The sequence below is a fragment of the Mytilus trossulus genome, chromosome 3 (genome assembly GCF_036588685.1).
Source record: "Mytilus trossulus isolate FHL-02 chromosome 3, PNRI_Mtr1.1.1.hap1, whole genome shotgun sequence".
In the NCBI taxonomy this organism is placed as follows: domain Eukaryota; kingdom Metazoa; phylum Mollusca; class Bivalvia; order Mytilida; family Mytilidae; genus Mytilus; species Mytilus trossulus.
Genome location: NC_086375.1, coordinates 65,532,469 through 65,791,369, shown reverse-complemented (window position 1 = coordinate 65,791,369; position 258,901 = coordinate 65,532,469). Strand labels below are relative to the sequence as shown.

The 258,901-nt window shown below is 32.0% G+C and overlaps 10 protein-coding genes across 18 annotated transcripts; 3 read left to right on the top strand and 7 right to left on the bottom strand.

Annotated features, from left to right (window-relative positions):
- Positions 1–22,158: 22,158 nt before the first annotated feature.
- LOC134712153 (uncharacterized) lies at positions 22,159–24,493 on the bottom strand. 5 transcript variants are annotated; one of them, XM_063573351.1, is made up of 3 exons: positions 24,346–24,493; positions 23,235–23,920; positions 22,159–22,624 (listed from the first exon to the last, which is right to left on the bottom strand). In XM_063573351.1, exon 2 carries the CDS (start codon positions 23,916–23,918, stop codon positions 23,247–23,249), a length of 672 nt encoding a protein of 223 aa, XP_063429421.1. In that variant the 5' UTR covers positions 23,919–23,920; positions 24,346–24,493; the 3' UTR covers positions 22,159–22,624; positions 23,235–23,246. The 5 variants fall into 5 exon arrangements, with proteins under 5 accessions (XP_063429421.1, XP_063429422.1, XP_063429423.1 ...); XM_063573352.1 differs by having other exon boundaries at positions 24,351–24,490; XM_063573353.1 differs by having other exon boundaries at positions 24,286–24,406.
- Positions 24,494–31,256: 6,763 nt separating this feature from the next.
- On the bottom strand, positions 31,257–34,575 carry LOC134712152 (uncharacterized). The gene is made up of 3 exons (XM_063573350.1): positions 34,458–34,575; positions 31,853–33,158; positions 31,257–31,426 (listed from the first exon to the last, which is right to left on the bottom strand). Exons 2-3 carry the CDS (start codon positions 33,156–33,158, stop codon positions 31,407–31,409), a joined length of 1,326 nt encoding a protein of 441 aa, XP_063429420.1. The 5' UTR covers positions 34,458–34,575; the 3' UTR covers positions 31,257–31,406.
- Positions 34,576–58,513: 23,938 nt separating this feature from the next.
- LOC134709645 (uncharacterized) lies at positions 58,514–60,753 on the top strand. The gene is made up of 3 exons (XM_063569797.1): positions 58,514–58,539; positions 58,994–59,937; positions 60,620–60,753. The coding sequence occupies exons 2-3, from the start codon at positions 59,001–59,003 to the stop codon at positions 60,646–60,648; spliced, it is 966 nt and encodes a 321-aa protein (XP_063425867.1). The 5' UTR covers positions 58,514–58,539; positions 58,994–59,000; the 3' UTR covers positions 60,649–60,753.
- A 13,595-nt stretch (positions 60,754–74,348) lies between these two features.
- LOC134712151 (protein vein-like) lies at positions 74,349–86,615 on the top strand. The gene is made up of 3 exons (XM_063573349.1): positions 74,349–74,961; positions 80,195–80,264; positions 82,356–86,615. The coding sequence occupies exons 1-3, from the start codon at positions 74,474–74,476 to the stop codon at positions 82,362–82,364; spliced, it is 567 nt and encodes a 188-aa protein (XP_063429419.1). The 5' UTR covers positions 74,349–74,473; the 3' UTR covers positions 82,365–86,615.
- An 11,181-nt stretch (positions 86,616–97,796) lies between these two features.
- LOC134712149 (gephyrin-like) lies at positions 97,797–191,723 on the bottom strand. Of its 4 annotated transcripts, XM_063573345.1 has the most exons (19): positions 191,604–191,723; positions 190,250–190,328; positions 189,786–189,843; positions 189,234–189,326; positions 188,767–188,861; positions 185,860–185,926; positions 185,074–185,205; positions 182,189–182,209; positions 157,682–157,826; positions 149,137–149,268; positions 148,254–148,346; positions 139,640–139,695; positions 128,180–128,358; positions 117,864–118,017; positions 112,847–112,968; positions 112,181–112,268; positions 110,240–110,313; positions 99,332–99,500; positions 97,797–98,207 (listed from the first exon to the last, which is right to left on the bottom strand). In XM_063573345.1, the coding sequence occupies exons 1-19, from the start codon at positions 191,650–191,652 to the stop codon at positions 97,977–97,979; spliced, it is 2,037 nt and encodes a 678-aa protein (XP_063429415.1). In that variant the 5' UTR covers positions 191,653–191,723; the 3' UTR covers positions 97,797–97,976. The 4 variants fall into 4 exon arrangements, with proteins under 4 accessions (XP_063429415.1, XP_063429416.1, XP_063429413.1 ...); XM_063573346.1 differs by lacking the exon at positions 182,189–182,209; XM_063573343.1 differs by lacking the exons at positions 97,797–98,207; positions 99,332–99,500; positions 110,240–110,313; ... (6 more) ...; positions 149,137–149,268; positions 157,682–157,826 and adding exons at positions 166,821–170,000; positions 178,522–180,157.
- A 191-nt stretch (positions 191,724–191,914) lies between these two features.
- On the top strand, positions 191,915–219,864 carry LOC134712150 (two pore calcium channel protein 1-like). The gene is made up of 19 exons (XM_063573348.1): positions 191,915–192,423; positions 192,934–193,016; positions 193,886–194,006; positions 194,650–194,778; positions 195,046–195,168; positions 196,008–196,126; positions 200,151–200,252; positions 200,812–200,938; positions 201,367–201,571; positions 206,798–206,942; positions 207,415–207,579; positions 208,168–208,232; positions 208,627–208,708; positions 209,033–209,102; positions 210,214–210,436; positions 213,961–214,051; positions 214,985–215,101; positions 215,924–216,090; positions 216,984–219,864. Exons 1-19 carry the CDS (start codon positions 192,163–192,165, stop codon positions 217,115–217,117), a joined length of 2,529 nt encoding a protein of 842 aa, XP_063429418.1. The 5' UTR covers positions 191,915–192,162; the 3' UTR covers positions 217,118–219,864.
- A 3,892-nt stretch (positions 219,865–223,756) lies between these two features.
- On the bottom strand, positions 223,757–227,508 carry LOC134710953 (uncharacterized). The gene is made up of 5 exons (XM_063571376.1): positions 227,498–227,508; positions 227,104–227,325; positions 225,744–225,878; positions 224,768–224,861; positions 223,757–223,891 (listed from the first exon to the last, which is right to left on the bottom strand). Exons 1-5 carry the CDS (start codon positions 227,506–227,508, stop codon positions 223,757–223,759), a joined length of 597 nt encoding a protein of 198 aa, XP_063427446.1.
- Positions 227,509–232,355: 4,847 nt separating this feature from the next.
- On the bottom strand, positions 232,356–238,175 carry LOC134712148 (transmembrane protein 179-like). Its single transcript, XM_063573342.1, has 5 exons — positions 236,419–238,175; positions 235,132–235,334; positions 233,788–233,922; positions 233,143–233,236; positions 232,356–232,601 (listed from the first exon to the last, which is right to left on the bottom strand). Exons 1-5 carry the CDS (start codon positions 236,515–236,517, stop codon positions 232,467–232,469), a joined length of 666 nt encoding a protein of 221 aa, XP_063429412.1. The 5' UTR covers positions 236,518–238,175; the 3' UTR covers positions 232,356–232,466.
- A 699-nt stretch (positions 238,176–238,874) lies between these two features.
- On the bottom strand, positions 238,875–247,959 carry LOC134712147 (transmembrane protein 179B-like). 2 transcript variants are annotated; one of them, XR_010106261.1, is made up of 6 exons: positions 247,724–247,959; positions 244,626–244,828; positions 243,858–243,992; positions 241,047–241,140; positions 240,171–240,354; positions 239,583–239,724 (listed from the first exon to the last, which is right to left on the bottom strand). XR_010106261.1 is itself a non-coding variant. In XM_063573341.1 (5 exons), the coding sequence occupies exons 1-5, from the start codon at positions 247,820–247,822 to the stop codon at positions 239,590–239,592; spliced, it is 666 nt and encodes a 221-aa protein (XP_063429411.1). In that variant the 5' UTR covers positions 247,823–247,959; the 3' UTR covers positions 238,875–239,589. The 2 variants fall into 2 exon arrangements, 1 of the variants encoding a protein (XP_063429411.1); XM_063573341.1 differs by lacking the exon at positions 240,171–240,354 and having other exon boundaries at positions 238,875–239,724.
- A 76-nt stretch (positions 247,960–248,035) lies between these two features.
- LOC134710952 (transmembrane protein 179-like) lies at positions 248,036–253,716 on the bottom strand. The gene is made up of 5 exons (XM_063571375.1): positions 253,598–253,716; positions 252,393–252,580; positions 251,237–251,374; positions 250,229–250,322; positions 248,036–248,610 (listed from the first exon to the last, which is right to left on the bottom strand). Exons 1-5 carry the CDS (start codon positions 253,694–253,696, stop codon positions 248,479–248,481), a joined length of 651 nt encoding a protein of 216 aa, XP_063427445.1. The 5' UTR covers positions 253,697–253,716; the 3' UTR covers positions 248,036–248,478.
- Positions 253,717–258,901: the final 5,185 nt, after the last annotated feature.

The window sequence follows — 258,901 nt, the reverse complement described above, 5'->3', positions numbered from 1 at the left end:
TTGTTTAATCAGAAACACTATTGGGATTGTAATTTTAATATATCTTTATGTATTGGTTTTCATTGCAGTCCTTAAAATACATAATCGTGTAATTTTCTATATAAATGTTCCCTATATTTCCCAATAGATTCAGTTTTATTTTGCACATATTGAATTAACTTGATGGAATTATCGCACTTTAAGCAGAGCTGCACTTTTCTCTGCCATTTCAGGAGATACTTGGGTACCATATTTTTGAGAAAGACGTCATGTAGATAAATGCGATAATCTGTTGTCTATTGACATTAGTTTATATGAATGATTAATGACAATTAGTTGAGAAGACCATCACATTGTCATGTGCAATAATTTCAAGCGTCATCATGTTATTGCATAAGCTAAAAATGATAGGAGTAACGTTCTCTTTCGTTAACTTTGACATTTTAGATTAACCGTTTAACCTATTCTTGGGCGATGTAAATCCGATATGGATGCTAAGATCATTCAAGACATTTGTTAACTTTATACATTCAAAGTTAATATATAATTTAGGTATAGAACTTAGTGTCTTTTTGTTGTTGGGATGTACAAGTACCAAGGCACGTCTGTTCTGTGTTTTGTAAGATGTATTTCGATTTGTATCCTGTAATCTAGTCTAAGAGTTTTTTAAAGCCTTTTCCAACTGATTTTTATAATTCGTTCTTATATTGTGCTGGTTCACCACTGTCCCGAGTTAGGGTGAGGCTTTGGATCCCGCTACCATGTTTAACCCCGCCACAAAATATATGTGTATGTGCCTGTCAAAAGTTAAGAGCCTGTACTTTTTAGTGGTCGTTGTTTGTTGTTGAGTAACATATTTTTTTTTCGTTCGTTTTCTTTTTGTACATTTATTAGACCGTTAGTTTTGGTGTTTGATTTGTTAAACATTTGTTATTTCGGAGCTTTTTATAGCAGACTATGCGGTATGAGTTTTGCTCATTGTTGAAGGAAATACGGTGACCTTTAGTTGTTAATTTCTTATTTGGTATCTTGTGAAAAGTTGTCTCATTGGCAATCATACTTCATTTTCTTTTTTATATCCGAAAAACAATTGACTTATCTACTGTAACCATTTACACAAGCTTTTTTTATCATATGCTATCAGATAGGTTGTAAGAATTAGTACAACTATGTTCCCTAAAAGAAGGTAGATATAGAGATCTTGATTTAGACTCTAGGTTTACTGTAAAAAAAAATCAAGAACGCTTATCGTATTTATAAATTATACTCACGACAGATATCAACCAATAAAAATACCAGATTTGGGGTTCGGGCATAATTGTTGATATCCTAGTACTGAATACAGTTTTATACTAAATTTTCTCTGATACTAACATCGTCAATTTATTTTATTGCCATAACGTTTGTTACGTTTGTTTTTCGAAAATGATAATAAATGCAAATTGTGGACTATCGTATCAACTGGGAGATATTCACTCGGCTATTTTCAGGCGCAGCAGGGGTGTTGCTACATAGAAATGCTGACATCATATTATTTGTAGTAAAGGTTTGTTCTCAATATGACTTGAATCAAAGAACAAGTCGGCAAGAAGAGGAACATATTTGGTTCCCATGAGGATGCCGAATGTAAGTTGAAATACAGATCCTCAAACGCAACAAATATGATATCAATCAAGAAAACAAGTATATTGATAATGTCAGTTTCAGATATTGTTTATTGTATATCAGAGATTTTTTTGTAAACTACGATTTACCCCGCCCCAGAATACGATGCTTGTATCTTCGTATAACTAAAAGATTATTGGATGCATGATACGAGAGATTTCGTGGCCTCGAGACTCAAATATGCAAATATTTATATTTTGTTACCTCCTTTATATGAGATTGATGAATAACATTTAGAAGCAACCACGTTTTTTCACCTCCTTTACAGGAGATCGGTAACTAGCATTTAGTTCCGACCACGATAACAATCGGCAGCTCTCGGACATTTAGGTAACTTACAGCCTAAATGAACGAGGTGTTACATTATGGTCATTTGCAAGATGTTTTCTCGTGGTCACGTGATAATCTTTGAAAATGAAGGGCAACATGGAGAAATCATGGGTCTCCGTGAAAAATGTTAAAATATAGAAAATTAAAGGTTTGGCAGGTAGGTGAAACTTACATAAAAAGACTAATGAAAATCAAAACAAATCTTAAACCTTTTCAATTGACACCAGAGAGTCTTAAAAAATGTACTGATATTACGGGGCGCCGAATGGGACTCTTGTGGTTTTGTACTCAAAATTCAATTTTGTACGGACAAAAGTGACTTTTGTTCAACAAAAATGAGTTCAGTTTAACAAAACTTGTATCATACTACAAATTTGAAATTTTGTCATACAAAATTATCTATCAGCGGACAAAAGTCACTTTTGTCATGACAAAATTCATTTTTGTTACACAGACTTGACTTTTGTTACCTAATTTGAAAATTGAGCGACAAAAGTCAATTTTGTATTTAAATTAGTTTAGTTTGGTTTCTGTGAACTAATTTGCATACAAAATCGACTTTTGTTACACAAAATTGACTTATGTTACACAAAAATGACTTTTGTTACACAAAAATGACTTTTGTTACACAAAATTGACTTTTGTTACACAAAATTGACTTTTGTGAGACAAAATTGACAAAATTGACTTTTGTCTCAACAAAATTGACAAAATTGAATTTTGTCTCAACAAAATTGACAAAATTGAATTTTGTCTCAACAAAATTGACAAAATTGAATTTTGTCTCAACAAAATTGACAAAATTGAATTTTGTCTCAACAAAATTAACAAAATTGAATTTTGTCTCAACAAAATTAATAAAATTGAATATTGTCTCAACAAAATTGATTTTTGTCTCACGAAGGTCAATTTTGTCTCACGAAAGTCAATTTTGTCTCACGAAAGTCAATTTTGTCTTATAAAAGTCAATTTTGTCTCATAAAAGTCAATTTTGTTGTTACAAAATTGAATTTTGTCATCACAAAAATGAATTTTGTCGTCACAAAATTGACTTTTGTCTCAACAAAATTGACAAAATTGACTTTTGTCTCAACAAAATTGACAAAATTGACTTTCGTCTCAACAAAATTAACAAAATTGACTTTTGTCTCAACAAAATTTACAAAATTGACTTTTGTCCCAACAAAATTAACAAAATTGAATTTTGTCTCAACAAAAATGACACAAAAGTCAATTTTGTCTCACAAAAGTCAATTTTGTCTCACAAAAGTCAATTTTGTCTCACAAAAGTCAATTTTGTCTCACAAAAGTCAATTTTGTCTCACAAAAGTTAATTTTGTTTCACAAAAGTCAATTTTGTCTCACAAAATTGAATCTTACCGTACACAATTGACTTTTGTGATTTAATTTCCATATCAGGTAACAACAGTCAATTTTGTATGCAAATATGTTTATATTTGCATACCTTTAAGACAAAATTGACTTTTGTCATGACAAATATGAATTTTGTCTACAAAAATGAATTTTGTCATGACAAAAATGAATTTTGTCTACACAAATGAATTTTGTCATCACAAAATTGAAGTTCTCACAAAACAAGTCTGTAGCACATAGTTTTGTAAGACAAAAATGATTTTGTTATGACAGAATTAAATTTTGTACAAAACCACAAGAGTCCCATTCGGCGCCCCGTAGATATTGCATTAACATCTTCACGTTCTCCTAAATCTTCAACATCATTTCTGTTTGCAGTGAGTGACATAAGGGAGCAACCATTTCACTTAAATGATGGGGTGGGGTTTATGTTTTTTTGTCTGTGTCAGAAAAGTTGCGAGATCATGGTTTTTTTTAAATTTTCGACGCTATCAATCAATTTTTTTTCTTCAAAATTTTTTTATTATCTGCTTGACCACATATTTTTTCTCCATAATCACCACTATTTTAAAGTTTTGAATGGTCGCCGGTCGTTCCCTTAACCATGATAAATTCGGCTACCACATAGGCCAGGTGCGAGAGAAACCCTATCATGAAAAGGTAAACAATCATCTAATGAAGATTGTATGTTTCTATTATGATGCATGCACGCTTAACGTTAAAACAAAAACCCGTTATATACTGAACGGCTTTAGAAACGCAACACTCGTTTTGTTGATTTTTTTTTACCAAATCTTGTTTTATTCTCTTATAACTTCTGTCCATGCTTATCATACTTCTTTCTCCTTACAAAAAATCAAAATCTGACTTACCTGTGGTTATTGAACATACCGAATTTTTAAGTCGCACGAATTTCTTAAAGCGAAATTTTGGACCAATGAAAGATTGTTTCAGTTTTTTTTGCTTTGTCAAACAGTTCTTTAAATCCTTTGCATCACTTAATTCAGTTTAAAAATGTTGCATCCGCATTTTGCCAAGACTGAGAAATAAAAAAAAATGAATTATCCCTTAAGAATACTGCAAACATGAAAACATAAACGTGCTGCAACCATACGTTATGACTTCAGAAACTCGTCTTACTGTCCTTCCGACAACGAAACAAGTAGACCAGATTTGTTTCTAGCCATCAATGAACAGATCAACGTGTAGTGACAATGAAACGTCAACAGAATTTGAATACGCAACGTCATTTGCCAGACATGTTTACGGCCGCAACGTCAACTGCTAATCAAATTTCCGAGTGTCATTGAGTACAGATTCATGCCATAAATGTTTCCCATAAACTGAATTACCAAAGAATCGAATGAAGGAAAACCTTAAAAGCCCTCAAGTTCCAACTGCATAATTGCCAAAAGCAATTAATGGGTCGAACAAATGCAAAATCAGACGGTGTAAAACAGAACCTAAAACATGTCAGACAGTATTTGTTGACCTTTCTGACAATCATTTTGGCGTTTGTAACAGGCATTCATCGCTTTTGACGGTGGCACATTCATTCAAAAACAACACAAAATAATCTAGTGTTGCGTTTTTAAAGCCGGTCAGTATATATTTGAAGAGCTTTTTTTATTTTGATTGGGAGATAAATCCATAAAAAATGATTCAGGAACATTGTGAGTGATTTTATATTTGTTTACCAATATTTTTCCTAAATGTAAATGGTTTTGTTTTATCAACAAAGTGAGGGTTACTTTTTGGATCATGCTTATGTGAATTTGCTTAAAAGTAGTCCGAGATTACTCTGACGTCCGACGGCTGTTTAGCCAGACAAGCTGGGGCCGTGGGACGTCAGAGCTTGTTCCATATCAAAAAGTGGATATTTGCCCACCCAAAATAGATGCGCTACTTCCTCGCTTCTGGAGCCGACTGAGGGCCTTGGAATTATAAAAATCGGGCATCAATCTCTTCAGTTTTCATTTATCTCTTCATTTATGTAAGTTTCACCTACCTGCCAAACCTTTAATTTTCTATATTTTAACATTTTTCACGGAGACCCATGATTTCTCCATGTTGCCCTTCATTTTCAAAGATTATCACGTGACCACGAGAAAACATCTTGCAAATGACCATAATGTAACACCTCGTTCATTTAGGCTGTAAGTTACCTAAATGTCCGAGAGCTGCCGATTGTTATCGTGGTCGGAACTAAATGCTAGTTACCGATCTCCTGTAAAGGAGGTGAAAAAACGTGGTTGCTTCTAAATGTTATTCATCAATCTCATATAAAGGAGGTAACAAAATATAAATATTTGCATATTTGAGTCTCGAGGCCACGAAATCTCTCGTATCATGACATCCATTTGAAAGTGAAAGTCAAAAATGGAGAAATCATGGGTCTCTGTGAAAAATGTTAAAATATAAAACTGAAGAGATTGATGCCCGATTTTTATAATTCCAAGGCCCTCAGTCGGCTCCAGAAGCGAGGAAGTAGTGCATCTATTTTGGGTAGGCAAATTAATATCCACTTTTTGATATGGAACAAGCTCTGACGTCCCACGGCCCCAGCTTGTCTGGCTAAACAGCCGTCGGACGTCAGAGTAATCTCGGACTAGCTTAAAAGTTGATAAATTTAGACTAAATCTTGAATCCGAAGTAACTATTTTCATCCACATTAGTGATAACTGAAAAGCAAAAAAAAGTTCATTATGAGGCCGAAATGCGCTGACACTGCATCTTTATTTTCAACAAAAGTTGAATTACTTAATTGGTATATTAATGTTCATACTTTTGACCTGTTTCTCCACCAACTAAATGGCAAGAGTTAAAGTAAACACACAGCTGCCCGGCTTGAAAACGATGTTAATTGACATGATTTTAGAATGTGTATAATTTAGGTTTTACCAAATACTTTGAATCCGTTTATGATTTAAAATTGAATTTGTGTTATTAAGTTACATATCAGGCAAAAATAAGACTCGAGAGACGCATCATTAGAGCTGTACTGAAAAAGTTATTCAAGCTTTGTCTTGTCTTCTATACTGATATTTTATAAAAATCATTTTTACAACGAACTAAACATCTGACACAGATCATGTGTGTCAAACTAAGCATTTCAAACAGTTCTGTATGAGTTTGATACAAAAAACATCTGTATTTATTGCAGATCTAAGATTTTGGAAAAATGAGTCCTCTAAAATTTACATTTCTATTTCCGTGCAGCTCTCATGTCCCGTCTATGTAACATTTATATTGGATGAAAAGTAAGTTAATAACATGAATTTCAATTTTAAACCATACACGGATTAACAGTTTTTGGTAAAACCCAAAGTATACACATTTTAAAATTATGTCATTTTACATTGTTTTCAATGGAGGTGTTGCAATACTTTTTTCCAGGTGTATATATGTTGTCGTATGGCCTTTCACATCGAGCAAAACCCATTTTGTACGGTAAACTATAAAAAGATTCAACATTACAAACTGTGAAACAATTGAAACGAGAAACCAAATAGAGACAGTTTTCTGACTAAGGATAGGGAAAATATTGGGTTGGATTTGTCCTGTTTTTGCACACAAGATTCTCTCCTTACACTGGAACATTGGTGTAACAGCAAAATAAGACATTCTTTAAAAATAAGTTTGAAAAGACTTCACCCATCAGATCCGCACGTAGCACAAACATTTAAAAAAATCTCATCTAACAAAGACACACTTGTATCAATCTCAAACTAAAGGTTACTCGCAGTTACCGAATGCTATACTTCAAAGCCAATGACGACTTATAAATAAATAATGGTTGCCCAGACAAAAATATTAACCATTAAACATCCTAAGAATTTAACATAAAGATTTAGATTTTTTTTTAAATTACTGATCATAGTACCTACACTATTTTTAATATTCAAAAATCTGACAACAGTGTTGAATTGATAAGTTTTACGAATAAGTCTATTCAACGGATCATGAATTAACATTTGTCGTCTTTTAAACAACATGATCTATTATATAACATCTTCATTTAAACCCGATTTGTAATAATCTTTTAGTTATACGAAGATACAAGCATCGTATTCTGGGGCGGGGTAAATCGTAGTTTACAAAAAAATCTCTGATATACAATAAACAATATCTGAAACTGACATTATCAATATACTTGTTTTCTTGATTGATATCATATTTGTTGCGTTTGAGGATCTGTATTTCAACTTACATTCGGCATCCTCATGGGAACCAAATATGTTCCTCTTCTTGCCGACTTGTTCTTTGATTCAAGTCATATTGAGAACAAACCTTTACTACAAATAATATGATGTCAGCATTTCTATGTAGCAACACCCCTGCTGCGCCTGAAAATAGCCGAGTGAATATCTCCCAGTTGATACGATAGTCCACAATTTGCATTTATTATCATTTTCGAAAAACAAACGTAACAAACGTTATGGCAATAAAATAAATTGACGATGTTAGTATCAGAGAAAATTTAGTATAAAACTGTATTCAGTACTAGGATATCAACAATTATGCCCGAACCCCAAATCTGGTATTTTTATTGGTTGATATCTGTCGTGAGTATAATTTATAAATACGATAAGCGTTCTTGATTTTTTTTTACAGTAAACCTAGAGTCTAAATCAAGATCTCTATATCTACCTTCTTTTAGGGAACATAGTTGTACTAATTCTTACAACCTATCTGATAGCATATGATAAAAAAAGCTTGTGTAAATGGTTACAGTAGATAAGTCAATTGTTTTTCGGATATAAAAAAGAAAATGAAGTATGATTGCCAATGAGACAACTTTTCACAAGATACCAAATAAGAAATTAACAACTAAAGGTCACCGTATTTCCTTCAACAATGAGCAAAACTCATACCGCATAGTCTGCTATAAAAAGCTCCGAAATAACAAATGTTTAACAAATCAAACACCAAAACTAACGGTCTAATAAATGTACAAAAAGAAAACGAACGAAAAAAAAATATGTTACTCAACAACAAACAACGACCACTAAAAAGTACAGGCTCTTAACTTTTGACAGGCACATACACATATATTTTGTGGCGGGGTTAAACATGGTAGCGGGATCCAAAGCCTCACCCTAACTCGGGACAGTGGTGAACCAGCACAATATAAGAACGAATTATAAAAATCAGTTGGAAAAGGCTTTAAAAAACTCTTAGACTAGATTACAGGATACAAATCGAAATACATCTTACAAAACACAGAACAGACGTGCCTTGGTACTTGTACATCCCAACAACAAAAAGACACTAAGTTCTATACCTAAATTATATATTAACTTTGAATGTATAAAGTTAACAAATGTCTTGAATGATCTTAGCATCCATATCGGATTTACAGCTTTTCTTTTTTACCAGGATTATCTTACTAAATAAATATTCATGCACCAAACTGACTTTGTTTTACACACGATTTTTTTTAAACCTCGCATTCGCCTCGGGTGACTTAAGTATATTTTGTTTTAAATACTGCTCTGTTTAGACTTTGCAAATACACAATATGGATTTATCTATATCTAGATACTATTTTTTACTAAATACACAACCTTTAAGATGCAAAATTAAAAACACTGTTTCAGCGCTTGAATTTTGTTTTTTCAAAGATAAAAAAAATATTGAAATAATTTGATAAACTGGTGTTTTATAGTTAAGAAAATAATTCTGTAATATACTATAGTGAAACACTATACACAATATGAAAGTTTATGGATGTGAAAAGGACAAGGCCACTTCTTCTTTTGCTATGTCTTAAATGGAAAAAAATCAGAAGGTTCCAAATTAACGCCATTTTGTAATGGCAGCTCTTCATATAAGTAGTCAAATTTGTCGTTTTAACATCGTTAATAGCATATGCTTATGATTGAATTGTTTTTGTAGCTATCTATTGAATAAATATCACAATATTTCTCCTTTTTGTCCTTGTGGTTGAAATATTGATATTTTTAGGTCTGACCTTTGACTTGAATTTCACAAAATTGTGACCACTCTGGATTTTTACGACCCAACTTTTCTTATTGTACACGTTTTCCTCTTTCCATCGATACCGGACCATTAAAGTTTTAAAAAATGACCTCTGGTTGCAGTACTACGTGGGGTTTGACTTAAAACCAAATGTTAACATCGATCAGTTCAGGCGCTCTCAAAAGCAACGTTATATGCTTCGATCATCGTCAAATAAACATACAAAAGGAAGATGAAAGAAGCATCCAATTCTTCGATAAAAAGCTTTACTAAATCGTTTTGGCAAGGTTTTTTCCCGACTCCATGACGTCTTTTGACGATGAATTTCGAAAATTAACAAAATCTAGTATTACAATGTGCAGATAATTTTTGATAATTATGTTGAGTAAACTCCACCAAACACTGGTATTAAAGAGATAATAGTAATTGCAATTACGATTATCCCAATATGGCGACGGCAGATATAGGAAAATCTTAACAGTCAATTTACTTAAATGTAGCATGTTTTTGTCACTAGTTACTCAGCTGCTAGGTTTTTCCATACCATACATTTTGTAACATCATATTTGAATCGTATTGGTGCACAGGAATTGTCTAAGCGCTTTGAAAATTGCCGTTGAAAAATTCTTGATGATAATCGTAACTCTATAGAATTTTTCTTGTTTGATAATCGTAATTTCTTTATCGGATAATAGTAACTGAAAAATTAAATGTGTCTTTCAGCATTGCATTGGTATTGTGTGTATTAAAATGCAAATGTACAATTAATGGATGACATTAATGGAAAATAAAAAAAATGAAGAAACTTACAGGTTAATATGTAAGGCAAATTTACTTATATATCTCTCGATTTATTGGCGGTTTTTTTTTACAAAACCGTGATTTCTTGTCCCAGCCACTTTAAAAAAAAATGTTTTTGATCTTAACAAGTAATTTTTTGTGCAGTCATTACATGGAATTAGGTTTAACATTTTTTAAGCAAAGAAACATAATGTTTTTAGAGGGACTAATATGCTATGGATTCCTGGCATTTCCCTAGACGCCCTATTCAACATTCATGCTCAATGTTTGCAAGAGATATAAACATAAGGGTCTTACAAAAGAAATGATGTTTTAAATTATTGACAAAAAAGAGCACATCAAATAGACCAGAGTGATACCGTATTTTTGTTAATGTCCACTTCGAAACGGTTCAAATCTCCTTCAGTATCTGGTTCTAAAATTATGAAGCAAAATCAGTGTACAGCTTAAAACGTGTTTTGATGAATAATGGAGATTGTGGGAAAAAACCCACGTAAATATGTCCACTACAAAACGGTCACCTACGAAACAAGTATTGGAGGTTTTTATATTTTTCAATTCTATTCGTGCAAAACAAATACCAAGGGTTAGTTTAATGTAATTTTCAGTATGTTATCAACATAGTTTAGTGTTGATGTCAACTACGAAACTTTTTGTCCACTACGATCCAAACGGTTTTGTCCACTCGACACTCATGAAAATGTCCACTATACGTAACATAAGTTGTACGTTTATATGTGAAGTACTGTCTAATATTTATCGCTTAAAAATGGTTCTCATATTCAGAAAAAAATGTCCCCTGCGAAACAGTACATATATTATGAAATGATATCATCTTAAAGAGTATTTAAGATTGCACTTTTTATTTTTATTTACAAACAGGTCTACAAAAGAGGTATTCAAAATAACTCTAGAAATAAAAAAAAATGACTTTTTTTTTTTTTTTTTTTTTTTAGGTCTGAAATTCACACTTGTATTGAAAAATGACCTTAAAACAGACAACACTATGTATTACCTTTTAATGTATGCATGTTGAAGCCTTGAAGGTCGTACATTAACCTATAATGGTTAACTTTTTTGAAATTGTTATTTGGATGGAGAGTTGTCTCATTAGTACTCACACCGCATCTTCCTATATCCATGTACCTGTTCAATATATTGACAATGAAGCAGCTGTCGGGTCAGGTATTGTGGTAAGTAGATTTTCTAATTGTTTTCAAAGTTTCAATGTTATGTGCGCGTTTAAGGTGGGTTTTTTTGGGAGAAAATGGAGGGGGGGGGTAGCAATATCTCATATCCCAGAAGTGCATAACTGTTGTTCTTAATTTCTCGTCAAATTGTCTCTGGCGAATACTAAACGTCTTTCCTACTTCATTATGGCATAACGGGTATGGACTAGAATTGAACCAGCAGTCGCTTCCCGGGGGGGGGGGGGGGGGGAATAGCACACATAGCCACCTGCATTAAATGATTTAAAACAATAATTATTGTATTTACTTTGTTTTTATTCAGGATAAATCAATTTTCTTTAACAGTCTTAGGGACAGCTGAAGGACGCCTCCGGGTGCGGGAATTTCTCGCGACATTAAAGACCTATTGGTGACCTTTTGTTGTTGTTTTTTGTATGGTCAGGTTGTTGTCTCTGTGATACATTCCCCATTTCCATTCTCAATCTTATTAATCACAAAACTGATGTAGGGTGACACATGCGTTGCCCCTGACAATTATTGCCATATATCATAACTTCCTATAAAATTGCCTCATCGCTCATTCCCATATTTTGTGACATTACTAGTTCTTGGGAGTTTTCTGAATTTTAACTTAGACCCCGTTCACACTAGGACATTTGTATCGATTAAAACCGAGCTGAGATGTGAACGCAGAGATCGGTTTAAACTAATACGATTGAATCGAAAATAACGTATGCACATGTATAGCGGCAAAACTATCTCAGAGGTTAGTTGTTTAACCCACATTTCTCTGTTAAAAGACCTTTAAAACAAACTGCAAACATGTTGTCTTCGCCATAGCATAGATTTACGAAATCTGTGTCTTTTTTTCTTATGTTGATTTTTTTCTTTGCAGGAACCGCAGTATTTGCGGCGTCGTGTTGTAACTTCGTTGCTACAGTTATTTTTTTCAAAATTAAGGAAAACTGCAATAACACAAGTATCAAAATTTTATCTTGTGATTCAAGAGAAACAATAAGTTATCCAATTTTTTTTCCAAGTGAGTATGTGTATCAGTGTATCAACACATGGATTTGATAAATCAGTTACATTTATACACATAGTTTACAGTTTTACGGGCAAAAAGGTTAGATCGATTGCGTTTTTAATTGTAGTGTGAACGCAGTGGTTCAGATTAGACCGATAGAGATCGATATGATTAAAGATAATGTGAATGCTTACTGGTTTTATTTAGATCGATTCAAATTAGATCAATATAACAAAAATGCTAGTGTGAACAGGGTCATAGTTCGTGTTTTCCCATATCCAAATTTCTTAAAGCTTGTTCACTCTTCCAATTTTATGATATAATAGTATGTAGTTGTTTTCATTAGAACCATTAATAATATATCCACAAAAAGATGTCATTTATATATATAAGATGTTGAAACGTGATTAATTCATCACAATAATTTCATGTTTACTAGGGTATCTGGAAATCTGAGGTGGTCGATTTTAACATTCAATTATATGATGTGTAAAATGGTTGATAAAAGTTAAGTCAGCAAATTAGTTTTTAAAAATTTATATGAAGCAACATATTGTGGACAGTTTCCTTAATTATATTAAACCTGTAGCAAAGGGTTTAAAGTGTCCCACCCCCACTTTTGCTATAAGTATGATTCACATACGAATATTACGTCTGTTCTTTACATTGATAAAACAGGTACCATAATGTGTTCTACCAAAGATATATTATTCTAAAAAAATCAAATTCTGAAATCAAAATCTGTAATTTGAAGAGATTAATAGTTGCTGGTTGCTTAACGTCAAGTTGCAAACATTTCATGCGTGTTCATGGCAAAAACAAATTGAAGTAAATGCAGTTAAATTTGGACTGTCAATGAAAACGTATGGATTTAATGGATAAGGACAGAAATTTTGCCTTGCAACATGCCACCTACGAACGCTTCATACTATTGTTGCAAAATCAAACGCTCAAACACATTAAACGAATGGATAACAACTGTCATATCCCTGATGCAGCAACCTCTCACTTCTATGCCATCGCATAAAATTCCATTATATTTACAATGATGTGTGAAAAAATAAACAGACACAATAGGTAAAACTCATTTGCACCACACCTTATAGGAAAATAATTTTAAAAAACTGACGCAATTGGATGAAATGTTTATATTTGCGTAAATGATACCTACAGTTTTTAAAGTGAAGGGGCGCAGATGTAGCATCAGAAAAATAGAGACTGGCACAATTGATACCTTTTCAAAAAAGACATTGGGGCAAATTGGTTCTGCCCATAAAACCAAAAAAAATATGCCACCAAGGAAAAGCAAAAAAAAAGCATGTTGACAAAGCCCAATATAAAAACGAAGCATAAGAATACAAAAATGTACCGCAAGACAATAAGACAATGACAGGATGTATAAGTACCGAACCACGTCAAATGGATATTACCAAAAATTACTAAACAGTACAAGTAAACAGTAATTTATATTAAAAAAAATATCGTAGTAAGCTCCGAAACTCGATGTTGGTGTTTATCATTTACTTTGGTCACTGGTATTAAAGAGATAATAGTAACTGCAATTACGATTATCCCAATATGGCGACGGCAGATTTAGGTAAAATCTTTACAATCATTTAACTTAAATGTAGCATGTTTTTGTCACTAGTTACTCAGCTGCAAGATTTTTCTATACCATTACATCATATTTGAATCGTAACGGTGCACTGGAATTGTCTAAGCGCTTTGAAAATTGCCGTTGAAAAATTCTTGATGATAATCGTAACTCGGATAAAAAGATAATCGTAATTATGGTATTAAAAAATGCGAAGATAATCGTAACTGGATAGTGTTTGATTGATATTGACACTAAAAACGTATATCTGATAGCACATGATGAAATTATTGTGATGAATTAATCACGTTTCAACATCTTATATATATAAATGACATCTTTTTGTGGATATATTATTAATGGTTCTAATGAAAACAACTACATACTATTATATCATAAAATTGGAAGAGTGAACAAGCTTTAAGAAATTTGGATATGGGAAAACACGAACTATGACCCTGTTCACACTAGCATTTTTGTTATATTGATCTAATTTGAATCGATCTAAATAAAACCAGTAAGCATTCACATTATCTTTAATCATATCGATCTCTATCGGTCTAATCTGAACCACTGCGTTCACACTACAATTAAAAACGCAATCGATCTAACCTTTTTGCCCGTAAAACTGTAAACTATGTGTATAAATGTAACTGATTTATCAAATCCATGTGTTGATACACTGATACACATACTCACTTGGAAAAAAAATTGGATAACTTATTGTTTCTCTTGAATCACAAGATAAAATTTTGATACTTGTGTTATTGCAGTTTTCCTTAATTTTGAAAAAAATAACTGTAGCAACGAAGTTACAACACGACGCCGCAAATACTGCGGTTCCTGCAAAGAAAAAAATCAACATAAGAAAAAAAGACACAGATTTCGTAAATCTATGCTATGGCGAAGACAACATGTTTGCAGTTTGTTTTAAAGGTCTTTTAACAGAGAAATGTGGGTTAAACAACTAACCTCTGAGATAGTTTTGCCGCTATACATGTGCATACGTTATTTTCGATTCAATCGTATTAGTTTAAACCGATCTCTGCGTTCACATCTCAGCTCGGTTTTAATCGATACAAATGTCCTAGTGTGAACGGGGTCTAAGTTAAAATTCAGAAAACTCCCAAGAACTAGTAATGTCACAAAATATGGGAATGAGCGATGAGGCAATTTTATAGGAAGTTATGATATATGGCAATAATTGTCAGGGGCAACGCATGTGTCACCCTACATCAGTTTTGTGATTAATAAGATTGAGAATGGAAATGGGGAATGTATCACAGAGACAACAACCTGACCATACAAAAAACAACAACAAAAGGTCACCAATAGGTCTTTAATGTCGCGAGAAATTCCCGCACCCGGAGGCGTCCTTCAGCTGTCCCTAAGACTGTTAAAGAAAATTGATTTATCCTGAATAAAAACAAAGTAAATACAATAATTATTGTTTTAAATCATTTAATGCAGGTGGCTATGTGTGCTATTCCCCCCCCCCCCCCCGGGAAGCGACTGCTGGTTCAATTCTAGTCCATACCCGTTATGCCATAATGAAGTAGGAAAGACGTTTAGTATTCGCCAGAGACAATTTGACGAGAAATTAAGAACAACAGTTATGCACTTCTGGGATATGAGATATTGCTACCCCCCCCCTCCATTTTCTCCCAAAAAAAACCACCTTAAACGCGCACATAACATTGAAACTTTGAAAACAATTAGAAAATCTACTTACCACAATACCTGACCCGACAGCTGCTTCATTGTCAATATATTGAACAGGTACATGGATATAGGAAGATGCGGTGTGAGTACTAATGAGACAACTCTCCATCCAAATAACAATTTCAAAAAAGTTAACCATTATAGGTTAATGTACGACCTTCAAGGCTTCAACATGCATACATTAAAAGGTAATACATAGTGTTGTCTGTTTTAAGGTCATTTTTCAATACAAGTGTGAATTTCAGACCTAAAAAAAAAAAAAAAAAAAAAAAGTCATTTTTTTTTATTTCTAGAGTTATTTTGAATACCTCTTTTGTAGACCTGTTTGTAAATAAAAATAAAAAGTGCAATCTTAAATACTCTTTAAGATGATATCATTTCATAATATATGTACTGTTTCGCAGGGGACATTTTTTTCTGAATATGAGAACCATTTTTAAGCGATAAATATTAGACAGTACTTCACATATAAACGTACAACTTATGTTACGTATAGTGGACATTTTCATGAGTGTCGAGTGGACAAAACCGTTTGGATCGTAGTGGACAAAAAGTTTCGTAGTTGACATCAACACTAAACTATGTTGATAACATACTGAAAATTACATTAAACTAACCCTTGGTATTTGTTTTGCACGAATAGAATTGAAAAATATAAAAACCTCCAATACTTGTTTCGTAGGTGACCGTTTTGTAGTGGACATATTTACGTGGGTTTTTTCCCACAATCTCCATTATTCATCAAAACACGTTTTAAGCTGTACACTGATTTTGCTTCATAATTTTAGAACCAGATACTGAAGGAGATTTGAACCGTTTCGAAGTGGACATTAACAAAAATACGGTATCACTCTGGTCTATTTGATGTGCTCTTTTTTGTCAATAATTTAAAACATCATTTCTTTTGTAAGACCCTTATGTTTATATCTCTTGCAAACATTGAGCATGAATGTTGAATAGGGCGTCTAGGGAAATGCCAGGAATCCATAGCATATTAGTCCCTCTAAAAACATTATGTTTCTTTGCTTAAAAAATGTTAAACCTAATTCCATGTAATGACTGCACAAAAAATTACTTGTTAAGATCAAAAACATTTTTTTTTAAAGTGGCTGGGACAAGAAATCACGGTTTTGTAAAAAAAAACCGCCAATAAATCGAGAGATATATAAGTAAATTTGCCTTACATATTAACCTGTAAGTTTCTTCATTTTTTTTATTTTCCATTAATGTCATCCATTAATTGTACATTTGCATTTTAATACACACAATACCAATGCAATGCTGAAAGACACATTTAATTTTTCAGTTACTATTATCCGATAAAGAAATTACGATTATCAAACAAGAAAAATTCTATAGAGTTACGATTATCATCAAGAATTTTTCAACGGCAATTTTCAAAGCGCTTAGACAATTCCTGTGCACCAATACGATTCAAATATGATGTTACAAAATGTATGGTATGGAAAAACCTAGCAGCTGAGTAACTAGTGACAAAAACATGCTACATTTAAGTAAATTGACTGTTAAGATTTTCCTATATCTGCCGTCGCCATATTGGGATAATCGTAATTGCAATTACTATTATCTCTTTAATACCAGTGTTTGGTGGAGTTTACTCAACATAATTATCAAAAATTATCTGCACATTGTAATACTAGATTTTGTTAATTTTCGAAATTCATCGTCAAAAGACGTCATGGAGTCGGGAAAAAACCTTGCCAAAACGATTTAGTAAAGCTTTTTATCGAAGAATTGGATGCTTCTTTCATCTTCCTTTTGTATGTTTATTTGACGATGATCGAAGCATATAACGTTGCTTTTGAGAGCGCCTGAACTGATCGATGTTAACATTTGGTTTTAAGTCAAACCCCACGTAGTACTGCAACCAGAGGTCATTTTTTAAAACTTTAATGGTCCGGCAAACACACACCTAAATTATATATCGATGGAAAGAGGAAAACGTGTACAATAAGAAAAGTTGGGTCGTAAAAATCCAGAGTGGTCACAATTTTGTGAAATTCAAGTCAAAGGTCAGACCTAAAAATATCAATATTTCAACCACAAGGACAAAAAGGAGAAATATTGTGATATTTATTCAATAGATAGCTACAAAAACAATTCAATCATAAGCATATGCTATTAACGATGTTAAAACGACAAATTTGACTACTTATATGAAGAGCTGCCATTACAAAATGGCGTTAATTTGGAACCTTCTGATTTTTTTCCATTTAAGACATAGCAAAAGAAGAAGTGGCCTTGTCCTTTTCACATCCATAAACTTTCATATTGTGTATAGTGTTTCACTATAGTATATTACAGAATTATTTTCTTAACTATAAAACACCAGTTTATCAAATTATTTCAATATTTTTTTTATCTTTGAAAAAACAAAATTCAAGCGCTGAAACAGTGTTTTTAATTTTGCATCTTAAAGGTTGTGTATTTAGTAAAAAATAGTATCTAGATATAGATAAATCCATATTGTGTATTTGCAAAGTCTAAACAGAGCAGTATTTAAAACAAAATATACTTAAGTCACCCGAGGCGAATGCGAGGTTTAAAAAAAATCGTGTGTAAAACAAAGTCAGTTTGGTGCATGAATATTTATTTAGTAAGATAATCCTGGTAAAAAAGAAAATTTATTATTTTTTTAAGGAAAGGATGAAAAATTATACAATGCAATGCCAATTTTCTAATGTTGTAATTCAAAATCAGTCATGATCCTTAAATAACTTTTAAAAGCGACACACAATAGCTCAAGTATTCATAAACATGAATAAATCTCTTAATCATCATATGCGGATTCAGTACGTGTATAATAAGCATTACAAGACACTTCCCTTTTCTTATATAACAAGTTCGACCCCACTGTGTCTGAATTGTAAGGTGTCACAATATCTAGTTAGTTCTGGAGTTTGGTAGTTTGGTAAGCATCGGAGACAATCTTGGGTAAAATGATCGGTACATATGTATTTGGTCGTGCTACATGCGAAAGGCTTTTTCTTATGGAAGAACAAATCAATTCACTAACGTTATTAGTGAACTGACAGCAAGTTCAAATTCTAATTTTTCAGTAACTGTTTTACTTAATTGCACAGGTGTTGACTTCAATAAGTACTTTGTTAAGCATGGATAAATGATTACTCACATTAATAAGCACACTGACTTAAAAACACGTTTAGAGGACTCAGTTTTTTGCAGTTTTCTGGGTTTATTTTAAAGGTTTTTCTTTTACACAAAAAAACTGTTTTCTAATCCAAACTACAAAGAAGAAACTGAGCGCGAGATCGTATAAAAGTGTCAGGTTGTGAGGATACATGTCGATCAGTTTATCACATATATGGATTTCTGTTGTTTCTAATCTAAAGTTCCCTAGCTGGGTGACTGGCGAAACGAAATATGGTCACTTAGTCTTCTCCCCACCGGCAGTAAAACGAAGTGGGACGTCCGTTTGGCTGTGCGGGATGTATCAAATTCAAAGTGTTGTTGCAAGGGTTTTTAAATCCAATGACTCGTGTAAAGGGAGTGCCGCGTTCTTTGCACGTTAAAAAACCTTGCAACAACACTTTGAGGAGTCCGTAGGTGGCCTGTTGCAATGGCAAATTCTGTTCCAATCCAATATACCATCATTTTCCAGTGGCAGTCTAAATTTTCCCGACCATCATCCCGAATGACCTCTTTTATGACAAATCCTACTTATGGCTTTATTGTTATCTTGTTCTCGTTCTGAACATGCATGAAATATTTGCCACTAGACGTTGATAAAAAAACAATCAATCAATCAGTCTTTTTTAAAGACGCGCCAATTTTGCCTTCTGGTACAAGTCTCATAACATCACTGATGATTCGCCCACGGAAAGCAGGATATCAAGAGAAGTTGGTTTTAGCATCACCTTGTCACATACCAAATCTCTGCGAAACTTCAATAGTACTTTTCCCCCGACAACTTGCATGCATATTAATTGCTCTGAGGTTAAACATGGACATACAATGTATTTTCACACAATATCAACTAGTCATTATCCGGAAAAACCTCTTATCCGAAGGATTTGATTAACTTTTATAAAAAGTCAAAGTTGTATTAACAAAAATATAACTTTTTTACAGAAAATACACGAAAGAACTTCTATACATACTCAAATTACTCAAAAATAAATTAATCTCTCTTACAAAATCTACATTATCACATCGAAATTATCAAATTGATTGTGAAGGAAAAAAATAAATGGTGGAGCTGATTGACGGATATGAAATTTCCGTAATTAAAAAAGGTACAAATGATGTTTTTATTTTTGAGTTTTTGACAAAATTGTTTGGAATTTGCCAAACAAAATTTGCATGCAGTATCGCAATCATATGTTTTGTCCTCTCAAATGTTAAATACTGTTTTTGAATCATATGTTTTCTCGTTTTCAAAGAAAAACGCTTTAAATTTCTATCTAAAAACAGCCAACTTTAAGTTTGAAAATTTTACTTTGAGATGGTATTATATTTATGTCTTCATCATTCCGATGATCCTTGATGATATGTGCATGGAAAATATTTACGAAAATAGCGGGAAATTTAACCAAAAATTATATTTTTGGATTTTAAGGTAACTACCCAAAACCGTAAATTGAGAGGTACCCCCATTAAAGGGATGAAATACAAAAATGTGATCATAGAAACTTTTTACGACCCGACGGAAATTAAAATATAGATATAATTCTATCATTTAAAACAATTTGCAGCCGTGTGTTATTCCGGACCATTAAACTCGTTAACTAGGCGTCTTTTTCGATGTCAGTTGCAGTACTAACGTGCTAAACCGACTAATTGAACCTCGTGAAACACCAATGCAATGCTATTAATGCAATGTGTCTATACATCATCTGATTGTTTACATTGTATGTTACTTATGCTTGTTTTTGATAGAATTGTTCAAATGAAAAAGCCAATTTGCAAAACAGAAGTTTTTTGGTAAGTTGTCTTTATGACATTTTAAAATAGCAAATCAATTCACAATGCCTTGATAATTAAATAAACTTTTATTTGCAGTTTCTTCCCATGCATACAAAACATAATTTAAAGAGAGAGATAAAGAGTGAAAAACCTTGCTAATTCAATTTCCTTTCAAATTCAAATTGACTATACACTGTTTGATAATGTCAAAATAATATTGATCAATAATTGAAACAAGATATGTATTCAAAGGCGGAAAATTTGATTGAAAGCAACAACTATTCTGATGAAACACTGATTTCGTATACCATAATTCAACTTTGCTTCAGTTTGCTGTTTTAAGTTCACACATTTTGTCCGTTCAATATGCCGTCGTTTACAAAAGATGGGGCGAAAGATACCAGAGGGACAGTCAAACTTGTGGATCGAAAACAAACTGACAACGCCTTGGCTAAAAATGAAAAAGACAAACAGACAAATAAAAGTAAACAAAACACAACATAGAAAAATTAAGACAGAGCAACACGGCGAACCCCACCCAAAACTGGGGGTTATCTCAGGCACTCCGGTGAGTACATGTGGCACCCGTCGTGTTCATCATGTTATTACAAACCCGGCAAGCAGTCTGATTCGGTAGGTCATATTCGTCAAAAGGGAACGAGATTGTAGTTCGTAAGGAACATATCCTATATCATCTATGAAACTATTTCGTTTTAGACTATTGTACTTAGTTTTGTGATTAATGTGCAGTTCTTATTGATCAAGACGTTGTGGTCGTTCAACGGAGCAAAACAGTGTGCTTCATATTAGGATGATCCATCAAAATTTGGAAAACAAACCAGTTCTTATATCAAAGGAATTGATAAATATTGAATGGCATTTTTTTGGGCGTTTTTTTTAAACACATTTTTTTTCTTTTCTTTTTTGTATCATAAATTTTCATTTAGATTTGGACAATAATTTGTTTCATATTAGAAGAGCTAGACAATGAAAGAAAAATGTCTTTTTGCCAAAATAACTAACACAACACAACAAGTTAAAGTTGAACAAACGGTCGGGTCATACCGAAACCGGAGATATACTTCGGTGTTCCGGTGGGGTAACCGGTTCCAGTTTAAACTGGAACACTAGTAAATCATGAGTTCATATAATTTTATATGTTATGTTCAAAGTACTAGTAATAGGTGACTGTATGCTAAATTGAAAACACAACATTAGAGTCCTTAAATCACTTTAATATCTTTCTTTGAACAAATGTTATACATAGGTTATCCCATTCACACTACGTCGGACGATTTGATACCGCAAACTATCACATTTGTTGTATTAATGCACGCAATGCACAATAAGTTGTCATTAGTTTGGGCTAATACCGGCTGGAATATATAGCCGTTTCTATTAAGTACTTTACTACAACCACGAGAAAATTGAAGTGATCAGAATATCTAAATAAACTTGCAGGTGCCATGCACATATTGAACTGAACACTTATTGGCAGAATGTGAGAGTGCGAGAATATAAGGATGTAAAGAAGAGAGAGATGAAAATTAAATTGCAATGATTTATAATAAATACAAATGGAAAAATATACAATACATGTAATCTTGATGAATGTGTGATATCGAAATATCTAATAGTATATCCCGAAAATGATTAATTTTTCAGATATTCTTTTGGCAACATTAAATATACATCTGAGAGTGTATCATGGCAACAATTCGATATGTTATAACCAAATGGTGTCTCTTTCAGTTCATTTGAAATTGTGCTGTTTCCTGTTAACCGCCGGATTTGAAGTGGCTTCAAATGAAATGTCAATATGTATGTGTATTGAATACATTCATTATTTAAAAATGTACATGAATAGAGTAAATCTATTTATAAAATGTAACACACTATATGTACTTGGATTTCACATAAATTCTATAATAATTGTCAATAAATTAAATGAATGTTTATTAGAAAAATATATATGAAATCTTCTGTTGAAACTATCTTCCTCGAAACACATACCTGTAAAAGAGAAAAACAGAATATGTTAAGAATATCGTTTTAATCATATATTGTATTTTACTGTGAATTAAACAAAAAGGGAAACATGCAACATGCATGGACAGCGATTATCTTATAGATAGGTCTCGAGATCTAGAGTAAGACTTTTATAAATAAATAGTTTACTTCTATTCCCTTTTCATCTGTGGATGTTTGAAGGAAATACGCTGAGGCATACTCGAATACAGAGAACACACAGATGGTCAGAAAGACAGCAATATTCACTTCGATACATTACAAAATATATTGGTATGGAGTATTCACTTTTTTAGCAGAACGAGGATAAAGAACTATTGCGGTAATGACAAAAATCGATGTTTGTATCTTGAGGTACCCAAACTTTCTTAATATCACCATAATTTATACACTGAAATTCTTTTTACTAAATGACAAAAAATTGTAACGATTTATTTACTTCTAAATTTTGCAAATATTTATAATTAGTGGTAACATAATTGTACACGTAGCATTCTTCTTGTCATATACTTAATAATATTCACACATGCACTTATATTTCATTCGAATCACAAAAGGAATGTTGATAATGAGAAACAGATAAAGTAAAACCCACCTTTTTATAAAATTATCCAAGCACTGACAAACTTCTGCCTCCTACTCCTGCATTTCCACGTCTAAGTGATCTGCTGGCTCTTCCAAACCCTTGTAATTGATTTCCTGTTAATCTATTCTGACCTGATAAACTTCCAAATTGAGAACCTCCTAACGCATTCATAGAAGATTGTTGAGAGAATAAGTTCTGACTGCCGGTTCCAAAGTCGCTTAGTTTTGGTTGTTGTGGCAACTGTGTTAAACCTGTGTTTCCACCAAGTGCATTTGATGCAAACTGACCAAGGTTTGCAGGTGCTAATTGTTGCTGTTGTTGGTTAAGGAATCCAACATTTCCCCTTTGCTGAAGAGCATTTCCTCCTGTGAACTGTTGTAATGTCTGTCTTGCATTCCCGAATGATCCAAGATTTGCCTGCTGTAATTGCGCTTGTTGTAGATTGGCTTGTGGTAGTATTGTCTGTGGAACACTAGCTTGTCTTCCAAACTGAAAACCACCAAAGTTGTGGTGTCCTCCTCTTCTTCTAGATAACAAGGACGATAATCCACCACCTCTTAGAGCATGCCCGATAGCTGCGTCCGGGATATCAACGTCCAGTGCTTGCAGGGTAAGCAGGTCGTTAAGACTTGACATCTGTGCAAGTGTTAATGAGAAGCATGCAGCTATCGTTAAAATGCTAAACGCCGCCATTTCTGAAAAAATAAAATTTAATATCCATGAGTATGCAACATCAGAGAATCTATACTTCTGCATTTCTACAATGTTATATGATGTATTCTTATATACACAAATGTCTGCTTTACTTTTAGTCCTGTCCTTTTCAGCAATGTTAGTACATGCATACCATGACTTCGTTTAATGCCTATATTGATATACCTTACTTATAACTGCAATATATTTGATAAGTCATAGGTACTGAATTAATGCAAGTATAAGAATAATGCAGTTTTAAAGAGTCTTTAAAATTGTACATTGTTTGCCAAAGATATTGTGTTTTTTGTTTAGATTTTAAAAATAACCTTTACATTGAATGAATTCAAAATGAAACTCAGCCTACCCTCAAAATATGTATGATAAGTTGAATGTCCCCTTGAAATATCAATATAACATATTATACCTTACGTTTAAAATGTAATAGATCCAACGGCAAAATGGGAGCATGTAAAATATGATAGATTCATTTATACACAAGAAAACATAAATATTATGCATGTCAAATTTAATAGGAGTTACACGTATTAAAACATGTAACCTTGACGGCTTGAAGACTGGACATGATTACTATTGTCCATATATCTAACAATGCATTAATTTCATGTCAGTATTAGCTAATAGTTATGACATCGTTATGTATTCAATATTGATGACAAAAGTTGCATGACCTGAAATTGACAATACTCACTGTATCAGCAGTTTTTTGTTGAACATTGTGAATTACGGCGTTGTTTTGTTTTTTTTTTTCTTATTTGTTATACTCCTGTTTATCTTTCGAACATTTTTTTATAAAAGCTTTTGGGAAGACGAGCATTGTAAAGTTGCATCCAAAAACGCGATATACATGTATGTCCAATTCATATATACACCAACAAAATTGGTTCAATCGAATTGGCACCGGATATTGTATGGTAAACAATATTTTTAAGCTGTCTTTATTTTTTATGAATTGTATAGAATCTGATTATCTATCTAATAAATTTACTGATCTTTATAAATATTTGGGTAGGTCGACAAAATTAGGGTTGCTTCATGTTAAAAGACTAAGTTCCATTTTTTTTAAACAGAATTAAAATATTGTGGTTTTATTACCTGAAATATTTTGCCAAATAATATAAAGGAAAAAAATTAAGATCTAATATTCAAGCTTTACGGATTAAGATACCTGAATCAAATGCATTTTCTTCTTATTCAATATTTAAGATGCTTTATATAAATTTTAAAACTGTTTATTTGTTTAGTTTGTTCAACTTTTGTTCAAGTATTTGAAGGACTTAGGGAAAGTAAGCATGTAATTGTTTGATGAGTTACCTTTGTTAAATAGAGAATTTTGTTTTTATTTCATTGGCAATCATACCACAACTTCTTTTTTATATGCAATATGATTAACAATTCTACCAAAAGTTCGCATATTAATGGCGCCCACCAACTGTCATAGTCAAATACTAGGTCAAATTGTCAAAGTCACATAAAAGAGGGACGAAAGATACCAAAAGGACAGTCAAACTCATATATCTAAAACAAACTGACAACACCATGGCTAAAAATGAAAAAGACAAACAGAAAAACAATGGTACACATGACACAACATAAAAAACAAAAGAATAAACAACATGAACCCCACCAAAAACTAGGGGTGATCTCAGGTGCTCCGGAAGGGTAAGCAGATCCTGCTCCACATGGGACACCCGTCGTGTTGCTTATGTGATTACAAATCCGGTAAATAGTCTAATTCGGTAGGTCACATTCATGAAAGGGAAGGGGATTGTAGTTACGACGTAAGGAACATATCCGATATCATTTGTGAAACGGTTATTCCATAACGGTCAACCAACTTCCGTAAACAACATGCTTAACAGTAGAAGTGGTAACTACATCATAACTTTCTTGTCAACTACACAAGCGTCCACAAAAACTAGAAAAGAAGTAAAGATCCATATCATGTGCAGAAAATACCGAATACGAAAACAGTCAAATAACAAAAATACCATACTTCAAGGCGAATTGATAAGTCCCTTAACAAATGGCAAAATCAAAAGCTCAAACACATCCAACAGATGTAAAACAACTGGCATATTCCTAACTAGGGATAGGCCTATTATTTTGTAAAATATGGTGGATGAACTCTTGTTGTATAGCAAGTTTAACCTCATCGCATACTATTCCGTTGAATTAACAACAATATTTGAACAAAACAAACAGACCTAATATGCAATAAAAATGTCAAAACTTGGGTACAGCAGTCAACGTAGTTGTGTTATAATCTTAAATCACTTTTAAAACAAACAAATATGTCAACAAGGAAAAATAAAAGATTGCATATAGACAAAGCACATAAGCAACAACAAAAAAAGGCACGAATACAAAAATTGATCATAGCTCAAAAACACAATTTTAGGATGTGTATGTACCGAGCCACGCCAAATGATGATTTAGTATGGTGTACGTCACACAATGACAAACACACTCATAAAGTGTTTATAATCTTAGAGGAGTAGAGTACAAAATATGCCATTATACTACAAGAAGCCTATAACAGTCAACGTCCGATAACTCTCGGTATGCATAATAACAATATTTTTTCAAAGTATGAACTCTTCCGGACAGACGACGGCCTTTGATAATTAGTGACTGTCTTTATGCTATTATATGTAAAGTATCTCGAATCTCATACCCTCCAGACTTGTTGCGACGAAGTAGCCTTCAGTCTTAGATGCATGATTTTTTTATTAGTTGTTAGTGGCTTTGAACAAGCTGTCAGATAACTGCGAGAACTCTCAAATCTTTTCATTGTGTCTTTTTGTGTCGGGATGTATAAGTACCCGGCCACGTCCAATGTATTTTTGTCCATCTGATGAGTTAAGCCTTTTTCAACTGATTTTTATAGTTCGTCTGTTATACCACTGTCCCAGGTTAGGGGAGGGTTTTTCTAAATACAAATTAAGGCAAACTTGAATGGTCAAAGTCCCATAACTCCTGGAAAGCATTGATCAAACTAAATGATCCTAATAACATAATGCTCTGGTCAACTACAGATGGCGATAAACTAATAGAAAAAAAACCTGAAAGGAATTTGGCATATGATCTTCGATGATCTAAGAGAGGTGTTCTCAATGAACCTGAAATGGAACAAAAATGTAAAGACACATACTAACGTGTGCAAAAAATAACTAATACAAAAGACTATTTAGATTGGTATGCTTCACACAATACACCTTATCGCTATTTAGTCCATACCGGGAAAAACAGTCATTTATACAACTTCCTATTTGGGTCACCGGCCGAAAAATGGAGGTCATCAGTAGTGAACTGAGGGAGAAAAAACTTTAGAAAGTGATCATCAAGAAACTTTGATATAGTATGATCCACTTTTTTCGAAATTAAAATTGAAGTAAAAAAACATTTTGTTTGAAGTATTTACGGTAGTTTAAACAGGTCTCATTAAAAAGTACCATGCATGGTGAATTGTTTAATAAGGGTCCCAGATAGCTTCAACTGGATGAAAAAGTTGTGTAATTTTAGAACTTATCCGGAATTGAATAAATAGCGATTAGGTGTATGAAAACTCACAAGGTATGACACCTTTCGGGTGTATGAATAAAGAAGCAGTGGCGTTTACCAATTTATATAGATATATGATAGGATCATGTGTTATTAGTGCCAATGAGACAACTCTCTATCTAAGTTACAATTTATAAAGGTAAACAGTTATAGGCCAATGTACGGCCTTCAACACATAGCCTTTGCTCACACCGAACAGCAAGTTATAAAAGGCCCTACAAATTACTAGTGTAAAACCATTCAAACGGGAAAACCAAGGGTCTAATCTATATAAAAACGAGAAACGAGATACACTTTTGAACCACATCAACAAATAACAACTACTGAACATAAATTATTATGATTCCTGACTAAAGGCAGGTGCAAACAATAACAAGGGGATTATGCTCCAATAGGCACCAAACAGTCAAAGTCTGAAAATATTCGGAACATTAAAATGTTGATGAATCAAAAAAGGAGTATAGCATGGTCATTTATGAATCTTAGTTTTAAGTCGGATCAGCCAAGACAGAAGCTTTCGGGAGTTGCGTTCCCAAAGAGAGTAATTATGACATTGGTATAATAGGTAAAATATTTCAAGTTCCATACCTTCAGCAAAGATTGCCAAGATATAGAATGCATATCCGTAGCCAAGGGAGAGATCTGGGGTTCGTACGACAACCCCCTTTGAAAACACATAAGCACTGTTAAAGTCAATGTTCTGTTTGAATTGTTACTGTTACAGATGAAATCTCGAGTTCAAATACACCCCCCCCCCCCTTTTTTGGAAATTCCCGTAACCGGCCTGGTATGTTTAACTTTACGCTATGAAACAAATATCCCTACTAAATATGACAGCTAAATGACTTTTTTTTTAAATAGAAGCTTTTACAAGATATCAGTTTTCTAAAATGGTAAAAATTTGTCAATTCCTTTAACTACATGTAATGTCAAACTATCATCACTAGTTAAAGGGCAAGATGAAGCCCAACTCAAGCTGCATTAAAGACTTATTGGTGGCATTGAACTGCTTTCTGGACAATCAATATTAGTCAAAATCGAAACGAGATGACAATTGATCAAAACACTTACCATTATAGAAGACATTGAAAACAATTTTTGAAAACTTTGGGTAGATTAAACCCTGATGATGATTTTCCTATAAGATTTATGATTTCTGATCCACAGACATTACACACGACCGCTACTGATAAACACAATAAAAGAAAAAATATTTTAGGAAAGAGGAAACTTGCCAACACGTGTTATGTTTAAACGATAACAAATTTGAAACTTTATAAACTCCAAAAATAGCATAAATTTGATACAAACTTTAACTCCAAAAATAGCATAAATTTGATACTGAACTGTGTTTTCAGTACTGTCTAGTCTACATTTAGAGCATGCACTTTCAAAATACCAACCGAATATCGATTATGAATGATAGTTAATTCCAGATATAAGCTCAGTATACTAAATTTATAAGTAGTTTTATCAAATACTGACAGTTCTTTGTTCCTAACATAATTGTGTATCGAAAAATGGCATATAATAACTCTGTGCAGGGTATATTACATGTTTTCAGTGCCACATAGGACAAGTTAATTTAGAAAAAGAACGACTTGCGGTAATTCATATTTCGTTATTTCATTGAATAAGCTTTATATATTATTTTCTATTTATATAACAACATCATTCAATTTTCATAACTGTTACTTATATTTTAAGAATCAACCTCTATCAACACAAAGACACCAATGAAGTCAAATAACCTCTGTGACGTCGTTTCAGTATGGCTCACTTCAATGGCCGACTTTCTTGGGAAAACACTGTGACGCATGCGATTTTGGACAGTTTGATTTAAAATGCTGTTGTTGGCTCATAAATGTTCAGACACCAGTATGCAACAAGTTTTCAAAAACTAATCAGAACTGATGTAACGTTAGTTATTTAGTTATTTTTTTTATTAGTAATTAATGTACGAATGTTTAAACTCAACCCCCCCCTTTTGTCTTTTAATTTTTACTAGTAAATGTACGAATCAATGTTTAAACTCAAACTCCCCCCTTTTGTCTTTTTGACTATTGTTTCTTTAATATTATGCGTGAACTATTTTTTCCTGAATCATTTACGTAAAAATATAGAAGAAAAACGAAGAGTGCTTTTTATTTTCTACATGGTATAATATGAACCTTTATTTGTGCAATACACCTTTAATTTGAATGGCAAATTTTAACTACGAAGAATTAACTTTCAACCACGACCTCAAATATGAAAATTGAAAATGAACAGACAACCTCATAGTAGTAGAAAGAAGACGGACCAAAACATATCAACCATTATACTACAAATTAATACAACGTAAACATTAATACAACGTAAGCTAAAAAACAAGTAACCGAAATCAAATTGACGCGGGTTTAATTTATTTTAATAAAATATTGTTTAAACTATAAAATTAAACTATATTTCTCCTATCCTTGGTTTTCAAGAGTTTTTTGGTCTTGTGTAAATTCACTAGTATCCTTCCTTTCGTATTTGTCTCGACTTCGGCTGGATGCAGGAAATCGAAATATCATGTGTAATTAGGTGTATTACCACGTTTACAGTTTTAAACAAGCCAAATTATTTGAAACGTCAAGGTTTGTTCATCCCAGGGATAGAAATCCTCAGTCGTATATAGCAATTTTTTTTCAATGTTTGGTTCAAACACTTATCAACTCCGTAAATACTTTGGTCCTACATTGTAAGTCTGTTTTGAACCGAGCGCCCACAGATGTCTAATATCTTATGTTGACAAAACAAATTAGAGGCCTGGTATCTTTGTTGAGGTTTTTTTCTGTGTGTTGGAGTTGTATTCTCCTTATCATTTGTTAGTTATGGTTTGGTTGTTCACATAAGGTTTCATATGTTGTATACTTAACTGTACAATATTAAAGGTTGGCGCCTATTAACGTTTAAACCCGCTGCATTTGTTTGCACCTGGCCTAAGTCAGTCTGATGTTTAGTAGTTGTCGTTTATTGATGTGTTCATAAGTGTTTTTCGTTTCTGATATAGATAAGACCTTTGTTTTTCTTGTTTGAATGGTTTTCTTGTCTGAATGGTTTTACACTAGTTATGTTTGGGGCCTTTTACATCCTTGCTGCTCAGTGTATGCCAAGGCTCTGTGTTGAAGACCGTACTTTGACTGGTTTGATTTATAAATTGTGAATTAGATGGTCTCAATGGTACTCATACACCATCTTCTTATATTTAAATAGGACAAACTTTTTTTGGTGTAAACTTTTGACCATTGAACCTTATATTTTATTGTAATTTTGTTTTTATTATACTTTTTTGTCATGATAATGGTATTTGGAGATAAATATTTCAAGAAATGTTTGTAATTCTCAAATAAATGCAATTATTTGGTTATTTTGTTGTATTCAAGTTAAATGTGTTGTAGTTTCAACAGATATTAAGGAAAAAAGTGGACACCAGGGGTTGTCTTGATCTTGCAGTAAGTTCTGAGCTTTAAGTTCACATTTAAAGGCATATAAGGAACATGTCAACTTAAGTTACAACAAGAAAACGAGAATGAGACATCAACCCATCTAGACAAACAATTTAAATGCATTTAGAGGTGAACATACGAGCTTGCCAATAAAAAATCTTCACACTTGGAGTCTTGGGTATTAGCATGGTTAACTATCAAAAGTATTGTTGATTTAAATCATTGTGTAATTTCTTAGCCAAAATTTAATCTCAATATAAATAATATCAGTAAAACGATGTGTTTTTTTGTATTATTTTATTAATTTGTTAACAAAAATACATATATAATGATTTGTTGATGAGCTGTAGCTTTTAAATCCTTGGGCCGATTTCAGCGCTGCCACTCTTTGTGTCGATTGAGACCAACACTATGTAATAGGTTCATCGGTTTAGTATCGTCTGTATCCACCTGACAACAGAAATTCATAAATGAATTATTATTTGGTATATAAATTTGAAAACAAACTAATGCAAAAAGTAATGAAGTATTGTGTTGCTTTAAGTGTGTTCACATCTATAATAGAAGAATATACAATAGTATATGCGGTCGTTAAAATATTGCACAAATGAAATAAAACAAAATGTACAAAATTAGTTTTGTACGAAGCGCTTTCCTGAATTTATCTTAATCGGAATTCGGTTGTTAAACTTTTACGTAATTCAGTTCAGTAAAAAAAGAATGAAATAATGACTCTTCAAACGGATTACTACATTTTATTTAAATCTTTACAAAATAAGTCTAGGATTTCAAAAACGTGGTGTCACGAACATCACTGAAGAGACATGATTTGTCGACTGGTGCATCAAAATGGTAACATCTAACAGTTATACTTACCAATGGACTTGACAATTTTAACTCCTCCGAATTTTTTACCATATCCTCCGTAGCTCTTTCCGTATCCTCCGAAGTTCTTTCCAAATCCTCCGAAGTTCTTTCCGAACCCTCCATATTTTTTTCCATAACCTCCGAATCTTGGTCCGAAACTTCCAAAGTTTCCTCTAAATCCTCCAGATTTCTTTCCGTATCCACCAAATCCTTTACCGAAGGCTGGTCTAAATGTATTGAACCTCTTTCCGTATCCTCCAAATCCTTTATTAAAGACTGGTCCAAATGGTCCTGATCTCTGTACGTATCCTCCAAATTTTTTATTAAAGACTAATCCTGATTTCTTTCCGAATCCACCAATACCTCTATTCAAGACTGGTCCGAAGGCTCCTGATCCCTTTCCGAATCCACCAAATCCTTTGTTTGAGACTGGTCCCAATGATCCCAATCCCTTTCCGAATCCACCAAATCCTTTGTTTGAGACTGGTCCAAATGATCCTGGTCCCTTTCCGAATCCACCAATGCTCTTTCCTTGTCCACCAAATCCTTTAACAAAGTCTGGTGCGAAAGAACCTTTCTGTCCGATTCCACCAAAGTTCTTTCCGCTTACGCTACCAAAGCTGTTTCCTCCAACAATGTCCAATCCATTGCCGATACCATTGTTGAGTCCCCAGTCGTTACCATTGTCAATGCCATTATGTCCCCATTCATTTCCGTTGTTACCCCATTCTTGACCGTTGTTTCCCCATTCCTGACCGTTGTTTCCCCATTCTTGACCGTTGTTTCCCCATTCTTGGCCGTTGTTTCCCCATTCTTGACCGTTCTGTCCCCATTCGTTACCGTTGTTTATTCCCCAATCGTTTCCGTTGTTCTGACCATTATGGACCCATTCGCTTCCGTCTTGACCATTTTGTCCCCAGCTGTTGCCGTTGTCTTGTCCGTTGTGGCTCCATCCGTTACCGTTATCGAGACCATTGTTTCCCCATCCGTTGCCATTGTCTTGTCCGTTGTGACTCAGTCCGTTGCCGTTGTCCAGACCATTGTGTCCCCATACGTTTCCGATTTCATGTCCGATTTCTCCCCATTCATTGCCATTTTCATGTCCGTTGTGTCCTAAACCGTTTCCATTATCATGTCCGTTTTGGCCCCATCCATTGCCATTGTCAAGTCCGTTCTGGTCCCATCCGTTATCAAGTCCTTTTAAACTTTTACCGCCAATTGACCCACCAATAGATCCAACATTCTTGCCACTGTTTAATCCCAAATTGGCATAGGAAACGGCCAAACAAGCCAAGATAACTGTGAACTTCAGCATCTAACAAAGAAAAAAAATGAAAACCGATGAATTTCCTAAGTCAGAATAATAATAAGATCCAAGTTTCTTTTTTAAACTCGCGTCGACGTACACAATTGTAAGCTTATCTTGGTATGTTAATGATTTTTTTGGTACATTAACATGTATTTTGTTTATTTTCAAAGGAGTAGAAAAATCCCCCTCCCCCCAAAAAAAAAAAAATTAAATAAAAATAAATTAAAGACGATTATATTGTTCATTTTAAAGCTTTATTTGTTTGTTTGGTTTACGGTTTGTTTATTATAAGTGTTCAGCAATTGCATATTAATTATTTTCAAGACTATAATGTCTGATCAAATAAATGTAAAAGCATATACGATCAAACATGGCGGAAACATATTCTAATCTTTAGTCAAGCTTGAAACCTAATTCTAAAATATTAAACAACTGTTTGAGACTAATTTTTCAATCTATCACGTATTTTGAAAGTATTATTGGTTAATATAAAAAAAAAACATGAATGTTTTTCCTGCTGCTTTAATTTTCTACTTGATTTTATATAATTAACAATTTGATAACAGTTACTGTTAAATGATAGGCGCTAAATAAAGATCATTTCCCATTTCCATTCTCAATTTTATCAATGCAGATTATCCATTACAATAAGATAAATATTAACAATCGTGAAAAAAATGTATACGTTCTTCTAGTGTTTCTATGTACCCTATGTTATTCCATAGATAAAATGTAAAATGTGGGTTTTTTTTATCATTTCAGGAACTTTGATAGTATAACACAATAAGTAAAATACATGTATGTTGCTAGTTAAATTCAATCCCATTCAACCTATTCGCGTGTAGTTTTTTAGCAGTTTTCAATGAAATCAACTTCGAAACTCTGACAGGTGGCATAAAACATCATGTGTTGAAAAAGTATAAGGATACTTAATTCGATGAAATATAAGTCTATATATATATATATGTATAATCTATAATAAAATTTGTATTCTATGTACTCATAAATGTCAATGGACAATATTTTGTTAGCACTTGCATAAAAATGAAAAATACTTTCGGTAGAAATTAGTTAGAGTATAATCAATTCGTTGCAAAATAAAACAACAATGGCTAAAAGTTATCTGAAAAGCATTGAAACATCTATAAACATTTGATTAATTTAACAGAGAGCAAGATAACATTTGAATTTAAGCAAAAGATTTAATGAAAATGCCCCTTTTAGCGAGTGGAAAATATGCGCTACCACTTTCAAACAAATCCTAACTATTCTTATGATAACGTGCTTGTACTATGATATACTTACAGTGTAGTTCGTAGTGCAGTCTGATGGTGGATGAATCTACTGAAGATATTACTCTATATATAGGTAAAGTCTACCCATTAATTTGACACTAAATGTTATATCATAATGGTCAATGTTGTACACAATTTTTGACAGGATAGGTGTAACTAACATGTATGATTTATCCTGTCTGTGTTCTGGACATGTGAATCTGCACAAAATACACAAAAGAATTATGTAATGAAACACTTGCCCATTTAGTTATCTTTTCTATGATATTGTTCACTTTATTTTGGTAATGCACAAGCTAAGACAATAATTTTTACAAGCGTCTGATTTTAAAGATGAACATGGTGGAATCATCATTCCTTAATTGTATTCTACTTTTTTTTTCGCGTTTAAAAATTGAATTAAATCAAAGGTTTGTCGATATGTTAATAATAATTTTAGAAAATAAGGTTTTCGGTTGATTACTAATAAAGGCACAAAAAAGTTTCCATTGCTTCAAATAATAGATAGAAAAATAGGTATTTGACTAGATTTAATTTTGATTAATATGATATTTGCAATTTGCATGTGAAGATTTCTTATTCGCTGACGTCATATAATATCATAGATAGTTATAACACGGGTGGTGTTCTCGAAAGTATCCTAAGATTCGTCCTAAGTCATAGATAAGACCAATTTTAGGACGGACTTAAGATCAACTTAGGACACTCTTAAGTTGTGTCTCGAAGCTCTCTCAGACGAATCTTATGTTAGGACGTCCTAAACATATCCTAAGTCGAAATTTTAAATCGTTAAAGATATTTGTTGATAAAACATTTATTAATGACGAAAATATTTAATAAAATCGTTTACGAATTTTATAATAACATGTACAGAATAAATTGCATAATTACCAATGTAATTATATAAAAAATAGATTATTATTTAAACTGGAAAACAATTTGTTTCGAAAAGAGAATTAAATTTTTAGTATAATCGTATCGTGAAACACGAAGTTCAAAGTTTAAAATCATGCACCTTTTCTTTATATACGAGTTAATAACCGATGGTGCGTTTCATTTCATGTTCATTTTCACGTAAAATAATGAGCACAAAGCGAAATCCAAACTTTATTACACTAGGATGAAGATAGGATGCTCTTAAGACACCTTGTTGGGTGTCCTAAAGTTAGGACGAAAAATGATATATATCATAAGTTAAGAGAGCTTCGAGAACACGACTTAGGACAAAGACTTGTCATAAGATAGACTTAGGACACGTCCTAATCCTAAGATAGCTTCGAGAACACCACCCCAGGAGCTCTTTTCCTGAAACCAAATCCTGGTGGATATTTTTTTTTTAGAATATAATTAATGAAACTTTCCCAGATGCCCAATTCTTTGAAATCAATTTCATATTATAATCTACTAGCCAATAACAAAAAGTTATATATATTCATGGGTGGAATTAGAAACTCATTTTCCAGAGCCTAACAAAAAAAATTTTCAAGTGGGATGTTTCGATGCAGAAGTTTAAAACCCGTATTTTAATGGATCTTTTTAAAGCATTCGATTGCCGTTATTATGCTTATTGTTATTGAAATTAAAGTGGATTGTTATTTAAAATATTAACCAGTTACCTTATAAACAGGGAAATGTCATTTAATGTCAAAAGCTATTAAAACCTGAGAAGTATGCTATAGATATTTTAGAAGGGTACCACAATGCATTATACTTCGGCCTATACTGTACTCTTCAATATTTTCATAAACGGTTTATTTTATTAGAATAATTACTCAGTTGTCTGAGTCTGGTAAAATTCCCATGCAGCAATCTTACTTAAGGAAGAAGACAGCAAGTACTTTATTACATGATTTACTGAAAAAAAGGCAAACCAAACCAGAGAAATTTGAAGCAATCTGTTTGTAAAAGAACCAATGTAAAAAAAAAAATAGTCGTAAATAGTATATATCTTTATCACATGAGATGAGGTAAAAATACTTCGTGTTACTATTAATTTCATATTAAATACTTTACATATTTCAAATATGTGTCAACTTTACTTTCAAATGATTGTTGAGACATGACCTCATTTGACAACTTTAAAAATCACTTAAAGAGTTTATGTTGAGAAAATCATAGAAGTGTATTGCATTCAAATTCTATCCGGTAGTCTCTCGCAGCTCATTTGTTCCTTTTGTTTGCTGAATTTTTATGTAGTTAGCTATTACTGTCATTTTTATGAGCAATTGGCTATATGTTCAGTGCTTTGCATTTTACTGTATTGGTTTTTTTTATGCTGCGTGCTTTCATGTTTCGCTAGTGTATTATCATTTATGTTAAATGTACAAATGTTTTATAAAGGCGGCTTTTAGTCCTTCTTAAAGCTTCCTTTTTTTTTTTGTATCATACATGTATATGTATCGAATTAAAATTAAATTTACTCGTTTATTTACAGTATACAGTCAGCTTTAGAAAACATCTAACCATTTTTTTAATAGTTCTATTGACTGAAAATTTATCTTTAATGATGTTCAAAAATTGCAAATTTAGCCAAAAATATTTAGATATTCAGATTTAACAATAGCTGTACCGATGTTAAAACGCTGTTAATCAATTTTTATACAAGTCACGTGACAACCTATTTTTTTAAGAGTAATGTACGCTTTGTATATAAAACCAACTAAATCTCGAAGAAAATAAGTGAAAGAGGAACGCAAAATACCAGAGGGACAGTCAAACTCATAAATCGAAAATAAACTGGCAACTTCATGGCTACAAAATGAAAAAAGACAGACAGACAAACAATAGTACACATGACACAAGATAGAAAACTAAAGAATAAGCAACACGAACCCAACCAAAAACTAGGGGTGATCTCAGGTGCTCCGGAATGGTAAGCAAATCCTGCTCCAGATGTGGCACCCGTCGTGTTGCTTATGTGATAACAAATCCGGTTAATAGTCTAAATCGGAAGGTCACATTCATGAACGGGAAGGGGATTGTAGTTACGACGTAAGGAACATATCCGATATCATTTGTGAAACGGTTATTCCACTCATGATGGTGACCTTAAAGTTTATGAAGGGATGATTTCAACTTCACCATTTGGAACTCTTGGTTTAAAAGCTTTCTTGTGAGCAGCAACCCTCTATCAAGAAAATCATGATAGGAATTGCAAGCACGGGAATATCGTATAATTTGGAGATATATACCCCGTATGCAGGTGCTGCTACAATGTTGCTACTTAGAAATGGAAAGTTCACAACTGGAAAGCTGAAATCATCTCTTTTGTCGTAAAGTTTTGTTTTCAACCGACCCTCGTTGTCATTTTGTTTATTTTCTTTGGTTACATCTTCTGACATCAGACTCGGACTTCTCTTGAACTGAATTTTAATGTGCGTATTGTTATGCGTTTACTTTTCTACATTGGCTAGAGGTATAGGGAGAGGGTTGAGATCTCATAAACATGTTTAACCCCGCCGCATTCTTTCGCCTCTCCCAAGTCAGGAGCCTCTGGCCTTTGTTAGTCTTGTATTATTTTAATTTAAGTTTCTTATGTACAATTTGGAAATTTGTATGGCGTTCATTATTACTGAACTAGTATATATTTGTTAAGGGGCCAGCTGAAGGACGCCTCCGGGTACGGAAATTTCTCGCTACATTGAAGACCTGTTGGAGACCTTCTGCTGTTGTTTTTCTATGGTCTGGTTGTTGTCTCTTTGAAACATTCCCCATTTCCATTCTCAATTTTATTTATCTCTAGTTCGATGGGATAAATGCGTTCAACATAGTCACCATTTTTTTAATTATTTAGTGAAAGAATGTCATCTATATATAGCGGAGAGTATAGTTAAATTATAATGCTAACTTCTTGTCATTCTTCCTAAAATGTAATGTAATGTTCGCTCAGCTTTGTTTTTCACACTGCTGTAATGTTATGTTCTCTCAGCTTTATTCTTTACGCTGCTGTAATGTTATGTTCGCTCAGCTTTGTTCTTTACGCTGCTGTAATGTTATGTTCGCTCAGCTTTGTTCTTTACGCTGCTGTAATGTTATGTTCGCTCAGCTTTGTTCTTTACGCTGCTGTAATGTTATGTTCGCTCAGCTTTATTCTTTACGCTGCTGTAATGTTTATATGTTTGCTCAGCTTTGTTCTTTACACTGCTGTAATGTTTATATGTTCGCTCAGCATTGTTCTTTACACTGCTGTAATGTTATGTTCGCTCAGCTTTGTTCTTTACGCTGCTGTAATGTTATGTTCTCTCAGCTTTGTTCTTTACGCTGCTGTAATGTTATGTTCGCTCAGCTTTATTCTTTACACTTCTGTAATGTTAATATGTTTGCTCAGCTTTGTTCTTTACACTTCTGTAATGTTTATATGTTCGCTCAGGATTGTTCTTTACACTGCTGTAATGTTATGTTCGCTCAGCTTTGTTCTATACACTGCTGTTATGTTATGTTCACTCAGCTTTGTTCTTTACACTGCTGTAATGTTATGTTCGCTCAGCTTTGTTCTTTACACTGCTGTCATGATATGTTCGCTCAGCTTTGTTCTTTACACTGCTGTAATGTTATGTTCGCTCAGCTTTGTTCTATACACTGCTGTTATGTTATGTTCGCTCAGCTTTGTTCTTTACACTTCTGTAATGTTAATATGTTCGCTCAGCTTTGTTCTTTACACTTCTGTAATGTTAATATGTTCGCTCAGCTTTGTTCTTTACACTGCTGTAATGTGTATATGTTCGCTCAGCTTTGTTCTTTACCTTGCTGTTATGTTATGTTCGCTCAGCTTTGTTCTATACACTGCTGTAATGTTATGTTCGCTCAGTTTTGTTTTTTACACTTCTGTAATGTTAATATGTTCGCTCAACTTTGTTCTTTACACTGCTGTTATGTTATTTTCGCTCAGCTTTGTTCTTTACACTGCTGTTATGTTAATATGTTCGCTCAGTTTTGTTCTTTACACTGCTGTAATGTTATGTTCTTCCTAAGAAGTTCCTGTATAGAGTCAGCCTCATAATTATAAAAAAACAAGTCGGCAAGAAGAGGGGCACAATTTGTTCCCATTGGAATGCCGACAGTTTGTTTAAAAACACGTCCTTCGAACGTAACAAATATGTTGTCAATCAAGAAATCTTGATAATGTTAGATTCAGAGAATTTTTTGTTTGAATCAGAGTGATCCTTACAAAGTAGGATTTATCCCTCCCTAAGACAAGATACTTGTATCTACGTTGGCCATTAAGTTACCTGCTGTTGGATGGCCCTACACATCGTATCCTCTGGTTTTGAGTGGTATCGTCCTTGTTAGCTCACTTAATTTGTAATAGTCCTAGTACATAAATATGTATGAAACGTATAAATAGATAAAGGATACACAATATACAGTTAACAAAATTTAAGATGAGGTTTGACTGACAATTAACTATCCACCAAAGTTCAAACGAAAGGGATGTAAGCAACTAAAGGCACCCGTACGGCCTTCAATGAGAAACAAATCCGTTTAGGCTGCTATACAAGACCAACATATGAAAAACATGAAACAATTCAATTGAGAAAACTAACGACCCAATTTATAACAAACCAATTTAAGAAATGCAAATATGACACACATGAACCAACTTCAACTACTGAACTGCATGCGTCTGATTTGGTTTGATCACAAATATTGTGGCGGGTTGGTATGAAGACGCCAACGCTCCCATAGCCTTGGACAGTGGAGAAACAGTTCAACATAAGAACAAACCATAAAAAGTAGTCGAAAAGACTTAATTTATCCGATTGTTACAAAGCTGAAAGCTTACAAAACACAGACTGGACGTTGAAGGGTATGTATACACCTCTAAAACAAAACAAAAAACACACGGTACAGATCTGCGAGAACTCAAGGCTAAATCAACTTTAAAAAAAAACATGTATCAAGACTTGTATCTAGATTTTAAATAAATGTCGATTGAAAACGCAACGATAAAAGAGATGAATTAAGCTTTCCAATTGCTTTCATATCACAATTAACTATATAGAGGGTTGCTACATACAAGGAAGATGTTAAACCAAGGCTTCCAAAGGATAAAGATGCAGCCATCCTGCAAACATTTTACTGGTGTCATCACGTTGTTTGTTTAAAAATCGCATAAGAAACCGGATATGTTCCAATTGTTGGTACCACAATTGCTGAATGTAACATTACGGATTTAGACAAATTCTTACACAATACGATGTTTGTCACAGTGGAGCAGGATCTGTATACTCATCCGGGGCACATGAGACCACTACTATTTTTGTATGGTTCGTGTTGTTCAACCTTGAGTTTTCTATGCTGTGTTGTTTTGTGAAGACTGCTGTTTGGTTTCTGATATTTTTTGTGTTTAACCATGGTGTTATCAGTTTGTCTTCAACTTATAAATTTATATGTTTTTGATAGATTTTAAAAGTATTGAATGAGATAGTTATCAATCATTTGACGTCATGGCTTTTCATAAAAAGGTAATGTGCAAAATTATCAATATAGTTTTCTGAACTTTGATATTATCATCAATTCCTACTTTTTCATTATCATTCTCCATCTTTATTATAAAGAAGGTTGATACTGAATTATGATTGAATTGAACGTGTTATTTTTGTTGACTTGTAGGTGTCAATAAGATATTTATGGTCGCATATGAAGTTTTACGATATTTAGCGACAAAACTCATGTTTGAAAGTGTCATTGTTTCATTCATAATTCTAATGTCTTCAAGAAATTGCGATATAAAAAATATATATAAAGTGACACTATATGAATAGAAACTATTTAAAAATACACTGCAAAGGTCAGATTGAGCCACTTTGATTAAACAGAGGATACAATTTAGAAAACTAAAGTAATGCAGCAGCTTTAAAACGTAAACCATTTAGATGCAACTTTGTTGACCATGTCTCTTTAAGTAGCGTAAGAGGAGAGATATAACAGGATTTCTTTCAAATGTTGTTGTTAAATTCGACTGGAAACTCATGAGATTTCACCGCAAAAATGTAATTTCAGCCAAGATTTTCTGACGTCTAGAAAAAAATAACGACGTAAAAGGAACATATAAAAGGGACACATGTTTATTTTAAATCATCTAGCTTTCATGTGGCACATATTAACGTCATGTCATAAAATGAATTATTATCAAACAAGAACGCCAATACACGTATTTCTATTAAAAAAAAAGCACATAACAAAAGGATAAGTTCAATAGTTTCAAAAAAAATTGCTGTATTAAAACGTGATTAGCTTGAATTATTAAACAATGCACTTTATACATATTTGTTTATAATTTGTTTTGTTGTTCTGTAATACTAGCCATCTAGGATTTTCGATTGACATGAAAATCTCTCAAATTCTATGTACAACCATCATATCGTCATTCATGCAATTATACTATGTTCATATATCTAATCTGCTATACAATTTCCATTAGATGTTGTTTACATGTTTTCCTAATGAGTTCACTGTTAATTTTTTGTTGCTTTCTTTGATTTCAATACACATACATATTTTAATAAATAAAAAAAAGAACATTCATGGTGTGTTCAATTAAATTCATTTCTGGCGAAGAAGACAATTTTAGATAAAATCAATCAATTATCATCCGAAAATGAAATGACAGAAGTGTAAAGAACTACACAGAGCATACATATCATAACAGTATTGTAAAGAACTACACAGCGCAAATATATCATTACAGTCGTGTAAAGAACAACACAGAGCAAACATATCATTACAGTCGTGTAAAGAACTACACAGAGCAAACATATCATTACAGTTGTGTAAAGAACAACACAGAGAAAACATATCAGTACAGTCGTTAAAGAACTACACAGAGCAAACATATCATTACAGTCGTGTAAAGAACTACACAGAGCAAACATATCATTACAGTCGTGTAAAGAACTACACAGAGCAAATATATCAGTACAGTCGTGTAAAGAACAACACAGAGCAAACATATCATTACAGTCGTGTAAGGAACAACACGTAAAGAACAACATAGAGCAAACATATCATTAAAGTCGTGTAAGGAACAACACAGAGCAAACATATCATTACAGTCGTGTAAAGAACTACACAGAGCAAATATATCATTACAGTCGTGTAAAGAACTACACAGAGCAAATATATCATTACAGTCGTGTAAAGAACTACACAGAGCAAACATATCATTACAGTCGTGTAAAGAACAACACAGAGCAAACATATCATTACAGTCGTGTAAGGAACTACACAGAGCAAACATATCATTACAGTCGTGTTAAGAACAACACAGAGCAAACATATCATTACAGTCGTGTAAAGAACTACACAGAGCAAACATATCATTACAGTCGTGTAAAGAACTACACAGAGCAAATATATCATTACAGTCGTGTTAAGAACAACACAGAGCAAACATATCATTACAGTCGTGTAAGGAACAACACGTAAAGAACAACATAGAGCAAACATATCATTAAAGTCGTGTAAGGAACAACACAGAGCAAACATATCATTACAGTCGTGTAAAGAACTACACAGAGCAAATATATCATTACAGTCGTGTAAAGAACTACACAGAGCAAATATATCATTACAGTCGTGTAAAGAACTACACAGAGCAAACATATCATTACAGTCGTGTAAAGAACAACACAGAGCAAACATATCATTACAGTCGTGTAAGGAACTACACAGAGCAAACATATCATTACAGTCGTGTTAAGAACTACACAGAGCAAACATATCATTACAGTCGTGTAAAGAACAACACAGAGCAAATATATCATTACAGTCGTGTAAGGAACTACACAGAGCAAACATATCAGTACAGCCGTGTAAAGAACTACACAGAGCAAATATATCATTACAGTCGTGTAAGGAACTACACAGAGCAAACATATCAGTACAGCCGTGTAAAGAACAACACAGAGCAAACATATCATTACAGTCGTGTAAAGAACTACACAGAGCAAATATATCATTACAGTCGTGTAAGGAACTACACAGAGCAAACATATCATTACAGTCGTGTAAGGAACTACACAGAGCAAATATATCATTACAGTCGTGTAAAGAACTACACAGAGAAAACATATCATTACAGTCGTGTTAAAAACTAAACAGAGCAAATATATCATTACAGTCGTGTAAAGAACTACACAGAGCAAATATATCATTACAGTCGTGTACAGAACAACACAGAGCAAACATATCATTACAGTATTGTAAAGAACTACACAGAGCAAATATATCAGTACAGCTGTGTAAGGAACAACACAGAGCAAACATATCAGTACAGCCGTGTAAAGAACTACAAAGAGCAAACATATCAGTACAGTCGTTAAAGAACAACACAGAGCAAACATATCAGTACAGCCGTGTAAAGAACAACACAGAGCAAATATATCATTACAGCCGTGTAAAGAAAAACACATAGCAAACATATTAGTACAGCCGTGTAAAGAACAGTTGTACTGGTACGCAAAGCGAGCATATCATTACAGCCGTATAAAGAACAGTAAATTTGTACTTGTACGCAAAGCGAGCATGACAGTAGTGCAGTGTAAAGAACAACGAAGATCAAACATAGCATTACAGAAAGAAAAACGCAAAGCGAACATTACATTACTGTAGTGTAAAAAAACGCAGAGCGAGCATAACATAACAGTCGTGTAAAGAACATCGCAAAGCGAACATGCAATTACTGTAGTGTAAAGAAAAACGCAGAGCGAACATAACTTTACAGCAATACAAAGAAAAACGCAGAGCTAACATATCACTACAGTCGTATAAAGGACAACACAGAATGAACATATCATTACAGCCGTGTATAGAACAACGCAGAGCAAACATATCATTACAGCAGTGTAAATTAAGAACAATGCATAGCGAACTTATACAACAGTGTTAAGAACAACGCAGAGCGAACATAACAATACAACAGTGTAAAGAACAACGCACATGACATTACAGTAATGTAAAGAACAATACAGAACGAACACGAGATTACAGCAGTTCAAATGACAACATATAGCGAACATGACATTACAGCAGTGTGAAGAACAATACAGAGCAAACATGACATTAAATAGGTCATTTGTTGAGGACGGATCAATTGAACGAGTGGAGAGGAAAATGAATGTTTTAAAGATTTTTCTGTTCATGCTAAATATAAGCAACTTTCGCAAAAAGTGAGGATGAACTTTTAACGAATGTTAAATGTGATTCATAGCTGGTGTAAACGATGGAGGGTTCTGATCAACACGGACAAATCAAAGTGTGTGCATTTTCGTAAAGAACGTAATAAGCAGAGTGAATTTTACTTTCCAATCGGCCATAATGCATTAAATATAGTGGACCATTACAAATACTTAGGTGTAACTTTTAACTGCAAATGTAACTTTGATTTACATGCAGAGACTTTGGCTAAAGGTCCAAGAAGAGCCTTAGGTAAAATTATCTCGAAAATCCATAGTTTAAAGGATTTTGGTTTTCAGTCTTATTCATTATTTTAATTCATGTGTAACTCCAATCCTCGACTACTCATCTGGAATATGGGGAAATAGGAAGTTCCAATCAATAGACAACGTACAGAACAGGGTAATTCGATATTACTTATGCTTTCACCGATTTGCATCAATTTTAGCACTGTATGGGGATACTGGAAGGATACCAAGTCAGTTTCGGCATTTAGTAAACATTATTCACTACTGGAATAGGCTATTATTGTTTGAAGACGACCGATTAACGTGAGTGGTGTTCAATATGGAACATGATCGTTGCACAAACAATTGGTGTAGTGACACTAAAGATATTTTCACTGAACTTAATATGTTACATTATTACGAAAGTAGAACAATGGTGGATTTAAAATCTTTTGAACAAATTGTACGAACTTATTACAGTGATATATGGAGAGAGTCCGTGATAAAATAAGCCAAAGCTACGATCTTACTCAAACTTTAAAACCAACTTCGAACTAGAGCACTATGTAAACTAAATCTTACGAAACACGAGCGATATGTGCTAGCCCAGTTTAGGAGCGGGATATTACGATCAGAATTGAGACTGGTAGATATATTGGGGAACCAGTAATGTTAAAAGTGAGATACATTTTCTTATAAACTGCACATTTTATAGTGATATCAAACAAACTGTTTTTAGCAAGGTAATAATGGTGCCTGACTACACGCAACTAAATGACCAGGGAAAGTTGACATTTCTAATGGCGAACCATCCAAGGAAAGTACCTAAATACCTAGCAGCGTCACTTTTCCGTAGAAAACAAACAGTTTACTCTAGTTAACATTCTTAAACTTTTTCACAAACTTATAAATAAGATGATCAATATATGAACTTTTGCAATTGTTATAATTCTTAATCTTATTATCCGTATTTAAATTATAATTGGCAATTGACAAGTGATATTAGAACATTTATATTGAAGTAAAAGTAAAAGGTGACTTATTGGTGGTTGCAGTCTTGTAATTGACTGCTCCATAGGCTTACATGCTAAACAGCTGATCTTTGAAAATAAAAAAATAAAAAATGCTACATAGAATAAAAATTTCATGTTCATATCATGTATGTACTAATGTGAAATTGTGATTTAATCGGAAAAAAAGAGGGTGTTGCCACGAAGAATAAAAAGTTACGCAATCCTGAAGTCAAAACATTTTTTTTCTACTTTCTGTTTGCTATTTTTACTAGGCCGCACCACTTCCAGTAAACATGATATCCTTCCACTTTCCTGGATTGATATCCCCAAAAGATGCAAAATTTTTTTGAAAGTCTATATATATGTTTCAATTCAGCATAAACATATAATCAAACAGAACAAATTGAGTTCAGAAAAAAATTCAGAAAAAAATGCACTATTTTGTTTCCCTCCATGTTTTGACATGCACCGGAAATTGGAGTTGTAATACAAGACTGGTACCTGGTCCATTGGGCCGGGTGTATTATATATGTAATTATAGTTTGTACAAATGTATATATTTATGCTGATTTACACATGTCACTATAATAAACAATTTACTTACCTACTTACTTACTTACTTACTTACTTATAATCACTTTCCTTATCAGTGTCTTGTCTGCCCAGCATTCTTATCAAATATGGATGATTTGTTACAACATTCTATTGCCTGTGTAAAGGGTCAAGAGCATCGCTGTCCAGTTTGCCAGAAAATACTTTATTTAAGCAATCACCTTGAAATGGACACATAAAGGCGGGAGAAATGAAGGAAGACTAAAGGAAACATGGAGACATTGGTTGAAAGAGATTTGAACAAGTACAACAAGTAATATACATACCCAGATGTATGGGTCCCGTACGCGCACTATGCATCACATTGCACTTACATAAGTGTCATGGCAACGGGCACCTTGGATTCTTATTGGCAAATTATTGGTTCTATCATCGATACATTGGTATTACTCAAACCTTTGGAAACTTTTTTAGAAATTGGTGTGAGTGTTTCCGACATGCGACATTGGCGGCCATCTTATAATTCAGATCAGCACCAAACCCCAGAAAGAACCATACAAATATAATTTTCAGCTTATTAATAAAATTATGGTGGACAATCATGTTATCCCAAATTTAACTCAAGTCATGTAAGCGGTTTCCTAGAAGAAAAACGTTCCCCGTTGAATCCTGATAAAACATGATTATGTTTAGCAATGAACCACTGAACTCAATGTCAAGTGATAGCAATCGGCTGAAATATTTATCTGGTTCACGGTTAAAATAATCTATCGATGTAAGCGAGATAACTCTGTACGCTACATGTATATGCAACTTGTAATGGTGCTTCTCTTTGTTTCCAACCCATTGTTTTAGTTTTTATATTTTTTCTGTGTGAGGAGATAAACCGAAATTTATGGGTAATAAAAATATATGACTTCACTTTGAAACTTCCTTCGGTTATGTCAAAGTTTATTACGTCAACAGAGGAGTTCAAAATTACATCTTAAAGTTTCTTATCAAACAATTATAAATAACAAAACAATATTTTATCTAACAAAGGAGAAAACATAACTCATATTGTCAAACAAAAAAGGAATTAAACCCGTTTTCCTTGTTAAGCCTGGTTAACAATTGTATAATAATGGAGCGTCCTGATTTTAACACTAACTACCATTTTTATCTTTTTTCTCGTTTGGAGGAAGATATTGGCTAAGTGGGCGTATATCCCTGTTTGATATTCATTCATAATGCAGGATTAAGCAGGATATTTTGCTCCAGTATAATTTCTACAGCATAATGTAATTGTTATTCGGTTTTCTCACAGGGATACAGACTCATTTTACCCGACAGTTGCCTTATATCCCCTTTGTATGACGGTTCCGGAGATATAAAAAAAACTGACAGACAATATAAGCCTCAATTCCATGTAAGATCCCGAATATCATATATCATAAGTGTTTAAATTGTATATTTCATACACTGCATTGTCATTGCTTTAAAATTTGACGAAATTATGTTTTGGTGAAGTTCATCAGCATGTAAGATTTAATGGAAAATGCATCACTTCCTTGATAAGAGAGTGAAACAGTAGTTTACTTGACAATATTAATTTTAAATTAATCATTTAATTCTTTTAAAAAATACAGATACATTTGAAGCAACTATCAGAAAAGCGTTTTTTTCACACATATAAAAACATCCTTATAAAACATAGCGAGTTGCAAGGAATTCAATGGTTGTCGGTTTGTTTAAGGGTCTTTTCAATAATAATTTATTGGATACGATTTTAAATTAGGTCAAACCTGGATTTTAACACAACAGTATCAATCATACAAGCTACATGTACCGTATAACAGTAAAGTACACACGAACATATTATACAGTATGATACTACCATTGATATCAATTGTGAATCCAGACGAATGTTGACAGTGAAATTGATCAATATGTGACACAAATTGTTTATTACAATTGTGTTATAGTACATGACATCTGACATAATAATGGCGCATGTTTTTGTCCAGTCATTTTTGGTTCGGACATAAAATCTTGGTGGTATTTAAAATTGAAATATTAGTTGTAATTCCTCAGGGTGATCCATTGTCTACTTTACAATTGTTTGTTAAACTTATCTTGAAATGATATTAAATTGACGACACCATGTATTTATATCACGCCGAAAAAAGAAAAGTCAAGTAGGGTTTAGGTCTTTTACATAGACTTTTTAACATTATTACAGTGCATTTGTCGACAACATGAAAAATTACAGTTTAATTCAAATAAATTTGGCACAGTGGATATTGAACCCCTACGAAAGTGTTAAATAGTAACTAAATTGTACGTATTCTCTCTTTTCAGTATTAATACTACTTCTAAATCAGCTTATTTGTGGTTTTATTTTTTTTTCTATAATTTTAAAGTTTTTGTAAACTGAATACAGTAGAGCATGCAATGCTCCATAATTAAAAAGTTAACGAAGCTGATATTATAACATTCGGCCAATTTGTATGTTGGTTTCATTTTAGTTGCAAATTTAATGAGATGTATCTGCATCATCGGAAGATGTGAATTCTAACATAATTTGTATTTAAGACAGACAGCTAGATACCATAAACATACTACGTATACACAAGCCAGAGTCTGAGCTTGATTTGCTATATGATATAAAAACTAAACTGACGGCGAAAAAAGGTCATTTATTCAAAATCATAAAATGCAAAAAATACATTTTGCAAATAAAACATTTGACATAAAAATTCATATTTAATATGAAATAATAATACATAATTACTACGAAATTACATCAACTAATATCATGTCAATTGAATAAATGACAAAGAATAGCAAAGGTGGGGAGAAAAACCTGCCCCATAAATAAACATATATACATATCTACTTCAAAAGATAAAATAAAGGGCGGTATGTGGGTGGGAATTTTGAACAAATTGTTTGATAAGAATCACAAGTTAACACATCAAATACTGATGATAAAAGGAAGTGACCACAATGCACTTACACGTGAACTCGTGCTGACCCGCAATGCCATTGACCAATAAGAAAGATGATATCCGGTCATGCATTGGACATAAAAGAAATTTCTCTGCACGTGAAAACAAGTTATCTAATTTCAACAATTTATCGTTTAATTAAGTAGGACACTCTGACCCTTTGACCAGACTAGAGACATTATACATTTACAGTAATAATAGCTCACCCTTTTATTTAAGTCTGTTAGTAATAACCAATTAAACAGAATTATCTTCTCTGCTGTCTTAAATTATTTTATTCCGCTAAATTTTCAATTAGCAAATAAAACTGGTTTTAAGACAGACAGCTAGATACCATAAACATACTACGTATACACAAGCCAGAGTCTGAGCTTGATTTGCTATATGATATAAAAACTAAACTGACGGCGAAAAAAGGTCATTTATTCAAAATCATAAAATGCAAAAAATACATTTTGCAAATAAAACATTTGACATAAAAATTCATATTTAATATGAAATAATAATACATAATTACTACGAAATTACATCAACTAATATCATGTCAATTGAATAAATGACAAAGAATAGCAAAGGTGGGGAGAAAAACCTGCCACAAATCCACTCTTTGGCTGAAAGAGTGGATGTGAAATCCACTCTAAGGCTAAAAGAGTGGATCCCCCACCAGAGGACTCTGGCGACGTGATTACAATTATATTATGTAAAACGTTTCCACATTTAGCAAAAAAATTAAAAGTTCCTATTTTCATATACCAAGATATTACTCTAAAATTATCTTTTACTGGTGAAAATGATTAAAGGTGTAAATCTTATTCCGACCAGTATCACAGCAATTAAATTACAATAGAATCGCAGTTACAATGTAAGTATGATTCAGAATTCATATTTCTTCTTACATCCAGACATTTAAATATAGAATCCTTTATATATTTTAGTACATACAATTAGTACTTTGATTAACCGAAACAATATTTTTAATTTTAAAATTCAAACAAAACTAAAGTATATTTTTACAAAGCCCTGGATCCTTCCTAAATACGAGGTTTTATATCTGACTATTTCTGTAAGGGACCATGAGCAAAGGATTCCCAAACTACACTTGACATTTTTCAATCGAAAATGTATAAATATAAAAAAAGAAGATGTGGAATGATGCCAATGAGACAGTTCACCACAAGAGACCAAAATGACACGGAAATTAACGACTATAGGTCATCGCACGGCCTTAACAATGAGCAAAGCTTATATTGCATAGTCAGCTATTAAAGACCCCAAAATTACCATGTAAAACAATTCAAACAAGAAAACTAACGGACGTATTTACATAAAAAAAAATCAAAAAATAAATGAAGAAAAAACTTAAATGTAACACATAAGCAAACGACAACCACTGAACTACAGGTTCCTAACTTGTGAAAGGCACATACATACATAATATGACGGGGTGAATTCCATGGGGTAAACATTTTAAAATTAAAATTAGTAAATAAGTATTTACTGTAAACCTTTTTTAACTCTCAGTTATTTTTGTTGTGATCCGAATTGATATGAGACTATAGAAATAATTTTCGTAACTCATGATACGGTAAAAAGAAAAGTTTTAGTCACAATTATTAATATACAGCTTTTTAGAAATTTAGTGACTGGTGAACATCACCATTCAATATTAATAGTAATAATTTATATCAATAACACCACTATAAAAAAGGAGGGATACACCAAACTTACTTCAACCTAATACAAAATAAATTCATTCCTTCCTGGCATGCGACAGAACTTATTTTAACAAACTGTCATTCCAATGCAATACATAAAAAAGGTTTATATTGTATAGTAGTAAATAAAGTTGTAAAATGAATAATAAAAAATTCCAGCTTTAAGTGATGTTTTATATATTTTTTTGTACCTTAATTGCGATAAAAGTTAAAAAGATGTAAGTTTAAACCGAGTAAATATTTATAGCTTTTGACACATACTATAAACATTTAACCAAAAGAAAAAATAAATTTAGTTAATAAACAGTTTAGTTAAATATAAAAACTTTGGTTTGTGATGGACTTATCTCTAAAGACCATAGCATTTAGACAACATTGGAATGAACCATTAAGTCGTTTTATATATATAATTTGAATAATTAGTATGAATAAGCACGGCAACATTTACATGAATTACGAATTATTCATGTATACATACAGGAAGTTAAACCGAGCCTACCGAATGATCCCATTGACATTCGAACAAGGTGTAAAGAAAGCATGAGGAGGGCGGCAAAAAAGACATATTATTGTATGAAATAAAGATCACAAACGTTTTAGCAGGCTATACTGACCCAAAACAAGATACATTGAAATTATGTGAAATAAAGATAAAAACCGTTTTGGCAGGCAATGCTGACCCAAAACAAGACAGTTGTAATTATATGAAATAAAAATCATAAAACGTTTTGGCAGGCAATTCTGGCCCAAAACGAGACAGATGTAATTATAAGAAATAAAGATCATAAAACGTTTTGGCAGGCAATGCTGGCCCAAAACAAGACAGTTGTAATTATAAGGGGAAAAAAAATCATAAAATGTTTTGGCAAGCAATGCTGACCCAAAACAAGACTGTTGTAATTATATGAAATAAAAATAATAAACATTTTGGCAGGCAATGTTGGCCCAAAACAAGGCAGATGTAATTATAAGAAATAAAGATCATAAAACGTTTTGGCAGGCAATGCTGGCCCAAAACAAGACAGTTGTAATTATAAGAAATAAATATCATAAAATGTTTTGGCAAGCAATGCTGACCCAAAACAAGACAGTTGTAATTATATCATTATATGAAATAAAGATAATAAACGTTTTGGCAGGCAATGCTGACCCAAAACAAGACAGTTGTGATGGTTTGAAATAAAGATCATAATGTTTTGTCAGGTAATACTGACCCGCAACAGCTGAAGTAAGTTCTGATACTAAATTTATTCTTTTTAGCTGTTAAATTCTATAAACGTATTTGACTTTAATCCTTGAATCACGGACACTATAAGGACCATTTCATCCATGAACTGCGGCAGAAGTCTTTGTTTGTTTTATTTTCCATCCTCCAAAACTAAGTACTGTATTTAAGTAACGAGAGTCCTGGACAATTAACGACATAGTCAACTTTAAAGAGATGATGGAATAACATTAGGTGCTTTGAGCTTTCATCGTAACTAGGGTCCAGTTGTGTATCAAAATGCTGATTGAAGTCGTATTTTGTAAATTTGTATTTATAAAACAGTCAATTAGGCTTTGGTTAGTCAATGTTGATACGACTCGCACTCTTGGATCAAAATTCTAATCACGAAATTAGGTATGTGTCCTTAATGTCAGTGAAACAGCAACCCATCAATATTCGTATTATCGGACTTATGGCATACCGCTTGCAAAAGAAAGTATATGGAAGATGTTGATATCACGCTTTATTGCACACGTCCTTAAATGGAGAAAGTTCTTTCGTAGATGAATGCCATTCTTAGCGCTCTTCGTCCATAGTCAAGGCATGAAATAAACAAACAAACAAAAAAGAATATAAAATAATGGATAAAAATTAAATTCTCATTAAAAACAAACTTGGTCTTACTCAAGGACCACAAACATAACGCATGTTAAGGAATAATATGCGATAATTAAATTATCAAAGTTTCTCTTCTTTAATAATCAACCATTAAACAGAAAAGATGTTTTTATCATGTATTAAATGAAGAGTATGAACTTTAAAATATCATCAGTTTATATCTATATATGTCTTGTCCAATGTTTTTTTTTTTTATTAACAAATCTAGTATAAAGAAAAAAGCAAACGACCTTACAGTGCATAAGTATCGGCATAAAAATTATCAATTACGTTCATCGCAACCCAAACTATATCATTTACATGAATTATACTAGTAAAGATAAATAAAATAATACAATAAAACATGTATTACAATCTGACAAACATGTAAATCTGACTACATGTATCAAAATACTGGCAATTTTGTATGAAGTTAAAGAATTGATTACAAAATCAATTTATTCCAAACCAATCACCATGACGAAAACATAATTAAATGTAGTTTAGCATGAGTTTCATGGCGAAGCATAAAACAATACAGAGATCATAGACCAAGCTACTACGACCTCTGCAAAAATATAACATGCGTTTCATGACGAAGCATAAAACAAAACCCACTACAAATTAACTTTACAAAAGCAAATACACAGAGGTCATAGACCAAGCTACTACGACCTCTGAAAAAGTAGCATGAGTTTCATGACGAAGCATAAAACAATACAGAGATCATAGACCAAGCTACTACGACCTCTGTAAAACCGAAGCAGCATGAGTTTCATGACGAAGCATAAAACAATACCCACTACATACTACAATATTTGCAAAAGTAAATACACAGAGGTCATAGACCAAGCTACCACAACCTCTGAGAAAAATAATACACAGAGGACATAAGTACAAGCAACCACGCCCTCTGCGAAAATTTAAATATCGTCCACATTACCCAAAACAGGCAAAGACAGGTAAATTGGTTCGTAATAAATAAGCATTGGGTTGCGATAAACATATAGGTAAGAGACATATCCTTTTTATACCGATCACATAAAGCAAACAAGGTACACTTGCATAAATTAAAATACTAACAATTATAGCAATTAGGCTAACTTGCAAAATTATGATAAGCTCAAACCAAACTGCCGTGACGAGATTTACGAAAGTAGCATGAGTTTCGTGACATAGCATAAAACAATGAACTCTGCATAAAACGTAATGAAAAAGCACATAGTACACAGATTTCATAAGTACAAGCAGTCAAGCTCACTGCACCAATTGAAATAACTCGAACCTTACCCAAACAAGTAAGTCAAATGGGTTTGTAACACAATAGCTTAGCATTAATACTTAAACTGTCTTGCTCTTTCAATTAGAGTACTTAAAATGTATGAAACCGTTAATAACATCATATAAATTATAAGTGTATAACTTTGCATTCTATCATGTATGGTATTATTATCGTTATGCAATAATCAAATTTTTAATTGTAGTAAAATTTAAACGAATCATGTATCTTACACATACATAAGGCGGATATACGTTCTGCAAATATCATGATGCTGTAAAGGATGCAGTAACTTGTAAAATTACAATCAGGTTAATCATCAGATAAATGGTAAATAATTACATTTTGATCGCAAACGCATAGTGTCACCACCCACATGAAAATCAAATTGACCCAATATCTCTTTGACATAGAAATGAATTTGACCAACTGCTCATGTTTGGCATAAATCTAAATAGTGAGTTTTATCCGAATGAAAGGATGGTTAAAAAAAAATAACTCTACGTTTGTTCAAAATGTAAGCATAGAATATAAGAGTATAGTTCGATTTTACCTGAAATAGCTAAAATGAAATCACTCCAGTCCAAAATTAATCCACATATAATTTTGAACAAATTGTTTGATAAGAATCACAAGTTAACACATCAAATACTGATGATAAAAGGAAGTGACCACAATGCACTTACACGTGAACTCGTGCTGACCCGCAATGCCATTGACCAATAAGAAAGATGATATCCGGTCATGCATTGGACATAAAAGAAATTTCTCTGCACGTGAAAACAAGTTATCTAATTTCAACAATTTATCGTTTAATTAAGTAGGACACTCTGACCCTTTGACCAGACTAGAGACATTATACATTTACAGTAATAATAGCTCACTCTTTTATTTAAGTCTGTTAGTAATAACCAATTAAACAGAATTATCTTCTCTGCTGTCTTAAATTATTTTATTCCGCTTAATTTTCAATTAGCAAATAAAACTGGTTATCTTGAATAAACATAAGCACGAGTGTTTTGATCCATCGTGTAACGTGTATTGATAGATGTCAAATAAAAAATAAATCTATTGTCGTGACAAAATATTTTTAAGACCAAATATACATGAGAATCAAGTTACTATGTGTATTACATGACTTTAGTGCTTGAAAGTTAACTGCACTATACATTAACTGCATGCTATCAACAATAGAAAAAATTCCTGTTGGAAGTTTATTTTGAATGCTTAAAAGAGGGACGAAAAATACCAGAGGGACAGTCAAACTCATAAATCGAAAATAAACTGACAACGCCATGGCTAAAAATGAAAAAAACAAACAGACAAACAATAGTACAGATGACACCAACATAGAAAACTAAAGAATAAACAACACGAACGTTATCGAAAACTAGGGTAGATCTCAGGTGTTCCAGAAGGGTATGCAGATCCTGCTCCACATGTGGCACCCGTCGTGTTGTTTATGTTATAACACATATGTCTTACTATTCAAAAAGTGTCATACTGTATATGCCTGTCCCCAGTCAAAAGCATGTGAATTTGGGGTTGTTGTTGGTTGATGTCTGTTATATCTATTTTTTCGTGTATATATATTGTTTTGTCATAAATCTGAAAGTTTGTTTTCTTGATCTAAATATTTCATTTTTGAAATGAATTTGGCTCTTCTTTTCAGGTCCCTTTTGGATATATAGCTTCTATTGCTGATACTTATTTATACATCCATTACTTTCAAAATGTTTGAATTTGAGCGTTCGTGATGAAAATAAGTCAAGACACACGTTATTTATGATGTGTTGTTTTCATTGCAATGTCCTTTTATAGCTGTCTATGCGGTAAGTGTTTTTGGTCATAGTTAAAGGCCAATTGGTTAGCTTTAGTTGATTTGATTCACGTCATGTGGAATGAGGTGAATATTCTTCTTATTTACAATCATACAACATCTTCTTTTTTTTCGAATAACCAAATAGAACATTTTTTAACATACATAATGTCACAGTTTTGGCCTCAATTTTTACTGGACTTTTTTCCGTAAATTTCTAAATCCGTATAATGACGTTGCATTCATGGTTAGTTTTAAGTGTAATAGGATAAATATGCTAATCATTTTATTTCTTATTCATAGATTAAGAATATATCATGAACAGTTCATTCAACCAAAAAAAAATACTGTCCCGCCTCAATTAATAAATGCTATGTCAAAAGGGCCAATAAAATATTTGTTGTCAACAAGTTATTTGGAATATGACAGAAATTAGTAGATTTAGTTGGACCTTAGTACGTTTGACGTCTATATTACTAGTTTACACAAATAAAAAAAACGTGAAACAAACAAATATATATTGATATTTTTTTTGTGTGAAGTAGAGCAAATAATTATGCACATTTGTGCCAATTTTTGTGACTTTCTTATTTTTTTTTTTATATATGTATGTAAACAAATAAATGACTGTTACAGTTGTATAATTTCACACACTTTTATTCATTTTAAGTTCAGAAATTACTATCCGATATATTTTCGTTGAAATAATTTTCATTTACATAATAATAACAGTTATGCCTCTCGAAAATAATAATATATAACGAGAGCATTAGTCAAGAGAGCATTTACAGCTTCATATATATAAAAATATGAAATTGTGGTATGAAGATAATGATATAAAACTCCACAAGAAAAACTAGATGTGTCAAATCGACACGAATGGCCCCTTTCCAAAATTTGAAAAATCTGCAATTTCAATAACACATGTGGACACAAACATGATGGTAGTCTCACATATAAAAAAATTAGCCCTATATCTGAAGGCAAATAGAAAAAAAATCTGTATAACTCTGGTTTTCAACAATTTCCCAAAGTCCAAAGCCCGTAATTTCGGCAAATATTAGTGAAGCGGAACGAAACCTAAACTTGATCTGTAACTCATCATATTTAACTCAAATACCAAAAATCAGCCCAATATCTGAAGGCGTTTAGAAATAAAGTCTGTATAAATGATTTTCAACAATTTCTCATAGTCCAAAGCCTGTAATTTCGGAAAAAAAATTATATATTTGAAGTATGTTCTATGAAGAAAAAACTTATCAAAAACCCAAGGCTCATAATTATGTATGCATTTTATGATTGATTGGTCTTTAAACGACCACTGTCAATTGTATTCTACTTTGCAAAACGATAACACATTAACAGGATAATAGACATTGTAGTACAACCAGAACGAATGGCTGAGGGAGATACAAAAATGTATGTTTGACGCCTATGGGTGCAGGAGTTTCTCGCAACATTGAAGACCAATTGGTGGTCTTCGGCTGTTGTCTGCTCCATGGTCGGATTGTTGTTGCTTTGACACATTCCCCATTTCCTTTCTCAATTTTATTGATAAGAACATAATTTCGGTCTTGGCCTATAGAACCATCTAAAGTAGTTTGTTTCGATTGTAATTTAACGGGCAGTTGGGATGAAAGAGGTACATGTAAAGCCACATTTCTATATAGACGGGGTTGCTTGCTATTCAATCCATGCACGCAGCAAAACGAAACCGCTCATTTGGCAAGGTTTTGATTGGTTTAACGTTCCGTGGCAAATATTTCATACATGTTCCGAACAAGAACTTTACCATAAAAACCATAGTAAGGTCCTGTGAGAGCCCGTCTAAAATGAAATCGATAAAATTTTGACTGCCACGGGAAAATGAGGGTATATTGGATAGGAACATAAAATTAGCCTTGAAACAGGTCACATACAGACTCCTCGAAGAGTTGTTACAAGGATTCCTGGCGTGCAAAGAGCGGCTGGTTATGAGAAGATAAGTACAGATGACCATATTCCTTCTTTAAAAATGTCGATTCTGCAACTATATCATACAGTTTTATTCATATATATTTTTTTATCGAGTGTCCTAAAAAAAAGACACCAGGCTAATTTATTTATATTCGGACAACCTTGTTAAGAAAGATAACAATTCGCGCGGGCATCTAAATGAGGAAGTTATAGTGACATTTTTACAATTTAATGTGAATATTCTATCATGATTTTCTATAAAAACATATAAATAACAGTTTCTTCTTTTTTTATGTTGAAGAAATGTCAATTAAACTATGTTGTGTGTACTGGGTAGTATTCCTCATGCCGTCACATCCAGAAATCAACGGTAAATGAAATGACATTTAATGAGAATTTGATCTTTTTAGAAAACAATAAATTCTTCCTATTTAGTCATCTTTTCTGATCTATGTATAAATATACTCTTCATTAGAGTAAACAAAACCATCAAACATAAAGGTATGTGGAAAACGTTTATATTTCCTGTATAAGTTTAACAATAAAAGCATATTTATTTATATTAAATAAATAATTATAATGTTTTATTTTAACAAAAATTAAAACATAGATGAATTTATGTGATGAAAGTAATTTATTCAAAAACATATTCTCTTCTATCAATATAATAAATACATTTTTATGGAAATAATTGAATAAACTATTAAATTTATGTGAACAAATAAAGACATGAACTTTTGAAACATGGCATATCAAACTTTAGAGTATATTATAAACAAGTTCAATGTACATGTAAAAATGTTAGTTTTGTGAAATTTTGAATCGATCCTCATGGAAATTATTGGTGATCAGCCAGCATATATACTTTCGAACAAAAATAAATTGTATATGAACATTAATTTATAAATTAATTTATATAATAATTATACATGTAGTCATTGAATTATCATTTCAGATAAATCATGATCCTTCTTATTTGTGCCTTTATTTTTGTTTCTGAAATTTCCTGCTTACATATTCTACCCTGTGAACCTGGTGATCCGGGTCCTTTAGGATGTGATCAGTTTGTGAGGAACGGGGGACAACTCGGTGTCGGACAAGCAAGTAATCCAGGGAATGTAGGAACCTTTGGAACCGGAAGCGGAAATTCCATTGGGTCATTAACTAACGATGTAACTTTCTTGAACAGTCAAAATATAGCAGGAATGCAGTTTATTGATCCAACGCAGATTGCAAATCCTTCTCAGTTTGGTGATCCTACAGTACAATTTCTGGACCCTACAGCACAACTACTAGACCCTACTACACAATTTTTAGACCCTACCACACAATTTTTAGATCCTACACCTCAGTTAATCGACCCTACATTTAGAGACCAATCGTTTGCTGTGCCTGTAGGTCAAATTGACCCTTCAGTACAATTTATTGACCCGACTCAATTTGTTGATCCGTCGTTTAACGGAGCAGTTGGTGTAGGACAAATTGGACAGCCAATTGGGCCTCTCACAACTGGTTTAGAATTCGTTGGTGGTAATTCTAAAATCCCAAGGGTCTATCCAAAGGGAAAATTTATGACAAAGGGTAAAATTATTGCAAAAGGATATCCAAAAGGAATGATAAAAAAGAAATCCATGGGAGGATATCCAAAAAGATTGATGGTCAGATATCCGAAAAAATATGTTAAAAATATTGTTGGATATCCAATAGGAAAAATTCCAACGTATAGTAAATATCCAAATGTATACAAAAAAGCCTATAGAAATCCAAAGAACTATAAAGTAGTAAGATATTTGAAGAAAAAATACATGATTGGAGGATATCAGAAATTTGGTCTGGGGATGAAAAGTGGATATAGAAAGGGCAGAGCGTACTCAAAGGGATATCCAAAATTTAGCATCAGTAAGTAACCCATTTGATGTCTGATAATCTTCATGTAGTATTATTTAAAAGGAACTAAAGATAATAATTTATTTTTGTGAAACATTCAATTGTTGATTTTTTATAGCCAATAAGCGCATTTTTCTTTAAAAGACTAAATTTTGGTGTGCAATATTATCATTTTGGAAGAATAATAAAGGATAAACCCATAAATGACAAAAACTAGCTAAACAAACAGTACAATACTGCTTAATCAAAATATAATCATATCAACTCTGATAATATCAACATAAAATCTCTATCAATGTCATTCAAAACGAATAAAGAATGATTTATTTATATTTATGGATAAATTTAACATATAACGCCTTAAAAAGAGGTATGAGTTCCCATGTATATGTTTCCCTCGATGATAATCGGAAAGTTAATAAAACCTAATTAATTTTGATTAATAAAGTTAAACTTATTAAATAAACTGCTGAAAGGATATTTCTGCAATTTTTACATACATGTAAACAATTGCAAAAGAGCACAGAATAAATGTAAAATATTTAGCATCCCTTGTAGAAAGGATAATTATATAGTAATTTATATATGTTGCTACTTGTATCTTGGTTTGATATTTTTGATAAGTTTTTATTTTCATTTCTTACAATGTTTAATCAGCTGTAAATTAATAAATTCCTGTATTTTTTTTTTACAGGATCAAAGAAATCATTTGGCGGATATTAAACCTTTGAGTAATTGGACCATCTTAAGAAGACGCAGCCTAAAGTTTTATTTAGGTCTATTTGTGTATTATTTTATTTATTTCTCAATACAATAGTATTTATTTTAGTTGTGTTAATATTTTGGTATCGCACTGTAATTTTCGATAGCATATGACAAACAAGTTTCAATATATAATTCCAACATAAGTATCACGGTTGTCCACGCTGTTATAAAAATGATTCTATGATTTAAAGAGTTGACTATGCTTATTGCGACACCTTGAATAATTGTTTATTCATGGCGGGGTGATGCATGCATAAAAGGAGATGTTTTTTGTGATGCACCCGGTCTAACTCTGTTTGAAGGTAATTGAATACACCCGGGTTTTGATCTGATTTCCATGAAACGATGAAAGTAAGATGTGGTATGATGGCCAACTAACAACGCTCCATCAGGGACCAAATAACGAAGAAGTAAAAAACTATAGGTTACAGTATGTCCTTCAATTGTGAATGAGCAACAACGATACCACATAGTTCCAGTAAGTAATAAAAGGCCCGTAAAACAAATGTTAAACAAAGCAAACGAAAAAAACTTACTGCCTGATTAATGTACAAAATAATAAACGAAAAGCAAATTGAATAAACAACATCAAACGACAACTACTGATTACCTACAGGCACCTGACTTGGGACAGGCACATCATACATAATGGTTCTTTTGCGCAGAAACCTTCCATTAACATGGGGCAGTTGTATTACAATGCAACATATATTTAGAACAAACAAATCAGTTGAAAAGAGCCTTAACGCATCATAAAAAGCCCCAAAACAACTAACAAAGATACAAACTACTCAACGTTCTGATTTGAGAGCACTCGCAGTTACTTATTTCTAGTCACAGTCAAAGTCAATTACATTTTGTTAAAAATCACGTATCTGAGACTGGTATGTTATGAATGGTGAACGAGATTTGAGGATCGATAAACTGCGTACTGTTATCCCTTATTTATCCTTTTTGTGTTGTATTGGAGTTAAAGAAAGACCACAGAATAAAGAAAGAATTATTTTTGTATTCAAAAATAAGCAAAGAACTGAATGTTCTCAAAATCCATGGTATTAAAAAAATTATTATGAAACCATGTTGAAATTAAATAGGATTTTCTTTTACATGTATTATATGTTACGTAAATATTAATTTCTAAATCCAAGTTATGTAAGAAATATTATCTTCTGTTGCACGACAAATGTTGGTATACAGAATGTCAGTTTAAACTTGCAATCTTCCCCCAAGAATATAACAATTTCCTAAACAGAACAAACATTGAGTAGATTAAAATGTATCAATATATATTTTATGTGATGGCGGATGACGATACTACTGTTAAACTGTCATGTTATTCGATGTGAACTATGAATGATAAAAACCAACCTTATTTATTCAAGCTTTAATGATATTCTTGACATAAAAATGAATATAAAGCTGTCATTTTTAATGTATTTCACTGTAGAAAAAAACACAAACTTTTAAATAACACGACAGTAGTGCTGTCAGCTTTCAGTTTGTATTTTGCTATTTCAATAAAATTGATGCCGGAAATCATACTCATGTAGTATATTAAGGAGATGTGGACCTGGAATGGTGGTTTATAAGGCAACACATATACTTAGGAACATGAAGGTAAACATTATCTTACAAAGCCGATAGCAATAGTTTTTAAAGGAATTCCGCCATAACCGGTGCCGTATGGGCTGTCTTAAACTTGCAGTGAGGCGAATGTCTTTAACTTTGAGATGAAGAACCGCAAACCAAGCGCTGTTCCTCTGCTTTAAGTGATTATTTTAACTGTATATGTACTTATTTTGTATCATATAAAATTGAGAATGGAAATTGGGAATGTGTCAAAGAGACACAACCCGACCACAGAACAGACAACATCAGAAAGTCACCAATAGGTCTTCAATGGATATATATCCCATATCCTTTGGTTTTTTATAATAACTTTAAGACTCTTTAGTCATCGACTCGTTGATTGCAGATTCGTGGCTTAAGACAGGCACATATAAACAAAAGAATGTTACTAGGGTTGAATATGTTTTAATCCTACACTTAACAAGGGACAGTTGAGTAACAGCGCATCAAAAGAATATATAAAACAACTAATGATACCGGTACAAGGACAAAACAACGTACTAAAAGAGGAAGGACACAAAATTAATAACTGAGAGAACACATACTAGAAATATTTACAAATACAATTCGGGATAGGCAAGGTAAACGAGCTTATGCTTTCTATAATCATGTTATATCAATTTGTTGACTTTTCAAAGCGTGTACATAATTATTATAGGCAATCATCGTAAACCAAAATATTGAAATATAAAGTTTTCAATTATTTTATATGTGTATTCTTTCTATAAAATTGTACATCTTTTATATAAGTTGGTAGCAGGTTCTGATTCTGGAATCTTTTTCTGAAAGAAAATTTGTGAGGATTTTTTCACTGTTCCTATTGATGATTCTTGCTTTTCTGACTCTTTGATATAATACGAATAATATTTGTCATCATTGGAAATCTGGACATGCTTTTTATCACCTTTTTGTCCCAAATTAAATTTTGGTATACTTGAAATCCACTTTGCTATTCGTCCAGCTCCTTGACTCTTTGAAGTTGTCGGGAAATCTATCATGTTTGACCCGCCAATACCACTTGTTGTCGGGAAATCTATCATGTTTGACACTCCGATACCACTTGTTGTCGGGAAATCCATCATGGTTGACACTCCAATACCATTTATTGTTGGGAAGTCTTTCATGTTTGACACTTCAAGATTACATTTTGTCGGGAAATCTATCAATTTTGGCACCCCAAAATTACTGTCATCCGATGTGCTTTGTTGTTTTTGATTTCGTTTGCTTTTATTATTTCTGGGTTTTCTATTTTTTCCTTGTCTTCCAATGGTTTTGGCAATGTTCTCGTATTCTTTGAGTCTGGATTGTTTAGTGCTATTCAGGCAACTTTTTTTACTAATTGGTTTATCTTGTATGTTCCTATCGACAGATAATTTCCTTTTCTTACCAGTGGAACTCTTTTTCTTTAATTTCTGCTTTCTTTTCTGAGAACGAGATCTTTTCGCAACTGGTTTTGATGGTATCGTTATGGTTGACATTGTATTAATATATGGAAGCTGTTCGCCAATTCTAGGGACCATTTGATTTGGCACGTAAAACATTTTCCCGATACTTGCGAAGTTCTTACGCGACATTCCCCGAATTCTCCATAACTCATCAATGTGACGAATACGCTTCCGTTTCTTTCTATACTTTACTATCTTCTTTGCTAACTCTTTAGGAATATCTGCTAGTATCTCCAGATGCCTTGCCGTTGCACAATTAATACTAAACATTTTCACAATTGCATATAGACCACTTCCATTCCCTCCTTACAGCCTACACCAACGTCTTTGACGTTACCTTTGGAGATCCGGGTACCATGGCAATACTGTGACGTTATCCGTTTATTATCATGTGGATAGAGAGAAAATTATAATGACAACACTAACGTGTGCATATCATATCTGTAAATTCGAAGAATATACATGTTATACATAGAATAGATACAACTAGTTCCGCATCACCATTTTACATTTTTTTTTTACTTTTTCGTCACTTAAAAGAAAAAAATGTATTTAACAAAAATTATAATTTTTCCGATTTCCGACTCTGCAAAGAAATAAACCTTAAGAAATATGTTATTTTATACATGTTAATAAATGAGATTGAATCAATGCAGTTCGTGTTTCGTCTTTTCAAATATTTCATAGAGAATATGAAGTCAATGAACGTAAGAGTTGAAATACAATTTACGTTAATTATAAAGCAACCATTTGTATCTTGTGTTAAGAAATTTCTTTAACAGACATTTGGTGTATCAAAAACGTATTATGCAAAAAAAAAAATATAATCAACGAACAACGAAAAACACATTTAAAACCGCTTCACGGTTGTATTAAAAGGAAATATAAATAACAACAGTTTAGTATTCTACAGGCCAACTCTTTCTAAAATTACGATCCCCCCCTAAAAAAAATCATCCTAAAAACTGGAATTTTCTATACTTGATTGATTTATCTGATACTTAATTTCCAGTGGCAGATATCACATTGATCATCAGACCAGACATGTCAGTCCGTACCCTGCCATACCGATAAGCTGAGGCGGATTTTAAAGTTACATCGACAAGGAAGGTCTGCATGAAAACACGTAAAATACTGCGTCACATTTTTTTACTGTTAGTTTGTATACCTATATAAATGATGGGGCAGCAAATAGAAATGTTTTACAAGTACATCTTTGGTTTGGTTTTGGTTTGGAATAAGGCGTGCACAATACTTGTTTTCAGAACACATAAGAATGATGACACATCATCTGAACCTAATTCTACCCAAACATAAACTATATTAGATGTTACGGCATTTCAACAAGTCTACGATGCTGTTTTAGTTTTCCTTAATATTTTATTCTTTTCAAATACTTACACAATGATAATGATACGTAAACGTGTCACACTAAAATAGAAATGCATTTAACAGAAACATTTATGGTCGTTTAGCAAATCTACTATGTTTTCAAAATATTCTAAAATTGAGTATTGCGTTATTGAAGTCCTTCAGCGTTTCTACATTGTATAGAACACATACACTGAAGTTTGAATCCAATCACATAACTATTACTGTAATAGCTAAATATTTGCGGAGAAAAAAGGGACCAACGAATCGGATCGACTGTTATAACAAACAAATCTTGTATCTAAGCGATTTTCTAATTCAGAAAAATAATATCAAACAAAGAGATTTCCATCCTCGTTAGGATTTGCTATATCAGTCTAATGTGCCGGAAACAATACTGATTAAACGGTTTTCGTGACCGATAGTAGGAGGACATGATTGAAAGCAGATAAATATATTTGTTGACTTTCCTATTGCGGTGTAATTTTCAAAATCCCATGTTACAAATCAAAATTAAATCCATGTCATTAAGAATTGTGCATAACTAGTATTTATCAGAAGTTCTAATAAATAAATACATGCCTGCTACATTATTTGGCTTCTGTGACAATACAATGGCTATAAAGTCAACGACTGGAACCTGATTCCAGATTAAAATGTTAGGTGACAAACGTTAACTTGTTTTCTTAACTTAAGCCTATCCTTGAACTGTTAAAAGCAATCAGTAATTGATCGATCATAATAATCATCACGATTCTACTAAATGTTAATACAGAAATGATGCTTTAAATTTCCAAGCTTTCAAATATATTCCGAAACCGTTAACTCAATAGGCAATTGCTTTTCTTCAGAGCTCGCTGTATTGGGTTTAAAACGTAGAGGCATCTACTACACATGCTTGACCACAATGGCGATTCTACTAGAAAAACAGGAAATGCTTAACCACCCAAAGCTTCCATCATCACTAGTTGTTAGTGGAGTTAGCGTTGCTAAGTGTTGATTTTACTAAGAATTCTTTGTTGATGGAAATTTGTCTTTGTCTTTGTTTCTTTCTGTATATATAACGTTGTATGTCCTTCTGCCTCATGATTGTATGGCCCTTAAACAATTATATTCTGCCTCATGATCAGTTGTATGGCCCTTAAACAATTATCTTTTCTTTTTTCCCTATTTGTAGATTTAGTGATTGCGACTTACTCCAATATGTTTCAACGAAAAACATCATGTGTGATAGATGGTACATTTGTAAATTTTTGTTTAATTTTTCCTAATGTACCAATGTATGATATTAAAGGACATTTAAATCAGAATTAATCCTCCTCTAGATCTGCATATACTGAATACATTCAAGGTATTAAAGCTGGGCTGTAACTAGTCTCTTCTTTTAATAGCAAGCATACTCGCCGAGCAGAGCGAGGTAAATAGCATTTTGGTAAAGGGTTTTAGGGCCACTGAAGGCCCCAAGACGCCATAAAAAATTGATGCAAAATCATGCAAACTGCATGTTCATTTCCCAGACCCTTTCTTAATCTGAAACACAAATTTTGTTGTAATTATTTTTTCGGCAATATTTTGGTCTAAATGCAAGAATTTTAGTTTTTAGGGGAAACATCAAAAGATCAATATGTAGGATAAAGCAAAAAAATGTTATTCACATTGTTAAGTATAAGGCTGCTGTTTTGTTTTAGTGGTGTGTTTGCTTGTAGAAAAGACATTAGATAATAAGAAGTTGCGGTATGAGTGCTGAAGAGACAACTCTCCAACCCAGTCATAATTTGAAAAAAATCACCGTGGCATTATACGGTTAGGTCAAAGTACGGTATTGTATGATTCAATTTTTAATGATTTTTGTACTACACGCATAGAATGATAAAATCGGGAATACAAAAAAATAAATTTTCATGAAATATGATTTCAATGTTAAATTCTAGTGAGATGTGCTGAAAAGAAGAAAACGTTTTCGTAATAAAATTGTCTATACTAGTTTATGTTCTGCTAGGCATGATTATTATCTATATTTGTATTATTGAATCTGCCTGTTTGATGACCTTTATAATATCAAAATCGTGAGTGATGGTAATTTATTTGATTGGAACAAACCACAAACCTCCAAGACTGGTTATAACAGCCGCTTTTTTTTTCGGGCGAACATTTTAATCTAAATATTAAATTGTCTGTGATTTATAGTTTGTTTTACCTTTCAAGCCAGACATGAACGTTATTGTGAGTCATTAAATAGACCCTATTTCGTCATCTCGATTCAAATTTGATTATGCGTGTATAGTATTTAAGGACGTGCATGGGAAAATATTTTGTTCGTCCCGCCAACGACAGTGTTTGCTTAGTCCGTCATCATTTTGGTAAACCCGACATAAACTTGGATTTGAGTTACTACAACATGCAATATAGCAATAATGCAGAAAACACACATCGAGGTGACACACGTAAAACTTTCTTATCTCTTTTTGAACATAAACATCATCTTTATAGTTGCTATACATTGATTTAAGATGATGTAGTATGAGTGCCAATGAGACAAGTCTACAACCCAGTCGCAATTTGTTAAAGTAAACCATTATAGGTCAAAGTACGGTCTTAAAGACGGAGTCTTGGTTCACAAACAGCAAGACATAAAGGACCCAGAACTAGTATATATTGGTTTTAGATGTTCAAATCAGAATTAAATCTATTATGGACCTTATTACCAATGAAACAAAAAATGATGTTGACTGTTGGTGTCATATGAAAACATTAGAACAGTATTCAGATACGACTAAGCCTGCACTGAAGGGCCTTAAGTTGGTACAATGGTTGAAACAGAGAAACATGATACAATGGGGTCAATATAAATAAGGTTGTAACACTTCCAAATATCTCTTTTTAAAACAACCGTTCAATACCACTGATCTCTCATTAAAATAGATTGAGTTAAATACAGGAATTCGTTTTATTTTTCAATACGTGAGATCGGCAACAATCGAAATCGATTTTAACAAGTCAGAGAAACGGAACGCCATCATTTAACAAAACAGTGAATAAGTTTAATTTGATTACTAGTAATACAGCTTTATTTTAGAAATTCCTTTGTAATATTTGGTTTTTATAATATAATATCAGATGATTTTCATCTAAGAATCTTAATCTTACTGCAAGAAACGTTCCTCTTAGAACACCATTCAAGACATTCAAGTACAAAATGTAATTGTTGAAGCGTTTTTAATGATGAAATAAATGTTCCGCCGTCCTATGTCGAAGATCCATAATTGTTCGTGGGATGTTTTCTGCTCCTTGGTCGCGGGTTATTGTCCTTTAGACACATTCCCCGTTTCCAATTGTATCCATTTTCTAATTTTACATTTGTTTGCTGACTTGTTGGACCCTTCTTCATATATCCCCTCCAATAATTATTCATCAATCGTTTTACGTTGGCTCAGCTTGACCTCTTGGTCGATTTAACGCTGTCCCATTCAATGATATACTACCCAGGATGCAGCATTTGTTCGTCTTTGACAAGGTCAATTGTGTGTTCGATGTAATATCCTTGGTGAAGTGAAACAATGATTGAAACTAAATGTTTCTATCGATAATCATCGATTATACTGAAACACTTAATTGTGCATATTTTTCCAACCATTTCTGCGAATTATTGGTTCATTAAAAGGAATTAATTGCGTCAGGAAAATGACCTATTAATATTAAACTTTTTGTTTAATCTACGATGAAAAGTTGTAGGAGTTTATCGCGTGTATATATTCAAATGTATGAATAAATTATCAATAAGCACTTAATGCAGCATAAATGAGAATTTTGGAAACAATAGCCTATATACAATAGCAAGTCTGTTCATTATTGTTGTGTTCGATTTAACTACACTGAAATTGTATTCTCACATGTTTCAAGTAAAACGCAGCTTTGACGAATTTTCCATTTCTTATCAGTATCAATAATCTATCTTCTAATAATATGAGATCTGTTCACATTTCCTGTCTTAAATTCGATTTCCTATCTCTATTCTTTTAGCTGCTTAAAATGTATTTATTGTTATTTCCCTAAAAGAATTTGCACTGGGTGGGTGTGACACATTAACAAAATTAATTCAGTCACACGCAAATTTGAGAGTAAGGAAATGAGATCCTCTACTTACCAAAAACGAAGAGGTTCAGAGAAAAACTGTAAAATGAAAGACTTTTGTAGCTTTTAATTTCATTTCTTAGGTTTTGAATTAACCTGTAATCGATGTATTATACAGTTTACCTTTTGATGTTTTTAAAACTAGAAGCAGGGCTTTATTCAAATTTGATCGTACGTTTAATTTTTTAATAAGAAATGTAACTCTTTTATCACAATCAAACAGTACTTCAGAAATCAAATTCAACTGACTAAATCCCAAAGTCTTCTTGCACGAAAACTGAAAATGTCTCTTTTTTCAAAGGTGCAGTGGCATATACTTGCTGGTCTTATTTTCTTAGAGATTAAAACACCTATATATTACGCATTATTCCTTAGAGTAAATAGTCGAATCCAATAGGCATGTACATTTTGTATATCATAAAGTTAAAGAACAATAAAAATCAAAACGTTAGCTTTAAAACTCAACGGTTTGCGATAGCTCGCAAAGGTTTGCCTTATAAACCCCAACATTCTAGATGGAAATATAATAAAATGAAATATTTATTTAGGACTACTGATACGCTTCCTTGCATGCGTTTATATAACAAGTTCCAGAAATATTTAAAATCAATGGCTGTAAGTAGATATAGTGTGGAACATAGTAAACAGTTTGAATGTAAAATAGAATCTGCCTTGAGTTATATTTCTTTGCTCATTCTAATTAGCGGCTGTGCTATTTTTTACTGTGCATGTATACTGATTTTGTGTCGTGGATGGATACCCTGTATTCTTTTTTTTTCCTATTAATTTTAACTAGAAATTTATTTCTCACAGATGAAGTAAAGCTGTCTTTTTAAAGCTTTAGTTAAAAAGACGTAATATAAAGGAATTGTAATGTATTCATATATATCCATGATATCTTTAAAAAAAATTCATCAAGTAGTAGAAACAATGTGTTCATGCGCGTCGTCAAATCTTAAATCGCCTTTGTGTTTGCGAATCTGTCTAGTAAGTGATCATGGACGTCTCCCTACATGGTAAAACTTAAAATAAAGAGTTAGCTGTGATTCTATTGTTATCTTGTTCTTGTCTTAAATCGATTTCAATATTCAAGAACAGGTATTTTAAATAAGAAGAAACGTCATTATTATTATTTCATCTTTGCTCATATTAGAATCATATGCAAAACAGTGTAGCTGTGGTCATTGATTGACGTCCTAAATTATCCCATTGACTGGGACAGATTATGTGAAATTTTGTCTGTAACGACCACTGCTCACTATGTACTTGTTAAAGACACTTAAACTGTGGGGTTACCAAAGGTTCTCAATACCTAAATAAAGTAATTCAAAAAATTAATCATGAATAACACGATGTTATATGATTTATATCAATAATATAAATCAAAACATAAAGGTTATTCCTGATTAATTTTTCAGATTATTTCATTATTAAAGGAATTTAGAACCTTTGGTGACCCTACAGTTTAAATTCTCTGATAAGTAAGTAGTGAGCAGTGTCGTTACAGACAAACGTTCACATAATCTGTCCCAGTAATTGGATGAATTAAGGACGTCAATCAATGACCACAGCTACACTGTTTTGAATATGATTCTAGAAGAGGATGAGTTGCAGTTTTCCAGTCTTATGTTTGTTCGGCTTCCAGTTCTTCATTTCTGCGATTAAAAAATAGTTTTTAAAAGTAACGATTAGTCTTATTACATAATATTCAAATTATATAACCCCTTTGACACTGTGCCTTTATTGCATTTCCGCTAACATTTAGATCTTATACAAAAATACCATGTTGAAATCTATGCTATTACGCTGCGATTTATTTAAAAAAAAAAAGAGGGAGCTGATGTACTATATATAGTTTTCGATATTGACATGACTTCAGAACAATCTCTTTACTTCTGCGTAAAAAGGACGATTGTTGATTATAGTTTGCTCAAACGTCCAGTGGCAAATATTCCATGCATAATCAGGGGAAACAAATTTTCAATAATAATAGTGTTGATTAGGTTGGACGGCCACTGGAAATAAGGGTAATCTATGTTAGAAAGTAACAGAAACTTTGCCTTTCAAGTTACCTTTACAGAACCTTTAGCATGTACTGTATGTAGTTATTCGTGATTTGTGAGATGTTTTTTCCCACGATATTTATAATTATTATTATAGCCATCTTCGGGGAATTATTTATTTATTCCAAGTTTAGGGCGCAACTGCAGAATCCTATATTCTGTACATACAACAACAAAAGAAGCAATCGTTTTTGTCTTTAGTTGGGATACGTATCTGCAATCGCTTGTCATATGAAACATTTTGAACTTATGTCTTTAAATCATTTAATCATTTCGATATTCATCAATGTTGAAGTCTAACGTCGATCAATTTCTGAAAATACTGTGAAAATAAATCTAATTCATAAAGCAACTGCTCCATTGCAAATCTCTCGTTTTCTATACCTTGAAAATTACCGTTACTGTATTTGGCAAACTACTCAGATTATTTTGTCTTCAATGCTCTTAAACTTCATACATTATTTGGCTTTTGACATTTTTGTATTTGAGCGTCATTGATGAGTCTTTGGAAGACGAAAAGTACGTCTGACGTATAAGCTTTCATCATTGACGAGTTTTATTTTCTTTGTTTAAAGGTGTGGTAAATAAGTAATATAAAAATGTGTATTCTGTAATGGTTCTTCGCAGTTTCAGTTGCTAATTCTGTCATACTTCAGTTGACGTCCAGATGTTAGCGGTTTATTGGTAATTATCTCATTATAATTAGCGATACGACTATAAAACAAACCACCTCGAGCACCTGTCCTTTATAAATATTGGACATGAGCTCCCACAAACCCACGTGTTATATTTCATTTTTACGTTGGACTCTTTTCTTCTTGCTTTTATTGCATGTATTTTTATATGATTTATTTGTTTGCCAGCAAAATGTGACAATTGCCTGCATGCCTCCTCACAATTTACGGCCTTTACTAATTATTTCCTAAAATGATATGACTATCCCCTTAATTTTTTTCTGGATTCTTTCATACGACTTTCATATTTTTGGTTTATTGTGAATTCATCCTCTTTACGCGGGTCCGAATCTCAATAACTTGATGAATTTTTGAGTATTTGTCAGTTTCATAGAAAAAGGAATGGTATGGCGTTTCCAATTAGCACATCAATGAACACACAAAAAACAAATTCGTTGTAAAAAAATACTTTTTTCACAGTTACATTGATAACAAAAACCACCAGTAGGCTATACTTTTGCGCATTATAATTTCATTATGCCACGATTTTTCTAAATGTTCAAATATAATCATAATAATTTCAAAATTGTTTCGAGTCGTCTAAAATATTTATGAGTGACGAAATTTTATCAGTTGCGGCAGAGACATATGTCTCTGGTTGCGGACATCAAAATTATTATTCTATCAATGTTTATGTTCATTAACGTTGCGAACATAATCAATTTTTTTAAAGGTTAAAATCTCCACGAAACGGAAACTCCTACACGAGATGCGATCCGGTGAAGATTGTCTTTTCAAGTACTAGTATACCATTATAAATACAACACACATTCCTAAGATAGAAATTTCTTTTTTTGGAGGGGTACCGGTAAATAATGGTACCGTTGAAATGGGCTCTATCACGTCTAATTTTATCAAGTTTTGCACACAACTTTGGTTTGTTGAATGCATTCATATTTTTTTTTATTTTTTGAAATATTACTGAAGGAATTCTTTTAAAATAGGCGAACATTTGATTTGAAAGCAAAAAAAATTGGCAAAAAAAAGTTCTTAAATTTGTCTTAAAATCATCAAATCTCTAATGATCAAGGATATACTTTTCATAAAAAAAAAATATGCTGTTGATACACATATTTCTGTTTGATTGATATACTATAATCATAAGGCCACTAACTTCATGAGTAGTAAAAAGAAATAAGAAATAAATGCATTAGTTTTCCATTTTCATACTATGTTTTATATGATACAGATGTATTTGACAAAAAATTCGTGACATGACCTATTTACTGTACCCTTGCATGGAGCGTGGGACTTTCTCTTCACCATACATTGCATCGGATTTAACGGCTGTACATATAAACCTCCCGCAACTGACACATAAACTTCGGACGGGAGAAACCCAGGGATTACAATATTTGCATACGCAAGTTAGCTTTTGGGTTCGACACGGAAGAAACATAACTATATAATATTAATTAAATAACAAATGTGTGCTCAAAGTTTAATTGTTTTAAGTATTCTTACTAGTGTTGAATTTACTTCTACTTGTAAGTTACATCATAAGTAGCATTATATACTTAGAGGATTTCTTCCATTATTGTATTTTAGAAATACGTTTTCAGTGATATCTATAGGTAAAGCGATGTATCCAATAAAGCGTTTGTTGTATTTTAGAAATATGACTGAAGCTAAAGCATTCGATCTCTTTGTTTGTGTTTTATGAACAGAAAGTAAATAAATGAATTCATCACGAAAGGTTTATTTCTAACATTAGCAGATTATGGATGATTTGATTGTGAATGGAGACAATAAAATAACAATTGTTATTTAAATAACCTTTTATAAATACGTCGACAAATGTCTTATTACATTGTTAAACCGGGGTAAAACAACTTATTAAAAAATGAAATCACTTACAATATTTTGTAAGGGTGTATGTTAACATCTGTATATGCCATTATTAAGTACACCACACATATGATTTACGTCTGCTTCATTTACAGATAAAATATAACTTATTAATGAAGCAGACGATAGTAACCAATCGTTTAAAGTTAATTGTGAAAGAAAATACCAATAAAATGACGTAGCAATGTTACAGGAATTATTAAACATAAGATATGTTGCTCTGTAGGGGAGGTGATCCTTTAAACTCTCATCGAATCACAAATAGGATTGAGGCGTCTATCTGGCGAATGAACGAGCGGATATAGGAACAGTTCATTCAGTTATTATTTGTAATAAACTGCATAATTTCGTAAAATATATATTTAAAATATATCTAATAATACATATTTATTATATATGATTGTTAGTTATTATATATAAGCATAGTATTTAATAAATATTGGAATATGTTTCACGTATTACAATTTACCAACATTGTTTCTTTTATGTGGGATTTACAAAGCACGAATTTTCTCTACAAGTGACAAAAAAGCTTCGAAGACAAAATGTTCGTTTCTTTACGATGGGATGCCGATCCATTTCAATGCTATTTCTAATTATAGTGCTGTGTTTATCATTTGTTGCGTGTTTCCCTTTATCTGAAAAAGACCGAAACTGGCAAAATCCACTCAGTGGGAATACACAAGACATTATGGATATAAAAAACTTCGGACGGCAAATTTTAGATGGTGATTACATTTTGCAACAAAGCAAAAGTATGGGTAATACAAAACAAACTGCAGAAATAAAACAGAAAAATATTGAGAATTTGACAGAAAATATTATGGATTCTTATAAAGAAGAATCTAATAGTTCGCATCCTTTAATACGACATAAACGTTATTCTATGAGTTTTCAATCAGTGCATAGCAAATTGACGCCTTATTTAGATCCGAGTTTTGATCCATTTTACAATGCTCATGTAATGCCATGTAGTTACCAGCTTCGACACTATTGTCTCAATAACGGAGTCTGTGCCGTGGTTCGGGCTCTAGATATAATAACATGCAGGTATGTACAGTCATTTTTTTTGGTGTTTTTCTTTATTCTATTGCGTAATTATCATGGAAAGCTGGTTCTGGAACAATAGTATATGTTTATAAACATACATGTTTCAAGCGTAATTTCTTTGAACGCGACATGTGTTTTTGAATAATAAGACATCTGCTACGGAATGAACTGGTAAAACAATGCTTTGTTGAAAATTGCAGTATACAGACACATTCTGTGTTGCATATCTTATTGTAGGAAAAATGTAACCATCGCGTAATAATATCGAATTTAGAGTAATTTCACAGGAACTGCCATGTAATGTTTTTGTTACAGATGGTTATAAATGTGTTTCTATTAGAGTAAATTTTTAAATGAAAATCCCACTATCAAACAATGCAAACGTTGCACATAGAGTATTAACCATAAGACATAATAAATAATACGAGAAATAATGATAACACCAATGAAACAACAGCAACCCAACAAACTTTGGTGATCAAACAAGTAGTCTTATTTTTTTTTAAAAAGATGTGGTATGATTGCAAATGAAATAACACTCCACAAGACGCCAAATGTCACTGTACGGTCTTCAACAATGAGCAAAGCCTCTTTCGCAAAGTCATCTATAAAATGTCATTTTTTTGTGTCTCAAGCTCTGTATTTGCAACAACAAAAGTCAGGAAAGATATGCCTGAATTTGGTTCAAGAGCTTTATTTTTTCCTGTACGATGATTTTACAAAACAAAATACATTGATTGCAAGAAACAGCATTCGTGGTGTAAATGCTTGGAAAAAATCATGGTATGTCAAGCTGTAAAGAATAAAAAAAGTTTTGAAAATGTTGCATGCAAATGTTAGTATTATTAAACTAAAGTTAAAATGGCTATCAGTTTAGCTTGCAAATGCTATATGTCAAATCTATATTTATAGTTAAAAAATTTGTTTGAGTTTATTTTTCTTCTATTCTCTATTCATTGTTTGGTATGCGGTATAAAACACCCAGTATCCTAAATTAATACCTTTTTAATCTATTCTCACATTGTTAGATGCATATAGTTTATCAAGTAGCCAATTATGTAATATTTTATAGAGATTTAAGTGTGTGGTATTTTTTACATCCTCACGACAATCTTACCAATTATCAAGTCCTAATGACCTTTATTTTAAGACTATAACATAAATCTGGAATATCTTACAGACTTTAAAACTTTGTAGTTTTTTCAGATTCTTTCTGTTAAATATCAAATTCAATACTTGATGAAGATTCATTCATTCAACCTATGCACTAATGCGCTGAAATATATGTCAGGTACGATAGGTGTTTGAAGAGTACCAAGTAACCAGTCTTTATTATGGCGAATTTTAGCTAAAGAAGCTGAAATAACATTGATAAAACGTTTGGTATACAAATTACACCTTATGACACGTGGATCGCAGGAAATCTTAAAGATTGTATTTTTACTGACAACAATTTAAAGTAGAAAAACGTGCAACATAGTGTTATTTGTCAACAGGTTTTGGACAATTATGTTGATATTATACATGGATAAACTACTTCATCAAAGTGTTAACAAAGATTGCTGACCTTATCTGCCGGAACATACGAGTATAACATCTTATGATTTTACGATGTTTGTTTATGCTCTCTTAACAGCCGTACATATGTTTTGTAGTATTAAACATCAAACGACTGCTTGCAGTACGATGCACATCTATCAACGTGAGGTTAACATAAGATGTACGACGTTTTGCTTTCCTTTATATATTATGACAGAAAGAATGATATTACCCTACAACATACTCGAAAAGCCTTCAATCAAACACACTTCCTCTTTGTAGTCATGATAGGTACTCGAGAACTATAAAACACCAATAAGCTTTTTTATTTTGTGGTAATTCAAAGCCACTTTTTATTTTCAATCCGTCATGTGCTGTATCTGGCAAACATTTTAATCTGTTTGTAACTGTTTGCTTGTTTATTGTACTCTACCGTCTATTGAAGTTACAATGATTGAATCTGTATTTCAGTGATCGAATCTGGGTTTTGTACTAGCAAGACACGTAGAGTGCCTATATTGACATGAACTGTTTTGAAAGGTTCTGTGAATCAGTTTAATAATAAAAATCAAAATATATATAAGAAGCGTTTTTGGAATATAAAAAGATAATTTTCGGTATACCTACATATTTTTCATGGTCAACTATTAATAGGTACAATTTATTAACAAAAATGTATATGAAATATATGAAATATATGATATGATGCCAGAATGTGTTTTATGTGAAATAATAGTGTCAACAAAACACTGATGAAGTGATGATAGAAATTATTAAGAAAGTCATTGACCGATCATGATGAATTAAAGGCTTAAGAAAAGTTTCAGCCGCACAAGCTTTGTGTGCTTGTTTGTTTATCTTTTAATTAATCAATTTGTTTCAAATTAGTTAACAAAGAAAACTATGTTTATAACCATACCGACCGCGGAATAGAAGTGTACTCTTATAGCACATTTTTTGGCAAGGCTAATAAAACATAACCTAAGCTGTCATAACATAACCCAGGTTGCCATAAATTGAAATAAGATAGACATGAGATTGATTGACAGCTGAAATACCGCTACTAAAAGGATTTTTTCATAAATCACAAATGCAGGCGAATAAGAAAGATAATGGTAAAGATTTCAGTGCGCTAAGGAATTATACTCCCCCTCTACGATACTATTTAATTGAAAGATGACCTCATACACATCTTAATTTTACAGCCTGCAAGAAACATGAGTAACTGTCAAATTATTATTTTTCCGGTTGAGTTTGGTGTGAATCTTTGCAATGAATAAAATCACAAATCACCAATATCTATCATATCAATAGAGCTGAAATTTGTCAAAATACGTACTGCTACTAAATAATCATTTGATGTTTGGGATATAAAAAATGGTATGAAACATCACACCATGGAAAGAAAAATCGTTAACATCTTGATTTGTGTGTGTATTACTGTTTCGGAAACAATTTTGTTTTATACATAAAACTCATGTAAACGGATTTTCAAAATTCATATGGAGTCTTCCATAATTTTAGGTGGGGGATAATATGTGAATGATCAATCTGATATTGCTGCTAGTTTTGTCAAGTAATGGCTTTGTCACTTATGATTGGTGATGACGATATGATGACGTGACGGGTGATAGCAGGAGATGTTTCCTCTGTCTAAGGCTTTGTCACTTATGATTGGTTATGACGATATGATGACGTGACGGGTGATAGCAGGAGATGTTTCCTATGATGACGTGACGGGTGATAGCAGGAGATGTTTCTTCTGTCTAAGGCTTTGTCACTTATGATTGGTGATGACGATATGATGACGTGACGGGTGATAGCAGGAGATGTTTCCTCTGTCTAAGGCTTTGTCACTTATGATTGGTTATGACGATATGATGACGTGACGGGTGATAGCAGGAGATGTTTCCTCTGTCTAAGGCTTTGTCACTTTGCAATGACCAATATCTTTGATAATAGATACTGCAAACACGAATTTATCAAATATCACACTATGCTTCATGCAAAAAGCTACATTGAACTCTTTAAGATGATCGGTATACTCAATTCTGAAAAGACTGTTTGTTTGAATTGTGTTTTGCATTTGCAACCTTCTTTAAAACGAACAAACGTAGGCCATGCACGATATGAATTGAATCTGTGAACAAAAAAAAGTGTTCACTCTTTTAGAATTCTATGTTAAATTGATTCGTTAAATTTTGAAATCAATAAGATATTTAACAAGTAAAACGGTCTAAAGATCACTTAATAGATGATAACACTTAGCATAGCCTCTGTTCAACATGAGCTTACAATATAGTTAGTAGTTATTTCGTTTCACATCCTAGTTTGGAGACTAGAACTGACTAACTCTATTTTCATTGATTGATTGTTGGCGTTTAATGCCACTTTCAGTTCTTTTGGCTATAGCCGCCAGCTATAATTGATGGAGGGAGTCGAAATGCCGAGAGAGAAACAACCGAACTTCAGAGTAACCGCAACTTCATAGAGCGGATTCGAACACAAAACCGCAGTGTCAATGTAGACAAACTCGGTATTCAGACCACACGGTCATTGAGGTCTTCAACTTTATTTTGACGCAACTTATCTAGCTTTAGTTAATTTTAGTACACTTTCCATGCCACGGATATCGATTTTATTCATTTGTGTACATTTTATTCATTCAGATACAATAATGAATAGCAGTGATTACTATTTAACGATGTTTAAGTTAAAAGCATAATCTGTATACCAAACATGAGGTGCGTAGGATTCCTAATGCAAGTCTAGTACCTTTGTTTTCTTCTTCTTGCACTCGTTCTTTAATTTAATCTTATGACGCCTCTTACAAATAAAATCACAAATCACCAATATCTATCATATCAATAGAGCTGAAATTTGTCAAAACACGTACTGCTACTAAATAATCATTTGATGTTTGGGATATAAAAAATGGTATGAAACATCACACCATGGAAAGAAAAATCGTTAACATCTTGATTTGTGTGTGTATTACTGTTTCGGAAACAATTTTGTTTTATACATAAAACTCATGTAAACGGATTTTCAAAATTCATATGGAGTCTTCCATAATTTTAGGTGGGGGATAATATGTGAATGATCAATCTGATATTGCTGCTAGTTTTGTCAAGTAATGGCTTTGTCACTTATGATTGGTGATGACGATATGATGACGTGACGGGTGATAGCAGGAGATGTTTCCTCTGTCTAAGGCTTTGTCACTTATGATTGGTTATGACGATATGATGACGTGACGGGTGATAGCAGGAGATGTTTCCTCTGTCTAAGGCTTTGTCACTTATGATTGGTTATGACGATATGATGACGTGACGGGTGATAGCAGGAGATGTTTCCTCTGTCTAAGGCTTTGTCACTTATGATTGGTTATGACGATATGATGACGTGACGGGTGATAGCAGGAGATGTTTCCTCTGTCTAAGTCTCATCCCATGGAGTATGCAATTTCATTTCTTTCCACTCCTATCTTCGTCTGTTATAAACATCGGCATATATTTATTTCATATTAGAGGAACATTAGAATAAGTATTGCATGTTTTTAATTATAGTTACGTTTCACTGGGGGTCTTTAATGTTGTTTCGATTTGAAGCTAAAAATTTTGAACAATACATTGATCATTTACTTTTGTACAATATATTGATAATTTATATGATTTCGTCTTTTTAACTTTAGATGTCCAGTTCAGTACACGGGTAAAAGATGTGAAATGATAGATACTGATTATTTATTGGCCCTGTTTGGGGTAAGTACTCAAATATGCTAGCATAGCTCCAAAATGGTATATATATAGATCAGATTTCCGTTTGAAGATAATCTAGATATTTTGACAACTACATCTCATTGAAAGCGAGTCGTGTAGTTTATATACTAGTATGAAATATCCTATCTGTTAAAATGTGCTACATGTCAAAGACATGCGCTAATATTTAGTTATTTTTTTGAACAAAAGTCAAGACATAAAATCAAAGAAGATTCCGAATAATTTAAACACCAACTTTAAAACATCATATGTTTTATTCTTCCTTTACGCTTCCATTACGCTTTGCCAAATCTATACATTGCTCATACATTTTAAAAGGCACGCATTCAAGAGGCTTTATAGGTAGTATGTCTCTTTAAGTGCCTCTCTTTAATTCCGGGATGAATACAGCCATGAGCTGATTGGTAAGAATGTAATGATGCGGAAGTATAGATTGTGTGTCCTTCCAGAAAAAAAAGTTTGTTTACTGGAAGAGGTGCTTTCACTTGTAAGAACACTGCAGTGTTTATCAATTAATAATGGTTTACATAAACAATAAATTAGTTACGTAAAACATCTGTTCATTAAAGTGTTGTTCAAAACATAATTCAAAGTACATTTTCGAGGTCTCTTGAAAATTATAAGAGATTACTTCATAAAAGATCTTCAGTACAGTTAGGTAAAACAAACATATACGTATATAATCAAGGACATTTGATCATAAAAATAATTGAACAATATTTCATATATGAATAATTATTATATTGATATAACATTGTTTTTTCCCCATCTAAATATCTAGAACGTGGGTTTTAATTAAGATGTGGGATAATCAAAGAGGCAAAACATTGACACAACCTCATAATTATCATATTAAACGCAATTGTAAAACTGACAAAACTGGTGGGTTGATTTTTTTTTCTACGGTGGTAACTTAAGTCTATACTAAGATACAAAATAAAATATAAACTCTATAAAATAAGAAGATGTGATATTATTACCATTGAGACAACGATCCACCAGCGTTTAAATGATAAAGATATACGCAATTTACGACATCGAACGACCTTCAGCAATTAGAAAAACATACCATATAGTAACATATTAAACACCTGAAGAAAAAAAAACCAGAAAAACAGAGAAAGAAAAAAAACCGAGAACAGTCAACATCGACCTGATTTATAAAAACACGAAACAAAGATGTGCTTTGCTGATTTTTTTTTAGATCATCTTTGATCATAAAGGACATTTCACAACGTCACGAACATTTCGAATTATCCACATATAGACGCATATGTAATTGTATATATACAGCATCTTGCTAGACATACCAAAGAACTACTTTTTTTTAATTTTAAGGTTGATATTGATACATACTATTAAGCTTATTTTTTCTAAAATAGCTACATTTTCAGAGTTTTAAGAAACAATCACCACTTTGGGAAGATTGTATTCTAAGCCATTGAAGATATTGCTAACTGTTAAAAAACATCAATACTAACATTCATTTAGACACAATCTTCAAATTACATAAACGTTACACATTCTATATATGCGACCAGAATAGCACTTCAATATAGTGACAGATAATCGGCAAATACAATTTGAGTATACTTTTACTTAAAAGTTGAGGTTTCTTTCAACACCTAAAACAGCATATAACGTTTAAAAATATCATTCTGGAATAGACGATGCTAAAAGAGTTTTTTATTCAACTGTATAAAGTTTATTTTCTGTGAAAATTAGGAACAATGGTAAATAATATTTCACCAAAACAGTTTGAACCGTGGTATACACCCGCTCCTACTTTTCTTTGTTTTAGTTCATATATTAGCGTCAAAATTACCAAATTTACCACAACATAGCATACAAAGTTAGTAGTGTGTATGTAATTGTAGGAAAGAACTAATCGTACTGATTACTTCCTTATGTAACAGGTAGATGTAAACGTTTAATAAGCAGTTTTGGCAAGTATTTTCTAGATGATCTTCATGACAATTATAGTGATGGATTGCCTTCTTATCTCCTATCATCAGTTGCACTCAATTCCTTTACATCAACGTGCTTTAATTATAATCAAATAATTTATTGTAGATTCAGTAATAAACAGATGAAGACAAAGAACCACGTAACATGATTCATACATCATCTCCAGGAGTACGTCGACATCTTAGCTTGAAAAACATCATACCAAAACGACCAAGGCATAGAACACAGTCTGCAGAACGTGTCACCTCTGTTGACAGACATGGATGACAAGTCCGTCCTCTTACATATATGAACTTCAAGCTGGTTTTTCATAAAACTTAAGAATATTCAAGCTTTAAAATGGCTGAATATCTCTTCTTATATCTAGGCACGCGGGTTACACGTGGACCAATTTAGGCAACATGGTTGAAAGAGTGCCATCATCACTTAGGGGGTAGTAAATTTTCTTCCTCTATTGAAAAAAAAAACCATATCATTGAATCATGTGCATCATGTGGGTCTCATTTTATGAATCGCAATATTTGTTTAATCATTTTAGGTCATTTGACCAAAGACCATTTCAGCCATTAGTTGCCATCTGTTGGTATCAGTCTTCCTCTCGTCAACATTTCAAATTGTGTTCTCCCTTCTTTAATTTTTTAGAACTACCGAACAAAATAAAACACAACTTTGCAGATACTTTGGAACCAAACTGCAAATTGCTGTTATTTTCACGAACAAATGAAGTGAAATAAAAAGTGACACTGTCATGTAAAGGTAGTTTATAAATGCTGATACTTTGGTTCTGATAAAATTTCCCGAGAAAACAATTTGGTAGAAATTTATAATGTCACTTCTAAAACCAGTTGACTGAATTGAAACCAAACTTTCAAAACATGTTCCCATAAAAGATCTTATTATTTGTTTGTTACATACCGTTCTGAAATTCAAAATAACCAGCGGAGTTCAAAGTTACATTGTAATCTTATGGAAAATAACAGTGTTCATAAGTTGGCACCGCAAAATGGCACAAATAGGAGTACATGAAAATTAAATATGTAGAAATAAAACTTAGTCACTTTTATATAAATCAAGGGCCTTCTAAGAGTCAAGGGCCCACATAGGCAAATTGCAGCGCATGCATTGTATAATAAGATTTCTTAAGCCCTATGTTGAGCAATTCAGGAACCTTTAATTTAATAAAAACACACAATTTAGAGGCAATTATTATCCGTTATTTGATTAAATTAAAAGCTTTTTAGGCGTACCTGCAAAACGTTTTAATATTCTGTAGTCAGAGTGTCAGTCAGCAGGTGTTTTGGCTTTGTGAATAATGTAACGTTTTGCACTCTTTGACTGGAAGACAATATTTACAACTTCCTGTTTATTTTGTCGCAGTAAGACGAAGTTCGTGTTGTCTTTAAATAAGATTGAACTTGTATCAATCTTAAAATCATAATGTTATATTTTTGTTTAGTGGATATTTTACATATGAATACAACTAATTGGTGTTAAGATTGTAAAAGCTGTTGGGGACGATTGTTGTTTTAATGGAGATACATTTCTTCTAGAGAACTGCCTCTCTATCAAGAGGAACGCTGTGATATATTATGTTGTTGCAATGTTGTATTTTTGTTCATAACAAATGCAAATCAAACCTGTTGTATTTTTATTTTTTTATCTTTTCAAATTATCATAGTGTTAATTGTGATGTGATTTTTTACATTCAAAGAAAAAACATTATCAATTTTTAATTTCTTTTCTGTTTATAAATGGCTGAATTGTTGAAAATTTAACGATAAAAAAGCTGGTGAGATTATCAGACTTACATTTATACTGTTATTTACTGTTACTGTATAGACTATAGATGTGTTAACCAATGTTACTGTATAGACTATACATGTGTTAACCAATGTTACTGTATAGACTATACATGTGTTAGCCAATGTTACTGTATAGACTATACATGTGTTAGCTAATGTTACTGTATAGACTATACATGTGTTAGCCAATGTTACTGTATAGACTATACATGTGTTAGCCAATGTTACTGTATAGACTATACATGTGTTAGCTAATGTTACTGTAGAGACTATACATGTGTTAGCCAATGTTACTGTATAGACTATACATGTGTTAGCTAATGTTACTGTATAGACTATACGTGTGTTAGCCAATGTTACTGTATAAACTATACATGTGTTCGCTAATGTTACTGTATAGACTATACATGTGTTAGCCAATGTTACTGTATAGACAATACATGTGTTAGCCAATGTTACTGTATAAACTATACATGTGTTAGCTAATGTTACTGTATAGACTATACATGTGTTAGCTAATGTTACTGTATAGACTTTACACGTGTTAGTCAATGTTACTGTATAGACTATACATGTGTTAGCTAATGTTACTGTATAGACTATACATGTGTTAGCCAATGTTACTGTATAGACTATACATGTGTTAGCCAATGTTAGCGCAAATGATTTATTTTATGTAGATTGTTAGAAATTATAGGTGTATGAAGCGAAAGTGCTCAAGTGAAACTCATGTGAATCTGAAGTTACATGAATCAAACTATCGTTTCACTTAGATTTTTTTTATGTCAACACTTTAGATCAAATTGACCCACCTTAAGATAAATTGTAATTGACCTAGCAAAAGATTGATTGTACACAAAAGTTGTATTCTGGCAATGTTGAAACCGTTATTGGTACATATTTGGATGGCGAAGTTAGTTCACATAATGTTCAATACAGTAATTCTGCTATTATGAAGCTAGGAAATGAAATCATTGATCTAAATTTCATCTCTCATTATAGTTTACGGAAAGACAAAACATGAAAATATTAATTAAGACGACTTGAACCTGCTGTGGTGAACTTTGCATAGGAGTTGATGGACACTACAAAGCCTATTTGTTATTTTTTGATTTATGCAAAGACGATTTAAAAAAAAGAAGCCGGGTATAGATCTATGTCCGTGACTTCTTAAAGGCATGTAATATTTTAATTTGATTATTGGAATAATCATCCACTAGGAAAGATATGAAAGCATGCCGGACGGCGATGATTTTTGGCGTAGGCTCAGAAAATTCAACAGAGAAAACAAAGTTAAAAAATGATTTCATTCCAAGTTGATTTCTATATAGAATAATATCAAACTCTAGAGAAAAAAAACCTCAAACTCATGTGTAAAATCAATTGTACTTCGGAGTAGACTTTTTATTGGCTGAGTGTTGACACAGTGGGATATTTTTGATCCTCTGGTTATTTTTTATATACAGTTATGTTTAATTCAATTTTACATGGTCATGTGCCATCGCATAAATATGCTTAAAGAGGCATTTACAGCTGTAAGACTGGTTATATTTTTTATTATTGAATCAGTAGACAGACAAGGTGGTCTTCGTTATTGAAAATTACCACTATACCATGATATAAAACATAATAGTTTATACTGAGTGCTTGTCTTCATGGAAAGCAATATTCAAATCTTTAGTCACATTTGTTTGTTATAAGAAACTAAATTTAAAATGATGATTTAAACGCAAAGATTATATATATGTTAACCTATCTGATAATCAAATTAATTTATTGTACACTAATAGTGATCAAAAAGATGTATTACATGTGTATACAACAGATTTTCTGTTAAAACGAATAATTTGCGCCCACTTGCAACCAATTATTGTTAATGAAGAGATCGTTAGTGGACGGAACTGGATTACTTAGCTTAGATCAACTAGTTATCATACACCGGATTAACCAGTTAGCTCGTTGTCTAATTGCTTTACACTACATAAGCTGTTTATCTCTTTAAATAATTAATTTATTTTTCACATGTTTTTGAAGATTTTGTTGAAACTCGACTTGGTATCATGTTAGTTGTTAACTTATTTAAATTCAGGAATCCTACATGATAAAAAAAAACAAAAAAAACATAAATGTGTTTTACATTAACTTTCTTTTTACTTCATCACAAGTTTTTTTTATATAACTTTCTATCACTGGCATTTTTCTTGAAAAGACATGGAATATATGCCACTGGATGTTAATAACTAATAGTTAAGAACTATCACCAGCCTAAAAGAATTCGAAAAGCATAATCATCATACCAAAGGTTTTTAGGAGTCAAAATGTATCAATTTTTTTAGCTAATAACTATAAGAATTATCGTTCAACTTTATTCATTTTCATATTTTCATTGTAGTAGGACATTATTCCCTTTCCTGTCATCTCTCAGGGTATTCATTTTGGGTTTATAAGAGACACAATCTGTCTAAGAAATATAAGATGTAAATACTTATATCATTTAAGGTATATATATGGAAAAACTATGTTATAAAAGATTAAATAATGTAATAAAGGAATGGAAAGTTTAGTTGTATTTTTTCTGTGGCTTTGATATACATGTATTTAGAAAACGAAGTTATTTAATTAGCCTCTTCGCTAAACATCCGGCTATAAAGAATCATGGTATTTGTTAAATAAAGGCAACAGTATTATACCCTGTTCGAAAGTCATAAAAACTAAAACAGAGGGAAACAAAAAATGAACTCATCATAGATACAAGGATTAAGATTTTATATTTACGCAAGACGCGCGTTTCTTCTACATAAGACTTATCAGTGACGCTCGAATAAAAAAATGTTTAAAATGCCAAAAAAAGTACTAAGTTGAAGAGCATTGAGGACCAAAAATTCCTAAAAGTTTTACTAAATACAGCTAAGGTAATCTATTCCTGAGGTAGAAAAGCCTTAGATTTTCAAAAATTCAAAGTTTTGTTAACAGTTATATTATAATTATAAAGGTATCGATGAGAACTCAAGTCAACACGGAAGTGCTGACTACTGGGCTGGTAATACCCTCGAGGAAATAAATCTCCAACAGCAGTGGCATCGACCCAGTGGTTGTAAATAAACTCATCATAGATACCAGGATTGAAATTCTATATTTACGCCAGAGGCGTGTTTCGTCTTCGTAAGACTCATCAGTGACGCTCGAATAACAACAGAAACACTAAAGTGCAACAAACAAAAAAACCGACAATGTAACACACACAGAAACGAACAATAAGAGAACAACTGCCATTTTCCTGACTTGGTATAGGACATTTTTTGAAAAATGGTGGGTTGAACCTGGATTGAAAACAAACATAACAGAACTTCTAACAATTACTTGGAACTAACCAGCTCAGTTATTACGTTGTTACACCATAAGATTATGAGTATATCTAATTCAAGGCAACAGCAGTATGTCGGTGCTCAAAAGTAATAAATCGATCGAGAGACAACAAATCCGGGTTACAAACTAAATAAGTATGACCAAACAAAATTTCAAACCGTACATTATAGTATGTTGTTTGGTTTCTTTAAACTCTTTCGACATGTTCGACTGTAACATTGTAGCTCATTGCTCTAAATACACGTTTAACAAATAGTTTTATTAAACACATAACGAATATGCTGCAAATCAAACATCTTGATGTTTAGTATTCTCAGAGAACTATCTGTTGGAGTAATCAGAGAGTAATTCTAGATTATGGTTTGTGCTCTTTTTAAGAATAAATCTGAACCATTCCTTTCGATTTTCTCAAAGTTTAAAACTAGGTTTACTGGTTGAAAAGATAAAAGTAGAGAGTTTTTTTACACTGATCGATAAATTGATTGTATCTAGTCTAAAAATTCTCGAGAATTTTCATTACAAAACCATTAGAGTATAGGTAGTTTCACTGTATTAGAGTATGGGTAGTTTCACTGTATTAGAGTATGGGTAGTTTCACTGTATTAGAGTATGGGTAGTTTCACTGTATTAGAGTATGGGTAGTTTCACTGTATTAGAGTATGGGTAGTTTCACTGTATTAGAGTATGGGTAGTTTCACTGTATTAGAGTATGGGTAGTTTCACTGTATTAGAGTATGGGTAGTTTCACTGTATTAGAGTATGGGTAGTTTCACTGTATTAGAGTATAGGTAGTTTCACTGTATTAGAGTATGGGTAGTTTCACTGTATTAGAGTATGGGTAGTTTCACTGTATTAGAGTATGGGTAGTTTCACTGTAATTATGCAGTACAAAACATTGATGCCACACGAAACTCCGAAACAAATAAATGAAACTAATTTTTTTTTAAAACACAAGACAAACAAAGGTTACCGATTTCTTGTTTGTAAGAGGCGCAAAAATATGTTTAAACACGAATAAATCAAACTAAAAACTGCAGGCATGACATAATTTATATGCAGATGATGCCATTGTCAAGTGAAAGCGCTGTAACTTGGCAAAAAGTCGAACATAAGATGCAACGAAAGGCTATCTGGGTGTGTTTAATTATTTGTTTAAACGTATAATATCATAAACAGATTAAATCTTGAGGCATAACGTAAAAATACCAGACATCTGTAGGTATACCTGGGTCATTCTACGACACTTAGTAATGCACTAGCAAATATTGGACTGTTTTATTACAAGCTTAGTAGTCAGCACTGTTTGTGCTGACATGAATTATCATTGATATTGTTAAATTTATAAATTAACTGTTTACAAAATAGAATTTTTTAAAATATTAGGGCTTTTCTACCTCAGGCATAGATTACCTTAGCTGTATTTGGCAAAACCTTTAGGAATTTTGGTACTCAATGATCTTCAACTTCGTACTTTATTTGGCTTTTTTTTAAACTTTTTTTGGATTCGAGCGTCACTGATGAGTCTTTTGTAGACGAAACGCGCGTCTGGCGTATATATAAAATTTAGTCCTGGTATCTATGATGAGTTTATTTATATTATTCTAAAAGACGTTTATATATATCTTTTTATTTTCAATTCAGTTTGCGTGTGCATTATAGCTTCACTCTCACCCATAAGTAATTAAGTGACCCATATATACCGTATTAGGTCACTAGCACACGATGTTACTTTCACTATTTGGAAGTTTTCATATGTCTATATATGGCTGTATAATGAAATGGTTTTTCTTAACGTAAATTCAAGTGGCTTACAATAAATTTTATAGTAAAAGTAAGCACTTCAAAAACTGTTTTTAACAAGTGTTCAATCTGTACGGAAGTGTAAAGTGTCCTATGAAATTTAAAAATAATCAAATTTCGTGCATAGTTGTGGTTTTGTTATTTGTTGAATGAACCACCATCCCGAGTGTGGTATAACGTTTTACATTTCTTCCTTGTATCACTACATTATTTCATTTGATATTCAAATTAGAAAACTCTAAATTGACAGAAACTTTACTCTTGTGAAACACATTAAAATACTTGTGGTTACATCAAAAGAAATTACAAGAAACAAACTCACTAAATGATAAGTGCTGTACTGAAAACGTGAAAAAAAAATGTGTCAAAACAGATATATTGGACGCTCTTTGTTGGTGTTATAATAACGTGAAATCCTGTTACCATAGAAATTGCAAATTACAGTTGTTCGATTGATTGATTGATTGGCTGGTGCTGAACACCATCTTCAGCACTTGTGTGCTATTTCGTGGTAGTCGGTTTTGATAAGTGGAAAAAGAAGAAGTGCCTATAGACAACCACTGACCTTAGGTAGGAAAACTTACAATCATATGAATTAAGGTTAGAGTCGACTGCTCATAACTTTTACCTTTTGTTAGCTATTATTTGTGTGTTTCTCTGTCCTATAAGATCTCCCATTTATTTGTATTGTAGTTCTGTCATGTAATGATGTCATTTTAATATTAAATTTAACATTGCCATACAAGCGAGAGGTTTGGCATGCCACAAAAACCAGGTTCAACCCACCATTTTCTTCTCGTCTTAAAATGGCCTGTACCTTGTTAGGAAAATGGCCATTGTTATATTATAGTTAGTTTCTGTGTGTGTTACATTTTAATGTTGTGTTTCTGTTGTGTCGTAGTTCACCTACTATAGTTGATCCGTTTCCCTCAGTTTTAGTTTGTAACTCGGATTTGTTTTCCCCCAATCGATTTATGAATTTCGAACAGCAGTATACGACTGTTGCCTTAACTTATATCAAATATAAAGGTTCTGTGTCACTTAAATAAAACAGTGATATTATAATAAAGGGGACAAAAATAAGAAAGTATGTAAGCAGATCTTGTTTGTCACGATAGTGTAGATACAACATCTATATAGACGAAACGCGCGTCTGGCATATCAAATTATAAACCTGGTACCTTTGATAACTATCTGTAAGTATGTCTCATACTATTTTAAACAAAGACAATCATTATTTGGATATTTAAATAAAATTAGATGTGTATGATTTTCGCAAGAAAGAATTCCAGGTAATATCATTGGAAACGTCAGTGGTTTTGCAGAAACATGCTTATTGTCTTATATAGATGAGGCAATTGAAATATGTCAGAAAATCTGATTAAATAAGAGGTGCGAGATGGCATTACGTAAGAACTATGATTTGCAACTGGCATTAAAATTTAGTCTTTTGTTCAGACCAAGTTGCATTCACAAGATAAGTGTTAACTCTCAGGGATCGAAATTTGAAAAAATAAAGAAACTTAGTAAACGATTTGATACTCAATTGTAAAGCTTACAAATCCGTTAATTAGAACAGAAAACACCGAACAAAAAATAAATTCATTAGTATTCAAAAGACAAACAAATAGCTTGATAATCTCCTACATATTCCTTTGTCTTTTAGAAATATTCAACAATTGCCCTGATCTTTGAAAATGTCATATTAAGTCATGTGAAAGAATCTATAATTGTGTTTCATGTTCAGACATACAACATGTACGACATAGTGATTCAACAACCCAAAAGTACTGATATGATGCGCTATAATTTTTTAGTAAAAATTTGAAGAACTTTAATAACGAAAAATAAATTAAGGGAGCTGACCCTTCCCTACCATTTTCATTGGAAAATTGATCAACAGTTATTGGGAGATACCGTAATAAGAAATTTGGATAGAAAGAAAGAAATAACAAACAGACGGGCGGTCACAATAATAATTGTGTATTCTCGATTCACTAAGCGAGTGAATAAGTGATAATATAATTTGAATACTTTAAGTATTACTTTTCAACATGTACCTTCATAAGAAGCAACGATCTGATATCTAAAAATTTTTGGTTCGTTCAAACAGTCCTACAAAAATACGTAAAAAAAACCAACAAAAAATACTTCGTGTGTTGGAACAGCTAATTTTCCAATGAGGAAATACAAATAATCAAAACAAATACGTTTGTTTCCTTATTTACAATGCCGTTAATTGTACATTAAACACAAACAGCTAAAATCTTTTTTAGATATATTACCAAATGAAAAACATTTTAGTATCATCACTACAATGGGTATCAATAAATACAGGATGTTAATAGATCTGTACTCAGCTCAACTGCTATAAGGAAGTCTAAATGTCGAAAAAAAGGGATATACATCAGTGATAATCTTTGTTAGTCAAGTATTTCTGCCCGAATCCCTCTGATCCCCGCCAAAAAGAGAAAGAATCGTAACCCTTGGCTAGCGAAGATGGTCAGTGAGGTGAAGCATGGAAAAGGGGGACTCACTATATGTTGTAAGTGGTAAAGGAGGAGTCGCTGGAAGAGGTAACCTTTTCTATCTTCAATATGATCATTTCGACTTGGAAATTAAGATGAAATATATCACAATGTTACTGATTGAAACATAAGTATCTGAAACTAATCAGATGTCGATTTTGTTAGTCGTAAATGTGTCAGATATTCGGCAGGTTAATTTATGAACTAACGAATAAGTGTGATAACTTTAGATATTTTTAAGTCAAAAGATACATAACAGGGTATGTATTTTTGTCATTCAATATGCATTATATGTATCCAAAGGAAGGGGTACACAATGTATTAACTGCCCAATCTAACCACCAAAAAATTGGACTGCCCCCACCCGAGGATGTATCGACCAAAAGCAATTTAAAAATAGACAATCTAGACGTCAACATATGAAATCTTCTACAGTACACTCAGTCCTTCTAGGTCATGCACACATAATTTATAACTATCACCTTAGAAAGGCAGATATAAGCCAAGACAATCATATGAAACTAAAATATAAATGATGTGAACTTTTATTGTATTTAAAATTGTTGATTGCAAGACCCTTTCAAACATCACGAGTTAAGCATTAACAAAATTAGAAAACAGGTGCTATTTTTGTCTTTCATGATATTGAAATATAAATTATATATGACTTTTATTGCTTCAAAACATTTATTCGAAATTATTTTTATAAAATCTATAATAATGCATTATTTGCTAAATGTAAGTTTTCTCATTTCCACAACATGGGACTAATAAAGCAGAACACAGGCCTCAGTGCACAATGAAATATTTTAAATATAAATTGAACTTCTTAGGATAATGACTAAAGTGGAAAATACATTTGCCAAAATGTTTAAATCTATATCAATAAATAATATTTACTAAAAGGTGTTATAATTCAGTGACGAATTCTCTTCCAGAAGTTATTGCATAACATTAAAAACTGAAATGAATAGCAAGAATGCTAAGCGCATAAAATAAATTGTTTCATAACATAACAATCTGTATTATATAACTATAATCATATCGCTCATAGACCAAATTGTATGTATTTTGCTACTTTTATATCGGTGTTAAAAGTATTTTCAAAATAAACAGTGCTTCCTTTACTGTGAACGGAGGGGTCAAATATACACCTTAAAAATATATCGTTAACACCCTGTTTTTCTTCTCTCAAACCAATATATCTTATCATAAAATATAATCTATGGCTCCAAAAGGAATATACATCATGCAATTCTGTTATTAACATGATTACAGGCACACATACGATAAATAGGTTGAACAACATTATCGAATTTGATAAAGTAAAAGTTTGAGCAAGAAGAGAATGTCGTAGGTATCAATTATTATCAATGTTCAACTTTGCGTGCTTATAAATGAAACAGTTTGATAGCGAAATTTCAGTGTGTCAGTGATGAAAGAAATATACAATACTAGGTCAATGTCAGAAAAATATCAACCATTTTTTGCGCCGAGTACAAAAAAGTTGATATTTTTCTGACATTGACCTAATATTGTTTTTATACTGCAACTTAGATAAATAAATTCATAGCTTTTTAAATTGTAACACAAATGTCAAACTTTTTTTCGTTCCTTGATAAACCTCTGACTGTGGAAGTGTTCCATGCTGAAATAGACATTGCACAAAATATAGCTGTGTTACTATATTTAGGAAATAAACACAACTAGTTGCAGTATAAAACAAATTAAACAATGAACAACACCAACTACTGTTTTCCAAACTTTAAAATGTGCTATAGAACTTTTCTACTCGGAATCACACAAAGTTATACATTTGTGTTCCCAAAACATCGTATTGTTTACCGAAATAAAGCTACTCAAATTCGCAAGGTTTATTAACCTTTTTAATCATTTATGCCAGTTGATATACTTTCAGGGTCATAAATAATATTGCATGTGAACATATTTTGGTTTGAGGAAAAACTATGTTTTTCTAAGAGCACAGTCATGATTAAACATATCCAACTGTAGCAGTCATCACGTGACTTTATTGACGTCACACATCACCCGTATCAGGCCCAAGTAAAATGTATAGAAATGCATAGGAGCTTTCTGGAATCGATGAAATACATTACTTTAAGTTCATGATACAAAAAGTGTGGGAATATATAGTAATTCCTCATATATTTAGAAATATAAATATACCTTTTGGAAAAGTTTAAATTTCGATCTTCTCCTTTCCACATGCTTTTGAAAATTTGTCTTGTTGCCTCGATAGTTCACGCTGTTAAATCATACAACTACGATAAAATATCGGATTTTCTGTCGTGTTTAACCTTAAATTGCGATTTAAACAAAACAGATGGAACTAGATACCATTGAGATGGGAGTCATCTCTGTGGGCCCCGCTGTCAATAACGTGGGGTAAATAAGTTGTATGGATAATCTGATATGAAGCATTATTTGAAGTTATTACATAGTCTCATGTATGATTTTATTCTAAGAGAGGACACAATTTGTCAAGAACAACGAATGGATGGACAGACCGACGGACTGACCTTTGACCTAGGATGCATACATAATGACACATTCTCTGGTGTTAGTTAATATATATGTTAAGTAGAAAATGTTTGTCAGGTATAAAGTATGAAATAATAACAGCTGTCCTCTCAAAATATAGTGTGGATCAAATTTGTTAGCGATGGACAGACCAACAGACAGACAGACCTTTGACCTAGGAAGTTGTACATACATCATGACACACCCTCTGGAAATGGTTAAAATGGATGTTAAGTATAAACTTTGAAATCATAACTGTTATCTAGATATGGAGCGGACAAGTTTTTACCACAGGACACGGGGTTGTCAACTGAAACCAAAGTTTTTGACCTTGACCTTTGACCTAGGAAGTTGTACATACATCATGACACACCCCCTGGTGTTGGTTAATAAACATGTTAAGTATTAAGTATAAAATTCTAACGGTTATTTAGATATGGAGCGGACACGATCTTCACCACAGGACACGGGGTTGTCAACTGAAACCGAAGTTTTTGACCTTGACCTTTGACCTAGGAAGTTGTACATATATCATGACACACCCTCTGGTGTTGGTTAAAATGGATGTCAAGTATAAACTTTGAAATCATAACGTTTCTCAAGATATAGAGCGGACACGATCTTCACCACAGGACACAGGGTTGTCAACTGAAACCAAAGATTTTTTACCTTGACCTTTGACCTAGGAAGTTGTACATACATCATGACACGCTCTCTGGTGGTGGTTAATAATCATGTAAAGTATAAAGTAAGAAATCATAATGGTTCTCTAGATATGGAGCGGATACAAAAGTGTTACGGACGGACAGACGGACGGATGGACAGACGGACGGACTGATCACTATCGGCGCGCTAATAATTATGGGAATATGTGCTTATTATTATATTTATAAATATTTGAAATATTGTATATGGAATAGTTTAATTTTCTATTATGTCCCTTCCAAATTGATTTGGAAATAAGCTATTTTCAGAAACTCTGGTATTATTTTTCAAGATGGCGACCAAATTGACAGCGTGGGTCGACATGGTCAAAATATAATTTGTAAGATTTTTACAATGAAAATCAAATAACTGTTGGATGCTCGCGTTTTTATTCATTGTCTTACCTTAAAGCAGCATATAATCGAACATTGGTTCCTTTTGATTAAGCTTAAACATGCTGTTGTTATTTCTAGAAAATTTTGAAAAATGGCGACCAAATAATTTTCAAACGTAGAGGATGTTCGACACTTATTTTGTCCATGCACATAATTCAATTTAAATTCACTGTTTATATTGCAATTAAATATGACACGTTTTTGTCACTATAAAAATAGCCTTGGACATATCTAGATTAAGGAGATATTATTATATCAATGTAAGCAAAGAAAACAAACATGGCACCTAATCACGATGTAAGTTTTGATAATACCTATTCAGGTAAGTGTTGTCCGATTATCAATAAAATTCATTGCGATATTATTTTATATTTATAAAAGAAGACCTCGAATGGAGAAAAACCAAGGTGAAATGAATATATTATATATTTTTTCAATTTTCTTTAAATCATTCATCAGGTAACCAGTAAATTTTACATAATTCTAATTGAACCAGTAACATGCAGAGTTATCGAACGTTATTATGACTGTAATAGTTGCATATGTTTATAATTTGAGGAGGGAAATCTGAACAAATATAATGAGATGGCTAACGAACCATTTTGGACTGTAACATAAGTAGGAGGCCTGGCGCTACCTTAAGAATTTTTTCATCCAATTTCTCTTTATAAAAATTCAACTTTACATTGAGAGGTACAATGTATGTAGAAGCTATTAGGCAACATAAAAAATCGAACGAAAAACACGATGAACCCTAAAAATTATGTCCATTAACATATCACAGAAACCTTAATGACAATACATTGTTCGAATGTGACTATTCGATAATACCTTAGCATTTTCGAAAAAAGAATATCCATGAACTGTCAATTCTTTCTTGTGTATAGAATACGTGTGACAACTTCGATCATGTTTCTCAAACTTATACTTTAAATCTCTGATCAGTAGAAATTCTTCCTCAGCTGTTTGCGGAAGTCATTCTTAAAACGATTTGAATATAATCTTATTAAAGTTTTCAAAATATAATTCATCAAATATCTAACACAACGAAATAAAAAAATACGGTTACATACATTTTACATATACCACTTCAGAAAAAAAGCTTGATTATTTATGATTACTTAGTTCAATAACCTCTACAAACTTAAAAAGCCATACAAAGCTAATGGTTCAAGTAATGAAATCTAACTTAATATCAAGTGACAAGAAATGAAGAACATAACGACTGCATTTCCTGTGATTTTAGCAGACATTTATCAGAAGATGCGTTGATTTACATAGTTACATGATTGGATATGATTGAATGTCGAAGAGAGAAGTCAAACTTTCTTTAAAACATATAAAATGGAGGTCATGGTGTCCTTAATACATATTTTGGAACAAATAGGCACCAGTCGATAAAAATTGACAGATATTAAGTAAACAATCAAAAGAAGAAAACTGAAAAGTTAAGCGGTCAGCAGAAGGCGAGATTTTCTAGCTGCATTAAAGACCCATTTGTGGCATTGGGCCATTCTGCATATAAGCTTTATTCTATTGCTTATATGTTTACATTTGGCTTTATACTTTGTTCCTATATATGGTAGCACATGTCTATTTCAGCATACTTAAAGCTAAGGTAATATGCATTGTTATCCAGTTATTTTACACTTTCGGTCCTACATCTTGTTATTACTTATACCTTGGAATTGCAAATTGTCATGCATTACCCAGACAGCTTTGACAATAAAACAGATTGATAAACATGTGACCTTTTTATTGGTTGAAATTGGACTTCTAAGTATTTTTTAGTAACTGTGAGTAGTTTCAAAATCGAAATATGGTTTCTTTATTCTTTCTATTATTGTTTTGTATTTAGTAATCATCTGTTAGGTTTAGACCTTTTCAACTGATCTTTTTCAGTATGTTCTGATACTATGTTAATTCACCACTATCATAGGTTAGGGAAGTGTTGACTGCTTGCAAATATGTTTCAACCAACCACATTCGTTGTTTGTATGTCCAAAGCCAGGATCCTAAAGACTATTAGTTGTAATTGGTTTCTGTCTGGTGAGTTTCATAACAGGTAACTAGCTCAAGTCGTGCCATAGGTTTTCTTTGTTGTATTCTTTTCACATTTCATGATCCAGGAGGAACCTTTATAAACTGTTATGCAGTATGAATTTGTTTATTGTTTTGGGGCATACGGCGAACTGCAGTTGTTTACGTTCTTGTCCTTTGGTCTTTTGGTGGACAGCTGCTTTACCTTTGATAACTATTGCTTTATTAGTTATCATACATCATCACCTTTATCAGGCTAACATATCATCAATATACTTTTTTCTAATTTCAATGTACAGTAACAAGCTAAAGTTATCAAAACAAATAAGAATATTTGTTAATTGTTTAAATAAATAAAACAATACCAAGGAATGTGTATTATTTTATTCACTTTTAAAAAATATCGTGTATATATTAAAGCACTAATTCTAATAAACCAAACATAAACCCGTAAAAAGCTCCTTTAAGGTAGCTTGAACTTTAAATTCGTTGACAACGATATTAAACAACGGTGCGTTCAACATGATAGTAACAACTTCGTCTGAGAAACTACAACCGACCAATCACCATAGCTTTTACAACTTCACCTTTAGTAACCATCTGCTTTTGTGCAGATTTAGGAGGTAGCATTAGTAAAACATTAGAAGACGACATCGAAAGCAGCCGACTGCTGATCTGGTTTCCTGTACTTAAAGCTGTTGGTAAGTGTTCATCATCTGTCCACTGCAAAACTGCTCTATGATACTCTGGTCTAGGGTCGAGTTGTATGTCCTTTTCTACCTAAATTTTATTAAACAAATAATATGCTTTAAAATTTCTGAAAAATGTCAATACAATTCCTTGAGCTATAAATTTGATATAACACGATCCATATTAAAATAAACAATCTTGATTAAAAGACTTGAGTATAACCTCATAACGGTATCAAATCCTATATTGCTCAGACTTTTATTATTGATATGGCCGTCGGACGCCAGAGCTTTGTCAAAAAAGAAAACTTTTAAATCGCCAATAAACAATTGAAAATAAGTATCTCAAAATAGGAAAACTGGAGCCATGTTTTCATAGTGTGTCCCGTTCTCATACAAATTGACCCACTGAAGATATAAGAATTTATATGATGCGACTTTAATTTAATTCACCGAACACTGTTTAACTGTCCAATTTTGGTCAAATATGTCATTTCCGACATCTTCATGGCATAATAGTGATATGCTTACTGATATTTGTTCACTCAAATGGAGTGGTTATATTACGGTTAACATGTTATGATAAATAACTTGTCTCTGTCTATTATAATAAGAGGATATATGGGGTATGCGTCAATCCGACGACACAAATAACCAAAAGACAACTTGAGTTTAAAATGCTGCCTTCAACAAAAACGAATGTCGAAACAGTCTGCCACTCTCCTGTGAAATTACAATATTTGACAATTTGTCGTTCTAGTTGTTTTGACGCAGACAATTTGGTGTTCGTTCATTTAATCTCTACTTGATCATAAAAAATGATAGCAGAGTGTCAATTTGATATATATAAGATGTCAGCTGTTCATACTAACCTTGTGGAGATGCAATAGTTATGATTTATGATTCAAAAACAAAGAAAAACATGTCCCGTTTTTAAGCATGCAATATATGAGTGTGTATGTGTTTTAATAAATTAAAAGAGTGTTTACATTTTTTTTTATAAAACGAAGATGTGGTTTGGTTGCTATTAGACAACCCTCCGCAATAGACCAAATAATACAAGAATACATACAACTTTAGGTCACCATACGGCCTTCAACAATTTACCTCATTTGACGCTTTTAATTTTTTGCCAAGTATTGTCACCATTCCTCAAGGATTTGTATAGTCCTTGCCACTACTAAAGCAAGAAAGCAAACTGTGTACATTGCTTACCTTTACATTCATTAGTGTCCTTTGGTAATTAGGACACCCAGACATTTTCCGTAATGTGGGAATGACATAAAGATTGCATGTTACTACTGCTGACACTGGATTGCCAGGCAAACCAAAGAACAGTGTTTTTCCTCTTGGACCATTGACTGTGGCGAATGTTGTTGGTTTCCTAAAGATGGAAAATTAAGACATTATTGTGAAAATGTAAGTTTTTGGGCTTTTTTGTTGTGTTTTTTCAAACTGTGTACTATAACTACCTGATGATGCAATGCAAGAAAGCTGATCCCACCTTTACATTTCAAATACGCCAGATTTGATTTTACTGATTAGTAACTAATTTTCCATAATGAATTGAATTATTTGTGGCACGAGTTCGAATTGCTTTAATACCCCACACACCCTCTTAACTTTAACTTCTAAAGGAAAATGAAAATTCTACGAAAGTATTTAAAAAAAATTTGAAGTTCAATAACCCAGTAAATGTACGAGCTTATTTGAAATAAACAACAATATTTATGTACATAGTAAAATTAGAAAAAAATACAGTTTGATAACACGAATCCGAACGTATACAAACAAAACATCTTTCATGTCAATAGCACGGGGAAACGAAAATCAGTACATGCGGTATTGGCACACCGCCGCCATCTAATCGTTTGATGATCTTGCAAATGTGAATTGACCTTGCTAATTACATTGATAATGAAGTAAACATTGACGTAATCCGTTAAATTGACGTAGATTTTAAACCATAAAGAAGAGTGTCCGAAAAAAACAATTGCCTCTTTGGACGAAGATACCTCTTTCTGTATGATAAAGGTGAGAAAATACAGAGAAATGAAAAGCTTTAACGGTAAACCGCAAACATCTTCTACAAATTGTAGATATGGAAGGTTACGTGTTATCAAGAGGAATGTTGCGATAAGACAAATTACCTAATCAATTGCCAACATGCAGACCAGATACCTAATTTCATTTTTTATGGCATGTTGCATACAAGTGACACATACGTATGTAAACTATGTGTTATCACACTTTCCAATTATCATTTTTGCATTCTTTACGATCATGTTTAACAACTTGCATTACTTTTTTTGACTGTCATTGTGAAAACAATTATATTTTTTTTTATTTATTGGTCTGTATTTATTTGATAGTAATCGAATTCAAAGAGTAGCGGAAGAAGATTTTTTTATACCAAAACTATCACTTTCACTAAGTGTTTGGATATGCTACAGTCAGCCAAATGACGACGATAAAATAACAATTAAATGTTTATTCTTCCGTAATGCATGGAATTACATGGAATAACAAATGTGTCAACTGCAGCCAATGTCTGTCTTACATAATATTACAAATACTATTTCATTATGTTAGTGTACGTTCTTTGGCTGGGTGTCATTTTTCGTTTCGTTAACAACTATGTTTGTAAAGAAAACACAGACGAAAAAATAAAAACTTGAACTAATATATAATTATAGGATCCTTGCTTCAACTAACTGAAAATCACGGAAACTTTTTCTTATATGCTATAAAACCTATAAATATGTAACCTGAAAACCGACTCGCACTGTATGACACATATAGAGGAGACAGATACCAGGGTGTAATCACACACCATCAGTCCCGGTAATTAGACAATCAGATACGTAGAAAAGGTTTAAAGTTCCTGTTTCATTGGTGCTGCTCTTGACAATTTCAACTCTTAAATAAGTCGTATTTGGTCATGTCACAATCACAGAGAAGATGACACGATTGTTGCAACGACAAGTAAAACAAGTCTGCAGTTATCTGCATGTGATACAGGTATTCTTCCATGGTCAATTAAAGGGGCATAACGATTGAAAGGTAATTTCAGTGACAATAAAATCCAACTTAACCTTCTTTACATTGTTAGGTACAACTGAAATTAAAACCGAAATAGTTTTTCACCCATTTTGAAACAATCCAAGGGGCTTTATCTTGGAAAAAGAGATATTTGTACCACAGTAAAAATTTAAGTAGACTTGGATTTAATGGTAGCTGGTGATGTTGTAAGTTAAAAGCGGCTACTCAAATACAATCTTGTAAACATTTAAAAAAAAAATCATCATTTTAGACGGACAGATGGACAAAGCGTCGATTGTATAGCCACTCTCACAAAATTTGCCAGGGCGTATAAAACGATTGGTAATGTGACATAAAAAAGAACGCATTAACGCCGAAACAATACAGTGTTCACCTTCTTTTTTTTTAACAAAAATCTACTATCTTTTAGCTACACGATTTGATAACGACTAAATATATTTTTATCAAAAAGACATTTAAACGCATACTGAGCTGTTCTTGGTACTTCGTTAAACAAACTATAAAACAGATTACTACATGATACGTTTCGTTAATATCAATCTTTGAATTAACACAACCATTCAGAGGTCCCCATACGACTTACACAAGGGAGGAGTGCACATAATGTATAATAGATAATTAAATAAAAAGGGAGGAGTGCACACAATGTTTTATGGCTAATTAAATCGGAAAGGGAGGAGTGCACACAATGCATAATGAACAATTAAAACGCATTGATTCAAGAAATATTTCAAAGAAATTCATGATAAACGACTAACATCAAATCCGTTGCAAAGAAAACACATAGGACCACCGATGTGATTTCAAACTGTGGACAGACTCTCCAACATAGGGCAATGTTAAAATATAGTTAAATATAATTACTTAATACAAAACATCCTTCTTTTATCTCTATCAGCAGAGAAACAATAGACACAGCTGAAAACATGTAATAAAATTAAAACACCAAAAGAAACCCCGAAAATAAAACAATGTTGTTTAAGTGCTCGCAGTTACAGAACGCAAGTTCAAGCACTAAATATTAGTAAGGAAATCATGCATTTCTTTTCTTCGTAGGAAGTGATATACACATGAGTTAACAACTAAATTATCCATATGAAATAGGAGACATCTAGACATTCTAAGGTCTTCAGCAAAATGTCAAATTCTAAATCGCCACAAGTAAAATAAAAAAAAATAAAAGCGGTGAAGGACAATCGTACTTTATAAATTTAGTCCGTCCAAAGGGCTTGTCTGGATTACCTTCAACATGAACACACACCCCCAAATATTTGAAAGCAAGAACATGCACGTGTCAATGTAAGCACAATGAGGGGCCTAAAATAACCAAATTCATTTGAGGGAGTTTGAATTTTAGTTTCATGATGCTAAGACTGATCAAGACTAATGAACTGATGATACCATCGTCGCAACTTGTTAAGTAAATAAAAAAAAAAACACTTTATAAATGTTGTGCGATTTTCTGGATTTGCATTCATCGGGAAATTCTGTGAAGATATCTTTAATGAGAGTAGAATGTAAAGATATTGATAATTTTTTTAAAGATGATGGTCGATCCTATCTTGATGAAAGAACACCTGTACATGTCTTCTTTATGACGTTAAATGGTATCAATGATTTTCTTTATAAACACGCAGTTTTTGGGAATAAACCGGCAGATATAATAGTCACTAAAATTAAATATGGTATTAAATTGGCGTATTGATAAGAAATGATATATATCAATGCATTATATGTTTTGCGAAAGATATAAAAACAAAATATCAACCAACACACGATATCGCTATAACTCACATTAGATTGGATTGGATACATCAGTAGGTATATACTTACTTGATTGAAAATAGTGAGTTAAATGGAAAGCCGCAGATACGATTGAGCAAAGTTTCAGAGCAAAGAACACAGCGAAACCATAACAAAACAAAACAAAACAAAGTATCAACTGTCTTTTAAGAAGTACATTTAATGAAAAAATTCTATAGCAACAAACGTATACACAATATTTACCATCAAAGTAGCTATGGTGTAGGCATCAATGATGTCAAAAATAGAAGAAGAACGGAGTGAAAGTAATTAGTACGAACCTGATATATAAACAAGAAAATGTCAGGTACAAAGCGATAATATCTGTATCTAATTTACCATGTCACAGAAAAAAAAACTCAGTAGAAGTACGAGAGACACGAAAGTTGCCAATGTAGTAAAAGATTACGTAGGTTTCGCATATAAAAGAAGTATATAAGTTGCACAAGTAGTGAAAGTTATTACCTTCCACGTAATTGATTTTTTTTATATCGACGTAAAAGTCCGTTAAAACAAACAATCACTGTATAAAACAAGATGCTTTATAATATCTTTTACTATTTAACACTTTGACTGTAATTAAATCAAGTTTTACAACTATTCGAAACAACAAGCTTTAACAAAGTGATAATTTGTGTTATTGCATTTTAGAATAATGAACGAAATTACAGTCGAACTTATAAACAAGTTATTAATGTATATAACATGCAGAAGAAAAAATAAACATAAATATTTTATGACACATCTTGTTTAATATGCAAAGTGGTCTCAACCATTGTTATCCTCAACATTATTTTGCTTCGAAGGTTCAAAACTTTTTTGGTATATCAATACAGACCTCTGAAAGGTAGTCAAATCGCTGTAAACCCCCTACGAAGAAAATACATATATTTTTATTAGATCGACCATTATAATCTGACATTAAAGTAATTCAACGAAGTAGGTATAATAAAAAGAAAGCGTTCCATGCCGACTAAATCGCAATCACCCTTGTATTATAAGGTTAGATTATACCACCTGATGGTAGTCGTTCAACCAAACTAACGATCACTCCGCTTCTACTTCAGTCTTGTTAAAGTCATTTTACTTCAATGGTCATCTGACCAGTGGCCACTTCATACATTTATTATCATTGTCAGTAATTATAAGCAAGTTTAAACCGTAGGAGCACTGATTGGAAAATGTCTGAAATGTGTTCTGCTAGACTGCAGCATGTTATACATTTCAGACGAAAAAGAATTAAGTGGAGAGAGTTTTAATAAGATAATGATTGAAGCTTGTAAATATATTTTGCTTTGCATCAATCTACTGTTAATGTATCGAATGAAAATAGCACATCATTATTCTGACATTATTATATAATTATACGTTATGTAAGAAGGAAACGGAGTATATATTTAATTGAAAAGTTATTTCATTATTAAGTAGGTTACTTATATTGTTAAAATTATAAAACAATCAAATTCTTCAAATTGTTACCAAAAAATATAAAAGAATCAGGTCAAATGTTCTTTCCGTCCCATCGATGGTCCATATATAGAAACTTAACCCGCAATTTCGGCAAAATAATTTCTTTTTCTTTAAAGATTATGAAAACCATGATCTGATCAGGAGTCATTTGAACCGAAATATTCATTGATATAATTTGTGAAGCATATTTAGAGCAGAAATAATTCATTTAATCAGATCCAGAACAAGAAATTGTTTAAAACCTTAAATCTGTTTTTGAAAACTAATCGATGAAGCATTTCCCTAAATAAAGTCATAGCATAAAACAGTTTCTGACACGTTTCCAGATAACAAACAACTAATTTCTTAAAAGTTACAAGGCTGGGCATTTTAAAAATGATGATTCCCGATATAACCAACTTTCAAAATGTAAATTCAATTAAATTATCACAACTTAAGTCTTATCAAATCTTTTGCTTACGATTATGATGATGCTAGTAAGGTCGCAAAGTAACGATAATTCTTTTCAGGATAAACTAAAAATATATGGCAATATTTGGTAAGAGAATGTGTGTCAATTGAGGCGGAAATTACTGTATTGTCCAAATGATAAAAATAGCATTACGATGTGACAATCAAAGAGCCTAGTAGCGCTGAGAGAGAAAAAAATGGCTAGTTAATTTCCCTAGATATAAATTCCTGAAAATTGCAAACGGCACGACTAAATACTTAAAATATTCTTCATACTCAAGCAAACCTAAACATACATTTGTACAAAGGCTCTACTGGAATCTGAGCGATTCAAATTATTTTATTCTTTAAACATTAAAATTATGTTTTCTTATAGTTGTGTCATGTTTCAAGCTTGAAGAGACATTTATCGTTTCACATTGAACTGAGTGTAAAATCAATAAAAAAATACACAGACAAAAATCGCTATTTTGGTTTGTCACTCTGCAATGTGTTATAAAATTGCAACATTTCCATCTGGAAATTCTTCAATCCAAAAATCACATTTTAACCTAAATAATGTTTTCGTCAAGTGATTCCAGTTATAGCGTAGTTTGACGCGTCTACTGTTAACAGCAGACTTCAATTCCTAACACAGAACTTTCAATAGTGTAAGTGGATTTATATTTGTAGAGATTAATAAATATTCCACCAGAACAAAGGTATTTTCTACAACAGTAGTTACACGAGTAACAACTCTTAAAAATTGGAGACTGCATGATATCATATAAAGTCAGGAATATGACAATTGTATTTGTTAATAAGCTTTTGATCTTGCCGTTAGGGATTTTCCGTTTTGAATGTTCCTTGGAGTTCGGTAGTTTTGTTATTAAACTTTTGCTATAACGTCATGATCAAAAGATAATTTATACAAAAAGCAGACTCATAACAAAAAAGTTGATCTGCTAATAAATAGAGGTGTTTTCATACAATAAATAATGTACAAGGAAAGGGTATGTTGTTTTCAAAGGTCAGAATTTACAGATGTTAATTTATAGTTTAAAACTTTTTTTCACTAGGTGTTTTGCAGTTAAATGATAAAAAAGGAAAATTCAGTATAGTTAACAAACAGAGGCACCTATTTTTCGAAAATACAATCATTGAATGTACTCGCTTAATTGATATAATCAAGTCCTTTTATTAACATAAATAACATTTAAGCAAGAGTGCACAGACTAAAACGAACTGTATGCTATACTTATCGTTATTGAATAACATTTTGAAAGATCAAGGATTTGAAACAAGTAGCATATAAAACTTAACATTATCAATGATTCATGAAAATAAGGTCAAGCAAGGCCAGCTGAACCCTATCAGACAGACATGTACACCTTACAATCAATGTTTTCATCAAATTTTGTTGACCTATAGCATCCGAAAAACGAACATAATAACAAAAACATAACGTAGGCCAATGGACCAAGAAAAGGAAGTCAAGATGACAAAATCCCTCTCAAACGAACACGAACACCTTAAACTCACTATAATCACTCAAATATAGTTCACCTGTTGCTTGCTATATCAAAGAAACGGTCCTGTGAATACCGATGTTCCAAAGTCTTCAATCGGTAACGATAAAACACATTCAAGTCAGATCAATGATTAAGTCATGTTTAGTCTATAGGTTAGTTCTCAGACTTATCCACTCCAGTAAATTTAGAACCCTTCAGACAATTCGCCTGCAGCCATTAAAGATGTGTTAAGTCGATGTTCAGACTGTTCAATCGTTGTTATTTACCTGTTACTTACTGAATTGTCTGAAAAGCTTATTAACAGTTTTAGATTGACTGCAAGCCAAATCTGAGAAAACATCTGAAAAAATAACTCAAACTTCTAACAGGAAAATATGTCTAATGATTCAGATATTGTTAAGATCCAAATGACTGTTTTAGACTAAAATTTGTAGATTTATATTTTAAAGAAGATACGACTATTTTGAAAGGACTTTTGAAAGGACTTTTTCACAATGTTTGAGGATAAATCAATATGTTGGTGTCAAACATAACAAAAAAAATTGCAGATTGAGTTGTTTGCTGTGGTTTGTGTAGTCTGGTGTCCCGACATATATTTCATTTATTTATATTTCACCCGCCATGCACTCATTATTCGACTAAAACATGTCCACATAGGGAATATGACACAATTGGTAAAATTCTGTAATGGTATCTTAACAACTACTGTCCGCAACGCAAACAAAACATTTCTCTAGTGAGTTGATGCACAAACCAATTCGTGATTACATTTTCGTTTGTTCTTTTATAAAATCTGTTGAACCAGGGTTTTTTTTTTCTGAATAAAAACATCACTGGTTTAGAAGTCTGCGTATTGTGAAAATGCACGACTGTAACACATCAATCAAGATTTTCGCGAATACCCTTTTTCGCAATTTATCTATCTCTAAAGGCACTGAGATGACTTTTCAACGCTAGGACAAGACCCGTATTTTTGAGGGCAAAATTGATAGGCATGGGAGATAAGTAAAAAATACGCTAAGAAAAGCAACGCGACCCTATATTTTTTAGACCAAAAAATACTGTCCTAATAACTTTTCTTTGATTCTAGCAAGGTTTCGTTAAGAAAATCAACTTTCTAAAGTCTGTATCTCGAAAAAGGCTACCATTGTCGCCTATGGGGAGATTAATTGTTTATTTCAATCTGTAAGTAAAATCAGTTATTTTGAGATATAATACATGGAATGGGTAACAGGACCAACCGAAACAATTGTACAATATAACAAACCACACTAACCATCAACATATGATTCCCCCTGATAAAATAGACGAACAAGAAACAAACCAAAAAGAAATGTTTAAGAAAATTTTACCCTGTACGGGCACAAAATGTTGTTAAGTTTTCAATTTATGTTTCAATTAGATGAGCAGCAAGACGTGTCAACGTGTGAAACTGGAAATGCTTAACCTAACAGAACTCCTGCGATCACCCCAAATTTTCCATTAGTCTTAAGTTTTCAAAAATGAGTCTACTTATTTTACCGAAGATCAACAGCAAGCGAATTCGACAGTGAATCAAGCGACCTAGACAAGTCAATACTAATTCAGATAAACCTTGTTATACCGATTATAATTTAATTACCCGGTACTAACTATATTAATAATTTCAAACAAGAACTGTATATATTATATATTTCAACCGCTTAAAATATATTAATCAGTAAAACATGATAGAATTTAAAAAAATGTTAATATCAGATAAAATAAATTAAGATGCAAAATTTAAAAATAATTTTGAGATTGAATATGTTAAGCATGAATAAGACCTTGTATACTATGATTTTGACACTATCTTGTCTATTTCACCCGCTGTTCAATGTGAATCTAATCTTTCTTGTAAATATATTACATTATAATTAGGCCAATCAAGAAAGCCACAAAGTGTTTGGTATATGATAACCATCTCCAGCTATTTCAAACATCTGGATGATAAACAACATTTACACCATGATGTCATTAAAAGTAAATAGATATCCAGCATTTATCATGCTTTATCCTACAATAAGGTCAAATTCCTGTAAGATCCCCTTTCTTAATCATTAAAAGGTATCATTTGCATTATTCATACTAACGAAGCGTCAATTATATATTACCAAATCGGTAGGATGCCATAAGAAGTATATCTAATACCAAAAAAAAAAAAAAAAACACAGTGTAAGTAGTTTTTTTTGTTTCGCAATATGGAAAACGACCAAACGACAAACAACAGTATACAAAACATAACGTAAAAATTAGAGAGAAAACAAAAATGAGACCAACAAGAAACCTGGGGGTAAACAGAGGTGATAAGAATTGTTAAGATAATCCTGCCCCACATGTGGCACCCGTCTTGTTGCTCATATACGTAAAAATGCGGTCACTGTTATAATCTGGTTATTTCACATTCTCCTGTGTGAATTAACATGTCTGATGTTTTAGTACTAATATAAATGCAAAGAAATACACGTGCAATTATATAAAAGGGATTTTATTAGCTTTTTTGATATGTGTCTTATATTAAAATAATGTGTAAATCATCGTTTTAGGAGAATGAGGATTTTTATGAACATTTTAAAAACGAGTTATTCCCGTATACCTTGTTTCCCTTTTTAATATATTTAATAAAGAAATATGCTAAGGACAATCGTACTCAATCCTCAGTTTAATGTCAAATTGAAGTTAGGATAAATATGGATAACACATGGATAGTTGTTTTCAAATCGTTTGATATGTTTGCGCTTTTGAGTTTGCCATTGAAGAAAGGAATTTTACTTCGGAATTAATCGGAGTTCGGTTATTTTGTTTTTTTACAAAATAATAGGATCACTTATTAAGTTGCAAGTCCATAACACACCTGCATCACTTATTAAGTTGCAAGTCAATAACACACCTGTAAGGTTTTTTTCAAGCTTATTTTGACAGAATTAAACCAAGCTGACGATTATAAGCAAATAATTTTATTAATGTTTGAAACAACAACAAAAATTGTAATTTGATTGTTTTGTCAACTTGTTCGTAGGTAATCCTCGTTTAATATTTAATGATGAATACTCAATTTTCATGTTTTCTAATGATCAAAATATTAGTTTTCAGATGAAATGAACAGAAATATATAAACATGTACCGATATCTACTACAGAAATGTTATCTTTTAAGAACAAATTCTCATTTTTATAATGACAGTTACAATGACATATACATAGAGCATTTTGTTCAATTTATTGAAACGTTAACTAAATAAAATGATCTTTAAATTTATTTATTTTTTAACGACCAAATCATAAGTTTTCATGTGAAATTAGAAGCAATATGTATACATATGAAATTTCTAATATCTGTTATTAAAACTTTTTTAAGATGAATCAGTCAAAACAGGCAAATTCGGGTAAACATCTGGAAGTTACATTCGTTGATGAATTACAATGCAATAGTGCAATAAACAAGTTTAATTGATTACAAAGTTATATCATTTTAAATGTTATGTTATGGAGTTGTAGTATTTAATTATCCTTGTATTATATATTTTCAGATCAAGGTCATAGAGGCATCAAAATAGGTCAAATCATTAAAAAACATTTTGTGGTTTTACACACAATTATTAATTTTGTTTTCTTATCTTTAATATTAATATATCAAAAATTTCATTTTTTTATATTTAAATCTTCGAATAATATCTGAAAGCCTATCTTCCAATAACAACATGACAACTCAATCAAAGAGGAATATTATGCATCATTTCTATCACAAGTTCAAAATCATTATTGATACATCTTACAGCTGTCAATAAACACAGATTAACACTACTTACCCAGGTTTCATAAAGACTCTTCCAAAATGAATATCAGCTTTTAAGTCTGTCTGTAAAACACTCTTCAGTAAATCCTGTTATAAAAACAAAGGGATATGCCATCATTAGTTTGTTGTGTAAACCCATCATAACAAATCTGGATTATCCATTGGATATTACAGACGAAGTCAGGGGTACAGATGTTAAAATCATATCATTTACTGTTTATCCATATTATATTACCTGGTCAGTTAGTCTAAATCAGTTATAGCAAAATAGCATAACAAAACATAACCCTGTTAAGACTTTTCTGCACCAGTTATCACCTTTTCACACCAATTGTTTTTTCCTGAATAGTCCTAGGAATATATCAAATATAGAAAACTGTAATATGTTTTATTGTTTTGGCTAAAACATGATTATCATTTCTTAAATATGGCAGTATAGAAATTTTTCGCAAATACATATATAAGATTTAGCGCAATTATTTGAAAGATTTGGTTTTCAAAACTCATTAACTAATAACATTTGCTTAGGCATTTAAACGTTTTGGGTTTATTAAAGGCAACAGTGGTGTACCGCTGTTCAAAATTCATAAATCGATTGAGAAAAAAACAAATCCGGGCAACAAACTAAAACTGAGGGAAACACATCAAATATAAAAGGAGAACAACGACACAACATAAACACAAAAATGCAACAAACACAGAAACGAACTATAATATAACAATTGCAATTAACAATTACATACATAGAAAATTTATTTTTTACAAACTCCAAAAAGGCAATGTAAAACCATTTTTGTTTACGGTGATTGAGCAGGCGTTCTGATATTGCCATGATCAGCTGTATATAGTGTGTAAGAATTAGGTCATTTATTTCGTTAAATTGAATATGGAAAGTGCTTTCGTTTGAGCTTTTGATATTGCCCTTTGATAAAGGACTTCTGGATTTGAATTTTCTTGAAGTTTGGTATTATTTTGAGACCCAGTAAAAAAATCTTTCATTGGCTTTTTCCAGTCTTTAGGGTGGTCTAGGACAAGGCATAATTTTAACTCTATACACACACAACTTATTGTTCGAGTAACATTCAAAGTCTTATAATCTTCAGCAACTTCGAACCGCGTTTTAGTTATTAGTTATCAAAAGTACCAGGATTATAATTTTATACGCCAAACGCGCGTTTCGTCTACATAAGACTCATCAGTGACGCTCATATCAAAATAGTTAAAAAAATAAAAGCGAAATAAATACGAAGTTGAAGAGCATTGAGGACCCAAAATTCCAAAAAGTTGTGCCAAATACGGCTAAGGTTATCTACTCCTGGGGTAAGAAAAAATCTAAGTTTTTTAAACAGAAAATTTATAAAAATGACCATATAATTGATATTCATCTTAACACCGAAGTGCTGACTACTGGGCTGGTGATACCCTCGGGGACGAAACGTCCAACAGCAGTGGCATCGACCCATGTATTAAATATAGAACCTATGTATTAAATAAATTCTTTATTTTTGCTTATCCATATGAATGCATTATTTGTCAGTTAGCTAAAAACAACATCAAGTGAATATGAGGTAATTAACATTTGCTTGTAGGTTTATCTTTCCTTCAATGTTAGTTTTTTGAAAGCTGAAAGTTAGAGACAAACTTGTGTCTTGCAAACATTTGTCATTTTATATATTTATTTTATTTCATGATATTCTAATTAAGGGGCTAAAAAGTAGCATTATTGTTTTTTTTCCTTTAAAACATGAACAATGCTTAATGCAGTATATGTAATGGTTTTAGCAAACCTTATTTCACGAAACACAATTTTATATCTAACAATTATAAATAACAAGATCTATTCACTCATAAGACCGAGATACGTTTTCATACTTAAACAAAACACTATTACTCAAAATATAAACAGCAAATAAAAAGATTTATAAAACAAATAAAGGAACTTGGGAGTACACACCTTTTCTCCCATTGATACACCTCCAGTTGATATAATGACATCTGTTTTCTCTAAACCAATCTTTAACACAGTTAGAAGAGATGTAGGTCTGTAAAAGTAATACTACAGATTATATTTCAACATTATTTATTTGAATCTTATCGGATTAAAATAAATAATAAAAAACGACGCATGCATATAAAACAACAGAAATTCAAGTTCTATTGATAACCTAAATATATCTTTCATTTAACCTCAAATCAATGAATTAGCAGGGGTTTATAGTGCTTCACTATGTCAGCTTATCTGACACTTTTTTATTCAAGCGGCATTGATGACTCTTTTGTAGTCAAAACGCTCGTCTGGCGTACCCAAGAATAATCCTGATATCTATGATGAGTTTCAACAAGTAACCCCTATAAACCGATATGAATTATGTCAATATGGACTCAGTATTCCAGGTTTTGAAATATGGCTTGTGCTCTTCAGAAGAAGCTAAACCAAGACAAGTGCTTCGGACAAACCAAATATACAGAGTGGGTTTTTAATTGGTTTATGTTTAATAAAATTTCTGATTTCAAAAGTTTTGAATTTCAATCAGGCTGAATATGTAACATAGAAAATTCAGACATGATGCACTCAAGAGGCTGTATATCATATTTTCCTATACTAATATTATATACATACGTATCTTTAGCAACTTTCAGGTCTACAACAGGATATCCATATTCTTCAAGTTGTGTCATCAAAGTGGTCTTGTTTGAATCTCGTATTTTACCCTCTCGTAAAGGTTCGTCTGGTTCTATTAGCTACAGTGATAATGAAATAAAATATATAATTGTAAGATGCACTGTGAATACGACTTAAACATTGTTAACGGATAAGCTAAACATTCCTTATTATTTTGAAATTATTTAGTTTTTTCTACCAAAGTTTGAAACGTATGTATTTTAAATTCCTTGTTTAGGTTCATAAAAAAATCATTCCTTGTGAAGAAGCACACTGATTCTTGATTATTGACACTGTATTGCCGATCAATTACTATAAACAGTTTCTTTCTATCTTCTTAAGTTTTGTGCCGAAAATAGTTTGTTATTTCAGGAGAATCACATCAGTGAAAATATTTTGTAGGTATTGTTTTATTAAAATTTTTGTTATTCAATATGTCTATCTGACTTTTAAAGTTTTAAGATAATAGGCAAACACGTAAAGTATTGCTTAAAATTACCACCATTATAGGGTAAGATCCTAATCTTATTGTAATCGATTAACGGGCTTTTACATTGTGAAAAAGTAAAACCACAAAAAATACTGAACTCTGAGAGAAATTCAAAACGGAAAGTCCCTAATCAAATGGCAAAATCAAATCATAAAACATATCAATCGAATGGACAGCAACTGTTATATTGCTGACTTGGTACGAGCATTTTCAAATGTAGAAAATGGTGGATTGAACCAGGTTTTTTAGCGTTAAACCTCTCACTTGTATGACAGTAGCAACAAATTTCTTATATTTACAACAATGAGTGAACAAAACAGACAATTGTATGACAGTAGCATCAAATTCCATTATATTAACAACGATGCGTGAACAAAACAGACATAGAAGGTCAAGTAGTCAAAATAGGGGTAAACTACTGTAGTTGTTATTAAGAAGAGCTGCGTTAAAATCAAATGCACAGTTCCAGTTAGATAAAAAAGAATCTCTTTGGTATTTTAAACTATTAACATATTACGAAAGAATCTGATATTTTACTTGAAATACTGAACAAAGTGTCCTACATATGATAACTACCATCGAAAAGACTGAGGATAGACTATCAGTTCCTGTAAGTATTCCCGCTCAAAATCAGTGCAAGTAATGACATTCAGTTTTAAATGTTTAGAAAACATGTCATTAAAATGAAAATGAAACTAAGTTTTTGCAACTCCCTCATACAGTGTTCGTATTCCAATTACACTATTCTATTTAGCATACATGTAATAAATTGGTTTCTGTAAAGTAAGGAGTCGTACGTACATAATTCCCTATTGACAAGTGGCAATAATAATTATAAGAACAATTACTCAAAAATAAATTAGCGTAGGACAACTTTTTCTTGATAAAAATAGATACGGACAAATGACAGGGTATCTATAATAATTAAGATAAAACAGCTGTGCACTTTCTATTACATATAGAAAGAAAATATTTATTACTCTATTCTAAAATCGTGGCCTTCTACTATTTAATACACTCATTAATTGATAATAGCTGTAGGAATTTAACCTTTCTATTTTTCGTATCAGTTTGGTTGTTTATAATTGTCTCCAATACTAGTACAACATGTTAAAGTCTAAGAATATAACATGGAAAGAGTTGATGGTATTGGTCACATTAGATATATTTGTCCAAAACGATTTACTTATTCAATCAAATAATCACTCAAAATGTAGAAAACCAAACACACCCTGTCTAGTAAAATGCCTCAAATAAAACCAAAACCTTCCATAAATACATTATCGATTCTTTTCTTAAGGTTAAAGTAGAGCATAACTCAAAAACAACAATAGGACACGATTTTAAACAAACTTTTCTAAACTTTTAGTAACTGTAAAAAATAAAAGATGATGTGGTATGGTAAACGATGAGACAACTCTCCACCAAAGACCCAATGCCATATAGGTTACCTTAATTAGTCCAAACTGTACCACGGAATGAAAATTGCAAAAAACAATTGAAACGAGAAAACTAACGGTCAGATTTAAGTGCAAAACAATAAATGAAAAACAAATATGATATGCAGCAAAATGTGACAACTGTATTTCAGGCTCCTAACATTGGACATGCACATAGAAAAATGTGGCATTGATGCTGGCGCTAAACGTTCTTCCTAATTTGGTACAGTGGTGTAACAGTTCATTTTCCTTCAAAATGTTTACATAGACTAGTCATAAGCACAAAAATTATTATTACTTGAAGATAATAAATACTCATTACAACAATTCAATTTAAAATAATGCCTGATACAGATGCACTGATCCCTATTTTAAAATTAGATTTCTATGATTCCATGCATACTTATCAAATTTTAGTTTCCTGATTCAATTTATCTATAGAATAACAACTATCTATTACTAGAGAGGAATATTTCTAAATGACTTGTCATTTGTTCTCCAATCCTAGGATTGTATTGATCTATGTGTTTATTTACTTGTTTTCAAAAATAAAATATTGTTAATAGTAATTCACCTAAACGAGGTTTTTATTTCTACTTGATATCTTATCCATTGTTCTTTGCATAATTTATTTTAGCATTTCTTTGTTTCTAATGATCGAATTTGTTTAACAATTTATGTGTCTTTTTCATTGTTACGATAAATTACACTCAAATTGCATTGGATTTGAAAGTGTGCATAACAACTCGTAACATTAAAAGGCTGAACAAACCAAATCCGATTAACTATCCATCCATCTCAAATACAAATGTTTAGGCTTAAATATATAAGTCTCTGTTGCAATAATATTTTCTAACCCAAAGGAAGAAATTTGTAAAGTTTTGTCATGTAATGTTGTCATCTTAGTGTCTTAGTTAACATTTCCATAACACTGCGATGTTTGACTAGCTACAAAACCAGGTTCAAACCACAACTATTTCATAAAATGTACTGTACCAAGTCAGGAAAATGGCATTTGTTATTTTATATAAAAAAAAAAAGAAGAGAAGATGTGGTATGATTGACAATGAGACAACTGTCCACAAGAGACCAAAATGACACAGACATTAACAACTATAACTATATATGGCATTCGATAATGTGCAAATCCCATTCCGCATAGTCAGCTACAAAAGGCCCCGATAAGACAATGTAAAACAATTCAAACGAGAAAACTAACGGCCGTACTTATATAAAAAAATGAATTAAAAACAAATATGTAACACATAAGCAAACGACAACCACTAAATAACAGGCTCCTGACTTGGAACAGGCACACACATCAATAATGTGACAGGGATAAACATGTCAGCGGTATCCTAACCCTCCATCTAACCCGGGATAGTGGTATACTAGTACAACATAAGAAAAATCAGTTGAAAAATGCTTAACGCATCAGATGGACAATGCGTGTGTTGCATTGTCGTTTATTTTATTGTTGCACTTTAGGGTTTCTGTTGTTTCGTTGTTTTTTTCTTACAGCTGATGTGTTTTCCTCAGTTTTAGTTTTAGTTTAGATAAAATAAACCCAGATTTGTGTTATCTCAACCGATTTATTACTATCGAACAGCGATTTACATCTGTATACTAGTATTTAAGAGTCATTATTTAACCCCTAAAATTCTACCAGCATGGAAAACAAGGTAAGACTAGATTTATTTATATAATATGAATATAGTTATATATTTAAATCTATCTTCCTCCTGTAAATATGAGTTGATCCGGATTTATTTACCAGCTAATTCTAACCGATTTAATCAGTTGGTTCTTATGTTAGACAACTGTCCAAGACTTTAAGACACTATCACAAATGTTGAACTCCCCATCCTCGTTTTTTAGTCTTTTGACAATAGCTGTCTCTTTGACATTTAGATATCCTTCTTTCGATAATTCATAGGATACATGCAGCTACACAGACAATGTCAGGAGCAGTAATTCTTACTAAAAGAGGGACGAAAGATACCAAAGGGACAGTCAAACTCATAAATATCTATAACAAACTGACAACGCCATGGCTAAACATGAAAAATACAAAAAGACAAACAATAGTACACATGACACAACATAGAAAACTAAAGAATAAACAACACGAACCCCACCAAAAACGAGGGGTGATCTCAGGTACTCCTGAAGGGTAAGCAGATCCTGCTCCACCTGTGGCACCCGTCGTGTTGCTTATGTGATATAAAAATTGTCCGCACCATTGCGCCAATGTGAAACACCAAACATTGATATTTGCACTGGTCTAAGGTATATCTATAGTTTGACTTGCAAATTGTTATTTACAGTAAACACAGTGTTAATGTAATTTATCTTTTTTGAAGAAAATAATTTGAATTTTAAACTAATTTGTACAGAAAAAAGTACAATTATTTGCTGTTTGTCATGCATTTTGCATAGATTCGTGTTACAATTTAATGATATTTAAGTGTTGCATTTATGAGAACGCAGTTAACATGAGTAATCGATGGTGCTATTATTCTTAAAGTCTTAAAATGCAATGAAATTATTCAAAGGTTCTTCCCCGTCTACAGCCCATGAAATGAATTTTGCTCGTAATTAAATTCAGCAATGTTCGTGTAGTATCTTTAAAATATATTATTTAAATGGTGCAAGTGGATATTTTCTACTGAAATCATGAACTATAAATGTTCTATTTATTTATCTAACATTTATCAATATATGCAATTGTATTATTGCCAATCTGTTTACATGATTGCAAGGCTTCATACACAAGGACGTCAGATGGAGTGGGAGAAAATAAGTCTCTGTAATTCAATAATCAGTAGATGACAACTATTTCAAAAAGAGACAAATCATTTTAACTCCTTTCGACTTAAAAATTAAATTACTACGAAAGGAATTCAATGTAAACACCCACTTTTATAGGAATGGTATATATCTGTCTGATGATTCCATTCATAAAAACACAAGTTTCTAAATCTGCAGTTTTTATTGATTTCCTCACCACAAATATGTCTCTGGAGTAAGAGACAGCTGTACATACCTCGTTGCCGGTAGACATAACACCAACAATGGGTAATCTGTAACAGGTTACATGTGTCACACCAACAGTTGCTAATATGCCAAGTTCTGATGGTCCAAGACACTGGCCTTTGGATAATACAACTTGTCCAGCTTTAATATCTGAACCTACAGCTCTGTTGGGAAAAAAGGAGAATATTTGCATTCCTTCAAAAATAGCTTTTAAAAATTATGTTAAGCAATTGAGGTCATGACATAACATTTTATAGTCTTTTTGATGCCTTCTGGTGCATTTTACAGAATTCCAATGAGCCTGAAAAGTAATTACCATCATTCATAAACCATATTATGTCATGGCGGAAATAAAAATATGAGTAAAGACAGACACATTTTAAGTCATTCATAAAAATATTTTGCAGCGCCAAACTCTGACTGAAATGTCATGGAGTATGTTTGCTTTTGTTGTCTTGTTCAGTATCTGTGGCAGTTAAATACTAATATCAAGGTATTTACATATATCCGCCTGTTTATATAGGAAATGTCAATCTAAAAAACTATAAACAAAGCTTTATATACCATGACGTAAAACACAAAATGTATAATGCTGTTAACATCATTAAAAGACTATGTTAATCCTTGGTATTTGATGAATTTATCTATTCCCTTCAAAGGACATGTTTTACGTGTATTAGACTATTCATTATAATGAGCAAAACAATACATAGCATTTTGTTAAACGTATTGGCTTTATTAACGACTTAAAGATATCTAGGTACATATACGGAGTTTAAGATTAAGTTTGTTCAAACGACATACTAAAATTGATTTCGCGAATTCGCCCTTTAAGAACTCTAGATGAGGGAATTTAGTTTCAAAAAGACTAACATATAATGAGTCCTTTATATGTATACAAATAATCTCTGAAATATAATAAAATAACTATTGACAAAATAATGCCTTACAAAACACTCTCTGATAGGAATAACGCGAGGGTATTCATAAAAAACTTATATAGAATAAACATAGGTTTGATGATATAAATCCATTATCCAAAATATAATTTGATTCTTATGCTCCCTAATTAGAATGGACGACAGACATATAATACGTGTATCAGTACAGAATTCGATCATAAAATACTTTCGAATTTGGCGTTATCCGCTTTACAAATCATATACAGATAATAACATTATCCCACTATTTCAAGAAAAAACGCGGGAAAATTCATTCATTAATACGTATAAATAAACTCGGGGCGATTTAGAGCTTGGCATGACGTGTAGGAGTTAAGTAAAATTTTTATTACCATTTCATTGTAGAAAAGCAGTACTAAAGTAGTTATATTGTCGCCGGATACGAAATACAAATAAGAAATGACTATGAATGAACTGAAATTTGTTATGGTATGAATCTAACGCAATGTGGGGTTAAAACCAAGGCTGCCACCTCACGACAAAACATAACAATCTATAGGGCAGATGTAGGTCAGGTAGAAGCGGTGTAAGTTGTGACTTATTTTTCTTTTCAAGTGCAATAATTACCTATGAACTATACATATGTAAGTACATAACAGCTAGGTATATTACATACATGTTATGGTTTTTAACCAGAATAATATCATATTGGCAAATACTTCAGTTACCATCTTTTCTCCGTTAGATGTCGGTGAAAATCATTACAATAGACATTAAGTTAAACGTTTATGTCAGCACTTCAATAATTCATTGTCGGACCACCCTACTGGATGAAAAGATGAGCATAAGTCATTTACAGACTAAATCGTCGTCAATGTAGGTAGCACGTCAACTGCACTGCGTCAATACATGTATTTACCATTAACTTTTAAATCTTTTGTGGAACTTTTTGAGAGCTGTATCATCAATTACATTTTAGTAAATTGTTTTAAGCAATTTCTTGATATTTTTTTAATAAATTATCTACGGAAATTTCTCCAAGTAAGAACATTGTTTTGCAGAAATAGTTATCAAAGGTACTATATAGTGCACGTTGAAAAATTTCCTACGTTCAAGACGGTGTTTCCTTTATTTTAAGCATTTATGTGAAGCAAACTATTACATGTATGATGAAATTACATTAATAAAAGACAGATAAGACAGTGCTTATTAATTTAAAAACTGCTTTAAAATAACTACTAGTCAATTGCCAAAGGTGCTTATAATAATAAATGAATGCAGCAAATGCTATTATTTTGTGAGCGATATACTAAACTTGTGCATATAAAATAAGCATGATATACAAATATATATCTTACAGATTTTTCAAAATATTTCAGGCTTGGTGGTGGGATGTTGAGATGTACGGATCGTTTAAGTCTCAGTAGTAGTGTTACATTTGCAACATATAAAACTGACGACTGTCATCCGATAGTTTTTCCAATGTTGTAATAATAAGCAAATTAATATGGCCTACAGAACAGGTATTATTTTTATAATATGCAGTCTCTGCTTCATAACATTTACGTGCATGACATGGCTATTTCTCTACATGATTGAAGTAATAAGAAATATAAGATATATATTGATTGTTTCAAATTTCCATTGATATCCGTCATGTTGGCTGCTGTCGATCAATTTTCAAGCAGAAAGTTAAGATGATAATACTTTTTCAGTAAGCAAAAACTAGAACTTTTAGTATTCATCTTTAGAGTAAAAAAAATGTTTTCGAAATACTAAGGCTTTTCTTATAACAGGCATATATTAGCCTTTTTTTTTTGGGGGGGGGGGATTTTGGATCCTCAATGCTCATCAACTTTATTCTCGTTTGGCTTTGTAACTTTTTTGATCGGATCGCCGCTTGTGATTCTTGTGTAGACAAAACGCGTCTGACTTATCAAAGCCTGGTGCCTTTGAAAGATATTTACACAACGGGGTCGATGCCACTGCTGGTGGGCGTTTCGTCCCCGCCCGAGGGTGTCAACAGCCCAGTAGTCAGCACTTCGGTGTTGACAGGAAGATCAATTATATGGTCATTTTATAAATAACTGTTTGCAAAAGAAAGAAAAAAATCGAAATACTAAGGATTTTCTTATCCCAGGCATAGATTACCATATCCGTATTTGGCACAACTTTTTGGGCGGAAATTTTGGATCCTCAATGCTCTTCAACTTTATACTTCTTTATACTTGTTTGGCTTTTTCACTTTTTTTTTATCGGAGCGTCACTTATGAGTCTTATGTAGACGAAACGCGCGTCTGGCGTTTCAAAATTATAAGCCTATTACATTTGATAAAATTGAGAATGGAAATAGGGAATGTGTCAAAGAGACAACAACCCGACCATAGAAAAGACAACAGCAGAAGCAGATAACTATTTACGGACGAATCGTAATTAACGAAATTTGTATTTCTTGAAGTCGATTAAAAAAAAGAGGGACGAAAGACACCAAAGGGACAGTCAAACTCGTAAATCTAAAACAAACTGACAACGCCATGGCTAAAAATGAAAAAGACAAACAGAAAAACAATAGTACACATGACACAACATAGAAAACTAAAGAATAAACAACACGAACCCCACCAAAAACTAGGGGTGATCTCAGGTGCTCCGGAAGGGTAAGCAGATCCTGCTCCACATGCAGCACCCGTCGTGTTGCTTATGTGATTACAAATCCGGTAAATAGTCTAATTCGGTAGGTCAAATTCATGAAAGGGAAGGGGATTGTAGTTACGACGTAAGGAACATATCCGATATCATTTGTGAAACGGTTATTCCATAACGGTCAACCAACTCGTGATGGCGTCCGTAAAATTTACGAAGGGATGATTTCAACTTCACCATTTGGAACTCTTGGTTTAATAGCTTCCTTGTGAGCAGTAACCCTCTATCAAGAAAATCATGATAGGAAATGCAAGCACGGGAATATCGTATCAATTGGGAGATATATACCCCGTATGCAGGTGCTGCTGGAATGTTGCTACTTAGAAATGGAAAGTTCACAATTGGAAAGCTGAAATCATCTCCAATGTCTTGATAGGATTTGCTGAATAAAACAATCAAGAACATCAATCCAACTGTACGAGCTAGCTTCATATGCTCTGTAGAGGTCGTCTATCGGTCTTCAATAATTATGACAACTGAAAGGTGGACCGAAAAAACATTAACACTATAATTAAGTAATCAATAAAGGCAACAGTAGTATACGTATAAACTCATAAATCCATGGACAAAAAACTATATCGGGGTAACACACTAAAACTGAGGGAAACGCATCAAATATCAGAGAACAACGACACAACATTAAAATGCAACACACACAGTAACGGACTAAGCATTAGACAAAATCCAATGAGAATAACAAATATAACAAAAAAACCAAATACATGAATTTGGGATAGATAAGTACCGTGACACGTCTTATAGTAATGTGAATTCACACTAAAAAATTAGAGAAAACAAACAATCAATCAAGAAAAAAAACAACTTTAGAGCAAAAACAGATGATCAATTGTTTACTTTTATTTTTCACGTTCCATGCCATTTGAAATCATTCAAAACCATCAAGCTTAATATAGTCTGAGATAAACTGGAGTTTAGAATACTCTCATATAGCGAATAAAGATACAACTAATTATAAAAAAAAACCAGGACCACGATAACATACAAGTGCTACATGTGTTTCTCTAGGTTAACACACTGTGTTATACATTTGTACATGTTTATATCGGCAAATATCAATAAAAAACACCCAATACTGTGGATTCATTAACTTTCGTTGGATACCAATTTTCGTGGATTTCGTGGGTACAGGAGAACCACGAATTCAAATGTTAAACGACATACAAATTTTGTAAAGGAATAAGTGTAGACTTTGCCAAAACTACGAAATTAAATATCCACGAATATGTAAGTTTTCCTAAAACCACGAAAATTGGAACCCACGAAAATATATGAATCCACAGTAAATGTTGTTCACATTTACGGCGAATAATTCCTACTTTTTAAAATGCCAATGGTATGCATATATACCACATTAGTAACATTTGTTTAAATGGCTTTACATGAATTATTTTTTCATAAACGAACATAGTTTGAAAAATCTTATTCACACTTCAATGAATCTTGAATAGCCTTTAAGCCTACTGTGAGGCATGGGAAACAAAAAAGTCATCGTCTGTGTGTTGTCCTGGATATGACGACTTTTCATGAAGCAAATAGGTATATTATAGACTTTACAAGTTATTTCTGGTTTGAAGAGGGACTGTTGAGATTTAAGGATCGTTAAAATCTCAGTATAAAACTTATAACGTTTATATAAAACTACGATTGTCATCCGATAGTTTTTCCAATTTTGTAATAGTGAGCAATTTCATATGACCTTCAAAACAGGTATAACTTTCAATAACGTTGAGTATATGCAGTCTCAGACTTGCTTCATAAAAATTACGTGTATGACATGGCTTTTTCTTTACATGATTACTGCAATAAGAAATATTGGATATATTGATTGTCTCAAATTTCTATTGATACCCGTCATGCTGGCTGCTGTCGATTTTCACGAATAACGTTTAGATGATAATACTTTTACAGTAAGCAACAACCAGAACCTTCATTATTTATCATTACGAACGATTCGTAATAAACGAAATGTTGTATCTATAGCAGTAGATTTAAATGTTTAATAGAATATGCTGGATAAAACCATTGATCCCATCAATCCAGCAGTACAAGCTAGCTTCGGTCGCTCTGTAGATGTCATCTTACGGTCTTCAATAATTATCACAACTGAAAGGGTGACCGAGCAAACGTTAACACAGAAATTAAGTAATCAGAAAATAATCAAGAAAAAGACGAGAAGAAAATATTTTTAAATTTTAATTTTGATATTTTTTTGTGAATCGATGTAAACTATTGACAGTAAAAATCATTCAAAATAAAATTTTAGAGAAGAAACAAGATTAACAATTGTTTATTTATTTTTTTCACGTTCCATGCCACTTGAAAGCATTCAAAAACATCAAGCTTAATATTATCAGAGATAAACTGAAGGCGAGAATACTCTCATATAGCGAATAGTGTTACAACTAATTAAAAAAAAACAGGACCACGACACCATACAAGTGCTACATGCGTTTCTCTCGGTCAACGATGTGTGTTTATATCTGCAAGTACCAAGGAAAAACATCAAAAACGTACATCACAGTTACAGAGGAATATTTCGACTTTTTAAAATGAAAATGGTATGCATATATTTTACAAGTAGTAGAATTTGTTAATTTGGCCTATCATGAAATATTTTTTTTTATAAACGAACATCCTTTAAAATATCATCTTCACATGTTAATGAATCTTGAATAGCCTTTAAGACTACTGTGAGGCAAGGGAAATACAAAAGTCATGTTTGTTTGTTGTCATGGATATGACGACTTTTCGTGAATTAAATGTGAGTTTTCCAAACCTCTCGATTAAGACTACGTTCCAGAATTGAAGTTTAATCAATTTTTATTTGGTAAGCTTGTCAAAGAACATTCAATGTCCGAAGATGAATTTGGTACCGGTGGGGGCTTGGGTTGAGGGTTGGGGGTTGTGATTGCAGCTTGGTGTAATTGAACTGTTAATCAAACAATAATCGAGCATTATTTCCATTTATCTAACCCTCAACCCTTGAACAAGACCTGCGATTATATGTTTTATATTGATACACGCACTTTAATATGCACAAGTAACAAATGCAGTGTGTACAAAAAAACTTTCATTCATTGAAAAAATGACTTGTCACTATTCTTGTAGTACTCAATCGATTTAATCAACATAATTATACCATGAGGTGATACTAAAAAAGATAACAATAACATTGCAGTTGATGTTGATAAGTTGTCACCAATTTGATTTTACAAATTGTATTAGGGATTGTCAACTTTTGATAAGGAGATTATGCGATTCTCTCAGTTTTTGTTTATTACCTTGATTTGTTTCTTCTCAAATCTATTTATGAAAACTGAACGTCGATCAACTATTGTTGTCTAAATTAAGTCAAAACCAAACCCATTCAGAAAAAGAAGTCAGACAATAATGAATACCAAACGATTCGATACAATCTTATATCAAATAAAATATACAATATAATTAGTAGAAAATTATATTTAAAATATCCAAATGTGATGAAAAGCACTTTTATAAATTGTATGGGGAGTTAAAAGGACAAGGAATCAACTCAAAGTATTATAATACAAAGGATACAAAGAGAACTGGCTTTTAATAAATGAGTTGGAACTTGCACATACATTTTAAGATTGGAAAAATTAATCAGCATCCAAATCAAGATGTAACATTTTCAAACTTAAAAGAGGTCAGGGTATTTCAGTAGAATAAAAGAACAGATGAAAAAGGTAATATTTATAAAAAAAATATAGTCGCTTTATAATTTTCGCAGACACATTTAAGACAACACAGGTAATATCAAATGCAAATGGACTAGAAAAACTGTTACCATCGCTCACAATGTAAGAATAATAACATGCATGTTTAAAAATATGTTTACAATACTTCAATGCTACTATTGATGTGACGATACACAATATGTAAGATGTTGAAGTACATTATATGTTATTCAATTTTTCGGTTCAGGGAATATAATTCCTGAGCCGGGAATGTCTCGTTTTATACCCTGTCTGGAACCTGAATTACACACATATTGCGGATTACCCATGCCTTTGTGTATTTTACAGTACCATGTATATATGAACGATTTAATTGTACAACGGAAAATAGTATTTATTATATACTTAGACTAAATAACATATGAATTTTACTGTATAATAATAGCACTAAATGAACGTAAATTCCATATATTTTGAATTGGTGCTTAGCGGGTTGATTTGAAAAGATTAGCACACGCTTCGGCTGTTATCACATCCCTTCCCGTAACGTAATCGCATGACATTCCGGTGATACTCGGTAAATTTCGGAAAATACACCTCAATGCTACGTTTTCAGTGGAAAACATTACAAAGTAGTGTACAAAACAATTATTTTGATACTGGAAAGTATATTGTGTAAAATAATAAAGACCCCCCCCCCCCAAAAAAAAAAATCAAATCAAATCAAACAAACAAACACATCATTGAATAAATGCATTTTTAAAGAGTTTGAAACATAATTTAGAAAGTTACTTAAAAAAAAATGACTTTTACAAGCAGTGATCATAATGTATATTTTTGAATTATTTTTCTTAAATGTTGTTTCTTCTCTGTTGAGTCTTATGATAGAAAGATTTCATATCAAATGTATTAAATTTGGGGTCCGACGTCCGTGAAATTTTCGATCTTTGAACTTCTATTTGGGAACCATGGAAAAGGATCAATATATGAATCTGTTATTTTTCTTCATTGTTGAAGCATATGATAAAAAGATCATAACATGTCATTTTTCATATCGCATGTATTATCAGCCCTCGAGCCATGCGGCTCTTAGGCTGATAATACATGCGATATGAAAAATGCCATGTTATAATCTGATATTATAATCATAATTACTTATACGCTACATTATGTTGTCGATTCCGAAACTAAATTCAACATCAGACTAATAATCACCAATCATTTCATGCAGAAGAACGGATGGATATAAGATGGGCAGGAGTATTAAACAAATGTACGCGGGAAAACCTACATCTTCACGACGGAAGTACATCAAAGAATATTAAATGTGCATTATGCTTGTCAAAGTGAGAAATGAGAACGCTGTCGTTCAAAGACTTTCTCGCTGTAGGTAAATCGTGTGTTGTCTACATAAGTTTACTGCTCATTTGTTTGTGATGTTCAATCCTATATGTATAGAATAAGAAAAACATATTCTGCAGGTGACTAATTAAACAACACTTATTTACCTTTCACACACAGTACTTTTTGTAAGTAAACTTCACTGTATACGCATTATTAAAATGAATTTTCTACTGTGTGGCCTTTGCTACAACCCAGTTCTTAAGAGTACAGTTGTCTGTGATTGTAATTGTCTGCGGGATCTATTACACTTTAGAAAGGGCCTTTGGTATACATTGTTACACCTCTTCCTGTATATTTGTCTGCATGTATATATAATACTTTTTTCGTGGTATTGTTTGTAATTGATTTCAGTAAACTTTTTGGCTTTGACTGGGTATTTATTTTCCTAAATATTTTTCTATACTTTTTTAATGCAAGCCTTGATATATAGAAAAGCATTACATGTTAAGTCTGCTAAGCTTGCACTAATCTCTTAGATCTACATGTGTATACAATAGTGTTTACGTATAGTTAGATGTATTGTAACACCACAACCACCTCCGCAATTGTAGTACTTTGATATAAGTCACATTTTCAGTCACTGTGTTATTCATATTCGGATCGGTTATTGTTTATTAACATGATATTGAAATTTTAGAATGTGTGTAATCTTTTCCATAATTCGAAAGCAGATTATTTGATTTTTTCATCTGAAACACGTTACAATTATCTTCGAAATTCAATCGTTAGTGTCTAATATTTATCTGTATATAGAATATTCAACCGCGAAATAATACGACCTATGCAAATAAGATGCGTCGATAGTGAAAACAATAATTGTGCCTCATATAAAACGCTGCTGGTTGAAGTGGGCTTGTACCAATTTGTGATTCTAAACGACGCCTTTATTTATAAAATTTCGCAACTAGTTTTATAAATTGAATCTGTTTAATATTCCACCAATTCCAAATAAAGTCCATTAAACTTTGATTTGATCTTAAAAATTAAATAATACTAATCCTATTTCACACAAATGAATAATGCCTACAATTAACATTATGACTCTGCGTATGACTGTCCTCTGGTATCTTCCGTCCCTCTTTTAAACATATAATGAACTTGTTATCGTTTTTTTCTCGATATCATACTAATTAACAGATTTAAAAACTAGATGTGGCAAAGCGACACGAACGGAACGTCTCAAAAAGTTGAAAAATCTGCAATTTCAATAAGACATGTGGACACAAACATGATGGTGGTTTCGGTATCAAAAATCACCTCAAAATCTGGAGCATATAGAAAAAAGTTTGCATAACTGCGATTTTCAACAATTTATTGAAGTCATTAACCAGTAATTTCGGCATTAATTAGCTGAGCGGAATGAAACTTAAACTTGATCTGTAACTTATCTTGGTTAACTCACATGCCAAAAATCAGCCAAATATCTGAAGGTGTTTAGAAAAAAACACCGTATAATGGTTTGTTGCGGAATGACGGAATGACGGAATTACGGAACTTCGAAATTTCGGACAAGGGAAAACTATATGGCACCCAAAACTTCGTTGCATGCCATAAAATCATCTTCATGTTCATTGCTGACATAACTATGATTGTCCTACCTAATGTCTTGTCCAGCCTTTGGCGCAGACATAATTTTAATCTCTACTTCTATCCTGCCATCATCAGCATCTCTCACCAGGACTGTATCTTCGACTTGCACAACTGCGTCAGCTCCTGGTGGCAGAGGTGCGCCTGTATTAATTCTCATACAGTATCCAGACTTTATGGAGTCAGCAGGCTGTCGAAAGAGAAATCAATAGCATTAGATTTATTTTTTGCAATAGAAATTGAGGGTAAAATTAAACTGAATCAATCACTTTTTTTGCATTAAAAGTAGTGTCTATTTTTCCCATAGTTTTTTATTTCATTTACGATAGACTGGAAAATGGAACCTGAAAAAAATGTGTCATCCTTGTGCATATTACTCAGAGAACTAACAAAAATATGAGTAAACGGATATCCGTGGTATATGTCCGTGGAGAGCAACCACACGACACAAAAAGCACGTCAAGAGGACAACACACATACATCAAAAACAACATTTGTCTTTTCAATATGTCAGGAGTGTATTTTCTCTTTGACTTTTGAACAGCGGTATACTACTTGTGCCTTTGTCTGTCTAAAAACCACAATGAATACCACTCTCAAAGTCAATGCAACTAAAAGAAAATCATAGTCTTTTTAGAAAGATCGAGATGTTAAGCAGCAGAACATTTTAATTAAATAATTCGTCACTGGAAACATCATCATATTTTTTCTCGATAAATCCAAAGATACTACTAGTGGAGCAGATATACAGTAACTGCTGACCTCTCAGAAATATACGAGTTCACCAATTTTCATTGGGTTTGGCCTACAACAGAAGCTTGTCAAAGATACTGTGAAAATAAACAAGTACGACAGACGCGCGTAACGTTCAAATGTCAAATCCAGTACGAAATTGATTGATGGATTGTTGTTCAACGCCACTTTAAACACTATTGTACTTTTTCGTGGCATTCAGTTTTTATTGATGAAAGAATACGAGGTGCACTGGAAGAACCACCGACTTTCGATAGGAAAACTGATAATCCTTGACAATTAAGATTTGAGTCGAATGCACCTACCACGTGTTGGATTGCAACTAACAATATCAGAGTGCAAAGGCTTGTAATACAAATACTCAGACCGCTCAGTTGCCGATGCCACCATTACAAAATCGAAAAGCACCGAGGACCAAGTTGCTTCTCTTTGCTTATATATTGTCCCCGGGACACCTTCTCCTCAATTTACATATAAATGATATATATTCATCAATAAATCATTTCTGGTGGAATATTCAAGAATCTATGACCTGACATACTATGGGAAATGTTTCATAACACAGTTACATGTATTAGTGTGTTACTTTTATTGGCGAGATGCGAAAGCGACTTCAAAAACAGACTTAGCACTTTCCAGTAATTACTTATCAACGCTACAATACCATCAGCTTATATTGTACAAGGACCTCCGGATAATCAACCTGTAAATAGATTTGCTTAATAAAGTTGTAATTTTCATTAGGAAAAGTGATTTTTCACTAAAACTACGAGACTGATTTAACTTGTATCATTTATCTTTATCGCTATAACAAGTTAAAAACTTTATTTTTACAGACATGGAAAACGGTAATTTGATTTTAACATATTTTAGGCAATAAAATCAAGTTAACAGCAGCTGTCACTCCCCCGAAGACCGTCGCAAATTAAAAGCCATTACGTTCAATTCTTTCTACTCCCACAAACGGTTCTAAATGTCTCCCTAGTGCTTAGTTTATTTTAAGTAACACAGTAATACCTCGGTTTACTTTGAATGTTAAGATCAGAAGATTCCATTAAAGAATATAAGGATAATTTTCTAAAGAGGTGCATAGCTCAGTGACTAAGACCTCACATCTGTGAAATTCCGTGAATGTTTATTTAGTTTTAATGAGAACTTTTGTGGTTAATCGTTTATATAAATAAAGGAATCCATTATTTGATGATTTCACGAAAGTATATAAATAAATTTATTAATAATTTCAAATTACCGTTTAATAACATATTTTTGTACTATGATACAAAATAGATTTCTTTTTTAAATGCACATTTAGAAATCTGTTAGGCAATAAAATATGATGCATTTGATATATAACGTGCATGAAGAAAAAAATCAAGCAAATTTAAATAAAACTGCGTTTATATTTATTAATAACGTGTAACATTACTTATACATTGTTGGACACATATGTAATAAAGTTTGACATAATTCAAACCATGATCATTTTCTTAAGAAGTACCAAAACCATTTTTGCAGAAATTAATAGTGTAAACGGTTTCCATTAAAAAAAAAATCTGTGACAAAGGTATTGTTCAATTGGTATTCTCCATAATGATTGTGGTATTTATAAAAACGTTGACAACTCTCAACACGTTGTAATTCCATTGAGAGTTCTTAAGTATCGATCCGTCCTCGGTACCAACGTTGTGGCTCTTTGATGGGATTTGCTTAAGGAATGCACACAAACTCGATTCTTTAGACAATATCTAGCTAATTTTCAAATAAGAAAAACTCTCATAAGATACGTCAAGAAAAACGGAGCAAGCTATCGAAACAACATGTTTTGAGAAAAATTATAAAAATTTTGATAATTTTTTTCACAACATGCCTAAATGCAATTTGTTTTCGTGTCCTTTGACACTTTCACTTTCACTTTAACCATTTTACTTTCTTATTTTTCATTTCAAAGTACGAACATTTCTTTTTACAAACATCAAATTTCATAACTCTTTAACAATCAGACATTTTTGCAATCACACTTTCCCCAGTTGAAAGTACTGAACGATCCAGTGAAAAGTTCACAAATCCGAGTTCATTTGTTTCATTTTTCTAAGAATGTTTCCTCATTTCAACACATCTTTCAAATATCTGTATATTTAGAGTTAATTTGACGAAAGCAAAACATATGTAACAATTTTAAGAAACGAGCATAGTACCAAATTTCCTATTAGAATAAATGTGCCTCAAATAATGTACTAAATTTTATGATCAGCTTTCGTAAGATCTTTAAATTAGTTAATAGGAAATTTAACCATCGTAAAGATGGTGGTAATAAATAGGCGATAATTGAGAAGACATGAAATTGTTTCATAATATAAACCTGATACCTACTCATAATTTCTTGTAGAAAAAATAATCCTTTTTATCTATTCTAATTTACTTTTAAGCACTTGTAAGACTTTAATTAAAGCAAAGTAGAAACTGTGCATTTATTAAATGCACTTGGAAAACCCATGTTGCATCGTCATAATAATTAAAACAAACTAACATTACATGTACAAAGCAATTTTTGGCAAAATAATTCAACGTCAAAGATTATCTTCAAAAGAAAAGGAAATCTTGTCATGTTAGATTCTGAATAATATCCACCCATAGTAGAGGAAACTATGCTCTAAATTTTAAGAGATTAACATTGCTAATGAAAGTATTCCATGTCAGAAAATAATAAGGTGATGTTTCCGCAAAAAAGTTGGGAACTTAAACTCAGCGTGGGTGTTCTGAAAAAACATTTCAACTTTTTAAAGGTTTATTTCTTGTAGAATTGTTCAATTATTTTCATAACTAGGTAAAACATAGGTAGCTGTTCAGTATGATGTCCATCGTATACATGTATCTCTTTTCAGGTAACATAGGTGGATGAGGAATATTCAAACTCTTAAGTCGAAAATAAACTGACAAAGCCATGGATAAAAAAGAATAGACAAACAGACAAACATTAGTACACAAAACACAGCATAGAAGTTAAAAGTTTTAGGTCACTGTAAGCAAACAAATTTTAGAAAGCCTAAAACAAAACCGTAAGATTATTCAATTAAAAAGGTCCTAGATCTAATGTCGTCCCACCAGAACTACCATGGGTTGCTATTTCTAGCTTAAAGTACATATTCATGTTAAGCAGTTGTGAATTGGGCATACAAAGAAAATCTAAAACGACAAATGCCAAATACCAAAAATATTTAAAAGGACTTTTTGTAAAGGTATTCGAAACCATGGATACACCACCCGATAATATATTACATGTAATGTCGTTTCCTCTTTGTTATACCACCAATTAAACAGCAACGTCCTCAAAACAGAGTTTAAACTATTTCTAAAATAATCATTGAACTCCGGAAGTCTAGATTATATCTTAACGAAGTGCCATGTTTCTGTCAGTGCTCGTCATTACATAACAATCAATATACACCAAGATGACCCAAGCGGAAATGCTTTCATGGACAATCCTAAGTACAGAAATGTCAACTTTATTTCTTCATTTTAGCTTCTTTTTTTATATTTCTTATGACACTTGTACATTTCTTTAATCATTCCTTAACAAAATTTACCTTTAATGTTCACCTCTTTGTTTCCTTAGAATAATTCAGTTGTGTTAATGGCTTTTTTTAAGTTGAAATGTTAAATATTTATTTGCATTGATATTTTTATACAAAACAGGATATTACCTACATAATACTTAATGACTTGTTATGTTTCTCCCAATCATAATGATTCTACAATCGCAATTATCAACTCGGAAAACACAAATTAGTAAAACTCCGTTTAAAACGTTTGCAATTCATAAAGTAATGTTTTCTATTTTCAATTATGTAGCACCTGTATAGTAATAGTAAAATTCGAACTGCTTTCTTCATAAACATTCAGATTTATAAATAGAAGTAAACAAGTCAGGTTAAAGAGTGATACCACCATTAACGATATATCGTTATTCCAAAACGTATTCAATATGATCCGTTAAAAGTTAATATAAGATACAAGTGAGAGGTTTAGCTAGCTTTAGAACAGTTCAATTCACAACTTTCTAGATTAGAAAATTTCTGTAGAAAGTCAGGAATATGACAGTTGTTATCCATTCATTTGATGTGTTTGAGCTTTTGATTTTGATTAGGGACTCTTATTTTGAATTTTCCTAGTTCCGTATTTTTGTGATTTTACTTTATACAGCAATCCTAGGGAAGAGCAAAAAAGTAAAACCCTTTACCGACGTTAAACTTCTAAAACAAACTGCAATGAAAGCATGTTTCATTATTATAATACAACTGATTCATATTTATAAAACATAGTCTTCAAAAATATACAAATTCCATCACAGCATGACAAGCTGAAAATTGTATGAAATAAACTCATCATAGATACCAGGATTAAATTTTAAATAACGCCAGACGCGTGTTTCGTCTACAAAGACTCATCAGTGACGCTCGAATCAAAAAATGTTTTAAAGGCCAAATAGAGTACAAAGTTGTAGAGCATTGAGGAAAAGTATGATCAAAATATTTCCCCGCGTTTCGCTTGTAATATCGTGATTGTCTCTTAATATTGTGGGTAAAACAGTAACATGTAAACACAAACCAATGATTCAGTATTTATTGTAAAATCAAATCATTATGTATCTTCAATTGTCAGAGTGTAAGAAGACAAAAACGACAATCGTAGATTTGTCAAACATCATTCGTATATATTAATTAATAATGAATCAAAGCAGCCAATTTGCAATAAATGGTTGCCTCACACGGCTGATACCGTTATATTATTGATTTGAAATAATTTCGGTTGGTCTAGTTCAGATGGACAAGATGATAAATATTTCAGGATCAGGGAAGTCCATTCTGTCACGCCAAAATTACAAAATAAGGGTAAGTAAGTATCTAAGGCTTTTAAAAGAAGTTTGACATTCATAGATGATAGTCAGTAGTGGTTTTTAATTAATTCTGAAATACATTTGTGTAATAGAAGTTGAAGCTATGTTGTATAGGTTTAAGAATGATTGCATATGTTTAGAGGAGGTATCAATCTTGTCATGACTTGTTTACCTTAATATATTACTTCAATAAATATGTTTGAATGTTTTATGAAGAAGGCATTGCTTATTTTACAATAAAAATACAGGTGCTTCCTTTAACAGTTTTACCAATTTGCGGTTAGTGAGGGAGTGTTAAAGCTAAAAGCATCATTGTTCAAAAATTAGTTATATACATTTAGAAGCTTGCGGTTGTTTTCTGCTCGGGTTCTTTTGTTAATAAAATTCAAATAAACTCATTATAGATACCAAGATTGAAATTTTGTATTTGCTTCAGACGTGTGTTCAGTCTAAAAAAGACTCACCAGTGATGCTCTATTCGACAATAGTTCAAAGACCAAATCAAGTACGAAGTTGAAGAGAATTGAGGACCGACAATTCCTAAAAGTTTTGCAAAACACAGCTTAGGTAATCTATTTCCGAGGTTAAAAAAATCCTTAGTATAACAAATATTCAAAGTTTTGTAACAGTTAATTTATACATATGACCATACCAATGAAAACTCATGAAAACACAAGTGCTGACAACTGGGTTGTGGCGATGAGAGTAACCGGCAATTCGTCGTTTAGTTACTCTTTTATATCTTCTATTGAACCTCTTGATAGAGTTTGATAGAGCTTGTGAAACCCTATAGTTATGATAAAACTCATCCGAATGGTTTTTCGGGTTTATTTGGCAGGACATTGATTAAGTTATATTCGCACACTGCATTTCATATTTGAATTCGCTTCAAAGTCTTACGTTGTCAGTTTAGTGTTTTATTGTCTATTGTTTGTCTTTTGGTGATGGTGTTCACATTCTAAATTTCTTATCAGAATTCAATGAAACTTTCGTAGACTCTTTACATCGTAGAATCTACATTTTTTTTTCCGAATTGTTTTTTGGATTTCAAATAAAGTTTTCAGTTTCACTGCTTTATCTTTGTGTATCCATTTTATATTCTCTGTATCACCTAATTAGAATTTCTTAAAACTTATCTGAAAATCTTAACCATATAATTGTACACATCTTATTTTAATCCTGATCCAATTTGTTTTTGTGGTTTCCCTAAGTTAATGAGTTCGTGTAATGTTGTGAGCTTTGTAAAACCGTTATGTAAAGGTTCGTGTTTGGACATTGATCTGAAAAAGCAGTGGCGGATCCAGAAATTTTCATAAGTGGGGGCCCACTGACTGACCTAAGAGGGGGCCTACGCCAGTCACGCTTCAGTGATTCCCTATATAACCATTTTTTTTTTCAAAAAAGGGGGGGGGCCTGGCCCCCTCCCTTAATCCGCCTATGAAAAGAGCACAACCTTATTCGTCGATCACATGTAAATATATGGGCTTTACGTTTATAATATGAAAGAAATGCATTAAAGCATAACACAAAAACATATTTGGAACGGATATTTAAACGTGCACATAACCAGGCACTTTGCTAAATACATTTTTCGACTGATAGAGCTGGACCATTTCCCTATGACTTTTCATACTACAAAGTCATGCTTTTCCAACAGAAATGCTCCAATGAAAACGAATCTCAATCGACATTGGTAATAGTAGCTCTTACCTGACTTTATACATGCGATCGGTAGCCAGTATCAGGTTAATGTCATTATTTACTTTAATTCATGTTTTCAAATTTTAAGTTCAAAATAATATGAAGCCCTCTTAAATTAATATCTATCCTTTGTTTTGAAGACTGTTTGTTGCCTTTTAGATGTTTTGGCTACTTTTTTCGTTAGGATTTATTTGACTGTTTCAACACTTAACATTATAAACAATTTCCATAAGTATGATTTAATTCTGTCAGGATTCAAGAATACAAGATACCATAATTTTATTTGTACACTTAAATGGGTTTGTTTTCGATTATGCATTCAAATTCTGTCAAAGCTTCTGAACTATACTGTAAATAAAAGCAACAGTAGTATACAGCTTTATAAAAGTTATAAATCCATTTAGAGAAAACAAATCCAGGTTACAAACTAAAAACCCAGGGAAACACATCAACTATAATTGGGTGTGAGCCAAGGCTCCGTGTTGAAGGCCGTACATTGACCTACAATGGTTTACTTTTTTAAATTTTTATTTGGATGGAGAGTTGTCTCATTGGCACTCACGCCACATCTTCCTATTTCTATAAGATGAAAACAACAAAACAACAGAAACACTGAAGTGTAACATCATTTTGAAATAATTTAAGAAATCTCATAAAACTTGCCATATATATTTCTGTATATAATTGATAGATAAAGGATACATCATTTTTATAATGACGTGTTACTATGCTATCGCAGTATGCCGATCCCAAAGACAGATAACCAAATGTCAGGATGAGTAATCGAGATATGAACTTAAAAATTAAATATTTTTTTATCAAATAACATGCAGGTGTAAATTGTTCATACTAGTAAGATGAACTGGATCAAAACAGTTTATGGAGTAGACTCCTTACTAAGTTTTCAAATTGGACATTAAAATTACGATTTTAGAACTACCATAGATGACTTATAGTTCAATAGTACTACAATTCTACCACACTTTAACAGTATTCAAATTGGCAATAACAGCACAACCCAGTTTTGATGCTTATAAAAGCAAAATTCACGTGAGAATTTCAAGCCTGATGCAATCAATGATTTTTTTCCAATAGTGGATTTGCGGTGAAGCAAAACGAATATGTACTTGTTTATATAATTATCATTCAAAACTACTAAATGATAATACTTTAAACATTTTGTGCGTTCGAGGCTCTTTTCAATATTTATTTACCGAGGAACCTAAAAATTTAAAGCCACAGATGTATGAGTACGGGAACACGTGAAAAACTATATAAATAGTATATAAGGCCAAACCTATCGTAATTTGGGGTCCCAAATGCTCTTCCAATTTAATCACACCTTTCTTTTTACTATCGGTCGTGTCTCTGTCTGTATCATTCTGCTCAGCTCTTAATTAACTTGCATATCATAACTTTACGACGAAGAAATACGTTTACCTGGTCATAATACCTTTATTCCAAACATACTACCAACGCCATATTGAATAAACCGACGTAAATTAGTTTGATCTAAACTTATCAAGTTTTCTTCAGGTTTGCTGGTGAAACAAAGAAAAACTGGTTTCTATCATAAAAATACGCAAATATAACACGATAAACCGATTATCTGGTGGCCTGTATATTTGTACTGTAAAAAATAGGTTGCTCAACACAATATAAAGTCCTTTTCAACCCGTTCATTGCGCTCACTCGACAAAAAACCTTCATAGCTGATTGTACAATATCAATGTTCAGCCATCCAGTGAATCGGTACTTATTTGTTTCGAGCATCACTAATTAGTGTTTGGAATACAAAACGCGACTCTTGCGTACATAAATGTTAAGCTTGGTATATATGATGAGTTAATTTACCAAAATAAAATTAAAACTTAAGTCAAATCAATCAATTTTGCCCGAGGGACTTGAACCTTAATTTCTAAACTTATCAATAGAGAATCTTAAGAAGAATTGATACATCATATCAATTATCAAAACACTAATTATTGAATTGATGATACCCTCTGGATCTTACCATTAAAAAGCAGCGGTATTTACTAAATGCTGCAAATATTTTAATAAAACGTGAAATTGAGTTTTTGTAAAATAATATAGAAATATTCTCTTGCTGACCTGTCGTTCACAATTTTTCGCTGATTTATACCCTTCCAATTGAGACTGAAAACTTTCTAGATCATGTATATATCATGTGTCAACGTAACGAGGAGGTAAGTGAGGTCTTGTCAACAAATGCCAGATGGATATTTTCAATGCAATCCTTATAACTAGTTTATATATCAGATAGTGTTAAAGGGTTATGCACAGTAAATAAGTGAGGAATAGGACGGCTGTTTTCTATTTTGTTAAACGCTTGTGGGCTTTTGATTTGGTACTTTGCGATTTGTATCACCGTCGGTCAAATTCTTAAAAGCGAGGCTTATGTGTGTTGTTTCGAGAACGCCGGCGTCAAAAATTGTGATTAGAACCAAAATGAGGACACTGCATGACTAACAATAGAAGCGAGCCATAATACGTCGTCAGGGTAAAAGTCTCCTGCTAGCAAGCATCAGTCTCCATGCCAATTCGCATTCAGCGTCGGGAATAGAACACAATAGGTAAGATTACAGATCAGACAACATTCTAGTACCTTCAGATCAAAGACCGTGAGAACATGTCGATTGTCAGTTATAAGACATCGACACATCGTATCGGTCAAACTCGTGATTGTGAACGCTAAACCAGTGTTCTGTCGATTCCAGTCATTTTTATAACTATGTTGGAGCAGTTTGTGTATGAGGAGCACACACCTGTTAATGAAGTGCGAATCTCGAGAGAAGATAGGAGACTTAGAAAGGCAACAGTAGTATACCAATGTTCGAAAGTCATAAATCGATTGAGAGAAAAACAAACTAACACTGAGGGAAACACATCAATTATAAGAGAAAAACAACGAAACAACAGAAACACTGAAGTGCAACAATAACTCAAACGACAATGCAACAACCACAGAAACGAACTACATGTATAAAATAACAACTGCCATTTTCCAACTTGGTACAGGACATTTCAAGAACAAATGGTGGGTTGAACCCGAAATCGTCGCTTTTAACTGAGAAATGCATTTGTGATACGATCGAGCAAACGGTTTATAACTTCTGACAAACGGGATCACGTTTGTCAGAGATTTTCTTTTGATGTCGTCCGTCGGTGTCAGTATCTGTGAAAAGATCAAGATATGAGGCAGACCTTCTACTTTCGGTAATATCCTAAATTTAAAGTTCTCTAGGGTATATGAGATTTAAGTAATCATTGAAATATCGATTGCTGAGGGACAGAAATCCTAAATATATTTGAAAGATAAATATATAACTTTGCAAGATACTATTTTTATGTCTCTGAGAAGATTTTTAATAAACATGCGCCATATGAGTACATAAACATGTCTCACAATAGATGTTCACAATAAGTACCTGTTGAAATTACGACTTTTTTCAAAAAGAGCTTTACAGTTGAGTGCTTTTCAAAATTCAAGATTTGCGTTATACTTTCAAAATGACACACGGGCAAGACATATTTTGCTGTTCAAATTTCATGGTAAAAGAAATACTAATAAATGAAACTAAAACTAAATGATAATAAAACCGATGTAAATATCGCCTTTACGTTATTTGTTATTGTATAATGAAAATGTTGTCATTGTTATGTATGCCAATACTTAAACATGTTATAAATGCAAAACATCTACAGTCAATGAACCAAGTATAGTTTAACTTGTACCATGGATACTTGACTTATCAATTTGATAATACATATTTAATTTGGATTGAAATATAAATTTGATAAACTCTCTTAATAAATTATCTTGTAAATCTTGACATGTTTGTTGGCATTGCAGAACCAGTGATTTCCATGTGTTACATGAAAGATGATACAGTATCTGCAAACCATGTTTATAACTTTAAACTATTCCAAATATTAAGAGAACATCAAAAGCCGAATGCAGAGGCCATATGCAAAAAACATGCAAATCTAGCTGATTACTAACAAATCAAAAGATTTTTATGTCATAAGTTCATTCCAACAGTGAAGATTATAAAATAATATGTGTCACAGGTGATTTAAATGGCAGTATTATATAACTTACCACGGAGCCAGCTGTTGAATCACCTGTTACTAATCTGTTACCCTCGCCGTCGGATGCTAAATAAAAAACATAAATATTTCTAAACACCATGTAGGACAAAGAAAATATTACACTATAAACTATATAATTTATGACTGTGTGAAAATAGAAATTATCAAAAAGGATAAAAAACAAAACAAAATAACCCTTAAGATACAAGGATAACTTAACACTATTTAAAACCATACTTCATGTCAACCTTGAGAAATTACATTATGATACACCAGAAACAAATAGTGTGCTTAGTATATGAAAAGGGGCATTGGAACGACTGTGGTATATTAAACAATAAATCACATAAAGATCATTGTGTCCATACTTATTACTTATAACTAAAATGGTAGGAAAAGCAGAATATAACTCTATGATGAGTTCATTTATTTCTATTTCCTTAAATATAATTTTACAGTAATGAAGTGCATGTGAACATTTCACATGGATATGTCAATAAACCGAGATGTCATACTAATATGCACATCTTCATGTATGTGTGCAACAATGTAAAAATATCAATGAACATTCGATAAAACACGTAAGCGATGATATATACGAACAAAGAGTACCGATAAGAATATAACTTTCAAAGTACCCATAGCATACACCGGGAGTTGTCACCAAACCATGATGACACTCTATAATGCTTTTTAATACCTTACAAAGTATAATGATCATCTGATTGATCATGTTGCAGAAGTTGCCTCCTCAAAGTTCTTACTAAATAGCATTAACTTGTCCTTAGTTCAACGAGCATAATTCTTGAAATAAAAAAACAATAATCCTGTGTTGAAAGTTAAACAAGTAGGAAATGGAGTAAAAAATGTGTCCGGCCTGAAGAATGTCTAGTAATATGAATCATTACAAAAATTGGTAATGACAACAGAATTGTTATTATATTATGGAGAAGAAAACACGAGCAGATATGAAGATGGGACACATTGGGTTTATCTGGAAAACACTCGGGCTGTTGATCATAAAACTTCGTTCACATGAAAATTTTTCACAGCATGACATAAAGAAAGTTATGATATATTGTCAACGAGTGCCTACCAAATTATGTTATTTAAATATAATATGTTGATAGTTACATAGCCTAGATTGAGATGTATCAGAAAAACAATAGATATGTCGAATTTAATGTCAGTTAACTCTTTGTAGTAAACGAATATTTTTATCATTACCAATATTTTATTACTTTTATTTCAGTCTCCTTGTCGTTATGTGTCCGCCATAACTGGACATCACAAAGGTTCTAGTAAAATATTTACGTCACAATTGAAAATGTAGGACTGATTGTTGTACGACGTCAACACTTCAAGTGGCGCAGATTTGCAAATAGCGATAAGGTATATTGTCAAAGATGTTTAGTTTATTGTCTTTATCGGAAATTTATGATTAAAAACAAATTTTGTTGAGCATGGAGCACATTTGTCTTTTGTATCATAATTGTACAATTGCACCAATAAGAAACAATAACATGCAATGCAAAGAAATAACTTAATAATGAGAAAGCGACAGTCATTTGTGTGTTCCATTACTGGCTGTCATTTTGTATTTGGAATTTGTGGCTTTAGTGATAAAGTGTAAGTGTTCTGACATGCACTTACTATGCTTTCGTATTGCAAAGTTATTTCAGTATTGTTATAAATCACAGTTTATGGCTAAACTTCATAAAGACTCGCCGATATACAACTTTATAGATATTTTAACAATATCTGCAGATGTTTACGGGACACGGAATCTGCAAACATCTGGATATCTCAATATACATGTACTAATGCAATGTAACCACCCTAACCAATAATAAAGCCAACGTTAAATAAAGGCAACAATAGTATACCGCTGTTCTTAAAATGATGGTATTTATTTTTAGACCTTGATATTGGAATTGTTCATGCTCAATGACAGTAACACTTTATTAATTTTGAAGTTTTTATTCTTCATTTGCATGAGGAGTAAGAAACTTTCTTTTTTTTATAATTTTTTAATTAGTTCACTCTGAATTTAAATAAAAATTGTAATCATAATGTAAGTATTTAAACACAGCCTATTGAGTTGATAATACCCCTCCGAAACAAACAGTCTACCAGCAGAGGTATCGACCACTCGCTTGTAAACTAAAATAATTGCGTGCGTCTTGAGCGTTTTTCTTGATTTAACATCGTCAGGAATGCTCAAACAAAACATATGTTAGCGACCTTTAAAAATGACAAGCTAAATAACAAAAAGGAAACTGAGAACATAGTCAAATTCATCAAAAGTTAACCTGCCTGAAGTGGTTGAAACAAAAGTTACTTTCTTATTTTATTAACGGTATATTTCACAACAATCATGTTCCCTTTCACGAATGTGACATGTCAAATTGTATTTTTTTTCCGAGTTTGTACTTACATGAGCAGCACCACGGGTGCCACAATTGAAGCAGGATCTGCTTAACCTCCTAAAACTATGAGATCATCCCAATATTTGGTGGTGTCGTATTGCTTAGTCTTTATTTATTCTATGTGTTGTTTTGTGTACTATTTTTTGTCTGTTGCCCTTTTTTTTAACCAATGGTATTGTCATATTATTTTAAGACTTTTTAAATTCCTTCTTCATACGAAAATGTCTGTACCGAGTCAGGAATGTGACATTTGTTATCCATTCGTTTAGTGTGTTTGCACTTTCATTTTGCCATCTGATTAGGGACTTTCCGTTTTGAATTTTCATCAGAGTTTGGTGTTTTTGATATCTAACATTTTTCGTGAAGCTAATGTTTCAATGGCTTCCTATATGCCATTGTCGTGAAAGAGATTAAAAGGGGGAAAGTTGACATTTGAGAATAAAGGTTGGATTTCTCTAGCGATCTATTTCACATTGTTTTTATACTTTTTATAGCTTTTTTATGACACTACAGTTTGACTCTTCCTCAAAGTTGAAATCCGTATGGAAACCTTTAATGTCGTTTGGTCTTAATGGCCTAATGGAAAATTGTCTAAAGGACAATGGTTGACCGAAGCATAAGAGCAAACAACAATAAAAACTAAAACATTTTGTTAAAAAAATACCATAAAAACAGTTTGTAATTAATCAGGTATTCCTTAAGGTTTTGATGTAATCCAATAAAGATTCAAATCCGTCTTCAAAATGGTTAATCCGATAAAAGGAAGAAATCATATCAACTCGAAAAGAAGTGATGCAATCATATGATCATGTGTTTGAACATCTAAGAGATACTTGTCTGATAATAGTTACAAATCAAAAAGAAAAGACCTAGAACATTCCCCTCCCCTAATAAATTCTGGAGATCTGCAATTATTAATTATCATTATTTCAATTCTTTAAATGCGACTGATATAAATTTATTCAGTTTTATTATGATCTTTTTATAAAAAAAAAAAAAAGAATGTGAAAACAGCTAAAATTTTGCATAAAATGCAATTATTAAGACGTTTAGAAATTAGTAAAGAACAGATACCAGATTTCATTATATGCTCTTTATTGTCTATGGCACGTTCCCCATTTCCATTCTCAATTTTATTTTAATAGTTATTATAATTATTGATGAATTAAATATAATTATCGTATAACTTATAATAGGTGAAAAAATTCACATGACCAAAATACACTTTTTTCAAGCAGTCCCTGAACCATGAAAATGAAGTCAAGGACAATGGACAAATACCAGACGAAAACTTGGTAACATTATGTATCTGAAAACAAGGTATAGAGCATCAAGGTCTCAAGTCTTTCAAAATATATAAAGCTTAATAAAAATAGTTTACGCCGCTAGCCCTGCAGGATTGTAATCCATATGTTGCATACTACTTCTTATGTGGGAGTCAAGACAAAGGCATCGAACAAGCTTATATATATATATCATGAAAGAGAGGAGAAAGATACCAAAATTGATAGTCAAACTCGTAAGTCAATATAAAACTGGCGACGCTGTGGAAAAATGTACAATATATTATGGAGAAGTGGTCAATCAAAAGTCATGCAATTCTTCAAGTCGATGTCAATAAATTTTCTTTATTTATTTACAGTTCTATTATGACTGTTATGACGAAGCTATGGACAACTCATGACAAATATATCCAAGTGGGTAGTTCTTTTTACATTTTAATGGTCCATTTAGTACATTCAACATTATTTTTATGTACCACTAGAGGAAGCTAGATAAGTAATTATAAATGACAAAGTATGTACTAAATCGTGTGAATTAACAAGAGTGAGCCTTTTCGGAAGCCAAAAAATATTTATATATACCTAGACAAAATCATAAAAAATAGACGTTGATTAAAATTAAATACGCTAATTTAACAAAACAATAGGATATCTAGAGCCTGAACCGCTAACCTTGATTTTTTTAGCATTTATCTAACGTTTAAGAGAATTAGTGTTCAATTTCATCGTAGTTTTTTTGTTTTATTTTGTTTAATGTATTTTAATAAGTGTTAGAAAACATGATAAACAAATTGTTAAAATTGTCCTTAAAGGGCAATAACTCTTTAAGGGGTCAATTGACAATTTTGGTCATATGAACTTATTTGCAGATCTTACTTAGCTGAACATATTTGCTGTTTACAGCTTATCTATCATTAATTCTATTCAAGATAATAACCACAAATTGCAAAATGTCCTTAAAATTACCAATTTAGTGGCAGCAACCCAACAATGGGTTGTAATATTCATCTTAAAATTTCATGGCTGATAGAAACTTTACCTTATAAACACTTTCATCCATGTCAGGTTTGCTCTAACTGTTTTGGTTTTTTAAATATAAGCCAACAACTGCATTTTACCCCTATGTTCTATTTTAGCCACGGTGGCCATGTTCTTTTGACGTAACAGAAAATAAAACACAAACTTTATTCTAGATACCCTAAGGGTCATTCGGCTTAAGTTTGGTTGGAATTGGTTCAGTAGTTTCAGAGGAGAAGATGTTTGAAATAGTCACCCAGTGGTGACTAAAGCTCACAGTTCCTTCGGAACGGCGAGCTAAAAAGATTATTATTCTTTATGTATATCGTGTTTTGATTTTTTTTTTATCGTAATCATTATCCAAAAGATCACTCGGTGATCATAGCTATTGGTGAATTCTGAATCTAATTCATTCAATTAAAACATTTCCATATAAAATATCTTATAAATATATGTAACAAGATTACATTGTACAACAATTACCAAGTAACCAAGCAAAAAAACTCAAATATCAGATAAAGCGTATGTAATGTGTCCAAATTAGATTTAACAAAGACAAAATAAAGGAGTTAATAATAAAAGTTTTATATTTTCTTTAATTTGTGGTTATATTTGTATTAATATAAAATAAACTACTAACATTAGGAATTATGTCATATCTTACACTATGTTGCATGCTTTAGCTTGGTTTTGTTATGGAACTTCAAAGGATAGTCTTGCCATTAATATGGTTTTTGTAATACTATGGATTCGTTTATTTTCGTGGTGGGTATCAATTTTAGTGATTATTTGATTTCGTGGACTTGCCAACCTCTGAATACCAAGCCTATTAAAAAAAATTGAATCGTTGAACATTTGAATTCGTGGTTTATTAATACCCACGAAACCATAAAAATTGGTATCCAACGAATAAATAATGAATTATTTAATCACTTGTATCATATATCTGAATTTGGTCTTAATCAACTATAATTTTGTGACCAATGTTTCTAATTTCACAAGGCAAATCAATTCACCATTATTTTCTTTTATATGCACATACACGGAACTTATTTTAAATTCGGGCAGTGTGCAGCATATTTATCGTTTAACTTAAAACAAATCAATCTGTCATTCGTAAGCTTCGATAACTACTGGAATCAATATTGATTCACTCAGAGGGTCTTTGCATCGGAAATAAACTCATTTATTGTAACACCAGTTGTTGGAAGAATACGGGTTGTGTTCTTCTCATATGTTTATGATGGTATGATATGAAATCCCTAACCAGAGGGGTTATGCTTGATTTTTATATGTTGAAGAATGTGTCAAACCAGTTACCAGGCATGATACTGTCATGCTAGGAACTGCTGGTATGCATTTGTTAATTTGTGTATCATTGTCATTTTCCTTAGTTTCTTCTGTAACCAATTCTGACATTGGACTCAAACTTCTTTTTAACTGAGTTTTACTATGCGAGTTGCTGTGAGTTTGCTTTATTCTACATTGGCTAGAAGTATAGGGGTATAACCAAACATGTTTAACCCTCCGCAGTTTTGTGCCTATCCCATTTTAGGGGCTCCTGGCCTTCGTTAGTCTTGCGGGTTTTAAATGCAAGTTCATTTATGTGTTTGGGAGTTTAGTGTGACGTCCATTTTTACTGAATTAGTGATCTTTGGTACAGTTGGTGTCTCTTTGACACATTTCTTCATTCCCATTTTTAATTTGTCTATCAAAATCTATGAACATGCATGTACAGTATATAGTATTGCAAAGGCAATGCTTTTCCAATTTCGCTCATGTCATGTTCACACTAATTATTTTTGAAACTGTCTGATTGGTTTATGAGTCTCGCATAACATAGTCCATCTATCAGCAGACAGCAAGTGCCATAGCTAAAATCAGGACTTCTGTTTTCTCTTCTGTTTGTTTAAAATTGATGAAGGGAGGTTTAACAACCTTATCTTTCTTTACAGCCCTCGCACGATCGGTTTCATATTTTGTTATCCTGGGGCCTTTAAAAGGTAAAGACATGTATTGTTTTTCAATTTGTTTATGGCTCCGTATGGTTAAGTGTTCTTGTTTACATCCTTGTGTTTAAGTCTTTTGAGAAAAGTTACTTCATTGTCAATCATAACATATCTCCTTATTTCTTTAACTACAAATCAGTGTATTGAGCATAAACTGTGTAATATACTCTGCTATTTATATATTTTCATCTTACTTTTTTTAGGAGAAAGATTATGAAAAGATCCAAAGCCAGCAATCCAAAACCAGTAAAGATAACACCAAAAAGAAAAGTAATGAAAAAACATAAAACATATCAAACATCACCTAATACCTTTTAATTTATCAACCTTCTTCTTTGCTAGAGGTTCAATTTCATATAAGTCTATGCATTTGTTTCTAGTATTTTCATATAAATTCGTAATGAAATTTTGTAGTCCTTAATACTAGAACACAGATTATTGGCCATTAATAGAAAAAATGCAGACGAAAAAGAAGCAAGAAATATAGATTCCAGGTTAAAACTATCATATGACGTTATTTAATGAATCAATTTAAATTTCGTTATCTCATCTTACTACTGGTATATTGCTAGTCATTCTAATATAAGGAAAATGGCTAATAACATAAGTTTAATGCTAAAAATTCTAATTCTCTCTAATATAGTTTTTAACACACACGAAGTCTTTCTTTGGTTATATAACGTTTTCATATGTCTACATAACAGGAGCCACTTTGAGTGTCATCAGCCGTTTTTGTTCCCTCAGTTTTTCTCTTGGTTTGTTAACTCAAAATAGATGAACGCGTTTTAAACTTTTATTAACTACTGTTCTCCTGTACTCGACAGTCTTTGTTTGAGTGAAACATAAAAATTAGATATACAGAGCTTACAACTTCAACCATACATATGTTATATCTGTCTTTATTAATCTTAGATACATATGATAGCTTGAAGACACATTGATGTATCAAGAAGTTTTGAGCATTTTCTAGCAAATAGTATACCGATTATATTCACAGGAGATTTAGATAGTTCAAACTTAGGCAAACAGAAATAATTGAAATTCGATTACACGCACCATATCAACTTCATAAAGTCCCAGATAATAATCGCATCATTTCTGACAAAATTGCCATCCGCACTATCATTTTCTATGTTCAGTTGACCGGGAAAATTAGGAAAAATCCCTTATTTGGTATTAAAACTAGAAAGATTATATCATAAGGAACATGTGTACTAAGTTTCAATGGACTGCAACTGCATCAATTACTACCTCGACAAAAAACTTTAACCTGAAACAGGACGAACGAACGGACGCATAGACCAGAAAACATAATGTCCGTAAGTGCGGCATAAAAATTCCATGGTAAGTAGATAACATCAAAATTTCAATTGTCGCCATCAGAGAGTGACTACCCAACCGACATAAAAATGGCATTATATGGTTCCAGATCAAATATAAAATCATTCCTTAATGCTGAGGAAAAATAAAACAAAACCGAAATTATGGACGGAATAAAACAAGAATACACGAACGGACGGCGAACCGGGTGGTTTCGGTATACCACTTAACCCATCAAATACTTTCCGTTTAGTAACAATCATGAAAATATTTCAAGATAAGGAAGTGGATAAACTTCACTAATGATTTAATGACCACTAACAAACAATGTTGGGTAAATTTTATAGCTATAGTAATATGCCCCATCTACGATACCAATCAACTTGAAACTTAGTACGCATGTTGCTTATGACAAGATCAATCTAATTTTAATGCCAAATCAGATTATTTACCCAATTTCACGTTCCATTGAACATGGAAAATGATAGTGTGATTGGGGCATCCGTGTACTTTGGACACATTCTTGTTTTTCAATATCAATTATGTCTACTTCAGAAAAATCTTACCAACAACTGCATAGCCATCTTTTATAGAAGCTGGAAAAGGTGGTAATGGATCTTTGGCTGTGACATCGTCTGCCAGGTAACGACCGAGACTTTCTACGAAAATATGAAAAAAGTATGATTAAAGGATGATAAGATTATATTTTCAACCATGTTCGAAAATGATAGTTAATCTTGATTTTGAGGCAAAATTATTAGGCAGCAACCTTGGATTACAATCAATGATACGAAAAACGATCAGTATATACTAAGAAGATAAAGACCTACTACAGAATGATCCCTGTAAAATAACTCGAGTCTTTTGTGTGGTTTCCATGCCGCTATTGCTCAGATATATTTCCTATAAATATGTAGTACATGTAGTAAGGAACATTTGTTTCGAAGTAATCAGACCATATTGTATATCATATGGCAAAAGTTATGTGAATTTTGACACCAAGAATCACAAAATTGAGAATGACAACAACTAGTATTATATTATGTTCCCTGAATGAATCCACCTATGATTTTTCATCAAAATCGAAACTTTCAGAGGTCCGCCTTTATCTGCCGCGCTTTTGTCTATTTCGAAAAGTGATGCTTAAAATAAAATTTTGAAAGGCAGGGCAAACGCAAATTGATGATAATAATTCATAAACCAAAAAAAAAGAACCTCTACAAATCCAATGCCATCAGCAACTGTGTATGTAACCTTAGCTTGATTTAATTAAAATAATTCATGAAATGAAAAGCTCGATCAAACTGTTTTCTTCCAAAAAAAAATCAGTGTACATGTAGTGGAAAAATATGTTTAAATGAAAATTTGGAAAAAAATCCAACATTTTGGCTACTGTATTATCCATACGATAACTGCTCTAGAAGTGTTCACCAGTTTTTAACTACTTACTTTTATAGAATACATCCTCTGTTCCTAGAACATTAGTATGTTCTATCACAGTACTGACAGCTTCCTCTACTGTTATGATAGGATATGGAGATTCTCTGGGTCGGTGTGCGACTCTAGTTGCATCCACTTCACCTGTATCAAGAACTTTTATGTAATACATACACATGAGGGTTTTTTTTAAAAGAAAATATATAATTTGAACATGATAATGTAACTTTGATCTGGAGGTTTTCAAGAGTCTAGATCATTCACCTGGACAACAATACCTTCATGTGTATTTCTATTTTTAACGTACACAAACACTTTTCTTATTCAAATATCTTTTCAAATATGCAGCTTAATAAAGGTACAATTAAGTGGAAGCAGGCCATAAAGTTCAGTGGTGTCGATATCACACAATTCTTTTAGGCAATTCGTTTTATTTTTCAATCAAGTCGTAATCCCTCGTCATATTCCAAAATCAAATGGACCTCTATAACGCTTTCACTACAATTCTATAACACTTAAATAACTAAGCTTACCAATTGTTTTTTTTTCTCAATTTCCAGCTCTGTTCCATCGAAAGGAGTTTACATATCTTAAACGTTAAGCTCATGTTTGTTCACATTATATAAAACTTCAATAACAGAGCTGATACCATAATGCCCATTGTGGATTTATATGGCGCATGTTGCATGCATGGCATAACCACTTATCTGTTGATGCTTTCTGTCTTTCTACTATTGTAGATCATGCCATACCTTCAGTTTGTATTTGTTTTATAGATAGTCAAAATAGATCCATGATATTTTAACATCGGTATATTACCGTTGCCTCTATTTGAAATAACAAATGCATTTTAAAATCCTGCATTGCTGATTCTTTTACCTGGGATTGAAGTCATAAACTTTGCCCAGTGCTCGTAGCACAAAACTCATGATTGAAACATGAAATCCTGCATTTTGATTGGTTGACTTTGGAGTATGAGTACAAAAAACTGACTCGAAAGTTTTATGACTGCAAGGCCAGTTATCGTGTATACTGTAAACCAACTTATTTTCGCGATCGATTTATTTTAGCGACTTTCGCCAGTATAAAAATAACGCAAATATAAATCGTCGCCAAAATGTAAAACGTGGATTATTTTTTTTATTAAACTACTACAAGACAATCGAAAATCGCAAAATAAATAGCTGCGAAGTGAACTTAAAGGGTACAACACGAAATAAAGTATCCACGAAAAGAAGTTGGTTTACAGTCCAAACAATTACGGTCTAACAATAACTGTTTTTAAGAAGAAAGATAATTACATCAAAATTCGTGGTAAGTTGTGTGTAAAGTCACACAGAGACAACTGATAGTTTCAGGCATCATTTCAATGTGTTTGAATTTTATATGTAATAATTTTTGCTGCACCCTGATTTTGTCTATCTAAGATAGTTTTCTATATACTAGGAAAAATAACGACACCAGTAATATCTGCTGTTCATTAGTCAACATTCAATTAAGCAAAACACAAATCCGCCAACAAGTAAACACTGAAGGAAACACATGAACTATAAAAAGAAAACAACGGAACAACAGAAACACTGAACTCAATTAAAAGCAAACTCCAATATACATGTAAATAACTATTGTCAAATTCCTGAATTGTAACAGGACATTTTAAAATAAATATGGTGGGTTGCCAAACCTTCCCCTTATACAATACTGAAATAAATTGTTATTACAGAGATATGTGTCGCTTTTTTGTAAATTTAATTATGCAAATGTTGACATTAAAATAACAGTTAACACGTTACATAAGTTAGGCAAATATTAATTAATTTGAGACAGTGGGGTAAAAGTACAACATAAAAACGGTACGAGTGTATGCTTCGTTCATTTATCAGTTTTTCAATGGGTTTGAGCAATTTACATAATGCTGTCTGTTATCTACGGAATACTTGTTATGGTGTAGTTCATATAAGATGTATTTGATTTGCTGAAGGAAATACTACATACAAAGAGCATTTTCTAAACATTTTTCAAATTTTAAAATCAAAACTAACTTACTACAAATTTCCGTAGCTTTTGTATGATTTATCCAAGTAATATTATAGATCAAACATATCAATTATCAAAAACTATCAAGAGATTAATCTTTACATAATCTATTTATAGCATATATCAATATTAGAGTGGAGTAATTGATTAACAAATATTCAGCTTTCGCTGAGTAGGTGAAATACTTGTTATTCATGTATCCTTTTTTAAACTATTATACGGTGTGAACAGATAGTTTTACTTTTTCTAAGTATATTATTCTCAGGTATTTATTATTTTAATTAAATGAATTCCGTTCTACTTACTATTATTGCAACTAGATAAGGCTTATTTCTCCTACGCTGTCGTACGAATTTGAGTATCGTCTGATATATCTGATAATCTATTTGTTTGTAAATTTGTATACCATAATAGTTAAATCATCTTAATTTCAATGACGCGACCTTATTGTTATAGAACAATATCGTGATATGTCAAAAATATAATCGAAACAATACTGATTTGTATGGAACGCCGTAACTGCCTTATGGTACTACATTCTTTATCAAGATGAGGTTTTTCTTTATCACGATGAGCTTTTTCTCTATTATGATGAGCTTATTCTTTATTTTGGTGAGCTTTTTCTTTATTATGATGAGCTTTTTCTTTATTATGATGAGCTTTTTCTCTATTATGATGAACTTTTTCTTTATTATGATGAGCTTTTTCTCTATTAAGATGAGCTTTTTCTTTATTATGATGAGGTTTTTCTTTATTATTATGAGCTTTTTCTTTATTATGATGAGCTTTTTCTCTATTATGATGAGCTTTTTCTTTATTATGATGAGCTTTTTCTCTATTATGATGAGGTTTTTCTTTTTGATAGTTTTTCTCTATTATGATGAGCTGTTATAAGGGAATCATGGGAAATTAAGAGATTTAAGATCAAACTCAAAGAAAAATGACAGAATCAGAACTGTTGAAAGTTCTTCGGAATTTTGGCTTGCTCTGTGTGCGGGAAATGTTTGATAAAGAAAAAAATAACAACAAATATTGTCAGCACGCTTTCAAACACGAACTGGAATACAATGAGTTACCATTCCAGCGCATATGATGACACTGTTTCTCACTTCTGTCACCAGCTATGCTTCTTACGACTATGCATAAGTTAGGGATTTCGTTACCACAAATACTTAAAACCTTTACTTAATTCTTCCATATATAGATACATGTATGAAAATAAGTTTTAAAGTTAGGTTGTACCTTTAAACTTATTTCAAATGGGAGACATGTAGCTCGTATTTTTTTTTTACAGAAATGTTGTTTATCGCACGGAAATTTTCAAACGATCCTGGTAAACTTATTAATCATTTAGATAAACTCATTCTAAAAGGTTACCAATTCAGCACTGTAATTAGATCTTTGAATATTGTTTTATTGATATTGATATTGATTTTGTTATCAGTCAAATTTAAAGCGAACTAAATACTAGTTTTATGAGGGTGGTAAAGGGCTATTTTCTTTTATACACATATACACATTCATCGATCTGCAATATGTCGAATCCTGTATCTTAGTAAAGCACAAGGTCAGGTTTATCTCCGACTTTTTATTGACGTCTTTGCACTACATCCATTGGATGTTTGATGTGTACTGATTGATAATTTAGTCTTAAATGCATGACTTTATTTATTCGTTTTTGTTTTTTTTTCTTTTTTATGTTAGCATGTCCAAGTATCCGACCATGTCCGCTTGTATATTTGTACTATTTGTATTTTTATCCATCTGATGAGTTCAGCCTTTTCAACTTCCTTTTTTATAGTTCGTTCTTATGTTGTACTCGTGAGTGTTCCAGGTTAGGGGAGGGTTGGGATCCCGCTAACATGTTTAACAGCGCCACATTGTGTAGTAGGTGTCTGTCCCAAATCAGGAGCCAGTAATTCAGTTGTTGTCGTTTGTTAATGTGTTACATATTTGTTTTTTTCTTTTCATTTTTTGTACATAAATTAGGCCGTTAGTTTTCTCGTCTGAATTGTTTTACATTGTCATTTCGGGGCCTTTTATAGCGGACTATGTGGTATTGGATTTGCTTATTGTTGAAGACCGTAAGGTGACCTATACTAGTTAATCTTATGTATTATTTGGTCTCTTGTGGAGAGTTGTCCAATTGGCAATCATACACCATTTTCCTTTTTATATAGGTGTACCAGATGTCAGTTCTATGATGAATATAACAAAGACAAGACTAAAAATGGGGGGGGGGGGGGGGGGTAGGCCAAGAAAAAGATAATGATCATTTATAACATTGTTATTGTACGCCAAAAAATACTGAAATAGGGCTTGAGAAGAACGGATTTCGACACACTTCACAAAGTCATCAATGACAAAGTTGGCTCCTGTCCTAATGGAATCTGCTTTCATTATTCGTTGGTCATTAATTGCAATGTTCATGGGCTCAACAATTGGCCTTTCATCGTCCTTAATATTAGCCGCATCAATGTTTCCTTCTAATCCATAATAAACTTAATCTCGCTCACTAAGTTGTGTACCAACAGGATTCTGTATTTGACCGGCCATCCAAACATTGAAAGGAGATGCTTTTGTTGTTCTCAGTATATGGCTTGCCCAGGCTTGAGTTCAAATATCAAGTCTTCTGTTAATTTCGTCCCTGTAAATGTTGTGCAGGGCTATCAGATGCAGTTCATTTAGTGGATCGGGAATTCCCTGGTCTCCTTAAAGATAGAATAAGTTGTAGAAATAGCACAAAACACCATCGTTAACGTCCCTCTACAATCTCTCTATTCTCTGACTGTGCGTGCTTGGGTCTGTAATCATAATCACTGAAGCATGACCGGAGCTGCCCCCCTCTTAGGCATTCAGTGGGACCCACTTTAATATGATTTTTTTGGGATTCACCACTGCTGACAGAACCTATACAAAAACTCGATTGTTTTACATTCTCTCATAATTTTTAATAGAATGGTACTCGTATTTTATATTTGTGTATTGTCTGTTTTTTTATTGTGTATATACTCTGTATGTACTGTATATTCATGAAGTGCAAGTATAGAAAGATTTTAATAAAAATATTGAATCGGAATCGGAATCTACTCCAGAGAGGAAGCTACTCAGTACGGTGGCGGAAGTGTTGTCACAACAATTTAGAAATATAATAAGCCTACTGAACCCATCAACTCCACCCAGTATAAAGAATCTCCATCTTACTAATTTATGGTTAGTATGTATGTGGCATAAGTGATTCGGTGTCGTAACGTTGTATACACGTCCATGCAGTCGAACGGTCTTTATCGATAGGGTACCAGTATATTCTAAGAATGGCATAACTCAACCTCAATCTTTGTACTTTAATTCCTTTTTCCTCCCGTATTTCACGCAACATGCGTTCGCTTCAACGAAAGTCCACGACAATGCCGAAAAGTATACTGTCAAGGTTGTCAGAAACAGTGGAGGATCCATATTTTTCCTAAAGGGGGGGGGCTCTCCAGTCATGCTTCAGTTATTCCCTATATGATCAACCAAATTTCTCCCACGAAAAAGGGGTGGGGGGGCGGCCCCCCTGGATCCGCCTATGAGAACAATATCTTTTCTATAGTTCAAAATGAGCCATCCGTCAATATATATATATATATATTGTTTTATCTGAGAGTTGTAAGAGATTATCAATGTCCGATATCTTTCAGTCACAATCCAACAACGATTCTAGTACATTTTTTGTCAACATGGTATTTTAATGGCCATCCAAACTATCAGTTTTCACAGGTTTCATGTTAACATACTTGGTGCATTCCCTTCGCAGTGTCGTCATATGCGCTAGAACGGTAACTCCTAGATATTCCAGTACACGTTTTGAAAGCATGCTGACAAAATACGGTGTTATTTTTTCTTTATCAAACATTTCCCGCACACAGAGCGAGCCAACATTCCGAAGAACTTTCAACGATTCTGATTCTGCCATTTTTCTTTGAGTTTGGTCTTAAATCTCCTAATTTCCCATGATTCTCTTAATTTCCCATGATTCCCTTATAACAGATCATCATAAATAGAGAAAAACTATCATAAAGAAAAACCTCATCATAATAGAGAAAAAGCTCATCATAATAAAGAAAAAGCTCATAATGATAAAGAAAAAGCTCATCATAATAGAGAAAAAGCTCATCATAATAAAGAAAAGGCTCATCATAATAGAGAAAAAGCTCATCATAATAAAGAAAAAGCTCATCATAATAGAGAAAAAGCTCATCATAATAGAGAAAAAGCTCATCATAATAAAGAAAAAGCTCATCATAATAAAGAAAAACCTCATCATAATAGAGAAAAAGCTCATCATAATAGAAAAAAAGCTCATCATAATAGAGGAAAAGCTCATCATAATAAAGAATGAAGTACCATAAGGCAGTTACGGCGTTCCATAGATTTGTCCATATCAACCACACTTTTTAATGTGTTGTTGACTGCCTTTCCTCTATCTAAACAAATTATGGCAATTTGAAAAGTATTGTCTCAACTCAATCATAAAAACGTCGAAGAATATTTTCTAACAACTTTTATTTGTCCTTTAGATTTAAAACAGAGGGACGAAAGATACTAAAGGAACAGTCAAACTCATAACTAATAAATCTAAGATCGACTACTAAAAATGGTAAATATTGTCTAACACAACGACTTTTCAATGACGACAGAGGTAAAAAAAACAAAAAACAATGCAGAACTCTAAGGATAATTTAAAACGGAAATTTCCTTATTAAATGTCAAAGTCAAACGCTCAAACACCTCAAACGAATGGAAAACATCTTTCATATCCCTGACTTGGTACAGGCATTTCCTTATGGAGAAAAATTGTCGATTATAACTGGGTTTGAAACTAGCTAACCCCCTCACTTGTATATCTTACATAACATTGACAACAATTAGTGAGCAAAAAAATAATGATATTCACATTTTGATTGCTTTACGTTTTTCATTATTGTTCAAGAGACGTGTCTCTTTTTAACAGAGTATGTCTTAATTTTACCACGGCCTCATTTTAGGGGGCAAAAATCGAACGTAAGGAATCTGTATTCTTCATCAATGAAACCACTTGGAACATTTAACACTTTTAATGATTTACCGTAACATTATAGTTGTTTATGAAATACGAATTTTCTCAGTGCCACTATTAAGCAAAGGGCTTCCACAGAAATTGGCAGACAGCAACTGCATTTTAATTGTAATAGAAACTATTGATTTTGAGTTCTTTTTGTTTATTTTTTGAATATTTACAATGGTTTAATAGTCTACATTTGTACGTCTCAATTCAGATTTGATTGGTATTCCATAATACGTGTATATAAAGGTTATTCAGTATTATAGATACTGGTAATTTCTGAGGGATGGAAGGTTTGCGAGTGGCAAAAATATGTAAGAAATTTGAAAAATATGTTCTTTAGAAGATAAACCTGTGACCAAAAAAAAGTACGAGAATATGATCAAAATTTCAATGTTAAAGTAAATTTTCCATAGGAACTTCCCAATAAACAATGTTGTTTTGATATAAATGAACTCCTGTTAAATGGCAAAACATTTTTGTGGGAAATTGTGATGGTTTAAACCTTTAAATCTGAAAACGTAAAAAGCTAAAATGATGTTGAGAAATAGGCAAAAATGTTTGTTGCAGGTCATATTACATAAATTAATTATTTGGCACTATTAAAAGAATACTAAGCTGTATTCGAATATTTATAGAACAAAAAACAAGAACATAAGGTTTGCAGCATGTATTTTTGTGAGAGATTTACTACATAACATTGATCTATAATCCTCTTATACATTGTTGGGCAAGAAGTCAGAAACATCTTCATTCAAAAAGTAAAACATAAGACATATGGCTTGTTTGCATTGGCTTGGAACAAAAAAGTTGCTTTCATAACAAACATGTCTTAGAATAAAATTACTTATGGCTAGTAATTAAAATATTGAGTTCATCGTTATCCCATTTATACAGGGTTCACAGCATAGTTAATTAGCCTAACTTTACTTTTTTCTCCGTTGAATGGAATTAATGTGATGATCAAACAATGTTACACCTTTGATCTGGTTTATCTCAGAACTTTAACAGCTGAAACATTAATACGTCCTTGGATAATCTTTTTTAAACTCTATATTCTAAGGAACAGTTGTTTCGACAGACTACTTGTTTATTGCACTATATTCCCCTAAAACATGAATAACAAAGTCAAAATCCAAAAACAAAAACAAAGACATCATTACCCAATAACAATTATATGTACCAATAATGGTTCCTTCAGTATAGACGTTTTACTAATGTTTCACCTTGAAAATTTGTTTGACTTTTAATTTTTGTGTTGTTTGGTTGTGTCTCATTGACGTATAACATAAGATTATACCACTTTTTAATATTACAAATATTTGTTAAGAATCGTTACTGTATCTTTCCGATTAATCACGAAAACTGAAAGAAAATGTGAAATCTTAATCATGGAGAAGCGTAAATTCTGTACGGATCGAGCTAGGTAGTACTCACTTTGTTGATGATGCAATCCATGTTGATGGTGATGATGTTGATGGTGATCGTGGTGACCGTGATGACCGTGATGTCCTTGCTGATTATCTTCATGGTGATGATGATCTTCACCGTGATAGCGATGTTCGTTTTTGTGGTGACCAGACTGTTGAAATAAAAGTGATTATATTTCATGACTGAATATCAAAATGTTGCAAAGGATGTTGAAAAATTGGCACACTACTTGAACTCGGGAGGGTCAAACGATATTGGATACTAGTACTTGAATTTAGCTGTGTCTGGAAAACAAATATGCGGTCAAACTTGCAACCAGGAAATCTACCTTATTTTTTTTTTTACAGAATCACAGAATTTGAAAATAGGACAGATGCTTAAACATTTAAGCATTAAAACGGCAATTAAGTCTTTTTCTTGAAATAATTTTACTTGTATAGTTTTTGTTTGACTACGTTAAAAAAACAAAATTTGTCGATATCGACTCGATGTCGTTAATATCGTTGAAATAGACAAACAATTCAAGACATTTTTTTTAAATTTGTATGAATTACATATCCTTATTAACATGGCAAAATTTCACAATTTAATTAGGGACAGAGAACTAGAGAAAATAAATAGAGAAACAAATCATTAAGAACATTTTTTTTTTTAATTTAGATATCGAATTGATATTGTCGATATTGATACCTTTATTACCAATATACTTCAAATTCCATGATCAGATAACCATTCGTAACATAACTTGTCGATATAAAACATACATCGACAACTTCAGTGTGTGGATAAAGTGTAGTTTAGTTTAAACATATTTATTCATAGTGGATTGGGAAACAAGTTTTGCAACTTATATTAATCCCTTTCCACTTTGCGGGTGCGAGTGCTGCCTTGTGGCGGTATTAGCCTACTCTTTTTCGAAATCTACAAGGGTGTATTTTACGTGCAAGAGATATGTCTCTCTCTTAACACGGGTCAGCCATTTCTCGGCCCTTCCGATGGACTATCATCGTTTCCTCAAGACCAAAGTTAAATCTGATGAAAAGAAAATCGAATCTGAGGTAACTCTACTATATAACAGATGAATAAATAGACGACAAAGCAATTTAGTTATGCTAGATATAAAATAGGATCACACATATATTTTAACATACATAGTATGCTGGTCTGTAGAAGTTAATAATATCGGTCAAAAGAAATTCTGCACGATTTTTTCATTAATTCGTGAAGTAATATGTATAATATGCAAGCTTGAGGATATTTGAGACATTTTTACGATATTTTCTCGTGATCTTTTTACAAAGCTTTACTGTCTCCTAAAATACAGTTTCTAGTTTACAACATCATAGATACAAGATTTATCATAGTTATAAATTTAATTTTGAAGGAATTCATTTATGTTTTAATTCAGTCAGTCGACAAATTCACAAAACGAATAAAGCCTGAAGAACTTACAGTTAAGTTTTGTTTTGTTTTCGTAGAAAGTCATACATTCGGTAAATTATATGTCGATTTTTACGCTAGATAAAAAAAAAAATTAAATAAAAATAAATTCATATTTATACAACTATTTTGTCTGCATAAAACTTTAAAATCACGAAATGATATTATTTTGTAGGTTCAGGTGCGTTCATCATGTTCGTGACATTGACCATTGAAATTCGAGCTTTAATGCAATAATATGGATATAATTTAAACGAATAATAATAATAAAAAACATATTTTCGATTTATTTTCCTACATCTCACAAATAAAATAATTTGAAATGTGAATATCATAACAAAGATATTCTGGTGTGATTTTTGCATTTATGATGATGAAAATAAAACTAATTAAACAACATTGCAAAGCAATAGATCGATGTATTTTAAAAATTATACGAAACCCTAAGTAAGAGTCGCCAACAAACTAAGGTCTGGAGTGTACTGTCGTATGTATTTTAATCATGATCATACATTTATGTATTTTCATATACCAGTAAAAGCTCCCTTGGAAGGGGACACAATGATTAAATAACGTGATTTAATTAACACTGGACGAAATATCAAAGTTCTATCAACCATGGACAGTTGTTTAATGTGTTTGAGCTTCAATTAAGTATTGAAAGCTTCTTTTTGTAACTTCATTAGGATGTAAAAGCGTTGACCGAAGTACATTTTTTATGAAGCGCGGAAGCGCTTCATTCTAAAAATGTGCGCACGGTCAACGCTTTTACAACCCTATGAAGTTAACTTACAAAAAGAAGCATTCAATACTTATAATTACATTTTTTAGCTAGGATCATGAAAACACGAATTTTATCATTTTTTTTATTTAATTCACATGTGAACTTTATTGTGGGACCTCGTGTTATCATGAATGATAGGTTTTATTGAGTAATGCAATTGCTTAAGGATAACACGTGATGTTCAGTTAGCCAATCAGAATAACGTATTATAATGAAACATACATCTAATGTAATTATTTATTAATACTATACTAAATATGATTTGGAAGGACATATAAAGTATTAAAACAGTAATCAAATCTAAATCGGATATTAAATAACAGTCATAATTCGGCACTACTGAGGTCAAATACATACAGTAGATACAAAGAATGAACAAGTGGCCTCTTTATCACCCGGACGATGCATACATGAAAGAAGACGCATAAATCGTGCAGAAGAACTCGATCTGTATTCTTTTGAATGCCTTAGTTTGTGTTTGCTACCTGTAGTTGAATCTTCTTTTTATTGCTGTAAGAAATTTGATCATCTACAAACTAAAGTTACCTCATTTACGAATAATTGTATTCTATGATGAAGTCACGATCAAGATCATGATGACAGAATTTCAACATTATCAATGACATATGAAAATAAGGTCGAAGTCAGATGTTTTCTGTCAGAAGACATTTATACCTAACAATCATGCAATACATCCGATATAGACAACCTATTACTCAAACTAAATCCTTACCAATGAACCATATGACGTTTTATATGTCTTTATGAGATGGGCGAAAGATACAAGAGGGACATTCAAATTCATAGATCGAAAACAAACTGACAACGCCATGACCAAAAACGACAAACAGACAAATAATATAGTACACAAGACATTACACAGAAAACTATACTAAGCAACTCGAACCCCGCCAAAAACTGATTGGTTAGGTTTTGATACTTTGTCGTTGGGTTTGCTCTCTCTCTGACATATATCCAAAAACATCATTTATGAAGACTTATCTGTTTATCAATTCGGGATCGCATATTGTACCCACATAATCATACATAATTTCGTTTCTGTTACTATAAAAAAAAATGCAATCATGTATCTAATATTGACGTATTATCTATATGTCTAAATTTTCGGTTTCTATTTTACACAATTATGATCAAACTACATGTCAGTACAGTTGGTAGTTGATGGATAAAAGTGACGGAGTTTCTTTATTTATTGAAAGTCATTCACACATCTATGGTTTGATTATATATGCCTTCAATTCATAGTTTTGACCAAATCTAAATCAGACTAATGTCATAGACCGAGGTAGCATGGCTTGATACACACTTTTATCAACAGAAATTTAAAAAAGTAAAAATCATTTGAAGCTCAATCAGTTTAACTTTAGACAGGTCAGCACCACCCCGTGACTTCTTTCTATACCCATCCCATAAATATCTATAAAAAAAGGAAAAAAATCGAAAAATAAATTTGTCAGTGTGTTGAATGTCATTTTGCTGCATGTGAAACCGGAAGTAAAACATTTATTTTTATTAGAAAACTGGCAACGCACCCATGTACTTTGATTTTTTGTTATTTTTGGTTTTAAATTTAAGATCAAATAACAAATATATTCATTTTGGCAACATATGATCATAAAGCATGTTATTGTAATTAATTATATGAAATTATTGCTTTTAAAGTCTTCAGAAGAATTACTTATAAAGCGCAAGTTTCATTACAAATCTCTGTAAATGACTGGCAATTAGCCATTCCACGCCTCTTTAACAAATTCCCTATGCTTTCGTTTACTTCTAACTTCATAATTCTATTTTGTAAATGAACTATACTGATCAGAAAAATCTGTTTTATTTCTATTTTTTGTTAATATCGGAATACCGCAATATGTAAAACATTTTTGCCAATAAAAACAGCAGAGTATCTTTGGTGTTGACTACTGTCAATTGCTATTTTGTTGCGGTCATGCTATGAAGATATGCAGAATAAAGTTCCTTCATATGATTCTTTTTATTAATTGTGAAGAAAAAGTAAATTATAACGAGGTCACACACTGATATGTATTGGTTTTTCCACCTTGACCTCATTCATCATAAACTAAATGGGGATTGTATACTTATTGTACCTACTACGAGTTCAAAATGTTAAAATATGTGAAATCCCATTCTATATCTACCATTAATATAAATCAACATGAAACCACAAAGAAATTAAAATAATGACTGGAAACCAACAATCAATTTGTAAAACATTGACCTCTGAATATAAACTTCATATCCTTATTCCATTAATTGATTGATAAATTTCGGTATAACTCAACGTATGTAGTCCTAAAAGCGCAGCAAGAGAAAATCCGAGACAACATGCAAAACAGTTATCGTCGTGTTGGGGAGGGGGCAACAATTCCTTGGTTTGACTCGAACTTGTTCTTAAATAGCAAATGCTTTTGTTGTATTTTGTTGATTTCTATAGTACACTTGCGTGTATTCAATTATTATGTACTCAAAATATTGAAATTACTGTGCATATTGCTGTGTGTTTGATTATTTAACATTGTTCAGAGGTATAGGGGGAGGATCGAGATGTCGCAAAACATGTTTAACCCCGCCGCATGTTTTGCGCCTGTCCCTAGTCAAGAACCTCTGGCTTTTTTCAGTCACTAGTATTTTATAAATTTTAGTTCAATTATATCTTTTGGAATGTAGAATGACGTCCATTTTCACTGAACTAGTACATTTTTTTGTTTAGGGACCAACCGAAGGGATTTTCTTCGGCTGTTTTTCAGGCGGCCTTCGGCTGGTTTTTAATTCTTTGGTCGGGTTGTTATCTCAATTTTATGTACATGCATATCGTATTATCATTTCAGATCATTTCATACACCAAATTAAGTTGACTTACTGCTTACAGTATCTGAGAAACGGACCTAATCATATAACTTTAACCTCGGTCAATGATCCATGATATTAGGTCGAAGTCAGCCGAAACCTGTCTGACGGACATGTAGACCATAAAAGTTATCCATATACCAAATATAATGATTATCCTCTTACTCATAATGAAAGAGAAAAACTACCTGTATTTAGTCGATTTACCATGAAAATGAGGTCATGGACAACGACGATATATCAGACGGAAAAAATCGGAACATAAGGCATCTGCCAATGAAGAAAGTATGAAACCTCCAGTCTTTTACCGTCGGAAATAAAGCTTTGTAAAAATAGTTTACGCCGCCATCGGCTCGAAATTGTTATCCCTATGTCTCGAATACGAAAGTCTCTTATATGGCAAGTTAAAAACTACGTGACGAATTTGGGTTTGATTAAAATTCCGATCGAGATTAATTTTTACATAAATACTCTAAACTGGTCGAAGAACTTCAACTAGGTGCAGTTAAACTAGCTCGTTGCTAAATTATACATCTTCATAAATACGAAATAATGCTGTTACTCTCGCTGATTATGGTATGCACATGGAGCTGTGATGCTGTAAATACTAGTATAGATTGGACATTTTTTGCTTTATAATTTGGCTATAAGCTTTTCGGACGCCAAAGCGATTTAACAATTAAAATTTTATCTTTCTTAAATCATTTAGATAAAATCATAAAAACCGACACCACATTTTTCATGGTTTGAAGTCGTATATTGCAAAGCGTATATTGATGACCACTTTTTTATCCATTCGTTGGAACAATAACTAGAGTCTACTACCGGAAATAATTAGACATAATGGAACATAACTCAAGGACATTCTACATCCTACAAGACTTAGGAACCAGACAATAATTTACACCTCCAACTGGTTTGCCTTCAGCAGATTCGGCCTCGTCATTTAGTTTCAGCACCGAGTCCACTGAATTCTTTTATAAGGTTTACTACATGAATGAGTTTTGAGAGTAATTCTTACAATAACATGTGGGTAGAGTATGTCTGTCAATAGAGTAATGCCCCAATTAAATTACATAGTATGCACTTCAAGATTAATTATTTTATTATATATATTTTTTGTTATGACAACTCTACGCAAATCTAAGTAATTGATCGTGGACCAAGTAAATGCAGTTAATTAAACATTTATTATTTCTTTTGTAGAATTTTGTACATAAACTTTTTGTATAGTAATACGTGTTTTCCCTGTTGTATTCAGATTTATAGTGGTATAGATGTTTATAAGTCTTTATTTTTCTTTTAAGAACCAGCAAGTATTTTTATTTGACATGTCATAATTAGCATGGTGATTTTTGTGTCTCTTTTAAAAATACCATATAATTGAGGTGAGCGTTTATGTGTACTGATTAGTACTGCAATGTATGAGTTTTCTGTGTAACTTTGTGTTTATATTCCATTTGATGTAAATAATCTATGATGTGGCAGAGAGTAAACATTCGATCACAATATAAACGTGTCATTCTTTAGTAAGTCTTGTCTTGATTAAAATTAACGCATTTGGTCTATAATATATATTAAAGCAGGAGTCAACAAAATAGTTTCTACCTCCTTTGCCTTTGCTTAGCGTATTGTTTCTGTTTCACCAAAATCAAATTATTGAGATTAAATGGAAGTCACAAGTCAACTGATTTTACATGAAAATATAAACATTACATCATTTTATATTAATTATAGCCATTATACAGTTTCTAAAGTAATTCAGATGAAGTACTTCATTCTCAAAATAACTGAGCCCATCTAGGTGTAAAGTCATTATATAATTAACCATAAATCAGGTGGCAGGTATTGATACATGTAAGAAAATTTAAAACATCTGATGTTTAAATCAAATGAAAATAACTTCCATTTTAGAAACAGTAGATATTTAAACCAATACAATAAACTAGACTCTGTCAGAAACCTGCCTCACAAATCTAGTGTCTATGCATTCTCAATATGAATAAATTGCTGCATGGCGATTAGTTAAGAGGGAGTCATTTACTCATCATACAACAACCTGTATCAAGAGCTATCAAAAATACACAATTTAAAAAAAAACCAGCTCATTGATAAAATCATGCATGGTGCACCATATTTATGTTTAAAGAGTGCGACAGGAAGTCCGTATGTATTTCTTTTTTTTTTTTTTTTTTTTCATAAAATTCTTTAATTGAGTTATGTTCTCTGAATAAATGACTTAGGAATAGTGCTTCACTATAATATGTTTCTTGTTAATATGGTAAAAAAATGCAAAAAGGGAGCATCAATAATACTTTTGTATAAAACAGATAGTTGGCAAAAAGTGAATAAAGATGTTCAGTGGCAGATCCAGAGGGGGGGTTCCGGGGGTGCGCACCCCCCCCTTTATTTTTGCCGATCAATGCATTTGTATCGGGACATATGTTTTGCACCCCCCCCCCTTTTGCCCTGGGTTAGCACCCCCCCCTTTCGAAAATTCCTGCATCCGCCCCTGATGTTCTAATCAATACAGGCAACAAACAAAATAAGACACTGGAACATGTACTTAAGGTGGTACCTAACACTACAGGGAGATAACTCTGTAAAATCAGCAGAAGGCCTCAGAACACAATTATTCTCCCCCTTGGCTACAATGCATTTTTTGATTAAAGTCAAAGTGAATTAAAAACTTTGCACCGCCACAAACATGAAATAAATTTAACTGCTTATAGACCATTATTATTCCAATAAAATATGCTTGTCCCAGGACAATCCATCAGTGCTTTTTCTTTTGAGAGCCGTATTGACATGCCAATGGTAGGATTTGAATCTTGAATAAATGACGAAGGCTAATTTCTACCCTACTTTCATTTTGGCCAAATCGCTACTTTCACTTTCAACAATATTTATTTTCCACATGTTTTTCTTATTTCAATATATATGCAACTGTGAGGACCACTTAAATAGTAAACATTTCAAAGATAATAGTAGAAATATTACCTAGGAAGAAATACCCCATATAATAATTAGGAACTATATTCCTAGACCACGAACAAAGGGAATTAATTGTGATCTTAGGCCAGAACGTTTTAATGATGTAGTGTTCATAAGGGAATATTAAGCTTCTCAATGATCAAAATAAGTGTTTGTCAAACTGCTATATAACCAGTGTAATTTTTCTGACAAAACGGTTGGTTAAAATTTTTTGAAATTTTTAAATTAATGTCAAAGGGTCAAAGTAAATACTTTGTCAAAATTTTAAGAAAATTAAACAAGCCAAATCAATTTTTGATTAAAGTGTTAGGTACCACCTTAATCATTAATTATGTTACTATGTTTAAATATTGTTCAATAAATAGCAACCTTTTACAGGCCATTTCATTCAAGACATGGAGAAATAAATGAAAAGTACAAAACTTCCATTCAGCAGATGTGCATGATTTTAGCAGTCACTGTTGATATGAGGGTGGTAATGGGGATACATTCAGGACAAATAACGATAAAAATTCTTGCCAAATGATGTTAACTGTAATTTTTGGTGCATGACAAAAAAAGTGCATTTTCTTTTAGAGCTTAAAAAAATCAAATGATTTTGATGAGTCACGTTGGTTTTAATCAATTTGACCCTAACGGTAGCGGCGAAAATGGCGGTTTGACGCCTGATGGTAAAGGGCATTACTACCCTCTTGACATGGGCAGGTTGTACAGTTAGATGTAACATTAACATAAAAGAGAACCACTACTATAAAATCATTTTAGCAACAAATGGTATAATCAGAATTGAATTTCCATTTATATATCATTTTGTTTCATTAAAAGATAAAAAGCAACCAATTTTGATGGCAATAACAAAATCATACATCCAAAGGAATCATAAATGTATCATTTATCCATGGTTTTCAGCAAGTAGATCATTAAAGGAGTTTCCTGGTTTTTGTTTATCATTACTATTGATTGTAACCCTATATTTTTAAAAGGTCTGGGACATGTTAGTTTTATTGGCTAGAATATTCAACACCATTTTAAAACTAAGCACCATCCAGTCATCATATTTATTGAAGAGATAAAACATTAAAACATGTAACCAGCTAGGCAACAGCAGGTAACACAAACAATAAACCTTAAAATATACCATTACATTGAATAATAAGACTAGACTCCGACCTTATTTATAGTATAGGATATATATGTCAAACCTGGATCTATTTCCTATATATAAATTCTTTTGATGTATAATAAAACATTATTCTGTAATTAATGAAGAAATGGTGTTTTCCAAAGTCTGTTAATTCTCATGTTACCTAAAAGTCTACATATACTCTGTTAATTGTAATATGTTAGCAAAATGTCTACAAAGATAACAATAAGTCCTCCTTTTAACTGTATCAAAAAGTAAATCAGCCACCTCCTCTGATTCTTTATTGCTTTTACTAAGCTTTATTTGAAGGAATCAAATTTAAATGTTAATTAGAGAAGTAAGATACTATAGAAATAGAATGAAGCCAAATCAAGTTTAAGTATAATTGGAAATGATAACTTCAAACATTACAAGAAATATTAACTTAATTATATGACATATCACCTTCTAGAACCAATAACATATGTAATTCTGATATTTAATGAAATTTGTTTGAATATTAGACATGTCTGATAATACAGCATGATTTAAGTACATATGAATATACAAAATAATTATCAGATTACATTGCTGTACTTTTAACTAGATAACTCGCCTCATGTAAATCAATAAAGAAAATATGCTTCCATATAAATACGAAAAATTGCTCATCTTCTTGATTTAGAGTTGTTTTTAAGTAATGATTATTGTCTTTATCTTTCATACAGATTTAGTACAAATAAGAAGTAATGAAAAACTGCACACAAAGATCTAAATTCTTATCACTAAATTACATGTTTATGGTCGGTTACTTTAATGCTCATGAATAAAGAATTGCAACAGAACATCGGGCTATACAGGCACCAATCCAGGATTTGATTTTTAGGAAGGTGGCAAGGGTGCTGAGAATTAGAAATATTTTGTGTGTGCAGTTTAATAAATGGTGGGCAACAAAGAAAACCATTTTGGAAAAGCAAATTGTACAAGGATATTAATTACCATTGAAATCCTGGCAAAAACAGATTTTTCTTCAAATCATATTTTGGTTGAAATCCTATCATAAAAAGAATTTCTCAATATTTGTGATTTTTAAAAACAAAAAGTAAGTTGATACCATTTGTTTTATTTTTTGGCACCTTCAATCAATTTTAAATAACTTATTACATCTATATATCAGTTGAAATCCTTTTATTAGAAGACATCTATCCCTTACTTTTAATTTTTCTTTAAATCTATTTTTGACACAAAGAAACAACTTTGAATAGCATAAATATCAATTTTTGTACAAAAGTTATTTCTAAAAATATGTGTGATGTAAACAGATTGCAAGTTGTTACTTATGTTTTTAATGTTAAAACACCTGGAATCAATTTGGAATAGCTTCTTATCTTATATCATTGATATCCTAGCACAAAATGATGCTCATACTAAGGATACTTCTTTTGGTAGCTCTTACTTGACAGAGTATAAAAAAGTCCTACCACAGAGTAGAAAACTGTTGTAAAATTATATAATCTGGATATAAAAATTGGTAATATGAAAAGAGCCTCTTGACCTATTGTTTATAGAATCTCAAAAAACAGAACAAAATACAAATATTTAATATTGACCAATGAACCATGAAAATGAGGTAAAGATCAGATAAAACCTGCCAGACAAGTACAATATCAAAACGTTCACACAGGAAATTACTTTTTATAAATAAAATAAAAATGGTAATAACTGTAGATTTAGATATTCCAGTTTTACACAAGAAAACTCTACACTAAAATTGAAAACAAAAGGTACTATTTTCCATCCCTATTGTTTGAATGAATGAATCCTTATTGCAGAAGCATTGACAGGCTAAAAAATTGTTAATATTCCTTCCTTTTTTGGATGGTGTTGTTCTACAAATTACTTAAAACCTTTACTGAATTCATCTATAGATATGAAGATTTTATTTGAAGTTTGGTTGTACCTATATTGATTTTTTTATCAGTAAATTGAAATCAAACTAAATATTATTTTTATATTCATCTGAACATTCATTGATCTACAACTTGTCAATACCTGTATCTGAACATTGCATAAAGTTATGTTTTCTCTGACTGTTTATGACATCTTTACATTAAATCCATTGGATGTTGGATGATTTAAATTCTAGTGTAAGATGCACGATTTGTTTTTTGACAGACAGACAGACAGACAGAAAGAGTGCAAATCTAAAGTCCCCCTCTTCATAGCCAATAGAAAATAAATAGGGGTTGTTTGTGAGAAATTTTTCCACAAACAACATTTTTAACCAATTTTACACAAACCTATAGCCTGCAATCTTCATTCCTTACTATATTGAGAGGTTAATGATAAGATTATTTGGAAATTCAGTTTTTATTTTCATTCTTTCCATCATTACTCTTTTCCAGAATGCTTTGTTGTGAATTTATAATAAGAAGTGTCCTTGCAAAGAAAATGGGAAACATTGATGAATAAAATTTTTCAGCGTTTGAAGGTGAGGTAATATTTTGCCACTAGATTTTCCAGTGCATAGGGATTACATCATATTATAGTATATTGATAGTTGTTGCTGATTGACGGTGTTTCAGCATATATGATTGTCTCCTGGCTAAGACATTGTGGGCTAACAATGTCTGTTATTGGTCCTACAGAATCTGCCAATTTATGTGTAGTATAAGTGTATACATGTGACACATTAACTTCTGCGTTATCACGTAAGGCTGAGGGTTCTATTGAATCACTATTAGCTTGATCTTGTTCTAAATTTTCAAACTCGTTTCTTGCATTGTAAGTCTTCATTTTGCGCCTCCTTTTCATACTGGCCATGTATCTAGAATATCTTTTCCTCTCATTATCAAATGGCAAAATTTTGATTATCCCTTCCTCTGGATCTTCTGGCTTCTCACTAGAATACGTAGAAATAATTTGGTCCCTTGTCACTTCATTTATTCTTTGTCCTGGGGGTAAAGTCCACAACACTCCATCTTCTACATGATCACCTTTGACCTGAATCTGCCAGTGATTCAAATTACTCAGATATAACTTCATATTAACCATAACACTACAGTTGTGTCTATCCTGTTTATGTGCCATACCTTTACAGCCTACAAAATAATCACAGAATATTAAATAGAAAGGCTAGAAACTTCATACTGTATTAATATGAAGATATGGTTCGTGTATTACAATGAAAGAGCAGCTAATAAAACATCAACAATAGTCAATAATGCAGCAATTTTCATATTGACTACCTTGGTCACTGCATGCAACTGAATGAGCTAACATGTATACTAAGCATAACAGATCATACTTTTTCACTGAAGGAAAGTAAAGTTTGACAAAAACTTTCTTTGTACAATGAGTGTTTTTTTAATTTCAAACAATTCGTAAACAGACAATGTAACTGCATGCAATTGAATTTGAATTGAAGTTACAAACATGTTTACTAAGCATAACTGATCATTCCCTTTGATTGAAGCTAAGAACAGTTTGACAAAAGTTTTCTTGTTTTATAATCTCAAACAATCAGCAAACAAGAAATAGATGTACAGCAGTTGCAAAATTGCTTATTGTCAAACATCCAAACATACTATCCACACTCATCTGTGTCCACACTTGTTTAGTTATAAAAATATTAAGACCATTGAAATCTGAGACTTCAATGCAAAGACTTATGTTAGATAACATAGACCTTCATTATAACTTTCACCTCTGGAATGAAACCACTATTTGGTAGCCCCATTATATTTTGCATGTTTAATTCTGCATTTTCAAGCATTCATAGGTCTTTTGTTTGCAGTTCAAAATAAAGTGACAGTCACTACATGTCTAAACTATCCCTTATCCTGACTTATGGCAAAAATTCAACCCCAAGAAGTTTGGAAGTTAAAACACAGATATTGCTGATCTGAGCATCAGGGCTAATTTCATATATTCTTTTATTAGTCAAAAGAAACATTCAACAAGGTTTGTACAGTGTTCCAAAGTTGTTAATCTTTCATTTGAAACCAAAGTTACCCATTTTTGTTTTTACATATATTTACAAGGTGTTAAAAAGCTGTGCATACACATTTTTGTTCAAAATATGTACTCCGTTCTTGTACATGTTCTCATACTTGGCCCAATTAGAGTATATATACCTTATGCAAGACCAGTATTGCAATAACAACATTGAATAAAACAAGAATGTGTCCTCAGTACACGAATGCCCCACTTGCACTATCATTTTCTATGTTCATTGGACCGTGAAATTAGAGTACAATCTCTAATTTGGCATTGAAATTAGAAAGATCATATCATAGGGAACATGTGTACCAAGTTTGAAGTCGATTGGACTTCAACTTCATCAAAAACTAACTTGACCAAAAACTTTAACCTGAAGCGGGACAGACTGACGAATGGACGGACGGACAGACGGACGGACGGATGAAAGGACGCTCAGACCAGAAAACATAATGCCCCTCTACTATCGTAGGTGGGGCATAAAAATTCAAACAGCATTTCAAGTCCTCCTCCTGATACATATATTTTATATGTCCACAGGCAATAACTAAAATATACTTTTGTTCTGTTCTTTTAAAAAAAATTATGAATAAGTTTTGCTCCTTTGTGGTATTTCATGGTGGACTGGTAGTTTTTAATGGTGGAGGAAGCCAGAGTGTCCATAGAAAACTATAACCTTCGGTAGGAAAATCTAACAATCTTTGTTAATTAGGAATTGGAGTCTAGCGCACCTGCTATGTGCAGGAATCTAATGTCCATGTCAATCAAAACAGCTCACTCCAATTATTACCTGTGGGGAGGTCCTCAAACCTTTTTCCCAACTTAGTTTATTTTGACACCTTCTGGAGGAATGAAAACTAGAGGCTCTTAAGAGCCTGTGTCGCTCACCTTGGTCTATGTGCATACGAAACAATGGACACAGATGAATTCATGACAAAATTGTGTTTTGGTGATGGTTATGTGTTTGTAGATCTTACTTTACTGAAAATTCTTGCTACATACAATTTTCTCTATCCATAATAAATTTGGCCCTTTAGTTACAGAAGAAAATATTTAGTAAAAATTTACCAAATTAATGAAAATTGTTAAAAATTGACTATAAAGGGCAATAACTTAAGGAGTCAACTGACCATTTTGGTCATGTTGACTTATTTGTAGATCTTACTTTGCTAAACATTATTTCTGTTTACAGTTTATCTCTATTTATAATAGTATTCAAGATAATAACCAAAAACAGTAAAATTTAACAATTATCAATTAGGGAGGCAGCAACCCAACAATCAGTTGTCCAATTAATCTTAAAATTCCAGGGCAGATATGATTTGACTTGATAATGATTAACAAGTTAACCCATTCAGAATTTCTCTAAAAGCTTTTGTTTCAGAGTTATAAGCCAAAATCTACATTTTACCCCTTCTTCTCTTTTTAGCCATGGTGGCCAGCTTGGTTGGTTTGCCGGGTCACCAGACACTTTTTTTATACTAAATAAGCCAATGATGATTATGGCCATGTTTGGTTAAATTTGGCCCAGGAGGTTCAAAGGTGAAGATTTTTATAAAAGATTAAAAAAATTTACAAAAAAAGTGGTAAAAAAAAACTATAAAGGGCAATAACTCCTTCAGGGGTCAATTGACCATTTTGGTTATGATAACTTATTTGTAGATCTTACTTTGCTGAACATTATTGCTGTTTACAGTTTATCTCTATCTATAATAATATTCAGGATAATAATCAAAAACAGCAAAATTTCCTTAAAATTACCAATTCAGGGGCAGCAACCCAACAACCAGTTGTACAATTCATCTGAAAATTCAAGGGCAGGTAAATTTTGACTTGAATAACAATTTCACCACAGTCAGAATTGCTTTAAATGCTTTGGTTTCAGAGATAAAAGCCTAAATCTACATTTTACACCTATGTTCTATTTTTAGCCATGGTGGCCATCTTGGTTGGTTGGCCAGGTCACCGGACATATTTTTTTAAAGTAGTTACCAAAATAATGACTGTGGTCATGTTTGGTTAAATTTGGCCCAGTACTTTCAGGAGAAGATTTTTATAAAGATTACAAAAATTTACGAAAAAATTGGTAAAAAAAAATATAAAGGGCAATAACTCCTTAAGGGGTCAATTAATTATTTTGGTCATGTTGACTAATTTGTAGATCTTACTTTGCTGAATATTATTGCTGTTTACAGTTTATCTTTATCTATAATAATATTCAAAATAATAACCAAATACAGCAAAAATTTCCTTAAAATTACCAATTCAGGGGCAGCAACCCAACAACTGGTTGTCCAATTCATCTGAAAATTTCAAGGCAGATAGGGACACACTGAAAAATATTTTGGTTAGCCCAAACCCTACCCAAAGGTTAAGACAGTGGGTAGGTAGTAGGTTTTTACTTTTTTTTTTTTAAAGAAATTAAAGTTTCAGATGTTTATTAGTCTAATTAATTGATTAAAAAAAACTTCTTCAAATCAGGACAATAAAAGAATTTGAGTAGGCAGCTTTTTTCTGGGTAGGTAGCGTTTGGGCAAACAAACCTATTATTTATTATGGCCTAGATCTTAACCTGATAAACAATTTAACCACATGTCAGATTGTGATGAGAAAAGCTCACATGGCCCTATGGGCCAGGTGAGCTAAAAAGTGCAATGCAAAATCCTGATAAGTTTGTTTTTTTCTAAAACATAAAACACATTTTAAATTTATTTATCTAGGGCATGCTATGCCTTTAAAATTTTACAGATGCACAGGTTTGTCTGTACTTAAAGTAAATTTTGGGGTAAAAATACAGACATTTTAGCCAAAGGGTCCACATTTACCTTAAACAACTTGGCCACTTAGGCCCTCTACTTTAGTGGCCCTTTAGTTCAGGAAAGAATGATATTTTCCCTAAATTCATATATGCTTACTGCAAAACTCCAAATTTTCTGCATTTCTTTCACTTTTAAAACTTTTGGCATCTGGTTCATACTGAAAACTACTTTTTATTATGTTTATATATTGAAATATAAAAGTCAAACAGACTTTTATACCACAACAAATGAACACCTGGCTTTTGTTATAAACAGTCACCTGTACATCATTATAATGGAGATATATCCAAAGTGTTGTTATTAATAACATCTAAAAGAATGCAGAAATTCTCATTTGGCTGACACTCTAACATTTTCTGCCATTTATTCAAATGGAACATGCAAAACTTAATTGGCCGTCTGAAATTTGAGAAATTAACAAATTTGAAGGTTAACTCAAAACCTGTGAAACTTCTAAAATTTGACATGTTTGAAGTCACTTTTTTTAAGTGTAAATCATTCTCTTCCTGCTGAATTCGACCCAGACTGCACACAGGCCCATGCTAAAAATAACAACCATTCAGATTTTATTTGTTTAGAAAACGGTATCAATACCTATACCTCATATAATACAAAGATACAATCTCATCATGTTAGAGAAAGCTTGCTTTTCAAGCTTTAAGATGGTTTGCAGTATTTTGTATCATTTTGGTTGCATATTCATTGTATTTTGAACAGATATATCATGTTATGGAGAGGTATTTGCAAAATATACCAGTCAAGGGACTGTAAAATTTCCCGAGCCGCTAGTTGAGGGAAATTCAGTGCCAAGACTGGTATTTTTTGCAAATTCCCCTCCATAACATGATGTATCTGTTTAATTACACCGAATTGACTTGGATTAAAACCATCTGTATAGGTGAAGATAATTTTTTTCTACTTAAAAGCTGTAATTCATTAATATGTGTATGCATAATTTTGAGGATAAGAGGATATCATCATAGAACTGCAGGAATTGTACATGTACTAATACAGGCTAGCTTGTTTTGTTTGTTACTGTATATCCTAAAATAAAATGACGGGAAGATACTCGAGAGGGTAAAAAAGGAATAACTCAAATGTCAAATACCATGGAACTTGAGGCAAATTCACTGGCAGTGGAAAAAATATCAGAATATGCGAAAAATACACTGGGTATCAACCAATCAAAATCTAGCTTTCTTACATAAGGTGTAATTAGACATACAAGTATTCTTAACATTTCCTTTTCATTTATATCTTTAACATTATCTTTTAACAAAAATATGTGTCCATTAGGCATCATGCCCTTCCTGCATTAATATATCATTTCCATGTTTAATGAACTACTTAATCTGGTTCAAAATTTAACTTGGCATAAGTATTTAACAGTTTACCTAAAATCATAATCAGCCTTTGAATAAACTTTTATGTTGATGCAACCAAGATAACAGACATTTTACCCCCTATGTCCTATTTCTAGCCATGTTGGAAATGTCAGTAGAGAGACAAGGTGATGGGCAGATTTTTTACCTAGATACCCCATTGATGATTGTGGTAAAGTTTTATTAAATTATATTAGAATGTAAGAAATGGCAATTATATATGCATCCAAGATTGTTGTTCAAACTGGGATTGGTCATCAAGGCTTTCTTTCATTTTGCTTTCTAATTATTTCTGAAGAAACAAAAAATAGGCATCTTATGTTTTTTTATAAATGATTTATCTGGCAATTGAAATAGTAAGCAAATTAAATTTAGAAAAGACATATACTGATTTTGTTCCTCATTTGGAGTATTGAGCAAATGATCTGTGATTGGTATATCACATGACGTTCCTTGCGTTTCATTTTAATTTGGAAAAACTTAACCCTGTACCACTTCATTTTTTGGTGCTGCAAAGACAATCTGATTATATCTTTAAAGGCTCCACAAACACCACACATTAATGTAGCCTTTCAAAATCTAAATATTAAATTCCCAATTAAAACAAAAATACATTTGCTACCCTAGCAGAAAATTTATGACAAACATAGCACTGTTATGAAACGACATTTAAAGATAATTTACTTAAATTTGCTAAAGTCAATTGATCATGAAATACTTTATTACATCTACGGAGATTATGAATTCATCCCCTTTTAAATATTGTCAGAACTTTTCAGTATCTAAGGAATTCTAAACGGGGAAAGAATCAATATGTGCAATGTTATCCGTTTACTCTAGGGCTTGTATAATTAACTTAATCTTACGAATTACATTTTAATCTGATATTACTAATATTTTCTTGTTCTTCAGCGTAATTTTTAGATTACTAGAAAAGAAGATAGAAGCTGAACATTTCTAAAGATTCTACAAAGTTGATTAAATTTGACACAGAGTATTTAAAACATCAGAGGTATTTTCCAATATGCTATATGTTATGCATTTCATGAATCTTTTATTGTTTAAAGATGCACATGTATATAATCTTTATTATAGCTTAAAAAAAATAAAATAAACAGTTTAAAATGATACAGTCAGAAACTACTAAATTTTACGTTGATAACTGAAGAAATAAGCCATGTGGTGTAAGCATGATCTTTTGCTCTAATACTTTGAGAATTTATCCTGGAACTGGTGCATTCACTAAATTAATAAAGCCTGCAAAATCAACTTCATAATTCTATTTTAATGTTAAACAAATAAACCTAATTTACTAATTTGCTTCTTTGATAAGTTGTTGCTTAAACATTGGTAATGGAATTTTCTTGTCTTGAAAAAATAAAGATAATAAATATTTTTGTATAATTATATTGTTAGAAAACTACAGCATCATAAAATAGTACTTATAAAATAGTGATAGTAACATAACACAGGAGAGTGTTGTGGTTGGTTGCTGTCTAACAGATTTGTTAATTGTTTTGTATAGGAATCAATGGTTTTATTGTATGCAGTGGCTGATCCAGAAATTTTCATAAGTGGGGGTACGTTGACCACTTAAGAGGGCTCTGGTCATGCTTCAGTGATTCCCTATATAAGCAATCAAATTTTTCCAGAAAAGCCCCCACCCCCTCCTAAATCTGCCTCTGGTATGAATCAACTATTTTTATGTTACAGACTTTTGACTAGGGAGTATATAATATTTTTGACAGGTTACCATCTCTGTCATAAGACATTCTGGTTCTCAGTCAATTGAGAACAACTGAAAAAGGGAAATTAAGCTACTAAGCCTGCAATTTAGGGAAAAAGTAACTGTTTTACCATGATAATAATATTGTTGTGTATAAAAAATGTTTTCCTCAAATTGTACTGGTTGTAAATTGATCTTTCTCCTTTTAGCTAGTCTCTTTTGACAGAGTATCAATATATCCTACCACAGTGCAAGCATCCTGTCAAAAAGATTTTTTAAACAAAGACCATGGTGATCCCTCTTGAAAAAAAAGTTTTTTAAGTACAGACCATGAGGAAAGACAAAACAAATTTAAACGAAACAAACTGAAATCAAAACACAGGAACCAGTACAGCTTAAAGAAATAGTCTCTGCTTTGTCCCCTAAGATGTCTTAAAAGGATACCAAAAATTTCATTTATATTTAGACATGTAAGAAGGTATTTTCCATGTACTAGAGATTCTAGTATTACTTGCAACATCAAGTAAAAAATGGTCACTTAATTTTCCCTCTTTAAAAAAAGATGCAAACACCATATAAATTTTGAAAAACAAACAAAAACTTTCAAAAACCATTATGATTATTTATTCATTAAAAAATGTTTTCTTTTAATTTTGATAGCAATTTTAAGGACTGTGTAAATCAAACCCATTGAGTTTAATAACTAAACCAGAAAGCTAGAAAGACAAAATGATTTTTATTTAAAAAAATGTATGATCATCGTTTGATGTTAGTACTAGATGATTACTATATTGACCTAGCAATTACCACCTCCGCAAATGTTTGGTCTGCATGCCTGTCCAAAATTGGTATTTCCTTGAAATTATATTTTAGCATTGACGTTTTCTTTGCATATATTGCTTGCTAGCCCCATATTTTTTAAAGTTTTCTCTGGATAACTTCGAATCAAATTTGTGTAGCCTAAGGTAAGTTTTCCTAACTTCACCTATATCATCAGCTAAAAGTTTTGATATTGTCTTTAGTTCCTAGAACATTACCACAGCAAAAATATTCAAAATAAAATAATTTTTTTTTGGTATCTCTCGGTAGATGGAGATATATTTGCTTGTAATATACCAGTGGGGAGATTATATATAGCCTCCAGTTTCATCACTAACAAGCCTGACTCTCACAAGCCTATTCAGAATCATTCAGAGAATGGTCTACTAATTTTAATTTTTTGTATCAAATTTTTGAAACTTAAACTAAAAATAAAATATGTATAAAATGGTTGCATTCTTCTTTCAAGAAGAAAAAAAAACTCATGATAAGATGAATCATTCAAAGATAGATAACTCTTTTTTGTCTTACATACAACATAAATGTCTTATCCCAATCTGTCACGAACTAAACAACACCTGTCACAAACCACACAATACCTCTCAATGTTTCTTTTTCCCTTTTTATTTTTGTATGTCTATCTTACTGCTCTCATGCAAATCATTGCATGCACGAGGTAAAAGAAATTCCGCTAATTATCAGATCAGGTGCGCAGCTAGTTTTCTCCTTAAACACAGACTGAAATTTTTTTACTTTGAATCATTCTAAGTCTCAGACCAGATATGCAGTATTTCTGTTCAGGCAACTTCAGAGTAATCAAGAGGTGTTTGACAACATTTTATGTGATAAATGATAAATATAAATATTTTGTACATACCTTGGATGCATTTGCCATAACCACCACAGTTTCGTTTACAGTTTCCATGACCAGGACAAAATAAGTACCAGTTCACGACATACTCATCACGTATCATCTTTTTATCTAACATTGTTCTTTTCCTTTGTCCTTCTTCTGTCAACTCAAAATAATCGTCCAACCTATTTCTATCATGTATAAAATTTCCTCTTTTCCAGCTTCCCTGGTCTACAGCTGAATCCTGCCTTTTTAAAACAACAAGATCCTTTTTAACATGTCTCTTTCCTTTGTTTAAGTAAATCCCTCTTATTTTATGATGTTTAGCAAAAAACTTATGAATACCTTTGCCCACCTCACATTTAACAGTTTCAACACAACCCTTTCGTTTTGATAGTTTTGTATTATTCAATGGCTTTTTAAAAACACCATCTTGTTCAGTTGTTTTGATAATACCATGCTGTTCATTCCTTTTAAATGCACCCTGTTGATTTTTAGCTGTGCTAAATGAACTAAAAGGTCTTGACGGAACAGACTTCAATTTAAATTCTCCCATTTTCCTGTATGACTTTGGAAGAGTAATTTTGTCTGTTAATGAGTCTGAATCCATGTCATAAATACTAATATCTTTTTTAACAGGGTTTTCATCTTCTGATTCAGAATAATGAACCATTTCATTACTATCACTTAAATCAGCCTGAACACCAACAGACTCTTGACATACTAAATCGTCATTACTATTTCCATCTGCATTATCATCTGCATTATCATCTATATTATTGACATTTTCATCTAATATTTCATCAATATATAAAATGCTATCAGAATTACCCATACTTTCAATTCCATTACTCCATGACAAGTGCTTCTGTTGGATTTCTATTGATGGAATCCCTTGTGCATCATGGATAATCATTGAATCATTCAAAATGTTTTGATTGGTCGACAAATGATTCATATTGTTTCCATCAATAACTGATTCATTCAAAATGGTCAGGTTCGAAGAAGGCTGAACCACATTACTAACAATCATCGATTCATCCAAAACAATCTGATTGGATAACTGATTCAAATGACTGACTACTGATTCATTTGATTCAATATGATTAGATGTTTGATTCAAATTATTAATATCCATCACTAATCCATTTAAAACTAAATGTGGATGTTGTTCACTTTGGTTTGAAATATCAGCAGAATTTGAAAATCCACTTTGTTTATTGACTTGATCACAATACATTTTTTGTATCAACTGTATTTCAGCTTCTTCAACGCTAGGTATATTTTCAATTTCAGGTAGATCTAAAGACTCTGTGTTTACAAAATCTATAGAATTTTCCCTTTCAAAGTTCGTTTTTGGAGGTGATGAAATTTTCACTGCCTCATATATCTGAGAGTTCATATTCTGCTCTTCCTCAGGGTAAGTTTGTTCAACAGTGGGTTGTTCAACAGTGGGTTGGTCAACAATGTGTTGTTCAACAATGTTTCTATGATTGCAGTCATCAAAATTTGCTTGAATTCTCTCATTTTCCTTCAAGCTGTGCCTTACCATAACTCCGATAAACTTTCTCTGATGTTTTGACTTTTTCTTCCGTGGTTTAGGAAATTGTTTTGAGTATTTCTGTAAGACACTGCTGGCAATGTCCAAATGCCGCTTTTCCTGATTAAATTAGAAATTAATTTAATAGTGAAATACCATTTAAAAAAGACGCTAACACGAAACTTCTTGATATTATTTTTATTTTTCAATTTTATTCTTTACACTCTCTTAAATAACAATTAAAGTGTCTTGGATGATTAAATGGTATTTACCCAAGAGTGTAATCAAACTCAGGACAAAACTGACATGTTCTAGTCCAAAGCCATCTTCCCCAGCCCGAGAGGAGGGGACTTTATCATAATCCTTGGATGAAGAAGATGGTTCAAGACTAGGAGACTCAACTTCAGACTAGTTGAACAGTCTGTTCATGTGATTCAGAGTTCACTATGTTGTATGTACAGTTATTAGACTAGAGGACTACAAGTCATTAAAACCTTAAATAGCGGTGTATAAACAGTCAACTTAATAAAACAGTCTTGTGTTAACGGTCCACTTTACACAGTTATTAAATTTTAAAGATTTTATCTAACAGGTATCTTTTTAATTTGTTTTAGTTTGCATGTTGCAAAATAATGCCCTACTGACAGCAATACAAATCAAAGTGTTAGAAATCACAAGTGGCATGATTGTAAGAGCTGTGTGTATAATTTCAAATCAAATTTAGTCTTCCATTGAGGCATGGAGGTGGACATAAGTATGTAATTTTTCTAATAAGCTGGTAGATTTCTTGATGGAATAGTCCTAATAGTCCCTTCTACAAATACTAGCTCTAATATGATACTGAATATGTTACTGGCTATTACATAATATAACAAGCATATACATTTTTTTATCACAGATTCAACAAAAAACGGACCCAAAGACCAGAAAGCATTATACCCCTTACTATTGTTGACAGGGCATACAGATTTTTCAAAGACTTCTAAACTGATAATTAACATCAAATCTGAATCATAATAATGTGATAAATATATGTTTCTCTTGGTCAATCATTCAATGGGTATAAGCTAATATATTGAACGCTTTGGAAATACCTGCAATAAAAGCATAAGAGTTTATTCAGGATTTATTATAGGGCTTATTTGAATGACCTAGCTATATATCAGAACAAGAAGCAGACAAAAAAGTGTTATAATGAAGATGACAACAAGGTTAAATGATGGATTGTGATTTTTATACTTTAACAAGTCAGAGACTAAAAATAAGGGGTAAATGTAAATAGGAGAAAGATCAGGGGAACAATAAGTGGTGATAGATATTTAATTAAGTAATATGTAGCATCGCTCAACATTAGATTCACATTAATATCTGCTAATTGAGAAGGTGGTAGACAATGAGTCTGATGTACACATTAACAGATAAAGTCAAGTCTCAAGAGTCAAGTAGGTATGACTGACATTCATCAATCAACATCATTTTTACAGAAGAAATTCCATTCCAAACACCTTTGACACGATAAAAATTTCTTCAACAATAGTTTAGAAGCATAGAACTTACACAAGCAACAAATGATTCTTATATTGGTTTCTTATATTGGTTTCCGGTTATATGTGTTCTCAACCTCAAAGCTCTACTTTACAAGTCACAGGAATATGACAGGTGTTTTCCATACATTTGAAGTGTTTGAGCTTTTGATTTTGGCATTTGATTCAGGACTTCACTTTCTCTGAGTTCTGTTATTTTGTTGTTACTGTTTATTTAATCTGAATAAATGCTGTATTATTAAGTCTAATATATTGATGAGGCCAAGCAATATCTTTTTCTTGATAATTTGTTGACTTTTTTTAAAATAACTTCCTAGGAATTATCACTACAGTAATGAGATCAACACCTAATTGATTTGCACAGACAACCTCTCGTTTACCATCTGCTTTAAGACATTTTTACTTTTCTTTATTCCATTATGAATAACTAAAGAAAATGACAACCATTCCATGATCTTGAAAATGTCAATAGACAAAATTAAATGTCAAGTACGGGCAACAGCTTAACATTCTAACTTAAAATTCAACATAAAGAAACTATTAACATTAGTAAATCATTTTCAACACTAACAACAACAATCACTGAACTAAGAAACATTAACTTTACCTCCACAATTACATGGGCTATCTGAAGCAAATTTGATAATTGTTATATAGTAGTCGTTTGATTGTTCTTAGCTTAAAGGTTGTTACAAATTATATATGACTATTTACACCATTATCTCTTTCTCTTTTACAATTTAACAATTCCTTATCCATCAAAATTCAAATGACATGTGCTTCATCATTCTCAGTCAATTATTGGCTTTTGAAAAATTACCTGATCAAAGTTCATTAGTAGGGACTTCATTAAACTCATCATACAAAAAGATCAGTAGTGGATGATTGTTCACCAGGTAAATGTAAATGGATGTTAACAACATAGGTCACTGTACAGCTGCCTTTTAAACAATGAGTAAAACCTTACATTATAGTATCTTTAAATGATTTTAATATGACCGTTTAGTAAACACCCACAGTAATATAAATATATTGTGTGTCAGATGATGGACAGTGTTATGATTTATTTGTCTTGTCTTATTTTCATTGATTAAAAATTAACGATATTAAAAAAAAGGTGTTATAACTCTGGTTAACTGAATCAAATTTACACCCATATAAGACACATTGTGAAAAAAAAATTGTTGATACATTCTGAATTTCTCATAGTTTTGAGCAAACTTCAAATTTGTAAATATCTAGTAAAATCATCATTCAGAAATGCACTTTATTCAAAATTCAATGATTGGCTATTTTTACAGTAATCTCAGAAACAAAGAGGTGAGGTAAAAAAAAAAATTATTTGGTCACTTAAATTTAAAAAAATAATTGTCAAATCAATCAATCCTATCAAAACTATGATGATCATTGCTATTAAATAAAAATGTCATGACATATCCAGTGCTGAGATACATTTTAAATGTGATCTATTGCTCCCTACTTTATTAGAGGAGTTTAATGACCCTCACTACCCATTTTATACTCATGCTCTTTTTTTTTTTTAGTGTATACAAATGCATATAATAAAGAAAGATTCTCAAAGTACAACCAAAACCTTTATATGAAAATTGTGATTTTTTTTCTTTGAGAAGCAGATTCACTAAGGGCTTTTCAGGGATTTCAAATTTGCAGGAAATTATATGGTATCCTAAAAAAATCATATCAGAAATATACGAAAAATGTATCAGCTACCTTTGCAGAAGGGGTATAAAAAAGTATTTATTTACATCAACACTGTTTGGTTAAGGCTGTTTCTCTTATTAAAATTTAATGGGAGAGTCTCATGGTCTAACAAAAATGCAAGACAAATTTCAAATATTATAATCCTAAAAACTTAGAAAATAATATGTTGGGAATGTCTGACCTGTGATAATATTTCATTGGTAATGTTAATTTTTTTTCTTTTATACATCTGAAATCAAAAGTAAAAAAGGGCATCATTATACCTTCTGCTTTGTCAATTTATCACATACAGTGTACCCTAAACACAAGTGCATCCAAACAATTTGATAAAATCTAAAATAATTTTGTTAAGCATCTATACATAAATTGTTTTGTCCACATAGATTAAAGCGTACCTCTTAAACAACAAATGTAACATGCTTTGAATTTGAATGTGACATATGTTTGATAGTTCCAAGACTGTCATGATATAAAATATATTTGGTTTGATTATACTTTTAAAACATCATTTTTTAACATTAATAGTCTAAAAGTTTGTCTATTTTTCACATAAACTAAGGGTTCTAATTATGGAAATGGTCAAATTCGTTCAAATTGGGCTTGCTCTCCTGGTTTCTAACAGTGTGTTAATATTTCAAATTAGACATTCCCTGGAAATTCAATAGAAACCTCAAAATTAGCAACTTTTTACACAAGTCATAATGCTCAAACAAGAAAGATTTAAGTCAAATTTGAACCCAATCTATGATTAGAGGTTCTGTTTACTTGAAAAGCTTTAGCTGAAGTATTTCAAAACTGATTCAGAACCTTAAAAAAAGGTAGAGCATTAAGGCCTTTAACAGTCCTAAACATGGTGAAAATATAGAAATGAACATACAGGATAACAAACATGAACTGATCATACAACTTAACACATTATCATGCTGTGCTGTTAGACCACTGTCCATGGTTAGGTGAGGGTTGAAGGATCACACATATTTTTAACCCATCACATTCTACATGTGTCTGTCTGTAATTAAGCTGCATTTTAGTAGATATTGTATTTGCTTTCATTTTTGCTGGTTTTCATTTCAAACAAATCCATGTCACAGGTCAAGAGTGACCTGACTTTCATATATTACTCACCCCATCCAATATTCATCCTCGTTCCGTCAACCTTATTCCTACTATACAAAAGTTATGTGCAGGACACCAGTCTGACAATATTGTACTATGATAGGGGTCAAAGGTCAAAGTCAAGGTCAGAGTGACCCGATTTAGGTATATAACACACAAGATGCAACTGTACACCAAGTTTGGTTTTCTAAGTTTTATGCACCAAAATAATGAACCAGACATGAATTGTACAAAGCCTTACTAAATAGGGGTCAAAGTCAGAGTGACCTGCCTTTTATATATTACACATCCAATTCCATGATGAAGCTGCATTCCAACATTGATAAACCTATGTTCAATGGTACAAAAGTTATGTGATAGACACAATGCACGACAGATGGAGAGACAAACAGACATGGTGATTCCAATATACACCAATATTTATTTACAGGAAGTATAAAAACTTATTACCTGGACATTCTCAGAAATTACTGGATTTTGTGATGTCAGGTAGACAAGATTGAGACATAAAAATTAGAGTTAAAGGGACACAAAAACGAAATGTAATATGATTTACAACTTGAAGTCAAAATAGGGGCATGATCAGATAAAAATGTAGTTCCTGTATTTTATCTCGCTTCTCTGGAAATAACAATAAAGTTCTATATAACCTACCTTCAACTGTTTTGTGTCCTGATGAACACCTTTACTTTGTAGATGAGTATGTGTTTCTTTTATCTGTGAAGAATTGTCTTTCAGTAGGTCAACAGCATGTGTTATTCCAGGGAGGGCAAACCTAAAACATTCCTGGAAGCAAATTTAAAGAAGTAAAAGAAACATTAGACAGACAAGTGCTTTCATTTAATAATGGAATCAATTTGGGAAAAAAGAAGCTATAGATGGTGTAAAAATGCCTTGCGATTTTCAGCTTGAAAATTTTCAGTCTTGGGAATTTTTTTGTATGAATCAAATGTGAATTAACTTTATACACATGTATCTACTCATTTGCATTAAAGATAAGGTCATGCATAATGTCCTTGCTAATAAACTTTAAAATGAAAAGATTATTACTGCAGCAAAGTTCACTTATCTGATATGAAATGAAGTGAATATATGCCAGGGCAAAAACAGAACATGTACCTATTACACAAATGTATATATCAAATATTTCTTTAGAAACAACTTATGAGAAAATTTCATTCTATAAGTAATCATGGTAATAACTAAAGGCTAAAGGGGTGAATCCTCATATACTGCACACAACAGAGATACATGTCTGATAATGCAACAATAAATACCAAAAGCGTTTATTTTGAAATGGACCTAATATGAAACTTAACATTAATTGTTGACAATTAAGATGATGAAAAGATACTTCTAAGTGTCACCTGCTAAGAAATTCTCCCAAGAAAAGGTAATGATCAGAACACAGTTGAAAACATTTATAAGTCTAATACTTACCTCTGAACCTTTTACGCTTCCAGGAAGATTTATAATAAGACTCTGACCTCGACTACCACATACAAGTCTGAAAGTAATTCAGTAACAATCAGTAGTGTTAAATTATTGAAAATTAATATGACTTGAATGTTCTGATTACATGAGTTATAAATATAGATAACTCTCTTTGTCTCGAACTTGGTTAACTCTAAATTTCCGATAAGTCAAAGTTTTCACACATTCCCTAACTTTGTTCCATATAAATGTATGTAATTCGACTCCTGATGAGTTGAAATTGGATGGGTTGAAATTTCCATTGAGTCGAACTAAATTTACGGTCCCAAGGTTAACAGAAGCATTCAAAATTCATTATCTTTCTCAAACTAAAACACATATGACAAAACATGACCTCTGGGATTTAAATGGAAACAAAGAAATAATCTGACTATAAACGCGTAATTACATTTCTGTTCGCTGACCACTGTATTAATCTATGACATGCTATTTCCACTAGTGTTTTATACCTAAGAAATTATAATCAAAAAAGCACTATAAGCACTGTAGGCAGTTAACCAAAAACCAAGGCAAACATAATTATTTTCAATAGCAACGTATATATCAAGTATATTTCTTTTTCGTGGTCATGAGTCTTGAGTCAGCAGTGGTACAAATTCACAATGATTGCAGTTCTTCTAGTTGATTGTAATTGTTCGTATTAGTTGATTGTTAGTAGTTCAAGTTGACTTAAGTACGAGCTTGTAAAAGAATGAATGAAATTGATTCCCTGGAAAGAAAACTGAGTTTGTGTTCTACAGTACAAAAGTTATGAGACACAAATCAGACAAATGTTTACTACTACAGGGAACAATGGTGGTCCGACTGACCTGTCCATAGTAAATGTAAATGACTCCCACCTTCACCCCAAGTCCATGATGTCTAAGTTTGGAATAAAATGACAGGTGTTAGGTCTGGCAAAGTGATATGCATATGTGACGCCTATGAGATTGACCTTGTATGTCATTCAAATTTTTTGAAATGACAAACAGGAATGAATATGGTTAAGGAGTTGGTATCTCAGTCTTTTACAAGTTCTCAAAACACACACAAGAGGGTGTGGGGGTGACCCTAGGGACTACCCCTATTTTTCATTTGATTTTTATATTGCCCCATACATGAATATATATGATTTAGGGGTGGGGATCTCGACCGTTATCAAGTTTTCAAACAGGAGGGGGTGGGGGACCCCAGTGACTTCCCCTTTATTTCATTTGATTTGTTATACATACATGAATATATATTGTTAAAGGGTGGGGATCTCATCTGTTTCCAAGTTATCAAACAGGATTGGGTAGGGTGACCTTAGACCTCTCCCTTTATTTCATTTGATTAGTTCTTCTGTCCCAAACATGAAAGGACTCCACATACATATCATATGATTTGCTTACATTCAGGTGCACTATATGTGTAAAATAAGAAACTTCCAGCTATTTTAACTGACCCATCAAAATTGAAAAAAAAATACCCATTGATGTTGAAGTAATATGTTTACACTTTAAAAGCATCTAACTTGCTTTACCAACATTTATTACTGATAAAGAAATTTATACTGTCACAAGGACCATATTATTGTTAGATATACTGTTCCCAGCTGTCACAAAGACTCACATTGTATTGGATTTTGACATTAAAATTTGTCAAAAAGTAATTTTGAGTTTCAGTACAAAATATTTTCTGTTTTTTCATTCTTTTACATATATCTTTTGGTTTCCAATTCTAGTGTTTATATTTATTTACCATGTCATCTGTCTGATTTTTTAAAAAGTTGATTGCCAAAACCCAAAATTACCCATATCCGCTTCCAAAATTGGATCCGACATAGGAAAAAATTGTAACTGAACCAATAGAATAAGTGAAAATAATGTTATTATAATAATGAAAGACCATGACATACAAATACATCGATCTGATACCAGAATATCGATCCCCTTCCAATATTCACCCAGATTATTTTAGTTTAACCAAGTTAAGCAAGAGTTGTGTCCCTGGGTTTGTCAAACTTCCGGTTTTTGTTTGAGTCAAACTATGTGAATCTCAAAATATTTCTCTGGTCCAACTAACTTTGAGATAACAAGAGTCGACTGTATAATAATACATTTTGAATGCTTATATAGATATCTTTTATTTTCTTTAAGTGTGAAAAAATTCTTTCCTTTATTTGTCAAGATTTGTCCATTTCAGATTTCTAATTAATATTTAATATTCTGTTTTTCTGTCTGTTGGATAAATAATAATGACTGTTCAAGACAATTATTATTATAAAAGGACCAAATTTTGTGAATCTAATTATAAAAATAAATGAAATTAAACATGGTTGCCTTTTTAAATCATGCAATATTTATTTCTTATTCAAGCCTTTTGTAATGTTTAAGACTTGACCAAAATGTGAAACTCTGAAAGTCATTATTATAGAAAAAAATCCAGTTTTCCAAAATTTATTGAAGAGGACAAAGCATCAAAGTTTGAAATATAAATTGTTTTCGAGAAATGGTATATATTTCTGGCCTATGCAAATAAAACACTAGAAACGAGAATACTATTTTTTTTATCAAAAAAGGACATCACCTTTCATGGTGAATTTTTCAAATTCATTCACCAAAATACCAATATAGTACTGTGGATTAATATATTTTTGTTTGTAACAATTTTCGTCCATTGAGGAAATTTTATCTTTTCGTAGATAAGTGAGTTCATGGTTTTGCAAAGTTGACATACAACCTGAAAGAAACTTTGTAATCATTGAACATTTAAATTTGTTGGTTACCTGTACCAATATACCATGATAATTGGTATCCAACGAACAATAACGATTCCACAGTATCTGTAAGCAAATGGCTAGTAAATAATAAGTAATGGTAGTCCTAACTTTACCTTGATAGCATGGCAAGTTTTGTTACTTGTAAGGACTGTGTAATCATGGCTATAGTAATACCAATAGCTTCCTTCTCAAGAATAGCTTTAGTTGCCTGTAAGTTAAAAAAATTTACATATTAAAATATTGGATGCTTTTAACTGGTATTGACAGCTAGTGTCAATGGAAAGTGTAGTCAGTGAAATATAACATATTAAATGAAATATAATGTTCACAGATCCTCCTTTTAATACTTAAAAACACTGATAAAAAAAGTGACATTTGAATTTTTTTTGAATTGCTTTAGAACCTATCAGTATAAGAAAGTGTCATGTAACCTTACACTGATTTTTTTTCCACTGATGCCCTGTCCCTTTTGGATGTACTGTTCAGTGTTCAATTTTAACATGATTAAACAGTGGGTATTTGGATGAAAGTATGAGGTATGAGGTAAAAAGGCAACTTAACATTGAGTAAAAATCTATACCTCAGGAGTGACATCTCTCTGAGAAAATCCTGTTCCACCAGTTGTCAAAATCAGATTCAACTTCTTAACATCAGACCAGTCCATAAGTTTGTTCTGCAAATAATATTTCAAAACATTTATTACTTCAAAACAAAATTCTAAATATTATACTACATCTATTTCTATATTATAGAGTAAATATACATATGTAGTTATAACTCCGGCATTTAAGTTTCTTAATATCAGGGTTTTTTTTCTGACTTTTTTTTGGTTCTGTATTGCTTTATAAAGTATATTGTTCGGTTCACAGTTGACATTTTTTCTGCTGGGTTCTAAAACTACGATTGTAACTTCCTCTTTCAAAAATGGCCATTGACAATAGTAGGTGTTCTAATTAGGTCTGTTTAAAACTGTTTAAGTTTTGATGCATTTAAACATTTTATCAGTTACTGTCTTTGACATACCTGACAGAGTTACTACAGAAGCATGTTGCATACACAGAAACAAGCAACGTTCATATATGATTTTCTTTTACATAGAATATGATAATGATATACCGTATTTAAAACTTACCTTTATTTTATCAGCATCATCAGATACAATTTCTCTCACTGCTACAGATCCATTTATTCTGGAAGAAAATCGTAATTTATAGAACATGTACCACTATATACCAGTGTACTATATACATGTACCAGCTTACTACAGCTGAACATTATAAAGTCAATGTTAAGAAGTTTGCATCAGGGTACTTTTATTTAGAGCTTTAGAACCTATCAGTATAAGAAAGTGTCATGTAACCTTACACTGATTTTTTTTCCACTGATGCCCTGTCCCTTTTGGATGTACTGTTCAGTGTTCAATTTTAATTCAGAAATGCATCAAATTTGAAAGGTTTCCATTGAAGTTCACTATGGGATAGATTATAGATTTTGTTTTTCTGTCTGGAAGTTTTCCTCTTTGAAGTTATCAGTGAAATACAAGTACATATCATACAATGTTATATAGATAATAGAAGTCTTTCAGATATCACTTACAGATTTTCTTCCCTTATAAGCCGACAAAGATTGGTACCACTTCTATCTTCAGCTCTATTTTCTGAACAACTGTCACTAACTAAAATATGACAATAAAATTGAGAAAGGAAATGGGAAATGTGATTTTATAACCATTTTACAATAAAACATCATTTACGTTACAGATCTTCCAGAAAATTACCAGTTATTTCCCTTAGTACTTAGTAATGTTCTTATGATCTTTCTACATGAATCATAAAATGGTAAATTGAGGCAATCCAACTAAATGATCAAACAAAAAATTCAATGAGCCATTATCATGATTATAATCAGTTATAAAATAAACACTTTACATGGTAACGGTATGCATGATATCAGTCTGACCCAGACTAGTTAATATACAAGATTTTATAAAGTCATTTAGGGAAAAGTTTTGATAGTTTCCGGACTAGTTGATGTAAAGGTTTTTGGTGCAGACTGTGATATATACATAGAATCATTTCAAATATAACAAAGCACAAGAAATAAAATCATATATATTAAGGAAAAAAGTACCAAAAGTTATTACTAAGCAGTTCTTGGAGACCATTCAGTCATTAGTAATGGACATGGAGACCCTGTGGTCAACTTTTACCATCTGCTAGCATTGCTAGCATGGCTAGCTATTAATAGTTTTATCCAATTTGAAAAATAGTATTCAAGGTAGCAATTGGTAATTAATGAAGAGAGCCATTGATAAATTGGAAACCAGTTAATTAATTTAAAACTTAAACCATTATCCGAGCTGACTTTGAATTAGACCCTGGTTTACTTTTATATCAAATGTGGGACAAGCATATATATGCATGAGAAATTAAATAAAGAGTACTGAAACAAAACACAGAACATAAATAACAGGAAACCTGAAGCAGGCACATTGAATAAAACATGAGATAACGAGAAATGTCAAAACACATGAAATTTAAAGGTAAAAAACCTTGCATGACAATAATAAAATTGAGAATGGAAATGGGGAATGTGTCAAAGAGACAACAACCCGACCAAATAAAAAACAACAGCAGAAGGTCACCAACAGGTCTTCAATGTAGCGAGAAATTCCCACACCCGGAGGACAATAAGCCTTTTTATATGTTTACCACCCTTACATCGTGCAGTGGCAATTCAAATTTCACACAACCTTCATTCCGGAAGAGATGACAGGAACTACCTTTTGTTTTTAGTTTTAATTTGTTCTCTTTCTGAAATGCATGAAATACTTGCCACTGGACGTCAAGCAACCAACAATGGCAACAAGCAGCCAACCATTGTCATTAGACTCATTAAGTCGTGTAACATAAAATCGCTATTGTTGAGGGGAAATCAAGTATGTTTCTACCTGTTAATATTCCTATACTCAGCATACTAGTTGTTAGTTTTTCGCTCATTTTTATTTACGATTTTCTTCCCGGTGCCAGTTGAAACTATAATTTACAAAACTAATGCGGAAAAGTAATAATCCGTGAAAAGAAAGTACAACGGACCTACAAAAATACGTAAACAAGTTGAACGATTTAAAGCATTAAGGAAATGAATTAATAATTTATGATTAAGTTTAAATTCATTGATAATATAAAGATAATAAATCCGCTGCTCTCTTTTTTTAATCATTTGAAAATATTAAATCCTCAGAATTGGTATTCAACTTTACCCGATAAACTAAATTCGGAACGATATCGGATTTTAAAAAAATACGCCCACAAATTGATGTCTGCTAGAACAATATTGCATTATTGGAATTTGGGACCTTCCATGTCACAGAATCATATTGTGATTTGTTATCAGTAATATATCATAATTACCATATTCGTATGTAGCCCTGAAATGAAAATGAACCATTCATTTCGTGTGAAACTATCTGTCAAGGCTAGGTCTGCATCTAGAAATTAGAATGTGAAATGGCAGAACCACAACCAACAACACAAGTGGTTATTGAACTGTCTGGGGAAAATGCCTCAGCTACAAAGGATTGTGAAGTTCAGCAGCAGCAAATTAACACTAGTCAAAATACTGACAACCAAAAGAATGGTCCTGTAGTTCAAAATGGGCCTGGGGCGAATGTGAAAGATACCTTGGAATTGCCATCTCCACTTGCAAGAGCACATTCAAAAGAATCCCTTAGATCACAGAGTAGCATAGATCAACAATTAAAAGAAGAGGTATACTTTATAATTATAGATAAAAAAAAATATTTAAATCATTTTTTTTCTCCAAATGATCAACATGACAGCTATATAGGTATCAATAGTGGAGCAGGCACCAGATTAACTTTCCACAACGCCTTTTTCATCGTAAATATTGATGATCTTTGTGTTGCACAGTCAAGTCCTTTTTTTGTGTTTGCACAGTCAAGTGCTTTTTGTGTTCTCCATGCATATGCATGATACACAAAAAGTCTACTTCTGTCTTCAACACTTGACGAACATATTATATTCTTGTTTTCTTAAGTACACTGCAACTTTACAAAAATATTGTATTTTATTAAGTTATTTTAGAAATTGATAATTACATGCATGACATGAATTAAATGAATTAAAAATGTCAATGTTAGTTTTCAAGACACAACTGCACATACTTGCAATGAATACTTTATAAGCTTAATTACTTCCAACACAAATATTATCCATACACTAAATGCCATAGACTTGCACTGTTGATTGTATAACCAGGATTTGGTACTAGCCACAACATTAGTAATAGATGCCAAGTCTGGTAGAAACTTTCAGTATAAAACAGAAGCCAACTTTGTAAAGTAAGTATATTACCATTTTAAAATAAAACTTATAAGTTCATGAAAACTTCAACATTATATGGAATAAAATTGAGAATGGAAATGGGGAATGTGTCAAAGAGACAACAACCCGACCAAATAAAAAACAACAGCAACAGGTCTTCAATGGAACGAGAAATTCCCGCACCCCGAGGCGTCCTTCAGCTGGCCCCTAAACAAATATATACTAGTCCAGTGATAATGAACGCCATACTAATTTCCAAATTGTACACAAGAAACTAAAATTAAAATAATACAAGAATAACAAAGGCCAGAGGCTCCTGAGAGAATAGAGCATATTACTCTCTATGAGTCATCAGATTCATGTTTAACAAAATTGAAACCATGTTGAAATTTTGTGTCATATAAAAAAGTAATAAAATGTTGCTGTAAAGGGGAACAAATTTTATTAACAGAAAAAAAAAATATTTTCTTGTGTTTTATATCAGATCCTTGTATCTTACATGTCTTACAATTTATTTTAAAACTGTATAAAGTTGACCTCACATGACCTCAATCATGCTGAATGAACAGTTCCATTTTTTTTTGCCAGCTTTTTCAATAATTATTGTTATGAAATCATATTTTAAGCAAATAAACAAAAAAGAAAATTGTTTCATAAATAAAATTAATTACTATCTTGGTAGATATACATTTGTAAGCATGATAAGTGCTATCTAACCAATATGAATTTAAAGTAACCTCAGCCTTTTGACTTTATAAATGTATGATTCCTTGGTAAAGTAGCCTTTGTATGTACTTCATTAAAAATGTAATTGTTTAATGTGGTGTATGATGATATTTACTCTTAAGTCTCTTCATACATATCAAATAATTATCTTCTTTTGCAGGTTTTATAATTTGTACCATTCTTGGGTATTAAGATGGTTGTTATATCTGTTTATTGCCATAGATCTTGCCTTAGCCATGTTTGAAAAGCCTGCAAGTCCTGACATGCTTTGGCCAATTGGGGTGAGTTTGTATATATATATATATATATATTTAATGTTTTGTAGGGGGTATGGAATCACCCTGTGAATTAGCCAGTGTGTCCATGTTCTTGGTTAACCCATCTCCTTTTAAAAGACTGGACAGATATTGATGAAACTTCACACAATTATTTAAAGCTATATAGTAATGTGCTTAACCTTAAAGGGATGAAATCCCAGTCCTACATGGTCTTTAAGAGAGACAATTGAAATTATTTACTTCAATCTTCACATAGAATCATAGTAGTTTCTTTGTGCCACTTCTGACAGCACAGAAATATTTCGCTTAAATATAGATTTGATAAAGTGTCACATTACCAAAATCTAGATTTTTTAATTTTTTTAATCACAAAAAGGAACATCTTAATAAAAAATTTACAATACTGACTTTTTAATTTTAACCTTTCAAAATCTGAATAATTTTTACAGCATACAACGCCCGTGCCACTATTCAAACAGGTATTAAAGTTTACCCTCGTCCATTTGTTCACCTTTATTGGATTCTGTTCTCTAACTTTAGTTCCCTTCAGTCAAATGTTTTGAAACTTATACATAATGCTAATTACCACCAAACACAGATCAAGTTTGAACATTCAAAATAATTCTTTGTTTATAATTTATTTCAGGCAACAATGAGTGTAGAAGTTCTTTGTCTACTCTTCTTCCTGTTTAGATTCTGTCATGCAGTGTATTTCAGTATACCAAGAATTTTTTGGCGTGATACTAAAAATATATTGATTTTAGCCATTATTGTTGTAAGTATAGTGTTGCTAACATATGCATTTTTAATAACATTTATAATTATTTTTAAGTGTTTCAGAAATTTAAGAAAAAAAATGTTTTTAAAATTATTGGTTAAGGCAAATAGCAAATCATTTATCATAACTATAGGAATGTCAATTTTGTGAACAATAAATTTTCAAGTACTTGTATAAAATCAACTGAGTAAAACTGGAGATTGCCCTTGAATAAAATCAAGTACCATTAACTTATCTTGTAAAATTTCGTCTTGTGTTTTTCAGCTAACATTTTTGGACATGATATGTTTCCTAATATGGGATAATGTAGCACATGATACAAACCCTATTAGATGGTCTAGACCTCTTCGTCCACTGTTTATCATCAACTTCTCAGATGGAAAACAGGTAACTTTGTGGTTGTATTTATTCAAATTATCTTTTTTCATTCAAATGGGGTTTTTTTCATTCAAATAGTCTGTTACCCATTCATATATTTTGCATCAATTCAGGTTAATTTGTTAATACTGGTTGATGGGTTTACAGTAGTTCAATATGAAATATATGTGTATTTAAAATAAAATATACAAGATATTTTTGAGAAGAAATCCAAATTGAAGTTATAGTTTGTTGGGACAGTAAAGTTTGGTTTTAGCATTCAATTATTTAAAATGTTTAAATGAAATGATATCACTGATCAATGTAAGATAAACAGTATAAGGGGAGATAACTTTAAAGCACAAATGGAAAATCAAATGAAAATAGAAATTCTATTTTTTTAAACATAGGAAAGTCATACCTGCCAACTGTCACTATTTGCGGGGGATTTCCCCCATGGAGGCTCCAAAATTGAAATTTTTAAAGAGCAATTATGTCCACAATTTAAACAAAACAATTAATTTTACAATGAATTGAGGCTGATAACAGTATGAAGAAGCCAAAAAACAACATGACACTGTATTTGAAGACCCCCTTGAAGGTTTTTTAGGAGTATGGCAGCCATCTTGCACGCAAAACCCCCATGGGCATTTTGAAAAGTTGGCAGGTATGGAAAGTGTATATGCATTTTTTTTATGTTTAGAAACTGATTATAATTACCATATTGAAGTGATTATTCATTATGTTTTCATTTCTTTTAAATTCCTGCATAATTCAAAATTATATGAAAAAAATTGAAATACATATTTATTTGGTAGGATAGATGGGACAAAGTAATTTTTAAATCTTCTGCTTTGTTTTTGTTTCAGATAAGAAGAGCATTTCGTAATATAAGAAGAACTGTCCCTGAAATACTCAATATCTTAGTTTTATTTTTTCTAAGTATTGCTCTGTTTGCCTTGCTGGCTTTGAAATTATTCAATAAACGGTAAGACAATGCAAGATCTTCACAAATATTTAAAGCTGAGATGTCTGTATTCCCTACATAAAAACTGTAAGATCAACAAATGAAATTCTTAGTTCAGCTATAGCACATGCTATTCAGACACATGCATTAGAAGTTTGAAATACACACAAGTACACCTATGGTTGAGTTATATAGTGGAAATGATGGTAAATAGTTGTTGAATCTGCCTCAGACACCACTTATATGGCAAAATAAGCAGTGGTATTTTTAATAAAATTTCCTCGACCAAGAAAATCTAGGTTTTATAGAGAAGGTTGAGACCCCGTATGAGACTACTAATCGAGTACACTATATTCCGCACCACCCAGTGAAAAAAGATTCATCGACTACACCGATACATATAGTATATGATTGCAGTTGTCGTCAAGATTCAGAATCACCCAGCTTAAATGATTGCCTTTCTTCTACACCGCCGCAGCTTAATAAGCTAACAGATATACTTACAAGATTCTGCTACGGGAAATACGCCTTAACAACTGATTTTGAGAAAGCATTCCTCCAGATTGGACTAGACGAAGAAGACCCCGATTCCACCCGATTTTTCTGGCTCAGAGATCCAAGCAACCCCAAGAGTGAACTTGAGACTTACACATTATTGAAACATTTATCAACAGTTAAAAGTGCTACTGCTGAAATACTTAAGCGTGATTTGTATGTAGACAACGTACTTACAAGTGTTAATACGGAAGAAGCCGCCTTAAATTTCTTTGAAGAATCTAGAAAACTCATGACAAATGCAGGATTAAATTTGAGAACATGGAAGTCAAATAGCAATCAACTCAGCAAGGAAGCTACAAAGGCAAACGTACTTGATACGGATAGCGAGACAAAAATTCTTGGAATGCGTTGGGATGCGAAGTCAGACATATTGACATTTGCGAAATTAAATAAAGATCTTATAGATATTGATAATTCACAAGCGACAAAGAGAGAACTATTGAATAGATCATCGTCAATTTACGACCCACTCGGAATTCTTGGACCAGTGACCGTAAGAGATAAACTACTGGTACAAACATTATGGAAAGAAGGATACGATTGGGATCAGGTGTTGCCTAGCAACATAGTTAAATCATGGTATGAAATTTTAGATCACATCCGAGATGTAACAGTTAATATGAAAATCGCACGACATTATTTTAACGATCAAAATGAGAACGAAAGCAACGAGAAAATCACTTTACATGTCTTTGTTGATGCCAGCCAACGCGCTTATGGAGCCAGTGCCTACTTATGTAAAGGAAACACTTCTTCTCTTGTTATTGCTAAAAACCGGATCGCTCTGCTCGCCAAAATGACATAACCAAAGCTAGAATTGATGGCTGCAGTAATAGGAGCTTGAATGGCTAAAAACCTCACGAAAACCCTTAAACCACAACGCACAGTACTATGGAGTGACAGTCAGATCTTTCTGCACTGGATTTCGTCTTTAAAATCATTTGGAAGATTTGTTCAGAATTGTGTGATAGAAATTAAAGAATCGACACAAAATTACGACTGGAAATACGTACCAACAGACTCAAATCCAGCCGACCTTCAAACTAGAGGAATATCATCAACGCAATTCAAAGAATCGACTTTGTGGATGCAAGGACGGTCGTGGATATCGGATGAGAACAGTTGGCCTACATGGACCCCACAAGTTAAACAAGAGACTCTTTTGTTAACGACAACAGATGACAGCGAAAAGACAAAACCGTGTGCTGTAAATGGAATTTCGAAAATAATCGATCTCTCAAGATTCTCGTCATTGAAGAAGTTACTACGAGTTACATGCTACGTGTTTAAATTTGTGAATATATGTAAAAGTAAGCGACCGTATAACTTGAGGAAATATGCTAGACACGGAAAAGATATTACTAAAGATGAAATCGACCGCGCAACTAGGACATGGATTACAGATATTCAAAATGTAAAATTCAGTAGTGAAAAGGAACAACTCGTAAACCCCTCATGTGACAAGAATCTACTGTTAGTAAGACAATTGCGCTTATTCATAGATATAGAAGGTGTTATTCGATGCGCCGGGCGCATACACAATTCACAGTTAGACGACTCCGCGAAGTTTCCAGTGTTACTACCGAAGAAAAATCAATTTACGGACTTAGTTATATTGAACACGCACCTGCAGATGTTACATTCTGGTGCTGGACAAACAATTACGCAAATCCGCCAATCATATTGGATACCTTCCATTAGGCAATGCGTTAACCACATCGTACAGAAATGTGTGAAGTTCGAAAAGTGACCGGAAAAGCATTTCCACAGCAAATTTCGCCTCCGCTACCAAAGGATAGAGTCACTGATAAGATTCCATTTACGACAACTGGTGTTGATTTCGCTGGACCACTATTCGTTAGACCACTATTCGTTAAAGATAGTGGACTTGTTACAAAATCATATATTTGCCTATTCACATGTGCTTGTATTCGTGCCGTACACCTAGAACTTGTTACAGATATGACAATCAAATCATTCAAATTAGCGTTTAGACGATTCGTTAGTAGGAGAGGAATTCCGAGTACTGTGTATTCCGATATTGCACCAACCTTTGTTTCCGCCTCACATGACATTCCGAAGGAAATGAACATTCAAATTAATTGGAGATTTATCCCGAAAGCAGCACCGTGGTACGGTGGATGGTGGGAGAGACTAGTTGGAATTACGAAAACAACATTGAAAAAAGTGCTCGGAAAATCACAAGTAAATTCTGACGTATTACGAACAACTTTGATAGAAATTGAACGTGTAATCAACAATCGTCCGATTACATATGTGTCGTCCGACATCCGAGATACAGAGCCGCTAACGCCGTCACATCTACTGCAGGGAAGAAGATTATCGCAAGACAACAATTCTGATTCAGAGGACAATAATTTTAATTTAGATTTCACAGAGGCAAACAAACCTTTTAATCATAAAGTAGCTTTGATTGAACACTTTACAAAACGATGGAGAATGGAATACCTCACCGGATTACGAGAATTTCATCGCGTCGCCGGAGACCAAAGCGCACATGTGAAAATCGGTTCTGTCGTACAAATCATGGACAATTCACCGAGAATGATGTGGAAACTAGCTGTTATAGAAGATTTGATCACTGGGAAGGATGGAGTCGTAAGAGCAGTCAAACTACGTACACCAAATGGACTGATTACCACTAGACCAATTGTGAAATTGGTGCCACTGGAAATATGAACTTTAATTGTTAGAAGTGTTTTTTCAATACCCTTTTATATGAACAATACATGAACAGTAATTGCATTTTGCGGCCCCCAGAATGTTGTGAATTAGTTATAGTTACTTTATACTCTTTTATTTGTTTAATGTTTTACCGCCATTTACGTAACAATAGGCCCGCAACGTCGTCTCTTGCCGACGTCTCTCTTGTATATCATAGACTAGTAAAGCATTACGAAACATTGAAGACGCTTTTGTGTGTTTACTATTATCGATACGTCCAAAACAGCCATCATCCTTGAAATTAAATGTTTATTTTTCATGAAAGAAATAATGATGTCTTATTAATATTGTTCTTAATAGATGTTATGGCTGAGATTTTTATGTAGTTAGTTAAGATCCACCTATACAGATCACTTAGGCTACTACAACTATAATAAGGGTTTAAGTTCAGTGGCTATTATTAACCAAAAAAAATGCACTTGATGTTTTTAATGTGATAAAGTTTTCATTTTCTGATTGAAGCTTGTTGGTTTATCTTGAGATTTTTGTTTTTATCCACACAACAAATGATTATCTTGACATTAAATTCCAAAAGACAAACAAACAATTATCACACTTTATCATAATTCTTAGTAGCAATCCCCAAGATTGTAGTTTCGAAAATAAATTCACACATATCAATGCCAAACATGTCATTAGAAGAACAAAATTGACATACAAAAGTTTTCACAAATTATTTTATGTAACATGAATATAATTAAATTTTTTTTAGATTTTGATAAATGTTTATTTTATGTTTTAGTAATCTAACATATCCGGATGGAACACCGTATTTCAAAGAATTTTTTGACAGCATATGGGACCTTTATGTTTTAGTTACAACTGCCAATAACCCTGATGTCATGTAAGAATTTAAAACATATTAAGAAATTCAAAACACTTGCCAAGCTTGTATTATGGTTTGCTTTATCATAATTTGAATTTAGTGTAAACAATATTTTATTATGATAAATACAAGTATAAATTATAAACACATATTCACAATAAGGATCCAGAAACAAGCAGCAATTGCTTATATTAATCTATCTAATTTGAATTTGAATACTTAGTCTAGTACTTGGTCTATTGCCACAAGATGATAGAGTTGAACCAATCTTACTTTTTTGTTATTTCAAACAAATATTGCTTTTATTGCTGTTTTCATCAAAACAAAAAAGTCTTAACAAAATACAGAACTCCAAGATATCAATTCAAAAGAGGGAGGTCAATAAAAACATGACAAAATCAAATGATCAAATGGAACAGGCATTTCCTGAAGAAAATGGTGAGTTATTGAGGTAAACCTGGTACATCTAAAGAATCATGTCTGTTCCTCACATCATCTGATACAGTCCTCTTTTGTTTAGGGGTAGCCTTTGCACATATACAAATGGTAGAGTTTAAAATCATTTCTTTTTTTTCAGGATGCCAGCCTACGACGAGAGTAACTGGTTTGCATTTTTCTTCATCATTTACATTATTATTTGTTTATACATATTCATGAGCATAATTTTAGCTGCAATTTACTACAACTACAGGAATAACTTGAAGGTGAGTGTCTTTCATTTACTCTAATCTCATATGTAATATAGGACTGAACAAGTTAGTCTATGATTCATCACCAGACGCTATATTTATGTGCATTACCTACTTTTTATTTGGATAATTTGTATCTCTTTTATGTTTTTTCTTTCTTTCTTGTAAGCAGTATAATTACTCAAAGTCTATTTTGAGTCTATCAGATGTTTCTGAAAATGCTTATTTTTATCTTTATCTTTTTTGTAATAGGTCTTGAATATCTGCCACACATAAAAGTTAATTATTAATATTTAAACATTACTCTTCTCACAACTAAATTCTTAACCTTGTTAATCAGTTAATATAATAAAAACTTCTGGTTCTATGACTTATATTTTTCTTTATATTAATGGTTATTGAATTTAGTGTGTTCGAAGTATTTAGTATTTTTTTTTATACAGAATGAAATAAGAGCCTCTGTGTATGGAAAAAGAAAGAAATTGGGTGAAGCATTTGAACTTCTGAAGGTTGACAAAGGTGGAAATGAGATGGTAGTCACTTATCAAACATGGTGTCGTTTATTGAAAAAAGTAATACCAAAGAAAAGTCAGGCACATATAGACCTCTTGATGAAAATACTTGATACAGATATGAACCATCAAATAGGTAAGTCATTTTAATGTAGGACAGAACTCATTGTGTCTGTCTAAAAATAGAAACTAAGGTATCCTTAAAGGGAAATTCCGCGATTTTTTACTTATCATCTAATTATGTTCATCTTAACATAAAAAACACATTTGCAAAGTTTTAAATTTATATTCCTTCTAATAACGGAGAAAATCAAGTATTTGTAACTTTTTTGGTTGAATTCTCGAGTGAGTCGTGACGTATTAGCCCGATTTATTGAATTCTGGGAAAAAATAAAATCTGTTTAACTCTTATAGCTTATCGACAATATACGTATTTAAAAGCGCACAGCTGACGAATGGTCGAAGTTATTAACCACAATATAAGAATAAACGAAAGTGAATATGCATATATATACCGTTTTGTAATGATTGAATTAAACTCCTATAAAATTATCTCTAGTAAATGTTTTTGAATAAATTTAATTAATTATTGTAGAGATTTTTTTCATAAAATATTTATTGAACATTTTTACTGATATTGAACTGAAAATATTTCAATTCTATTTACCGTTATTGTTTTGATAATCAGTTCAATGCAACTAATGTGTGAGCAGAGTGTGTATATTATTTTGTAAAGGTCACTCTATATTTCTCGGCTTGAGGTCAATTCGTTTACCTTGTAGCTATTTAGCCGCAGGTGTGAGTTCAAGCGTACACAGGTATAAATGTTGTTATTTGGAAAGGATAAACAGAAAGGATTAGAAAGAGTATATGCTGCCATGATGTTAATACACTAAGATTTAATACACGATGAGAATAAAGATACAATAATTAAATTGTGTAAATTAATTGAAAATAAAATTCTGATTCGTAATTCCGAAAGTGTATAAAAATAAAAGGAAACAATTTTTGATTACTTTCTTAGCGGCAATTGGCGTAAAGATTCAAATATGAAGCAAAAAATAGTAGTTTTAATCTTTAATAAAAACTAAATGCAATATTACCCAATTTGATATACCATTGTACATCTGTTTGAAATCATTGACTTTACCGGAATTTCTTAACTTGTATTCAAATCTGGCTGTGTTTAAATGCTAATAAAACTATTGCAATTTTAAAGTTTTTAATTGACAAAAAAATACAACATACAACATGCATAATTTTTTTTTAGTTTCTTTTTAACATTTTATTCTTACATAATTAAATTCATTTGACAATCATTTACACAAACTTTTTGTGAAAAGAATACCAATTATCTAAGCTAAGGCATTATTTGTTTTGAGAATTTTTGAGGATTTTTTTTAAAAATTCTATGATAATATTTGTGCAATGTTGAACATGATAGCCGTCATTAATCCAAATAAGTAATACAGTAGTTGTAATAAAAGTTATATTTAAGTCATGCATAACAGATATTGACGAATTTATAATAGTTCGTTCATACATCGTTGTTCATGAAACAATCATTATTAGTATACATGTAAGTTTCCTGACGTATAAGAGCCATTGAGGATGAGCTCCAGAGAAATCAGACTAGTGGCGTTTCGTTCGTTTGTTTGTTGGGAAGGAGAGGAAATGCAACCCCTTGTACAGATAAACGACAGAATTACCATACAAGTATACACAATCAGAAAGAGTTCCCATCGTTAGACGGGGAATATGAAGGCTTCCAAGAATGAACAAGTGACATGTCTAACTCTGAACAGTTAGAAAACAGACTATCGACATCGACCGCTTGTTCTTGATATTTGAAACTGTATGCATATATGTACGTATACGTTTATGATATAGTGATGAGTTCTTGCGTCTGACAAAAACTAAATTCCTTCATGGTTATATCTTGCCATACGTTTATATTGGTTTGTAAGGTGATTACTCAAAATCGTTATTTGAAAATCCTGTTTGTGAGATGTAGATTCATTTCAATACAGAAATTTCGTCTATATATTTCACAAGTGTATAACACGGAGAAGCTCTGAAGGTTCATTACTCCCATTTTGTTTGGGTGTGAACCATCGATGTTTACAGCAATATCAAAGAATAAGGTGATGATGGTAGAAAGAACTATGGGCGTCATGTGGCAAATATTACATGCATATCGGACAATGAGTTGTCAATCTTTATGAAAAGATTTCCGATACAACCATATTATTGAGAAGGAATGTTTACATGCTATACTCTCGTACTAGTATTACAGGGTTCTTGTGGCGTTCACCTTAGACACACATCGTTTTAACGATGTTTAAAAAAAGACAGAACCAATTTAAAGGCATATTTCCCTATTTTTTTAAATATAACTAAAATTCTTTTATCTGACAAGAATACCCCTATTTAGCGAACAAGTATTTTATTCTTTTTTCTGTTATTGAATACCAAGAAAGAAAATAAATCCCGAAATTAATTTGAAACTTTGATACTCAAAAGTTTCCCAGTAAAATATTCACATCCCCTGGGGATAATTAGTGTTCGTCCAGTGGCATATATAACAATTGTGATGACGAATTCCTTCCTTTGTTTGATAACAATCTTATTGAAATATAAATCTGTGATGTTCCTAGGTCCAGAGCTTCAATGAACCAAAGCAAAAGTTATACATCGACCTGTATTTAAATCAAATTGGTTCTCTTCTTCTTTTGGTATACAACTGTAGTCTATCGACATTCGATGATTACATACTGTTGGCATACGTGGACTAGTCTATTTACAACACTTTTACCCCTATTTATTCAAAATATATGTTTTTTTCTTATGTTCAATGTATACACGTATATATTTTAAATTGCGCTATAGTTCCGTATCTTTCTATCCAGTCGTATAAACGAATCGTCGGCAAGTGCGTACATTTTTTTAAATCAATATTTCTGGTCTGTTCCAATCTGTCCTTCACTAACAATGACTATATATTACATTTTCCCAAATTCACCCTTGGAAAAAATATTTAAATAGATTTTAATTTAAAATCGATGGTGATCGCTTATCTAGCGGAATAAAACTTTAATATCTATGAATTTGAGCATTTTTATACAGAATGAACATAATATCAAATTTTGATTTTTTTGCGAAGTTTCCCTTTAAGGATAAATTTGGCTCTCAGCCATGTCATGTGGTGCCAAAAGATAATTTCGGCTCACACTTCAGGGTGCCAAAAGGAACATTTTGGTAAGAAACAGTTTAACAATTACTCCACAGTTCACAACACTACACCATCAAGCAATCCCTATATGCCACAGCTTTACTCGATTGATTTTAATTTTTGTTCTATCCTATGATTGAATTTGTCTAGCAGTAAAAATAGATAAAACACTAACATATATAGAGGGGGACAGTTTGGACAGATCTGCCAATACTGACAGACATAATATTTTTTGTTCAATCATTAATGAAATTGAATTAGTGAAATAATAATTTGTTTTTAGCAGCCAATATTGCTTAATTTTGTCAAAATAAGCAAAGAAACATTGATAATGTATTATTCACTTGCAAGTGAATAATTCGACCTCATTAAATCCATATTCATGTGAACTTCAACTTAACCCCTTAGCTAGTGATGGATAACACTTGAATTGTGTGTGTATAGTTATTTAAAGACAAAGAATGTCAACATTGAAAGTGAAACATAGGTAAATCATTTATTTGACTTATTCCATCCACAGAAACTCATTTTTTTGCCCCACCTACGATAGTAGAGGGGCATAATGTTTTCTGGTCTGTGGCTCCGTTTGTTCGTTCGTCCGTCCGTCCATTCGTTCGTTCGTCCGTAGGTAAAAGTTTTTGGTCAAGGTAGTTTTTGATGAAGCTGAAGTCCAATCAACTAGAAACTTAGTACAGTTGTTGCTTATGAATGATCTTTCTAATTTTAAAGCCAAATTAGACTTTTGACCCCAATTTCACGGTCAACTGAACATAGAAAATGAAAATGGGAGTTTCAGGTTAAAGTTTTTGGTCAAGGTAGTTTTTGATGAAGCTGTAGTCCAATCAACTTGAAACTTAGTACACTTGCTGCTTATGATATAATCTTTCTAATTTAAAGCCAAATTAGACTTTTGACCCAATTTCACGGTCTATGGAATATGGAAAATGATAGTGCCAGTGGGGCATCCGTGTACTTTGGACATATTCTTGTTATACATGTAAAAATGATGATTAACCTATATTTTTAATCTATAATATAGAATTAAACAGACATAGAAAAATCCAATTACATGAGTTCGCTTATCTATTTATGTTTAGATCACATATATGGTCATTGAAAGTGTTGGGAGGCCAACTCGATAATTAATCAGATGGAGTCTAGACTATAGGCATGAAATGAACCTACATATTCTTGACACTATGTCATGTAAATTGCTTATTTTGGACTTTTTATGATTTGGCTAAATGTTTTGCATTGTTATTAATCAAATACTTGAATTTGAGTCAAATCGGTGACCATGAATTTGACAGCTAGTGGCCCTTTAAGAACATGTTATCTGTATACTCTGAGTACTTTGAGTACTTTTTTAGAAAAATTTTGGTCAAAAGTTGAAAAGATTTTGAAGTTGCACGCTAAAATTTAAATCACAGATTTTCTACTTAGCTGAGGTCATGAGTCCTGAACTCATAAAAATCTGTCTGGACTTTGAATTATAAAAAACAGATGCAGGTATTGTGTCATTGAATAAAGCTATCTTCATTTCATAGCAAAAGTATATAAAAGATCAAAATAGAAATTTTTGCAATGCTTTTATAATTTAGAAAATTTGTGACAGCTAGGATATGTGTGTCAAAAATACAAATTCATTTGGCACAAAGTGATCTTTTTTCACTCTTTTTATTTGTGAGTTAATTTTTAAAAAAATCTTGTACCCTAAAACTACTTGGCCAATGTAATCAAACATTGCCACACTCATCTTTGGGGTATGTATTTTAATAAATGTGTCCAATGACTCCTACCTGCCAGCCCACAGGGCTCAAAATAGAACTTAGTGGTTGAATGCAAGTTTTGTCTCTCTTGAAATTTATACAACTAAATACAGGAGACTGTTGCCAATGATTTTTACCTATACATAAATGTTATCATCTTTGGCTACTTTTGTTAAAAACTGGAAATGAACAACTGGAAATAGCAATTTACTCAGCAAGACAAGATATGAAATTTATGAAAAGACCGAAATTGTCAATCAACTCCTCATTAGAGTTATTTCTTTTAGTTGAAGTTAATTTTCCTAATATCTTGAAAACTATGAATTATGTGTGAATAACAATTGTCGGAATTTTTTTTCAGAGAGAAAAGAATTTCTCAAACTAGCAGACCTCTTGCAACTTGAACTGACAGAAGTTACTGATAGAATGACATTTTTAGAGAGATATATTCCAACTATTTACAACTCAACTATCAGTAGAGGACTGAAAATAGGTGTGAGGCATAAGTATGTCATCATTTTGTTGTAGTTGATCTGTGAGTCTGATTTTTTTATGTCCCTTACAATAGAATGGTAGCTCTATTTTTCTTGGCTGTACAGTAAGTAGTCTGTTATTTCAGTCCATTATTATGTGTATTATTCTGTCCACCTGTTCCTCTGTTCAATATCATGTACTTATTTGTATTATGATGCGAACTTTCTTAATCATCTAATCACATAACGATTGTGAACCAAAATTCACTGAACATTAAAATGTGCAATATGCAAGGAATCCAATTTTTCCTTCAGAAAAATAAAATTCTCTTCCAATATTCTTATTAAAGAATCTTTAAAGTCATTAAATTTTAAATTGGCCATTGCTGAATAGTAAATTACAAAGGAATCTAAATTACTATTGAAATCAAAATAAAGCAGTATGTATGGTAAATCATAAAAAAAGATTATTTAGTTTTTATCATACAACACATTTATTTTACAGAGCTTTCCGTTATTTCTTTGATTTCCTGATCTTTGTGAATGCCTGGTTCATTGGATTTGATGTTGACAAAGCAGATTGGTTCTTCCTTGCCATGTTTACTGTAGAAATACTTCTTAAGCTCTACACATTTGGACCAAAAGAATTTTTTGTTCGATTTTGGAACTCGTAAGTTTATAATAAAATTGAGAATAGAAATGGAGAATGTGTCAAAGAGAAAACAACCCGACCATAGAAAAAACAAACAGCAGAAGGTCACCAACAGGTCTTCAATGTAGCGAGAAAAAACAGCACCCAGAGGCGTCCTTCAGCTGGCCCCTAAACAAATATATACTAGTTCAGTGATAATGAATGCCATACTAAACTCCAAATTGTACACAAGAAACTAAAGTTAAATAATACAAGACTAACAAGAGCCAGAGGCTCCTGACTTGGGACAGGTGCAAAAAAGTATCGGGGTTAAACATGTTTATGAGATCTCAACCCTCCCCCTATACCTCTAACAAATGTAAAAGTCTTCTTTCAAGAAAGCTCTTTCACTAAGTGTAATGAATGCATATATATGGATCAGACTGTTATTTCACTATATTTTAATTTAAAAAAATAGTTGTTTGTTTTATAAAAGGATTTTTTTTAGAGTTCTTAATGTTTCGATTTAATAAAAAAAAAACTAATACATGAGAAGCTTAGAAAGAAGTTGGTTAAAATGAAAACATGGATTTAATTTTCATGAATTATTAAAATTTTCTTCTTCAGATTTGACTTTCTGGTGGTGTTTTCAGCTGTGATAGCCTCAGCTATAGAGGCTGCAGAAGGGGCATGTAAATACATTCTTGAAGTGAAATAACACATGTGTATCAATAAGTCAACATTTAATATGCTTTATCTTATACCTTGACTGAAAACTAACTTTTGTAAACATTGCTAGTATCTAGTTTTGAGATAAGAAATTTATTATTGTAACTTAAAATGCATTTTGGTTATAAAAAATAAAAAAAGTCAGGAAATGAAAAATCAGTCATATTGTATCAAAACTAATGTTATAATAAAGTTATTGTGGCTAAGATACTGTGGATTTATTAATACCAGTGAGATAATATTTGTTAACATGTGAACATTTATTACTTATATTTTTTCTGAAGATTAAGAATAATCAAGCTTTTTTGTTTGTGATTGTTAAAGATAAAAGCTGACAAAGTGTTATTTTGATTGCAGCAAGAGAAGAATTTAAAACATTAGATTTACTGCTGGTGTTGAGAGTTCTCAGACTTGTAAAGATTTTTGGAAGCATACAGAGGTATTGAATTAAATAATTTATTAGCAGAAAGTCTGAATTTTATATTTTGAAACTACTAGATTAGAATTTAATTCTTCTACCACATCCTTTATTGTATATTTAAAGTTTTTTACTTTGTCGCCGTGCAGGCATTTAAAGACAGTTATTGAAAATTCTTAGTTTATTTTTATGCCTAATATGATTTTCGGTCTGTGCATCCCTGCATGCGTCCATCCATATGTCTGCTAACTTCAAAATGCAGAATTTGATGATTCTTGTTACATCTTAAAAAAAAAAATCTGTATCTGTATGAAAGTTTGCATAATGTTGCCCTCTAAATTTCAGGTTTAAAGTTGTATTGCAGACAATTATAAATATTGGACCATCTATATTTACCTATGGTGGTGTCATATTTGTAAGTAGAAACATTATCTACTATTATATCTATAATTCACTGATACAAAGCAACATTGTTTTGTTCACCTCAACAGTTGTGAGATATTGTATTTTACTCCCTATAAACATGATAAATTCTAAAGCCAAACATATAACTTATTTCATAGAAGAAAATCTTGTTTTGATTTTTTTATTACATGTATATTATTTCCTCTTCTTTAATATTAGGATATGCCCCAAGAACAAACCCTTTTTGCATAAATCTGTTGTGCTAAGGACCCATTTAGATTTGAGACCATCATGCACTCTGTCTGCACCCAGTTACATCTGCTGTTAATATGAATTTAAGCACATGTTTTCTTTTTCAAGGATATGAAAATAAAGAAGATACAAATGTTATTTATTCAAATTTTCATATGTACTTGTTTAACTTGTTTAATTCCTAAAACACTCTGGACTCACTTTATCCCAACATGACTTATCCCTTTTGTATATATTATTTAATCAAATTGAGAATGCAAATGTGGAATGCATCAAAGAGACAACAACCTGACCAAAGAGCAAACAACAGCCGAAGGTCACCAATGGGTCTTCAATACAGCGAGACACTCCTGTATCCGGCTAGCTCCTAAACAAAAATGTATACTAGTTCAGTGATAATGGACGTCATACTAAACTCTGAAATATACACAAGAAACTAAAATTTAAAATCATACAATACTAACAATGACCAGAGGCTCCTGACTTTGGACAGGCGCAGCAATTGGTAACATAAGAAACTAAACAAAATGACATTTATACATTAATTAACAAAGGACTACTAGCAGTTAATAACATGCCAGCTCCAGACCTCAATTAAACTGATTAAAAGTTTATGTCTTCATCCTATGAATATCAAGTACAATCCCTACGGTTTAGTATTATACAATCATAAAATATATGAGAAGAACATAACCTGTATCATACCAACAACTGGTTTTAGTATAAATGAGTTAATTTAATGATGTAAAGACCCTATCAGTTAATCAATATTAAAGCCAAAATATGCAATCTTCAATGATTTGACAATGTTTTTTAATAAAGTAAAATATAAAAAAAAGCTACTAAATGATATGATTTTCATCTTACAGGTATTTTACTATATCTTTGCCATCATTGGGATGGAAATATTTAGTGGGAAGTTTGATTATTATGGATATGAGACCAAGGAAGGAGACGAGAGCCATTTCTGTGGTAATCCTAAACTCAATGGTACAGCTTTCTTCCAATTTCAGTACTGTAACAACAACTTTAATGATTTCTTAAAGTCTCTAGTCATTTTGTTTGAGCTTACTGTTGTCAATCAGTGGCATGATATCCTTTCTAATTATTCTTGTTTTTAATGTTTTATTGTTTTGCACTTTGCTTCTCATTGAAACTGATTTACAAACAAAATTTATTTACATTTAATATACTTTGAGATGTTTTGCATTTGATGTAATTTGAGTCGAAAAGTTTTGCATTTAATGTTGTTTGAGTTGAAATGTTTTTAAATTTGAGCAACTTGTAAAGTTTAAACAGAACTATGAACAAATTACATACTGTAAAATCGGTAATTTCAGAGAATATTTATTGTGAAGAATTTGCAACTGGAAAGGTTTTTCAAAAATAAAAACTTGCATTTTTAAAAGTTTTACAGCAACATTTACAAGCAAATATAACTGAAATAATAACAATTAATATCACATTTTGGACCAATGTTAAACAATTGAATTAACATTGCATGCATGCAAAAATTCCCAAATCTATAGTTATCAGTTTCAGTGATTTTATTTTATGTTATAATTTTGTTTTATGGATATTTTAATGTCATCTTACCACATGCTGTCAACCAATGAAAATACAAAAGGATTTACTGAACCCTTAAAAATAAGGGCAATAACATGAGGCACTTGTTTTTGTGCTTATTTCGAAATCTTAACATGGGCAAAATAACCAAACAGGAAAAGTTTCTGTTTTATTAGGTTGTTCAAACTACTTTATAGATAATTGCAGGTGATAAGGACTAAAAAATTTCTTAAATACTTAAACCTTTGTGTTATCCCCAAACATTTTCATGGTTGACAGTTTGAATGCTTTAATTTATCGTTTACTTGTTGCACTTTTTCAAATAATAATATCCAATTAAGCCAGGACTTAATACTTAATTTTTAGGCCATGTAAAGGCTTTAATGCATCATGTCTCTTTGAAGTTACTTTTTCAATGCATATTTGTTTTGGGTCAGTTGAAGCCTGTTTTTTTTTGTGTGGTTCTTGCACACTGTGACTCCCCATTGGTTACCTTGGGCTGTTTTCTGTTCTTTTACATGGGGTTGTTGTCTTTAACACATGCACCCTTTCCATCTGCAATTCTGTGACTTTTTACATCCTATAGCTAGGAAAATCTTTTACTATTGCATATAGGTTGCTTTAATTTTGATCTGCCCGATGTAGATTACTAAGGATATGCTTTATATTTTACATTGTTTGAAAGATGAATTTTCAGAAATAATATCCGTTATATTGTTAAAGTTCATTTTCTGACTGTATAATATGCTTTTTGTTATACCATAGATAATTTTATGCTTACATTTTAAAAGTAATAACATCTGCAAGCTTGCAACCAAGGCATGGCACTGATTTTGGTGTTGCTCTATATTGAAATTAAGATAAAGCTGTAATGAAAAAAAAATAAAATAAGGAGACTGAATTTTCTATTTCATCTTAAGTTGTTTATTTTAATATGTGATTACAAACTGCAAAGAGAGACAAAACTTATGAAAAGGATACTTATTTGGCCTCTTGAATTCCCAAAACTCTTAAAAATCTACCAAGTAACAAACTTCTAACGGTAGGGCAAAACAACCAAATCTGCCAAAATAGCCAGGTTTGAGATCTTGTCACTAATATTTAGATATGAGCAATAGCTTTACCCAAAAAGATATATTACTATAAAATGTATTAAACAGACACCTTAATTTTTGTAAAATATTGTGATGGGGAAAGCTTTTGCTTATGTATATGTGTGTGGTATCCATACTATACTCAATTTTGAAAACGGCCTCGAGAGAACATTATAATTATACATGTCAAATACAAGCTATTATCCATATTGGATAGAGACTTTTAGTAGCCTCTATTTTTAGAAAATTGATTGGAAATAAAATTCTAAGTCATAATCTTATTTACAATAAAAATTTTCAACCATTTTACTTAGGAGATATGAATCTCCTTCATGTAGTGATCTTTTTCATATTGAATATTCTTTGACAGAAGTTTGTTCAATAAAATATTTGTTGAGTATAGTAATGATTTTAAATATTTTTATGATGTCCTTGGCAATTTTTAAACACAAGAGGTCTTGTATGGACATTTGTTAAAAGATTTAACAAAATAATTTATGATTTTCTTTATAAAAATTGGTTAACTATTTTAGAACTTTTTTGTAAAATTTTGCCATGGACAAAAACTATTCACATAGCACACTCTCATGCCAAATACGCTAGATTTGTAGATCATATTCATGACAGAAAAAAAAGACAATCTGTTTCTTTTTTTCCTCTATTCTCAGAACTGAAATAATTGTTCACCCCCTTTTTAGACAGTGATATCCTGTCTTAAAACAAGTAATTTTTGATTTTTGCTGATAAGAATTGCTAATATGTGGCAAATTCAGGATTTACAATACAATCTATATGGAAGCTTTAACTAAAGCCTCGGTCACACCTTACTGGATAGCACGAACAGACGCCTATTGGATGAAAACAAAAGTTGTCTGTTTACAAAATTATTATCCGTTGGGAGTCCGTTGATGTACTGACCGAATAAAACGGACATGTAACGGATGCATAATGGGCACACACTGGATATGCAACGTACAAGTTATGGAAATGTACCAGACAAAACGGATGTCGAACGTACATCCAACGGACGACTACCACATAAAACGGACACCTAACGGAAGCGTACAGGATAAAACGAATGAACAAGATATACAGAAAAATTAAAGGCAACAATAATAATACTTGTAAATTGCATAAATATTCAAAATGTTTCTGTGTAACTGTTTTTGGTTTTGTCTTCAAAACTTTGCCAAAGGGCAGTGTCTGGCCTGAATAATAGCTGCTTGATTGTGAAGACATGCCTATACTCTAAGATCAATTATGAATAATAAGAATTCATGAACCTTAAGAAATCTGACATACCAATAATTGGCATTTCTAACGCGAAATTTTCCAATTGGCATTTATCCGTTTCAGATCAGTTCATCATCCGTTTTATTCATTATACGTCCAGTAGAAGTCTGTTTCTAATCTGTTCAACATCCATTGTATCCGTTAAATATCCGGTAAAAGTCTGTTGGTGAATTTATAACCCAGACCTCCAAAGGATGTATAAAATGGACATGTAACGGATACAAAACGGAAACAAAACAGACTAATACCCTACAAAACGGACGCCTAACGGACATTTCATCCGTTGGACGTCCTTTCAAAGTTTTGAACATGCTAAAAAATTTTACCAAACAGAACGGACGTCGACTAATGAAATGTACGCTTAAGGGACATGTAACAGATATGGACGGACGTCTAACGGATAAGAACAGACGTCTAATGGACATCAACGGATTGAAAAAAAGTAATCCGTTAGGCGTCTGTTCGAGCTATCGGGTAAGATGTGACAGAGGCTTTAGAAAACACTTATTTCATGGTACAGAATTTCTATTTTGTTTACCTAACTTAATTGATCCTTCAGTCTACTATCTATGCTTATTTGGCTTTATAATTATTTTATGTTCTATTCTGTTTTTGCTGTTTTTGCTAACACTATCTAGTTTTTGAAGCCTTAACTCTTGCCACTGATTGCATCTGGTTTTGTGGCTGTCACCAGTAAGGCTGCTAGAATCTACTTCTTTATGTTTCATTTAACCTGTGTTGTTATTGTTCTCAAGTAAGTTAAACTTTTACTTTATTTGACTTTATGTTATTACAACATATGTTATTTCACTTTTTGATTTGCATTAATGTCTGCTTCTGTTAATAATACTAATCTGAAGGCCACACTAATGTAATTTTACATTTTTTAGATTTAGAGAGAGAAAAATCTGTGCATATGAGCAACAAATGTAATTTTTATCACTGAAAATGAAAAAAAAAAAAGAAGAAAAAATGGCTTCAATTGATTTCTGATCTTTTAATTGTAAAAGAATAGTACCTATTTAAGGTGTCTTCCTTATTTTTGCATGAAAGTCTTTTAGGAAAATTAACCAATTGTTTGCATGTAACACTTTAAATTATAGAAGTGGATGATTGGTATGATGTATTGTACTGTCCAAAGTTTATGATAATTCATCATATTCTGTTTATGCACTGTTTATCTTCAAAATAATGTGGAAAATTAACCATTTGTTAACAAAAAAGTGGATTTAGATTTGATTACATTTTTAAATGGTTAAGACATCATGTATACCACAATAGTTCATATTTTATAGCAAAGCACATAACACACAATGTAATACTATTACAAGAACATTGAGACAACATGGATAGTGTTCTGTGATTATATACTAAAAGTTCACCCACTTACACATAAAAGGTCAATGTTTTAATCTGGATGCTCAAGTTTTCTCTGTTATTAAAAATGTAAAGCAACAATTGCCAACAAAAGGACATGAAGAAATATTCTTTAATTTGACAACAATTACAGCTCTAGATTGGAAAATAATCAGTTTTTAAAAATCAGTCACTTGTATGATTTCATATTCTTGAACTTGTGATAAAGAAAATTAAATTATATACATGTATCTATATTTATACTCAAAATGAAGTTATGGATGCTTTTCCTCATCAATTAAAACTATTATATTTGTATTTTGCATTGTAGTATTTTCATTGCATTCATCTTGGAAGCATTCATTTTGGAGTATACTATAGATAAATCAGGAATACTGGAATCTTGTGTAGAAAGTAAAATAAAAGAGCTAGGACTAGGCATTGGGCAGTAAGTTTACAGTCATGAAATTAAAATTGATTTAATGGGGAAAATGGGTTCTTTCATTTTACAGCAAGCAATGAAACTTTTAAGAGGAGGGGCAATATGGGTGCGTTAACATTTTAACTAAACTTCGATTTTAACAAAAACAGTTAACAACAAATGCAAAAATGCTGATAACAGTCAACATAATGTTGAAAACAGTTAACTGTTTAAATTCATCTCAGATAACAGTTAACAACACCTTGAAAAAAACGAAAACAGGTTAACATAGAAAATTATTATCCCCCCCCCCCCCCCCACACACTCTGATATGGTATTCATTTAACTTTGATAACTGATGAATCAAATTAAATTTGCAGTGCATGTGAAAAACATAGATGTGAACTTCTGATAGCAAGGAAGAATTTTGAATAATTTTAAATTTTTGAAAATTGTTAAGAAATGCAACATGAAAACTAACCAAATTAAAGAGGGCATTCATAAATGATCAATGGGCTATTTATTTCATTCTCAAATATAAGTGAAAAAAACATGAACCTTAGCCATGATTCTTTGTTAACCTCTTTATTTTGGTCAGGTTTCAATATACATTCCTTATTAATTTTACAGAATTCAAAATTATTCCAGATTAAAATAATTCATTTTTTGCGGTTATCAATGCAGTATAATTATGAATAGAATGAGCAAATGTATAAAAAATTAAAGATATATTGTTTGAAAGGAGTCTAATTTCTGTATAAAAATAAAGATAGCAGAACCAAAACCGAGAGTAACAAGACTTCTTTGAGTTTTATCATAAAATAACTGTTACATTGATTTTACTTTTAGGGGTACCAGAAAGACAAATGCCCAGGAGCTACAGAAGGATGATACAGAACTGGTTCCCAACGAGCAATTACCAGAGCCTTCCCTAGACAATGATGCTGAATCAGACACAGACAGTATACCAGATTTATCAATAGAAACTGGGTTAAAGTTCCATTTGAAAAAGAAAAGTAAGACCATCTTAATAATGAGTTTTCTGTCCAAAATTAAAAATGAATGTTACATTGTGGCAGAGAGGGGTTACTTTTGACTAGTTGGCATGACACTAGTTTTGGAACTGTATGCACGGCAGTTTGACAAAAAATACCATTTGAACCATGAGATTTATGGTTCTGCAGCTAGAATGACACCACAATGAACTGCATAATTACATTTGAAATCAAGGGTTGAAGAACTTTGAATAATAGCAAAATGTGTAATCAAAACAACTGTTAATTTCAATATGCAACTAGTACCATTACAGTGGGACATGACACATTTTTGATTTTTCTCGAGCCTTGGACATTAGTTGCAAAAGTGAGACAAAATGATCCTACATTCCTTAGGCATCAGAGGCATTGTCCACATGTACACACTCTGTACTTAAAGTTTTTGAAATTTTAATAACTTTCTTAAACTATCCTGGATTACTATCAAACTTGGCCAGAAACTTGTGTATGACCATAAGATAGTATCCAGAAGTAAATTTTTTTTTAAATAAAATTCTATTTTTTCCGTATTTTACCTCCTGGTCTGAAATTAATCTATGAGAATATTGCTTTTCAGTAGATAAAATGAGTTGTTTATGGATTTTCTGACATAATGAACCTTCTTAGATGTGTTTTATATGAATTATATTTCTTTGATGGAAGTAAGCATGCAAGAGTTAAGAAGCAAAATAAATGTTTTACTAAAACAAAATTTCAATAATATGCTAATTGCTTTATAAGATCATTTTTTCAAAAGATTAAAAGGCTGAAAAGTTGGATAAAAGGCAACAAAAAGTGTGTTTAATTCATTTTTTTTTATAAAAGTTAGTCCAATGTTTTCTTGTTTTGATTGGTTTACAAAAATATATTTGTAGGTCGTAAGAAGGTGGAGGTTTTACTGCAGCAAATGTTTGAAGGAGAAATAGACCCAGAAGATGATGGCCACAATTTTGATGAAGATGAAAATAATGTTGTACCAAGGAAATTAACTTTAGATAATGTTTCATAATAGTCTGCAGTTTGTTTTCTGCTTTTACTGTAGAAACTTTTTACTAAGTGTGTGAAGTGCTTGATTATCAAGCAATGAAATGTATGCCATGCTTAAATACAGGTGTTTGTAGTGTTGTATTATCATCAGTGATATTTGATGATATTGTTTTCAAATATTTTTAATAACAGTTTGCTCTTACAACATTATTGTTTACCTACTGTCATCAATATAACTTTGCATACTTAAAAAGAGCCTAAAATGTGTGTTTCTGTAGCTAGGACTGTCATGACTGACTTTTATTTGCCAAGTAACAATATATGAAAGGGAGACTGGGATACATAGTTCCCAGGATGAGAATTCTTTGGTCCAAATTTTGTCTAAAATGACCAGAATCTGATATGGAAAATTTCAAACACACAGTAACAGGCAATAAAAACTTTTAACTCAAGTAGTTGAGACTCATTTGTAGATTCATTTCCAATATTAGGTAAAAATAGGGTGTTTGATGTTTAAAGTATACTGCAGTGAAAACCAATTAAATATGTTGTTGTAGTATTTAAACTATTTACAAAGCTAAAAGATGCTGGGTGAATCAATATTACATACAATGAATAAAATTCTGAGGATGTGTTTACAAAAAACTGTACCCATTAATTGAATTCATGAAAAGTTCAGCATAATTTATAACCAATTTACCGGTATACTAGTAACATTGCTTGTGGAAAGAGTATCTGATATTTGAAGCATTTGTGAATAGCAATTGTGCTACAAGATAAAACAAATTGTAAGGAAGGGCACACGCAATTGCATATTCTTTATCTGATATGTCAACAGACATTAAGTGTTGTTGTATACACAAATAGTAAAGGTCAAACTAATATATTCATGAAATATTGGGCATTTATGTTTAGTGAACAACTATTAATTGGTAACAGTTCTTTTGGACTTTAAATGTGATAACGTGATTGATGTATATTTGTATTTATTTTAACAGTCTCCCCTATTGATTTTTCAGAGCAAATTGGTTCAAACTTAATTCATGGAAAATTTACATTTTCACATTTGGAACAATAACTCTAGATTTCTGTTACCATTCACATAATATTATGGAACTAACTTTTTCTTTACTATTTATTATATATTTTACATAATTATAGTGTTGGGGAAGATTTGTATATGTACTAATGGCACATTTACATTCACACAAATGGCTGTTGTTATTTAAGTAGCTGTCAATTGTTGAAATTTCTTACAGGAAACAATACTCATATGTGTCAAACGGACCAGTTATGTCCTTACTGTTTCAGAAACGCTTTGGTCAAACCCAGAGTAAATAAACAAACGTTTATATGTAAGTCATAACATGCTTAGTATTATTGGTAGTCATATTAGTTGAAAGTTTTTTCTTTATCAAATTTGTTTGTTTTGTCAATATATGTTAAAGTCTTATTCAATATAGTATTATCTATTTGTTGACAAAACTCAAATATTGTTGTAAATTTGTGGATTTATTGTTGTTGTTTTTTTTATAATTTTATGATAGCTATGAAAGTGATAAAAATAATGCCATGGAAAAATGACACATTCCTGAAATATGATATTAATAAACTGCAGAAACAAAAAAACATATATTGACCAACAATATTGCCAAAAATTGGATATTAAGGGTAATTAAAACACATTTATAATGTATAAAACACCTGTACATTTTCCTTCCACTGTGTTTCTGTTCATATAACATGTTCAGATATATTTGAGTATACTATTGATTATGGATTAAATTTTTATAGTTGCAATCATTTTATTTATGTTTGAATTCACTTTGTTTGAACAAACATAAAATATTCATGTGCTAAAATGCTCTAGCTACTTTGAAACCATGTAAACATAATTGAGCTCATTACTTTTCTTACTAAATACAATTAAACACAAACACCATTTATGGATACTGAATTGCAATGTGAACAGCTCAAACTTTTATTTTAAAACACAAATACATCCCCTGTCTCAAAGCCTCTAACAATAACACTCAAGAAACTGCTTGGCAGAATCCTTCAAGTGTCACGTAACAAGACATCAGTTTGTTAAAAGTTTTGACCAAAAGAATAGTTTGATAAAACAAATTGAAATTTTGTCAGAATCTTTAATAACCAGTAAACCAGTTAGAAGTCTACATCTGTGATTTGTTCTTATGTAAACTATATAGTTTTTAATAAATATTAAAGGGATATTGTCCTTCATTTTTATCAATGCCTGATGATACAAAATTCTTTATAAATGATATCCCTTAGACTTTTTACATATTTATAAAACTTACCGGTAATCATTGTAGATATTGCTGTTATCTTTTGTAAAGAAAAATATATTCAGATAGTGAAATAGTTATTGCATTTAATTTGTTTATTTAATGTAATTTTATTTGTTTATGCTTGAAATTAATGAAGAAAAAAGAATTACATGCAGTGCAATATATTTTTATCACAATGTTATTTGATTTTTTTATTTGTTTTCTGCATCTTTTCTTGTTTTAAAGTTATTTTGATATTCAACTGAAAAAAGTATAGTGTTAGGCATTGCCATCATGTGCACATCCATATACCAGGTCTAACAGTACATCATTAAGTTAAAAGGGTTGCTGGGTATTTTTTTTTTATGAAGAGGACTTGTATAAATATTCTCTTATGAAGCCAGCTGCCTTATTTGAAGAAATAGTATTGTATGCACGAATAGTCCATATGATTTGCAAACTTTCTGGCAACATGCAACCCAATAGACCACTTTCGAGTTCATCCGTCACCGGCAAAAACTCGTCAATTATACACGCCTTTATGACGTCATTTACCAGATAGAGGGGCTCGCCTGTATCCCTGCACTATTTACGCTCATCAAGCGTCTTAGTGATCGTCTTTGTGCAGGATAAACTAGAAATAATGGTTGCTCTGTAGGTACTTACTGACAATTCCCTAATGACAGCAGTGTTGATTGTCAATTTTGAGAATTCAATTTGCAGAATAATTCGTACAATATAGAATTATAGTTTTCCAACCACTCGCTCAACATTGGAAGGAAGTGACGACGCCCCTAAACGCACACATGACGATGATAAAGGCGCGTATAATTGACGAGTTTTTTCCGGTGACGGATGAACTCGAAAGTGGTCTATTTAGCCAAAGCTTTTCAATATGACCTTGATAACTGTAATGAAATAAAATACATGAAAGGAAATGTAATAAGATTTTTTTTGGGTAGAATATATCTTCAGTTGTCAACTAATTATTTTTTATAACCCAATCTCTTTAACTTATATGACCCTTTTAAACAATATAATACACATCAAGTGTTATACCAAGTTAGCTGGAATAGTTCAACACTCTTCTATGAAAATTTTATTTTAAAGACTCAATCTTACATTAGAGTAATCTACCATCATAAATATTAAAGCCCTTGAAGTTGGCAAAAAAAGTTGAATGCAAAACTTATTATTCTCTCTTGTTTTCTTATTTCAAAGGAGTAGGTCCAGCAAGACCCCTTTTTGGCCCAAAAATATAGCAATTTTACAAAATTGTTAAAATATAAACTATTAGTTGTTTATTGGAAAGTAGAATGCTTCTACTACATGAATATGAGCTGTTTTTGACAAAACAATGCACACATATTGGGTACTAGCACCATTAAGCCATGCTTAATTACTGAAATCTTCACAATTTTAGAGTTTTAGTTAAATTTTAGATGGTTTCTGTCTTAAATGAAAGTGTCCGCATTTTTATTCATTCTTAATATTGAAATGTAAGTTGTATTTGATGACAATACATAACATATAGTGGTTGAGGATGAACACGGATGCATGGCCACCTTCATTTTTTACAAAAATCATCTGAAAGTGACATTTTTATATTTGATAGATTTTTCATATTGAATCTTGAATTGGAGCGTTTTTAATGGCTAAATCCATTAAAATCCTTTACATAAACTAATTGACTCAACTAAAATAGATACTTAAGTGTTTTAAAAGTGTCCAAAAACTTTCGTCCGACGAATCCGAAATGTGAGGCCAAAATCAGCCCTTTCTGGACCTACTCCTTTATTCAACAATCAAAACCCATTTTGAAGATAAAATTGTTATTGTGCATCATATTAAATGTCACACCATGCTGCACTATGCACTACCCTTTATTTTAAGTTTATATGTGTCTAGTCATAAAAGTTTACACCAATAGCATTGGTGTCCAGAATGTGTTGAATAATATATATTTTGTCTATAATTATGTATATTAACAATGTATCTTGTTACTTAATAAATATTTTGAGTTTAGACATTTTTCTTTCATCCAATAATCTTTTTAAAAAAAATTGACCTTCCGCGACTTAATTTTATATGGCATATGTTTATGAAAAGAGAATGAATATATCCAAGAAGCACAAACTCCTCATTACAAGGCTATTTTGTCATACAGTGTAGCAAGATATAATGACCCTATATGACATAACATGAAACGAGTCAAAAGAAGAACATAATGTTTTGGTTTTGACTCTTATAATTATAGAAGACAGCAATCAAAACAATTATATCAGACAACAACCGCTACCAATCATTTGTTTACAGGCTCCTTGATTAGGACGAGCACATTATATGGGGTTGATTATGTTTATGAGTGGTCAACCTTCACGTGTTTTTAGACAGTGGTGTACCTTTTCAACAAAAACATTATACAAATCTTGAAAAAGCATCGAGACATAAGATCAGTGCTAAGAAAAGACACAACTGACTAAAAAAAGGTACAGACCTAACAGAAAGATGGTGCAAAGCATAATTTCATCTTATAAATGTTTTTGTTTTCCAAGACTAAAATGTCAATCTGTCAGTACACATCCAACATATTTAAATGAAATATATTTTTATTAGTCTGTGGAAACCATGATCCTGTGCAATGCCAAAAAATGGTATCTACACCATGCATGATGGAGTTGTTCTTAGGAAATTGTGATATAGGATACATTCTTGTGGTACTATTTAAGAAAATATTAATGTTAAATTGTTTTAAAAGTACTTTTTTTAAGTTGAGGTTTATTCAAAGGAATAATCGCATTTTCAGGAATCAGAAATTTATCTTTATCATGTTATCTCTGTGTCGATTTCGTTGTCATCTATGTCATGATGAAACTCATATATGGCATATATGAGTGTGCATAGTCTTTTGATTTTCAACCTGTGCTCTTAATTCTGAAATTATCGGTTTTCCACCTTAGTATCAATATACCAACTGCTACTCTGATTTTGTAAAACGTCGACTGCCTGAGAAGAAAGTTGATGAAACAGTGTTTTGTCATTTACATCTCTGTAAGTTCATCGGAAAAAAGTAAAATCATAAACATTGAACTCCGAGGAAAATTCGGAATGAAAAGTCCCTGATGAAATGGAAAAATCAAAAGCTCAAACACATCAAACGAATGGATAACAACTTTCATATGCCTCACTTGGTACAGGCATTTTCTGATATGGAAAATGGTGGATTAAACCTGGTTTTAAAGCTAGCTAAACCTCTCACTTGTATGAAGATACCAAGACATTGTTGTTATAAATCACGTTTTTGTCTTGAAGAGTAGATTCTAGGTACCGACGTTATTTATCTTCTTAACGTGTTATAGTGTTCTTTTATTTGTCTGATGTAAATTATTGCATTTTTCTGTTTAGTTTTTTTGTAATGTTCATTTGACATAGCACGGTACTTTTACATCCCGTCATTGTGTTATTGTGCCAAAATGAATTTTTGTATTCTTGCTTTTAGTTTTTGCTTATATGCTTTGGCTATATATCTTTTGTTTTTTTTCTTTAATGACATACTTGTTTGGTTTTTTTTTATAGTGATTTAGACTATACCACAATGTTTCCTGCTGTTTTTTGACATTTTTACCTACTATATACATTTGTCTGTTTGTTTTGTTCACACATTGTGGCCAATGATATGGATTTTTTTGCCATTGTCATAAAAGTGAGAGGTTTAGTCACTACTTTGTGTTGAAATGAAATATTATGAATATGTTCATTTTCCGTAAATTATCACTTTATATCTTAATCTATTTGAAACACTAAGATTTTCTTAACATCAAACACAGACGACCACAGTTGATACCAAGTTATAAGCCTGTCCGTGGTATCCTTGATGAGTTTTTAGCCCTTTTTTATGTCTATTTACCATTTTGGTTTTTTTCCCTTGTAGACATATTTGATTTTTTTTCTAGTGATTCCAATTATGAAACGATATTGACTGCTGTATCCCAATGTTTTACATCTGTTCTTATTTTGTCCGTTTGTTTTACTCATAGACTATATGAATTTCCGTGCAGTTCAGTATGTTTGTTATTTTACTTTTATCTTTTTGTGCACTACCTTCACCCTTTTTAATTGTGTCACAGACTTTACATGATAACCATTATAAAACAAAAGTCTTGCTTTGATGGTCGATTGAACAGACATTGGATTGAATTGTGGTTTCATACATGTAGCAATGTGTTACACTGTGCATGAGTTTTCCAGGTTACACTAGAAACATATACATGTATATATGTTCAATCAAATCATTTATTCATTTGTGCAATATAGAACTATTCTTAATACTAGAATATAATATGGCGAATCAAGGTTTGTATGTCACGCCTCTAAGCAGCAGGTTCTGCTCGCCCTATCATTTCTCTATCAGACGACGAATGACGAAGTCGTCTATTTCTATGGAAACGCAATATTCCCAGAGCAACTTGCAACAGGAAGAAGAAACAAGCCATCCAACAAGCAATCTGAAAGGTAATAATGAGATTGTGATATACTCAGGAAATATAGATATATATAGCTACTATCATGTCATTTTTTAAATGATTAAAGGAAAAATCAATTGCAACTTAAGATTAGCCTGGTCTCAAATGGTCTGAGACAACAATACTCAGAAACACGCTCTTCAAAGCCTAAATTCATGTACCCTTCAATGTTATCTTTTCTTTTTAGCCGTGGGGTTGTCAGTCTTACGATCTGTGAGTTTGAATGTCCCTCTGGTAACTTTCGCTCCTCTTTTAAATAGTATTGAGACAATGTGACTTTTGTCTTGTAACAAAACAATTTCACGTAGTTACAGGCTTCAAATGGAAATGAAAAAGCGGAAAATTATCAATATATCAAAACATTTTAAATGGCAAATAAATCTTACATACACTGTTATGAATAAGCCGACAATCTCTGTTTTAATTTTTTTTTAATTAAGCCGACAATTTTATTGTAGAATACAGAAAACATTAAAATGAAATCACTGAAAAGAAAGTAAGAACTCTTTTTGAAAAAACTCTGAAGGGAATAATAAAACAATAAGCAAATAGTTCTGAGGATTTTACAGATATATAACAATTAAAGATAAAAACAGACCGAAAGAGAAAATGTGTGAAGAAGTATTAGAGCACACACTTCACCGCAGGGAAACATATTCAGCTTTTTCACATTTGACACCGAACGTGACGCTTAGATTCACTAATATATGTTCAGAAACAGAGTTATTGGCATGTTAATTAATGTACAGACATATGAACAAAAAAGCTTAAAAGAATTTTTAACTGTTAACATTATTCCAACAGCCGGTAATTTGTCTAAATAATAAAATCGGTTAAGCCTCAAAGTTCAGTACTTACCTGTGCAACATTTAGTAAATTTACGTAGTCTCCTGGTGTAAATATATCTGATGTATCTTTATTCGTCCATTTTTTGTTTTTTCCATCACCACAGCTTCATATATATAAATTAAAATGTGTACTTACAGTAGTATCAATGTTTTAAATTAATACACTTTCACACTCTATTAAAAAAATATGAACGAACCTCTTTTGTTCTTTATTTTTGTCCGAAATCTTTATTTTTTTTCAATTTTTCACCTTTCGCATTGACTAGTGTATAAATGTATTTAAAGAGTGCATTATATTCTTAAGTGTATACGCGATCTCCTTGCGAGGACTTGAATTACTAACACGATAAAATCGCTTCACAGATCCAGAATTATGAATGGTGCCCTGTAGAAGACCAATCAGCATCAGCTCAATTTTATCGAAAAGGGTAAATCCCGAGCTTACTCCGAGTGATTATATTACTGCTATCCTGATAAGGAGGGTACATGCCGTTGTAAAATAAAAACAAAACTTTATGCTGATTGGTTATCTTCCATATTTCCAATCCTTCGTATGATTTGGACAAATAAACTAATTTGGTGAAGTTGATTTTGTGACATGGCATTGAAATAAAGTTTTAAATGAAGTACATCAGAATTTTTTTAATTATTATAAAGTGATGTAATATTGAAATAAAAAAAAAAGATTGCCAATAAGCTGTTCACTGGAGAACAATTGACTTCGAAGTAAACAACTATAAGCCACAAAACGAGTTATTTTCCCTTTTAATACCTTACGATATTGCAGGTTTGACAAAACATCAACTCCTGCATAAATGCAACAAGGTAAAATCACATACAAGAGGTAAGAGATTATAAGATTTCGTGTTGCGTTTATTGCTTCCAGTATTGGCTCCTTAAGTTTTTTAAGGTATTGTTTATGTTTTGAACCATAAACGTAGTTTACATAACAAATTTATAATTAATGAAAAAAAGTATTTACTAACCTCTTCAAATACGAATATTCTAGTAAGCGATCACAAAATACTTTATTACCAACACTTATCAAGATTCCACTGACCAATACCAGCACGCTTAGAGTAGAATTTATCAACATAAATGGCATTACCCACATTTCAGATCTGCAAAAAGTGTAAGCACAAATATTTCATAGCTACTTTCTATCAGCAATAAATAAGTGTTAGAGATAAAAAAAAAAGTGAAAATAAAGAATAAACCTAACAGGGGCGGATGCAGGAATTTTCGAAAGGGGGGGTGGTGCTAACCCAGGGCAAAGGGGGGTGCAAAACATATGTCCCGATATAAATGCATTGATCGGCAAAAATAAAGGGGGGTGCGCACCCCCGGAACCCCCTCCCTCTGGATCCGCCACTGCCTAGCATATATATACAGGAAATTCGTTGTTAGTAATTCTTGTTAGTACTGTAAAAACGGAAGATTACAAAGATTTAAACTCCGAGGAAAATTATAAACGGAAAGAACCTAGATAAAACGAATGGACAAAAACTGTCATATTCCTGACTTTGTATAGGCATTTTCAAATGTAAAATATCACACAGGTAGAGCTGTGAATTTTTCACAACTAGTTTCAGATATCGACCAACTACTATAAAGTTATTAAAGGTACCAGGATTATAATTTAGTATATTATTTATACCTGTTAATTACTGAAGACCGCAAGCTGTCCTCTAGGTGTCTGTCACACTTTAGACATACTGAATGGAGTGACTACAATAATGAAATCAGCAAGTAAATTGACACTTGCTGAAAGTATGTGAAGCAGAAATGGACTGCCATATGATAATCAAAGAGAAGCATTATTATAAGTTATTTGAATTACAAGTTGCATTACAGGCAAAGATTACCATAGCCGTATTTGGCACATTCTTTTGGAATTTTGGGTCCTCAATGCTCTTCAACTTTGTACTTGTTTGGCTTTATAACTTTTTTTATCTGAGCGTCCCTGGTGAGTCTTGTGTAGACGAAACGCACGTCTGACGTCTTCTAAAGATTATGAAATATATAAATATATATTTATATAAGATATATTATTGCTGTTAAATATATCTCTTATAGTAAACACGCCATATTATATAGTTTATAAAATATCTTATAAATTATATCAGATATGGTATGATCAAAATAAGGTATCATTTTAAACTATACAGAATATCTGATAAACTATATAAGATATCTTATAAAGTCTAACATATATCTTGAGGATATAATTGATGGTTTTCCATTGGAATAATTTATTATACTTCCAAGGTTTTCAAATATTAACGATTGATCATTACTGATCAAAGTATATCTAGACACACTAATAAATAAGTGATCACTACATACCCAATATTTTGGTTTGTTCTTGATTTCCGAACTGCATAAGTGTTGTAACAACCGAGTGTTAGTCCATAAAATATGCATGCAAAGACACTAATGTAGACGGGGAAATTACAGTTTGCACTACTGCTTGACACCATTAGAAATTTAGAGTTAGCACCCTCTTTCTCAAAGTCTGCATATAGAATGCATATCCCATCAAAATTAATGTGTAAGAGAAAATTATTTCTTGGAATGTAATAAAACTAATTTCAAAATGAATGAAATCGCATATCAAACGAATGGATAACAACTGTCATATTCCAGACTTGGTACAGACATGTTCTTGTGTAAAAAGAAAAGGGAATTAGACCTGGTTTTATAGCTAATTTCACCTCTCATTTGTATGACCATCACATACAATTCCCTCATATTGACAACGATGTTAAAGTATTTGATTAAGTTGTATTTGTTTTTCCACATATATGTGCAGTCTTGTCGATTTATTCTTTTTGTCTGTTCATCAGATCAAGATCCGTTTGAATTGTCTGGTGACTAATCCATTATGTTAATTTTTGCTACAAATTAATTGATCTGGTTGACATTTTCTTGAACTAATCTTATCTAGATTTTAACCTATATAAAAGATGTGTTTAATGAAGTACACACCGTAGAAAAATATATACGTGTATAGAGGTTGCTCCGTATGCATGGCAGCATTTTGATAACATAAACGGCAAAAGATACACAATACGACATTAGCTGTCAGTGGTGCTAGAGACCGAAATAATTGAAGATCCCAAGGATATGAAGAGCTTATTAACCAATAATAAAAGAAAAATATAGTCAAAGACGGCCCAGGAATTATACAGTATCTTTGCGTGAAGGAGAAATATTCTTAATTCAATGGTTTAAACAGTTTAAAAAAAAACATATCCGTATTGTCATCGGAGTACTGGCCACTAAGCTGGTTATACAGTCCATTAGCAGAGATATCGATCCTGTGGTAATAATAATATTTTGAAATGAGCGTCCGTGATGAGTCATATGTAGACGAAACGCGCGTCTGGCGTACTAAAATTATAATCCTGGTACCTTTGATAACTATTTTCCTCACAGAACTGAACAATTCGTATTTTATAGCAGGAGTAAAATTGTAGCATTCATTTATATAGCACTTCTTTTTTATACATATTTTTTATAATTTCTATTCAACAGAAAGATCTCGAGGAGCATTAATCATTAGGGTCCTTGCAAAAATGTTCCAAACATTTAAACGTTCATTTATCAGATTTTGCAAAAGCAGTTGTTTTATAGATTTCAAACTGGGTCTTTTCTTGTGAAAACGTGTGTTCCATTGTACGTGATTTTTTTTCCACAATCAGATTAACAAATGGCGTTGGTCCATAAAACAGTACATAGAATACAGATTTTTAACGGATTATAAAATGGCTGGATTTCTAGTTGAGCTATAATAGTTATCAAAGGTACCAGGATTATAAAGGTATTGAAGGGGAACAAGACTATAAAAATTGTATGCATCAGAAGTGTATTTTTACATTTGCCTTCATCAGGACGCTGTCTGCAAAGTATTTAGAAACCAATGATGTGCAATTAACCGAACAGTTGGATAGCTAAATCATCAAATTGGATTTTGAATAAATAACCAAATTCATCAAGGATCAGCTTTGTCTGAGGGGGTTTTTTCTGTATTATTTATTCCGATTATTAATGGCAAAATCAAAACATCAAACAAATAAAACGAATCATATTCTTTACTTGGTACCGACATTTTCTTTTGTAGAATTTGGTGGAGTTTGATTTTATAGCAACTTGTATGCCAGTCGCATCAGGTTGTATAAACAATTATGTGTAAACAAGACAAACATACACAATAGGCAAAAATGTCAAAAATAAGGTTACAGCAGTCAACATTGTGTTAAAATCTTAGTCACTATACAAACAAACAGATATGTAACAAAGAAGCACACAAGGCATATAGACACAGCACATTAATACAAAAAGGGAAAGACACTACCAAAAAGCTATACTCCAATTCGTAAATCATTTGTGAAGTTGATACGGAATATTTAGCAACAAGGTCTTGATACCTATCGACGACTATTTTTTTATTCCAGCTCAAAATAACTTTGAAAGATTGATAGTTGAGAAAAAGTCAAAATAAGAATTTTTATTTTATCAAAGAGCACTTTATGGGGTTCGTGTTGTTTATTCTTTAGTTTTCTATGTTGTGTCATATGTACTTTTGTTTTTCTGTTTGTCGTTTTAATTTTTAGCCATGGCGTTGTCAGTTTGTTTTAGATTTATGAGTTTGACTGTCCCTTTGGTATCTTTCGTCCCTCTTTTATATGAACAGCGATTTACGAAGTAACGTTTTTACAATTGTACATTCGACAGGGGTGTAAAGTGTATTACATTGACAATTTACAAATAGATACTTATATTAGTTCATTGCCTCACTTGTCTTTTTATGAATTATTCATTGTGTTTAACTTGTATATATCATATTGCAGAATGTGTTATGCAATACTGTTAAATTTTCTTTAAGTTAATATATTTTCCATGCAAATTTGTGTGTGCACGAAACAAGTCGTATTCATTATCTATACCAGATACATGTCTCTAACTATACATATTGTGCTTAAACTTAATTTTATACTGCATACTTTTTTGTGTAATACTATTACTTTTCTCAAAGTTTTCTGTCAATAAATTCAATATTAATATAAAAAAGTGTAAATTGTATATTTGTGCATTTTAATGAAATTATTACATATTTTATTTTAAATTGACTAATTAATTTGGATTCACTGTAAGACCAATGCCTTGTAAACTTCAGTAAAACTGATGCAAAAAAAATCTAGTTTCTCAAATAGAAAATATTGACTATATATAAAAATGTCAAATGTTTTGAAAAGGTTAACACGCTTTTTAAGCATCAAACACAATTCTCACTACACCTTCCTAGAAAAAAGTTAAACAAACATCAAGCCCATCTACTGTTTGACACTAGACAGATAAACTTGAGTGGCACTTTTTTTAAATGTTTAAATAATTTTCCGATTTTTTTTCCTAAAATATATCAAGATACCAACTAAAGTCTTGAATCTAGGCAATATCAGAAATTCAAAAAATCGAAGGATAATTCAAGACTGAATAAACATACAATTAGCATTACCAAATAAACACATACCGTACAGTTATTAAAACAACGGATACATACAAGAAAAGATCAGCATACAAAACCCTATTGACAATATGAATTATGTTTTACAGCAAGCTATCAAGAGCAAACGAACTGCGGAACAATGAAGTAATACATGGATGTTGGAAAATAAAAAGCAGAATGAACAAAACAATGTCCCGTATATCTTGTGTTGTGAATATGATATCATTTATCATAGATTGAAATTTTATATATACTAATGTTTGGGAAATTCACCTACCGTGTTAACACCAACATGAATAAATATTGCAAATCCACATATAAAAATATAAAAATAAAGTACAGTTTGTACAAGCGACTGTATATCAACAACACCCATTATAAACATGAACTTGAAAAACTACGCATGACGTCACGTGTAAAAAAAGGAAATTTGCGTAAGGCTTGCTTTCCGACCAGTGTGGATGATAAATAAAGGCAACAGTAGTATACCGCTGTTCAAAACTCTTAAATCCATGGACAAAAAACAAAAACGGGGTAACAAACCAAAACCGAGGGAAACGCATTAAGTATAAGAGGAGAACAACGACACAACACCGAAACGCAACACACACAGAAACGGACCAAGCATCAGACAAAACACCCCGAGAATAACAAATATAACATGTAAACCAAATACATGAATTTGGGATAGACAAGTACCGTGCCACGTCTTATCTCAATATCTCAAAAATAAGAGAAAACACAAACGACTCAACGTTAAAATGCACACAGAAACGAACAATAATATAACAATGGCCATCTTCCTGACTTGGTACAGGACACTTTAAAAGGGGAATAAAAGTGGTGGGTTGAACCTGGTTTTATGGCATTCCAAACCTCGCACTTTAATGGCAAAGTTAAATATAACGGGTTCAATTGTATAAATTCCAAGAATACGAAGGACAATATTAATTAATTACGACAGTCTTGTCTATCATGTGCCCTCTGTCCTATTCTATTAGTACACTAAACGATGCGTTGAAGACTCCCATTTTTTTTACCATGACTTTAACTATCATAGAAACTTAAATTTCCAACGTAAGATCATGAAACCATAAATAAGGATGATAAATAAGTCCATCGTATGAGTTTAAGAATGAGATAAAAGGTGAGATATGTTGAGATAAGAAAATGAGAGTTTTCCTAATGAATTTACCATTACAGATTTGGTAAAGTTTAAGAAATTCTTATTCTCAAATAGACCTACATGTGGTTTTTACACACTTGGTTTCTTAATAAAAATGCTTTTTAAATACGATTGTGTCTTTATAAATTCAGTTATTTCCAAACAAAGAACTGGAAAATAGTTCATAAATATTACTGATCGATCTGTTCATTTTAATTAATATAAGATATCTTGTCGTATTAAAAGAAGGGCGAAAAATACCAAACTCATTATGAGAAAATAAACCGACAAACGCCATGGCTAAAAAAGAACAAAACAGAAAAAAAGTAAAACAATAGTACACAAACCACAACACATGAAAACTTATAACTTAACAACAGAGTGTGATTATTATGTGCTCCAGAAAGGCAAGCAGATCCTGCTCAACATATGGCACACGTCTTGTTGCTCATGTTAGTACAAATCTGCTAAAAAGTCCTATTCGGTAGTTGTAGTTACGAAATACGGGACATGCCCGTTATTATCTTTGAAAAGGATATTCCATAACAGTCAACCAATTCGTTATGGATTCCGTAAAATTAAGAAGTGATGATTTCCTCTTCACCATCTTGAACTCTAGGATAAAACCGGTTATAATAAGAATTCATAAAATAATTGAACTGACAACGTTTTTAACAGAATAGTCTCCTTAAGATATGGTAGTTAGTTCTGTGGGAGGTTTAAAAAGAGAGCTTTTCTTTTTATGATGTATCAAATATTGGCTTTGTATATGGACTAGTCATATGGAAATTTGAACATGCACATATGACAGTAAAGAAGTTTTTACGATCGAAAAATGTGCCTATACTTGATATAAACAACAAAGAAAACCCTACATAATTCTATCAATCTTAACGATGGTACAACTGAGAATCAACTGAGAAAAATTATTCACTTGAAGATATACAACCAAGCCATCAATTTATTTGTACAGTTAAGAAGTAATATCGATACCAGTATGTAATATCGCAAATTATTCTTATTAATTCGAAACAATTAAGCAGTTGGTTCCACATTTCCAATCCTTTCTCTATCAGATGACGATTGACGAAGTCGTCTGTTTCTATAGAAACGCAATGTTCCTAGAGAAACTTGCAACAAGAAGAGTAAACAAGCAATCCAAGAGGCAATCTGAAAAAAAAACAATAAGATGGTAACATAATCAGATATAATAGTTACTTATTGTTTCTGCTAAGCCATTCTGAAATGAGTGAGCTTAATATGGTCAGTGCAACTTGCAACAGTAGGGTTGCAACAGGAGGGTAAAGAAACAGTTCAACAATGCATTTTGAAGGACTACAATAAATTGATGATTATTCAGATCAACTACATACCTATAACACTGCTTGCATTTTGAAATGATAGAAAGGATAAATCAATGCGACCTGCAACTTGAAATCAGCCCGGTTTTACATAGTCTAAGGTATATTTACATAACGTTGACGTAAGAAAGTTAAGAAACATCAACTACAAGAGGAAAGCAACGGAGTGAAAGAAACACTGAAATGACATGGTAGAATAAAAAAGAATATCAAGATAAAGTGGCAGGATACAAATTAAAAAGAATGGCTAATCAAATAATTTGAACAGACTACATACGTATAATACTTTCAATAGAAAGATCGGACCAAGCTTTGCCTATAAAATTCACATCACACGTCTCTGTACTTACCTGTGCAACAGTCAGTAGACTAGCATAGTCTCCTGTAGTAAATGTGTTTGAAGTAACCGTATTTATCCATTTTATGTTTTTTCCATCACCACATCTTCAAATATACAAAATAAAAATAAAACATTTTTAGAACTTATAGTAGTATCGATATAATAAATCAGTACACTTTAACGTTCTTTTTAATTAAAAAAGTAATGAAATTTGTTTTTATGAGAATTTGTCCGGAAATTTAGGAAATATTGGTTGTACTGACAAATTTATTAGTTTTCAAAATATAATATCTTCATATCATCATATTAGTGATAATGGCAACAATTTTAAAAATGATAGCAACATATGCTCAAATCAATAGCAAGTTTACTAAAACTGAAAATACTGAAAAAGAAGCAACGATGACCTGAAAAAACAATTTTAATAGTATAAGCCCGCCTCTTGTTTATATGACTGTCTTCTTAGTTGTCAGTCATTCGATTAATTTGGGCCTTTAAAATATATTTATATGAACTGAAGTTTAAGCAGAGTCTTCAAATTAAGTATTTTTCGCATGTTTGACAATTGTATTTATTCCGGTGTTGTATTCATTGATTCAAAGAACGTTAGTTTCATGCAATTTTACGTGAATGAAATGAGAAGATATACACTTACCTGAAAATATCCGAGTATTCTTTTAATTGATCACAAAATACTTTATAACCAACACTAACCATGCAGCCGTTGATCAATAACATCACGAATAGAGTAGAATTTATCAATATAAATGGCATTATCCACATTGCTGACCTGAGGAAAAAAATCCAAACACAAACAATGTATTACGACTTTCTTTTATAAATTTGTTATTTGGAAATTAAGATAAAAATAAAAATCGTAACTCTGTTGTGTTGTAATAGTCATACCTGCCAACTTTTCAAAATGCCCATGGGGGTTTTGCGTGCAAGATGGCTAGCTTATTCCTGAAAAACCTTCAAGGGGCCTACAACTACATTTTAACGTTGTTGGTTTTTTTTGGCTTGTTCATACTTTTATAAGTCTAAAGTCATTGTAAAATTAATTGTTTTGTTTAAATTGTGGACAAAATTGCTCTTTCAAATTTCAATTTAGGAGCCTCCATAGGGGAAATCACCCGCAAATAGTGACAGTTGGCAGATATGAATAGTATTCATTTGCCCGTCCAAACATAGATCATCGTCAATGGTTTTCTTGTCATAAAATTAATAATTTTAACCAATCAATGGATTTGTTGCACGTGGTTCTTTCATTTTCTGTTACATTTATTTAGAACTCGTTTTATATGATGGTCGATGTAGATATCGACGAATTACAGTTTGTATACATCTGTCTACTATTGACGACCCGACCATATGCTTACCAGTGGACGTCTTTTGTTGTTTGATGCCTTTTTTCTTGCAGAAAAAGTGAACTCCGATGAAAATTTTCAACAAAAAGTCCCTAATCTAATGGTAAAATCAAATGATAAAACACATCAAACGAATGGACAGCAGTTGTCATATTCCTGACTTGGTACAGGTTTTTTCAAATGTAGAAAATTGTGGATTGAACCTGGTTTTATATCGCTAAACCTCTAACTTGTATGACAGTCGCCAATTCCATTATATTTACAACGATGCGTGAACAAAACTGACATAAGAGGTAAAATTGTCAAAATATGGGTAAAGCAGTAATCACTGTACCGGCGCTAAAATGTTTCTACGACAACGATAGAAAAGTAGACAGATTTTTTCTAGAATAAAAGAATTTCATAAAGAAAATATCTTTTGTTAGAGAAGGGGAGGAGGAGGAGGAGGAGGATGAGGATAAGAGACACACACAATACCTCCTGATTAAGTGACATTAGTGTATGGTTAAATTGGAACTTGTTGAAAGTATGTGGAGGTATGACTGACGTCAATATAGTGAAAAAGATAGGATTTAGCGTAACTGCATAAAATAAATCCAGACGCCTGATTAAAAAAAGTGGTCACTTCATACCCGAAACTTTGGTTTGCTCTTGATTTCCAAACTGCATATGCGTTATAACATCCTAGTCCTAGTCCATAAAATATACATGCAAACACACTCATGTAGACGGGGAAATTACAATTTGCTCTCCTGCTTGACTGCATCCTAAACTTAGAGATGCCATCTCCTTTTGTAAAGTCTGCATAGAGAATGCACATTCCATCAAACTTTATCTGTAAGGAAAAAACGAAAAAAGAACAAAACTAAAAGAAATGAATCGCGCAGTCTTTTCTTTTAAAAAGACTAATAACGACATATGCAATCGATTTTAGTTATTGAAGAAGCAAACTGGTATATTTCATTTAAATTACAAGGCTCGGTTGACTGACCCTACTCGAATCGAACGACGTAGGAGTTCTGTTAAGGCCCCCCTCCCCAAACCTGCAGATTAAACTGTTTTATCTCGTTGATTGTTCATTAACGGTTTTAACACATAGATGCTTTGCTGATTCTTATCGTGTATTGGTGTCCCATAATCAAATCTTTCGCCATTGAGGTCGACAGGATTCAAAAAAAATTGTTCAAAATATAAATTATTGTAGTTTTTTTTATATGTTGATTCCAATCATGCATTTATATTTGATATTGGTCCATAATAGGAATACGTCCAATTACAACATTTTCAGCTCTTTGACCATGTTCATAATTTGTCAGAAACCTGTGTTTTATCAAATATTTAGTCATAATCCAAATTGATAGCTATATCAAGCTTGATTGTAATGTTCATACAGACTTTACTTGCCTCAAATGATCAGGGTTTGACATCTGCGGTTTTACAAGCCTCGTCTACTAACTAAGCAATTTATCAAAACAATGTATATCTTAATTTAATACACAGGTGAATTGTAAATTGTTAAAAAAAAAATGCACGTACTAGGAAGTAGTCTAAAAATATTCGGAAAGTTAGAGAATATATAAGAAAGTTTTTACATTTATATTAATAATGATTAAATTAAAAGAATTTTAAACAAATTGATATATTTTTTTCTCCTTTTTTTATTAATTGCGATATCAATTACATGCCTTGTATCGCTTTTTATTTACATGTCGTTTCTATTCCAATTTCTGCTATAATATACAAGATACCGACTAAAGTGAAGATTTTATACTGTCAGAATCAACAAAGTTTGGAGGGAAAATGCCAGACTTGCCTACTGTTAACACAACTTTTAAAATATATAACAAATTTAAACATATAGGATTTCATCATTCATAATTCACAATTATGTATAGAACATGTGTGGAAAATTTACCTACTGTATTCACTCCAACTGGAATAGATATTGCAAATCCTGATAGAAATATACAAAAATAAAGTATAGTTTGTACAAGCAACTGTAAATCAACAACGGCCATTATATACCGGATCTTGGAAAACCACACATGACGTTGCGTAGAAAATAAAAACTTGAAAGTTGCGTACGGCTTTTTTTTCGATAAGTATTGCTGATAAAACGGCCTTTGCTTTTCAGCTGGACTTGATTAAAACTGTTTGAAAATTTAGAATTCATAACTTTATAAATGATCATATCAAAATATGCTGCTTTTTTTTTCGCTTTGTAAATACATGCAAAATTATCCTTTAGTAACACTGCAACTAATGACCAACGTTGTTTAATGCTATAATGTCGTCTTTTTTTGAAATTCCATACGGAAGTATTCAGAGAAAGAGCAGTCTTTTACTTATTACGTCATCGTCAACTGGACGCGTCTAACCAGGACAAAATTTCACTTTGCTTTCTGAACAAATCGAAAAAAAAGATGACATCACAATACCCAAATTTCAGCAAGTACCCAAGTAGAATATATTAAGAAATATAGCAGATGATATCTTACAATTTTTTTTAGACGTAACAATTTGCATTTTTATGATTTGACAATATGCACTCAACATTTTTATCTGATTCGATATGATTTTAAAAATTAAATTTGTGGAACTATATAGAAAATAAGGATACATCTACATAATGAATACAATATGGAAACTTTAATTGGATCTGAATATACGTTGTTTAAAAAAGTGTCAAAATTGTGCAATTTATGTACCCTCTTAGATAGGGGAGAAAATTAGTGTCATGTTTAATCATATTTCAAATAGATTATTCCATTTTATTGGGGTTCGACAAAAAAAAGTATGATACAATATTTCAAAAAATCCTCGCAAAATATACGAAATATTTTCATTTCTGTCATACAACACAAATCCGTCACTCATTTTATAAATATCTATACATGAAATGAGTGATTTGTGTTGTGTGAAAGAAATAAACAATTTGCATACACACCCTTCCTGTGTCAAAAGTTTGTAATAAAAGTAATTATTTCTATGTGCTTTGTCTATTTGCCTTTATGTCTTTCTTCGTTTTTATAGTGATTAAGTTAATAACACAATGATGACTGATATGTACCTTATTTGTGACATATTTAATGATTATTTCTGTTTGTTTTGTTCACACCTTGTTGTCAATGTAATGGAATTCTAAGCGACTATCATACTAGTAAGAGGTCTAGCTAGCTGTAAAACCAGGTTAAATCCACCACATTACATCATAAAATGCCTGTACCAAGTCAGGACAATTGGTATCGATTCGTTTGATGTATTTCAGCTTTTGATTTAGCTATCTGAATAGAGACTTTCCGTTGTGAATTTTCCTAGGAGATCGGTATTTTTGTATTTTATTTTGTGTACTGTTGTTTGTCTTTTCGTTGTTTTTCGTTTATGTTATTGGATTTTCAGTTTATGTTCGACTAGTGAGTTTTAATATTCTTTTCACAGCTTTCACCTTCCTAAAATTATACACCAACGCTTTGCGCAAATTATTTGTGAACAGTTAACTTGACTTCTATCATTGCTCTTGTTAATTTTATAATTATCAAAATTTTTCGAAACTTTGAACAGTTCGAAACACCGGCATGGCATTTCTACCACGGGATAGATTAAACAGGCTAAGTATGTTAGCTTTCCATCAATTATCTATGTTTTAGGTTCGTACGTTATTTTAAGAAATAATTGATGCAAGCTATACTTTATTGTAGTTTTAACATGGGTAGTCAATATATTCGTGATTATTTTTGCCCGAGCGATAGTGAGGGCTAAAATAACAAGAAACTAATGCCCACCCATGTTAGAACTACAATAAAGTATAACTTGCATCAAGTATTTCGATTCTGATTAGGACATTGAAGGTAATGTCTATTTCCGATGTGTATAAGTGTAGAGCCTTTAAGTATGCTATTCCATGAACCTCCCCTTTTTTGCCTGTAAACAAGTAAACAACTAGCAATGTGATTTTTCAGAGGGAGGAGTTTTGAAGAGCCAGCACGATCTGTTGTCGCATCTAGGTCAAATATGTCAATTTCGAATTGCAACACATTACAGTCATAATAAAATTGAGAATGGAAATGGGGAATGTGTCAAAGAGACAACAACCCGACCAAAATAAAAAAAAAAAAAAAAAAAACACAACAGCAGAAGGTCACCAACAGGTCTTCAATGTAGCGAGAAATTCCCGCACCCGGAGGCGTCCTTCAGCTGGCCCCTAAACAAATATATACTAGTTCAGTGATAATGAACGCCATACTAATTTCCAAATTGTACACAAGAAACCAAAATTTAAATAATACAAGACTAACAAAGGCCAGAATGAATGAATGAATTAGTAACAACATGTGCATCATTTAAGAGTTTGGAAATGTTTTAAGTTAATGAAGTCTGAGAATGAAGTATATTTAATAAAATGTTATAAAATTCATTATCCTGCAGTAGTCAATATACGCATGTCCAAATATATTGTATTTCATTTAGAGTATTGTTTTATACACAAAGCGAAAGAAGCACGTCATATTAGAATGGTCTTTTGTGTTTTCTGGCGTAAAAATTATTAAGCCTGGCATCTTTAATGATTGTGTTTACATCCACAGGGTCGATACCCCTTGCTGGTGGATATCTACTCTTAAATGTATCACATTCCAAGATAACAACATTTCTAGGGTGACATAAATTATAGTTTATGTAGTTATATTGATAAAAATTTCAATTGTTCAAAATGCAATAGGTTTTCTATTCCAGGAATAGTTTACCCCTGACAAATTTGGAAAAAAAACCAAAAAATTATTTTACTCAATGCTCTTCAACTTCACATTTCATTTGTCATTGTAAACATTTTTATTCGAGTGTACCTGATTGGTTGTTTTTAAACAGCGTCTGGCGTTCAGCATTATTATTGATGAAGTTTTTGTTAGACAAAATTAGGAAAATATTTCATCTGAAAACTAGTTAGTAGCCATATGCAAAGCCAAAAATTTGCAAAACATAGCTTAATTCCAAAAAAGGTTTATCGTACATATACAATAATCATGATAATAGTGAAATATATGGACATGCAACGAATTCGTACGTTCATTCTGTTATGAAATGTCTTCTAACATTTAAGCAGTTGGTTCCACATTCCCAATCCTTTCCCTATCTGTTGACGATTGACGAAGTCGTCTGTTTCTATGGAAACGCAATATTCCAAGAGCAACTTGCAATAGAAAGAGTAAACAAGCAGTCCAACAAGCAATCTGAAATATAACAATGAGCTGATAACTTTTTTAAACGGAAAAATCAATGCGACATGATGATGAAGGTAGAAATTAACAAAAACGTTTCGGAGGAAAAGTTTTCCTACAAATTGTGTAAACTTTAAATATAACATGCGGTAATACCGAATACGAAGTTTCAATGTTGTTGTAAATGCCCATAATTACATAAAAGTTATTTCGTTTGTTATGTACAGATACGGACGCGTTCAGATTAGCATTTATGACAAACGAGATCATATGACATTCCAATTGTCATTTCTCAGCAGCAACATACTCTCTGTCCCAGCTTATGGCGTCTACTGAATTACTACGTTACGTTATTTTTTACACCAGAGAATGCTTGTACTAAGTCAGGATTTGACAGCTGTTGTACATTCGTATGATGTGTTTAACCATTTGATTTTGCCATTTGCCTAAGAACTTACCGTTTAGAGTTTTACTCGGAGTTCGTTATTGTTGTTATTTAAACGCCCACACTGTCGGAGTACATGCCGAGGCACCCAGGTTTCGCTCTTTTTAAGTTCATGTCATTCTTCTTTTTCAAACCTTGATTTGTACTTTCTCAATCGATTTATGAAACTTGAACATCGGTTAACTACTGTTGTATACCTGATAAACGTGATTCTTATTAAAGAAGCAATATCGTCATATTTGTTTAAACCAAATGAGTATATCATTGTATTTACACTAATGGATCTTTAAACGTTAATTCTTATGTTGTTATTTTATATCAGTGTCCCAGTCTAAGAAGCGGGATTGAGCACTCACAATATATATAGGAAGATGTGGTTTGATTGCCAATGAGACAACTCTCTATCCAAATAACAATTTATAAAAGTAAACCATTATAGGTCAAGGTAAGGCCTTCAACACGGAGCCTTGGCTCACACCGAACAGCAAATTAGTAATGTAAAACCATTCAAACAGGAAAACCAATGGTCATCTAAACAAACATGTTTAATTTCGCCACATTCTGTATGAAGCTGTCCCATGTAAGGATCCTTTAATTTGTTGTTGTCTCTCATATGTGTAATTCTTTTATTGTTTTGTAAGTATCAATCAAGCTGTCGTTTTTCTTTTTTCATTTTTCTACATTATGCCATGTTGGGATCTTAAATACTATACAGTGTGGGGTTCTTCTCATTGCTGAAAGTCGTTTGATGACCTAATAATTATATCCACATCATTTGGACTCTGATGGATAGTCTTTGTATTGGCAGAAAACATACAATGCCTATATTTCTTTATTTAGATATTAAATGACAGCAACTACAAATTTCCCCTGGCAGTTATGTTCTTACCTGTGCGACAGTCATCATTCTAGCATAGTCTCCAGGTGTAAATTTTGTTGAAGTTGTCCTGTTTGTCCACTTATAGTTTTTTCCATCACCACATCTTCAAATATAAAATCAATAGTAAAAGTATCAGTATTCATAATCGACCAACTTTCAGGTTCCTCTTGATCAACATAGTATACTAAGTATATGAAAATACTTCATGTGATCAGCCAACTATTGTACAAATAACAGGCATACAGATGTGTGGAATTTTCTTCTTAACTCTGCTTCCAATTTTGACAAATGGAGATATGATTTTTTGTTTTTGTTTGTGACGATTCATTTTGGAGTCCTTTTTCACGGTCGGTGTTTAAAATTGCCGAGAATTTTTTTTAATCAGATACAACTATTGGGATTTACAACAATTAAACCTTACAGCAATATTTGTAAATTGTCGTAAATAGAAAATTAATGTGTATTTGCTAGCCTTCCTTTTTGTCCTGTTTCTAAAGCTCGAAGACAAACCTCAGCTTTATTCCCGATGATATACAACTGTGAAACTGCTTTGATATTAACTATTTTTGAAAGCTGTGTCTGGCTTTATTGGCAAACAAAATTTGATTTTAGCTTTTGTTGATCGCTCTTTTTCTGTTAAATAATTGAAAAGTATCATCTTCATCTCTGATATGAACATTGCTGGTCAATAACTAGGTCTCTTAATCAATAGATCACATGTATTAGTGCACGAGTATCAAAAAATTAAATTGCACAATCTTTCAGATATCAAGTTTTAAGGTTAATAAAGTTGTAAAATGAAGAAAAAAGCCTGCCCGGAAAGTTCAACTTCTTATTTGATTTTGCTTTCATATTATTTTGTTTCGAGAGCGTTTGATAAGTCGAATGTAGACACATAGCGCCTCTCATTAATAAAATTATAAGTATGTTTACTTTGAAACTATGCCACTACTGGTGGGATTTTAATGCAGAGGGTTCTGTGATGATTTGAGTTATCATTGATATAGTCATAATAATAACTTAACTGTTAACAAAACTTTGAATTTTTATTACTAAGGTTTTCTACCTCAGGAATAGATTACCCTAGCTGTATTCGGCAAAACTTTTAGGAATGCTCTTCAACTTCGAACTTCATTTGGATTTTTAAACATTTTTTTCGAGCGTCACTGATGGGTCTTTTGGCTTCTGGCGTAAATAAAAAAAAATAATCTTAGTATCTATGATGAATTAATTAACACATCATAACTTATCTGTTGAAATAAAATCATTAATTCTGTTGGTGAATTGCTGAATTATTTGAAACGATAAGGATTGTTTACCTTCAAAACTTGACTGCTTTAGCTGTATCTAGTTATGAAAGGTACCAGGATTATAATTTAGTACGCAAGACGCGCGTTTCGTCTACATAAGACTCATCAGTGACGCTCATATCAAAATATTTATAAAGCCAAACAAGTACAAAGTTGAAGAGCATTATGGATCAAAAATTCCAAAAAGTTGTGCCAAATACGGCTAAGGTAATCTATGCCTGGGATAAGAACATCCTTAGTTTTTCGAAAAATTCAAACTTTTGTAAACAGAAAATTCATAAAAATGACCACATTATTGATTTTCATGTCAACACCGAAGTGTTGACTACTGGGCTGGTGATACCCTCGGAGACGAAACGTCCACCAGCAGTGGCATCGACCCAGTGGTGTAAATATATAAAAATGAACACATTATTGATAGCACATATTATTATTAGCACATATAAAAAGAAGATGTGGTATGATTGCCAATGAGGCAACTCTCCACAAGAGACCAAAATGACACAGACATTAACAATTATAGGTAACCGTACGACCTTCAACAATGAGCAAAGCCCATATCGCATAGTCAGCTATAAAAGGCCCCGAAATGACAATTTAAAACAATTGAAACGAAAAAACTCACGGCCTTATTTGTGTAAAAAATAAATAAACGAAAAACAAATATGTAACACATAAACAAACGACAACCACTGAATTACAGGCTCCTGATTTGGGACAGGCACATACATACATAATGTGACGGGGTGTTAAATGTTAGCGGGATCCCATTCCTTCCCTAACCTGGGACAGTTGTATAATAGTACAACATAAGAACGAACTCTAAAAATCAGTTGAAAAAGGCTAAACTAATCAGATAAACAATAATACAAGCACAACTTGTTTTTTAATTGTTATGTTCTTCAAATCAATGTGTTCCATCAATATATATTTGATTGCCACTGGGCAGTCGTGTGTACACGAAATGCAAGTCCGTCACACCAAGAAACAATCCTGGTATCTTTGACGAGTTTTACAACTGGATAAATACGGCTGTGTGTTAACGTTAAGTATCGCACGCTTAGTAGTAAACATAAAAAAGAAGATGTGGTATGATTGCCAATGAGACAACCGTGCACAAGAGACTAACATGACACAGAAATTAACAACTATAGGTCTGTCTTAACAATTAGATATCTGTTTTTTTTTTCATTTCTTTCTTAGCGGGTAAGTAAATTAACTACCCAGATTTTGGTTACCCAAGTCTAATTTGGTCTTATTCTGAGTGACAAAACGCAAATCTGACGTTCCAAAGTAAAAGCCTTATATATTTGATGAACTTCGAACAAGTTCTAGTACTCCTGTATACACAACAGGAAGAAGCATGTACATGTAGAAAAAGTGTAAGTACACTTTATGCTCAATGAATTCAGTATTTGTTCCTGCATTTAAACAGTACTATTTTCTAGATCAAGCAATATCTTTTTAATTTCAATTTGTACATTAATAAATTGAAAAGACATGCACCTACGTCTTTAGAGTAGAGTATTCTTCCAGTTTATCACAGAATAATTTATAACCAACACTTATCATGCTTGCACTTATCAATACCATCACGCATATCGCAGAATTTATCAACATAGATGGCATTACCCACATTTCTGACCTACAAAAGAAGAAGGAAAAAGTCAATGTTAATTTATTAATAGATTTTTCACATTCCAAAGTTTCTCCGCTTCTGACGAGTAACATATGCATTTTTAAGTCAAAAGCCATACGTGTATTCATGAATACAAATAGTCCAATAGAATAATATTGTATTTATTAAAAATATGAAGTTACTGCTATTTAAACTGCTAAACATTCTTGAACGCAGGACAAAACATTTGGGTTTTTTTCAGTTTACAACATTAGTTGAATGAGACACCCTTTAAACGGAAGAAATCATTTTATGTAAGGAATGAATATGATATCGTATATCGTTCATAGTTTGTTTTTTTTAAATATATTTCAAAAAGTAAAATATATTTTAAATCGAAATGTGAATAATTTTCTTTTTATTTTGAATTCTTCAATACGAAAGATAAATAGATAAATTTGTTTAAATGTCTGTGTCTTTCATATGCGACTACGCATACAGTTTGAGTTTACTCATTGTTGAAGAAAGTCATCACGATTTCTATATTTCCATACATTTGCTCTGATAATTGTAAAATTTAACATATAAATTAAGACAATTTTTTATATAATATTTAGGCACGTCTGAATAACTTATACAGTCAGCATGGTCAGTACATACCCAATAGTTTGTTTTGCTGTAGATTTTCGAACTGCATATGCATAATAAATACCGAGTGCCAGTCCATAAAATATGCATGCAAACACACTCATGTAGACGGGGAAATTACAATTCACCTTGCTGCTAGACGTCATGATAAATTTAGAGCTACCATCCTCTTTTTCAAAGCCTGCATATAGTATGCACATTCCATCAAAAGTATTCTAAAAGGAAATTTTTTCATTGAGAATGCAACAAAACTAAAAATGGAGTCATCTTTACATTCCACGGGGACATCCGGTCGGTTTAGTTTGTATCATGACACAATTACGGCTGTGAATGTGGAAACTATCACCAAATAGGAAATTTGGAAAAATAACAAAAAAATTTTCTTCGCTCCGTGTATTCAAAAATATAAACCCTATTGTTCTTCTCTCACAGAAACGAACTATAATATAACAAGTATGGCCACTTTATCCTGACTTGGTATATGACATTTTAATCAAACAAAAAAGGTGGATTGAACCTGGTGTTGTGGCATGCCAAACCTCTCACTTTTATGGCAATTTTAAATATAACATTAAAATGACAACGTTACATGATAGGACTACAATACAAATAAATAGGAGAACATATAGGACAGAGAAACACACGAATAATAGCTAGCAAAAGGTGCCAGGTTTAAGATTTAAGCGTTTCGTCCACCCAAGACTAACCAGTGATGCTCTGATGAAAAAAGTTTGAAAGCCTAAAAAGGACAAAGATGAAGAGCATTGAGAACCAAAAGTTCCAAAAAGTTGTGCCAAATACGGTTAGGGTTGTCTATAAAGGTTGTCTGTCTGGGATAAGAACATCCTTATCATTTAGAATAGTTCATACTTTTGCAAACAGTATTTTTTTTATATAAAATCACTATATAATAGATATAAATGATAAAACCGGTGACTAACTACAAAATAAGGATAGATAAATAACCTTAACCAGTAAATAAAAATTCACAGCCGCGTTAGCCAAATCGATAACAACACTAAGTTAGTTTGATCAAAGACACATCGTATGGGTCAACCATTTCGTCCTCCTCATAACTTTGTTGGAGCAGAAAATAGAAACATTATATTGAAGTATTTTGAGGTTTACTTGTTTCGTTTGAATTGAATATCAATGGAATAGTCGCTCGTATAATTTCATCGATTCTCGTGGATTTTACCCCCTTCCCTCATCCCCTAAACCCTCACCTAACCCCCTCCCGGCTTAGTGTCATGAATAATGTTTTATATCATACTATAGACAATTCAAGTAATTGTATTTTTTACCGAGAATTTGAATTACGTTCTCTTAATCGATTGTATTGTTCTATGTCATAAAAAACAAAGCATGTTCAGTCGTTCTGTTTATACCGAGATTCCAATTAAATATCTAAACGAAAAAAATACTAAACTCTTTAGATAAATTGAATAGTGCCGGTGCGATATCTATTTGATAGATGGATCGGTAAATACTCAATCACATATCTTAAAGTAACATGATGTCCATCCGTGTCCAGCTATCTATATATAAAGGCGATCCGATGGATACATCTGTTGTAGAGTTGTCACTGACTCAGACGTACTTATGAATATAATTATTTTCTGTGACTGTATATTACATTAATTTGTAGGATCCTTTACAATAGATAATTTAGCTGATCTGTAACAATAACATCTTCATGCCTTATATATCATGTACTGTAGTACGCCGCTAGATTAAAACTGACGTGGAAAGGTAACACATGCCCACCGCAGACAAAATTGCATTCAAAATTTTTCGATTGCCCAATAACATAGACGATACGCAAGTTTAGCGTACAAAATTTCAATCCTGGTATCTATTACGAGTTTATGCAGTATAACGCTATAAATTCTACATAAATAAATGCCGGTATTAAGTCAGGAATGTGACAGTTGTTTTCCATTCATTTGATGTCTTTGAGCTATTGATTAAGTCATTTGATTAGAGACTTACCGTTTTGAATTTTCCTCGTAGGTCGGTATTTTTGTCATTTATTTTTTACAATGAAAACCAAAATCGAAAAATGAAGAATTCAACTCTGAATAGCATTTTTCCAAGTATAGATACTTCATGGCTGGTGAATGAAGGAGAGAATGGAAGTAACACGTTATAAATTACATGCGTTCAAAGCGTTTTTCTTTATTTAATTTCATCAGGGACGATCAAAGCCGAATATTTGAAAGCTACATGAAGTATATAAGAACCGAAACAATTCAAGAGCAATATGACAACAAAGCACTTAGATATAGCTTAGGAAAGTACATGATGTAAAGGTTTGATTTTTAGGGACGACATCAAAAGATCGATGTAGGATAAAAAAAAAACTTAAATCAAATAGTTTTGGGGTGGGGGGGGTAAAATTCTGCAAGTTTTGTATATCTAAAATCGATTTTTACATATATCCCTATTTTTTTTATTTTTCCCAAATTAAGTTAAGAGGGGTGTGTGAGGGTCTGTGAAAAAACTATGTGAATTAAGTTTTTTTTATCCTACATTGAACTTTTAATGTCGTCCCTTAATCATTGAAGTACACTTTTCGATGTGTTGACCCCAATAAATTGTTAGGTGGTGAACATATCAAAAAATATATTATTTATATTTTAATACAACATCGTATTGACCCGAATGATATTTACAAAAACATTTAAAAGTGTTCCATGTATATAAGTTCGTAGCGGATTTCGCGTTGATCAGTCTTTAGTATTGTGTGTTGCTTTTTATGTTTTGATGTATGTGTGTTTGTCATTTTCATTTTTGAATGTGTCTTTGATATCATTCGGCTCCCTTTTAAACAGAGTACAGGATACAGAATTAAATCAGAGGACAATGCAAGACCGACCAACTGAAATCATAGTATGATCAAATGTACACATAACATAGAGTGATAAAGACAAAAGCACTAAACATTAAATAATGAACAAAATAAATACTGTTTGTTGAATTGCATTTCAGTATGTATTTATAAATAAACAACCAAAAAATTGTAAGGGGGAAATATGAACAGATATGGATATGATAGTATTGATTATAACATGAAATTATACATAACTTCATATTAAGCAAATACCTACCGTGGTAACGCCGACAGGAATAGATATAGCAAATCCACATATAAAAATACAAAAATAAAGTACAGTTTGTACGAGCAACTGTAAATCAACAACAGCCATTATAAGCAGGAACTAATTAAACGACACACACAATAAGGTTTACATTTAAAAATACAACATGTTAATTTTAGCTTTTTACCCTTGTGTGAACAATTACAAATGAAAGATACTATAATCATCGAACCAATAATCAATGTATAAAGAAATGATCTTTGAATTGTGTATTGCATACTTACATTCAAGAACTTGTAATGAATCATAAAATTATAAAATAAATGGATTTTACCATTATTGGAGGATAAAAAAAATATTGAAGGTTAAAAGGTTTGTTTATCATCTTTTTCATCTGTATACGAATTATTTTCTGTCAAGTTAAGTGGTTCATTCTTGTTTCACTTCCAATGTTTACATTCTATTCCTTTTGATAGTTAAATAGTCATCTCATGGAGAGGGCTTACATAGGCTTTGCCTGTTGCACAATCCAATTCAATTCATTTGAATAAAATACTGTTTAAACTGAATACATGCGTTACCCATCTCCAGCTTAGGGGTTAAATTGAAATTTACAAGAATACGGATTATGTTAGGTCGAATTATTCACTTGCACGTGAATGATTCATAAACTATGCATATACAGTCAGATAAAATTATTAATATCCATAAAGTCGTCATCGTAGTAGAGGTAGATTCCATTACCGGCAATTCACTGTTGGTGATTATGAGATGGAAGATATAGCTGGTGGTGCTGATTGAGTTCCCTGGGGTTGTAATTTTCTATTTTTGAAAAATCTCAGAAATCCTAGGGCTAATTGCGCTACCCATAGCAAAAATGCTATCCAACATGCAATCTACAAAGTGACAAAAAGTATATCAAATATCATTGAATGCTAAAAATTTATTTTAAAAAAAAAACAATATACTAAGGCTTTTCTTCCTAAGGAAAAGATTACCTTAGCTGTAATTGGCAAAACATTAAGTAGTTTTTGGTCCCCATTGCTCTTCAATTTCGAACTTTATTTTGCCTTTTTAACAATTTTTTATTTGAGCGTCACTGATGAGTCTTTTGTAGACAAAACGCACGTCTGGCGTAAATACTAGTAACTTTTAATCCTGGTATCTCTGATGAGTTCTTTTTTAACAAACGTGTCTTATTAAGCAATGAAATCGTGCCATCATCCACATTTCAGATAATTACTCAGCTGGTGTTAGTTACATGTGTCGTTAATTTTAATCTTTTTAGATAAGTAGGTAAAATGAATGTTATATACTTTTTGGGTCCATGTTTTTCTGTCATCTTGATGGCGGTTGAATAATTTCAGTTCTTTAAAATTATCAATTCACTCATCATAGATCCAAGGATTGATTTCATATTTGTACCAGATGCGCGTTTCGTCTACAAAAGACTCATCAGTGACGCTCAAATCAAAAATGTTAAAAAGGCCAAATAAAGTACGAAATTGAAGAGCAATGAGGGTCAAAAATTCCTAAAAGTTTTGCCTGCTAGGGTAATTCATTCCTGAGGTTGAAAAGTCTTCGTATTTCAAGTATTTCAATATCAGTATCACCAAATATAATACGCTCCGGGTTTATAAGATAAATCGAAGCGAAAAGTAGACTAAATGGTGACCTACAATAAAGTAAGATCACAGTGGCAGATCCAGAAATGTTCATTGAAGGGGGGAAGGGGGATCTGACTGCAAAAGAAGGGTCTGCTCCAGTCATGCTTCGGTGATTCCATATGTAATAAAGCACGTTTTCATTTTGTTTTTGTCCATGGATTTATGAGTTTTGAACAGCGGTATACTACTGTTTCCTTTATTTCATACAAAGGGGGAGCTGGTCCACCTCTTAATCCACCTCTGGATCATGCTTAAAAGGTTAAGATAAAAGACAGAAAATAACATGCGCAAAAGAGAATGAAGACGTAAAGGTAAACAACAGTCAATGGAATGTTTTTGAATTACATAAAGCCTATTTATGATGTCTTTACTCTTACTGCGTCAAAGAGCGGCATATTATACTGGAAAAGGTAATCTATTAGTTAAATGACTTTCAATCAACTACGACTTCGGTGATTTTACTGGCCTTTGTTCGTTGTTATCTGACAAACTCGTTTTTCGTTTAATGTTATTTGCCTAAATCATGTCATGGAATCGTTCCACATAATAGTATATCCTACATGTTCATAGCTTATCATATTAATAATTCCTGGTGCCATCGACCTGTGATTACATCCTACTGCTTTTGTGGGTGATCGTTGTCACCTTGAAAATAAAATCACACCTCCTTATTTCTATACTACAAAAGAGTCAAACGAAAGCAGCAGGGTGGACTTGCAACAAAATTGCCATGCAACTGCTGATTTAAGTTGCTCTCCGCTTTTTCGATTTTTCTAAGAATTCCAATTACTTTTTAGTATCATAATCTTCAATGTTATTTAGAGGAATTTTGGGATATTTAACTTACTTGTGAAATATTCATCATACGATAGTAATGTCCCGGATGGAAATGTTTACCAGTCTGCACATTATGCCAGTCACTCCCTTCTGCATCGGCACAACTAAAAATGTATAGCATTTGAACGTTATTTATTGTATTTACTCAAATGAAATAAAAGTGATTCCGTTACTTAGCTAACAAAACAAATGTTTTAAAATGTACTCTTTGAAATTAGGTACAAGGCAAATACTAGTAAATAAGAACAATAGGGGAAATGTGTGTAGATGTGCTTTCAGATTGCTATTCCTTAAATATATTAATGTCTATTCTAAGACGTTTCCGCCTCTGGTCTTCTTCAGTTTCTGTTAGCTTATTTTTAACGTTACAAATGACAACGGTTATCATTCGGTATCGCCAACATTTTGTTTTGTGTACGTTTGTGGAGAAGCCGCGGGATATTTTTTATTATAACGATTCAATTTTTTGTTTATAAAAAAAAACAAAGGAAGAGAAAAGTTATTAGGAATCAATGATCAAATATCTTGAATATTATCAAGTATATGTAGATTCGTTCTTTTATACATGAGATAGCTTTTATTTACCATCATTCACAATGAATTGATGGTTGTTAATGTCCAGTGACACATTAAATTCGTAAACATGACAAGAATATGTAAGAGCGGTACGATTATGAACCTTGCAGTGTACTAGGCCTGCATGCTGAGACGGATTTCCAACGCGCTGGTTCACAAAAGTCTGTAGTAAGACATGTAAATCTACCAGGACACATTATTCCGACTGTAAACCGTCCAGTCTTTTTTTTATACATTAATGTCGCTTACTATAGTGAATCAGCAAGAAATACCAATTTTACGTTTATTATTTTTGTTTTGCACGGCCGAGGTTCAACCTTCGACCTTCTACACTCGAGGCGAACAAGCTACCACGCGATTACAGAGTAGATTTCCTTTACAATGCAACAAAAAGGCAAAACATTAAAAGAAATCGACAATAACAATAGACCACTATTCTTACTGTGTATAAAATGCATGATTTTCCAACAGTCCATTACAAAACTTTTTAAATCCAACTGATATCATGCATGCAGCAATAAATGACGTCATAGCCATTACGGCATTCGTTAACACAAATGGCAAAACCCACATGTTTGCTCTGAAACGAAAATAAAAGCGATTAGTAACTAAAACAGCAGTTGATAAACTGACAAAATGGCTACAGAAAATATACATGCTATAGTTAATCATATTTTAAAAAAAACTGAGGATCAGTGGAGGCCCAATACATCTGATTGTAATTTGAAAATCTTTAACAGGGCTAATTCAGAAAAATCCAGTAAATAACACTTTCATTGAATGATTTAAAAAAAAATAAACATTAGAAAATACCATGTTTATTTTCTGAACTTCGGAGAAATTGTCTGTTCGCACGTCAAGAGATTGTTGTCAACATTTTTAGATGTTGTATCTGATTTCTAGTCTTTTAAATAGTTTGCTATTACTATCTAGTTTATCTAGCAATAATAAAGTAGCTAGGAAGAATAAATCAGACAGTTTAACTATTCGTATTGTTGGATGGTCTGCATTTTGATGACAAATAGTTATCGAAGGTACCAGAATTATAATACGTCTCTGAATTTTGTTTTTTAAATGACACAACAAGTTGGACACAGAATGTCAAGTCTAAGCGAGGAAGGGAAAACTTTTATCAACATCAACCTTTTACTTCACTTATGATTATATAAACACATATATTTATATTTTAACTCGATCAAATATGGGTTCGAGATTGAGTACTCACATAACTATTTTATCCTTTCAAATATGTGTTTGCCTCTGCAGACCGAAGGCACTTATCTCTGAAAACAAATTTCCTATAATAAAGTATATCCTAATATAAAGCTATATAGGACATATAGGAGATTTGTTTTCCGAGTCAAGGGACTGAAGTCCAGAGGAGTGATGTTTTCCTCTGCATGGTCTCTCAATACAAATTGTGTGCGCAGTAGTATCGAAATATAAATCATATATATAGTCGTCTGTTGTGTTTCAATGGCATTTTTTCAAATACTTTGTTTTTATTTTGCCAACTACTTTGGACATTAATTACACGGTTCAACATATTTTCGGTCGAATACTCCTATATTTTACTCATATTTATAGTTAAACTTTACCCTGTTGTTTGGCTTCTTCTCGATGGAAGTAATGAGTACACATAATAACTACCAATGGCCAATCCGTACAGTATACAGCCTACCACACTCATATACAAAGGGAAATTGCAGTTGTTTGAACTAGATACCTTCTGCAGAATGCCATCCTTAAAACGTGCATACAACAAACATGAATTGTCGAACTGAATCTGAAAAGGGGAATAAATGCAATCGAGTATTTCATTTCAAATTTTCAATTCTAAAATAATATGTTAATTCAATTGAGAAATTTTCGATAAAGATAGTTTAGGCAGCAACCATTTCATTTAATTTTTTTTTGGGGGGGGGGGCTATGGTTTTTTTTTTTGGAAAAAAAAAGTTTGTTTCCAGTTTTTGAAGAAAAAAATAATTTGTTTTGAATTCTGAAAAAAAAATATTGTTTGTTACACTCTCAGCTGCCACTATATGTAATGCTAAAATTGAAAGAAAAAAATTGTTTTCGACTTCTGAGACTCGTTTATCAGGCAATAGAGTAGTTTATCGCTTTTCACGAAATTTCCCTTTTATTTTAATGAGTGAAATTTTCCTTTCTTAGTACAGTAGAGTGATATGTGACACAATAATAACAAAAAATATTATGATATGGATAATTTTCGCAAGAAACTAAGGTAGCATGTGCCCGTTGTCAATAAAATTAACAACGTCGTCATAGGAAAAAATGGCGATTATTATAGATTATCGTTGGATATCTAGATTGATTTTCTCGCTTGAGCCGGTACGGCGAAAGTGAGAAAAGAAATTGAGTTGAGATGACCAATGACAATCTGTTTGTTGCTGTTTTACCTATGACGACGTTGTTAATTTCCTTGACAACTGCACGTGTTCCCTTAGTTTCTAGTGATAATTTTCATATCACTCGACTCCGCTGAGAAAGGAAAATATCAGTCAGCAAGATCCAAGGAAAATTTCGTAAAATAGCGATAAACAGATTAAAATTATCATTGCTCATCTCAATTCACTTTCTTTTATCACTTTCGCCGTTCCGGCTCAAGCGAGGAAATCAATCTCATTTAGATGATCAACGGTAATCTATAATTATGATCGTTCAATTATTGTAAATCAAATGGAAAAATACAAATCAAGGTAACAAACAGAAACTGAGGGAATGACGTTCACTCCAAAAGGAGCAATACAAGATACTAATTGTTTCTTTTCGAAATACTTACCTGCGATACTCCTAATGGTATACTTATAATGAAACCACAGGCAAATAGAAGAAAATACAGAACAGTTTGTGCAAGCAAATGTTGATCAATTGGTTCCATCGAGAAGCCTTTGTCATCTATATCCCTGTATAAACGGGGTAAAGTCGAGTTATTTGTATATACTATCTATATATAATGTTTATGACTTGTCAATGACTAACTGTATCTTATTCTTGTTATAATATTTTATCATTGAGGTTAAATATCAACATTTGATTAAAAAAAATGTATAATGTATTGTGAACCGGGGTTTTAAAACGGCGAAATTGTGTCCCTGGCGAATATGGGCACCCCACTATATGTAGGACAAAGAAAACACGCTTCTTCATTTAAAGTCCTACACATAATGCACACATAATTTCAATAAGGTGTAAAGCCAATAATGATAAGAATGCATTATAAAGAGAAAGTTTATAAAAATTGTGTACTTATTGTTCTACCACTGAATCTTTGTATTACTGTTTTTCTTAATTGCATCAGTTATGAGGAACGTGCCAAAGGTTTCGACACATTAGGCGATAGGATATTATTTACAATGTAATATGACCCTTCTTACCATCATTATAATTTAAAATAGGGCAGGAAATGTTTCTGCTACTACCATTTTACATAAATGGAAAACAAATGAAGTCAAATGCAACGTTTAATCGCCTCATAATTAATATCAATAACTCTTTTTATTTTGTAGATTCCATATTTTGGACCTCTGTTTAATGGTGCAATAGTGGATCGTAAAATCCTACCAGGTCTAGTCAGGGCTGCTGCAATAAATATAAAGTCGTATTAAAAGGGCTCAAATGTCCTTGTATCACTCATTGTATCCTTTGTTTACATTCTAATTTTGTGTCTACCTCTGCTGTCAATTTATAACTTCTTGACAATGACTGGAAAAAAAACTTGTACAAATTTTTTCTACTGTCCCTATTTGCATCTGCTATCTTATTTTTATTTTTTATTTGATTTTTTTTTAAGGTTTCCCTCCAAAACAATGCCATTTCTTCTTGAATCATATAAGTAAGACAAAGGAAACACACTTCTTCATTTGAAGTTCTACACATAATGCACACATAATTTCAATTATGTGTAAAGCCAATAATGGTAAGAATGCAAAGAGAAAGTTTATAAAAATTTGTGAACTTATTGTTCTACCACTGAATCTTTGTATTACTGTTTTTCTTAATTGCATCAGTTATGAGGAACGTGCCAAAGGTTTCGACACATTAGTACAAAATCACATAGACATGACAATGTTTGAAGATTTCTCAGCAAGTGTGTTTGCCCCAGTTCTACCAGCTAATTCTACAAGTAAGTCAACACCAACTTTTCTGCATTTATTCCATTAGAGCAGCCAGGTCAAATCAGACTGAAATTGGTATTTGCTGCTTCTCCACTTAGCATTACATTTAGAAGTAAGAGTAAAGACTTGTCGACTTTAAGTCAAATAACATGTCTGAGTGAGGTGACATGTCTTCCCATGGACTATAACTTTGTGAACTAGCAAATTAAAAACCTAGTTCAGGGTGCTGATCTCATACAAAGCAAAATTAATATTCATATAACATTATCATGTTCTCTTCCTTAATATGCATATTTGTCTTATATTCATTTACAATGACATTTATTATAACCAAAATGTCTATAAATTTTCTATTTTTTATTTTCAAATCATTTCAAGGAAAATATAAAGAACAATATGTCTCGTATTTAATAAAGATGTACTTTACGGATTTGCTGCTGGTTGTTAGGCAACCATTCATCATCATCCATTTGAGCATCAAAATGTACAGACTATAAGAACTATATCCGATTCACGTGAAATCTGTTCACATGAAATTTATGTGAAATTCACATGAAATTTATGTGAAATTCACATGAAATTCACGTGAGCAAAATTTGGCTGTGTATGCGTTTAAGAGACAGAAACCAGTCAACAAAAACAACATATTGTATAGACACATGTCTGTTGTTGAAGATTGAATGTTGGTCTATAGTTGTTTACCTCTATAAGTCCGTCATTTGTTTTCATGTGGATAGCACTGTTGCTTCATTGGCAATCATACCACATCTTCTAATTTTCATCCTCAATGTTATTATCAAAATGTTCTTTGTTTGTGTGTGTCGTTTGACTGATGTCACATTTTCTAATAATACGGTAACATCCTACATAGCCTTCAATACCAATACCAGAACTTGTTTCATAAAATAAGGTTGACTTTAATTACTGTATACATGATCTAATTCACCAAACAAACCCGATATCTTGTCAGCATAAAACTAGAGCACAACTGTCACAATTTGAAGCTATAAGATATTAAAATATTGGCCAAAAACCGTCGCGAATGCATGCTTCTGACAGCTAAGTGTAGTTATTATGTATCTTATTTACCCAGTGTATGTAAAGTGCGGATCCTAAAATATCATTTTTACTGTATATGCCATAAATGTCTACTGTAGAATGATAAATAAACAGACGAACTTTTTTTAATTTTTGAAGAAAATCAAGAAAATTAGTTAAAATGTATATGTTCAGAAATACATAATACTAATAAAACAAAGTAAGAGATGCGAGCGGGGTTTTATCGAGCCTAAAGCCATCCAGTTGTTAAATATATACCAAAATAGGTGAATATTTAGGACATTTCACGAACAGATCGTGCAGGTGCTTTATAACTAACAGGTTAGATGTTGTTGCAGTAAAAAATATTCATTTTAATACAATTATTAAAGTTGTATAACGTAGAATATGTTTTGTCATTCAGTTTCTTCATATTTAACTAAATTCCACTATGATGATTTCGTAATGCTAGTCATGTTTACTGTCGAATAATGATACTATTCTTTCATTTTCACTGTGGAGCGAATCATTATTATTGTATATGCGGTGCATTTTCACTGTATAATTTTATTTTATTTTATCTATTACAGCTCATTTCTTTAAGCATGTAGAGCAAGACTTTAGTTGATTTGCTTGCTTTTTTTTTTTATTTGATAATCATTATGATAACACCCAATTTAATTCAAATATTAAAAATACAGGTTAAACTATGCCTATTCATATTGTTTAAAAATGTCAATCTTATTTACAAAGTTTGTATAAATAATTATACAAACAAAGCAAGCCAACCAAAGTTTTGCTTTACATGCATTAGGAAATTAGCTGTAAAGCCTTAATTTAGCCGACTTGCTCAAACAATAGATAAGGTAAGAGAAAGATTTGATCAAATTTAACTTACGGAGGAAAGTTTGGTTTTAAAACACTCTAATAAATTCAATAGAAATAACATTAATTTCAAATGTATTCCATTTAGTTTCTTATAAAGCGTATAGGGATCTTTATCCTTATTTTTTTTATCCATTTCCATGACATTTCACCACTAATTACGTACATCTTGATATAGATTGCACCTTTGTTTTCCCGTTTAAGAAGGTTTTACACTGTAGCCCTTTATAACTTGCTGTTCGGTGTGAGCCAAGACTCCATGTTGAAGACCGTATTTTGACGTATAATGGTCTACTTTTATAAATTGTGACTCGGATAGAGAGTTGTCTCATTGTCACATACGACATCTATATATGGCTCAAAAACGAAACGAGACGGGATAAAAAGGGATAAAAGAATCTACGCTACTTTTTTAATATATTTATAATGGGATTAATATGAGTCAAAATAGAGTAAAATAGTGGGTCTTATTTGGGTATAAGCGTCACGCCGGATTGCCGATTTTTTGCAAGCGTGACAGGTGAAAGTCAAATGATTGTGTAGTGAAAAACGGGAAATGAAGTCTAGCGGGACACGGATAAAAATTAGAACTGCATAGTATAAGCGGGATACGGGAATCTGACAAACCAATAAGCTGAATACGGGAATCTGACAAAACAGTAAGCGGGATCCGGGATCAGAACCCCCCAATGAGACCCAAGAATAAGATATTTTTGTATATTCATCCTATTGTTGCAGTCATGCCTTGAAGAACAAATGTATCCGATGCATGCATTTTTTTTTTTTATATTTTTGGTCCCTTTTTCAATTTTGTGGGGTCCAAATTTATAGACAAAAGTCCTTTAATATAGATATTTGGAATTCGTTGACATGCTGAATCTAACCGTGTATCTAGTTTGGGGATTTCTTTTGCCTAGTTGCTGAAATAGCCCACATAGAGTTCCAAAGGGTGTAAAATCAACAAAAATTAATTGTAGCATGCATTTCGCGTACAATAACCCAAATGTGCATGGTTTTACCTCTGCGGTAGTATCCATTCGCGGATCTACAATTTTTCATAAGTAGGGGCCCACTGACTGCCTAAGAGGGCCCGCTGCTGTCACCTTCCAGTGATTCCCTATATAAGTTAAAATCAAGGAGAAACGTAATCTGAAGAATACAATATGACATTTTGAGAATCGCTTTTGTTACAAGTTTGAAAAGCTATATATTTGATGAAGAATGAATGAGGAGTTTGTATTTCAATTTGAAAATACATGTTTCATAAATCCTAAAGTCATCAACTAAGGTTTTTTTCATTTGTTGCAAGTGCATTTATCACATAATTCTACAATGAAAATTCCTCGCATCTTTGAAAATTCTACATTAATAATGACTGCACTAACAGTGATAATTCATCGCATCTATAGTTAAAATGGATCGCTTTCAATAATCGATATGCTATATTATGATGCTTTTATAACACTTATTTGAACTTTAATGCTATGTTTGTATATTATAAAGACATATCACAATGAAAATATGTTAAAACTTAACTTAAAATCCTTTAACTTGATATTTTCAAAACGTAAACAAATACAGTTTTCCCATGATCCTTTATTCTACAATAGACATACCCGCATATAACAGTAAAAATGAACTAGCTGGATTCGCACTTTATATACACTGTTTACCTCTATACATATATTCATTCAATATATGTCAAACTTGACTGTATAATGTATCATGTGTGTTGCCTTAATATATGATCAATGTGTATGTTTAGTTCATGAAAATGCGCCGCCACACTGTGGGAGACTGACCATGATAGGGACAATACCATTTTGATTTGATTTGATTTGACTCAGTGTGATTTGATTTGATTTGACTCAGTGTGATTTGATTTGATCTGATTTGATTTGATAATTTTTTCGTTAAAACCGACTTCTGTAACTAAGTATGACTGAGGGTTTAGTTCCTTTACATTGTATTAAAGATCGGCACGATACTGAAAGATACTCCTTGTGGTTTAGAATTTAATACCAAATCTGTTTACTTACAAGGTC

Bases quoted from the DNA above. Each gene is read 5' to 3' on its own strand.
- LOC134710953 (XM_063571376.1), bottom strand. The intron at 225,879-227,103 runs GTATGTAGTGAT...CACTTTTTGCAG, and splicing joins AGAACAAACCAAAATATTGG to ATCTGAAATGTGGGTAATGC. The intron at 223,892-224,767 runs GTAAGTACTGAA...ATTACCTTTCAG, and splicing joins ATTTACTAAATGTTGCACAG to ATTGCTTGTTGGATGGCTTG.
- LOC134712153 (XM_063573351.1), bottom strand. From the start codon at position 23,918: ATGGCGGCGTTTAGCATTTTAACGATAGCTGCATGCTTCTCATTAACA.
- LOC134712148 (XM_063573342.1), bottom strand. From the start codon at position 236,517: ATGGCCGTTGTTGATTTACAGTTGCTTGTACAAACTATACTTTATTTT. The intron at 233,923-235,131 runs GTATGAAGTGAC...TTTTTTCCTCAG, and splicing joins AGAGCAAACCAAAGTTTCGG to GTCAGCAATGTGGATAATGC. The intron at 233,237-233,787 runs GTAAGTGTATAT...GTATATTTGAAG, and splicing joins GAATACTCGGATATTTTCAG to ATGTGGTGATGGAAAAAACA.
- LOC134712152 (XM_063573350.1), bottom strand. From the start codon at position 33,158: ATGCTGAAGTTCACAGTTATCTTGGCTTGTTTGGCCGTTTCCTATGCC. The intron at 31,427-31,852 runs GTAAGTATAACT...TTCTGTTGTCAG, and splicing joins TAAAATTGTCAAGTCCATTG to GTGGATACAGACGATACTAA.
- LOC134712150 (XM_063573348.1), top strand. From the start codon at position 192,163: ATGGCAGAACCACAACCAACAACACAAGTGGTTATTGAACTGTCTGGG. The intron at 201,572-206,797 runs GTAAGTCATTTT...ATTTTTTTTCAG, and splicing joins AGATATGAACCATCAAATAG to AGAGAAAAGAATTTCTCAAA. The intron at 209,103-210,213 runs GTAAGTAGAAAC...TTCATCTTACAG, and splicing joins CCTATGGTGGTGTCATATTT to GTATTTTACTATATCTTTGC.
- LOC134709645 (XM_063569797.1), top strand. From the start codon at position 59,001: ATGATCCTTCTTATTTGTGCCTTTATTTTTGTTTCTGAAATTTCCTGC. The intron at 59,938-60,619 runs GTAAGTAACCCA...TTTTTTTTACAG, and splicing joins ATATCCAAAATTTAGCATCA to GATCAAAGAAATCATTTGGC.
- LOC134712151 (XM_063573349.1), top strand. From the start codon at position 74,474: ATGGGATGCCGATCCATTTCAATGCTATTTCTAATTATAGTGCTGTGT. The intron at 74,962-80,194 runs GTATGTACAGTC...TTTTAACTTTAG, and splicing joins CTAGATATAATAACATGCAG to ATGTCCAGTTCAGTACACGG.
- LOC134712149 (XM_063573343.1), bottom strand. From the start codon at position 191,652: ATGAGCGAAAAACTAACAACTAGTATGCTGAGTATAGGAATATTAACA. The intron at 190,329-191,603 runs GTAGAAACATAC...GTCATATTTTAG, and splicing joins GAGTATAGGAATATTAACAG to TTAGTGACAGTTGTTCAGAA. The intron at 180,158-182,188 runs GTAAAGTTAATG...TAATTTAATCAG, and splicing joins TAGCCCATGTAATTGTGGAG to GAAAAGCGGCATTTGGACAT.
- LOC134710952 (XM_063571375.1), bottom strand. From the start codon at position 253,696: ATGGAACCAATTGATCAACATTTGCTTGCACAAACTGTTCTGTATTTT. The intron at 252,581-253,597 runs GTAAGTATTTCG...TCCCCTTTTCAG, and splicing joins TACCATTAGGAGTATCGCAG to ATTCAGTTCGACAATTCATG. The intron at 250,323-251,236 runs GTAAGAATAGTG...ATACATTTTTAG, and splicing joins AATCATGCATTTTATACACA to TTGTGCCGATGCAGAAGGGA.
- LOC134712147 (XM_063573341.1), bottom strand. From the start codon at position 247,822: ATGGCTGTTGTTGATTTACAGTTGCTCGTACAAACTGTACTTTATTTT. The intron at 243,993-244,625 runs GTATGTACTGAC...CTTCTTTTGTAG, and splicing joins ACAGCAAAACAAACTATTGG to GTCAGAAATGTGGGTAATGC. The intron at 241,141-243,857 runs GTAGGTGCATGT...TTATATTTGAAG, and splicing joins GAATACTCTACTCTAAAGAC to ATGTGGTGATGGAAAAAACT.